Source organism: Elephas maximus, chromosome 16, assembly GCF_024166365.1.
Source record: "Elephas maximus indicus isolate mEleMax1 chromosome 16, mEleMax1 primary haplotype, whole genome shotgun sequence".
Taxonomy (NCBI): domain Eukaryota; kingdom Metazoa; phylum Chordata; class Mammalia; order Proboscidea; family Elephantidae; genus Elephas; species Elephas maximus.
Window position 1 is genome coordinate 42,386,384 of NC_064834.1, and position 288,358 is coordinate 42,674,741.

General features: G+C 39.8%; 1 protein-coding gene and 1 pseudogene across 7 annotated transcripts; one reads left to right on the forward strand and one right to left on the reverse strand.

Moving 5' to 3' along the window:
* Positions 1 to 23,708: 23,708 nt before the first annotated feature.
* On the reverse strand, positions 23,709 to 31,339 carry LOC126059778 (ADP-ribose pyrophosphatase, mitochondrial-like; annotated as a pseudogene).
* Positions 31,340 to 52,359: 21,020 nt separating this feature from the next.
* PCGF5 (polycomb group ring finger 5) lies at positions 52,360 to 215,352 on the forward strand. Of its 7 annotated transcripts, none has more exons than XM_049855734.1 (10): positions 52,360 to 52,448; positions 147,902 to 148,196; positions 175,026 to 175,122; positions 181,591 to 181,646; positions 181,756 to 181,815; positions 184,477 to 184,625; positions 190,181 to 190,279; positions 194,311 to 194,400; positions 202,557 to 202,616; positions 209,244 to 215,352. In XM_049855734.1, exons 2-10 carry the CDS (start codon positions 148,085 to 148,087, stop codon positions 209,289 to 209,291), a joined length of 771 nt encoding a protein of 256 aa, XP_049711691.1. In that variant the 5' UTR covers positions 52,360 to 52,448; positions 147,902 to 148,084; the 3' UTR covers positions 209,292 to 215,352. The 7 variants fall into 7 exon arrangements, with proteins under 7 accessions (XP_049711691.1, XP_049711690.1, XP_049711694.1 ...); XM_049855733.1 differs by lacking the exon at positions 52,360 to 52,448 and adding an exon at positions 145,262 to 145,473; XM_049855735.1 differs by lacking the exon at positions 52,360 to 52,448 and adding an exon at positions 145,490 to 145,906.
* Positions 215,353 to 288,358: the final 73,006 nt, after the last annotated feature.

Here is a 288,358-nt window from a genome sequence, read left to right on the forward strand (position 1 = left end):
CAGTTGTGCTTGGGGTCACATGAGTTGGGTGCTGACTCAGTGGTAGCTAACAACTACTATATCTATAGGTCCCCTTCTGCACTGATATATTTAACCTCTTTCAGGCATGATTATTTCTCCTTACAGAACAATTTCGCCCAAATAATTTATGCTTGATTCAATTTCCTTGATCCTGCAGTTCATTCCATCTCGAGTGACTTAGCCCATAGAGTACTAATCACTCAGAGATGGTTCATATTAAAATTACATTCCCTCCTCTAAGTGATCCTTGAATTTTTGCCTAATTTCTGGTATCTGACAGATACCAGACAGGACTTAATCTGACAGACGTTAATATGCTTTCCTGTTTCTGTCGTTTGTGAAATCTTTCCTTTCTCCCATGAAGCCTTTTTACTTCCAGTGATTTCTTTTATTGCTCTAGTGAACAATACATGATTTTTCCTCCAACATCTAATTTATAAAACTGGACACATTCCCTTCTCATGAAGGTATTTTTAAAGTCTTCAGATTCCCTTTGTGTGTGTGTGTATGTGTGTGTGTATTTAACGTAACTACAGGTATTTATTTCAATCTAGCAGTTTAGTCTTATTTCCTTTTTTAAAATTAAGCATCTTAATTGATTTTTTTCTTACTTTTCCTCTCCGAGATTCTGAATTTGATCATGTTGTCATTGTTATGTAATAGCTTATGCACTCCTATTATTTGTAGCTACTCCCAATCACCACTAAGGACAAAATGAAATATATTCCTTTCCTTGCGGATTTCAAGAGTAACTCTTGAAAGAAAAAGTTCGTATTAGGGTCACTATGAGTCAGAACTGACTCGATGGCAAAGGGTTTGGTCTGGGTTTGGTTTATCCCAAACTCCTTATTTCTATATCTATAGGGTTGCTACGAGTCTGGAATTGACTCGACGGCAAAGGGCTTTTGGTTTTGGGTGGTTCTGACTCAAGAAAAATTGCTATAATTTGTATGAATCCTTCTTTTGGGCTAAGTCCCTGGTTATGTCACTTGGTAAAATTCAATAGCTTCACTGCTTTATGTAATATGTGAGTTCCAGCTCGTCATTCAATTTAATAAATATGTACCAAGCACAAATTAGACTAAATGGTGTAAAGGACATTAATATGGAAGATCATAGAAAAAACTAAACACAGCATAGTCTCTGGCCTCCAGGGGTCCAATCAAACGGGTAAGCCAGAGGCCACATGAGCACCTCTGATGAGGCAGACAGGTAAGCACAGATGCACAAACACACTGCTTTGGGTAGGCAGGGAGGGCAGCATGAACTCCAGTTGCAGTAGGGACATTATTAAAGGCAATTGTTTGTGTCTTCGGTTCTCCAGCACTTTCTCTGTGCAGCTCTTGTTTCCCCAAGCTTCACCAGTCTTGGCATCTATGAGCCTCAGGTAGTAAGTGCAAGTGCTTTTACATCCTTCCACCTCAAAAGATTATATTTGACTCTTCACGCTTCCCACTCCACTCTCTTCTGGTGGGTCCTTATATTGTTGTTGTCATTCTGCACCACCTCTTCTAATGTGTGCCTGGAACCCCACTGCACACCAATGCTGTGGCCATGCCTACTGTGCCTTTGGTGGTAGGGTCTGCTGCCCTTGTTGGCACCACTGAAGAAGACCTAAAAGAGGGGTCAATATTTTTCTCCAGTCTTTAATGCCCAAGAAAGCAATGAATTACAGTTATTTTTAGCTCTTAAGATGGCTGCTGTCTCTTTCTTAGCCCCATCAGGAGAGGAACTTGAAGTAAGCTCTAAAGAGGGGATGAGGGTGGAAGAGCCAATTTAGGAGCCACCACCACCCATGTGTTGAGCATTCATAGTTTTTTCTGTCCTCACAGTAAATTCCCTGCCTTCCTAGAGGCATACTGATCCCAGAATTTGGAAAGTCTTTATCTCCTCTCTGTTGTGTTACATGAGCCAGGTATCCCAGAATCTGACCATCAGCTTCAAAGTCCCTTCACCATTTATGCCAGGAATAGGGACCCCATGCAAATTAGAGTCTTGATAGACTATTGGACTATTCCAGCATTTTTGAAGTGAGCATGCAGATTTGGCCCCTACCCCAATCCTCTCTACATTTTTCTAGCAAGATGTTTTAATTATGAAAGTAATACATGGTCTTTTTTCAAAAATTCAAGTTGCATACAGGTTATATATGAAGAAGAAAAAAAAAAAAAACAGGTCCCCATTACCCTCTCTGCCTGATCTCACTCTTCAAAGATCATTACATTCCTAATTTGGTGTTTGTTCCATTTCCATATTCACACACTCACTATATATATTGCACTAACATATAAATTTTTAACAAAATAATATTATTCTATACATATTCAAAGCATTACTTTTTTCTGATGACAACATATTACTGTCTTTCCATGCTGACTAACAGAATTCTACGTTTTTCTTTTTATCAGATTCATTGTATTCCACAGTATGGACATACCATAATTTACATAATCATACTTCTAACTTATATATATTTATATTCTTCCCAATTTTTTTGTCTCTTCAAACAATACTACAATTAACATCTTATATGAGCAATTATGTATATGCACATGTTTATTTTTTATAGATAATTCCAAATTTAAAAGATTTATTCAACAAAATTCGTCAGTGATTTAAAAAAAAAAAATGTTACCAGACCAGGAACAGAAGGAAATGTTTTTTAACCTTAAAATGGTTATCAACCAAAAATCTCACACCAAATATCATACTTTATAATGAACTTTAGGCCAGCATGGTGCTACAGACAGAAGCACCATGACATCCCTCTGCAGCAAAAACCCAAAAAACTAAATAAAACAGGTACAAACATCAATCCTGGAACCCTAAGTGCCAAGTGAAGGAGTAAAGAACTCAATCAAGCACCAACTGGAATAGGAAACTGACAGAAAACAGAGAATGTGGAGAGCTACAGAGTGGAGGTCCCATACTAGCTAACATGGCCAGATTCACCATCTTGGACTACACTACAGCCACCAAAGAACTCAAACAGGAAGTACAGGAAGGCGACTTCAAGGAGCGCCAACAGGAGACAGAGTACCAGGTAACCAGCATACTTGCTTTCCCACTCCACACACTTCTTCCCTGTACAAGGCCTCCACCGCTTGCCAACGGGCCACAGTTGTTTGGCTGGAGAAATACCAGCTCACTGCCACCCGAATTCACCATCTTGGACCTGAGCCACCAAGGACTATGGACAAGGAGTATGGGAAGGAAACTCCACGGAGCTCCCAGTAGGAGACAGAGCACCCGGTAACCAGGGATACACACATTCCCACCCCCATCCTTCTTGTTTTATTGCAGCCTTTGCTGCTTGCCAATGGGCCACATTTGCTCAGTTGGAGAGAAGTTAGCTTACTGCCACCAGGGTCCACTCTGCCCCCACCAGCTGGCCCCTTCAGCATAATTTGTTTGCTTGTTTGGTTTGTATTTTTGTTTATTTATTTATTTTTTGGTTGCTCCATTCTCTCCCTTCCTTCCTTTCCTTTCTCCCACCCAGCTAGCCCTGTGTGCCATCACCTCCCCTTCTTGATGAGCTCTGATTTTTTTTGGTTTGTTTCCTGTGTTCTTTTTTGGAGGGAAGGGTTGTTTTTTGTTTGTTTCTTTGCTTTTTGATATTGTCTTTTGAGGCTTTTTTTTTTTTTGCTTCTCTCTCTCTCCTTTTCTTCCACCCAGCTAGCCCCATGTGCCATCCCCTCCCCTTCTTGATGGGCTCTGATTTTTTTGGTTTGTTTCCTTTGTTCTTTTTTCTCCTTCTTCCTTTCTGTTTCTTCTCTCTCTCTCCTTTCCTTCCCCCCCTCCCCCGCCAGTGCTGTGTACCACCCTCGCCCATTCTGGAGGGGCCATGCTGCACAATTCAGTTGGGGAGTCACTGTATGAGTCCTCCCCAGGTCTGTGCCACCATCACTGGCTAGCTCCCTCAGCACTGTTTCATTTATTGTTTGCTTGTTTTGTTGCTGTTTCTTCTCTCTCCCTTCTTTCTTTTCCTTTCCTTTCTCCCATCCACCCAGCCCCGTGTGCCACCCCCAACTTCTGGACAGGCTGTGCTGTACTTCTTGGCTGGAGAACTTCTCAAACATGGCCTCCCTGGGTCTTCACTGCACCCACAGGCCGGCTCCCTCAGTGCTAAATTTTTTATTTTTCTTTATCTTTCTCCTTTTCCTTCCACCCCCTCCAGGCCCTTTGCTACCTCTGCCCTTTCCTGATGGGCCATGCCATGCCACCCAATGAGAGAGACATCGGCTCACCACCACCCCAATTCTGCCCCACCCCCAATAGCCAGCACCCCACCACCATATTTTTTGTTGTTGTTCTTTATCATTTGTTCGATTGTTGGTTTCTTCCCTCTCTTTCCTTTCTCCCACCCACCTAGCCCCGTGCAGCACCCACACCACTTCTCGACAGGCCAAACCACACTGTTTGGCTACTCAGCCACAAGCACGCAGCCTGACTGGGTCTGCCCTGCCCCCACCTGCTGAATCCCACTGCACCGCCAATTTATTTACCTTTTTACTCTTCTTTTTTTACCTCATTTTTTGCCTTTTAAGAATTTTTTTTGCCTTTGTTTCTCACTCTTCTTTCTTTTGCCTTTCCACTTAGCTCTGCACATCACATCCTGTCCTTTCCCTCCTGTCTATCTTCACTGTGCTCCAAGTACCATCCCCAAGCAGTACTCTGGGCCCTGCCCTGCATTGCCCCCAGCCCCATCCTGTTGCCCTCAGTTTGTACCACAAACTACCCATCCCCACCCCTCCACCCCTGCTGGACCCACCCTGCTGAACCATAGCTGAGCGACTGGCCCTGCCTACCTGGACAAGACAGTGAGAAGTATTGTGCCTACAAGTGAGCAAGCAACAAAACACACACAGCCTACCTGCCCAGATATAACCAAATAAAACAAAAAGGCAGGACAAAACAATCAAATCTACAATTAATAAATGAAGAAAATAATTCTTGAATGTCCCAGAGACAGCAGACAATATCAAAACATATTAAAAAACAGGAGAGGATGGCTCCAGAAAGTGATCAAAATAAAGCACCAGATGACTTTCTGTTAGAAGAAAAGGCACTGGAACTACTTCATAGGGAATTGAAAACTCTAATATTCAGGGTTCTCCAAAAGATGAAGGAAAATGCAGACAAAAATAAGGAAAAAAATAGACAAAATCATGGAAAATACAGACAAAACCACTGAGAAGACAGATAAAATAATGGAAGAATTCAGGAAAATAATGCAGGAAAACATGTCAAAATAAATAACTGGAAATAATACAAAAACAATTGGAAATCCAAAAGATAAACAAAAAGATTTCAGAAATGGACAGTGCAATAGAAGGTTTTAGGAGCAGATTTAAAACAATGGAAGAGAGGGTCAGCGAACTGAAGACACCACTTTGAGGAAAAATCAGAGAAAAGAAAAATGAAGAACCCTGAGAATGATGAGGGATACAATCAAAAGCAAAAACTTGTGTGCGATTGAAGTTCCAGAATGAGGGAGAAAATGAAAACCACAGAGAGATTCACTAAAGATTTGCTGATAAAAAACTTCCCTAATATCATGAAAGACAAAAAGCTGACTATCCGAAAAGCTGAACAAACCAATACAGGATAGACCCCAAAAGAAAATCCCCAAGATATATCAAATCACATGCGCTGAAACCAAAGACAAAGAAAGAAGCCTGAAAGCCGCTCGAGAAAAATGAAAAGTCACATACAAAATGGTAACAATAACACTAAACTTTGATTAGTTGGCAGAAACCATGCAAGCAAGAAGGCAGTGGGACAACATATATAAAACCTTGAAAGAAAAGAAACTGCCAACCAAGAATAATATATCCTGCAAAGCTCTCACTCAAATATGATGGCAAAATTAGGACATTTCCAGATAAATAGAAATTAAGGGAATACGTTAAAAGCCAAACCAAACTTACAAGGATTATTAAAAGGAGTTCTTAAGCTAGAGAACCAACAACATCAGACAACAGCCTGAATCTAGCACATGAGACAGCATCAGCCAGATACCAACCTAGACAATAAACTCTCAAGGATAAAACAAAACTAAAAAACTTACAGCAGGGGACCAGAGATGCCAATCTGTAAATGGCAACAATCTCAGAACAATAAAGGAGGGGATAAATGATGTAGATATAGAACTTCAAATGGAGAGGACATCAAGGTGTTATTAAGCACTAAAAGACTGGTTTAAACTTAGGAAGATAGGGGTATTTCAAGGTAACCACAAAGAAAGTTAACAAACCTACTCATCAAAATAAAGAAGAAAAAAAAACCATAAACTCTAAGTAAATACAAAATCTACAAAAATGAAAGAAGCATCAAAAAGAAATACACAAACAAAAGGAATTCAGCACAGAAGAGTAAGAGGAACAAGAAAATGTCACTACCACAAAAATATAGCACAACAAAATGATATCAATAAACTCACACCTATCAATAATCACACTGACCACAAATGTCTTAAATGTAGCCATAAAAAGCCAGAATGGATTTAAAAAAAAGGACCCATTAATATGTTGTCTATAAAGGACACACCTTAGAAACAAAGATATAAATTTATTAAAGATTGAGGAGGTGGAGCCAAGATGGTGGAATAGACAGATGCTACGGGCGAGCCATCTTTACAACAAAGACCCAAAAAAACAAGTGAACCGAGTATATTTATGACAAGCTAGGAGCCCTGAGCATCAAAGACAAGCTTAGAAAAATAACAGAGGGGCAGGGGAGGAAGAGACGGTTCAGAAGCGGAGAGGAGTTACCGGACCTCAATCGCAGAGAGCCCTCAGGCAACAGTCCTGAAGCTGTGGTGACAGCAGCGGGCTGGTACTAGCATTTGGCCACAGTTTCCTCAGGGAGAAGCAGCCAGCCACACAGCCTACTCACACCTCCAGATCCAGAGAAGAACGGCGCTCTAGGCAAAAGCTAACTACTTGCGTATATTTTACTGCTCCCCCCCACCCCGAAGCCGGCTTCAGAGGCTGAATTCCCTGGGCCTGAGACAGGCACTACTGAGCACCTTGAGCCATCCTCCCAGCCTTGGAGAATGAAAAATTTTGCAATTGGGGGAAAACTTAATTTGCCGGCTCCACTAACCAGGGGAGCTCAGGACAGAAGCGGCTCCTGTCCAGGCATAAACAGTGGACTTTGAGCACCTTTCCCCTCTGCATGGACCTGTGTGGGCCTATTTCAGAAGAATAGGCCCTTGTTGGCAGACTCCAACCATTTCAGCTATGCGGTGGAGAGGTGGGTGTTTGATGTTTGACATTGCTTTGCCTATTAAACAGGGTCCTCACCTACCCAGATCAGGGGCCTAAGGACTGGTAGCTCCACTCAGGTCACCCAACCACCCGTGACAGGGGTCCAAGGATAACTGGTACATCCCAGTCCTTACATCCAAAAACATTGGGTGTCCATGGTCCATCTGCAGAACCCACTCACCTGCGTGCTCTAGGGAACAGGGATGTGCTTTCCTCAGAGACACTCGGGGGTCAGTTCTCAGCCCCCTGCCTTGTTCAGAGTGTGACCCCCTGTTGCAGTCAGATACTGGTACATACACCAATCACCCCTTCCCCTCTAAGACTATAGGGCAGAGCCTGTACCGCACACTTCATGATCAGCTACCTGGACACCTGAGCTGAATTCGTACAAGAAAAGAGAATGGACTCCTAGACTGATATACTTGATAACAGCTCTAGCCATCTGGGACAGGACATCACAGCTCCAAAGGGAAAAATAACCAAGCTAGCTCACTCAAACAACCCATTTGGGCATATCAAAACAAAACAAAGCAAGGAGCTACAACACAGTAAGCAAGCCTAAACTAATATAATAACTTATAGATGGCTCAGAGACAACAGTCAATATCAAGTCACATAAAGAAACAGACCATGATCACCTCAACAAGCCCTCAAAACAAAGAATCCAGGGATCTTCTAGAGGAAAGTGCATTCCTGGAATTACCAGAGCCAGAATACAAAAGATTAATATACAGAACCCTTCAAGATATCAGGAAGGATATGAGGCAATACGCAGAACATGCCAAGGAACACAGAAAAAAAGCATTTAAAAATATTAAAAAGATTATTCAGAAACATAATGAAAAATTTAATAAGCTGGAAAAATCCATAGACAGAAAGCAATCAGAAATTCAGAAGATTAACAATAAAATTACAGAAGTAGACAAATCAATAGAAAGTTAGGGTAGCAGAATTGAGCAAGTAGAAGCCAGAATTTCTGAACTTGAAGATAAATCACTTGGCACTAATATATTTGAAGAAAAATCAGATCAAAGAATTAAAAAAAAAAAACGAAGATACCTCAAGAGTCATGTGGGACTCTAACAAGAGAAATAACCTATGAGTGATTGGAGTGCCAGAACAGGGAGGGATAACAGAAAATACAGAGAGTCGTTGAAGATTTGCTGGCAGAAAACTTCCCTGATATCATGAAAGCTGAGAAGATATCTATCCAAGATGCTCATCAAACTCCACATAAGGTAGATGTTAAAAGAAAGTCACCAAGACATATTATAATCACACCTGCCAAAACGAAAGGTAAAGAGAGAATTTTAAGAGCAGCTCGGGATAAATGAAAAGTCACCTACAATGGAGAGCCAATAAGAACAGGCTCGGACCACTCGGCAGAAAAAATGCAGGCAAGAAGGCAATGGGATGACTTATTTAACAGATTGAAGGAAAAAAATTTCCCGCCAAGAATCATATATCCAGCAAAACTGTCTCTTAAATTTGAAGGTGAAATTTGGACATTTCCAGAAAACAGAAGTTTAGGGAATTTGTAAAAACCAAACCAAAACTACAAGAAATACTAAAGAGAGTTCTTTAGTTAGAAAATCAATAACATCAGGTATCAACCCAAGACTAGAACACTGGGCAGAGCAATCAGAAGTCAACTCAGACAGGGGAAAAAAAAAAAAAAAAGCAAGATTAAAAAAAAAAAGCTCAAAACACCATAACAGTGATGTTATTATACAAAAGAAGACAATATTAAAACAATAAAGAAGGAGTAAGAAATGTAACCATAGATCTTCCATATGGAGAAGATATGGTAATACAAAGAAATAAAAGTTAGATTTAAATTTAGAAAAATAGGGATCAATAATAAGGTAACCACAAAGGAGACAAACTATCCTACTCATCAAAATAATATACAAGAAAAAAATAGAGACTCAGCAGAAACACAATCAACAATAATGAATATGAGGAAAAACAATATATAAAGATAATCTACTCGGCACATAAAATTAAGTGCAAAAAAGAAACTGTCAACAACACACAAAGACATCAAAATGATAACACTAAATTTATGCCTATCCATAATTACCGTGAATGTAAATGGACTAAATGCACCAATAAAGAGACAAAGAGTGGCAGGATGGATTAAAAAACAAGATCCATCTATATGCTGCCTACAAGAGACACACCTTAGACTTAGAGACACAAACTAAAACTCAAAGGATGGAAGTATACATGTCAAACAAACAATCAAAAAAGAGCAGGAGTGGCAACATTAATTTCTGACAAAATAGTCTTTAAAGTTAAATCCATCATAAAGGATAAGGAAGGACACTATATAATAATTAAAAGGACAGTATACCAAGAAGATATAACCGTATTAAATATTTATGCACCCAATGTCAGCGCTGCAAGATACATAAAACAAACTCTATCAGCATTGAAAAGTGAGATAGACAGCTCCACAATCATAGGAGACTTCAACACACCACTTTCGGTGAAGGACAGGACATACAGAAAGAAGCTCAATAAAGACACCGAAGAACTAAATGCCACAATCAACCAACTTGACCTCGTAGACATATACAGAACACTCCACCCAACAGCAACCAACCATACTTTCTTTTCTAGTGCACATGGAACATTCTCTAGAATAGACCACATATTAGGTCATAAAGCAAGCCTTAGCAGAATCCAAAATATTGAAATATCACAAAGCATCTTCTCTGACCACAAGGCCATAAAAGTGGAAATCAATAACAGAAAAAGCTGGGAAAAGAAATCGAAAATTTGGAAACTGAAGAATACCCTGCTCAAAAAAGACTGGATTATAGAAGACATTAAGGATGGAATAAAGAAATTCATAGAATCCAATGAGAATGAAAACACTTCCTATCAGAACCTTTGGGACACAGAGAAAGCACTGTTCAGAGGTCAATTTATATCAATAAATGCACACATACAAAAAGAAGAAAGGGCCAAAAATCAAAGAATTATCCCTACAACTTGAACAAATAGAAAGAGAGCAACAAAGGAAACCCTCAGGCACCAGAAGAAAACAAATAATAAAAATTAGAGCAGAACTAAATGATATAGAAAACCGAAAAACAATTGAAAGAATTAACAAGACCAAAAGCTGCTTCTTTGAAAACATCAACAAAATTGATAAACCATTGGCCAAACTGACAAACAGAAAAACTCACAAAAGAAAAACAGGAGAGGAAGCAAATAACCTGAAAAAAAAATGAGATGGGTGATATTACAACAGACCCAACTGAAATTAAAGGAATCATATCAGATTAGTATGAAAAATTGTACTCTAACAAATTTGAAAACCTAGAACAAATGGATGAATTCCTAGAAACACACTACCTACCTAAACTAACACAAACAGAGATAGAACAACTAAATAGACCCATAACAAAAGAAGAGACTGAAAAGGTAATCAAAAAACTCCCATCAAAAACAAGACCTGGCCTGGACGGCTTCACTGCAGAGTTCTACCAAGTTTTCAGAGAAGAGTTAACACCACTACTACTAAAGGTATTTCAGAGCATAGAAAAGGATGGAATACTACCAAACTCATTACATGAAGCCACAATATCCCTGACACCAAAACCAGGTAAAGACACCACAAAAAAGAAAATTACAGACCTATATCCCTCATGAACTTAGATGCAAAAATCCTCAACAAGATTCTAGCCAATAGAATTCAACAACATATCAAAAAAATAATTCACCTTGACCAAGTGGGATTCATACCAGGTGCTTCTGCAGGGATGGTTCCACATTAGAAAAACAATTAATGTAATCCATCACAGAAATAAAACAAAAGGCAGGAATCACATGATTTTATCAATCGACGCAGAAAAGGCATTTGACAAAGTTCAACAACCATTCATGATAAAAACCCTCAGCAAAATAGGAATAGAAAGAGAATTCCTCAACATAATAAACGGCGTTTATACAAAGCCAACAGCCAACATCATCCTAAATGGAGAGAGCCCGAAAGCATTCCCTTTGAGATCGGGAACCAGACAAGGATACCCTTTACCACTGCTCTTATTCAACATTGTGCTGGAGGTCCTAGCCAGAGCAATTAGGTTAGAAAAAGAGAAAAAGGGCATCCAGATTGGCAAGGAAGAAGCAAAATTATCTCTATTTGCAGACGACATGATCTTATACACAGAAAGCCCTAAGGAATCCTCAAGAAAACTACTGAAACTAATAGAAGAGTTCAGCAGAATATCTGGATACAAGATAAACATACAAAACTCGGTTGGATTCCTCTACACCAACAAAAAAAACATCGAAGAGGAAATCACCAAATCAGTACCATTCACAGTAGTCCCCAAGAAGATAAAAAATAAAATAAAATAAAATAAATCCTCAAGGAAACTACTGAAACTAATAGAAGAGTTCAGCAGAGTATCAGGATACAAGATAAACATACAAAACTCAATTGGATTCCTCTACACCAACAAAAAGAACATCGAAGAGGAAATCACCAAATCAATACCATTCACAGAAGTCCCCAAGAAGATAAAATACTTAGGAATAAATCTTACCAGAGATGTAAAAGACTTATACGAAGAAAACTACAATACACTTCTGCGAGAAACCAAAAGAGACCTACATAAGTGGAAAAACATACCTTGCTCATGGATAGGAAGACTTAACATTATAAAAATGTCTATTCTACCAAAAGCGATCTATACCTTTAATGCAATTCTGATCCAAATCCCAACGACATTCTTTAATGACATGGAAAAACAAATCACCAACTTCATATGGAAGGGAAAGAGGCCCCGGATAAGTAAAGCATTACTGAAAAAGAAGAACAAAGTGGGAGGCCTTACTTTACCTGATTTGAGAACCTATTATACCGCCACAGTAATTAAAATAGCCTGGTACTGATTCAACAACAGATACACAGACCAATGAACAGAATTGAGAATCCAGATATAAATCCATCCACATATGAGCAGCTGATATTTGACAAAGGCCCCAAAACAGTTAAATGGGGAAAAGACAGTCTTTTTAACAAATGGTGCTGGCATAACTGGATATCCGTCTGCAAAAAAATGAAACAAGACCCATACCTCACTCCATGCGCAAAAACGAGCTCAAAATGGATCAAAGACCTAAATATAAAATCTAAAACAATAAAGATCATGGAAGAAAAAATAGGGACAACGTTAGGAGCCCTAATACATGGCATAAATGGTATACAAAACATTATTAAGAATGCAGAAGAAAAACCAGATAACTGGGGGCTCCTAAAAATCAAATGCCTATGCTCATCCAAAGACTTCGCCAAAAGAGTAAAAAGACTACCTACAGACTGGGAAAAAGTTTTTAGCTATGACATTTCCGATCTGCACCTGATCTCTAAAATCTACATGACACTGCAAAAACTCAACTACAAAAAGACAAATAAAATGGGGCAAAGGATATGAACAGACACTTCACTAAAGAAGATATTCAGGTAGCTAACAGATACATGAGGAAATGCTCACGATCATTAGCCATTAGAGAAATACAGATCAAAACTACAATGAGATTCCATCTTACTCCAACAAGGCTGGCATTAATCCAAAAAACACAAAACAAATGCTGGAGAGGCTGTGGAGAGATTGGAACACTTAGATACTGCAGGTGGGAATGTCAAATGGTACAACCACTTTGGAAATCAATTTGGTGCTTCCTTAAAAAGCTAGCAATAGAACTACTATAGGATCCAGCAATCCTACTCCTTGGAATATATCCTAGAGAAACGGGAGCCTTTACACGAACAGATATATGCACACCCATGTTTATTACAGTTTACAATAGCAAAAAGATGGAAGCAACCAAGGTGCCCATCGGTGGATGAATGGATAAATAAATTATGGTATATTCACACAATGGAATACTATGCATGGATAAAAGAACAGTGCTGAATCTGTGAAACATTTCATAACATGAATCTGGAAGGTATTATGCTGAGTGAAATTTTTCAGTTGCAAAAGAACAAATATTGTATAAGACCACTATTATAAGTACTCATGAAATAGTTTAAACAGAAGATAATATTCTTTGATGGTTATGAGGCGGCGAGGGAAGGAGGGTAGAAAGGGGTATTCACTAATTAGATAGCAGATAAGAACTCCTTTAGGTGATGAGAAAGACAACACACAATAAAGGGGAGATAAGCACAACAGGACTAAGCCAAAAGCAAAGAAGTTTCCTGAATAAACTGAATGCTTTGAAGGTCAGCAGAGCAGGGGCAGGGGTTTGGCGACCATGGTTTCAGGGGACATCTAAGTCAACTGGCATAATAAAATCTATTAAAAAAAATTCTGCATCCCACCTTGGAGACAGGCGCCTGGGGTCTTAAATGCTAGCAAGCTGCCATCTAAGATTCATCAATTGATCTCAACCCACCTGGATCAAAGAAGAATGAAGAACACCAAGGACACAAGGTAATTACGAGCCCAAGAGACAGAAAGGGCCACATAAACCAGAGACTACATCAGCGTGAGACCAGAAGAACTAGATGGTGCCCAGCTACAACTGATATCTGCCCTGACAGGGAACACAACAGAGAACCCCTGAGAGAGCAGGAGAACAGTGGGATTCAGACCCCAAATTCTCATAAAAAGACCAGACCTAATGGTCTGACTGAGACTAGAAGGACCCCGGTGGTCATGGCCGCCAGACCTTCTGTTGGCCCAAGACAGGAGCCATTCCCAAAGCCAACTCTTCAGACAGGGATTAGACTGGACAATGGGTTGGAGAGGGATGCTGGTGAGGAGTGAGCTTCTTGGGTCAGGTGGACACCTGAGACTATGTTGGCATCTCCTGCCTGGAGGGGAGATGAGAGGGTAGAGGGTGTTAGAAGCTGACGAACAGGACACGAAAAGAGAGTGTGGAGGGAGGGAGCGGGCTGTCTCATTAGGGGGAGAGCAATTGGGTGTATGTAGCAAGGTGTATATAATAAGTTTTTGTGTGAGAGACTGACTTGATTTGTAAACTTTCACTTAAAGCACAATAAAAATTAAAAAAAAAATTTATTAAAGGTCAAAGCATGGAAAAAAAAATTATCAAACAGCTACCAAAACAGAGCAGGAGTGGCAATGCTAATCTCATATTAAAATAGAATTTAAAACAAAATCCACCATAAAAGACAAAGAAAGACAATATATAATGATCAAGGGATAATCCAGCATGAAGACATAACCATAATAAATATCTACAAATGCAATGACAGGGCTCCAAAATACAAAGAACAAATTCTAACAGCACTGAAAAGAGAAACTGATAGTTCCACGATAATAATAGGAGGCTTCAACTCACCACTCTTAGTAAAGGACTGGACATCTAGAAAGAAACTCGAGAAAGGTACAGAAGATCTAAAGGCCACAGTCAACCAACTTGACTTCACAGACATATATAGAGCACTCCATCCAACAGCAGCAAAGTACACATTCTTTTCCAATATGTGTGGAATTTTCCCTAATACACGGCATTAACAGGATACAAACCATAACGAACAGTATACAAACACCAGAAGACAAGCTAGATAACTGGAGTTTTCTAAAAATTAAACACTTGTGCTCACCAAAGGTTCACCAAAAGAGTAAAAAGAGAACCTACAGATTGGGATAAAATTTTTGGCTATGACAAATCTGACAAAGGTCTAATCTCTAAAATCTACAAGAAATCCAACACCTCTACAATGAAAAGACAAACAATCCAATTTAAAAATGGGCAAAGGATATGAACAGACACTTCACCAAAGAAGATAGTCAAACGGCTAACAGACACATGAGGAAATACTCACAATCACTAGCCATCAGAGAAATGCAAATCAAAACCACAATGAGATACCATCTCACCCCAACATTACTGGCACTAATAAAAATATATATATATTGGAAAGGCTGCAGGGAGATTGGAACTCTTATGCACTGTTGGTGGGAATGTAAAATGATACAACCATTTTGGAAAATGATATGGCACTTTCTTAGAAAGCTAGAAATAGAAATGCCATATGATCCAGCAATCCCACTCCTAAGAATATATTCTAGAGAAATAAGAGCCGTCACACAAATAGACATATACACACCCAGGTTCATTGCAGCATTGTTCACAATAGCAAAAAGATAGAAAACAACCTAGGTGCTCATCAACAGATGAATGGATAAACAAACTATGGGACACACACAATGGAATACTATGCAACAATAAAAAAAAACAATGACGAATGTGCAAAGCATCTCACAACCATGGATGAAACTGGAGGGCATTATGCCGAGTGAAATATGTCAATCACAAAAGAACAAATATTGTACGAGAACATTACTATAAAAACGCATGTAAAGGTTTACACACACACACAAAAGAAACAATCTTTGATGGTTATGAGGGAGGGGAGAAGTGGGAGAGAAAAACACTAAATAGACAAGATATAAGTGGAAATGTTGGCTAAGGGTAAGACAGTACACAATACTGGGGAAGCCAGCACAGCTTGATGAAGGCAAGGTTATGGAAGCTCCAGAGACACATCCAAACTCTTGGAGGGACCAAATTACTGGGCTGAGGGCTCTGGGGACCATGGTCTTGGGGAACATTTAGCTCGACTGGCATAACATAGTTTATAAAAAAAAGATCTACATTCTACTTTGGTGACTAGTGTCTGAGGTCTTAAAAGCTTACGAGCAGCTATCTCAGATACTCCACTGGTCTCACCCCTTTGGGAGCAAATGAGAATGAAGAAAACCAAAGACACAAGGGAAAGATTAGTCCAAATGACTAATGGATCACAAGTACTACAGCCTCCACCAGACTGTCGACCAGCTACAACCACCGACTGCTCTGTCAGGGATCACAATAGAGGGTCGCGGACAGAGCTGGAGAAAAACGTAGAACAAAATTCCAATTCAAAAAAAAAAAAAAAAACCAGACTTACTGGTCTAACAGAGACTGGAGAAACCCTGAGAGTATGGCCTGCGGACACCCTTATAGCTCAGTAATGAAGTCACTACTGAAGCTTCCTTTTCAGCCAAAGATTAGACAGGCCCATAAAACAAAATGAGGCTAAATGGGCACACCAGCCTAGGGGCAAGGATGAGAAGACAGGAAGGGACAAAAGCTGGTGATAGGGAACCCAAGGTCGAAAAGGGGAGAGTGTTGACGTGGCATGGGGTTGGCAACCAATGTCACAAAACAGTATGTGTATTAAGTGTTTAGTGAGAAACTAGGTTGCTCTGTAAACCTTCACCTAAAGTACACTAAAAAATAAATAAAATATATGTAAAAAAAAATGAAATTTAGAACTTCCCTTTTAATGTGAGGAACAGTATTAGAATGTCCACTATGACTGCTTCTATTCAATAATATTCTAATGGCCCTAATCAGTGCAATAACACAAGAAATATAAGATATAAAAGAATTAAAGGAAAAAAAACAAACTGTCATTAACAGACAATATGATTGTGTAACACAGAAAAAAATCCAAGAGCATCTAAATTCTACTACAAGTTTGAGATTTAAACAAGTTGGCAAGATACAAAAGCAATATATGTGGAAATCAATACGAGTTTCTGCATTTCAGCAATAACCAATTAGAAAATGAAATTTTAAAAGTAATAACCACCACAGTCAAAGAGTCTATCCGTGTCCGCATTCTAGAATGTACTGTTTTGGCTGTATTTCTATGTGGCATGGATGGGCTAGCTGTACCCTTCTAAGTTCCATAAAGACAGGGATGATGTCTGTTTTGCACACTGCTGGAACTCTTATGCCTGGCACATCGTGGGTATTCAATCAATATTTTTGACTGACAAGCCTGGGTGACCTGATTTGAATTCCTGGTTTGCCCAGGACTGAGTGGTTTAACTGGGACATAAAACTTCCCGTGTAAAGACCAGGACAGTCCTGAGCAAACCGGGACAGTTGGTCACCCTAAAAAATCAGTTGCTGTTGTGTCAACTCGGACTCACGAAGACTCCATGTATGTGAGAGTAAAACTGTGCTCCATGGGGTTTTCAATGGGTGATTTTTCAGAAGTAGCTCTTCAGGCCTTTCTTCCAAAGTGCTTCTGGCTGGACTCCAATCTTCAACCTTTCTGTTAGCAGTCGAGTCCATTAACCATTTGTACCACTCAGGGACTCCTACCTGTCAATAAAATCCAAAATGGAGGGGAGAATTTGAGCGTCCATGGCTAACTAAGGAACAAGCTGATGTTTTCAGGGTTAAAAGATAAAGTGAATGAGTTTTTGCTGGGTTGTTTTGGTGGGATCTTAATCAAGTCAGGCTGAAGTTAAGGGGTGAGGTTTGAAAAAGTACCTCTCCACAATGAAAACTGTACAGTGAAATTTTGGAATCTATGGCAATATTAAACCACCGAAATTTTGTAAGACTAAAAATATAAGATTCTCCTTACATCATGCCAATACGATCTAACAGCATCCCGAAATGAAAAGCCATAAAGGGGGTTTCCTCATTAATTTACAAGCAACTGTAATGTCTTTTCTCCCAAAAGTAGCCTGGAAAAGGCCCTGTTGCCCTGGAAATAATGTTATAGGGAAAGAATACTTGTCTGATGAGATAGCTACTCCTGTATGAGAAGTGTAAGTAAGTAATTCATTTGTATTACATTTAATACTTGAAAATTAATTTCTCTAAAATACCCTGAACAACAGCACAAATTTTCTATTCCAAATTGATATTCATTACATCCAAAATGCACGGGGAGGAAACAGTGGCATAGATTATTCAAAACATAGATAATATTTCCCAAAACGTATCCCGTCATTTTCCATGATTTACCTGTTCTTGTTGTTAGGTCCCATTGAGTGGATTCTGACTCTTATCAACCCTACAGGACAGAGCAAAACTGCCCCAGAGTGTTTCCTAGGCTGTAATCTTTACAGGGGCAAATCTTCAGGTCTTTCTCCTTTGGAGCTGCTGGTGGGTTTGAACCTTCAACCTTTCAGTTAGAAGCCAGCCAAGCACTTAACAATTATGCCACCAGGGCTCCTTCATGATTTAAGAAAAAAAAAAAAAATGATTTGCCTACCCACAATTAAATGCAAATTCCATCACCATTTCTATGTAACATCATTTCCAGGTGAAATCTTAATCTTATGTGTGACTTATCTCTTTCTCTGTGTTAGACAAGTTTCGATAATTCTGCCTTTATGATACATTTCTAAGTCTTTTCTTCTGCCCAAGTTGATCCTAAGTCTAATACAATGGGAGTAGAAATAGAAAGCAGGTAAGGTTAAGGTACTCGTGGATGGACTCAACCAAGAAGTGATGAAAAAGGAGAAAAAATGTATTTATTAGGTAACTGTAATGTGCCTTTAAGTCAGTTAAACCAAAAAATCAAACCCATTGCTATCAGGTTGATTCTGACTCGTGGCAAACCCATGTGTTACAGAGTAGAACCGCTCCATGCGGTTTTTTTTTTTTTTTGGCTACAAACTTTATGGAAACTGATTGCCAGGCCTTTCTTCTGCAATGCCACTGGGTAGGTTTGAACCACTAACTTTTAGGTTCCTAGTCAAGTGCTCACTTAGCCCTTGAAATAACTCTGAGAACAAGTTATTATTCCTGTTTACTTATGAGTAAACTGAGGCTTGAAAAGCTTGACTATAAAGAACAAGGTCATTCAGCTAATGAGCTGTAGAGCTCAAATTTAATTCCCGTCAGCCTGTCTCCAGAGGCTATGCTCTCCCATTGTGTCTTATCTGGGTGAACACACCCAGGTGGTTTGGAGAGTCTATGATAAATGAATAATTTGAACCCAAATAATTGGAAAGTGGAAACCCTGGTGGCATAGCGGTTAAGAGCTATGGCTGCTAACCAAAAGGTCAGAAGTTTGAATCTACCAGGTACTTCTTGGAAACTCTATGGGGGCAGTTCTACTCTGTCCTATAGGTTGCTATGAGTCGGAATCGACTCAAAGGCAATGGGTTTGGCTTTTTTTTTTTTTTAATTGGAAAGTGAATGTTTCTGGCTTTAACAAAAATAAGAAAATTAATGTGTGTAAATGTATAATCCTAATTAAATTAATGTGTGTAAATGTATAATCCTAATTTTAGATTTTATCAGGGAGATGATTTTATAACTTCAAATTTTGTTTGTCACTTCGTAGATAAACCTGTTCTCTTAGCTTCCATGCATATTAGTAGTTTACGTTGGGATTTTTTATTCTTTCAAAACTTCAACTAACTTATCTCATTTGGGATCAAATTATCCGATATATGATGCAATGGCTCTGCCACGATTGCTAAATAATGCTTCTTACATTAGAAAGGAGACTTTCCCTCAAATGCTTGGCTTTTTTAAGTTTTCTTTTGCCCTGTTCCAGTGATAACGACATGGCTGCGTTCTTTGTTATTTTATTTAATAATGCTGATTTTATATACTTAAAGACTTTTAGAGATATGAAAGAAATTTGTGTCATTATACAAGTCAAACAACGCAGTGGTATATAAAGAAAAATTGAAAAAATGAGGTTAAAAAATAGGCAGGAGTCAGTTCATGTAGCATCCCATAGGTCGGATAAGGGAGTTTGGACTTATCGTATAAGTTCAATGGGAAGCCAATGGAAGATTTTTAAGCAGGGGAATAATATGATCTGATTTATGTTTTAAGAAGGACACTCTAGACGCTGTATGAAGAGTGGATTGTCAAGTGGGGGCAAGAGTGGAATCTGGGAGGCCAGTTGAGAGGTGCGAGCAAACAATGTCTAAGGGAATAACTGTGGTGACTGTTGCTGGTGGGGAAGCAGTGGAAACAGAGAGAAGAGTTATGTTTGGGATCTTACTGGCAGGTTGGATTGGAGGGGTGGGCTGGGTTAAAAAAGTAAAGTATCAAAGATGGTTCCTGGTCGAGCTATGAATGATATCATAAAAAAAAAAAAAATAGATAAGGGAAACATAGGATGCTTCCCTTGTTGCAGCAGAGTGTGTGTATGTGTGTGTGTGTGTGTTTTGGGGATGGAGTGGCTCAAAAAATTTTATCCTGCTCAACTACTTAGATGTACTTTGCAGCTTTCCAATCCCCAACGCCTGGTATTCATGCCTTGTGTGGTCCCCTCCCCTTGAATGTGGGTGGCACCTATGACTGATTCTAACCAATGGAATACAGCAAAGGTGACAGGGTGTACATAAAATTGTAACCCGTCTTCTAGGAGACTCTGTCTCTTGTTGGCTTTGAAGAAGCAAGCTGCTGTACCGTGAGATGGCCTGTGGAGAGGTGTCCACAGCAAACAAGAATCTGAGGCCCTCAGGCCAACAACCTGCAAGAAGTAAATGCTGCCAACAACCACCCGAGCTTGGGAGCAGATCCTTCTTCAATCAAGCCTCAAATGAGACCTCAGCCCCAGATGACACCTTCATTGCAGCATTTTGAGGCCCTAAAGCAGCTAAGCTGTACCCAGATTCTTGATCCACTGTGAAATAATAAACGTGTGTTCTTTTAAACTGCTAAGTTGTGGTAATATTGCTAAACAGCAATAAATAATACACTGATTTTCTTAAAAGAAATTACAGTCATGATAGCACTGAGGTTTCTTGCATACATAAATCATTATTCCTGTTTTGAAAAGTGCTTTTTTATATATGTGTAATATGTATAAATGTGTAAGTTTATATGTTCTCTCCAATATATACATATATAAAAGTATTACATGTTTCTATCAATTGAACACTTATAAAATTAGAGGCACAAAGAAATTTGGATAGGTGAAGTCATTTGCCCAAGTTCCTACAGCTGGTTAGTGACAAAACTAGGAGTAGAACTGTGAGTTTTGCATTGAAGTGTGAATTTAGCATTCATATAACATGTAACCAAAGCCATAAGGGGAGTCTTAAAAGTCTTCCATTTTTTTAAGTATATACTCTTGAAACCTTTCAAGAACTCCTAGAAGGCAAAAGTGTTTTCTCACTTAGAAAGTATACTGTCATATATAAACTAGCATTATAAAACTCATCAGAACTGAGTAAAATGACTTCTATTTATATTTGACTCCTTATTTTAAATTATTTGATGATAAAGGGGAAAGTATTTTTTACATGTTTATATTTAAGTCAAGTGCCTATTAAATACATGTACAGCCACGCTAAAAAAAAAAAAAAAAAAATCCACTGCCGTCGAGTCGATTCCGACTCATAGCAACCCTATAGGACAGAGTAGAACTGCCCCCCATAGAGTTTCCAAGGAGCGCCTGGTGGATTCGAACTGCCGACCTTTTGGTTAGCAGCCGTAGCACTTAACCACTATGCCAGCCACGCTAGATACTGAAAAAAAAGACAGACAGCACAGCCTCGGGTTTCAAGAAGCTGCAAGTTTGAAGTGGCATAGACACACCTTTCTTGGCTTAACAAGAGCCTGTCTTAAAATGTTTCATTTGGTCCTGATAAGAACTAATGAGATAATACACTCACAGTGCCAGGCAAGGAGTAAATATGCCTATTATTGTTGTTGCTAGACAGAAAGGAAAAGTGGGGGGTACGTGGGGACGGTGTGTATAAAACTTAAGCAAGCGATGAGGTCAACCACACCACCACCCTATTACTTTGTAATTCCCCATAATTTTACCTTCATCATTTTGTCATCCTGTTTGATAAAGACCCCGATAACAAGAAAAGAGAATGTTCAGCGGTGTGCTGAAAGTAATCATGACTGATTCATCAAAGGGAAAAATTGCCCAACCATTGCCAGGTGTAGAGGGAGGCAGAAAGTTGCACTTTGGGACTTATGTTACAAGCCTGAAAAATATTGAACAGGCAAAGCCTAATATCACTTCAATTCTTTTTGGCAGACATTTATTGAGCACCTACTGTGAATCAGACACTGTGCTAGGAACTGTAATGTAAAAATGAATAAGGTACAATCTTTGCCTTCAATAAAAATAAATTGTAATGGGATTCTACAATAGAAAAATATATAAGGGTACACTACAGTATAGAGAATTAACTCTACCATGGGAGTCATAGAGTTTCTCAGAGAAGAGGATGTCTGAGATGGGATTTGGGAATGAATAGGAAGATAACCAAGAAAACATAAGGGACAACCAAGTACAACATCACAACAGATTCTTCCCAATTTAAAAACTTACTACAGCAAGCAAAATAGTATGGTTCCTGGCATCAGGATAGACACACAAATCAATGGAGCAACAGTGAGAGCTCAGAAGTAAACTCTCACATTTACAGGCAATTGATTTTTTTGACAAGGGAGCCAAGACAATTTATTGGGGGAAAGAGCAGTCTTTTCAACAAATGATGCTGGGACAACTGGATATCTACATGCAAAAGAAAGAAGTTGAACTCTTATCTCACACCATGTACAACTATTAGATTAGATCGAAGACTTAATTATAAGAGTTAAAACTATAAAACCCTTAGAAGACAAAAAAATAAGCATAAATCCTTGTGACCTTGGGGTAGACAGGGTCTTCTTAGATATGACACCAAAAGCACAAGTTAACAAGAGAAATAATAAATTCTACTTCACCAAACTTAAAAACTTTTGTGCTTCACAGGAGATACCATCATCAAGAAAGTGAAAAGACAGCTCACAGAATGGGAGAAAATATTAGCAAATCATCTGTCTAATAAGAGGTTTGTATCTCGAATATATAAAGAACTCTTACAACTCAATAATTAAAATGCAAATAACCCAATTTTAAAAAGTGGGCAAAGGATCTAAATAGACAATTATCCAACGAATATACGCAAATGCCCATTGTACACATGAAATGATGCTCAACATCATTAGCCATCGGGAAAATGCAAATGTAAACCACAATGAGATACCACTCCGTGTCTACTAGGATGGCTATTTAAAAACAAAACATAATAACAAGTGTTGGCTAGGATGTGGGGTTACTGAAATCCCCATACATTGCTAGTGGGATTGTAAAATGATGCAGCTGCTGTGGAAAACAGCTTGACAATTCCTCAAAAAGTTAAATATAGAATTACTATACCCACCCAGTGCTGTCGCGTCGATTCCTATTCATAGCGACCCTATAGGACAGAGTAGAACTGCCCCATAGAGTTTCCAAGGAGCGCCTGGTGGATTCAAACTGCTGACCCGTTGGTTAGCAGCCGTAGCACTTAACCACTACACCACCAGGGTTTCCTAGAATTACTACAGGGTTTTCTAGAATTACTATAGGATTTCCTAGAATTACTACAGGGTTTCCTAGAATTACTATAGGGTTTCCTAGAATTACTAATTCCTAGAATAGGACCCAGCAATTCCACTCCTAGGCATATACCCAAGAGAAATGAAAATGTGTTCACATAAAAACATGTAGACATGTACATGAATGTTCACAGCAGCATTGTTTATAATAGTCAAAAAGTGAAAACAATCCAAATGTACATTAGCTAATAAATTAATAAATAAAATGTGGTATATTAATACAATGAAATACTATTGGGCAATAAAAGGAATGACGTACTTATACATGCTATAACACGGATGAACCTTGAAAACATTATGCTAAGTGAAAGAAAACCAAAAACCAAACCCAGTGCCGTCAGGTCGATTCCAACTCATAGCAACCCTATAAGACAGAGTAGAACTGACCCATACAGTTTCCAAGGAGGACCTGGCGGATTCGAACTGCTGACCTTTTGGTTAGCAGCCATAGCACTTAACCACTATGCCGCCGGGGTTTCCAAGTGAAAGAAGCCAGTCACAAAAGACCATATATTGTATGATCACATTTATATGTCCAGAATAGGCAAATCCATCCAGACAGAAAGTAGATCGGTGGTATCCTAGGGCTGGAAAGTTTGGGGGAAATGGAAAGTGACTATTAATAAATACAGAATTTCTTTTGGGGGTAAATAAAGTGTTTTAAAGGTGATTGTAGTGATGGTTGCACAGCTCTGTGAATATACTAAAAAAATCACTCACTTGTACGCTTTAAATGGGTGAATTTTATGGTGTATGAATTAGATCTCAATGAAGCTGTTTTTTTTTTTTTTAAAAAAAAGCACAACAGATGCGGGATACAGAGTGCATTAATGGCCCCAGTTCCTCACGTCTCTGTACACAAACCTTTTGCCAAGTGACTTTCCACTAAAGAGGTATACTCATTTTTGCACCCTTTGAATCTAGATTCGCCTTGTGACTTGTGTTGCCCAATAGAGTGAAGAGAAATGACATGGCTCCAGTTCTGAACCTGGGACTCAAGTACCCTTACAGGTTTCCACTTGTACCTTTAGTCTTCTGCTACTGCCATGATAACATGCCTGAATTAGCCTGAGATATCTATTTATCTATCTGTCTGTCTATCATCTATCTATCTACCTATCTCTCTCTCTCTCTACCTAATCTATCATCTACCTATCTACCTATTTATCTACCCATCCATCCATTTGTCTACCTATAAAAGCTTATATTTAGAAAAAAAAAATAAGGTAGGTTTAGGAACATTAAAATATGTCAGGCTGACCAGGTGCTTCAATTTTTCAAACAAAGACAGGGTGCATATCTCACCTGGAAAAGTTATCGAGATAAGACTAATATATAGGACAAATGGCTTCTTCCCCAAACAAACAGTTATTAGACTTCACAAAGAAAAGTGACATATTATATTTGTTCCTGAGTAAGAACAATGATGGGCATCCGTGGGTGAACTTTTTCACCATTGTCATCACACAGAGATACAGCATTTTTTCAAGGAAGAGAAAAACAAATGAATTAATTCAACTGTCCTTCAAGTTTAGAAAAAGGAACTCTGACCAAATATGCATGTAGAAAAAGATATAATGGTAATTTCTTCTTTTAAAAAGAAGAACCTTATGAGGTTATCAACTTCTGCATTTGTCTTTTTTTCTCAGTTATGACTTATTATAGTGGTTTGAGTTAATTTTCCATATGTTGTATCACATACAAATAAAGCTACTGGGTCGCTATGAGTCGAAATTGACTTGATGGCAACGGGTTTAGTTTTTTTAGTTTGCTTCAGAGATGAGAGGAAACAAATGTCCTGACCTTAGTCCATTCTGTCCAGATAGAAACAGTTCTGATAACTACAAGGCTGGATATTAGAGCTCATTTTGCTCTGCATTTTTTTTTTCCTGGTTCATAAGTCCTTGATCTTTATGGACTAAAATAAAGACTGAACTGTTTCCATGAAACCGAAGGCCCTAAAAACAAGAATAACTAGGGAGCTTCCATACTTGAAAGCAACATCAACAACACCACATAAAAATAAACTTGAAAAGCAAATGTTGCCCAAGAAAATAAGATCATACATTAGGCCACATTCTAATACATCAGGAAAACAGCAGAAAGAAAGAACTGACAAATGCAGACCGGCTGAAATGTACAGACTACTGTTGGTAGGGATGTTAGTTTTGTTTTACCTACAATTTTTGAAAGAGCATTAGTTGTATAATTTGGCTTAAGGCATACTTAAGTACAACATATACAACATATGACTATATTCTTCCAGTTGGAAAGCCAAAGAGTTTGGGATCCCATAAATTTGTCAAATATTATTCCCTGATACAAAGCCTTCATACGGTGAATAGTTTTGGAAATCATCACCAGACGTGATTCTCTCTGATATGTTTAACAAGAGTTCTGTGCTGTTTGCTTGGCATTCACAGTTGTTCATTTGAAGGCTTCTGTCTTACATGAGATTCCCACCAATTATCCATAGCAGTCAGGGTCTTCAGTCCAGTGGGCACCTCGTTTCTCAGCCACAAGTTTAATAAGTTGGGAGTGGCTGGCGTAAAGCTTGAGTTTATCACTGATGTCCACCCATTTCACTTTCTTGGCATCATCGCCAGCTTCCAGAGGAAGATGGTCCATTATTTCACCTGTTTCATCATGGTAGTTCACAGTCTCTGTTCCCCGTTCCGAGGATCATCCACGTAGCCTTTATAGACCACAAAATTTTCCTGGCTGAATAGTTTGTCCAGCTGTTCCTCCAGCTCCTGTGTTTCCGCCTGGGATTTCTGTAAGGAGTTCATGGCCTCCTCACCAAATTCTCTCTTCAGTGCAGTACTAATCTTCTCTCCTGGATCCACCATCCCCTCTGGGATTGCCCATTCTCCACAGTCCTTCCTTTTGATGGCTACAAATTGTAGAATGTTTTTCCCAGAAACAGGATGGGGCACTTTATTTCCCCTGTTATCCCTTTTACACCTGGTTATGATGGGATCTGCAGCATGATTGGGCCTCCAGTGCCCCAAAAGCCCTCGGCCAACCAGCCCTGTCCGACCTACAGGATTTCTAGGTCTCCCATTTTCAACCTTATACCAACCATTCTGGCTCCTTCTCTCAACATCCCCATCTTCTTCATTAAATTTAGGAGAGAAGTTCTTTTCACCCACCTGGGGGTCGGCCCACCTGGGCCCAGCCAAGACAGAGCTGGCAGTGTACTCAACAGGGTTGTACTCTCCCCACTCAACCTTCCAGCTCACTTTCTCATTGGGGACGTGGCTTCTCTTCACTTTGGAACCAGGATACGGAGATGTCCGGGACTTCCTGTGGAGGTTCTCAGCAGCGCCATTTGAACCTGACATGATTACGTTTAGAGGAAATCCACATGAGGAAGATGGTCTCCAGCTGGCAGGGATGCTGGGGCAGCTGCTGGGCCTGATCGCCGCAGAGACCAAAGTCACGTAGAGAGATGCCATCGTTAAAGCCTTTGTCAGGTGCCATCCAGCCATTCACGACCCAGCACCGCCCCTGCGGAGAGGTGGCCACATTTATCTATAAACGCCCTTAGACAGCAGGGCCTTCCTGAAGGATCGTCTGGCTCTGTACAACTCTGACGGCGGGTCACAGGGACTGCGCGTGGCACTAACGGGCGCAGCGGGACAGCCCCCGACGCACAGCTAACCCAGCCCAGCGCTCCCTCGCGGCCACAGTGGAGTTTTTATTTTTAAATTAAAAGATTTGCCGGTCTCAAGCGCTTCTAAATGGGAAGTGCTGGGGTTCACAACACTGCAAATAAAATTAGCAAACAGCAACAGCAAAAGTGTTTTCTTGCTTACAAGGGTATTAGCCACTAAGTGTAAATTTGGTTTGCTGAGTCTGGGACCAACGTCTGTTTGTGGAGGCCAAGAAAACGTGGAAGGAGAAAATTCCCTGCTTGGGATGCTGAAAAGCCGAGGGCGGGTGAACTCAGAAGAGCTCACTTGGTGCACTGAGCGTGGTCCTGACAAGAAATCCGTGAGATTTTATGTGCGGTGTGGGAGATGGTTTCAAATCTGGAGTCCATCATTTAGGAGTGGCATTGCTTGGGCAAACTGCTTAATCTCTCTTTTCAGAGGAGCATTGGGTTATGGCATGCCAGGTGCAGTGCCACATGGCACTGAAAGCTGGACCCCGTGGCCTCTGCTTGCAAAGGATTCTGGTTGGGGAAGCAGTGCATACTTTTAAAAAAAGTAAAAAGATAAATAAAAGAAAAAGTAAAAACACAGTGGAAGAGCAGTGCCAGGTAAGAGTTAAGAGCTGAACAAAATCACGTTCAAATCTCAGCTTTTCCTCCTTCTACCTTGAAGCTTTAATCTCTCTTCGGCTTCCTCGTATGTTAAATGGAATACAGATAATACCTGTGACGATTAAGCCAGATATTACATGCAAAGCTGTTAGCACAATGTCTGGCCCACAGTAAGCACTAAATACATGTTAGTTGTCATTATCATTGTTAACATTATTTTTTTTGACCTTGCACCTTGAAAACTGTGCAGATTAGAACAAGACAACTGGTATGATTATGGGAATTGAGCAGCTCACAGATGAGATTATAGTTTCTTTAAAAAAAAAAAAAAAAAAGCCTACAGATTTCTCTGTCTGGAGAAATTCAGGCTGAGGAGGAACAGCATTTAGGTCCTAAAATGATAAATAACGAGAAGTGACACAGGCTTAGTTTTGGAGCAAATGGGGTAGTGTATACTCTAATTGAAACCCAGAGGGTGTTTAACATTTCCAAAAATGTATTTCATCCTATACCAATCCCATGAGAAAGATGTTCAATGAATAAATGATTTTTAAAAATTGTACTTTAGATGAAGGTTTATAGAACAAACTAGTTTCTCATCAGTTAGTACACATATTGTTTTAGGACACTGGTTAACAACCCCACCACATGTTAACACTCTCCTGTCTCAACCCTGGGCTTCCTATTACCTGTTCCCTCCTGCCTTCCAGTCCCTGACCCAGGGCTGGTGCGCCCCTTTAGTCTTGTTTTGTTCCATAGGCCTGTTCAATCTTTGGCTGAAGGGTGAACCTCAGGAGTCACCTCATTACTGAGCTGAGGGGTGTCTGGGGGCCATATGAATAAATGATTTGATGGTCAAATAAGTTTGGGAAATTTTATATATTTCACCCCTTCTTCCAGAATATTCCCTTTTAGGGACTCAAGGGAGCCCTGGTGGCACAGTGGTTAAAAGCTCGGGCTGCTAAGTAAAAGGTCAGCAGTTGGAATCCACCAGCCACTTGTTGGAAACCCTATGGGGCAGTTCTACTCTGTGCTATAGAGTCGCTGTGAGTTGGAATTGACTTGATGGCAACGGGTTTGGTTTTTGGATTTAGGGATTCAAGATCCATATTTATGTTTTAAAGGTCCTGAGAAATCCTGTAAAAACAAAACAAATTAATCTTAAACTGCTTGATTTGGTTTCATCCAACATTTTCCATCTAGGTTCTCTGACTGAGAATACTTATTTTAAGGAATAACTGGTAATATTTTAGGAACACACTTCTTTGTGACATATATAGTGCTTCAAGTGAAAGTTTACAGTTCAAGTTAATTTCTCAAACAGAAATTTATATACACATTGTTATGTGACCCTAGTTGCTCCATGTGTAATGTGACAGCAAACTTCTCCTTTCCACCCTGGATTTCCTATGTCCATTCAACCAGCTCCTGTCCCTCTCTGCCTTCTCATGGTACCTCTGGACGGAAGCTGCCCATTTAGTCTCGTGTATCTACTTGAACTAAGAAGCACACTCTTCATGAGTGTCGTTTTATGTCTTATAATCCCCCTACATGTCTGTCAGTGTGGGGGCTTGCATGTTGCTGTGATGCCAGAAGCTATGCCACCAGTATTCAAATACCGGCAGGGTCACCCGTGGCTCACAGGTTTCATCTGAGTTCCAGACTAAGACAGACTAAGAAGAAGGACCTGGCAGGTAGTCCATTTTTGAAAAGAATTACCTGGTGAAAACCTTATGAATAGCAGCAGAACATTGTCTGATATACTGCAGGAAGATGAACCCTCCAGATTGGGAGGTACTCAAGAGACAACTGGGGAAGAGCTGCCTCCTCAAAGTAGAGTCGAACTTAATGCCGTGGATGGAGTTAAGCATCCGGGACATTCATTTGTGATGTGACACGACTAAAAATGAGAAGAAACAGCTGCAAACACCCATTAATAATTGAGACATGGAATGTATGAAGTATGAATTTAGGAAAAGTGGAAATCGTCAAAAATGAGATGGAAGGCTGAGGCAGGGACAAGATGGCAGAATAGACAGATGCTTCCAGCGAGCCCTTTTTTACAACAAAGACCCGAAAAAATAAGTGAAACGAGTATATTTGTGACAAGCTGGGAGCCCTGAGCTTCAAAGGCAAGCTTAGAAAACGAACTGAGGGGCAGGGGGAGGAAGAGATGGTTCAGAAGTGGAGAGAAGTTACCAGACCTGAAACGCAGGGAGCTCTCGGGCACCATTTCCGGAGTGGAGGCGGTGGGCTGGTACTAGCGCACGGCCGCAGTTTCCTCAGGGAGAAGCAGCCAGCACACAGCCTACTCACACCTCCGGAACCTGAGAAGAATGGCGCTCTCGGCAAAAGCTAAGTACTTGCATATATTTAACATGCCCCCCCCACCCCCAAGCCGGCTTCAGTGGCTGAATTCCCTGGGCCTGAGATAAGCCCTGTTGAGCACCTAGAGCCATCCTCCAGGGCTTGGAGAAGGAAAAAATTTGCAATTGGGGGAAAACTTAATTTGCCAGCTCCACTAACCAGGGGAGCTCAGGACAGAAGCAGCTCCTGTCCAGGCATAAATGGTCCGTGGACTTTGAGCAGCTCTCCCCTCTGTGTGGACCTGTGTGGGCCTATTTCGGAAGAATAGGCCCTTGTTGGCAGACTCCAACCATTTCAGCTGTGTGGTGGAGAGGTGGGTGCTTGATGTTTGACATTGCTTTGCCTATTAAACAAGGTCCTCACCTACCCAGAGCAGGGGCCTAAGGACTAGTAGCTCCACTCAGGTCACCCAGCCGCCTGCAACAGGGGTCCAAGGATAACTGGTACATCCCAGTCCTTACAACCAAAAATGTTGGGTGCCCATGGTCCGTCTGCAGAATCCACTCACCTGCACACTCTAGGGAACAGGGACGTGCTTTCCTCAGAGACACTCGGGGGTCAGTTCTCAGCTCCCTGCCTTGTTCAGAGTGTGACCCCCTGCTGCAATCAGATACCTGTACATACACCAATCACCCCTGCCCCTCTAAGACTATAGGACAGAGCCAGTACCACACACTTGATAATCAGCTACCTGGACATCTGAGCTGAATTCATACAAGAAAAGTGAATGGACTCCTAGACTGATATACTGATAACAGGTCTAGCCATCTGGAGACATGATGTCAGAGCTCCAAAGGTGAAAATAATCAAGCTAGCACACTCAAGGAACTCATATGGGTATATCAAAACAAAACAAAGCAAGAAGCTACAACACAGTAAGCAAGCAAAAACTAATACAATAACTTATAGATGGCTCAGAGACAACAGTAAATATCAAGTCACATAAAGAAACAATGATCACCTCAACAAGCCCTCAAAACAAAGAATCCAGGGATCTTCTAGATGAAAGTGCACTCCTGGAATTACCAGAGCCAGAATACAAAAGATTAATATACAGAACCCTTCAAGACATCAGGAAGGAAATGAGGCAATATGTAGAACAAGCCAAGGAACACACAGATAAAGCAACTGAAGAAATTAGAGAGCTTATTCAGAAACATAATGAAAAATTTAATAAGCTGGAAAAACCCATAGACAGACAGCAATCAGAAATTCAGAAGATTAACAATAAAATTACAGAAGTAGACAACTCAGTAGAAAGTTAGAGGAGCATAACTGAGCAAGTAGAAGGGAGAATTTCTGCACTTGAAGATAAATCACTTGGCATTAATATATTTGAAGAAAAATCAGGTAAAAGAATTTAAACAAATGAAGAAAACTTAAGAATCATGTGGGACTCTATCAAGAGAAATAACCTATGAGTGATTGGAGTACCAGAACAGGGTGGGATGACAGAAAATACAGAAAGACTTGTTGAAAATTTGTTAGCAGAAAACTTCCCTGATATGGTGAAGGATGAGAAGATATCTATTTAAGATGCTCATCGACCTCCACATAAGGTAGATGTTAAAAGAAATTCACCAAGACATATTATAATCAAACTTGCCAAAACCAAAGATAAAGAGACAATTTTAAGAGCAGCTCGGGATAAATGAAAAGTCATCTACAAAGGAGAGCTAATAAGTAAAAGCTCGGACTACTCAGCAGGAACAGTGCAGGCAAGACGGCAATGGGATGACATATTTAAAAAATTGAAGGAAAAAAAATTGCCAGCCAAGAATCATATATCCAGCAAAACTGTCTCTAAAATTTGAAGGTGAAATTTGGACATTTCCAGACAGAAAAAAGTTTAGGGAATTTGTAAAAACCAAACCAAAACTATAAGAAATACTAAAGGGAGTTCTTTGGTTAGAAAATCCATAATACCAGGTATCAACCCAAGATTAGAACACTGGGCAGAGCAATCAGAAATCAACTCAGACAGGGGAATTAAAAAACAAAGCAAGATTATAAAAAAAAAAAGCTCAAAACAGGGTAACAGCAATGTTATATAAAAAGAAGACAACATTAAAACAATAAAGAGGGATTAAGAAATGTAATCATAGCTCTTCCATACGGACAGGAAGATACGGTGATACAAAGAAATAAAAGTTAGAGAAAAGAAATCAAACACTTCGAAACTGAACAATACCCTGCTCAAAAAAGGCTGGATTTTATAGAAGACATTAAGGATGGAATAAAGAAATTCATAGAATCCAATGAGCATGAAAACATTTCCTATCAGAACCTTTGGGACAAAGTGAAAGCAGTGCTCAGAGGTCGATTTATACCAATAAATGCATACATACAAAAAGAAGAAAGGGCCAAAATCAAAGAATCATCCCTACAACTTGAACAAATAGAAAGAGAGCAACAAAAGAAACCCACAGGCACCAGAAGAAAACAAATAATAAAAATTAGAGCAGAACTAAATGAAATAGAAAACCAAAAAACAATCGAAAGAATTAACAAGACCAAAAGCTGGTTCTTTGAAAACATCAACAAAACTGATAAACCATTGGCCAAACTTACAAAAGAAAAACAGGAGAGGAAGCAAATAGCCCAAATAAGAAATCAGATGGGTGATATTAAAACAGACCCAAATGAAATTAAAAGAATCATATCAGAATACTATGAAGAAGTGTACTCTAACAAATTTGAAAACCGAGAAGAGATGGATGATTTCCTAGAGACAGACTGCCTGCTTAAACTAACATAAACAGAGGTAGAACAACGAAACAGAGCCACAGCAAGAGATTGAAAAGGTAATATCAAAAAACTCTCAACAACAAAAAAAGCCCTGGCCCAGATGACTTCACTGCAGAGTTCTACCAAACTTTCAGAGAAGAGTTAACAGCACTACTACTAAAGGTATTTCAGAGCATAGAAAAAGACGGAATACTCCCAAACTCGTTCTATGAAGCCAGCATATCCCTGATACCAAAACCAGGTAAAGACACCAAAAAAAAAAAGAAAGTTACAGACCTATAGCCCTCATGAATGTAGATGCAAAAATCCTCAACAAAATTCTACCCAATAGAATTCAACAACATATCAAAAAGATAATTCACCATGACCAAGTGGGATTCATACCAGGTATGCAGGGATGGTTCAACATTAGAAAAACAATTAATGTAATCCATCACAGAAATAAAACAAAAGACAAGAACCACATAATCTTATCAATAGACACAGAAAAGGCATTTGACAAAGTCCAACACCCATTCATGATAAAAACTCTCAGCAAAATAGGAATTGAAGGAAAATTCCTCAGCATCATAAAGGGCATTTATACAAAGCCAACAGCCAACATCACCCTAAATGGAGAGAGCCTGAAAGCACTTCCCTTGAGAACAGGAACCAGACAAGGATGCCCTTTATCACCGCTGTTATTCAACATAGTGTTGGAAGTCCTAGCAAGAGCAATTAGTCTAGACCAAGAAATAAAGGGCATCCAGACTGGCAAGGAAGAAGTAAAATTATCTCTATTTGCAGACGACATGATGTTTTACACAGAAAACCCTAAGGAATCCTCAAGAAAACTACTGAAACTAATATAAGAGTTCAGCAGAGTATCAGGATACAAGGTAAAGATACAAAAATCAGTTGGATTCCTCTACATCAACAAAAAGAATATCAAAAAGGAAATCACCAGATCAGTACCATTTACAGTAGCCCCCAAGAATAAAATACTTAGGAATAAATCTTACCAGAGATGTAAAAGACTTATACAAAGAAAACTACAATACACTTCTGCAAGAAACCAAAAGAGACCTACATAAGTGGAAAAACATACCTTGCTCATGGATAGGAAGACTTAATGTTATAAAAATGTCTATTCTACCAAAAGCAATCTATACATTTAAGGCAATTTTGATCCAAATTCCAACGACATTCTTTAATGACATGGAAAAACAAATCACCAACTTCATATGGAAGGGAAAGAGGCCCTGGATAAGTAAAGCATTACTGAAAAAAAAAGAACAAAGTGGGAGGTCTTACTTTACCTGATTTTAGAACGTATTATACTACCACAGTAGTCAAAACAGCCTGGTACTGGTACAACAACAGATACATAGACCAATGGAACAGAATTGAGAATCCAGACATAAATCTATCCACATATGAGCAGTTGATATTTGACAAAGGTTCCAAAACAGTTAAATGGGGGAAAAGACAGTCTTTTTAACAAATGGTGCTGGCATAACTGGATATCCATCTGCAAAAAAAAGAAAAAAGACCCATACCTCACACCACACACAAAAATAAACTAAAAATGGATCAAAGACCTAAATATAAAATCTAAAATGATAAAGATCATGGAAGAAAAAATACAGACAATGCTAGGAGCCATAATACATGGCATAAGCAGTACAGAAATCATTACTAATAATGCAGAAGAGAAACCAGGTAACTGGGAGCTTCTAAAAATCAAACACCTATGCTCATCCGAAGACTTCATCAAAAGAGTAAAAAGATTACCTACAGACTGGGAAATAGTTTCTAGCTATGGCATTTCCGATCAGTGCCTGATCTCTAAAATCAACATGATACTGCAAAAACTCAACTACAAAAAGACAAATAACCCAATTGAAAAATGGGCAAAAGATATGAACAGACACTTCACTAAAGACATTCAGGTAGCTACAGATACATGAGGAAATGCTCATGATCATTAGCCATTAGAGAAATGCAAATCGTCTTACTCCCACGAGGCTGGCATTAATCCAAAAAACACAGAATAATAAATGTTGGAGAGGCTGTGGAGAGATTGGAACACTTATACACTGCTGGTGGGAATGTAAAATGGTGCAACCACTTTGGAAATCGAGTTGGCACTTTCTTAAAAAGCTAGACATAGAACTACCATACGATCCAGCAATCCCACTCCTTGGAATATATCCTAGAGAAATAAGAGCCTTTACATGAACAGATATATGCACACCCATGCTCACTGCAGCACTGTTTACAATAGCAAATAGATGGAAGCAACCAAGGTGCCCATCAGTGGATGAATGGATAAATAAATTATGGTATATTCACACAATGGAATACTACGCATCAGTAAAGAATAGTGAGGAATCTGTGAAACATTTAATAACATGGAGGAAACTGGAAGGGATTATGCTGAGTGAAATTAGTCAGTTGCAAAGGGCAAATATTGTATAAGGCTACCATTATAAGAACTTGAGAAATAGTTTAAACTGAGAAGAAAACATTCTTTTGTGGTTACGAGATGGGGGAGGGAGAGAGAATGGGAGAGGGGTATTCACTAATTAGATAGTAGATAAGAACTACATTAGGTGGAGGGAAAGACAACACAGAATACAGGGGAGGTCAGCACAATGGGACTAAACCAAAAGCAAAGAAGTTTCCTGAATAAACTGAATGCTTTGAAGGCCAGCATAGCAGGGGCAGGGGTTTGGGAACCATGGTTTCAGGGGACATCTAAGTAAATTGGCATAATAAAATCTATTAAAAAAAGTTCTGCATCCCACTTTGAAGAGTGGCTTCTGGGGTATTTAACAGTAGCAAGCAGCCCTCTAAGATGCATCGATGAGTCTCAAGCCACCTGGATCAAAGGGGAATGAAGAACACGAAAGACACAAGGTAATTACCAGCCCAAGAGACAGAAAGGGCCCCATAAACAAGAGACTACATCAGCCTGAGACCAGAAGAACTAGATGGTGCCTGGCTACAGCTGATGACTGCCCTGACAGGGAGCGCAACAGAGAACCCCTGAGGGAGCAGGAGAGCAGTGGGATGCAGACCCCAGATTCTCATAAAAAGACCAGACTTCATGGTCTGACTGAGACTAGAAGGACCCCGGTGGTCATGGCCCAGGACAGGAACCATTCCCGAAGCCAACTCTTCAGACATGGATTGAACTGTACAATGGGTTGGAGAAGGATGCTGGTGAGGAGTGAGCTTCTTGGATCAGGTGGACACTTGAGACTATGTTGGCATCTGCCTGGAGGGGAGATGAGAGGGTAGAGGGGGTTAGAAGCTGACAAAATGGACACAAAGAGTAGAGGGAGGGAGCAGACTGTCTCATTAGGGGGAGAGTAATTGAGAGTATGTAGTAAGGTGTATATAAGTTTTTATGTGAGACACTGACTTGATTTGTAAACTTTCACTTAAAGCAGAATAAAAATTACAAAAAAAATGAAATGGAAGGCATAAACATCAAAATCCTAGGCATTAGTGAGCTGAAATGGACTGGTATTGGCCATTTGGAATCAGACAATCGTATGCTCTACGATGCCAGGAATGACAGCTTGAAGAGGAATGGTGTTGCATTCATTGTCAAAAAGAACATTTCAAGATCTATCCTGAAGTACAATGCTGTCAGTGACAGGATAACATCCATACACCTACAAGAAAGAGCAGTTAATATGACTATTATTCAAATTTATGCAGCAACCACTAAGGCCAAAGATTAAGAAATTGAAGATTTTTACCAGTTTCTTCAGTCTGAAATTGATTGAACATGCAATCAGGATGCATAAATAATTACTGGTGATTGGAATGTGAAAGTTGGAAACAAAAACGAAGGATCAGTAGTTGGAAAATATGGCCTTGGTGATAGAAAGGATGCCAGAGATCGCATGATAGAATTTTGGAAGACCAACTTCTTCATTGCGAATACCTTGTTTCACCAACATTAATGATGACACATGGCCCTTGCCAGATGGAATACAGAAGAATCAAATTGGCTATATCTGCGGAGAGAGACAATGGAAAAGCTCAATATCATCAGTCAGAACAAGGCCAGGAGCCAACTGTGGAACAGACCATCAGTTGCTCATATGGAAGTTCAAGATGAAACTGAAGAAAATTAGAACAAGTCCACGAGAGCCAAAGTACAACCTTGAGTATATCCCACCTGAATTTAGAGACCATCTCAAGAATAGATTTGATTCAAACACTGATAATCTAAGACCAGACGAGTTGTGAAATGACATGAAGGACATCATAAATCAAGAAAGTAAGAGGTCATTAAAAAGACAGGAAAGAAAGAAAAGACCAAAGTGGACGTTAGAAGACACTCTGAAACATGCTCTTGAGCATCGAGTAGCTAAAGCAAAAGGAAGAAATGGTGAAGTAAAAGAACGGAACAGAAGATTTCAAAGGGCGGCTCTAAAAGACAGAGTAAGGTATTATAATGACACGTGCAAAGAGCTAGAGATAGAAAACCAAAAGGGAGAACACACTCGACTTTTCTCAAGCTGAAAGAACTGAAGAAAAAATTCGAGCCTTGAGTTGCAATACTGAAGGATTCTATGGGGAAAATATTAAACAATGCAGGAAGCATCAAAAGAAGATGGAAGGAATACACAGAGTCTTTATATCAAAAAGAATTGGTCAACGTTCAAACATTTGAAGAGGTAGCATATGATTATAACCCATGGTACTAAAGGAAGAAGTCCAAGCTGCATTGAAGGCACTGACGAAAAACAAGCCTCCAGGAATTGACAGAATATCAACTGAGGTGTTTCAACAAACGAACGCAGTGCTGGAAGCACTCACTTGTCTATGCCAGGAGATTTGGAAGACAGCTATCTGGCCAACTGACCAGAAGAGATCCATATTTATGCCTATTCCCAAGAAAGGTGATCCAACCGAATGTGGAAATTAATGAACAGAATCATTAATATCACACACAAGCAAAATTTTGCCGAAGATCATCAAAAGCGGCTGCAGCAGTGTATCGGCAGGGAACAGAAATTCAGGATGGTTTCAGAAGAGGATGTGGAACCAGGGATATCATTGCTGATGTCAGATGGATCCTGGCTGAAAACAAAGAATACCAGAAAGATGTTTACCTGTGTTTTATTGACTATGCAAAGGCACTCGACTGTGTGGATCATAACAAATTATGGGTAATGTTGCAAAGAATGAGAATTCCGGAACACTTAATTGTGCTCATGAGGAACCTTTACAGAGGTCAAGAGGCAATTGTTCGGACAGAACAAGGGGATACTGATTGGTTTAAAGTCAGGAAAGGTGTGCGCCAGGGTTGTATTCTTTCACCATACCTATTCAATCTGTATGCTGAGCAAATAATCCGAGAAGCTGGACTATATGAGGAAGAGCGGGGCATCAGGATTGGAGGAAGACTCATTAACAACCTGCATTATGCAGATAATACAACCTTGCTTGCAGAAAGTGAAGAGGACTTGAAGCACTTACTAATGAAGATCAAAGACCACAGCCTTCAGTATGGATTACACCTCAACATAAAGAAAACAAAAATCCTCACAACTGGACCAATGAACAACATCATGATAAATGGAGAAAAGATTGAAGTTGTCAAGGATTTCATTTTACTTGGATCCAAAATCAACAGCCATGGAAATAGCAGTCAAGACATCAAAAGATGCATTGCATTGGGCAAATCTGCTCCAAAGGACCTCTTTAAAGTGTTGAAAAGCAAAGATGTCACCCTGAAGACTAAGGTGTGCCTGACCCAAGCCATGGTATTTTCAATCGCATCATATGCATGTGAAAGCTGGACAATGAATAAGGAAGACCAAAGAAGAATTAACGCCTTCGAATTGTGGTGTTGACGAAGAGTATTGAATATACCACGGATTGTCAAAAGAGTAAACAAATCTGTGTTGGAAGAAGTACAACCAGAATGCTCTTTAGAAGCAAGGATGGTGAGACTGCATCTTTACATACTTTGGACATGTCAGGAGGGATCAGTCCCTGGAGAAAAACATCATGCTTGGTAAAGTACAAGGTCAGTGGAAAAGAAGAAGACCCTCAAGGAGATGGCTTGACACAGTGGCTACAACAATGGGCTCAAGCATAATAATTGTGAGCACGGCGCAGGACTGGGCAGGGTTTCATTCTGTGATACGTAGGATTTCTATGAGTTGGAACCAACTTGATGGCACCTAATGACAATGATCTTTGTCTGAAGAGTTTGCTTCAGGAATGGTTTTAGTTTTGGGCTAACGGAGAGTTCTGGGGCCATGTCTTCCAGAGTCCCTCCAATCTCAGTCAGACCATTAAGTCTGGCCTTTTTACTAGGTTTTGAGTTCTGCACTCCACTTTTCTCCTGTTCCATCAGAGACTCTCTGTTGTGTTCCCTGTCAGGGCCATCACTGGTGGTAGCTGGGCACCATCTACTTCTTCCGAACTCAGGCTGATTGTGTCTCTGGTTCATGTGGCCCTTTCTGTCTCTTGGGCTCATATTTTCCTTGTCTTTGGTGTTCTTCATTCTTCTTTGCTCCAGGTGGGTTGGAACAAATTGTTGCATCTTAGATGGCCACTTGCTAGCTTTTGAGACCCCAGAAGCCACTAATCAAAGTGGGATACAGAACATTTTCTTAATAAACTATGTTATGCCAATTGATCTAGATGTCACCTGAAACCATGGTCACAAGACCCCCACCCCTGCTAGTCTGTCCCTCGACGTGTTCTGTTGGATTCAGGAAACTTCTTAGTTTTTGGTTTAGTCCAGTTGTGCTGACTTCATCTGTATTGTGTGTTCTCCTTCCCTTCACCTAAGATAATTCTTGTCTACTATCTTTTTTTTTTTATCTAGTTAGCGAATTCCACTCTCCCTCCCTCCCCACCCTGTAACCATCAAAGAATGTTTTCTTCTGTGTTTAAACCTTTTCTTGAGTTCTTATAATAGTAGTCTCGTACAATATTTGTTCTTTTGTGACTAATTTCACACAGCATAATGCCTTCCAGATTCATCCATGTTATGAGATGTTTCACCGATTCACCGTTGTTCTTTATCATTGCGTAGTATTCCATTGTGTGACTATACCATAATTTATTTATCCATTCATCTGTTGATGGGCACCTAGGTTATTTCCATCTTTTTGCTATTGTGAACAGTGCTGTGATAAACATGGATGTGCATATATCTATTTGTGTGATGGCTCTTATTTCTCTAGGGTATATTCGAAGGAGTGGGATTGCTGGATCTTATGGTACTTCTAAATCTGGCTTTTTAAGGTAGAGCCAAATTATTTTCTAAAGTGGTTGTGTCATTTTACATTCACACAGCAGTGTATAAGTGTTCCAGTCTTTCCACAGCCTCTCCAACATGTATTATTTTGTGTTTTTTGGGTTAATGCTAGCCTCGTTGGGGTGAGATGGTATCTCATTGTAGTTTTGCTTTGCATTTCTCTAATGGCTAACGATTGTGAGCATTTCATCTTGTATCGGTTTGCTGCCTGAATGACTTCTTTGGTGAAGTGTCTGTTCATATCCTTTGCCCATTTTTTAATTGGGTTATTTGTCTTTTTGTGGTTGATGTTTTGCAGTATTTTGTAGATTTTAGAGATTAAACCCTGATCGGGTATGTCGTAGCCAAAAATTCTTCCCAGTCTGTAAGTTGTCTTTTTGTTCTTTTGGTGAAGTCTTTGGATGAGCATAAGTGTTTGATTTTTACGAGCTCCCAGATATCTAGTTTCTCTTATGGTGTTTGCGCATCATTAGTAATGCTTTGTATACTGTTTATGCCAAATATTAGGGCTCCTAGCATTGTCCGTATTTTTTCTTTCATGATCTTAATCATTTTAGATTTTATATTTAGGTCTCTGATCTATTTCGGGTTAGTTTTTGTGCATGGTGTGAGGTGTGGTTCTTGTTTCATTTTTTTTTTTTGCAAATGGATATCCAGATGTGCCACAACCATTTGTTAAAGAGACTGTTTTCTCCCCCAATTAATGGACTTCAGGCCTTTATCAAATAGCAGCTGCTCATAGGTGGATGAATTTACATCTGGATTCTCAATTCTGTTCCGTTGGTCTATGTATCCATCGTTGTACCAGTACCAGGCTGTTTTGACTACAGTGGCAGTATAATAGGTTCTAAAATAAGGTAGTGTGAAGCCTCCCACTTTGTTCTTCTTCTTCAGTAATGCTTTACTTATCTAGGGCCTTTGCCATTTCCATATGAAGTTGGTGATTTGTTTCTCCATCTCATTAAAAAATGCCATTGGAATTTGGATTGGGATTGCATTGTATCTATAGATCGCTTTGGGTAGAATTGACATTTTCACAAGGTTGAGTCTTCCTATCCATGGGCAAGGCACCTTCTTCCGCATATGTAGGTCTCTTTTGGTTTCCTGCAGAAGTGTATTGTAGTTTTCTTTGTATAGGTCTTTCACATCTCTGGTTAGATTTATTCCTAAGTATTTCATCTTCTTGGGGGGTATTGTAAATGGTATTGATTTGGTGATTTCTTCTTCAATGTTATTTTTGTTGGTGTAGAGGAATCCAACTGATTTTTGTATGTTTATTTTGTATCCGGATATTTTGCTGATATCTTCCATTAGTTCCAGTAGTTTTCTTGTGGAGTGTTTGGGGTTTTCTGTGTATAAGAGCATATCATCTGCAAATAGAGATACTTTTGCTTCTTCCTTACCAATTTGGATGCCCCTTATTTCTTTTCCTAGCCTAATTGCGCTGGCTAGGGCCTCCAGCACAGTGTGGAGTAGGAGTGGTAATAAAGAGCATCCTTGTCTGGTTCCGGTGCTCAAGGAGAATGCTTTCAGACTCTCTCCATTTAGGGTGATGTTGGCTGTTGGCTTTGTATAACCCAGTGCCATCGAGTCAATTCCAACTCATAGCAACCCTACAGGACAGAGTAGAACTGCCCCTTAGAGTTTCCAAGGAGTGCCTGGCAGATATGAACTGCCAACCCTTTGGTGAGCAGCCATAGCACTTAACCACTACACCACCAGGGTTTCCATTGGCTTTGTTTAAGTGCCCTTTATTATGTTGAGGAATTTCCCTTCTATTCCTATTTTGCTGAGATTTTTAACATGAATTGGTGTTGGACTTTGTCAAATGCCTTTTCTGTGTCTATTGATAAGATTATGTGGTTCTTGTCTTTTGTTTTACTTCTGTGATGGATTACATTAATTGTTTTTCTAATGTTGAACCATCCCTGCATACCTGGTATGAATCCCACTTGGTCATGGTGAATTATCTTTTTGATATGTTGTTGAATTCTATTGGTTAGAATTTTGTTGAGGATTTTTGCATCTACGTTCATGAGGGATAGAGGTCTGCAATTTTCTTTTTTTGTGGTGTCCTTTACCTGGCTTTACAGAATGAGTTTGGGAGTATTCCATCCTTTTCTATGCACTGAAATACCTTTAGTAGTAGTAGTGTTAACTCTTCTCTGAAAGTTTGGTAGAATTCTCCAGTGAAGCCATCAGGGCCAGGGCTTTTTTTTGGGGGGGGGGTTTAATTACCTTTTCGATCTCTTCTTTTGTTATAGGTTTCTTTACTTGTTCTATGTCTGTTTGTGTTAGTTTAGTTAGGTAGTGTGTTTCTAGAAGTTTGTCCATTTCCTCTAGGTTTTCAAATTTGTTGGAGTACAATTTTTCATAGTATGCTGTTATGATTCTTCTAATTTCAGTTGGATCTGTTGTGATATCACCCATTTCATTTCTTATTCAGGTTATTTGCTTCTCCTGTTGTTCTTTTTCACCTTCTGAAACTTTCAGACTTACAAAAGCCTTGAAATCCAGAAATACCTGGCACTGTGGAGAACAAAATAGTAGAAAATGACTTAGAACAAAGAAATACAAAACCTTATCATCATTAACAATCATCATCATCATATTGTTGAAGCCTCACTGTTTGCAAGGCACTGTGTAAAGTACCACTGGATAAACCAATGGTGTATCAATTTGGTTGATTTTTTCAAAGAATCAGCTTTTAGTCTTGTTAACTCTTTCGATTGTTTTTCTATTCTGTATTTCATTTAATCCTGCTCTAATTTTTATTATTTGCTTTCTTCTGGTGCCCGAGGGCTTCTTTTGCTGCTTTCTTTTTATTTGGTCAAGTTGACCTCTGAGTATTGCTTTTGCTGTGTCCCGAAGGTTCTGGTAGGATGTGTTTTCATTATCATTTGATTTTATGAATTTCTTTACTCTGTCCTTAATTTCTTCTCTAACTCAGTAGTTTTTGAGCAAGGTATTGTTCAGTTTCCATGTGTTAGATTTTTTTTTCCTTGCTTTTTTCTGTTACTCATTTCTACTTTTATGGCTTTATGGTCAGAAAAGATGCTTTGTAATATTTCAACGTTTTGGATTCTGTTAGGCCTTGCTTTATGGCCTAATATGTGGTCTATTCTGGAGAATGTTCCGTGTACATTGGAAAAGAAAGTCTACTTGGCTGCTGTTGGGTAGAGTGTTCTGTATATGTGTATGAGGTCAACTTGTTTGTGGCATTTAGATCTTCTGTGTCTTTATTGAGCTTCTTTCTGGATGTTCTCTCCTTCACTGAAAGTGGTGTTTTGAAGTCTCCTACTATTATTGTGAAGCTGTCTATCTCTCTTTTCAATGCTGTTAGAGTTTGTTTTATATATTCTGGAGCCATGTCATTGCATGCATAAATATTTATTACGGTTATGTCCTCCTGGTGTATTGACCCTTTAATCATTATATAGTGTCCTTCCTTATCCTTTGTGGTAGATTTTAACGTCTGTTTTGTCAGAAATTAATATTGCCGCTCCAGCTCTTCTTTGATTGTTGTATTTTGATATATTTTTTCTATCCTTTGAGTTTTAGTTTGTGTCTTTAAGTCTGAGGTGTGTCTTTTGTAGGCAGCATATAGACGGATTGTGTTTTTTAATCCATTCTGCCACTCTCTGTCTCTTTATCAGTGCATGTAGTCCATTTACATTCAGTGTAATTATTGATAGATACATGTGCAGTGCTTTCATTTTGATGTCTTTTTTTGTGTGTATGTTGTTGACAGTTTCTTTGTTCCACTTAATTTTCTGTGCTGAGTCATTTTTCTTTATATGTTTTCCCCTTTTTCTTTCTTGTTGATTTTGTATTTGCTGAGTCTTTATGTTTTGTTATTCTTTATTTTCATGTATAGGATTGTTAGTTTTCTTTGTATTTACCTCCATTTTTTACCTCTGTTTTTCTAAGTTTAAATCAATATTTTATTTCTTTATATCACCTTGACTTCCTCTCCATATGAAAGATCCATGACTACATTCCCTCTTTTATGTTTTAATGTTGTCATCTTCTACATATTGACGTTTCTGTTTCCCTATTTTCAGTGTTTTCACTTTATTTGTGACCTCCCAATCTGGGCTGACATCTGGTTGTTCTGTACTGTGTCATTATGCTCTTGAATAACTGCCTTAAGTTCGACACAATAGTGTGTCCATGGGGGTAGATCTCAAACCATATGAAGTTATCACCATCATTTTGGAAGGTAGCTACTAAATACTCAACCGGTTATCACCCTCATAAAGAATTCTAAACTAGCTGACCTACTGGGAGCCAAACCTTCTGAAACTTTCAGATTTACAGAAGCCTTGAAATCCAGAAATAGCTGGCACTGTGGAGAACAAAATAGTAGAAAAGGACTGAGAACAAAGAAATATAAAACCTGATCATCATTAACCATCATTATCATATGTTGAAGATTCACTGTGTGCAAGGCACTGTATAAAGTACCACTGGAAAAGGAAGATGATCACTAAGGGACACAGTTCCCATCTCTTTAATTCTTGTCTTCTCATGCCTGAATATTTTTAAGCATAGAATTCCTATTCGTCTGGGCCTCCTGGGGATATACAAAGAAAATTACTGATAGCAAAACAAACATTTTGGGAGAAGACGCTTGTGAATTCCTAATGTTATTATTTCCAGGTATCATTATGCAACTTGAAAGAAACTAATGAAGCAGAAGTTTTGGGCCTGGCTCTAGCTTCCCCCCTTCATAGGTTGCATGGCTTTGCATCTGAAACTCAGCTTCTCTAGGTATTTGTTCCTCAATATAAAAAGAATTGATTGGCTTCTGTTATCTACAATATCCCTCCTGGCTTTAACATTTTAGGATTATAGGATCTATGAATATCTCATTATTGGAAGGTCATGGTCAATTTGTTCTATAAGCAAAAAGGCCAGATGTTCAAAAATAAACAACCAGATGCTCAGGGGCAAAACACATACTTGAAGCAAGGGCGTAGGGAAGGCATGGTTTATCACATTCAATGCAGAAATCTAGTGGGCCAAAGACGAATTCATAGAACACCTGGAAAGGGACTGGAAAACAGGTAATAAAGTGTTTTGTTTTGATTTTAGTATCATCAAAAGGAAGAAGACAGTTAAATCAGACCATTTAATGATCATGGTGCAATAAGTGCCCTAAGGGAAGGAAATGAAATTCTATAGTAGAGACCAAAAAAATTATTTGGTGTGGTATTTGATGGAAAGCCACTGGGGAGATTCCCTTTCCTAAATTGTTTTCTGAGGCAGAAATATTTTAGATAGAAGATCAAACAGAGTTAGACACAGAGAATTTTCTGGTCCCATCCATGAGAAAGCCTTAGAGGAACCACAGGAACAATCAGGGAACAAATTTGTGGTCTGTCATTATGAACTACTCTGGGTCAGAAATTGCCAGTATGATCCCCATTTTATCAAGAACATATGGAAGGCAGAGTGGGGATAGGGAAGACCAGGCTGATTACAGGGCCTGAGGAGTACAATAGCCCCTAAGAAAACAATCCTTCCAGCTTCTCTTGGGGAAGGAAAAACAAGTGGTACATAGCACACTAACTATCACAAAGTATCCATCTATTCCTGAAGTGATGCTATAGCTCAACTTTGGAAAGGAGTTGAGAAGGAAAGTGGAAAAAAGGTTTTCTCTGTCCTTTAAGGTGATGACAATGATTACAAATAACAACAATAAAATAACTTGTGCAATGCCACTAGTATATGCTTCAGAATTGGGAAGGCTTGGCAATAATAAACCTGTATCTTATTGGCAGTCCAAATGCAAGTTGAATTTGATTTTGTATGGCAAATGACACCATTTCATTATAACTATAAAAATTTTTTTTTTATATCACGGTGGTTCTGCTAGGTTCATTTTGTGTAAGAGGAAGATATCGGAGAGAGTGAAACCATTAGCAACCTATTACAGTGACACTGTTGTGAAGAGAAAATGTCCTGAACCAGAGGACAGTTCAAATTAGAAAGACAAGTCAGAAAGATATCCTGAAGCGGAGAAAAAGGAGGCTAAAGAGAGGGAGGAGTCAAAGATCACCCACTTTAACCCTAAAAAATCTAAAGGACCATGACCACTGACAGAAATAGGGAAGAAGGAGAGTTGACAATGGGAAGTCTGCTTTTAGGTGTATTTTAAAGACACGTGGTAGGGGACGGAGCATGGGATAAGCCTTTGGGGCACTCAAGATTTTGCCACTATCATCTCTATACCTCAGTTTTCTTTTTCATAAAATGAGGAGTTGATCTAGAATCCTTTATATTTCTTCCAGCTTCATAAAGGAAGCATTAGAGGAAGTAGAAGGAAGATTTCAGGGATTAAGGAGGCATTTAGTGACCAAAGGTGTTAGGTCATTAGTCTGGCTTTGAAGTAAATGAGAAAAATGAGACTTTTATTGACTTTTTTTTAAAGATTATTACTTTTAAGACATTTTAAGGAATGACTTAGAATAATGAATATAGCCAAATATAGAATAAAGGCAGTTTACAAGATAACTTAAGAAATCTAAAGTAAAATGTGTAACAATGAAAGTCAAATAGATTTTATTTATAGGAGATAGAAGCTTCAGTTTGTGTGCTGTGATGAGAAGGTGTTGGGAAACTCCAGCTGCCCAAAAAATGTCTTCCTGACCCTCTTAAAATTCTGCCTGGATTTACACCATTAAAATAAACCCTGTTGAATGTATTTTGTATTGTAAAATGCATATTTATTTCACATTCAGCTGCTGTCATGCTTTCCAGCAGGCTGACAACTAGCTAGGAACAGTCAATTGAGGAGACAAAGATTTGAAGGGGGAGGAGGAAGGCATCCTTTTGGTATGTATGGCATAGCTTGAGTCATTCAATTCAACAACACATAGGTGCTTGTTATACTGCAGACACTGAGTGGGTTCTAGAGGGAAAATAATAAGTCGTGGTTCATTGCCTCAAGACTCCTACAGTCCAGAGAGAGTGGACTACATGAGGTCATGGGACTTGGGGAGTTTTAAAAAGTGGGACCGGGGACTTAGACAGGAAAAGTGGATGGACAGAAAAGACTTTTTTCTTCCATTATAGTTGTCTTAGTCATCTAGTGCTGCTATAACAGAAATACCGTAAGTGGATGGCTTTAACAAAGAGAAATTTATTTTCTCATAGTCAAGTAGGCTAGAAGTTCAAATTCAGGATGTCAGCTCCTGGGGAAGGCTTTCTCTGTCAGTCGGCTCTGGAGGAAGGTCCTTCTCATCAATCTTCCCCTGGACTAGGAGCTTCTCTGTGCAAGAACCCCAGGTCCAAAGGATGTGCTCTGGTCCCGGCACCACTTTCTTGGTGGTATGAGGCCCCCAACTCTCTGCTTGCTTCCCTTTCCTTTTATCCTTTGTAAGATAAAAGGTGGTGCAGGCCACACCCTGGGAAACACTCTTTACATTGGATCAGGGATGTGACCTTAGTAAAGGGTGTTACAATCCCACCCGAATCCTCTTTAACATAATCTAATCTTGCCTCAATAACTACAGGCAGAGATTAGGATTTACAACACATAGGAAACTTACAAACACAAAATGGAGGACAACCACACAATACTGGGAATCACTGCCTAACCAAGTTGACACATATTTTGGGGTGGCACAATTCAATCCATGAAAACAGTTATGTTGAAGGTTTGGACACTCTGAATTAAAGGCAAGCTTTTTCTTGGTCCCAGTGAATTACCTAAAGATCTACTAAAATTTAAGCTGGTAGGTTTGACATTGTCTAGGCTGAAGAAAGACAGGTAATTCAAACCCGTTGAATTCAACAATGGTCCTTTGCCATTTAAATTAGTGAAATTTTACTATGTCAGAATTTGGAAATGGTATCGCTGACTATGAAACACATGAGCATTACTAATTTTTCATGGATTTTCCTCTAGCCCCCAGATCTTCAAAGTGTGTCAGCATTACTGAGGCTACTGGTGGAAACCAGGAGTGGCAGGAGTAGGTAGCAGGAAAGGTAGAGGAATTTGAGCTAGAAAGATAACTGAAAACATCTTTAAACAGCAAACCAGAGGAGCATTCAACAAGGACCGTAACTTCAAGTAATGGAGAGGACACTGAATAGGGAACCAGCTCTGGCTCTGGTATTTACTAGCTGGATAGCCATGGGCAATCATAATATCCCCCTATATTTATTAAGTAATGACTATATGTCAGGGTAGCCCTGGTGGCACAGTGGTTAAGAACTTGGCTGCTAACCGAAAGGTAGGCAGTTCTAATTTACCAGCCGCTTCTTGGAAACTCTGTGGGGTAGTTCTGCTCTGTCCTATAGGGTTGCTATGAATCAGAATTGACTCTACGGCAACAGGTTTTATTTTGTTTTATATACCAAGTATTGTGCTACATGCTTTACTTGTAACACATTTAATTCTCACAATCTACTGAGGTAGAGTCTACTGTTTTCCTATTTTATAGATGAGGAAACTTAATCACAGAGAAGTTCAAAGTCATATAATCTAATATTTGTTAAAGCTGAAAGCTGAATACAGGCAGTTAATGCTTAACCACCATGATATTCAAGTCACTGAGTCTTTTGGGCCTCAGTTCCATTACTTAGAATGGATATATTGGGCCAGACAATGCCTAAACTCCTCCCTGGCTCTAAAAAGTTAGGATTTTAATTTTATGAATTGTACTTATATTTATTACACCTTTTTATGGTCGATCTGTGTGTCTGAGCAGTCTATCTTGGAAAACTGAGATCTAGAGTCAAATTTCTGAAATATGGACTCATTTTCTAAACTTTCCACGTTTCAGTCAAGTTGGACCACAGTATTTACTGTCTACCAAGAATGCCTTTCCTCAACCTCCATCTACTGAAGTTCTACCCAGTCTTCAAAAGCCGCTGCCATGCTACCTCCTCCAAGTAGCCATTCTGAATCTTTGGAGATTTAGAGTGGGGGTGTGTTAGACTGTTGGGGGTTGGACCTGGAGGAAATATCTAGGCTAAGGAAAAGAATAGATGTAGGATAGAAGAAAGGGTACAGGGAGACATATACAGATAAAGAAACTTAAGAAAACACTTTCATCACAGTTTTTTTTTTTTTTTTTTGAAAGTTTGGACACACTGAATTACAGGAGGGCTTGGTGTTCTTTGGTGATATGCACTAACAAAGCTTTCCCTGCAACAGGCAATTGTAAACCCACCAAAAGTATATCCAATGGTGCCTAGCTAGTAGGTGTGAGGTAAGGGTTAAATGCAGTAACATATGTAAAATGTCTGGCACTGTGCCTAGAGGTAGCTCCCAGTCTCCTTACCTACGATAGGAACCTGGTCATCTCCTTCAGGCTGAAGAAGGCTGCCGTCCTTCTTGCCTGGTGTTATAGACTGAATTGTGCCCCCGCAAAATGAGTATCAACTTGGCTAGGCCATGATTCCCAGTATTGCGTGATTGTCCACCATTTTGTCATCTGATGTGATTTTCCTATGTGCTGTAAATCCTATCTCTGATGTTAATGAGGTGGGATTAGCGGCAGTTATGTTAACGAGGCAGGACTCAAACTACAAGATTAGGTTGCGTCTTAAGTAAATCCCTTTTGAGATATAAAAGAGAGAACTGAGCAGAGACATGGGGACTTCATACCACCAAGAAAGCAGCGCGGGGAGCAGAGCGCATCCTTTGGACCCAGGGTTCCTGTGCAGAGACACTCCTAGATCGGGGAAGATTGATGATAAGGGCCTTGCCCCAGAACCGGCAGAGAGAGAAGGCCTTCCCCTGGAGCTGAGACCCTGAATTTGGACTTCCAGCCTCCTAAGCTGTGAGAGAATAAACTTCTGCTTGTTAAAGTCATCCACTTATGGTATTCCTGTTAGAGCAGCACTAGATGACTAAGACACCTAGGGAGGAGGAAGACAAGTAAAATGAGAAGAGATCCAGTGGGGAAAAAAGGAGGAGATATATGGGAACACGAGGAGAAAAATGAGAGCCACAGATAGAGAATATTGGGGAGAAAAGGAAATGTAAGGGAGTGGCGGTAGAAGAGAGAAGGATAGAAGGGGAAAACGAAGCTAAAGGACAAAGAGGGAGAAGAAAGAACATGGGATTTCTGGGGCTCAAGAAGAAGACTCTGAGCTGTCCCTGCAGAATTCCACCTAAAGGTAGAGTCCCAGAAGCAACTTGTGTAGGTAGCACCCAAGGGTATAGTACCAGTCACTTGCCACTGTGCTCAGATCCAGTCTTTCTTCCTGTTCTGGTCTGTATTATAGGGGTTCTGACTCCTGTCCCCTGTCCTCTGGTCTACTGGACTCTCCTGTTTTCTACCAGTGGGTGGCCCTGGAGAGACACTGGAGGGTGGCAAGGGAGAAGCCAGGGTATTTCTCCCCCTCTCTCTGCTTGAGGAAGCGTCTCCAGCAGTAGCTGTGCATCCTTCATGGTTCCAGCTCCCACTGGACATGTCCTTCATGGTCTGGTAGCTTCCTCCCTTTGTCCCTCCAGCCCAAGGGGAGGACGTGCTTCCAGCAACTGCTAATCTCAGGATTGCCTCACCTTCCCTTGGCTTCACTTCCAGTTCTTCTAACACCTTTGTAACTAATTCACTGCATTACATTACCACTATTGAATTATCTGAGAAGGAAAACTTTCCTTTCACTTGGATTCACCCCCAGAGTTCAATCACATCTTTCCCAATAGAACTGGAAACAGTGCCTCCAAAGAGAAAGAAATCCAGCCATCCCAGGAGTCAGGGTTCACTTCTCCCATGTTTTATCTGAGTGAGAAATCCACACTAGCTGTCCAGTGTAAGGGAGACTTGAAACCTAGGAATTATCCGTAAAATGACTGGATTCATATCTATTCGTTCATGATTTACTCTATTCACTTTGATCCCTTGGGCCTTGGCTTAGGGAACATTCAATTCTATCCACCCAAGGGTTATCAGGTGCTCATGATGAGTATGAAGGACACATACCTAGGTGTGGTGGGGAGAAGACACAGAGACACAGGAAAAATGGAAGACATTTTCAGTTTTTGGAAGTGTTGCTTTTTGCAAGATGAGGTCTGTGGGCTGGTCTATCAGGAGACCAGGAGCTGCAGACACTCAAAGACAATCTTATTTTTACAGCTTTCATCTTTCCCGTATTCACAGCTGGGTAAAATCAGGCTTCTATTCTGAAGGAATCCACAATTTACTGGGGAGCCAGAGCAGGCACACGACTGACCCCCCAAGTCAGAATGATGCCAGCCACAAGCAGGGATTCTGCTTGGGGTCCAGGGAGGCTGCACGGAGTTGGTACACAAACTGAGTTACAAGGAGCAGGGATTTGACAGGTGGGGGAAGTAACTACTGGATTTTCTGGCAGAAGAGGAGCGTGGAGTCAAAATCAAGTGTGGAAGGACAGAGGCATTTGAGGTGCTGTCTACAGACAGGTGCTTTAGGGAAGAGTGGGGGATGGAGAGGAGGATGAAACGTGGAGCAGCATGGGGATGGGGGGTTCTGAGGCTAAGGAACTGGGGCTTGAGGCCATGGAGAGTCATCGAAGGATCTCGAGCATCAGTGTGGCAAGGTCACATCTGGGATGGCAACTTTTAAGCGCTGAGCGGAGGACAGATAGGAAACAACCTGGAGGAAGGGGACCGAACAGTGCGTTCCTGAGGCAGCTTGTACAGGAAACCTCGGCTTGACCGCCGCCAAAGGGGTATATTTGAGCTGCATTTCTACCCATTCAAGGGCAAGCTTTCTCCGTCCATGGAAAAGAAAAAAAAAAAGTGTCCCTTCTGCGGCTGCATGAGACAACGTCTACAGTCTCAGAAGTTTTGGATTTCCCCTTGCCAAGGTCGGGCCACTACAGGTGGGCGATTCTGAGCCCTGGGCAAACGCGTAGCTCGACGGCCGCCTTGGGCAGCCGCCGCGGGCCGTGCCAGGCAGGGCGCTCCGGGAGCTGCGCGGCGGCGGCTGGAGGAGGCCCGGCAGGCGGCGGCGAGAGGCTGTGCCCCAGTTTGTGTCCAATCAGGGAGTGCGGGCTGTGCCCCGAGCCGGGCAGCAATGCGTAAACAAACCCACGGCAACTCCTCCGCCCCCTCCGCGCACTCGCCCCGCGCCCGCCGCGGTCGCTGCCGCGGGTTCCGCTCTCCTCGCGCCGGCCGGGCCGGCCCAGCCTCCCGCCCCGCGCCGCTCGCCCCCCCACGCCGCCCCGCCGCCCCGCCGCCCCGCCCCGCCCCGCCGGCGCGGGCTCCCTCACCTACCGCCCCACGCGCGCGCGCGCACCACGCGCCACGCGCGGCCCGCCCGGATCGTGGCCTCTGGAGAGCAAGGTAAGGGCGATGCGCGGAGATCGAGGCTGATTCCCCGCCCAGCGGGGCCCGGGGAAGTTTCTGGCGTCGCCGTTTTCCGCTGGGCCAGGAGGGAGAGCGGGGGAGGCCCCCGGCGCGGGGCGGGGCGGGAGGGGGCCGCTCGGCCCCCTGGGGACACAAGTTGCCCAACGTGACATTGGTGCGGGCTCGTGGGCTGCGCTGCTGAGGGAGCGTCGCCAGGAGCGCGGCGGCCGCGGGAAAGGGGCTGAAGGCGCGGCGGGGCCGGGCGCTGTGCGGGGAAGGGGAGGGCCCCGAGGAACTTTCTCCTCCCTAGAGTGGCCCCTTCCAGCCCCGGCCGCGGCCCCGCCACGGGAGCAGCCGGCTCCCTGGCTGGAGGGAGACCATGAAATGTGTTTGAAGAAGCTGACGCAGTTTGTGACGCTCGCGGCTTCCTGACGGGGACCGGCAACAGCAGCGCATTCACCAAGAAGGGACGAGCCGAGGCGGCGCTCGGGCCCTTCGCCCGCCCGGGAGTGTGGGAGCCGCGCGCCCCGGCGCCGAGTTCGGGGGCCGCGGGTTCGGGGCGTGAGCATCTGCTCTGGGCCAGGAGACGGGCCCCGGCAGCGCGCGTCGCTTCCGTTTTGATTAGCTGGGGTTATTATATAAGATGTCACGGCGAGGGAAGAAGGGGCGAGCGGGAGGCGCGTTGGCGAGGGCGAGTTGGCCTTCCGCGAGGGGCGGGAGGAAGCGCGGGGCCCGGCGGGGACCCACCTGTGCGCCCTCGGTGCCCCCTGCGGGCGCCGCCCGTGCTCGTGCCGGGCCGTGGAGGGCGAACGTGCCCGCCTGTCCCCTTCCTGCCCCGGGAACACTCGGGCCGAGGCCGAAACGTGCTGTTTCCCCTCCGCCGGCTTGCCTGGATCTACACGTTCTGGCTGCAGGCGTTTGTACTTTGAAACATTTGTTTAATATTAAGGAAGCTGCGTGTGCGGCCGTCATAGTACGCCCCGAACCTGTGGCCGGGAGCTCCAAGGCGCTGAATGAATCATCTCCCCGCGGACCGAGCGCGGATGATTCATGCGGGGTACACACACGTGCGCGTACTCGCCGTGTGCCTCTGACCCGGGAAAGAGCGGCCCTTCTGCAGTGATGACGCCTAGAGAGGCGGGGGAGAGTTAGTGCAAAAGGGCGGCGTTTTTGTTTTTTGCTTTTTCATTCCTTCCACAGTAACTTTGAGGGTCAGGCTCCCAAGATTTTCCAAGGCTTGTTTCGCGTTCTTGGAAAGATTACAAGCTTCAACCTGGCTGCATTAATGAGTCGGCGGAGAAGCCCTGATTCGCTGCAGGGCTGGGTCTTGTCTCATTCAGAATTTGAATGGTGTCAAGTAAGCTGTCGGAGCTCCGAAGGAATTCTTTCAGTAATTGCCTTTCTTTAAGCACCCCTAAAGTGATCAGCAAAAAATGAAAAAGTAAGTAAACCTTTAAAGGAGAATAAGTAGCTTCTTCAGTAGAGGAGTCCTATTCAACGATTTTTAGCCAAATTCTAAAAGCGAACTAGTTTGCCATTCATGACTGTAGACGTTTTCCCACTGTGATGGTCCTTAATGACTAACTGGCTTCGTTCCCATTCCACCCCACCCTTGCAGGATTAAGAGGTACGTTTTCTCATCGTTTGGGACTCAGCTCAGATGCCATCTATTCCAAGAGGCCCTCTTGATCACCTTAAGTAGCTCTCCATCCCTCCCCCCAGTTACCACCCTATAGTCCTATTTTATTTTCTTCATAGCATTTAATCGCTCCCTGAAATTATTTTGTTTGTGCGTTGTTTGGGTCCTGAGTCTTCCGACTACAGTGTAAACTCCACTGTTGTTCGTTGCTAGTGGAGTTGATTCCAACTCATGGAGACCCCATGTGTGCAGAGTAGAACTGCTCCATGGTGTTTTCAGTGCTGTGACATTTCAGAAGCAGCTCACCAGGCCTTATTTCTGAGCTGCCTCTGGGTGGGTTTGAACCACCAACCTTTGGTCACTAGTCCAGCGCTTTAAGCCTTTGCACCACCGAGGGACTCCTGTAAGCTTCGCTAGGGCAGGGGTTTTTGTCTGTTTTGTTCACTGTGTTGAGCTTAGCACCTGGAACAGTGCCTGGCATGGATTAAACTAAAACCAAACCGAACCCTTTGCCATCGAGATGATTCCTACTCATAGTGACCCTATAGGACAGAGTAGAACTGCCCCATAGGGTTTCCAAGGAGCGACTGGTGGGTTCCAACTGCCGACCTTTTGGTTAGCAGCCAAATGCTCTACCACTGTGCCACCAGGGCCCAGTCAGTCAGTATTTGTTGACTAGTGAACGAATGTTGTTAATTGCCATTCAGAAGATTCTGCCCTTTTCCCTGATTTCTTGTAAGACTGTCTGACAGTTCAAATTCACAGTTACTTTTGATTGATTCACTTTCTGCCCTGCGCTGGAGGGTTTGATTGAGCATCATGTTTTAAGTAGTGTGAAGGAAAATAAGGCATCTGGAGCCTTGTCAAGAGGAAGTGGGTTACTGTATAAACCAATGGATGATTAAAAACATTATCTGTGCTAGTGGAAAAATAAAAATGTAGGATACTGAAATGGAATCAACAAAGTCAAATTTCCATGGTACTGTATGTCTCCACTCATATTGGAAATATTGACATTTCTCTATCCCTCCCTCACCACTCCCAGTGCACCATCTTCACATTTAGCTGCAGTTTGGAAAGGTTCATGGTAGGTAGCACTTAAAAGAAGTATTAATTTAACTAAATGAATGTAAGAGTTCCATCTCTTAGGAAGCCTTAATTGATTATTTGTTATTGTTGTTAACGTCAATAACTTACTTCTGCAGACAGGTGGATAAAAGGTGGTGTTTAAAATTGTATCTTAAGCATCTTAAATGACTTAGTTGTAAAGAATGAAAGTTATAAGTCAGCGATATAATGGAAAAAGTATTCAAATATTGTGTTTAATGGTACCCCCTTATGGGGTTAACTTTAATGAATGTTATATCGTTATAAATAAGAAACTTGGGAAGCATATTAACCAGCTTCAGTCTTGGAGCAGTATGTTCAGAACTTAGTACCTCCAAGTCACTGCTGAAGAAAAGTGAGCGTCTAGCAGTTTCCTTTTCGTAAGAGTAGCTGTGATCATTTTCAGAAGTCTAACGGCAAGAGTGAGTTCAGAGATGATAGAATTTTAGAGATAAAAGGAACCTTAAAATTGCTTGGCACAATTCATTCCTTTTTATTAATCCCTTTGCGGAGGAAACCAAGGCACAGTAAGGGCCAGGATTAAAACCAGGCATTCTGATTCCTGGAGTCCCTAGGTGGTGTAGACGGTGAACACACTCGGCTGCTAACTCAGAGAAAAACTGGAGGCTTACAGAGGCTTAGCAAGGGTAATGGTCATGAGCACCCAGGGGAAACCTCTAAGATGTGCCCCACCCCCCCATTTCAGAATGAATCGATGTTGACAGTGATGAGACATCGACAAAAACGCCTTACTCCTGCTTGTCTGGCTGCCTCAGTCAGGCACATTTCATATTTGTGATGCCTCGGAATGTCATCCCGTGCCTCATCTAGCACCTCCTTGAACTTCCGCCCAGAGACAAATGCCCCCTTCACCCCTCACCCTCCAGTATGCCTCAGAAGAAAGAGGCACCTCAGAAGAAAGACCTGGTAGGCCTGGTGGTCTACTTGTGAAAAATTAACCATTGAAAACAGCACAGTTCTACTCTGACACATGTGGGGTCGCCCTGAGTCAGAACTGACTTGGTGGCAACTGGTTTTGGTTTTTAGGTCCTGACTCCCACTTAGGGCTCAAGTTGTTGAAAGTCCTTGAATTAGCAAGAGTTCTCCTAGGTATGGAAGGAATAGTTCTACCATTAGTTATTGGTCTGCCTCTTACTTGTGAACTCTCAGGTAGTAAAATTACGTCTTATTCAACTTTGTACCATTGTACCTTTGATGTCTACATATTCCCCCAAAATTTGTTGAATGTGGCCGGGCAAATGTATTTTAAGTTGAAAAAATATTTAGGAGTCAAAAAAGTAGGAAAAAATATTTAGGAGTCAAAAAAGTAGGAAAAAATATTTAGGAGTCAAAAAAGTAGGAAAAAATATTTCTTTTCCCAGATTGAAGAAATATTTGATGAATGAATGTGGATATTGGCAGTAATTAACCTTGAAATTAACTTTACAACTTTTATAGTAATTAATCTACAATGGTGTTTAATTTTCATGCCTCCAAAATTTGAAATAAAATGGCTTAAAACTTGTCAGTGTGCATGCCTGCTCATTTGGCATAACTATTTGTTGGAGAAACAATTAAGAGTCAGGAGTCAGGACATTTGGTAGATCTTGCTTTTAGAAAAAGCCTGGACTTTGCACCAGACAGAACTGGAGTTGAAACTCATCTCCATTTCCAATGTAAAGAGCTCTGTGGCAAGTTACTTAATATTTTTGAGCATTCATTTCTTCATCTCTAAAATGGGGGTAATAGCACCCACCTTGAAAGATTGTTGCGAACTGGGTCGTAGTATGTTCAGTTCCTGTGATATGCTTTGGTTTAGTTACCTGCCTTCTCCAATTGACTCCAACTCAGGATGACCACAGGTACAATAGAACAAAACATTGCCTGGCTGCATCATTCTCATGATCACTGGTATGTTCAAGTCTGTCGTTGTGGTCACTCTGCCAATTCATCTCACTGAAGGTCTCCTTTGCCCTTGTTGGCCTTGTACTTGGCTAAACACGATGGCCTCTGGCAATTGATCCCTCCTGATGGCATGACCAAGGCAAATGAGTCAGGCAGTATTCTGTTGTGATCCATAAGATTTTCATTGGGCTAATTTTTGGAAGTAGATCATCAGGCCTTTCTCCCTAGTCTGTCTTAGTCTGGAAGCTCTTCTGAAACCTGTCCCCCGTGGATGACCCTGCTGGTATTTGAAATACTGGTGGCATATCTTCCAGCATCATAGCAACATGCAAGCCACCACAGTATGACAAACTGACAGTGATGGTCTTGTAGACTAGGCCATTAATAAATGGTAGCTGCTATAACTATTGCTACTGAAATGCAACCATGGAGGAAGCTCAGTCTCTAAAAGCTTCAGTTGTCTCAGCTGGACAGTTGGTGATGGGGATGTGCTAAGGAAAGTTAGATGGTCTCTAAGATCTTGTCCCACTCTAGTTTTAGGAACCAATGAAGGATGTATAATTTTCCTGCTATTTTAATTTAAATAAAATGATTAATATATCTTCGATCTAACAAGAACTGCAAAATTGTTAGTTTCTAGGCTTTCCAGATAACTTGAGTCAGTGAACTTTGATAATATTAAGTACCTTTGCATTATTTTGTATGCTATATGACAGATACAAAGTTAACTTAAATGTTTCAACCTATCATTCAACTTCTATACATAAGGGAGTATAAGAAGCGTAATGGAGTCCTAGTGGCACAATGGTTAAGTGCTTGGCTGCTAACCAAAAAGGTCAATGGTTTGAATCCACCAGCCCTTTCGTGGAAGAAAAGACCTGGCGATCTGCTCCCGTAAAGATTACAGCCTAGGAAACACCATGGAACAGCTCTACTCTGTCACACGGGGTCACTATGAGTCAGAATCAATTCAGTGGCACACAACAACAACATGAAGAGTATAAGAATTAAGCAAAGACTTTCTTTGAGAGGCTTAAAAATCAAGATGGGAGCATAAGGCGGATAACCAAAGGCTATATTATGTGGAAGAACTGTTAGAGGCATAAAGAAAAATACTTTGTGAATTCAGAGAAGGAAAACACTATCTAGCCAGAAAAATTGGGGGAAGACCTTAATTAGGGAGTTTTGAGCAAGGCATTAAAGAATTGGTAGGACTTCAGCTGACGGAGATGTGGCGACCAGCCTATACTAACTCCTGAAGGAGGGAGTATATCTAGGAATGGAGGGCATTGTGGTTAGGCTAGAGGATGAAGTGCCTGGAGGCAGTATAATGGGAGAGAAGGCTGCACGAGAAGGTTAGGGCCAAATTGTGAAGCATCTTGAACACTGAGGTAAGGAGCCTGGGATTTATTTAGTAGGAAACCGTCCAATATGTTTTAAGTAGAGAAATGATATTTAGTAGGAAACCGTCCAATATGTTTTAAGTAGAGAAATGACGTGATCAAAACTATGCTTTAAGAAGATTAATCTGCATCAGAGGAGCCAGGGGTGGTCTCAGTTAGGAAGCTATAAAAGTAGTCTCTTGAAGAGAAACAGCGAGAGCCTAAGTTAGGGTGGGAGCAGGAGGCTGGGCGAAACAGTGCAGAAGTAGGTGCAGCAGGACTCAATGGCTAATTGGATGTGGGAGTTGAGGGAGAAGTCAAAGATGGCAGCTGAGTGTCTTAGATGATGGCAGGAATTGAAATAGGAGTCAGGAAGGGCTGCTGATAAAGCACCTGTAAGTAGTATGCAATCAAATCAGCAACAAATAAAATGTAGTAAAAAAAACTCCACAATAAGAAACAACCCAATTAAAAAATGAGCCAAAGATCTGAAAAGACACCTTACTGTAGAAGAAATACAGATTACAAATAAGGCTGTGCAAAGATTTTCAAAATCGTATATTGTTATGCATTGAATTGTGTCCCCTAGAAATACATGTTCAAGTCCTAATCCCTGTACCTGTGATTGTGACCTTCTGTGAGAATAGTACATTTCTATGAAGATGCTATTGGTTAAGTTATGGAGGTCATACCAGAGTAAGGTGACTCCTGATCCCTTCGGAGTCATGTCTTACATAGAAAAGGGAAACAGATACGGAGAGACACACAGGGGCAAGGCACCATGTAAAGATACATTTAAAAGCCAAAAAATGACAACAAACATCTGGGGCTACTAGAAGCTGTAAGAGATAAAGAAGCATCTTCCCCCAGAGCAGACAGATAGACCATGGCCCTACTGACAAGCTGAATTCAGACTCCTACACATATGTGAGACAATAAATTTCTGTTCTTTAAAGTAAAATAAATAAATGAATAAATATTTTTCCCATTAATGGAGGTAATTACAAGTTTCATTCATAGATCAAGAGGCAGTTGTTCAAACAGTGCAAGGGGATGCTGCGTGGTTTAAAATCAAGACAGGTGTGCATCAGGGTTGTAGCCTTTAATTATACTTACTCAATCTGTATGCTGAGCAATAGTCCGAGAAGCTGGACTTTAGGAAGAAGATGGACTATATGAAGCATCAGGATTGATGGAAGACCCGCTGACAACCTGCGATTTGCAGATGATACAACCTTGCTTGCTGAAAGCAAAGAGGGCTTGAAGCACTTAGTGATGAAGATCAAAGACTTCAGTATGGATTACACCTCAACATAAAGAAAACAAAAATCCTCACAACTGGACCAGTACATAACATGATAAATGGAGAAAAGATTGACGTCAGAGATTTCATTTCATTGGATCCACAATCAACACCCATGGAAGCAGCAGTCAGGAAATCAAACAATGTATTGCATTGGGCAAATCTGCCGCAAAAGACCGTTTTAAAGTATTAAAAAGCAAAGACGTCACATTGAGGACTAAGACCTGACCCAAGCCATGATATTTTCAGTTGCACCGGACCCAAGCCATGATATTTTCAGTTGCCTCATATGCATGAGAAAGCTGGACAGTGAATAATAAGGAAGACCAAAGAATTCATGCCTTTGAATTATGGTGTTGGCGAAGAATGTTGAATATACCGTGGACTGCCAGAAGAATGAACATGTCTGTCTTGGAAGAAATACAGCCAGAGTGTTCCTTGGAAGTGAGGATGGCAGAACTTCGTCTCACATGCTTTGGACATGTTATCAGGAGGGACCAGTCTCTGGAGAAGGACATTGTGCTTGGTAAAGTAGAGGGTCAGCGAAAAAGAAGAAGACCCTCGATGACATGCTTGACACAGTGGCTGCAACAGTGGGCTCAAACATAACAAGATTGTGAGGATGATGCAGGATTGGGCAGTGTTTCCTTCTCTTGGGACCAACTCAATGGCACCTAACAACAACCACAGTTACAAGCATGACCTTGGACATTGTATCAACCAGGTTTCTCCAGAGAATTGGCTGATGCGTTTGTAGAAGTTAATGAGTCTGAAATCCATAGGACAAGCTGGCAGTTTGGAAACTCAGGGAAGAGTTGATGTTGCAATTTTGAGGCGGAACTCCTTTTTCTCTGGGAAGCCTCCGTTTTTGCTTTTAAATCCTTCATTTGATTGGATGAGGCTCAACCACATCAAAGGTAGTCTCATTTACTCAACGTCAACTGATTGTAAGTGTTAATCACGCCTACAAAATACCTTCACAGCAACATCTAGACTAGTGTTTGACCAAATAACTCAGCACTGTAGTGTAGCCAAGTTGACATACAAAATTAACCATCATAGATGTGTTAACTTTTTTGTGTGTCTGTGGACCATCCAGATGGATTGGGGCTATTAAAAATAGAGAAAAATTTGGAGGTATCCTTATGGAGGGTAGTGGGGAAGCTGTTGGAATGGTTCAGGTATAGATGAGAAAAATAAAAGGCCTGGGGTAGAGCCTTGAGGAAACCAATATGTGTAGTCTTGGAGGCGGACATAAGAAGGAAGATGGGATGCCAAGAAGAAAGACACAGGAGAACAACGGAAAGATAGCATGAAGATAGGTGAAGAAGGAGAATTTGGATGAGGCTGATACGGGTGTGTTGCTATTAGTTGCCATTGAGTTATCTCCAACTCATGGTGACCTTATGTATGACACAATGAAACTTTGCACTGTCCTGCCCCATCTTCAGGATCATTGGTATGTTTCAGTCCATTGTTGCAGCTGTTCTGTTAATCCATCTTATTGAAGGTTTCGCTGCTTTTCATTGGCCCTCTCCTTTGCCAGACATGATGTCCTTTTCTAATTATTCGTCTTTCCTGATGACACGTCCAAAGTAAGCTAGTCAAAGTCTCAACATCCGTGCTTGTAAGAAACATTCTGGTTATATATCTTCTAAGACAGATTTGTTAGTTCTTTTGGAAGTCCGCGGTATATACAGTATAATTCACAAACACCACAGTTTGAATACGTCAGTTCTTCTATCTTCCTTTTTTACTACCCAACTTTCATATACATATGAGACATTTGAAAAGTCCGCAGCTTGGGTCACGTGTACCTTGGTCATCAAAGTGAGATCTTTTCTTTTACAACTTCAGAGAGGTCTTTTGCAGCAGATTTTCACAGTGCAGTACCTCATTTGATTTCTTGGTTGCTGCTTTCATGGACATTGATTGTTGATCTAAGTAGAATGAAATCATTCACAACCTAAATATTTAGAAAAGTTCATTATATTTGGCAATAAACCTATTATTCATAGTCTTTGAGGATTAGGGTCATTTGGGCAGTGGGGATAGAAGTCAGCCTGCAAGGAATTGAGGTGAGCCTGAGTGGGAAGGAAATGGAGAGAGCAAATGTAAACTCTGAGTCTGAACTGGGAAAAGCAGAAATGGAAATAGTTTGAGGTGATGAGCATGCCAGTGAAACTTTCTTAAAAACAAAACCTATGTGGAAGGCCCAAAAATGTTTGTGGGCAGAGTGGCTGTCAGTGGAGAGGAAGGGACCAATGATCAAGGGAGGGGAGAGGTAGGAAGGTAATTAATGCAACTAGGCTTCTCCCCAAGTAGGAGGGATGAGGGAAAGATAGGGTGGCCATGCATAACGGTTGCCCACAACAGTCCGTATTGACACTTGTCATTCCAGCTTAATTACAAATAATGTGCCTTTTGGATAATAAATCATTTGATTACCCTGATGATAACACAGATAAAAAAATTATCCATGGATGTGACATAGAGGGAAAAAGAGATGTTAAATAAAGGCAAGGATAAATTCTGAGATGTAGAGGGGAAAGTTGGAAGCTGTGAGAGAGTCCAGCTACACTTGAAATGGATTGGTTATCTTCAGTTGAAAAAACAGCAAATCAGTTGATTTGCTGAACACAAGTTGAGAGTGGGGAGCAAAGTTGAGAGGTAGAGGAGAGTGGAAAAGTTTGGAACAGTTGTGAATCTGAGTGGAACAGTGAGCCAGAGGTAATGAGGGGCTGACAAGTTGCTAAAAGAGCTTAGCATTAACCTTGTGATAGAATAGATGCATTTATGGCTTTCTCCTGCAATGCTCAGAAAACTGGAAGTGGAGATGGTGTATCACTGAGACTGCCAACTCCATATGGACCCTGGGTTGAGTAGGAAGGCAAGTGAAACTAGAGTGTTGATGGGCTGGGAGAATGAGCAGGCGATGTGAGATTGGAATGTGTAATGGCTGGGTCAACAAGAATGAAAGAAATGGAGATATCTAAGTGTAAAGAGGGAATCCTGGGGCTAGCAGTGAAGGGGATAAGGAATTTTCAGATTATCGTATCATCATGGCAGAATAGGTTCTGAGTGATGATGAGAATTCAAAGTGTGGCTGAGCTTCAGGGTGGTGAAGTGGCACAAACACGACGTAGGTCATTGGTCTCAAGGAACTCTGAGACCTGCGTGTCAAAATGATTGTGTATTGTCAATGTCTGTTTCAGAAATTACGGAAATCCCTTACTAAATCCTTTCTGAACTTGTAGTTCATAGAGTTGGAAAGTACCTTAAAGATAAGAAAGTTATTCCTTAATTTAAAAGATGAGGAAGCTAAAGTATTTTAAAAACTTTCTAGAAAAATTGAGACTTGCCTAAGATCACAGATGATAACGGTAGCAGAGCTGGTTTTGGAAAGAACCCAGGATCCCAGAATCTCAGTTCAGTATTTTGTCCTCTAGGGCAGGGCAGGAGAAGTAATAAAAGTATAAACTGAACCAAATCTTAGAAAGCTTCCTCACCATTCAGTTTGCCCACTGTTCTTAGAACACCAGTGTTTGTGGGCACAGAAATCCCCCGAGGGGAGCTAGGGAATACAGTCCATGTGTTCTGTGTTATAACTCTGAAAAGCAAGTGATACTGTCTTTGAGGAGACCCATAAACCCATAAAAAGCACCACTTCTCCCCCACTAATTATAAAACAGATAAAAATCGGCAGATGAATAAGATACTAACTTTTTATTGATGACAGCTAGATTTGAAGACAGAGCTTGATATGAATCCCCAAAATGGGCTTGTAAACCAGTCTAGACTTTGGAACAACCCACTAGAGAGAAGATTTGAGGCTGCAGAACAGAAATACCCAGATTTCACCTTTCACTGTCCAGGTAGAAAGAGGCCAGTCTCTCATGCTCAGTATCTTTGGTAGAAAAACTCCATCCATTTGAGGACTAAGAAACAGACCCACAGATGTCACTCACCAGCCAGCTGGTGGAGAGGTACGTGTGTAGGGCAAGAGGCCAGGGGTAGATAGGGAACCCTGAGGAGTGGAAAAGAGGCGTTCCCCTTGAACGTCAGGTTGTCAGTTACTCATAATTTACTTGTCTGCATTTGATTTAAACTAACCTGAGGCAGCCGGTACATTGCTGTGTCAACTAGAAGTGAATGAAATGATTAAGACCTGTTTGACCATAGGTTCTTGGTTACTCAGTTTCACATCTATACCTGGTGAATCTCTCCATCCCGCTGGGAATTTCAGGAAATGCACAGATGTCAAGGTTGCCAGGACCACCAGCTTTGAGATCCTGTTTTTGACTTTGGACCTTTGGAAAAGTGAGAAGTTTTTCTGTTCATAAAATGAGCTCTTAATTAAACTTAGGGTACTTGGAATTAGTCTTGATTCTGCCACTACTTGTGTGACCTTACTAATTAACTGAGTGCCTCAGTTTTCTCATCTGTAGCATGGGAAAAAATGATACCTGCTCTGTCTCCTAGGTATTTCATGTGAAAGCTCTTTGCAAATAAGTATTCTTATGCAAATGTGAGGCATGAATATAACTACATAGGCTGCAAGGTAAATGTAAAGTTTAATAATTTTTTTAAAGTGTTTGCATAAAACAACAAGGATGACTATTGACATTTGGGGTAACACTGATATAGACTCTTAAAGGCAAATTGTGACTTTTCTCTTCATCCATGACAGTATGTATAATAACTCTGGTCAACTGAGATTTAGCCAGTGTGATTCATGACGAATGTAGTAATTTCTACCTTTTAATCTATTTCTCTTTCTTTTAACATAAAAAAAATTATAAAATGTAACACATAGAAAACTTTTGAAACATGCATATACAGATTAATGAATGATTATGAAGTGAAGATCCATGTAGCTAGGACCCAGCTCAAGAAACAGAGTAATTTTTTCCCATGGGAATCTTTTTTCTTCTGTTAGAGCCTTGGTGTTCTTTGCAAGGAAGCCGTGAGCAGTAGTAAGAGCAATTAAAAGTATTAGCAGGTCCCAAATATGTGTCCCTTTGGAGTGGGATTAGATTACAGGTGCAATGTTAGTGTTTTTTCTTGTGATTTATTTCTGTAACTATGAATTTAGTGTTTGGGAAAGTCCTGAGTTTTCCGCCTTCAAGATTAAAATCTTCAGGCTAAGCATCTTCAGATTTGTGACCTTTGGATGGGAGTGAAAAGGTTACGATCATCTGGATGTGAAAAAAAGCACATACGCTTGATTTTTTAAATGTCCTGATCATACCTCTTTTGCCTATCTTTAGAAGCAAAACAGCTAAGACTCCGGTATTAACGATGGCTTTAATACAGTATTCATAGGCCTGCTTGGGAAATGCCTGGCAGTTATTAAGACAAATACATTTCAGCTCATGCCGCCATAGGTTAGATTTGAAGTGGCAAGAAGGGTTTACTGATACCAGCTTTGTTGCATGAAAAAAATCTGTATCTTCTTTGTTTGATTATAATCTAGTATTCTAATCATACTATCTTTTAAGGCCAAAGATAAATTACAAGTCTTTTGTGGTATCTAGTAAAAAGATGTCTTGAATCAGTTTTTTTTAATTAAAAAGGAAAATGATAATAAACATTAAGATAATTGGAAAGTATCTTAGCTAACCACATATGTCTGTAAGAACAAAAAAGCTCTAAATACTAAAATGTGATAGAAAGGCTCATTTGTTGGGGCAGTTTCCTGATCTGTAAGATTAGCTAATGAGACTTCAGGTTAGAACTTGGTGGATTGAACACGTGTGTTTACTGTCAATACCTCCTAAAACCCCACTGTAGTGATGGTAAACATGGAAAGAGGCAACTCAACTGTAGATGGGTGATACCAACACATTTCTGGAGGACAGAAAGCAAACAGACCGGTTACAGCCGACTTGTATGGTGGAGGAAGCTGAAAACTAAGTGCCCTTAAAGGAGTTGGAGGTGGATACTGGGAAGAAACAGGCAATTCATCCCCCAGAATCTCAAAAAGGCTCTGAAATTAGAGGCTTTGGAGTAGGGCATAGAGCTGAAAATCGGGGATTGGCCAAAAGTCTGTAAAAGTAACTAGACCCTCAGTTCCCTTCCCCTACGCCACACAACAAGAGTAAACATTTGAAGGAGACTGGAAGTTTATTTTCTAGACAAATTGAAGTAAATTACAGGTTCTGGACTTAGGGATACCAAAACAAAGGACCAAACAGAGGACAAGGGTGTAATGCTCAACCTAAAACAGAGGAATTTAATGAAGTTTTACATACATACTAAGCAGTAAGACTCTGTAGCCCTTGTCCCCTACCCTGATTGTGGAACATCCAGGTAATTATCGACCCAGGCAGGATACTGGAGAACTTTTCTCTTGGTAACATGAGTAGTCCTAGAGAAAAGACTTACAGATACTGACAGGTCCCACATGAAAAAACCGACTTACTACCCATTCTTCCTGCAATAAGCCCACTAGTTAACACCCCTGTCCCACAATGAAAATAGAACTTGCAGTCAACTTTTTAATGCATTGCTCTAAATAGACAGTCAATGAGTACAAGACATTTGGAGAAATCCTTCAACAAAAAAGGCAGAAACTAGAACCAAAAGAAGTGGTCATTGCAAAGAAAAGAAGAACACAAAACAGACAAAGCAAACCCAGCTGGGCAACACTGTCAGGCCTAGTTTATATCAATGTATTATCTAATAAAAGCACAAACAGCAAAAGACAAAATAAATAAATGGAATCTCATAAAAATTAAAAATGCTTATTCATCAAAAGTCTTTAGCAAAGGAGTGAAAAGGCAAGCTACCGAAGGGAGACTATCTTCAGAAACCAGATATTTGACAAGAATCTAATAACCAAAATATATATATAAAACTCTGACAACTTAACAACAAAAAGACAAGTAACCCAATCATAAGATGGGCCAAAGAACGTGAATAGACATTTCACCAAAGAAGACATTCAAATGGCTGCCAAACACATGAAAAGACGCTCAGCGTCATTAGCCATCAGAGAGATGCAAATGAAAACCACGATGAGATACCATTTCACTCCCACTGGAATGGCTAAGATAAAAAAAAAAAAATCAAAGATAACAAATATTGGCAAGGATGTAGGGTAATTGGAATCCTTTCCTATTGCTTGTGGAAATGCAAAATGGTGGAAAACAGAGTGATAGTTCCTCAGAAAACTAAAAATAGAACTACCGTATGATCTAGCAATTCCACTCCTAGGTGTATACCCAAAAGACTTGAAAACAGAGATGCAGACAGAGACTTGTACAAAAATGATCTGCAGTACTATTCACGATAGCCAAAAGGTGGAAACAGCCTAAATGTCCACGAGCAGATGCACGGACAAACAAAATGTGGTACATACATATAGTAGAATACTACTCAGCCAGTAGGAGAAATGAAGTCTTGATGCATGCGACTATATGGATGGAGCTGGAAGACATTATGATGAGTGAAATGAGTCAATCACAAAAGGACAAATATTGTATGACCTCACATATATAAAAAGACAAGAAAAGGCAAATGTGTATAGAACAGAATTTATTAGTGGTTATCAGGGGTGGGAGGGAGAGGGAAATGGGGGTAACAGTGATGGAAATATTGTAGTGTTTAAGGGTAGTGCTGCATAGCAGATTATTGTAATTACTGTCAATAAGTTCTACACCTCTAAAAAAGTTGAACTGGCAAAAGTTATAGATGTATTTACAACAATGACAAAAAGTTAATTGCTGAGGCTGCTTATGTACAAGCAAATACCTCATAGAATTTGGTTTCTTGGTTTGAAGGTTTAGGGCACGGTTACATGGGACATCCCAATTAATTGATCTAATAACATGTTTAGTGCTTCTGTTCTACCTACTGTTTCATTGAGTAGTGCCTGGGGTTTTAAAAGCTTGCTAGTGGGGATCTAAGGCACATCAGTTGGTGTCTATTCACTTGGAGCAACAGAGGAAGAAGGAGCACCAGAGGAAGAGGGAGCATTAGGAACAGAAGGAAGATATGAAATGTGTGCCTAATTGCCCCCGTGAACGTCTGCCTCCTTTGCCATGAGACTGGAAGAACTGGATGGCCCAGCTACCATTATGGAACATTTTGATCAAAGATTCTGTAGACGAATTCTTATCTAAAGGGGAAAAATGCAGAAGAGAATTTCAAATTCTCATGGACTTCAGACTTCCTGGAGCCACGAAGGTTGAAAGAACCCTTGAAACTGTTGCCCTTAGATAGTCTTTAAAACTTAAACCAAAAATATCTCCTGAAGTCTTTTTGAAACCAAATAATAGTTTAGTTTAACTAGCAAAAAGTGTGTGCAACTTGAAAGATTAAATAGGAAACGTAGGGGGAGTGAATTTATGTTAAGGGGGGAGGAACAGCTCAGAAAAAGAGGGTGAGAGTGGTTGCACAACTCAAGGAATATAATCAGTGTCACTAAATAGTAAATGTGGGAACTGTTGAGCTGGTATATGTTTTGCTGCGTATATTCTCAACAACAAGAAGATAGAATAAAAAGACCAACCCACCTATAATTAATATATAAAGAAATGAGAAGATATTGTATCCATAAAATGAGAAAAACCCATTACCACTGAGTAATTACGACTCATAGTGACCCTATAGGACAGAGTAGAACTGCCCTATAGGGTTCCCAAAGAGTGGCTGGTGGAACTGCTGACCTTTTGGGTAGCAGCCAAGTTCTTAACCACTGGATCACTAGGGCTTCTAAAATAAGAATAGGGGCTATAAAAAAGTAATACAGAGTAAGAAATAGATCTTGGAAATTAAAAAATAAGATTGCAAAACAAAACAAATTTTATTAGAAGGACCAGAAGATACAGACAGAATATCTCCCAAGAGCAGAAATAAAAAGCAAAAGGATGGAAAATAGCAGAGGGGAAATAACATTAGATGATTGGTTCAGCAGGTAAAATATACAACTAAGAGTTCCAGAAGGAGACTATAGAGAAAAGTGAAGAGGAGATTACCAAAGAAGTAATATAAGAAAATTTCCCAGAACTCTTGTTGTTAGCTGCTGTTGAGTGGATCCTCATGCTAAGCCCCTGTGTGCAGAGTATAATGGCTCCATAGGGTTTTCAAGGCTGTGACCTTTCAGAAGCAGATCACCAGGACTGTCTACTGAGGTACCTCTGGGTGGGTTCGAACAGCCAACCTTTCAGCTAGTAATCAACTGTTGTTGTTGTTAGTTGCTCTCGAGTCGGTTTCTGCTCATGAGCAACCCTGTGTACAACAGAACAAAACACTGCCTGGTCCTGTGCCATCCTCACAATTGTTGCTATGCTTAAGCCCATTGTTGTAGCCACTGTGTCAGTCCATCTCGTTCAGGATCTTCTTCTTTTTAAATGACCCCCTACCTTACCAAGTATGATATCCTTCCTCAGGAACTGATCCCTCATGATAACATGTCCAAAGTACGTGAGACAAAGACTTGCCATCCTCTCTTCCAAGGAGCACTCTGGCTGTACTTCTTCCAAGACAAGATTGTTCGTTCTTCTGGAAATCTAGACAAATTTCTAGATCAAAGGGATCCACTGAGTAGTGAGGACGATGGTTGAAAAAAGACCCGCATAATAATGTAAGACATATTACTGTCAGATTGGACAACACTGAGGAAGATGAATATCCTAAATCCTTTCAGACAATAAATAAACAAAAAATAAAGGTCACATGTAAAAAGATTGGGAATTGAAATGGCACCAGATTTCTTAACAGCAACACTGGTGTCCAAAGAACAATGGATTAATTCCTTCAGAATTCGGAGGAAATTATTTTCAATCTAGAAGTTCAAGCATCAACTATCAAGTGAATGATAAAATGAAGACATTTTGGGTGTATGAAAGGTCTCAAAAACGTATTCTGTATGTATCATTTTACAGGAAGCTACTAGGTGATATGTTTTATCAAAAATATGGCCATAAACTAAGAAAGAATAATATATGGAATTCTGGAAATAGGGAGTCAGACACAGGAGAGAGGCAAAATAAGTTCTGGGATGAGAGTAAAGAGAAATTTCAAGATGACAGTAGTGCAGCGGGTCTAAAAAGAAGCCAGTCCAGATCCGAATAGGAGGAAGGGTGACTCCAGGAAGGAGTTTCAAAGTGGAAAACAAAACTAATAGATGATCTGATATATTTGACCAAATGTGAAATATTCTTCAGAGGGGCTTTCCCATTCCCGTTGGAGCATTTGGGATAAATTGTTGATTCAGAAAACCTAGCAAGTGAAAAAAAAAGGCAATTATAAATTCCAGAAAGATAAAAAGTTGTACAAGAAACTAAAATTGGCTGCAAAGATAATAGTATTTACACAGTTCATAATAAAGTAAATCATTAGTGTACTCGTTAGAATATCACCACTGTAATAGAGACCCCACAGTACTGTGACATAAAGAACAAAATAAAACTTATTTTTATCACATATGACAGTTCAAGGTGAACATTTTAAGTAAGTTGATGTCTCTCCTCCATGCAGCACTTCAGGGTTCCAGATTCCTTCCGTCTCATTGTCTGCCATCCTCTAAGGCATTGCCCTAATCTGCATAGTCAAAACCTGGTGTCTTAGTCATCTAGTGCTGCTATCACAGAAATACCGCAAGTGGACGGCTTTAACAAAGAGAAATTTATTCTCTCACAGTCGAGTAGGCTAGAGTCCAAATTCAGGGCATCAGCTCCAGGGGAAGGCTTTCTGCTCTCTGTGGACCCTGGAGGAAGGTCCTTGTCATCAATCTTTCGGTGATCTAGAAGCTTCTCTGAGCAGGAACCTCGGATCCAAAGGACACACTCTGCTCCCGATGTTGCCTTCTTGGTGGTATGAGGCCCCCATGTCTCTCTGCTCGCTTCTCTCTTTTATATCTCAAAAGAGATTGGCTTAAGGCACTATCTAATCTTGTAGCTTACATCCCTAGAGCTGCCACTAATCCATCTCTTTACATCATAGTGATAGGATTTTCAACACATAAGGGAAATCACATCAGAAGACAAAATGGTAGACAATCATACAATACTGGGAATCATGACCTAGCCAAATTGACACATATATTTTGGGGGGACATAATTCAGCCCATGATACCTGGTCACAATGTGTGTCAGGTCAGCTGGCAAGAAGGGAAAAAAGCCTGGAGGAGCAAAGTTCTAAGGCCTACATCACATTCACTCATATTGCAAGAACTTAATCATATGGCCACACCTAAAGATGATGTTTAAACTATTAAACAACTGGTAGCTCAGCCACTGACTAAACAGAACACAGGCCTGCTAAAGAGCGAGAGCAAACCCTGGAAGCTCCCTGCCATGCCAAGTGCTAACCCTTTGTTTGCTAGGTTATAGTGATGCTCCCAGGAGAAGGACTGAGAGGAGCAGCTAGTTACCTGCTATAGAAGTATTTTAATAACAACTGGTACAGCTTTACTAGAATATGCTGACTAAATATTAGCCCTGACCATATCCAACTGCAAATGAGACTAAGAAAAAATGTTGACATGACTATATTAGGAGAATGGAACAGGATAATGAGATATCAGTAATTATAATAATTACTAAAATAATAAACCTAAAAAGAAAAAATCAAGAAATATCAATATATATATGTTACTTAGGAATATAGAGTGAAATATCAGAAGAAATAGCTAAGAGTTGAATGCAGTTGTTGCCTCTGGGAAGTGGGTTTGTGGAGGAGTGGAGAGGTAAGGTATGGTACTGCTGTTCTTCATTTTAAGCCTGGTAGTACTACTGGATTTTTTAAACAATTCTCATGGGTTACTTTGTTAAAAATAAAATTAGTAAGAAAAAAAAGAAAATAATACAGTGGTAGTAAGTGGATTGGAGAATGCTGTACATGTATCCAGAGTTAATATATATGTGTTAAAAGTTAAGAAAGAAACATAGTTGGTTTGAAATTACAATCCTCTCCTGCAACTCTGATTCCAACTATCACTCTGTCTCAGAATCCTTTGGGGGAGTTCTTAAAAAAATTCAAATGCCCACCCCTCATTATGTTTTAGTTGACTGTGTGTGGACCCCAGAGAATCAGAACTTTTAAAAGCTCTCCAGGCGCTTCTGATGTGCAAATATTAGCCAAATAGTTAAAACAGGTTTGCCTCTGCTTCAGATCAGCTCCCCTCTCTCTGTCTCAGATCTGAACTAATATGGTATGTTTTGGGCCAGAAGAGTAGGAGGAAAAGAAGGGCAGAGACACAGAAGAGGTCATTTGGATGACCCATGAATAATGAGAATGGCTATCCGGAGAGCCAATATTTGTTTCCTTTTGTTTTTCAGAAACTACTTAAATTGATTACCTTATCTTGAATTTCCCATGGAGTAATTTTAGAGCTCAAGTAAATTTGAACTTAATAACATTACCTTCAGTGTTTCCTCTTGGGACCAAATCAGCTGCACCATCAGGTTACCCTCAAGTTCTTCTGTCTCCCCTGGGTTTTGCCCCGACCTTCCCAGCTGTGATCTACCAGACATTCACCAATAGTAGCATTTCCAGTTTGCATCTGGTATTACCAACAGTTTTCACAACTCACTAGTGTTCCATGAGGGAATTTTTAGAAAGGCGATCAGCAATAAGAAATAAGGGAATATACCATAATTTTTATGCAAATAACGCACACCTTCTACGTTTGTTTGCCGATTGTGCCTCCCCCACAAGGTATTTTCATAAGCACACGATGCCATTTTTTTTTTTACATGTTGCTATAAAAAGAAGTTAGCATAGCATGCTGAAGAAGATACTTCCTGGAGAAAGGTGCAGTTGGCAAAAAAATCATAGAAGGCGCACAATATTTGTGTAAGAGTATGGTATATGTATGTGTTGAATTGCGTCCCCCCAAAATGTGTGTCAACTTGGTTAGGCCATGGTTGCCAGTATTGTGTGATTGCCCACCATTTTGTCATAAGATGTGATTTTGCTGTGTGTTGTAAATCCTACCTCTTTGATGTTAATGAGGCAGGATTATAGGCAGCTATGTTAATAAAGCAGGATTCAATGTACAAGATTAGGTTGTATCTTGAGTCAGTCTCTTTTGAAATGTAAAAGAAGCGAGCAAAGAGACAGGGGACCTCCTGCCTCCAGGAATGAAGAGCCAGGAGGGGAATGTATCCTTTGGACCTGGGGTCCCTGTGCTGAGAAGCTCCTAGACTAGGGGAAGATTGATGACAAGGACTTTCCCCCAGAGCTAACAGAGAGAGAAAGCCTTCCCCTGGAGCTGGCACCGTGAATTTGGACTTCTAACCTTCTAAACTGTGAGAGAATAAACTTCTGTTTGTTAAAGCCGTTTACTTGTGGTATTTCTGTTATAGCAGCACTAGATAACTAAGACAGTATGTATGTATGAATATATATGTTACATGCCATTAAGTTGATTCTAACTCATAGAGACCCTGTGTACAGTAGAATGAGACACTGCCCAGTGCTGCACCGTCCTCACAACCATTGCTATGTTTGAGCCCATTGTTGCAGCCACAGCATCAATTCATATCATCGAGGGTCTTCCTCTTTTTCGCTGACTCTCTACTTTACCAAGCATGATATCCTTCTCTAGGGCCTGGTCCCTTCTGATAAGATGTCCAAAGTACTTGAGACAAAGTCTTGCCATCCTAGATTTTACGGAGCATTCTGGCTGTACTTTTTCCAAGACAGATTTGTTTATTCTTCTGGCAGTCCATGGTATATTCAATATTCTTCGCCAACACCGCAATTCAAATGTGTCAGTTCTATATATAAATGGTTGCCATGGAGTCGATAGTAGAGCTGTGTTCCATAGGGTTTTCAAGGCTGTGACCTTTAGGAAGCAGATCACCAGACCCTTCTTCTGAGGTACCTCTAGGAAGGTTTGAACAACCTTTTGGTTAGTAGTGGAATGCTTAACCTTTTTTGTCACCTAGGAACTCTAAGGGAGTATAAGAACTATACAGTATCCCAAGGTTTGAGGCCTCGTTGCACTGGACTTTGTTTAAAGAGATTTCGTAAACCTAAAACAAGAAATGTTTGTTGTGTGGATGAAATAAATATTTTAGACTTCAGGGAAAAACTTTTTTTTTTCTTTTTAGTCTTATTAACTTCAGTTCTTTAAAAATATTAATAATTACAGACAGCATTAAAATTTCCTTTATTCCTTTCTCCACTCCATTTCCCTCATCCCTTGATTCAGTCACTCTCATGAATTGAGTGTGTAAGTGATCTACATGTAACTGCTTCACATCAAGCCAGTACCCTGCTCCATGTAATGATAGGAATTATCTTTAGCATTTTGTCCTGTATTTAGTGAGCTGTCCACCATAAAATTTTTTTTCCACCACGCGTCTGTCAGTTTGTCGTACTATGGTGGTTTGCCTGCTGCTGTGATGCTGAAAGCTATGCCACCAGTATTTCACATACCAGCAGGGTCACTCATGGTGGACAGGCAGCAGTGGAGTTTCCAGACTAAGACTAGAAAGAAGAATCTGGCGGTCTACTTCTGAAAAATTGGCCAGTGAAAACCATATGAATAACAGTGGAACATTGACTGATATAGTGCCGGAAGATGAGCCTCTCAGGTTGGAAGGCAGTCAAAATTCAACTGCAAGAGCGCTGCCTCCTCAAAGTAGCAAACCCATAAAACCAAACCCATTGGCTGTTATGCTGGTTCCAACTCTTAGCTACCCTATAGGACACAGTAGAACTGCACCATAGAGTTTCCAAGGAATGCCTGGTGGATTTGACCGCCAATCCTTTGGTTAGCAGCTGTAGCTCTAAACCACTACACCACCAGGGTTTCCCCTCAAAGTAGAGTGGATCTTAATGACGTGGATGGAGTAAAGCTTTTGGGACCTTCATTTGCTGTTGTGACATGACTCAAAATGAGAAGAAACAGCTACAAACATCCATTAATAATTGAAATATGCAATGTAGGAAGTATGAATGGAAGAAAACTGGAAGTTATCAAAAATGAAATGCAGTGTGTGAAGATCAATGTCCTATTCATTACTAACCTGAAATGGACTAGTGTTGGCCATTTTGAATCAGACAATCGTATGGTTTACTATGCTGGGAATGACAAATTGAAGAGGAATAGCATCACATTCTTTATCAAAAAGAACATTTCAGGATCTGTCCTGAAGTACAACAAAGTCAGTGATAGGATAATATCCATAGGCCTACAAGGAAGACCAGTTAATGCAACCATTATTTGAATTTACCCACCAACCACTAATGCCAAAGATAAGGAAATTGAAGATTTTTTACAAATTTCCACAGTCTGAAATTGATCAAACATGCAATGAAGATGCATTGATAATTATTGGTGATTGGAATGCAAAAGCTGGAAACAAAAAAGGAGGAATGGTAGTTGGAAAATATGGCCTTGGTGATAGAAATGACCCCAGAGATGGCATGATAGAATTTTTCGAGAGCAATGACTTATTCATTGCAAATACCTTTTTTCAAAAACATAAATGCAACTATACAGGTGGACCTCACAGGATGGAAAACACAGGAATCAAATAGACTACGTCTGTGGAAAGAGATGTTGGAAAAGCTCAATATCATCAGTCAGAACAGGCTAATAAATTTCTGGTCTGTTCCATAGACCATAAATTGCTCATATGCAAGTTCAAGTTGAATAGACCATAAATTGCTCATATGCAAGTTCAAGATGAAGCTGAAGAAAATTGAAACAAGCCCATGAGAGCCAATGTATGACCTGAAGTATATCCCACCTGAATTTAGAGACCATCTCAAGAATAGATTTGATGCATTGAACACTAATGACTGAAGACCAGACGAGTTGTGGGATGACATCAAGTACACCATACTCAAAGGAAGCAAAAGGTCATTATAAAGACAAGGAAGAAAGAAAAGACCAAATTGAATATTTGAAGAGACTTGGAAACTTGCTCTTGAAGCAACAGAAGAAATGATGAAGTAAAAGAGCTGGACAGGAGATTTCAAAGGGCAGCTTGAGGATACAAAGAAAAGTATTATGATGAAATGTGCAAAGACCTGGAGTTAGCCAAAAGGGAAGAACACACTTGGCATTTCTCAAGTTGAAAGAACTGAAGAAAAAATTCCAACCTCAAGTTGCAATTCTGATGGTTTCTATGAGGAAAATATTGAACAACATAGGAAGCATCAAAAGAAAATGGAAGAAATGTACAATCACTGTACCAAAAAGAATTCGACAATGTTCAGCCATTTCAAGAGGTAGCATATGATCAAGAACCCATGGTACTGAAGGAAGAAGTCCAAACTGCACTGAAGGCAATGGCAAAAAACAAGGCTCCAGGAATTGGCTGAATACCAGTTAAGATATTTCAAGAAATGAATGCAGTACTGGAGGTGCTCACTTGTCTATGCCAAGAAATTTGGAAGGCAGCTTCCTGGCTACTGACTGAAAGAGATCCATATTTTTATCCATTTCAAAGAAAGGTGATCCAGCAGAATGAGGAAATTAACTAACTATATCATTAACATCACACGCAAGTAAAATTTTGCTGAAGACAATACAAAAATGGTTGCAGCAGTACAGTGACAAGGAACTGGCAGAAATTCAAGCCAGATTCGGAAAAGGACATGGAACAAGGGATATCATTGCTGGTGTCAGATGAATTATGGCTGAGAGTAGAGAATACCAGATAGATGTATTTTATTGACTATGCAAGGGCATTCAACTGTGTGGGTCATAACAAATTATGGGTAACATCGCAAAGAATGGGAATTACAGAACACTTAATTATGTTCATGTGGAACCTGTACATAGATCAAGAGGCAGTCATTTAAGCAGAACCAGGGGATACTGCGTGGTTTAAAATCAGGAAAGGTGTGTGTCAGGGCTGTACCCTTTCACCATACTTGTTTAATGAGTATGCTGAACAAATAATCCAAGAAGCTGTACCGTGTGAAGAAGAATGCAGCATCAGGTTTGGAGGAAGACTCATTAACAACTTGTGATTTGCAGATGTCACAGTGTTGCTTGCTGAAAGTGAAGAAAGCTTGAAGCACTCACTGATGAAGATCAAAGACCACAGCCTTTAGTGTGGGTTATACCTTAACATAAAGAAAACAAAAATCCTCATGACTGGACCAATAAGCAACAGCATGGTAAATGGAGAAAAGATTGAAGTTGCCTAGGATTTCATTTTACTTGGATCCACAATCAACACCCATGGAAGCAGCAGTCAAGAAATCAAATGATGCATTGCATTGGGCGAATCTGCTGCTAAAGACCGTTAAAGTGTTAAAAAGCAAAGATGTTACTTTGAGGACTAAGGTGCGCCTGACTCAAGCCATGATATTTTCAGTCACTCCAAATGCACGTGAAAGCTGGACAATGAATAAGGACAACCGGAGAAGACTTGATTCCTTTGAATTATGGTGTTGGTGAAGAATATTGACTATACCATGGACTGTAAGAAGAACAAACCAGCTGGTCTTAGAAGAAGTACAGCCAGAGTGCTCCTTGGAAGTGAGGATGGTGAGACTTCGTCTCACGTACTTTGACGTGTCAGGAGGAGGGACCAGTCTCTGAAGAAGGACATCATGCTTGGTAAAGTAGAGGGTCTTTGAAAAAGAGGAAGACCCTTGACGATATGAATTGACACAGTGGCTGCAACAATGGACTCAAACGTAGCAACGATTGTGAGAATGACACAGGACTTGGCAGTGTTTCGTTCTGTTGTACATAGGGTAGCCATCAGTCAGAACCAACTGGACAGCACCTAACAAGAACAACCTGACTGGTTTCTAGAGGATTACATTTGTACACCTGGTCCAAAGTATGATCTTCGAGGTGAGGGAGTGATTCTTGTCTCATCAACTAGTCATATTTAAAAGCCTGTCCATTTGGTTCAATACTCTTCTCTTCCAGTACTTCTCATGGGTTAATATGCACACAGATCACTGGGGATAGATTAAAATGCAGATTCTGAAACAGTCAGTCTCTTTTGGAACCTGAGATTCTGAATTTCTAAGAAGCTCCCAGGGGATGCTGCTGGTCTTCAGACCACACTTACAGAAGCAAGGTTCTCAATAATGGCTCTCAACCTTGTGCATTAGAATCATCTGTGGCTTTAAAAAAAAAAAAATACTGATATCTAGGTCCTATCCTCAGTGATTCTGACTTAATTAGAATAGGGACTAGACATGATATATAGATATATTCATGCAAATAGAGTTGAGAACCAGTGTTGTAAGCTCACACTTTTTTGTGACTTAGGCAAAGATCTTCATGTGTGAATTTTATAGCAAGGCGGGAAGCACCTTATATAGCCTTTATGATGTGAATACACCTCCTTTATGGGTATAGTCCTCGGAGAAGGGGTTCCTTGTGGATTGCTAGGTTCCTGGAGATGAGGCGAAGGTGGCTTTCATGGGAACAGACTGAAAAAGAAAAAAATTGTCTTTTTGTAAAGAACCCAGATATCGCCTGATACAGGAAAGAGATTTGAAGTGATAAATAAATGCAAAATTGGCATCTCTTCACTCATGGGATCCTTGTATTTTTCCTTTGTTAATTATTTAGCAAATTTTAGAACATTTTCTACACATTTGCGAATTAACTTGCCCTAAATTGCGTGACTTAGCACCCTGCTGAAGGGACCATTGTTCTCAGGAACTTTCAGTGCTAATGGCAGATTGATAACTTGATTTGCTCAAAAATCATAGTCTTTAGCTCAGTTCAAATGTTAATTGTTTTATTATTATTACAAAGATGATCTTTGAGGCAGAGGCAATATGTGTATTAAAAGAATGTTAATTATGATTCATTGGAAAATTAAGCTTCAAAACTGTTGGATTAAAATTAAATATAATTGTGCTGATAAAAAAATTGGAACCCTCTTCTTTACCTCTCTATCAGTCAGTCATAAAATAGACCCTGGCTTTTGTTTCCTTGACATCATCCTGTCTACCTCATGGCCATTGGCTTCAGTCAGATTCTCATTCTTTCTCATTCATAGTAATTTTCTAACTGGACCTTGCTGCCTTCAGCCTTGCTCATTACATTACTTCTACCAGAGTCATCTTTTGTGGAGATAAATCTATGGTTCCCTTTGTCTGAGGGTAATGTCCAAATCTTGAGAGTGGCATGTGGTGCTCTGAACTGGCGCTACCTTTTCTCCACCCTCACCACCTGCCACTTCCCTAGATAGTAGTTGATTCATTCCATAGCTGCGAATGAGGGTTTGGGAGGAAATATTAGAGGCCTGCAGAGAAAGGCAAAGGCAAGAAACTGGTTTACGAGAGTGGGAGAAAGGATTGCACTGGGGAGATGGAGTATGATTGTTGGGTAGTATTAAAGGGCTTCTGAGGTGGGAGGTAATGTATTTAGAGTGATACCAGGTACGATGATGGCCCAAGATGGCAGCATTGTCAGGCACCACATAATGCCCCCCTCACAACAAAGATTCAAGAAGACAAGTGAAACAGATATAGATGACAGCTTTGGAACCCTGAGCCTCTAACAGAGGGCTAAATGATTGGACTGAGGGCCGAGTAGAAGGAAAGATTCTACAAAAACAGTGGACATGGAGAATAACAGATCGTCAGTGCCTGCTGGCCGGACCTGCCCAGCACGGCCATATTGAGACAAAGCAAGCAGCGTTCCCAGATGAGGAGCACAGGAAGGCAACTCTGTGGAACTCACACAGGAGGCAGAGATAACGTGTAAACAAATCTGGAATGAAACAAAGTGAGCAGGACACGAACTGGATCCACAAAAGGAAAGTACAGGAAGGCAAGTGAGAGCCTTAGTGATCCTGGCCACCACAGAGAGGGGAGGAAGCGAGGAACAAGGAACAGGACTACTCACCAGCATTAGTGCATGATCATTTGGACAGGAAACACCCACTGAATAGTAAATCCATAGAATAACACATAGAGATCACCATCCCCTGCACAGCCCCGCCCCCCCCAACCACTCAAAGCCCCCATAACCTGGTATTGCCAAGCAGAAGCACCCCGGCAGCCATGTCCACAGTCAGGCAGGAGCATTCCTGACCAGTGAAAGTTAAGAGCACTCCCCCCTTCCACCCCTCCACGCCCGTCCCATGTGTGCCTGTGAACTGGCAGCACACCCCACCGCCCTGCCCCCATGCTGGAGGACTTCAGATCGGCAGCAAGACCACTGCACCATGCACTAGTAGACTGGAGGTGAGCCCTGCACCGTGCCACATGCCCGTGGATCGGCAGCCATGCCTCTCCCATGCTGCGCGCCTGGGAAATGGGGCTTGCTGTCTGAACTGTACAGCCGAGGACCGGCAGCACCCCTTCCCCTGTGCAGTGCACTTGCAGACTAGAGGTGTGACCTCCCAGCCGCATACCAGTGGATGGCACTCCTAAGCGATTGACAGGACTGCTCATGGCACCCACTGCACCCATTGCACCCACTGTACCCACTTTTAAGTGACCTGCAGGACCACTCTCTACACCCCCACCTGGTAATAGGCAGATAGGCAGATGTGCCACTGTCCAGGGACAGGCAGGTGAATCAATACCCGCCCCCCACACCCCCTACCTCCGTCCTCCGCACCAGATACTAGCAGGCACAATTCCTCATATCCCCATATCCACACTTAGACCCCTTGATCTCCCCTCACCTACTGAAATGCTAGTTTGAGCCTGCCCAGAGGGCCTTCCCCATCCATTTGGTAGCAGCACCTTGCTGTGCCTACAAAGACCACCTCCCCTTGTCTCCAGCAGATGCACTAACTGATAACAGCAATGCAGAAGGACCCTGCTGTCCTACAAGAGCTGTGTGGAGGGACCCTGACCAACCGACAATTCCTGCCTCACATCAGGGAAGGGACCTGCTCTGATACCTTGCATCAGTTCTGTAAGGGAAGACATACACACACCTATAAATATATAAAATAACACCTCAATGCCTCAGAGACAGTAGGCAATAACAAACCATATAAGGAAACAGGGTAAGATGGGTCAAAAAAGTAAGCAAAGTGATGGAAAACCTTCCAGAAGAGGAACTGATAATAGAACTACCTGGGAAAGAATTTGTGTGTGTGTGTGTGTGTGTGTGTGTGTGTGTGTGTCTGCGTGCGTGCGCGCGCATGCATTTTAGGTGAAAGTTCACAGATCAGGTCAGTTTCTCATACAAAAATTTATACACACATTGTTACGTGATCCTAGTTGCTATACATATAATGTTACAGCACACTCCCCCGTTCCACCCAGGATTTACTGTGTCCCTTAAACCAGCTTTTTTTTTTTTTTTTAATTTTTATTGTGCTTTAAGTCAAAGTTTACAAGTCAAGTCAGTCTCTCACACAAAAACTTACATACACCTTGCTACATACTCCCAATTGCTTTCCCCCTAATGAGACAGCCCGCTCCCTCCCTCCACTCTCTCTTTTCCTGTCCATTTCCCCAGCTTCTAACCCCCTCTACCCTATCCAATCCCCTCTGGACAGGAGATGCCGACGGAGTCTCAAGTGTCCACCTGATCCAAGAAGCTCACTCCTCACCAGCATCCCTCTCCATCCCATTGTCCAGTCCAATCCCTGTCTGAAGAGTTGGCTTTGGGAATGGTTCCTGTCCTGGGCCAACAGAAGGTCTGGGGGCCATGACCACTGGGGTCCTTCTAGTCTCAGTCAGACCATGAAGTCTGATGTTTTTACGAGAATTTGGGGTCTGCATCCCACTGCTCTCCTGCTCCCTCAGGGGTTCTCTATTGTGTTCCCTGTCAGGGCAGTCATCGGTTGTAAGCGAGCACCATCTAGTTCTTCTGGTCTCAAGCTGATGTAGTCTCTGGTTTATGTGGCCCTTTCTGTCTCTTGGGCTTGTTATTACCTTGTGTCCTTGATTCTCCTTTGCTCCACGTGGGTTGACATCAATTGATGCGTCTTAGATGGCCACTTGCTAGCGTTTAAGACCCCAGACGCCACTCTCCAAAGTGGGATACAGAATGTTTTCTTAATAGATTTTGTTATGCCAGTTGACTTAGATGTCCCCTGAAACCATGGTCCCCAAACCCCTGACCCTGCTACGCTGGCCTTTGAAGCATTCAGTTTATTCAGGAAACTTCTTTGCTTTTGGTTTAGTCCAGTTGTGCTGACCTTGCCTATATTGTGTGTTGTCTTTCCCTTCACCTAAAGTAGTTCTTATCTACCATCTAATTAGTGAATACTCCTCTCCCACTCCCCTCCCTCCCCCCTCTTGTAACCATTAAGGAATGTTTTCTTCTCTGTTTAAACTATTTCTCACGCTCTTATAACAGTGGTCTTATGCAATATTTGTCCTTTTGCAACTGACTAATTTCACTCAGCATAATGCCTTCCAGATTCTTCCATGTTACGAAATGTTTCATAGATTCATCCTGTTCTTTATCGATGCATAGTATTCCATTGTGTGAATATACCATAATTTATTTATCCATTCATCCATTGATGGGCACATTGCTTGCTTCCATCTTTTTGCTATTGTAAACAGTGCTGCAGTGAACATGGGTGTGCATATATCTGTTGGTGTAAAGGCTCTTATTTCTCTAGGATATATTCCAAGGAGTAGGATTGCTGGATCGTATGGTAGTTCTATTTTTAGCTTTTTAAGGAAGCACCAAATTGATCTCCAAAGTGGCTGTACCATTTTACATTCCCACCAGCAACGTATAAGTGTTCCAGTCTCTCCACAACCTCTCCAACATTTATTATTTTGTGTTTTTTGGATTAATGCCAGCCTTGTTGGAGTAAGATGGAATCTCATTGTAGTTTTGATCTGTATTTCTCTAATGGCTAATGATCGTGAGCATTTCCTCATGTATCTGTTAGCTACCTGAATGTCTTCTTTAGTGAAGTGTCTATTCATATCTTTTGCCCATTTTTTAATTGGGTTATTTGTCTTTTTGCAGTTGAGTTTTTGTAGTATCATGTAGATTTTAGAGATGAGGCACTGCTCGGAAATATCATAGCTAAAAACTTTTTCCCAGTCCGTAGGTAACCTTTTTACTCTTTTGCTGAAGTCTTTGGATGAGCATAGATGTTTGATTTTTAGGAGCTCCCAGTTACCTAGTTTCTCTTCTGCATTGTTAGTGATGTTTTCTGTACTGCTTATGCCATGTATTATGGCTCCTAACATTGTCCGTATTTTTTCTTCCATGATCCTTGTCGTTTTAGATTTTATATTTAGGTCTTTGATCCATTTTGAGTTCATTTTTGTGCATGGTGTGAGGTATGGGTCTTTTTTCATTTTTTTTGCAGATGGATATCCAGTTATGCCAGAAGCATTTGTTAAAAAAAGACTATCTTTTCCCCATTTAACTGCTTTGGGACTTTTGTCAAATATCAACTGCTCATATGTGGATACATTTATGTCTGGATTCTCAATTGTGTTCCATTAGTCTATGTGTCTGTTCTTGTACCACTACCAGGATATTTTGACTATGGTGGCTGTGTAATGGGTTCTAATGTCAGGTAGTGTGAGGCCTCCCACTTTGTTCTTCTTTTTCGGTAATGCTTTACTTACCTGGGGCCTCTCTTCTTTCCACATGAAGTTTGTGATTTGTTTCTCCATCTCATTAAAAAATGTCATCAGAATTTGGATCAGGATTGCATTGTATCTGTAGATCGCTCTGGGTAGAACTGACATTTTCACAATGTTGAGTTTTCCTATCCGTGAGCAAAGTATGCTTTTCCGCTTACTTTTGATTTCTTGTAGTAGTGGCTTGTAGTTTTCTTTGTATAGGTCTTCTATGTCTCTGGTTGGATTTATTCCTAAGTATTTTATCTTCTTGGGGGCTATTGTAAGTGCTATTGATTTGATTATTACCTCTTAGAGGTTCTCTTTGCTGGTAAAGTTGAATCCAACTGATTTTTGTATGTTTCTCTTGTATCATGATACTTTGCTGAAATCTTCTATGAATTCTGGTAGTTTTCCTGTGAATTCTTTGGGGTTTTCTGTGCATAAAATCGTATCTGCAAATAGGGATACTTTTACTGCTTCCTTACCAGTTTTGATGCCATTTATTTCTTTTTCTGCCTAATTGCTCTGGCTAGGACTTCCAGCACAATGTTGAATAAGAGTGGTGATAAAGGGCATCCTTATCTGGTTCCTGTTCTCAAGGGGAATGTTTGCAGATTCTCTCCAATTAGGATGATGTTGGCCATTGGCTTTGTGTAAATGCCCTTTATTATGTTGAGGAATTTCCCTTCTATCCTGTTTTGCTGAGGGTTTTTATCATAAATGGGTGTTGGACTTTGTCAAATGCCTTTTCTGCATCAATTGTTAAGATCATGTGGTTCTTGTCTTTTGTTTTATTTATGTGATGGATTACATTGATTGTTTTTCTAATGTTGAACCATCCCCACATACGTGGTATGAATCCCACCTGGTCATGGTGAGTTAATTTTTTGATACGTTGTTGAATTCTATTGGCTAGAATTGTGTTGAGGATTTTTGCGTCTATGTTCATTAGGGGTATTGGTCTGTAATTTTCTTTTTTGTGGTGTCTTTACCTGGTTTGATATCAGGGTTACCTGGTTTGATATCAGGGTTATGCTAGGTTCGTAGAATGAGTTTGGGAGTGTTCCATACTTTGCTATGTTCTGAAATACCTTTAGTAGTAGTGGTATTAACTCTTCTCTGAAAGTGAAGCTGTCAGGGCCAGGGCTTTTTGTTGTTGTTGTTGTTGTTGGGAGTATTTTAATTACCTCTTCGATCTCTTCTTTTTTTATAGGTTTATTTAGTTGTTCTACCTCTGTTTGTGTTAGTTTAGGTGGGTAGTTTATTTCTAGAAATTTGTCCATTTCCTCTAGGTTTTCAAATTCGTTGGCGTACAGTTTTTCGTAGTATTCTGTTGTGATTGTTTTAATTTAGTTGGGTCTGTTGTGATATTGCCCATCTCATTTCTTATTTGGGCTGTTTGCATCCTTGCCTGTTTTTCTTTTGTCAATTTGGCCATTGTTTAATCGATTTTGTTGATCTCTTCAAAGAACCAGGTTTTGGTCTTGTCAACTCTTCCAGTTGTTCTTCTGTTTTCTATTTCATTTAATTCTGCTCTAATTTTTATTTTTCCTTGCTTCTGATGCCCAAGAACTTCTTTTGCCACTCTCTTTCTCGTTGTTCAAGCTGTAGTTTTAATGTTTTGTGTTTGACCCTTTCTTCTTTTTGGATGTGTGCATTTATTGTAATAAACTGGCCTCTTAGCACTGCTTTTCCTGTGTCCCACAGGTTCTGGTAGGATATGTTTTCATTCTTACTTGATTCTGTGAATTTCTTTATTCCATCCTTAATTTCTTTTATAACCCAGTAGTTTCTGTTGTCCAGTTTTCATGTGTTTGATTTTTTTTTTCCTTGCTTTTTCTGTTATTGATTTCTACTTTTATGGCTTTATGGTCAGAAAAGATGCTTTGTAATATTTCAATGTTTTAGATTCTTTTAAGGCTCACTTTATGGCCTAATGTGTGGTCTATCCTGGAGAATGTTCCATGTGCATTGGAAAAGAAAGTATACTGACTGCTGTTGGGTAGAGTGTTCTGTATATGTCTGTGAGATCAAGTTGGTTGACTGTGGCATTTAGATCTTCCATGTCTTTATTGAGCTTCTTTCTAGATGTTCTGTCATTTACCCAAAGTGGTGTGTTGAAGTCTCCTACTGGAGCTGTCTATTTCTCTTTTCAATGCTTTTGGAGTTTGTTTTATGTATTTTGTGGCCCTGTCGTTGGGTGCATAAATATTTATTATGATTATGTCCTCCTGGTGTATTGACCCTTTAATCATTATATAGTGTCCTTCCTTATCCTTTGTGGTAGATTTTTCTTTACAGTCTGTTTCTACCTGACAAGGAATTTAAAGGACTAATATTTAGGCTCCTCCTGAAGATCAAAAAAAAAAAAAAAAAAAAAAACACACACACACAGAAAAAAACCTAGAAGAATTCAGGTAAAAAATACAAGAGCAAAATGACAAACTCAATAGACAAATGGAAAGCATACAAAAGCCACAAGTAGAAATTCAGAAGCATAACAATAAGGTATCCGAAGTAGGTAACGTAATGGAAGGACACAGAAATAGAAGTGAATCAGTGGAAGAAAGAATCTGTGAAACTAGGGACAAATCTCTTTGTATTAATGTTTGAAGAACAATCAGAAAAAAGACCAAAGAAAAATGAAGAAAGCCTAAGAGTTATGTGGGACACCATCAAGAGGAATAATTTACACACAATAGGAATCCAGAAGAGGAGAAAAAAAGAAGGCAGAAAGTACAAAGAGAATTTTTGAAGATATTTTGGCATAAAACTTCCCAAATATCATAAAAGATGAGAAGATTTCCATCTAATAAGCTCAACAAATCCCATACAGGATAGACCCCAAAAGAAATTCACCATGACATGTCGAAATTAAACTTCCAAAACCAAAGACAAAGAAAGAATTTTGAGAGCAGCTTGTCAAAAGTGAAATACCACCTACAAAGAGGCATCAGTAAGACTAAGTACCTATTTCTGGTTGAAAACCATGTAGGCAGGAAGGCAATGGGATGACATATACAAAGCCCTGAAAGAAAAGAATTGCCAACCAAGAATCATATATCCAGCAAAATTGTCTTTGAAAAACGAAGGTGAAATTAAGACGTTCCCAGACAAGCAGAAATTAAGGAAATTTGTGACCATGAGTCCAGCCGTACAAGAAATATTAAAGAGAGTCCTTTGGACAGAGATCCAGTGATATCAAACAACAACCTGAGAAAGACATATGACAGCATCACCTAGATACCAACCCAGGTAAAGACTTCACAAAAGTAAAATAAAGCTGTGAAGTTGATTACAGGTAACCAGAGATAAAATGGCAACAACTTCGGAACAAAAGGGGGAATGAATGGCATAGTTATAGAATGTCCATATGGAGAGGAAGTCAATGAGATTTCAAGATATTTAACAGACTATTTTAAATATAAGAGGATAAAGGTAAACTTCAGGGTAACCCCAAAGTAAATGAGTAACTGTACTCTCCAAGATAAAGGAGAAGAAAATAAAAAATACCCAGTAAACACAGAAACAACAACAGATAATAGGAAAAGAAGATTCATATACAAAAAGAACTCAGCACAGAAAAATAAGAACAAAGAATCTGTCAGCAACACACCCACACAAAATAACAAAGTGGCAGCAATGAACTCACACCTATCGATAGTAACACTGAATGTAAAGGGATTCAATGCATCAGTTAAGAGGCAGTATGACTAGAAAGAAAATCCGCAAAGACACAGAAGATCTAAACAACACTATTACTCAACTCAGCCTCACAGACATATGTAGAACACGTCATCCCACAGCAGCACCATACATATTCTCCAGTGCATGTGGAACATTCACCAGAATAGACCTTATTTTTGGCCACGAAGCAAGCCTCAATAAATTTAAAAAGATCAAAATTATGCAATGCATCTTCTCTGACCATAAGAGATTAAAACTATAGATCAGCAACAGGAAGATCATGGAAAATAAATACATAAAACTAAGTAACACATTACTAAAAAACTACTGGGTCATAGAAGAAATCAAAACTGAATTAAAAAAACACTTAGAATCAAATAAGAATGAAAACACAAAATACCAAAATCTTTAGGACATAGCAAAAGCAGTGCTCAGAGAAAAATTTATAGCAATAAATGCACACATTAAAAAAGAAAAAAGCTCCAAAATCAACAGACTAACCCGACAGCTTGAACAAATAGAGATGGAAGAGCAAAAAAGGACCAAAGCTACCAAAAGAAAAGAAATAAGAAAGATCAGAGCAGAAACAAATGAAATAGAAAACAAAAAAATAGTAGAAATAATCAACAAGACTAGAAGTTGGCTTTTTGAGAGATCAATAAAATTGACCAACCACTGGCCAATTTGACAAAGGAAAAAAAGTGAGATGTAAATAGCCAAAATAACAAATGAAACTGGAGACATTACAACAGGTCCAACTGAGATAAAGAGGATTATAACAGAATGCTATGAAAAATTGTACTCCAAGTTTGAAAACTTAGAAAAAATGGACAAATCTCTAGAAATACACCACCTATCTAAACTAAATCAAATGGAAGTAGAAAGTCTAAACAGATCCATAACAAAAGAAGAGATTGAAGATGTCATCAAAAAGCTCCACCCCCCCACCCCATCCCCAGAAAAAACAAAACAAAAGCCCTGGCCCAGATGGCTTTACTGGGGGAACTTTTCTAGACATTCAGATAAGAGTTGACACCAATTCTACACAGACTCCTCCAAAACACAGAAAAGGAACTCAAACTCATTCTATCAAGCCAGCATCACTTTTTTACCAAAGTCAGGTAAAGACATGACAAAAAGGAAAATTACAGACCAATACCCCTCATGAATATAGACATAAAAATTCTTAACAAATTTCTAGCCAACAGGAGCCAACGGCATATCAAAACAATAATATATCATGATCAGGTGGGACTCATACTAGGTGTACAAGGGTGGTTCAACATTAGAAAATCAATCAATGTAATTCACCATAAATAACATAAAGGAAAAGAATCACACAATCATCTCAGTTGATGAAAAAAAGCATTTGATAAAATCCAGCACACTTTCCTGATAAAAACTCTCAGGAATACAGGAATAGAAGGAAAAATTCTTATCATAATTAAGGCCATATATGCCAAACCAACAGCCAACATTATTCTCAATGGGGAAAGGCTGAGAGCCTTCCCCTTGAGAACGGAAACAAAACAAGCATGCTCACTATACCACTATTATTCAACACTGTACTATAAGTCCTAGCCAGAGCAATAGGGCAAGAAAGGGAAGTAAAGGGTATCCTGATTGCAAAGGAAGAGGTAAAATTATCCCTATTCACAGATGACATGATCCTGTACATGGAAAATCTCAGAGATTCTGTAAAAAAAAAAAAAAAACTACTGGATCTAATAGAAGAATTCAGTGGGAGGGTATAAGATCAACACACAAAAATCAGTTCAGTTCCTCTACACTGATGAGGAGAACTCCGAAAAGGAAATCAAGAAAACAATACCCTTTACAGTAGCCTACAAAAGGATAGAATACCTAGGAATAAACCTAATCAGGGATGTAAAAGACTTGTACAAGGAAAACTATAAAACGCTACTGCAAGAAACTAAAAGAGATCTACAGAAATAGAAGAACATTCCATGCTTATGGACCAGGAGACTCAACATTGTGAAAGTGTCAGTATTACCTAAAACAGTCCATAGATGTAATACAATCCTGATCCAAATTCCAACAGTGTTCTTTAGTGAAATGAAAAACTAATCGCCAACTTTATATAGGAAGGAAAGAGACTCCGAAGAGCCAAAGCAATAATGAAGAACAAAGTAGGAGGCCTTACACTTCCTGTGGTGGTTGAGATTGTGTGTCAACTTGGCTGGGCCATGATTCTCAGTGTTTTGGCAGTTGTGTAATGTTGTGATCACTTCCCTGTTGAAATTTGTTATGTGATCACCCCTTTGATGGAATCTGCTGAGTGGTACTGGTGGGGGTGGGGCCTTTGGCGGCTCACTGCCCCCTCAGCCTTCATTTCTACACTTTCTGCTGCCTACTTCCTTCCTGCTCACCTTGCGAAGGTTGTTGGCATGTTCTGGATCCAGCAGCTGTCTCTTGTCTGACCACTGGTCATTGGGACTTGAACTAGCAGCTTACCTGTCCATCTTGGGATTTACCGGTCTTCACGGCCTGTGAGCAAGAGTCCTGCTCCCTGACCTCCCTATCTTGAGTTTGCCAGCCCCTACAGCTACATGACTCAGGAGAAACCTTGTGGTCTTGCCTGCCGACCTTGGGGATTCTTCAATCGTCGTGGCCTGTGAGCGGGAGCCTGCTCTCTGACCTGCTCATCTTGGGTTCACCAGCTTCTGTGGCACCATGAATTGGGAAAGGACTCTATCCTGATCCAAGGACTTGGGATGTTCCAACCCATACTATCGCTTGAGCTGTTTCCTTGATACAAATCTCTCTATATATATTTATACGCTTTACTGGTTTTGCTTCTCTAGAGAACCCAGCCTAAGACACTTCCCGATCTCAAAACTTACTATATAGCCACAGTAATCAAAACAACCTGATACTGGTTCAATGACAGGTACGTTGACCAATGGAATAGAATTGAGAACCCAGTATTAAATCCATCCATCTATGGGCAGCTCATCTTCAACAAAGTGTCAGAGCTCATTCAATGGGGGAAAGAAACAATCTCTTTAACAAATGGTGCTGCAAAGCTGTATATCCATTTACAGAAAAATGAAATAGGACCCATACCTCACACCATAGACAAAAACTAACTCAAAATGGAGCAAAGACCTAAATGTTAAAGCTAAAACTATAAAATTCCTGGAAGAAAACTAAAACTAGGGGACCTAATTTTTGGCATAAATAGCCTATCAAACACAACTACAAATGCACGGACAACAGAAGACAAATTAGATAACTGGGACCTCGTACAAATTAAATACTTAGCTCATCAAAAGACTTTACCAAAAAAGTAAAAAGAGAACCTACAAACTGAGAGAAAAATCTTTGGCAATGACATATCTGATAAGGGTGTAATCTAAAATATATAGAAAACTTCAACAACTCAACAACAAAAAGAAAAAATCCAATCAAAAAATGGGCAAAGGACATGAATAGATATGGCTAACAAACACATAAAAAAAATGCTTGCAATCATTAGCCATCAAAGATATGCAAATCAAAACTACAATGAGATGCCATTTCATCCCTGAAAAAAATGACACTGATCAAAAAAGAAAGAAAGTAAAACAGAAAACAGCAAATTTTGACAAGATTGTGGAGAGACTGGACTTCTTATAAACTGGTGGCAGGACTGTAAAATGGTACAACCACTGTAGAAAATGGCATGGTGCTTCCTCAAAAAGCTAGAAATACAAATACCTTATGATCCAGCAATTCAAATCCTAGGTTTATATCCAAGAGATATAAAAGCTGTGACACAAATAGACATAAACATACCTATGTTCATTGCAACATTATTCACAATAGCAAAAAGATGGAAACAACCTAAGTGGCAACTGGTGAATTAATGGATAAACAAATTGTGGTACATACATACAATGGAATACTACACAACTATAAAGAATAAATGATGAATCAGCAAAACATCTTATAACATGGATGAATCTGGAGGACATTATACAGAGCGAAATAAGTCAATCGCAAAAGGACTAATATTGTATGGTCTCACGTTTATAAAAAGTCAAAAATAGGTATATACACAGAAAACAGCATTCTTTGGTAGTTACCAGGGATGGTAGGGGGAGTGAGGAGGAATGACTTTCTAGATCATAGACACTTGTTACTTCTGGTGATGGGAAAGGCAATATCCAATATGGGTGAAGTCTGTGCAACTTGTCCAAGATAAAAGACACTAAGAAGTATGCAAGAATAAGGGACAATTTCAGTAAATGTTGTAACATTCAATTTTCCAACAGTAATTAAAACAAAAAAACCAAACCCATTGCCAACAAGTGGATTGCAACTCATAGCAACCTTATAGGTCAGAGTAGAACTGCCCCATAGGGTTTCCAAGGCCATAATCTTTACGGGAGCAGGCTGCCACATATTTCTCCCAGAGTGGTGGGTTCGAACCACTGACTTTTTGGCTAGCAGCTGAGCACTTAACCACCGCGCCACTAGGGATTCCTCAACAGCAGTCATAGCAACCAAAAAAAATGTGTGTGGTTACATAGGAAGGCAGTTGTGAATATATAGGTGTGCATGTATAGATGTATCTGTAGGCATAGGTATATACACGTTTATGTACATTTCATAATCCATATATATATAATAAAGCACATAAGGTGCACAGTTATGAATACTTCCTAGACACAACTAAACACCTCGCTGGACTGGTTTACTGGGTTTGAAGGCTTGAAACCACAGTCTCACTGGACAGCTCGGTCAATTGATATAACATAGTTCATATTCTACCCCCACGTGTCTATCAGTTTGTCATACTGTGGGGGCTTGTGTGTTGCTGTTATGCTGGAAGCTATGCCACCGGTATTCAGATACCAGCAGGGTCACCCATGGAGGACAGGTTTCAGCTGAGCTACGAGACTAAGACGGACTAGGAAGAAGGACCCGGCAGTCTACTCCTGAAAAGTATTAGCCAGTGAAAACCTTATGAATAGAAGCGGAACATTATCTGATATAGTGCTGGAAGATGAGCCCCCCAGGTTGGAAGGCACTCAAAAGATGACTCTTCAAAGTAGAGTCGACCTTAATGACGTGGATGGAGTCAAGCTTTCGGAACCTTCATTTGCTGATGTGACACAACTGAAAATGAGACGAAACAGCTGCAAACATCCATTAATAATCGGAACCTGGAATGTATGAAGTATGAATCTAGGAAAACTAGAAATCGTCAAAAATGAAATGGAACACATAAACCTAGGCATTAGTGAACTGAAATAAACTGGTATTGGCCATTTTGAATCAGACAATCATATAGTCTACTATGCTGGGAATGACAACTAGAAGAGGAATGGTGTTGCATTCATTGTCAAAAAGAACATTTCAAGATCTATCCTGAAGTACAGTGCTGTCAGTGATAGGATATTATCCATACACCTACAAGGAAGACCAGTTAATACGACTGTTATTCAAATATACGCACCAACCACTAGGGCCAAAGATGAAGAAATAGAAGATTTCTATCACCTGCTGCAGTCTGAAATTGATCAAACATGCAATCAAGATGCATTGATAATTACTGGTGATTTTAACGTGAAAGTTGGAAACGAAGAAGGATCAGTAGTTGGAAAATATGGCCTTGGTGATAGAAGCAATGCCGGAGATCGAATGATAGAATTTTGCAAGACCAATGACTTCTTCATTGCAGATACCTTCTTTCACCAACATAAACAGTGACTATACACGTGGACCTTGCCAGATGGAACACACAGAAATCAAATTGACTACATCTGTGGAAAGAGACGATGAAAAAGCTCAATATCATCAGTCAGAACAAGGCCAGGGGCTGACTGTGGAACAGACCATCAATTGCTTATGTGCAAGTTCAAGCTGAAACTGAAGACAATCAGAGCAAGTCCACCACAGCCAAAATATGACCTTGATTATATCCCACCTGAATTTTAGAGACCATCTGAAGAATAGATTTGACACATTGAACACTGGTAACTGAAGACCGGATGAGTTGTGGAATGACATCAAGGACATCATACATGAAGAAAGAAAGAGGTCGTTGAAAAGACAGGAAAGAAAGAAAAGACGAAGATGGATGTCGGAGGAGACCCTGAAACTGCTCTCGAATGTCGAGCAGCTAAAGCAAAAGGAAGAATTGATGAAGTAAAAGAACTGAACGGAAGATTTCAAAGGGTGGCTCGAGAAGACATAGTAAAGTATTATAATGACATGTGCAAAGAGCTGGAAATGGAAAACCAGAAGGGGAGAACACTCTCAGTGTTTCTCAAGCTGAAAGAACTGAAGAAAAAATTTAAGCCTCAACTTGTAATAGTGAAGGATTCTATGGGGAAAATATTAAATGATGCAGGAAGCATCAAAAGAAGATGGAAGGAATACACAGAGTCATTATACCAAAAAGAATTAGTCGATGTTCAACCATTTCAAGAGGTAGCATATGATCAGGAACCAATGGTACTGAAGGAAGAAGCCCAAGCTGCTGTGAAGGCATTGGTGAAAAACAAGGCTCCAGGAATTGATGGAATATCAATTGAGATGTTTCAACAAACAGATGCAGCACTGGAGGTGCTCACTCGTCTATGCCAAGAAATATGGAAGACAACTTCCTGGCCAACTGACTGGAAGAGATCCATATTTATGCCTATTCCCAAGAAAGGTGATCCAACTGAATGTGGAAGTTATAGAACAATATCATTAATTTCACACACAAGCAAAATTTTGCTGAAGACCAATCAAAAATGGCTGTAGCAGTATATCGACAGAACTACCAGAAATTCAGGCCAGTTTCCGAAGAGGATGTGGAACCAGAGATAGCATTGCTGATGTCAGATGGATCCTGGCTGAAAGCAGAGAATACCAAAAGGATGTTTACTTGTGTTTTATTGACTATGCAAAGGCATTCAACTGCATGGATCATAACAAACTATTGATAACACTGCGAAGAATGGGAATTCCAGAACACTTAATTGTGCTCATGAGGAACCTTTACATAGATCAAGAGGCAGTTGTTCGGACAGAACAAGGGGATACTGATTGGTTTAAAGTCAGGAAAGGTATGTGCCAAGGTTGTATTCTTTCACCATACCTATTCAATCTGTATGCTGAGCAAATAATCTGAGAAGCTGGACTATATGAGGAAGAGCGGGGCATCAGGATTGGAGGAAGACTCATTAACAACCTGCATTATGCAAATGACACAACCCTGTTTGCTGAAAGTGAAGAGGACTTGAAGCACTTACTAATGAAGATCAAAGACCACAGCCTTCAGCATGGATTGCACCTCAACATAAAGAAAGCAAAAGTCCTAACAACTGGACCAGTGAGCAACATCATGATAAATGGAGAAAAGATTAAAGTTGTCAAGGATTTCATTTTACTTGGATCCACAATCAACAGCCATGGAAGCAGCAGTCAAGAAATCAAAAGATGCATTGCATTGGGTAAATCTCTACAAAGGACCTCTTTAACGTGTTGAAGAGCGACGATGTCACCTTGAAGACTAAGGTATGCCTGACCCAAGCCATGGTATTTTCAATCGCATGATATGCATGTGAAAGCTGGACAATGAATAAGGAAGACCGAAGGAGAACTGATGCCTTTGAATTGTGGTGTTGGCGAAGAATATTGAATATACCATGGACTGGTAGAAGAACAAACAAATCTATCTTGGAAGAAGTACAACCAGAATGCTCCTTAGAAGCAAGGATGGCGAGACTGCGTCTTACATACTTTGGACATATTGTCAGGAGAGTTCAGTCTCTGGAGACGGACATCATGCTTGGCAAAGTAAATGGTCAGAGGAAAAGAGGAAGACCCTCAATGAGGTGGATTGACACAGTGGCTGCAAAAGTGGGCTCAAGCATAACAACGATTGTAAGGATGGCGCAGGACCAGACAGTGTTTCGTTCTGTTGTGCATACGGTCGCTATGAGTCGGAACCAGCTCGACGGCACCTAACAACAACCACAACAGTTCATAAAGGTAATGTTCTACATCCTAGTTTCGTGAGTAGCATCTGGGACTTAAAAGCTTGTAAGTGGCCACCTAAGATACAACTATTGGTCTCTACTTGTCTGGAACAAAAGAGAATGATGGAAATCAGAGACTCAAAGAAGAAACTAGTCCACAGGACTAATAGTCCACATGAACAATGGGCTCATCTAGCCTGAGACCAGAAGAACTAGATAGTGCATGGTTATCACTGTTAACTGTTTTGACCAGAGACACAATATAAGCTCCTGGATAGAAAGGGAGAAAAATGTAGAACAAGGCTCAAATTTCTGAAAAAGACCAGACTGACTAGACCAGTAGAGACTAGAGGAGCCCTCAAGACTATCGTCCTAAGACACTCTTTGAGCTTGGAACTGAAGCCAATCCCAGTGGTCACCTTTCATCCAAAGAGTAGATTGGCTTATGAAATAAACAGTACCAACCGTGAGTACTGTGCTCCCTTAAATAACTAGCTATGTGATATAAAATGGTCAACATTTACCCTAAAACAAAGATGAGAAGGTAAGGGGAGGGGCAGGGAAGCTAAATTAATGGAAACAGAACTAACAGAATAGAAATAATGAGAATGTTGACACATTGTAAAAAATATAACCAGTGTCATGGAACAATTTGTATAAAAATTGTTAAATAGGAACCAAAGTTGCTGTGTAAACTTTTACCTAAAGCACAATCAAATATTTAGGAAAAATAAAGTGAGACCAGGTAGTGTGTTACTTCATGAGCGTGGGTGTGGAGGAATTGAAGGGGTTTTTTTATCCTACTAGTAGCCTGAATAAGCCACTTCTCGTCTCTGTTTAGCCCATTATGGACCCATCCACCTGGAACACTTTCCCTATCTCCTTTCCTTGGCAAAATTCTTCTTTTCCTTGAAGGCCCCAATTGATAATCTTTTCTTCTCTGAAACTTTCCGGGCATTCCTCCCTGTATCCCTGGTATTTTATCATCTTCCTCCATTGTATTCCCATTGTTCCATTAACCAGCCTTTATAATTGCACTTACCATGCCATGACGAGTATCTGTTCATACCTGTCTCTGCTGGACTGTGAAGTCACTGAGGGCAGGGGTACAGTCTTTTTAAATCCCATTTCAGAGCATGGTGTCTGGCACATAGTAGACACATATAATAAATGTTGGATAATGAATGAAAGATTTCTGTATTAAGTGATGAGAACTGGTACTTGCTGAGATAGGAGTCATTTTAAAAATGAATCCCACTTAGTAACATATGTCATGAAAAACAGTACTGCTTTAATTTTTAGTCTTATCTACCCCTACCAAAAAGGAAGACCAAAGAATTGACACATTTGAATTATGGCGTTGGCAAAGAATATTGAATACACGTACCATGGACAGCCAGAAGAACAAACAAATCTGTCTTGGAGGAAGTAAAACCAGAATGCTTCTTAGAAGTGAGCGTGGGAAGACTTGGTCTTACTAACTTTGGACATGTTAACAGGAGGGTTAAATCCCTAGAGAAGGACATCATGCTTGGTATAGTAGAGGGTCAGCAAAAACGAAGACCCTCAATTAGATGGATTGGCACAGTCCCTGCAACAGTGGGCTTAAACATACCTATTATTGTAAGGATGGCACAGGACCAAGCAACTTTTCATTCTACTGTGCCTAGGATTACTGTGAACCAGAGACAATTAAACAGCACCCAAAAACAACACCCCTACCAAATACCTAAATTAATAATATCTTAGCAAATATGTTTATGTAGGTATGTATATATACATACATACATATATACTGTCTTAGTATCCTAGTGCTGCTATAACAGAAATACCACAATAAAGTTGGGTGGCTTTTAAGGACAGGAATTTTTTTTCTCACAGTTCCCAGAACCTAGAAATCCAAATTCAGGGCACCAACTCTAGGAAAGGCTCTCTCACCCTCGCTCTCGCCCTCGGATCTGGGGGAAGATCCTGGTTTTCCAACATTCCTTGGATCCTTAGCAATCTTCATGTGGTATCAGTCTTCCTGTGTTTGTGCTTGTTTCTGTGTCTAAGTTGCTGTTTTTATAACTCAAAAATGATTAGATTTAGGACACAGTTTACACTGATGTGGCTTCATTAACATAACAAAGGAAAAACCCCTGTTCCCAAATAATATTACATTCAATGAAAGGTTGTGTTAAGAAATACCAAACAAATGAAGCTCTTGCCTCTTATTTTAAATATGACCCATTGCTGTCAGTTTGATTCTGACTCATAGTGACACTACAGGACAGAGGAGAACTGGCCCATAGAGTTTGTAAGGAGTGGCTGGTGGATTCGAACTGCAGACCTTTTGATTAACAGTTGAATGCTTAACCACTGCATCACCAGGACTCCAGTTTTAGATATAGATCTGAATTATTGTGCTGTTTTGCATTCCTGTTATATAGAGGTTCAGATGCAACACATACGTTTTGGGGACACAGTTCAGCCCATAACACATATATGCGTGCGTACATATGTACATACATGAAAGCCTGCAGAGCACACATGGTTTATCTATTCTCTGTCAGAGAGGCCTCCTTGGTTAGCAGGAAACAAGTTAAAACCCTAAGAAACACGTGAGCCAGTATTGAACACATCTATACTGTCAAATTGTATTGAAGCTATAAATATAAAAATATAGTTTTGTAAAGGTTTTTCCTAATTGTGTGAAAACACATAGAGATTTTAACTGCTAAAGTATACAGATGTAGAAATGAATAAGACACAGAAAATAAGAGGTACCTTTTTTTCTGAGATAATGCCTTCATGTTTTTCCTTCAAAATGAGGAGACTTGAGTTCTGGTTGTGATGTGCCACCAAAATGCTGTGGTGTCAGTCTGCCTCACCTCTCTAAGCTTTCGTTTCCCCATGTATAAAACATGAGATTTGGTCAGAATTATTACCAAGGTCACTTTGAATCATCTGTGATCCTGGAAAGTTATGAAACACGGCTTGTAACCATGGTGAGGAAAGTTGATTGGTGACTCCAAAAATAGACTTATTTTCTCCTTCTGCATAACACTGATGCTCTCCCATTGAGTAAGTCCCTCTGTGTTTATTGCCTTAATAAAGCCAATTTCTCAGTCTTTTCCTTAATGCTGAGTGCTCAAAAGTGAATGAAAGATTGTCTTAAGAAATACTAAACAAAGGAGCTCTTGCCTCTTCTTTTAAATATAGATCTGAATTATTGTGCTGTTTGCATTCCTGTTGTAGGTATTCAAACAGCAGAAGGTGGTGATTTGGTAAAATTAGAAACGATTTCACATCAGTTGCTGCTGTATTTTGTGTTTGTGTGAGAATCCATTCAAAATATGTCTTACTTATTCTTCGCTTAAAATATGCTTTCCTTCATTTTTGCCATTCTGCTGGCAACACGCCCATATCTTGTTAAAGTGCAAATGCTTATAGATTTTGTCTTGATTATTACACTGACAGTTTTTTTTTCCCCATTAACATATATGTAATCCAGTCAGATGTCATTGTTTTATACCTTTATCTTCTTTAGCCTTAAACTGGCTGATGGCAGTCAGTAGTCTTAAACTTCAGTTTGTCACAGTCAGTTCTTCTGGCACTTTAACAAGCCAGGATGGTTGGGTTTTTTTCACCCCACAGGCATCTGTAGAGATTTTTTTTAAAGCATTTGTGACAATTTTGTCCGTGTATTTTTCTGTTCATTTTGAGACCAGATTAACTTAGCAGTTCAATTTGTTTTGCTTGTATAACTGGGTAATAGCCTAAAAATAATGTGTTCTTATTTTTGTAGAAATAAAAATTAAACCAAATTTTCAGCAAGGCATTTCTATGAGTCTGTATTAATAAGAACTAAGCTGATTTAATGGAGCCCCATGGTGCAATGGGTAAGCACTTGGCTAGCTGCTGACTGAAAAGTTGGTGGTTCGAACCGCTCCATGGGAAAAAAGACCTAGCAATCTGCTCCTGTAAAGATTTCAGCCAAGGAACCCTGGGGGCAGTTCTACTCTGTCATATAGGGCTGCTGTGAGTCAGAATTGACTCGATGGTACATGATAACAATGGGCTGGTTTAGATACTACTGACCTCAGTTACGGGGTAATATTAAAGAGAACAGATCTCTATGATTTACCCATCTTCCTCATCATCAGTCAAGAATCTTTGTTCTAAGTAATATTTTCAAACTGTTGAAGCTAAAAACAATCTGTGGAAATGGGGTTAGAGAATGTTCCAGGATAAACTCATTCATTCATTCAAGAAATAAGTATTGAGTGCCTATCAGGTAGCCTTTGGGATATCAGTGAACAAAACAAAGATCTGCCCTAATGGAGTTTATTCTAACAGGGGAACACAGACAGTAAGCATAATAAATATTTGTTACATGGCTTGTTATAGGATGTTAAAAGCTATAGAAAAATAAAAAGTAAAGCCGGGAAATGGGAATCCAAGGTGGCTGGGGATTGGAGAGCTGAGCAAGTTGTGGTCTAAATAAGATGGTCAGGAAAGGAGGTGTGGAAGGCAGAAGGACCCCCAAAAATATCTATGCCTTAATCCCTGACAATAGATGAGGGTGCAGCTGAATGGAGTTACTGTCAGGATACACCTGCACCCAGTTGCTTGCCACAAAAAGAGCTGGACTGAAAAGGCACACCAAGAATTATGAGGTGGAACAAAGATGTCCAGTGCAGAAATATATTAATTACAAGAATCACTACTATAATTTTTTCTAACAAACATAACCAGACCTAAATTTTCATTTCCAAAGTTCAAAATGTTTATGTACTAGATGTGTGCATGCACACTGAAACGGTCAAACACCCACAGCAGCATTTTAACTTAAAGCAGGAAGAGAGCTTCATGCCTCTTCCTACCCCTGGGCCTTTGCATTTATTGTGCCTTCTCATTCCTTTGCTCTTCCCATAGATTCACAGCCATGCATGTTTCAGATGAAATGTTAACATCCTCAGAGAGCTTTCCATTACCACCCTAACAAAAGATTCCACCCCCACCCCGCCACACACACACACATGCTCAGCTGCCTTCTCTTGCTTGTTTTGTTTTCCTCATAATTTTGGAGAATGACAAATTCCGTCTACCTATGTATTTATGTATTTATTGTCCATCTGTCCCCTCTACACAGAGACACACACGTGCGCGTGCACACACACGGTTGAGGGAGGCATGATGACAGTATCCCCAGCACCACATGGTCAGAGCTGAGTCAATATTTGTTGAATAAACGCTTTTCATAATCCATCCTTTTTCTTCACTTTTCTCCATGCTCCAGTTTCGTCCCACCCAGTGAAGCCACTAGATGAGGAACTGCAGAGGCACTAGGAATTCACTGATGGACGAGACACAGTTCCTGCCCTCACATCTTATAACCTCTTGAGGAGCTTCCAGGCTCTTATCTTATGCATACTGTGGAGCCACTCAAGTCTTCTGTAAACCAAAAAATAACATCATATGGTTTCTGTATTAGAGTTGGACAAGGAAGTTAATTAATAGCAGCGTTCTGGTGATCTAATGATTAATGATTTAAAACAACAACAAAAAAGTGGAAAACCACAGTAATCATTTATTATCTCGGTTTCTGTGGGTCAGGAATTTGGAAGTGTCCCAGCTATGTGGCTCATCTCCATTCCACTCGTTATTAGCGGGAGAGATGCAGAGGCTGGGGGCTGGAATTACCTGAAGGCTCACTCGCTCACATGCCTGGTGCCTGGTCCGGGACACCTGGGCTCCTCAGGCATGTCTGTCTCTCTGTGTGACCTCTCCATGTGCTCTCTCCAGCAAGGAGGCTTCAAGAGAGACAGGCTTGTTACTTTGCAGCTCCTAAGGAGCATGTTCTGAGAGGGAAAGACCCAGGCAAAAGCTGTCTTGCCTTTTATGACCTAGCCTTGGAAGTCATATAGAGTCATTTCAACCATGGCCTACCCATGATTCAGGGAGGGTCTGTAGACTCTACCTGTTGATGGAGGAATGTCAGCGTCACACTGTGAGACGAGCATATGTGATGGGAGATATATGTTGGTGTGACCATCTTGGAAGAAGAAAATCTTCCATGAGCATGTTATCACGATGATTGCCGATACATAGTGAGAGCTCACTGTGTTCCAGGTATTGTGCCAAGAGCTATACGTATACAGTAAAACCTGTGAAAGCCACAGCCTGTGTAAGGCAGAAACCTTTCAGAGAAGAAAAACTCAAATATTTCCCATGAAAACAACTAATAGTAAAGTGGTAAGATTATACCCTGTCAAAGGCAGAAAACTTGTGAGACCTGGACAAACAGGGCAGTCCCTTCGAGTCCTGGCTCTCACAGGTTTCACTGTATTATATTATTTAACTTTTGGCAGGTGCTATTTGCAACCTAAAAGCAACACCCCTACCAAATGCCCTGTTTTTACAGATGAGACAACTGAGACTTAGTGAGGTTACTGACTAGTGTAAACTCACAAAGGATTTCTGAATTTAGTGGTGAAAGGGCGAAAGATGGGGAGGGGTGGGTTGGCACCTTGCTTCCCAGTGTTCCTTTACTGCCTCCTCCTTCAGCAAGTACCCCGCCCCCGCCCCCCACCAATTCCTTCCTTCCTCTTCCCTCCAAAATCAGTATATATATATTTTTTTTTCAATTGAATTGCAGTGTGTTTTTTCCTAGGGGCCTAAACTGATTAAAAACAAAACAACTTTCTGTGTCATGTTGGAAAATTTTATATATAAAAATACATTTCTTTGTACCAGTGAGTCTCAAACTTTTTTGAACTCCAAGGGCACCCTGATATTAACCTAGGTCAGTGGTTTTCAAAGGGGAGTCGCCATCCTGACAGGAAGGGAACAAGCGTGGTTTGAGACTGCCCACTGCTCTTTCCCACTTCTTCCCTCGTGCCCTGAGAATGATCAGCCTACGCCACCCAGAAAGGAAATAGCTCTAAAATGCTATTCATTTTAAACCTTTGTATTGAGCATCTAGTAGACACTGTTGCTCACTATGTGTTTAATGTATAAATTCTATGAAAGTAAAACCTGCAAACCAGTGATGCTTCTGTAGTTTTCCCTGAAGCAAGGCTTCAGTTTTTAGAAAATTGGAAACATCTTTGGGTTCCTCTTTTAGGTTCCCAGAATAGATAATAAATAACTGTTGTTTTGGCCTCACCACACTGATTTAAACACACACCTTTCAAGGAAGTAGAAACACTATTTGTCTGGATTCATGTTGCCATTTAGAAAAGAGTTCTTCAGTTTTTTTCTCCAGATTATTCGTTTATTCAATAAATGTTTATTGAGAATCTTCTATGTGCCAGATCTGGGAAACTCTACAGCAGTGAACAAAACAGACGAAATATACCCACCTTCACAGAGTTTACATTCTAATGGGGTGAGGCAGACAATAAATACATAACATACAGAATTTGTCAGATGGTGAAAAATACTGTAGAGAAAAATAAATCCAAAGAAGGGTAATGAAGTGTCAAATCACACTACTCCTCTACACAAAATGTTCCCATGGCTTCCCATCTCTCCCAGGTAAAAGTCAGAGTCCTTGAAATGTCCAGATGGCCCTACGTGATCTGGCCCTTACTTCTCTGACCCCATCTTGCTCTGCACGTTATCAGCCACACTGGCTTGCTTGTTGTTCCTTGGACATCAAGATCATTCCTGCTCATGGCACTTTCTTTTCTCTCTAGCCACTCTTTCTTCAGATAACCATAAGCCTAATTTCCTCACCTCTTTTTGGTCTTTGTCCAGCTGTCACTTTCTTAGTGATGCCATTCCTGATTGCCGTATTTTAAATTTCAGTCACCCTCACTACCCATCCCTAGCACTTCTTCCACTCAAGGAGGTCAGAGTCTAGCAGAGTGCCAACAGTTGGGCAGAACCATTGGCAGAGCAGCATCACTGTCTATGTCTTCTGGAGCCAGGACTGCCTGCGGGTTGGAAAGCCTGTCTCTGTCCTTCGTATTATTGGGAAAGGTTCTCAGTAAAGTTGCTGCCTCCTGGCAGCACCGTGGGCACGTGGCTCATCTCCAGTCCAGTCGTTATTAGCGGGAGAGATGCACTGAGCCGTCCTTGAGCTCAATTATTGGAAGTTTCCAGGATGGCATCTGCCCTTGTCAGACCAAGGATTGGATGTAGTTTCCTGACATAGAGGGCCCTCTTGCAGATGAGTTATTTCTACCCCATGGTTTTTGACTGGGTGTGTTTGGTGTGTTTAGTCTGCTTCCCCTCCTTGGCGAGGCCGTCCTTGTTTTCCTTCTCCTCTGAGATATTTCTCCCTTTCATCACCCTCTGTGTCTGCCTCATCTGTGTTCTCAGCTTTCAGTTTCACTGACTGTGCCGACCTTTTATGTATGTCTTGGTTTTGTTCAGAAACTGAAACTGTTTCTCATACATAGCCAGTATGTATCTGCCTCGTTCTCATTTTATGAAAAATTTTGCTTTTATTTTTCCTTGTCTCTACTACTTCCTGGTTTCACAGCATTGCTGCATACACAGGCCAAGTTCCATAGTCTATGATTTTTTGTGACATAATAAGAAAAAATTTTAATTGTTGGGTTCCTTGGGAAGCAGACCCTGAGGCAGAGTTGAGGGTATAGGATGTTTATTAGGGAATGGCCTTTCAAGGGTGGGAAGGAAGCAGGCGGGGGAAGAAGAAGGTGAATTGTGATGCAGGCCCAGTAACAACCTTGGCCCATCCCACAAGGAGCTCTGAGGCTAGAATAGCCCTTCAGATTTATCTTGACTTGGGCCAAGATGGCTAGGCCTTTATATTCCAGTACCCTTTAGTCATTGGATGTTGGCCACCCTGGCAAAGAATGTGACCTTGAGAAAGAGAATATTGCCAAGACCAACGTTGAAGAGGCCACCATGACACCAAGCAACTGTGGCAACAACAAAACCTTCACTGAAGGGGCAGCTAGGTGGTGCCCCCCAGCTTCTTCCGCATTAATGTAGGGAGAACTCAACTATGGCTCTAAGCTATGTAGTTTTTTTTTTTTTTTCACTTAATAAAAATCGTTGTTGGTTTTAGTTTTATTTTGAAACTTGGTTTATTTCACTGAAAGCATAGGATGGTAGGGCTGGAAGAGGCCATGGAGATCCTCTTGTTCAGACCTCTTGCTTGACAGATGGAGAAATGGAGTGACAAAGAAGGGAGAAGACATCTCAGTTTGGTTTCCCCAGAAACATACCTCAGACAAGAATTTGAGAGTAAGCCGTTTGAGAGGTTATCACCAGAAACATCAGCAGGGAAATGAGAGGAAAGAAAAAGGGGTGCATTTTCAAGGGAATTACTTCTTTGGGAAGCTGGAGTTCAATCCAATTAGGGAACTTGGGAAACCGTCTGCACCTTCAAAGATATCCTACTCAAAGGGCAAGGAAACTGGGGTAGTTGTCAATCAACTACCCATCATCCATCAATGATGGAGGGCTGTTTCCTGGAGGCATGAAGTTCCCTGAATTTCCAGGTCACCCTGCTCCTAAAACCAGAATGAGAGCCACAGGTATTAACAGAGCTGCCTTCAGTATTCAGAGGTGAGCATCGAGGAAGGGAGAATCAGTGAAAGGGTCTGCTACAGCGTCTTCCCAAAGCTGAACTAGAACTAAGGTGGCCTGACAATGCCCCAGTACTCTTTACGCTGATTATCAAATGTCTCTCTAGTCTGTGTCCAAAACCGTTTTAAGTAATGTAGTGAGGAGAGCAAGGGTGTAGAAGGAGCGGGGATGTAGTCCCTCTTTTTGAGAAACAACCTGTTGGGAGGATCACACACACATGCATGCCCGAAAGACCAAGGGAAGATGTCAACATTCACATCAGTGGACTTGGATGATACTTACTGAAAGCTGTGTATGCATTTGTCTATGCTGAGGTGCTTCTGCAAAGAGCTGTCCCAGAAGGAAAGGGTTTGTTGTTGTTTGTCCTTTTTTTTTTTTTTCTTTAAGGCTGAGTTTTGCACAGCCTCGGTAGAAATTTTGAACATGGATTGACCTGGGCTGAGAGACAGAATAGCATATTGACCAAGAGTTGGGGGCCCTTTGGATTGGCCACCTGATTTCTCATCCTACCTCCATCACTTGAGGGTCATTGAATACTGGACAAATTAAGCATTGGTTTCATCCTCTGTAAATTAGGGCCAATAATAGAACCTAGTTCTTAAGGGTGTCCAGAGCACTCAATGAGGTAGTTCACGTAAAAACATTTAACCTAGAGCTTACTGTGTAGATGGAGCTTGATAAATGTTAACTGTGGTTATGATGGAAACCCTGGTGGCATAGTGGTTAAATGCTACAGTTGCTAACCAGAAGGTAGGCAGTTCAGATCCACCATGCGCTCCGTGGAAACTCTGTGGGACAGTTCTACTCTGTCCTATAGGGTCGCTATGAGTTGGAATCGACTCAACGGCAGTGGGTTTTTTTTTTTTTTTTTTTGGTGGTTATGATTATTGTTGACAGAGGAAAGTGGAAAGAGAGGTTGGGGGAGAATGGGCAGGACTTGAATAAGTATGAGATTTGAGAAGCAAAAGGAGAAATGTGGTGAAGTATGACCCTGGGTTGCTGCGGCAGCAATAGGGAAAGCTTGATGAAGTTGAGAAGGGCTCCCCCACTTAGATCTATTTCTCATGGGAGCCTAAGTCCCATCAAAACGAAAGCTAATGGGGAAACCCAATATGTAAAATATATAAACAGAGCTACTCTTTTGAAAGTGGAGTGGGGAACCAAGGTCCTATCTTCTCCCCCCTTCCTCAACCATCACAGCCCCTGAGGGAATTCTGAGAAACCCCAAGGCTGCAAGAACAAAAGCAATTTCTGTAAAGGATTTTAAAAAGCTATTGTAACACTTCATTTGTTTTGTACTGACTTCGTTTTCCAGAAAAAAAAAAAAAAAAAAAAACTTAAAAAAAAAAAACTCACCTTGGACGAAATTTTGCTTAAGTACGTTACATTTTTTGCATTCTTAACAAGGTTGAATGAAAACCTTTTAATCTGTTCTTGATGATTTTTGATTATAGTAATGAGTATTTAGTTACAGTTGTGGGCTTTAATGTGATTTCCAACCTCAGAGGTTCGGAAGAGCTCGAGCTGTGTACCTGTACTGTGCTTTTTAAATTGTTACAAGAAGAGTATGGCATCAGGGCCAGATCCTGGACTTGGGAGCCAGACTCTTTGGGTTTGTATCCCAACCTTGCATCTTATTTGCAGTGTGAACTGGGCGCAAGTACCTAATTGCCTCTTGTTGCCTTAATTTTTCTTCTGTAAATTGGGAATAATAATTATATTTAGCCCATAGCGTTATTATGAGAAATAAATAAGGTTTTGTACGTTCATTGCTTAGAAGAGTGCCTGCATGTAAGAAGTGCTGTATAAATGTTATTGTTATTATTATCATTGATGTATCTGTTTTTGTAGTTCTTTTGTCTTCTCCTTTCATGCAGTGGTTAAGCCTATGAACTTGGAAGCTAACCCATACTGTCTAGTCAGTTCCAACTCATAGTGACCCCGTAGGGTTTCCAAGGATGTAAATCTTTACAGAAGCAGATTGTCACATCTTTCTCCTGTGAAACAGCTAGTGGGTTCAAACTGCCAACCTTTTGGTTATCTGCCAAGTGCTTTAACCGTTGTGCCACCAGGGCTCTGGATTGAATTCACCACTATTGTGATCTTGGGAAAACTAACTTAATTTTCTGTGGTACAGTTTATTCATCTGAAAAATGGGGCTAATAATACAAACTAGTTTACAGAATTGTTGTGAAAATTAAATGGGATAAAACCTTGAAAGCCCTTAGCACAGTATCTGGCACTTAGTGAGTGGTCAGTGTATAAAACCCCGTTGCCGTCTAGTTGATATTGACTCATAGTGACCCTATAGGACAGAGTAGAACTGCCCCATAGGGTTTCCAAGGAGCGCCTGGTGGATTCAAACTGCTGACCTTTTGGTTAGCAGCCGTAGCTCTTAACCACTATGGCACCAGGGTTTCCGTCATTGTATACAGTAGCCATCGTTGTTGTTCATTTTTAAGGCTCTAAATGAGAGGTGCTGTAATGTAGTAGAGAACCACAGGTTTTTACTATATTTGATTCCTTAGAAGCCTTCAAAAATTTCCTTCTTGTTATTTAATTGGTTTTCAATTTATAGAGATCGTTAAGTTATTAATTTTAAATAAATGTGTTGAACGTACTTCTCAATGCTGGGTCAAGGGGTAAACTGGTGGAGGGATTAAACATTTACGTAACACAATGCTTATTACCAAACTATGACTCAGAACTTTTAGGTGTATTCATGTTGGAGGACTTAGATATTCTTTGGTTAAAGTTCAATGTGATTAATTTTCATATAAGGGAATTATTTTCAAAGGAAGAAAAGTAGTAAAAAAAAAAAAAAAATATATATATATATATATAGGTGGAAATGACTGGAGGCAACACAGCATAGGCAGCAAATTTTATGATGTAGAATAGAGGCCAAACGTAAGATAAAAAACAAGCCAGCAAACAAAGAAAAAACAGTGATTCGGCAGCCTTGGTGGGAGGGTGAGTCCAGTCACCAGTGTCCCCCATGGTATTGAGTGCTTTGTGGGCTAATTTAGGTCTCTGGAGTGTGCCACTGTCAAGATTTAATCCATTCACGAGGGTTTTATATAGCCAAGGTTTTATTATGTTTTAAAGTGTTAAAAAAATTATCCAACATTTGGAATAAGGCACAAGAATGATCATATGTCCTCAGTGTCATACTGGACCATGATTTTCAGACAGATTCAGCCAAGGATCCCTTAATTCTCTAGGGAAATGTACCTTTGTTTGACTATTTGCTATTGATGAGGACGCAGATTATGTGAAGTTAGTTGTTAACTTGTCGATTGACAATTTGCCAATGATTTCTGCCTGATAGAGAAGATAACCCCAGAAGGTTACAGCTTTATTACTCTGTAGGACATTAACCAATTTCGTATCTAAATTAACATTCTTGCTTCAGCATTCTGTCTTTCATTGACTATATATACTTCAGTCTTTCTTGTTCTCCATTGAGCCAGGCTTCTCACCCTGGTGGTTTACTCATTAAAGAGTTAAATGTTTGACAGGTGTTCAATTTGTGTTTGTATGAGTCATATTTTTAATGTCTTGAAAACTGTATTCTGATAAATCAACTACCTGTTAATAGAAATTTCCTTTCTTACTGTTTTCTACTTTCTCTAGCATTTTTGTTTTCTTTTCATTATAATTTTGAAATTGAAGCAATTTTATAGGTCTTTTATTTTTCTTTAAAATTTTTATTTATTTTGTCGTTGTTGAGAATGTACACGGCAAAACATACACCAATTCAACAGTTTCTACATGTTCACTTCAGTGACATTGATTATGTTCTTTGAGTTGTGCAACCATCCTCACCCTTCTTTTCTGAGTTGTTCCTTCCCCACTAACATAAACTCACTGCCCCCTAAGTTTTGTATCTAATCTTTCGAGTTGCTGTAATAAATTTGATCCCATATAGATTGGTCTTGAAAGAGCACAATGCTCAAGACAGACATTCTTTACTAGTTAAGCTAAACTACGTGTCCCCTAGCCCCACTGCTACTGTCTAGTCAGTTCTCTGCTACTCCCATGGGTCTCATGAGACAGATGAGGAGTTTGATGCCTGCTGGGTGACATACTTCAACAAGCCAAAAATTGATACCTGGGAATCATGTCAAGGAATGAACACGCTTGTTGGCTATGATCTGGTTCCAGAACCCAAAATCATTGATGCTGCTTTGTGAGCATACTGACAGTTAAAACAATTTTGCTAGTGCAGTTCACATCCTAGAGGTTGTTAAGGACAAAGTTCTTTAATTCTTTTAGTGTGGGCATTTTGTGAATAACAGAAGCCAGTGCAGGTAGTTAAAAGTCTCAATCCTGATTTTTTTAGGATAAGCTTGATTTCTGTGAACGTAATGATTTCTGCAAGACCCACATTTCTGAAATGAGTGTTATGTCAGTGTGAGCTAACATAACACTTTCATGCAGTTTTCATAGTGTGATTGTATGACTTGTTGCTGTTTACTGTAGTTGATGAGGAGTTTGTGGAGAATGACATAATAAAACTTTTAAAAAATGTTCCATTTCATGAAACTACAACCACAAGTGAGAGAGTGATAAATTTAGAGAACATGTTTTTGAATAATTTTCTTTTATAAAAATGAATTTTGTTTTTAGAGTTGCAAATATGTTTTAAATTGTATACATTTTTGTCCATTTTTTACTCCTCATGAAAAAAATTCCAAGAAACCTTGAAATGGCAAAGGAGCTATCTGTCAGGGATGTCTTAGGCAGGATTCCAACACTGGGTGATAAATTGAGCTTATGACCTTTAAGTTCTCTTGGATCATTAAAGTTCTGTGATCCTTCAGTTTTCATTAGAAACTTTTTCTATTAGTGCTTCCTCATTTTATTAGAGCTTTGTTCCCAAGTAACTATTTTAGATACCCTTGTTGTTGTTGTTAGGTGCTGTCAAGTTGATTCTGGCTCATAGCGACCCTATAATAGCACAACAGAATGAAACACTACCCAGTCCTGTGCCGTCCTCACAATCGTTGCTATGCTTGAGCCCATTGGTGTGGCCACTGTGTCAATCCATCTCATCAAGGATCTTCCTCTTTTTCCCTGTCCCTCTACTTTACAAGCATGATGTCCCTCTCCAATGGCTAAACCTCCTGATAACATGTCCAAAGTATGTGAAACAGTCTCGCCATCCTCATTTTGAAGGAGCATTCTGGCTGTATTTCTTCCAAGACAGATTTGTTTGTTCTTCTGGCAGTCCATAGTATATTCAGTATTCTTCACCAGCACCATAATTCAAAGGTGTCAGTTCTTCTTCCGTCTTCCTTATTCATAGCCCAACTTTTGCATGCATATGAGGCAATTGAAAATACCATGGCTTGGGTCAGGTGCACCCTAGTCTTTAAGGTGATATCTTTGCTTTTTAACACTTCTAAAACCTCTTGAAGCAGATTTGCCAAATGCAGTGTGTCGTTTGATTTCTTGACTGCCGCTTCCGTGGGTATTGATTGTGGATCCAAGTAAAATGAAGTCCTCGACAGCTTCAGTGTTTTCTGCATTTATCATGATGTTGCTGATTGGTCCAGTTGTGAGGATTTTTATTTTCTTTGTGTTGAGGCGGAATCCATAGTGGAGGCTTCATCAAGTCCTCTTCATTTTCAGCAAGCAAGGTTGTGTCATCTGCATATCCCAGGTTGTTAGTGAGTCCAGTCCTCATGTTCCATTCTTCTTCATATAGTCCAGCTTCCCAAATTATTTGCTTAGCACACAGGTTAAACAAGTACAGCGAAAGGATACAACCCTGACACACACCTTTCCTGACTTTAAACCACACAGTATCCCCTTGTTTTGGTCGAACCACTGCCTCTTCATATATGTACAGGTTCCACATGAGCACAATTAAGTGTTCCGAAATTCCCATTCTTTGTAATATTATCCGTAATTTGTTATGATCCAAAGAGTCAAATGCCTTTGCATAGTCAATAAAATGCAGGTAAACATCTTTCCTGGTATTCTCTGCTTTCAGCCAGGATCCTTCTGACATCAGCAGTGATATCCCTCATTCCATGTCCTCTTCTGAATCTGGCTTGAATTTCTGGCAGTTCCCTGTTAATGTACTGCTGCAACTGCTTTTTAATGATCTTCAGCAAAATTTTACTTGCGTGTGATATTAATGATATTATTTGATAATTTCCACATTCAGTTGGATCACCTTTCTTTGGAATAGGCATAAATATGGATCTCTTCCCAGTCAGTTGGCCAGGTGCTTAGGGCGCCAGACTTCTTGGCATAGATGAGTGAGCGCTTCTAGCACTGCATCTGTTTGCTAAAACATCTCTATTGATATTCCGTCAATTCCCAGTGTCTTGTTTTTCTCCAGTGCCTTCAGTGCAGCTGGAACTCCTTCCTTCGGTACATCGGTTCTTGATCTTGTGCTACCTCCCAGAATGGTTGAACATTAACCAATTGTTTTTGGTACACTGACTCTGTGTATTCCTTCCGTCTTCTCTTGATGCTTCCTGTGTCATTCAGTATTTTGCCCATATAATCCTTCAGTGTTGGAACTTGAGGCTTGAATTTTTTCTTCAGTTCTTTCAGCTTGAGAAATGCTGAGCATGTTCTTCCTTTTTGTTTTTCTAACTCCAGCTCTTTGCACATGTCATTATAATACTTTGTCATCTTAAGCTACCCTTTGAAATCTTCTGTTCAGCTCTTTTACTTCATCATTTCTTCCTTTTGCTTTAGCTACTCATCATTCAAGAGCAAGTTTCAGAGTCTCTTTGGACACCCATTTTGTGTTTTTCTTTCTTTCCTGTCTGTTTAATGACCTCTTGCTTTTTTCATGTATGATGTCCTTGATATCATTCCGCAGCTCATCTGGTCGTCAGTTATCGGTTTTCAGTGCATCAAATCTATTTTTGAGATGGTCTCTAAATTTATTTAAGATATATTTATTTAATTTAATTAATATTTAATCCTTCTGGATTGTAAGTTCCATGAGGACAGAGCCATGTCTGTCTTATTCACCACTGTGCACCAAGCATCTGGCATAATATCTGGTACATAGAAGGCTCTCAACACAATGTCTGTGGGATGATTGAACGAATGCATGATCAATTTGACTCCATCACAAAACAAGGAATGCATTTAGAATTTGATCATAGACAGTGGTTTCAAATGCTGCACATGATTGGATGTTTAATCTAGGGCTTTGCCAAGCTTTGAGCATCATAGAGACGTAGTCCATTTAAGTTCTATATTGGTCATTTGTATCAAACTCTTCCATTTTCTACAGGGTATTTTTTTTTAATTGGTCTAAAATTACTAAAACAAGGAGTAAATTGATATGAACCATTTCTAACCAGACAAATATTTGGTTCTCAAAGTTTTAGAGGATGATAAATATAACAACCCAGAAAATGCTAGAAGGGATAGCTCAGAGAATAAAACCAATTAGTTGTAATAGCCAAAGTTCCCCCACTCCCAATTTATTAAGTTTTCTCTCTTTTTTCTTCAAACTCCTTTCCCCTTTTAACTGCCTCTATATCTTCTCTGAAAATGAGTACTTTTAGTATTAGTTAAATACTGTACAGGTCACCAAGTTCAAGAAATGTAATAAATTGCCTTTATTTGGACGTAATGTTGAAAGTTTCTCTGATAAAATGCCAAAAATGAAGATTTTCTCAAAATTCAATGCGTAGCCATATTTAAATTGAAAAAAAAATTATCTAGTGAATTTGTAATTTTTATCTACATAAACAACAAAAATTTTATGGGTAAGCCAAATGTAGTATGTAATACAGGTTTAGGATCCTAGTCCTTAAAGTCCAGTGAGATTAGACCTATAAATGTAATTATATTTAAGGCATTGAATATATTTATGTTTATCACTACAGTCATTAAGTTGGGCAAAATCTTCTTTTCTTTGATTCTCCATGTCACCCAAACATGTGCACAGCTGCTCCTAAATATTTTGAAAGGATATTATTGAATGAATGTCTTTCTTCATTTCCAGATTACTAGAAATTTTTAATCTATATGCACTCAGTTCAGCTAATATGAAGCAGATATCTGTCCCCTACTCCCAAAATCTAAATCCTTCGCAAACAATCTGAGTAAAACCTACCTACAGTCTCAGATATGAGTATTGCAAGTTAAAACACGATTGTATTCCAAAATCCATTTATAAACAGATTGTTATGAGCTGAGCTCAAAGTAAATTTCCTCCTAGAAATAATATCATAAATATTATAAATAATGGGTTTTACAGGCTAGTCTGCCAAAGTCCTATCTGATCTGCAGTCATCTGTCTAGCCATCTATCCATCCATCAAATATCTAGTGAGTTTCTACTATGTGCCAAGCGCTTTGCCCTGCATCAGACTGCATCTGAATCCTTAGAATATATTTACAGTTAATGGAGCTGAAAGACACAGTATGTCAACATTTTAGCATTCCCCACCAGCTTAACAAGAAAGCTTGTCACTAGGAATACAAGAGGAAACAGGATGGTTCCTTCCTTCAAGGAACTTAATGGCAGAACCTGAAAAAAAAAAAAAAAGAACAGGTTTGATTAAAGGAGATTAGAGGTAGACGTAGCCTTTTTTTGAAGCACCTTCTGGTATTTGCAAAGATGTTTTTATGCTAATGGCATAATGGTTTGTTGTGTATCATTTCCTTTCAAAACAATGTTTGGGAAGGGATGGTGACTTCTGTAAAAACAGGCACTGGATGTTAGAAATTTGAATCCAGCTTGTTAGATATGATTGGGATTTTTTTTATTATTATTAACCTTTGAAATCAAAAGGAAAATTTTTGAGATCTTTGAGTGAGGATCGAGAGTGGAAGGGAGAAAGGAGTTAGAATGTGTATTGGAGTATGAGGAAGAAATAACTCAAGGAGGAACCATCAGAAAGGGGAAGCCTGCACGGGGCCTCACACAATGAAGGGAACAAACTTGGCTATATTTCCCCCCAGTGATCCTTTCATTATGCTACCGCTTAATTGGCTGTCTGTAGCAAGGGGGACGCTGGATAGATGGAAGAGGTGGGAGGCAGCAATCAGCTTCTTGAATCAACAAAGAAGTCTTAAAGCCTGATGAGAGCCTGCATGATCTCTGATCTCATCTCATACACTCTCCCCTGTACTTTCTCCGTCTGACCTGACCTGAGCACCATCTGCCTCTTTGCCTTTGCCTCTTACACTCTTCCTCCAGTTACCGGCACCATATAACCCCTCACCTCTTTCAGGTCTCTGCTCAATATCACCTTATAAGAGAGTTCTTCCTCAACTGCCCTGTTTTAAATAGCATCCCCTCACAGTCCTTCTCTGATTTATTTTTCTTCTTAGCATTTATTACCACCTGACATTATTATCACTTTCCTTGTACTAGAATGTAAACTCCATGAGAGCAGGAACTTTGTCTGTTTTATTCTATATTTCTAGTGCCTGTTACAGAAGAAACTTGGAAATGTACTTTCAGAGCAGGGGCTTTTAACTTAGAAAGTGCTTTTCCCTAAAAATCTTTTAAAGAGGGATTTTCTTAGCCTGTCATTTACTTGCATTCCATTTCCAGACTTTTTTTTCTGTATTCTTCTGCTAGAAGTTGTATGTTGGGGCCATTTGTTATTGCATTACTTTCTAATCTTCTGCTTTTTTGTCCTATTTCCAACTTTTTATTTTGACATATTCAAAATCTACAGAAAAGTTGCCAAAGTAGTTCAGTGAACACCCATATACCTTTGACTTAGATTCATCATTTAACATTTTGCCACATTTGCTTTCTTTCTGTCTCTCTATCATCTATAGATAAATATCTCTATTATCCATATAGATATCTATCTATAGATGATAAAGATATTTATCTATCTATAATAATATAATAGATTATTTATTATTTTTATGGATAGGTATTTATAAATAATATCTATCTACAGGTGATAGGTAGTAGAAATATCTATATGATAGATGGATAGATAGATAATAGATATCATCACATACATATCATTATAATTTTTACCAAACCATTTAAGAATAAGTTACAAATATTGTTAGTTGCTGTCCAGTCAGTTCCGACTCATGGAGATCCCATATGTGCAGAGTGGAACTGTTGCATAGGGTTTTCAAGGCTGCGACCTCTTAAATCACCAGGACTGTCTTCAGGGCAACTCTGGTGCGTTCAAACCACCAGCCATTCAGCTAGTAGTTGAGCACTTAACTATTTATGCATCCCAGGGACTCCACAAGTTGCAAATATGACCCCTAAATACTTCAATTTGTATCACCTAAGAAGAAGTAGATACAGTTACCATATTCAGGAAATTCTACATTGATACAATAATATTATCTAATGTGTAGACCTGTCCCATAATGCTCTTTCTAACAATAAAAACAACAAAGAATTTCCAATCCCAGAAACAGTCCAGAATCACATACTCTATTTAGTTATCAAGCCTCTTTACTCACCAGTTTCTCAATCTTTCTTTTTCATAACATTGATACTTTTGAAAAGTACTGGCCATTTGTTTTGTATGATGTCTCTCAATGTGGGCTTATCTTATGTTTTCTCATGATTATAGTCAGGTTATGCATTTTGGACAGACATGTCACATAGGTGATGTAGCCTCCTGAGTACATCACATCAGGCGGTACATGAAACCAGGTTGTCCTGCTACTAGTGATGTAAAATTTGTTCACTTGGTTTAGGAATTGTCCAACAGATTTCTTCACTGTAAAGGTACCTTTTTCACTTTGTAAATCATAAATAATCTGTGGGGAAATACCATAAAACTATGTAAATATCTTTCTCCCCAACGCACTTTCCCCTAATAGTTTTAAGATCACTGGAGGGTCTTGCCTGAATCCATTATAATGATAAAAACCCAAAACCCATTGCCACTGAGTCATTTCTGATTCATATCAACTCTATAGGACAGATAAGAACTGCCCCATATGGTTTCCAAGGAGCAGCTGGTGGATTCGAACTGTGGTTAGCAGCTGAGTTCTTAACCACTGTGCCACCAGGGCTCCATTATAATGATGGTAATTACAAATGGTGATTTTCTCTTTCATTTTGTATATACATTTGTAAGTTGGCATTCTACTCTAAAGAAGAGTATACCCCCCCATTTATTTAACCCAGAAAACCCAGTGCCGTCGAGTCGATTTATTTAATTGCTTGCTTATTTGTTATCAGTATGGTCTTATGGATTCTTTTCCTTAAATTCAGTGTGTTATATAGTCCATTAGTGTCATCGTGATTCTCAGGTTGTCCTAGAGTTGGTCTGACCATCTAACTGTACTGATCCCTAGCATCTAGGAAGAGAAATACTTAATCCCAGGAGTGAGAAACATTTTTAGTACATTTGCAGTGCTTCTCAAATTTTAAGAGCACACCCATCACCTGTGACCCCAAATTCTATATTCCTAACAAGCTCCCTGCTGATGCTGATGGTCTGTGGACTGCACTGGGAATAATAAGAGTATAGGAGTCTGTAGGTTGATATTGAAAAACAAAACATTGCCATCAAGTGGATTCTGACTCATAGCAACCCTATAGACAGAGTAGAACTGCCCCCACAGCGTTGCCAAGGCTGTAAATCTTTCCGGAAACAGGCTGCCACATCTTTCTCTAGTGGGTTCGAACTGCCAGTTTTTTTGTTAGCAGCCGAGCACTTAACCGCTGTGCCACCAGAGCTCCAATTAGGTTGAGGCAGAAGAGTTAAAACATATCTTGTTCCTCCTGTATTACTATGAAAAAAATCAGCTTATTAACATGGAAGAGACTGGCCTTTTGAAGAATATATGAGCTGTGTTAGACATGGGGGAAAGAAGAGCCCCACCCCAGTTACTTGAATCCCAGAAACAGTGATCATAAGGAATGCTCTGTTTCCCCAAACATGCTTGCTTTTGCATTTCCCTTAAGATCCGGACCTTTCAGGGAGCTGGCTTCTGGTTCCTGGGATCAGGAGAAACAGTGACAGCCTCAGTGGTAGATGCGCTTCTGCCAGCATTCACTTAGTCAGACCTAACGTTGTTGCTACCTAGGGAAGTTAGGCGGTTTGATCTTTCATGAAAAAGAAAGCTAGTATTTCTTACTTTGTTGGTAGTATGAGCTTCTTGCCATTGGCAGGTTTCATAGGGCCTTTGGTCAGATAATTTCCTTTCCCCTTTAAAAGCCGTTTCTAGACAGGCACCCTGGCCATTTGCAGTGTGTTGTGACCGCTACATTCATAAAAATTCCAAATGTATGTGGTATTCTGTATTGTTTAGTAATCTTATTTAATATATTTACGTTTTTATCAGTAACCCTGTTCCCCCCCTCCCCGGACAAATTCCATTTACTTATCTGGCTTTTATATTTCCTCTTCCTTTGTTCCATTAGGAATTCATGGGATCTTCCTTATATAAGATGAGAACTTTAAAAGTGAAGGATTACCTCTGTGGAACTCTTATAGGATACACTGGGAATCAGAGGACACCTGCTTATAGGAAAGGATAGTCATCCCAGTTTAGCAGCTATTAATGGGCATTGAGGAGCCCTGGAGGTTCAGTGGTTAAGCACTTGGCTGCTAACCAAAAGCTCGGCAGTTCAAACCCACCAGCTGCTCTGTAGGAGAAAGATGTGGCAGTCTGCTTCTGTAAAGTTTACAGCCTTGGAATCCCTAAGGGACCATTCTACTCTGTGTAATAGGGTTGCTCTGAGTCAGAATCAACTCCATGGCAGTGGGTCTGGTTTTGAATGGACATAGAGGAATGAGTGACTGTGAAACCATGGGCACCTGCCAACTCATTTAACAGCACCTGGGAGATGTCCACAGTGAGCGTTTATTGTTTGTTTGGTCACTACAATGTGCATCTTTTTGTATTTGTGCCATTTAGATACTTAGCTGATAACAGGCTTACAGTTCGGTAAAGCCTGGGCAATTTCTGACTTATAAATGATTCACAGCTTCATATGGCCCACTACTGTCTCTTTGAGTTCCCCCTTTTTCCCAGAGCACTGGCCTCCATCTTCCCACCAAGGGATGTTAGACCCGTATTCCCCATTGCAAAGAACCTACCTGCTTCTAGAGCCCCCTCCTCTGCCAGAAAGGGCTATAGCTCTTGTGATCTCTCTCCTAGTCTCAACACATACTAGTATGCTCACTGAACTATGTGGAGTTAGAAGGGATTTTCTTCTTCCTCTCTCGGTAATGTATGTATTACAGAAGGGCATTTAATATAGCCTCAGTATGAAAACATTCCCTCCAAAAGCTCACCTGGAAATATCTTAGTAAGATACATAAACAAGAAGATTCCTGTCACGTCTTCGTTAGAGGATGTCATCTGAAGATTTCTAATAACCAAAAAAAAAAAAAAATCACCATCCAACTCGTAGAAGATTTCTAATATCCACCTGTAATTGTCTTAAGCTGGTACGAGATTGTTCCACAGAGGTTCAGTGGTTGCTATAGAAGCACAGGGCACGCAGAACCTGAGGCCTGTGTACGCCGCTGTCACAGCACTCAGAGGCTTGGCTGTGGCTGGGTGCCAAAGATCTGTGGCAAGCAGAAAGGCAGGCTGTACCAGTGCCTTTAGTGCTAGACACCTGCTACCAATTAGACTACACCTGCTTTCTGCCATTTAGTCTCCCCTTTTCTCTTTCCTGTAAGCTACACTTAAAAAAAATCACGGACAACTAGAAATGTTTCAGATTCTGGCCCAGATTTTTATCTTCCATAAACTCTCAAAACTGAGTATTAATTCTGGTGATAGTAGTAAACAGGAAAGCAAGTTTCATCTATTCTTCCATTCAAATGTAGAAGAATATCTTGTATTTTCATTCTGACATTGGAAACTTCTCAGGCAGGTGAGCTGCTTCACACACACAAAAAAAAACAAACCCAGGAGGACTATGGCAGCATCCCCCACAGTGTCCAAAACAGTATTCTACATACATTAGGCACTAGGAAGTATTTGTTGAATAAATGATCCAAAGAAAAAAGGAATGTAATGCATTTTAATTTCCCATCTCATCAGTGTTTTGCCGAGCATTATTTTGATTCCAGCAAATTTGGATTCCTCATTATATTTCCAGTGCTCTATTTGAACATTGCTCCCATGTCTGTCCCTGATGGTTTATGCACAAACATATGGGTAGACTGACTTGCTATATCCAAATGCAGAAGTGCACACTAAGTGGATGTGATTAGCTGGGGAATTGATCATTAGGTTGAAGAATACAGAACCTTTAATTTTGTCCAAAATGTCTTGAAATATTTTTCTGGAGTGTTACTCCATGACATGTGCGTTGTATTTAAATTTACTTACTGTATTGTTATTGAGGTTATTGTAAATTCAGCTAGCATAGGTCCACAGACCTGTGCTGGACTCTACCTGTCCCTGCCCTCAGGTTATTTACCCTCTGATCTGCTAGACCACATCAACATGAAACATAAATACCAATACAAAACTAGTGAATTACCAGGTGCATAGTCTGAACAAGCAGTTCTCAGAAAAGAAAGACTCCTGTGAGGTGGAATGGCTGGAAGAAAGAGCAATTTGTGGCAGATGTACAGTTAGAAGGAGCCCTGGTGGTGCAGTGGTTAAGTGCTTGGCTGCTAACCAATAGGTCAGTGGTTCAAACCAGGCACTCCACAGGGGAAAGATGGGGCAGTCTGCTTCCGTAAAAATTTATAGCCTTGGAAACCCTACAGGGCAGTTCTACTCTGTCCCGTAGGGTCGCTGTGAGTAGGAATCAACTCGACGCAATGGATTTGGTTTGGTTTGGTAGGATTGGGACTGGCCTTAATGGATGGTGAAGAGGAGGAGCAGGGAGAGCATTCTAGTTAGTGAGGAGCAGTGTGGGCAAAGGCTGGAGGTAGGGGTTCAGCAGAGTGCTTGAGGGACAGTGGAGAAGCCTAATCAAATTGTTGAGTAGAGGTTTTATGCTGGTAAGAGCAGAGAGAAGGTTGTAAAGTTGGCCTGGTGCCAGGCTGGGAGGTGTTATGCTGCCAACAGAGCACAGTGGTCATGGGAGGTGGTCTAGCAACAGGAGGAGGGTTCTGGAACCACACCACCTGGCTTGTGCCTCTGCTTCTGTTCTTATGAGCTGCGTGATCCTGGTTGTCAGGCAAATTTTCTGTGCCACCAGTTCCTTGTTCATAAGATGAGGAAAATGGTTTTATCTATCTCACAGGGTTGCTGCAAGGAATAAAAACATAGCAGTCACGTGAAGTGCTTAGCACAGTATTGGGTGCTTGGTTGTTGTTGTCTGCTGCCATCGAGTTGACTGCATCTCATGAAGACCTATGTACCACAGAACAAAACATTGTCTGGTCCTGCATCATCATCATGGTTGCCAGCATGTTTGAGTCCATCATTGCAGCTGTTATGCTAATCCATTTCACTGAGGGTCTCCACATCCTTCAGGGCCTTCCATTTCACCAGTCATGGTGTTTGCATGCAGTGATTGATCCTTCCTGATGACGTGTCCAAAGCAAGTGAGTCAGACAATGTTCTGTTATGACCGATAGGGTTTCCACTGGCTAAGTTTTGGAAGTAAATGGCCAGGGCTTTCTACCTAGTCTGTCTTAGTCTGGAGGCTCTGCTGAAACCTGTCACCGTGAGTAACCCTGACGGTGTTTGAAATCCAGCGGAATAGCTTCCAGCATTATAGCAACATGCAAGCCACCACAATATGACAAACTGATAGATGGATTGTGGGGGCACTTGGTAGAGCTTAGTATATTATTCATTATCAGACGAGGGAGAGGAGTAGTAGAAGCTGTGCTTTAGGAAACTGACTTTAATATGCAGAATAGGTTGATTGAAGCTTGAGGAGGCTTTGTGGAGTTTCTCTTGCCTGGATGGAGTTGAAGCTTGCCACCTTTGTGATAGGATTTTAGAGGTGGCACTGTGCTTTCCAGCCTCTGTGTAAGGAAGGCACAGGAAAGACTACAGAATGACATGCTGAGCAACGCCATTCAGATTCCACTACATCCTCATTGCACAGATTTGAGGAATGCATGAAAGTCATTCAGAAATTATTTGGTGTGAATAATTGGTAGTGTCCCTCAAGAGCCACAGAGAACTCTTAGGCTGCTCAGTTAGAAGAAGTGAATTATTTGGACAGAAGTTACTGGAAGTTTGTTATCCTGTTTTCTTTCTTAGTTAATATTTTATATTGTGTAGCCAGAAGCTGCTGTGCTGGCAGGGATGAGATAGAGAATTGAATCTGAATAAACGTAAATGGAAAATAACTATGGATGTCCCTAGAAGAATTACAGTGCCTAACTTTGATATCTCATGCATGCTAATTCTGTTTTTTGTACTCACACTTTGGGTGGATAAGAAAATAGAAGGCAGGTCTCTATATAAAAACAGGAAATCTGGTTTTAATACCCTTCCTTGAAGCTTTTTTTTTTTTCTTTTAGCTATAAGAATGTTTTTAGTGAAAGCAAGCTCCATTCACCTTGTAGGAAGTTTGAATTTTTACTAAGCCCGATTTCTTCTGTCTTTGTAAAGATGTGAAGAAGTTGTACTTTAGTCCTATATTTATGGGGGAAATTGTAAGGAGAAGTTTACAGCATGAACGTTGTACTACATTAAAAAAAAAATCATTTTCAAAGGGTCATCATACAAACCACTCACATTTGCTGTTAATCACAATGAGTTTTACTTCCTAAGTGATGCTTGCCTATGTTTTGATTCTGAATATTATAGATGTTTCCATATAAGGTGTAGAGGATGTTCTTATGTGCAGTTAGTCAAAGCTTAAGACTTATAAATACTATTGGTGTCTGGTATAGAGCTCCAACTCTAATGTCATGCATTTACTGACATCAGTAATTGCTGATTAGTCTTGATGATACTGTGTCTTATACAATGTAAGAGAGATGAGTCAGTTATAAGTATGACTGTAATGCTTGAAGAAATACATCCGTCTTTCTGTATAGTCTTTAAAATATACTATATAACACAGAGTACTTCTTTGTGAGATATAAGTATTAACCTAATCTCAGATGCCTTTGAATGGATCCAGAAGAAGATCTAGATTTAAGTGCAGTATAAACTAATTTTTTTAAATAATCATATTCTGGTTTATATGCTTAGGAATTATGTTAATATGAATGAAGATTCACTACTCAGAGCTTAAAATTAGAACCTTATTGGAAATTGGCATTGTTGATTCATAGAAACTTGGTGTTTTTAATAAGATTAAAAAACAGAAAATTATCATAAAGTACTTTGAATGAATAGATGTTTTCAAGAAGAGGTTCTTCAAAACTGTTTCTTCAAAGTCCATCCTAACTTCTAAAATAGTTGAATGATACGGTAATGATTTCAGAGCTGCATTGCTCTAAGTAAGCTGTTCTTTGGGAAATCATTTCTGTTTCTATCAGTAGTTTCAGCTGACACTAACTTTGTCATCCCCAAGAGTAATAGTGAAATGGTGGTATGAGAGACAAGGTTAGACCAGAACCAAGAGTCCCAGCAAGCTCCGACTGCTCATCAATTCAGCATTTTCTGTGTATCGTTTGTGTATAAGGCTATCTTGTGTGTTCCCAGTTCTAATGGAAGAGACTGGCATGAATATAAATAATTGTAACACATTATCATTATCATAAATTCTGTAATAGAGGTATGTGGTGGCAGTTGGCAGCAGAGGGTGGTGGGTGTGTAGTGGCCAGTTTGGCTTAGGATTGCGAGGTCAAAGGATTTGTCAGGGAAATGCTTTATAGATAAGAAGACACTTTAACCAAGCCCTAAAGGAGTAGAGCTTTCTCAGGAGCACAGACAGAGGAAGGGTATTTCCATAAAAAGGAGCTGCACGTGCAAAGGCAAGAAGGTAGGAACAAGCACGTTAAGTTCAGAGACCTATAAGTAGATTCTTCGAGATGGAGCAGTTGGATACATGAATGGACATGTAGGCAAGGGCTAGACCACAACATGCCTTGTAAACCATGTTAAAGAGCTTGGACTTCATCTCATAGGCAGTGGGAAGCTATGAAAGTTAAAGCTGAATAGTACAGGATGATTTATATTCTGGAAAAATGACTGGCTTCAGATTGGAGAGGATCGAAAACGAATAAAGAATCATGCTTTCCATGTGAGAGAAGGTGTGGCCCTGAAGGGTGGGGGTGGGAACGTAGAGGAAAAAGGAGGACCAGCGAGGAGTTTTGATAGATGTGGTTATAGGTGCATTGTAAGGTGCAAGAGTAGAAATTTGAAGACATTCATTCCTGATGGCCTCAGTTTTCTCTCTTTTAAAAAAATGGGAGACAAGAGGGACTTGTCGTTGTTGCAGGCCTATCATGATAGTTTCAGCCATGTGCTGGCCATTTGCTCTCCTCATTCTCACGGCAACCCTGTAAAATGCTATTACCATTGTACAGAAGAGGGAGGAAGCTGAGACCCATCTGTGGATGTTAAGAAGCTGGCGAAAGGTCAAATAGCTGGTTTGTGATAGAGCTGAGGTTTACTCTGTGTTGTTGGTCAACACTTCTTTGTTGCAAGGAATGTAAACTCTGCTTAATCCAACTTAATTTTTTTTAATTGGAAAAATTCAGAAGTTGAGCGTTCTTTTAGGGACCAGATACTCAAATGATGCCGTCAGGACTGTCTCTCCGTTCTTCAGCTCTGTCTCCTTCTGTGTGTTGACCTTATTCTCTTCTACTGGAGGTGGGTTTTATCCATGACTGTAGGCTATGGGAGGGTGAGGGCTGGAGTAAATGGCTACAGATAGGTATAGGATTATATCATCCCAGCATAGTGGGCTCAAAGGAAAATGACTTTATTTTTCTTTGCATGTAAAATCCAAGAGGAAGACCCTGGCTATGCCTGGGTCATGTTGCCCATGCCTGAAGGTTGGGGAGGGGCTGGCAGCAGCAGCACTAGAACTGTACATTATAAAATCAAACCCAACCCATTGCCATCAAGTCAATTTTAACTCATATTAACCCTTTGGGACTGAATAGAACTGCCCCTTAGGGTTTCCAATGCTGTAATCTTTACAAAGCAGACTGCCACATCTTTCTACCACGGAGCAGCTGGTGGGTTTGAACCACTGACCTTTTTGTAAGCAGCTGAGAGCTTAACCATTGTGCCAGGGATCTTTTTGCACATTGTAGGGGAGGGGAAATTACCTCCAGGGATGTTTTCACCAGAAGGAGAGATTACACCCAACTACCTTTGGGTTGAGGTAAGAAGATTGGCAGGAAAAATGGCAGGACACATGGTTCCTTGTATCCAAGGAACTTATAACACATTTAGTTGAAGTGGAAATAGGTAAAACAATTAGGGGAAAGAGAAAAAAAAAAAAAGAAGAAGATGTACTGGTTAAGATTTTGGGCTCTGGAAACAGATTCTCTGAATTCACCTCTGAACTCTTACAATTACGTAACCTTTTTGTACCTCAGATTCTTTACCTGTAAAATGGGAAGTTGTGAAGAAAAATGAGTTCATATGTATAAAAAAAGTGCCTGACATACAGCGTTAAATAAACGTTAGCCATAACTACATTAATAGTCACTAAACGGAGATTTTTGAGGGCAGGTGTTACATGTTTTGTTCACTACTGCATCCATAGTGCCTTGCATGTAGCAGGTGCTCAAAAAAGTATAAAGTATTAGCTTATGTGGCCCTGATATACTGGAAGGCACTAATACAGGTCTCTTTCCCATCCATCTCAGCATCAGGTGTTAATTTTCTGGGTTCTGTTTCATTATTGTATTCAGATAGACCTTAAGGGGATATTTTCCCCTTTCCCATCCTTACATCTGTGAATTAGATTGTTAGCTTGAGCTTCTTCCCAACTCTGTCTTAGCAAATCAGCAAAGAGAAGACACTGGCAGATGTCTACAGATAGTGCGAACTCTTGCTGGGGTTTGAAGATTTTTGCAAATCAGGCAGAATAAATTATTCATGTTGACTAACATTAACAGCCAGAAAGCTGTAGTCCTCTTCAGTTTAGTTCCTTACTTTATGGACACCCCAGCCTTCTGTCCGGTGATACTATTAGAAGCCTGCCCAGTACTCCTAATTTACCATCCACAGCTGAGGGTGTTAGCAGACCAGGGCTTAATTAGCCATTTTGTCTTTCTGCTGTATCACTCCACTGTCTAGCTGGACCTTTGACTCAAACCGGATGTCTTCCCTCTACCTACCAGCCCTTGGTAGCTCAGTGCTTGCTGTAGTGTGCCCCATGATAGATTTTGTTCTCCTTTCCCTGTTTTGAAACTTGAAAGACCCATTGCTCCTGCTGCCCTATGTACATTTTATTGTCAATCTCAAACAACTAAGGAAAGGCAAAAGCCACTAATGCCACCTAGCTTGACTTTTTTGCCAGGATAATAATTTGTTTCACTTGATACCTCCCTGAAGCCTGCCTACTTTTTTCTGTAGCTAGACACCAAAAAACTTCTGCAAAGTAGTTTAAACATTCTACATTAGTACCATACAGTCCAATTCACCTCACCTCTCTTCAAGGATATTTTCTCACCAAAGATAAAAATTATCTCAAATGAGAGAAGAGGAAGAGGGGTCGTCTTTTATCAGAATGGTATAGGCAGTTCATGCTATAAAGACATCAGTAGGCAGATATTTTTGTGCTGTAGTAACCATCTAAAGAAGACTAGCAGAGTTTTGATTGGAGGAGAGAGAAGAGGGATATTCTAGATAGAGAGTGCGCTATGTGTTAAATCGTGGAAGTTGGAATGGGGGTGGCACGTGTTGGGAGGGCAAGGAAGAAATGGGTATTGTTGAGGAAAGAATGTTGGGGAGTGGACTTTGGGAAAGAAAAAACAATTGAAGTCTGGCTGAAGAATGTGTATTTGGTAAGAACTATAAAATTATTGTATGTTCTACCTAGAGGAATTTTTTTTTTTTTTTTTAATCTAGAGGAATTACATGATTAATAGAAAGTTCTAAGAAGATTACTGTGGAAGTAGTATGAAGGGTGGTTAAGAGGAGGAAGAAATTAGGATCATGACGAAGTATTAAGAAATGATTCCAGGAGTCTAGGCATGAGGTGATAAGGAACTGGACAATGGCAGAGTCAGGGGCAGTAGAAAAGCAATTCAGCCATTACAAGAGACCAAAGGAGACTCGGTGAGACTTTGTGATTCAGGGACTGTGGAGTCGTGGGGGTGGGCAAACGAAAGGGTATAAAGTGACTCTAAGGATTTCTTTTTAAAGTAACTAAATAAGGTAAAGGGGAATTTAGAATAAATCTGTGTAGTATTTAACATAAAGAAGTAATGTGGCCTGTTAAAAATAATGACATTAATAAATAAAGGACAGAATTTGAAACCTGCATATTCATGTCGTTAATGAGTACGGATATTATAAATGCCAACTTTTAAAAGCTAAATTCTACTTATTCAATTTTGTTAATGGTTAGTTTGTTGTTGGATACTTCTGAATTGAATTATCATAACTTATTTTACATACAGACTTTGTATAAGCGCTCATGCCTACGCTTGTAAGTTTAGTTTCTAATTACAGAAAGTCTGTCCTTTTCCATTCAAAATTAGTGCTCCAATTAAGACTTCAGACTTTACTGGTAAAAAGGATGAAATAATAGATGGTTCAGGAAATACCGTAAGGGAAGTGATCTACTAATTTATAACCATCAGGTTCCAAGGGTCTTCCTTGCCAGTACTTGTGATAAGCATCGTCCTCCTAAAATCTTTTTTAGGAGTTGAATTATCGTGGTGAGTTGCTCAAGTCAGGAATAATGATTCTTCACAAAACTTTATTTTATTTATTTTTGATTGTGCTTTAACTGAAAGTTTACAGCTGAAGTTAATTTCTCATACAAAAATTTATACACATACTGTTATGTGCCTAGGTGCAATCCGTATTCTGTGACAGCACACTCCCCCTTTCCATTCCAGGTTTCCTGTGTCCATTCAGCCAGCGCCTAACCCTTTCTGCCTTCTCATCCCACCTCCACAAAGGAGCTGCCCATTTAGCCTCCTGTTTTTTTTTTTTTATACTTGAACTAAGAAGCACACTCTTCGCGAGTATTATTTTATGTTTTATAGTCAATTCTAATCTTTGTCTGAAGAGTTGGCTTCAGGAATGGTTTTCATTCTGGGTTAACACAGCATCTGGGGGCCATGGCTTCAAGGGTTTCTCCAGTCTCAGTCTGACCATTCAGTCTGATCTTTTTACGTGAATTTGAGTTCTGCAACACACTTTTCTCCTGCTCCGTCAAAGACTCTGTATTGTGTTCCCTGTCAGGGCTGTCATTGGTAGTAGCTGGGTACCATCCAGTACTTCTGGTTTTAGGCTGAGGAGTTGCTGGTTTATGTGACCCTTTCTGTCTTTTGGGCTCATATTTTCCTTGTGTCTTTGGTGTTCTTCATTCTCCTTTGCTCCAGTTGGGTTGGGACCAATTGATGCATCCTAGATGGCTGCTCACAAGCTTTTAAGACCCAGATGCCACTCGCCAAAGTGGGATGCAGAACATTTTCTTAATAAACTTTGTTATGCTAGTTGACCTAGATATATCCTGAAACCATGGTCCCCAGACCACAGCCCCTGCTGCTCTGTCCCTTGAAGTGTTTGGTTGTGTTCAGGAAACTTCTTAGCTTTTGGTTTAGTCCAGTTGTGCTGATCTCCCCTATGTTGTGTGTCGTCCTTCCCTTCACCTAAGATGATTCTTGTCTACTATCTAATTAGTAAATTCCCTTATTACTCCCTCCCCACTCTTGTAACCATCAAAGAATGTTTTCTTCTGTGTTTAAACCTTTTCTTGAGTTCTTGTAATAGTGGTCTCATAAGTATGTCCTTTTGCTGCTAATTTCACTCAGCATAATGCCTTCCAGATTCATCCATGTTGTGAAATGTTTCATGGATTCATCATTGTTCTTTATCATTGCATAGTATTCCATCGTATGTATGTACTGTAATTTGTTTATCCGTTCATCTGTTGATGAACACCTAGGTTGTTTCCATCTTTTTGCTTTTGTGAATGGTCCTGCAATGAACATGGGTATACACATATCTGTTTGTATGACGGCTCTTATTTCACTAGGATATATTTCAAGGAGTCGGATTGCTGAATTGTATGGTACTTCGATTTCTAGCTTTTTAAGGAAGCACCAAGTCAGTTTCCAAAGTGGTTGTATCATTTTATATTCCCACCAGCAGCCTATAAGTGTTCCAGTCTCTCCACAACCTCTCCAGCATTTATTATTTTATGTTTTTTGGATTAATGCTAGCCTTGTTGGGGTGAGATGTATCTCATTGTAGTTTTGATCTGTATTTCTCTAATGGCTAATAATCATGAGCATTTCCTCATATATCTGTTAGCCACCTGAATGTCTTTTTTGGTGAAGTGCCTGTTCATATCCTTTGCCCGTTTTTTAATTGGGTTATTTGTCTTTTTGTGGTTGAGGTTTTGCAATATCTTGTGAATTTTAGAGATTAAACCCTGATTGGATATGTCATAGCAAAAATTTTTTTCCAGCCTGTAGGTTGTCTTTTTACTCTTTTGTCAAAGTCTTTTGATGACCGTGTTTGATTTTTAGGAGCTCACAGTTATCTAGTTTCTCTTCTGGTGTTTGTACATTGTGAATTATGGTTTGTATTCTATTTATGCCATTTATTAGGGCTCCTAGCATTGTCCCTATTTTTTCTTCCATCATCTTTATCGTTTTAGATTTTTCATTTAGGTCTTTGATCCATTTTGAGTTAGTTTTTGTACATGGTGTAAGGTATGGATCTTTTTTCATTTTTTTTACAGATAGCTATCCAATTACACCAGCACCATTTGTTAAAGACACTGCCTTTTCCCCATTTAATGGACTTTTGGGCCTTTGTCAAATATAAGCTGCATGTAGAAGGATGAATTTATGTCTGGATTCCAATTCTGTTCCATTGGTCTATGTATCTGTTATACCAATACCAGGCTGGTCTGACTACTGTTGTGGTATAATAGGTTCTAAACTCAGGTTGTGTTATGCCTCCCACTTTGTTCTTCTTCTTCAGTAATACTTTACTTATCCAGGGCCTCTTTCCTTTCCATATGAAGTTGGTGATTAGTTTCTCCATCTCATTAAAAAATGTCATTGAAATTTGGATCAGGATTGCATTGTATCTGTAAATTGCTTTGTGTAGAATTGACATTTTCACAATGTTGAGTCGTCTTATCCATGAGCAAGGTATGTTTTTCCACTTATGTAGGTCTCTTTTGGTTTCTTGCAATAGTGTCTTGTAGTTTTCTTTGTATAGGTCTTTTACATCTCTGGTTAGATTTATTCCTAAGTATTTTATCTTCTTGAGGACTATAGTAAATGGTATTAATTTGGTGATTTCCTCTTCGATGTTCTTTTTGTTGGTGTAGAGGAATCCAACTGATTTTTGTATGTTTGTCTTGTATCCTGATACTTTGCTGAAATCTTCTATTAGTTCCAATAGTTTTCTTGTGGATTCTTTAGGGTTTTATGTGTATAAGATCATATCATCTGTAAATAGAGTACTTTTACTTCTTCTTTACCAATTTGGATGCCCTTTATTTCTTTATCTAGTCTAATTGCTCTGGCTAGGACTTCCAGCATAATGTTGAATAAGAGTGGTGATAAAGGGCATCCTTGTCTGGTTCCAGTTCTCAAGGGGAATGCTTTCAGACTCTCTCCATTTAGGATTATGTTCGCTTTATATAAATGCTCTTTATTATGTTGAGGAATTTCCCGTCTATTCCTATTTTGCTGGGATTTTTATCATTGATGGGTGTTGGACTTTGTCAAATACCTTTTCTGCATCAACGGATAAGATCATGTAGTTCTTGTCCTTTGTTTTATTTATGTGATGGATTACATTGATTGTTTTTCTAACGTTTTTCTAATGCTGAACTGCATACCTGGTATGAATTCCACATGGTTATGGTGAATTATTTTTTTTTGATATGTTGTTGAATTCTATTGGCTAGAATTTTGTTGAGGATTTTTGCATCTATGTTCATGAGGGATATTGGTACATAATTTTCTCTTTTTGTGGTGTCTTTACCTGGTTTTGGTATCAGGGTTATGCTGGCTTCATAGAATGAGTTTAGGAGCATTCCATCCGTTTGTATGCTCTGAAATACTTTAGTAGTAGTGGTGTTAACTCTTCTCTGAAAGTTTTGTAGAATTCTCCAGTGAAGCCATTAGGACCAGGGCTTTTTTTTTTGGGGGAGTTTTTTAATTACCTCTTCAGTCTCTTCTTTTGTTATAGGTTTATTCAGTTGTATGCGTAAATATTCATCACGGTTATGTCCTTCTGGTGTATTGACCCTTTAATCATTACATAGAGTCCTTCCTTATCCGTTGTCGTGGATTTTGCTTTAGAGTCTATTTTGTCAGAGATTAGTATTGCCACTCCTGCTCTTTATTGATTGTTGTTTGCTTAATATTTTTTTTCCTATCCTTTGAGTTTCAGTTTGTTTGTGTCTTTATGTCTAAGGTGTGTCTCTTGTAGGCAGCATATAGACAGATCATGTTTTTTTTATCCATTCTCCCACTCTCTCTTTACTGGTGCATTTAGTCCATTTACATTCATCGTAATTATGGATAGGTATGAGTTTAGTGCTGTCATTTTGATGTATTTGTCATTTCGATGTATTTGTGTTTATGTGTTGTTGACAATTTCTTTTCTCCCTTTAATTTTGTGTGCTGAGTCATTTTTATTTATGCATTTTCTTTTCATCTTTTTTATTGTTGATTTTGTATTTGCTGAGTCTTTATATTTTTCTTGTTTTTTATTTTGATGTAAAGGATAGTTAGTTTCCTTTATGGTTACCTTAATATTTACCTCTGTTTTTCTAAGTTTAAACCAATCTTTTATTCTTGATACTGCCTTGACTTCCTGTCCATATGAAAGTTCTGACTGCATTATTTAGTCCCCTTTTTTTGTTTTAATGTTACCATCTTTTACATGTTGATGTCTGTGTTTCCCTGTTTTCGGTGTTCTAGCTTTGATTTATTTTTGTGGCTTCCCTATCTGGGTTGATATCTGGTTGCTCTGTCCTGTGTTTTAGCCTTGAGTTGTTATCTGATGTTACTGATTTTCTAACCGAGGACTCTCTTTCATATTTCTTGTAATTTTGGTTTAGTTTTTACTGATTCCCTAAAATTCTGTTTATCTGGAGATGGCCTAATTTTGTCATCGTATTTGAGAGACAGTTTTGCTGGCTATATAATTCTTGGCTGGCAATTTTTTTCCTCCAAGGCTTTATATGTGTCATTCCATTGCCTTCTTGCCTGCATGGTTTCTGCTGAGTAGTCTGAGTTTAGTCTTACTGACTCTCCTTTGTCGATGACTTTTCGTTTACCCCTAACCCCCAGCGCTGCTCTTAAAATTCTCTATCTTTGCTTTTGGCAAGTTTGATTATAATATGCCTTGGTGACTTTTTTGGGGGATCTACCCTGTGTGGGGCTTGATGAGCTTCTTGAATAGGTATCTTCTCATCTTTCACGGTATCAGGGAAGTGTTCTGCCAACAAATTTTCAGCAATTTTCTCTGTATTTTGTTATCCCCCACTGTTCTGGTATTCTGAGCACTCATAGGTTATTCCTCTTGATAAAACTAAAAAAAAAAATTTTTTTTTTTTAATCCCACGTAATTCTTAGGTTTCTTCATTTTTTTTATTCTTTTTTCTGATTTTTCCTCAAGTAAATTGGTGTCAAGTGCTTTTGTTGTCAATCTCACTAATTCTGAGTTCTATTACCTCATTTCTGCCCCTATGACTTTCTATTCAGTTGTCTAATTCTGAAATTTTATTGTTAATCTTTTGGGTTTCTGTTTGCTGCCTCTCTATGGATTCTTGCAACCTGTTAAATTTGTCACTGTGCTCTTGTATAACCTTCTTAAGTTCCTCTGTTTCTTTGTCTGTGTGTTTCTTGGCTTTTTCTGCATTTTGCCTGATATCCTTCCTGATCTCTTGAAGAACTCTGTATATCAATCTTCTGAATTCTACCTCGGATAATTCCAAGACCTTATCTTCCTCTGGGAGGTTTCTTGCTTACTTGTTTTGGTCACTTGCTGAAGCCATCATGGTCTGCCACTTTATGTGTTTTGATATTGATTGTTGTCTATGAGCCATCAATGAGTTATTACATATATTTATTTTATGTTTGCTTACTGTGTCCTAGCATCTTGTTTTGTTTTGTTTTGATATGCCCAAATAGGCTGTTCGTGTGAACTACTTTGATTATTGACATCTTTGAAGCTGTCATGTCCTGTCACCAGGTGGTTTGAGCTGTTACTAGTTATGTGAGCCCAGGAGTCCATTTACTTTTCTTATGTGGATTCAGCTCAGGTGTCTAGGTCATCAGTCACCAAGTGTGTGATGCAGGCTCTCACCTACAGTCCTAGATGAGCAGGGCTATGTAGGGGTGATTGGAGTAGGCCAAGTTATCTGACTGCAGTAGGGGGTTATGTGCTAAGCAAGGTAGGGGACCGATGGCTGCCCCTGAGTGCCTAGGTGGAAGGTGTGTCTCTGTTCCCTAGAACACGTAGGTGAGTGAGCTTTGCAGCTGGACTTTGGGCACCCTGTTCTGTTGGCTGTAAGGACTGGGAGGCACCACTTGTTCTTGGACCCCTGTCACGGCTGGCTAGGTGGAATGGATGGAGCTACCAGTCCTCAGGCCCCTGATGTGGATAGGTGAGGACCCTGCTTAATGGGCATGTCAAGTGTCATGAATATGCCACTCCCCCTGAGCTGTTGCTGTTGCACTTGAAAATAGGCTTCAGGTATATACCTTGCTGTACTATGCTAATGAGTGCCTATGCTGTTGAAATGGACCCACACAGGTCTCTGCAAGGTTGAAAGGCATTCAGAGTCTGTGTACCCCTTATGCCTGTGCCTTGGCAAAGGGGCTGTGCTTGCCCTGAGTTCCCAGCATAGGGTAGCTGGCAGATTATTTTTTCCTGTTTGTTTATTCATTCCCCGCTCCAAAGCTGGGAAAATGACTCGGGTAGCACAGTGGGTCTGACTTCCTGCCCAGGGGGCATGGCAATCACTGCAGCCAGACCAGGACAGGAACAGAGCAGGGAGGGGGCCGGTGAATGGGAGAAAGGTACTTCCCAGAGGGAGAAGGGTTTTTTTGATCCCATGCAGTAGGTTAGATGCTTGCACTTAACTTTTGCAGGTTCAGCACTACTTCTCCCTAGTTCCAGAGGTTTGTGCAGACTCTCCGCCCCTCTGTTTCTCCTGGTGTGGAAAATGTGTCCCGAGGACTACTGCTTGCCCCAGCCCACACACGCCAGCCAGTTCAGCCTGCAGAGTGCCGGCCAGGTCAGGTCTGGCAAATGCTCGCTGCTTCTGAACTGTCTCACCCTCCCCCTGCTGCTCAGTCTGATTCCTCAAGTTTGTTTTTGATGTTCAGGGCTCTTAGATTGTCATATATGATTGATTCACTTGTTTTTTCAGGTCTTTTTTGTAAGAGGGACCACAGGAAGCATCTGACTACTCTGCCATCCTGCCCCAAAAAACTTGATTTTAAAAGCTTAAGTAAATACATGCAGTTACTTCTCTTCCTTGAAATTTTTCTGCAGTTTTCCTTTTTGGTTATTGTCTGTGACAGAGTGAAAACAATAATCTGCTAATAAATTAAAATGCCAGTATTCAAATGATCTGATATTAAAGCCTCCCCTTTTGTAATTCAAAAATACAGGTAGTGCCTTAGTTATCTAAAAAAAAAAAAAAAAATACTAGTGCTGCTATAATGGAAATACCACAAGTGGATGGCTTTAACAAACAGAAATTTATTCTCTCAAAGTTTAGAAAGCCAGAAGTACAAATTCAATGTGCCAACTCCAGGGGAAGGCTTTCTGTCTGTTGCCTCTGGGGGAAGGTCCTCGTCATCAATCTTCCACTGGTCTAGGAGCTTTTCAGTACAGTGACCCTGGGTCCAAAGGATGCGCTGTTCTCCTGGCTCTTGTTTCTTGGTGGTATGAAGTCCCCCTGTCTCTCTGCTCACTTTTCTTTTTTATGTGTCAAAAGAGATTGACTTAAAATACAACCTAATCTTGTAGATTGAGTCCTGCCTTATTAACATAACTGCTGCTAATGCCACCTCATTAACATCATAGAGGTAGGATTTACAACATGTGGGAAAATCACATTAGACAACAATATGGTGGACAGTCACACAGTACTGGGAATCATGGCCTAGCCAAGTTGATACATATTTTTGGAAGACACGATTCAGTCCATGATGGGTTGTAAGTGGACCTCAGTCGTGGTGACTTGTGTGAAAAGTACTTTGAAACTCCTTTACCCTGTTCACAGAGTCTCCTTGACTTTGTATATAACAATCATTGCTACATCAGAAGCTGGGATTGTCATGAATACTTGTCAGCAACTTAAATTCCTTTGTTCAGCATTGTAGAAGTCCCTTCTGTCCTTCAGTTATCAGGCCAGATCTACTTTCAACATCTGCAGTACCCTCTCTTGTTGCAGCTGCTATCCTTCAAAGGAGATGGGATGGTGGTAAACTCTCACTTCCCTGTCCTTCAGAGCCCCTTCTCTGAACAGCATCCAGGCTGTTGAAGCTAGCCACGGTGAGGCTGGAGTTGACATATACACACAGTCCAGTATGACTTCTCGAGGTCAGGCCAGCTTGCAGCACCACCTGTAAGTATGTAAGCACATAGCTTACTGTTTGGAGCCTGTGTTTTCTCTTAGGTCAGCACCACTAGAATCCCAGGAAATGTGGGAAAATACCTTTTCTTTAAACGTCACTAAAGGAGCCCATAAGGTTGGCAGTTTGAACCTACCCAGCTGCTCTGTGAGAAAAAGACCTGGCAATCTGATTTTGCAAAGATTACAGCCTAAAAAACCATACGGGGCAATTCTGCTCTGTCATGAGGGGCTCCTATGAGTCAGAATTGACTTGATGGTATTCAACAACAACATATATCACTAGGACCAATTTGGAGTCCCTGCATGGTACAAATGGTTAACATGCTTGGGGGCTAACTGAAAAGTTGGAAGTTCGAATCCACCCAGTGGAATCTTGGAAGAAAGTTTTGACAGTCTACTTGTAAAAACTCAGCCATTGAAAACCCTATGGAGCATAGTTCTACTCTGACACACATAAGGTCGCCATGAGCCAGAGTCAACTTGACGGCAGCAGGTTTTTAGGGCCTGTTTAGTGTCTTGAAGTCAGAGGTGGTGGTTAAGCCTACTCTTTGGTGAGTAGAAATGATTTTTATTCCTTGTCTCTTTGTTGATAGACTTTCTCCATTGTGATTTAGGGCAAAGATCAGATTATGACACATCATTTAACCAGTAACCAGTCTATTCCAAACTCATGGTGATGCCATGTGTGCAGAGTAGAACTGCTTCATAGGATTTTCATGGCTATGACCTTTCAGAAGCAGATCACCAGGCCTTTTTTCCAAGGCACCTCTAGGTGGCAGTTTGAACTGCCAACCTTGTGGTTAGTAGTCAAGCGCTGCGTCATTTGCACCACCCAGGGACTCCAACTGGCATACCTTTACAACAAAAAGAATTAGAGTTTATAATTCTCTGAGATGATAAGGGAGATATCACCACATTTTGGCAGTTAAGTCACTATATTCTACTCATTGCCTAGAAATTATAATTGTAAAGTTAAATTAAGGCTTTGGACTAAAAGTGCTCTGGTTTGAAATATGATTATCAAGAGCTTAAGGGCATTATGGAATTTATCAGTCCTGCAACACAGGAAACTTTTAAATACATGTTCAATGAAAGGAGCCCTGGTGGTGCAGTGGTTAAGTGCTCAGCTGCTAACTGAAAGGTCAGCAGTTTGAACCCACCAGCCACTCTATGGAAGAAAAGACTTGACAGTCTGCTTCCATTAAGATTAAAAACTAAAAACAAATAAACTTGTTGCCATTGAATCAATTCTGATTCCTAGTGACCCTATAGGACAGAGTAGAACTGCCACATAGGGTTTCCAAGGAGCAGCTGATGGATTCAAACTACCAGCTTTTATAGCTCTTAACTACTGCGCCACCACGGCTCCCTGTTAAGATTAGAGCCTTGGAAACCCTGTGCAGGCAGTTCTGCTCTATCCTGTAGGGTCTCTATGAGTCAGAATCTATTCAACGGCAATGATTTTTTTTTTGGTACATGCTCAAAGACATTTTCTCTAGGTCAGGGATTTACGAACTACAGCCTAAGTGCCAAATCTGGTTTACCACATGTTTTTTAAGTAAAATTTTATTGGAATATAGCCACATCAGTTTAAGCATTTTTTTAAATTTTTTTTAGCAACAGAGACTGTATGACCCACAAAGCCTAAAGTATTTACTGTCTCGCTCTTTACAGATAGTGTTTGTTGACCTCTACTCTAGATAAGGCATTCAAATTACGCAATCATATAATTGAATGTCTGGGAAGACTCTTTAGAGACTATGTATCCCTTGGTCTAAAGCAGTTTCATAGATGAGAAAAAGGCTCATAAAGTGACTTGCCCAGGGTCTTACTGTTGACTTTCATAAATTTACGATAAGATACAGTCAAAAAATATTATTTTTGCAACTCAGAGTATTTGCTTCTGAGTGTTTAGGTACAAAAAAACAAACAAACAGAAAAAGCCAAATTAATAATCAGAAAGTAAGTCTGTGGGCATTGGGATATGAGCAGGAGACAGAGGATGCTAACAGGTCTAATGAAGCAGTCCTGCAAAGGCTCAGAATCTGCTGCTCTGGTGACTTGTTCAGGGTTTCCCATTGCAGGGTCTCCTGTCCAGATAGTGCTGCCCTTTGCACATCACTTTTTTGTGCTCCTTGCTGATCATTATTTTCGTAATTACAGAAACTTTTTCCCAGAGAGGATAGGATGTAATTGACTCCATTTTAGTTTACTAAATTAAGTCATTTCAGCTCTGCCTCCCTAAGACCATACCTAGGTTATCCATTTGGAGTTTTGAATGTTCAGAAAACTCTTTAAACTTCTGAGTGCATCCTATTTCTTGATTTCCTCTTGAGATGGCTGACTTAAGCCATTCTTTTCATATTTTACTAGTTTACCTGTTAGAGAGTAACCGTGCTTCAAAATCTTATACAGAGAGGGAGGCTGCCTGGCAGGAAGTTAGGTGGCTGACTTTTTCTCCATGTATGTCCTATAGACAAATAAATTGTACTAAGGCATTTTTTCTAAGCATTTATTTGTCATCAGAGCTTAATTTACATCCTAATGTTTCTTTGTTGTATTTTCCAAATAAGGGCATAAATATGAAATTTTTAAAATTAATTCAGCAAACAAATGTTGAATGTTTACTGTGTTAGTTGTATTATCTCATATAATCCTCCTGAAAATTCCTATGAGAGACATACTTTTATTATATCCGTTTAAGTGATGAGAAAACCGAGGCAGAGAATGGTTATTTGCCCTGGGACACACGCCATTAAGATATTACACCAGAGTTTGGTCATGGGCAGTCTTGACTGCAAAGTCAGACTTCGTTTATTTGCTTGTTCGTTTGTGTGTTATCCATTCCTTTATTCTCTCAACAAATATTTAATGAGAACCTGTAGTGCTTCAGATTTGATTGCAGGGATACAGCAGTGATGGCAAAGACCTTGCCCTCATGGAGTTTAGTTTATTAACCAGTTTTGCATGCAGCCATCTTGTATTCTCATGTGGCCTCTAATCTAAGGTGCTTTGCTATTGGTGCTTTTTGCAGGCCTCTAATCTAAGGTGCTTTGCTGCTGGTGCTTTTTGCAGCTTCTCATCCAAAAAGTATCAAAGGCAGATTTGATAACTGGAAGGAACTTTTCCAGTCAGCCAAGATAACCCCTTTCAGCAGGCAAAAATGAGGCAGCCATTCAAGTTACATACTGTTTCTTTCTTCTTGAACTATCAAGGCCAAGTTTTCACAGTTTCTGAGAATATTATTGGGTTTATCACCCTGAAGGTCAAGAATAGGTCAAGGTAAAAAATTCCTATCTTATAGCTAACATTGCCCTGCTTTCGTTTAGGCCAAGTTTCTCTTAGGTTTTCTGCAAAACTGTATAAAAATTAATCGGGATCCTAGTCATTGAAGTCTTTAGTTAAAGATGGTAAGAAAGACATTAATTTGCCTTTTATGTTCGAGTTTTTTTTTTTTTTTTTGGTCCAAGATAGAATTGTGAAGTAAGAGAGAGAGAAGGCCCAGCAATTGGTACTTTGCCATCTCCTTCTTTCAGCCATGCTTTCCTTCCTCCTGCTAGGTTCCTAGCCTCCCAGCCAGTAAAGTGTTACTGTTAATGCCCTGCTAAAATGTTAACTCATAACTAAAGCCTTTTGTCCTCCCTTCCTGGGGACTAAATCTGCTAATCCCTTCCTATGGACTAAGTCTGCTAATCCTGGCCCATCTGGGAAAGGATAGCTCAAGTGATGGCTCATAAGGACATAATTATGACCCAGAATTTTCACTTTAATAAAACAAATGTCTGCCACCCCTCATATGAGTGGAGTAAATAAATGAAGACTTTGCACAGCCCTTCTGCAATGTTGACCTAACCCAAATCATTGAACTTTTTATAGGCACTCGTTTCCTTTGCACAACTTTGTATTGCCTATTGAAATATTAGGTTTCCCAGCTTGTATTTAAAAATTGGGTGTAATAGATATGGAGTTCAAAGAAGGAGTGCTTTCTGGCCATTGCATGTCTTTTTATGATGTCCTAGAGTCCATTGCCCTGCCCAGAGTGTCTTACTCATTCTATAAACATTGTTTGAATGTATCTTAGTATCAGGTCCTCTGCTGGGTGGTGTAGCACTGCTAGGTATTGTTCAACTGGTGGTCATGGTCCACAAAATTACTACTTATACTTTACATTTTTACAGTGCTTTATAGTTACAATTTTAAAAGCATTTCTCACTTGTCATCTCATTTAATTTTATATATGCTCATCATAACAACACACAGGTATGTAAAGAAAATCTTCCTTGTAGACCAGTGATTAAGATGATACTGTCATAGTGTTTTTTTTGTCATAGTGTCTGGGGTATCAAAAGCTTGCAAGCAGCCATCTAAGATACAACTATTGATCTCTACTTGTTTGGAACAAAAGAGAAAGAAGGAAAACAACAACTCAGGAGAAAGTAGTCTATAGGACTAATAGTCTACATGAACCCCGACCTCATCTACCCTGAGACCAGAAGAAGTAGATGATGCCCAGTACCATTACTGACCATTCGGATCAGGGCCACAATAGATGGATCCTTACAGAACAGAAGAAAACTGTGGAACAGAACTCAAATTCTTAAAAAGTCCAGATTTACTAAACCAGTTGAGACCAAAGGACTCTCCTAGACTATTGCCCTGAAATATGCTTTAATTAAACCTTAAACTGAAATTATCCCTTGATGTCACCTTTAGCTAAATAACAGATTGGCTCATAAAGAATATCACTCATGAGTAATGAGCTCCTTTAAAAAATCATCTGTAGGAGACAAAATGGTCAAAAATTAAAGCAAAAATGGAAGGTAAGGGAGCAGGGAAACTAGAGTACTGGAAATGGTACAACCAGAACAGAATGAATGATGACAAATGGAACCAGTATCACTGAATAAATGTGAACTTAATTTGTTACGTAAACTTTCACCTTAAACACAATAAAATATTATGAAAAAAAAAAGACGATACCATCAATACCAATTTTCATAGGAAGAAAAGGAAACGCAGGGAAGTCAAGTGACTTGCCCTGACTAAAAGCCAGGTTCTCTTGACTCTAGGTCCAATGTCTTATCCTAAACCACACCTACCTGTAAAATCTTTCTTCACTTCATGTTCCTAGTCACCTCTGATATTTGAATGTTTATGTTACTGAGTTTCTGCACTGCATTTGCTCCAATTGAATTTCATGACTTTTTCTCCGTGGGACTCCACCCCCCGACCCCCAACCTTCTAATTCATGTTCAGTTTCTCCTCGGAATTATCTACATTTGTATTTGATGGGATAGTCTTAGCTTCTGTGCTTCGATCATTTGTCCATTTATGATCCTCAGGGATTTAATCTGACTTCCCAAAATAGCAGTTGTCGTTCTGTAAAGATGTTTTAAAATATCACAGCCCGAATGATTGGAGTAAATCTGGTTTTTCCTTATAGCCTGTACCTATTTTAGTTTCATTCTGCTCTTCCAGTCTAACTGGAACTTGATCCAGCCAACTTGTGATATGGCAATAAAGAAAATACAGTTAATTTTTTCTACCTTCCAAAGGAGAAAAAAAAACTTTTTGGTGCCTGTCTTTGTTGTTCTTGTTAGGTGCTGTCGAGTCAGTTCTGACTCGTAGCGACCCCAGGTACGACAGAATGAGACGCCACCTGGTCCAGCACCATCCTCACAGTTGGTACTATGTTTGAGCCCATTGTTGTAGCCACTGTGTCAGTCCATCTCATTGAGGGTCTTCCTCTTTTTCACTGACACTCTACCAAGCATGATGTCATTCTCCAGGGACTGGTCCCTCCTGATAACATGTTCAAAGTAAGTGAGATGAAGTCTCTTCAGCATAATGTATTTAAAGAACTTAAAAATATTTATTTAGCTAGTTGCATAGTCTTTCTCAGACTAATCTTGTCCCTATACCTAATGCTGTTTCTCTGTTTGTACTTCTGGTGTATTGACTTAATTTAGCCCCCTTTTTTTTCTGGCTTTCCCATTTTTCTTTTGTATCTATAGCTTTTGAGGTTTTGCCTTCTTGTCCCTGTTACTGGAAGAGTGTATTCTTAAGCAAGTAAGACTAATTCTTTAACCATCCATAGTGCTCTTTCTTTCAACGGGAGTGTTGTGACTTCATCATGTTGCAGTTAACACTTCATTAATAAATTTGGTGTATTGCTCGGTATTTGTTTTGTGTGGGTGTGACTTTACTTCTTGGTGTGATTTTAATTAATAATCCTAAGGCATGGATTTTGCCTTAACACAACCTTTGTAAAGATCCTCCCAAGAAAAAAAAAATCCAAGAAGGAATATACAGGATCTTAGTGTCTGCAGTCATTCAGTTTTCCCATAATATTTATTTGAAAGCTTACTGTTTGCCCTGCACTCTGCTGGAGATGCACAGTCAAGCAATGGATCCTCTGGGCTTACACTTCGGTGGGAGGTCCAGACAAGTAAACCAGACAATCCAAGATAGCGTGATATGTGATTTGAGAGAATAAGTATGAGCTGTTACGTATGTAGCTGGTGTATGTATATAGAGGAAGCTCCTCAGCAGCTTCGAGGTGGCTGGGAAGATGGCCTCTGAGATCTAGCTGAGACTTGAAGGATAAATAAAGGTTTAAGTAAGATTTAGAAGGGGTGGGAGGGTTGGAAAGTGTTGGGAAAGGATGTTCATGTGCAAGAAGACCCATCTGTCTAGCTAGAGAGTAAAGAGGTTCATTATGGTTGGAAAATAAGAGTTCAAGTGAGGGGCTGTAGAAGTGACAAGGGATCTGGGATGGCCTTATGAATTGTTTGGGCTTTATACTAAGAACAAGTTTTTTTTTGTTTGTTTAAGCCAGGGAGTAGCATGATCAGATTTGTAGTTTAGAAAGAGTCCTCTGACTGCTGTGGAGAATGGTTTGGCCTGATAGCTGTAGGGAGACTACTTAAGAGATCATTGAAGTAATGGAGAGTAAACATGACAGTGATTTGAACCAGGGTGGATTAAGTGGGGGGAATTCAAGAGACATTTAGCAGACAGAGTCCTTGAGAATTACTGGATTGGTAGGAGGGGTACAGTAATAGAAAAGGGACATGGTCAAGTTGATTCTGACTCATAGCAACCCTGTGGGACAGAAATCCTTCAGTTCTTTGTTCCTTTCCCGTTCCTCCATCTGTTGAGTTTAGGCATAGATTTTGAGGTGTAATATCCACAGCCATAAAAATCAGTACATTTGACTGAGTAGGACTTCAGAGGAAGAGAATTACAACCGTTGTAAGGAAACCCATGCTTTGTAGCCCTAAAAGCAGCATGGCTTGTGGTCAACGTCCTGTGTTTCAGAAAATGTTAAATTTTAACATTTTCGAAAATCTCTATAGTAAGACTTTTAGATTATAGAGGATAATTTATGTTAAAGATATTCTGTATGTTAAAAGCAGCAGCAAACTTAGGTATATAAAATAATTTACAATAATGAAAAAGTCATCTTTAATATTTTGGTGAAATATAAAGACAGTAATGCTGTTTTAATAATACATATTCCATTCAAAAAATCAGTTAATTGATGATATTCTTTTTAGGCAAGGAAGGACTGTGGACTTTTAAGTATAGAACTACCCAGCCTTAACTCAGATAAAAATCTAGCCATAAACTATAAAGTAATGAAAACATTTGTTAGGTATACAGTTAGCTCCAAGTAGCTGCAAGGATCATCAACAGCTGTGGGTGGTTCCCTGAGAGAGTCTGGGTCAGTAATCAAATGAAATAGGTTATCTCTTTGGAGTTCCACTTTTTTGATAGGGAATCATCAGTGGCCAGTTCACTCCTAAAGGCCACCTGTGTAGTGACTTTCTCCTTCCCTTCATCTCCCCCGACCGAAACCTGTTTTTTTTTTTTTTTTTTTAAGTTGATCTGTTTCTTACCAGCCTTGCTTAAATTCTGGGACTTGAGAAATCCTCTTGAGAGGTGTTAATAATGTGGAAGGGGCACCTTTGTTTTGATCATGGCTGTACTAAAACCAGTTCAGTGGTTATGAGTTTACAACTTCTCTGGATCTTGGTTTCTAGTCTGTAAAATGAGAAATCTGAAATACGTTATTGATAAGGGAACTCCCAGCCGTGATTTCTTCTGTCCTTTTCTTTTTCCTAGCCCTGGTGGTACAGTGGGGAAAGTGCTCGGCTGCTAACCAAAAAGGCAGTGGTTTAAACCCACCAGCAGCTCTGGGGGAGAAAAGACGTGGTGATCTGCTCCAGTAAAGATTATAGCCCAGGGAACCCTGTAAGGCAGTTCTGCTCTGTCATATAGGGTCACTATGAGTCAGAATCTAGTCAAGGGCACAACAACAAGCAGTATGTCCAATTGCTTCCAGGCTTTTTTTTTTTTTTTTTTCACTTGAGATTCTCCACTGGTACTTGAGATTTGTCATCAGAGCCATCCCTACCCCCCATATTGAAGCTTGTGTGGTTTGTCCCTAGCCTGCACTAGCAGAACCAAGGGACTAAAAGATAAATTACTGGAAAGCAGCGCCAGGAAAGGAGGAGAGGCAACACAGCAGCTGAAAGGCCTGTGTTGAAAAACATAGAACCTGCACATAGCTTAGGGGAACTTCCCCCTTGGTAACATTCCCTCTTGCCATTTCTTTATGTTTTTTTTTTTAACCCGGCAAATGTTTGAGTATTTTATCTTTTTTTTTTTCTTTTGTGTGTGTGTTTGTGTAGATTTTTTTTCCCTTGGCGTGAGAGGGGTGGGAGTGGTTGCTGAAGAAGGGAAAGGGGAAAACACAGGACGTTGACCACAAGCCATGCTGCTACTAGGGCTACAAAGCATGGGCTTCCTTACAAAGGTTGTAATTCTCTTCCCCTGAAGTCCACCATTGCAGTTTCTGTGCTGTTATGGCAGGCCAACCTGGACATGGACCTTCAGGTATTGCTCAGTAGCATATTCACAACCCAGCTATAGCCAGTGTATGTTCTTCTAGAATCCACCCTCAATCTCATTTCTTCTAGGAATGCTGATTAAGCTACCTACTATTGATCCCCAGTTACACTTAAGTTCCCCGGACTTCAGTGTGATTCTTTTAAAAATACATTTTAAATTTGTTCAGATGCAAGATGGAAAAATACCAAGTCATTTTGTATATGTTGCAGTACATACAGGAATATTTTCTGTTACATATTTTAAATATACTAGAAATAAGGTGACTTTTCACATACTGGTCTGTTTATTCTTAGAGATGAAAGATTTCAGCTATAAAGTCATTTGACTTAACTTGGTTTCTGCGCTTGTCTTAGTCATCTAGTGCTGGTGTAACGGAAGTACCACAAGTGGATGGCTTTAACAAAGAGAAGTTTTTTTGCTCACAGCCCAGTAGGCTAGAAGTCCAAATTCAGGGTGTCAGCTCCAGGGGAAGGCTTTCGCTTTCAATTGGCTCTGGAGGAGGGTCCTGGTGATGCATCAGTCATTCCTTGGTCTAGGAGCATCTCAGTGCAGGAACCTCAGTTCCAAAGGACACGCTCTGCTCCTGGTGCTGCTTTCTCGGTGGTATGAGGCTCCCATGTCTCTCTGCTCGCTTCTCTTCTCTTTCATCTCTTGAGAGATAAAAGGTGGTGCAGGCCACACCCCAGGGAAACTTCCTGTACATTGGATCAGGGATGTGACCTGGTAAGGGTGTTACAATCTCATCCTAATCCCTTTTAACATAAAATTACCATTCTACCCTAATCCTCTCTAACATAAAGTTACAGTCACAAAATAGAGGCCAACCAGACAATACAGGGGATCATGGCCCAGCGAAATTGATAATACATTTTTGGGGGGACATAATTCAGTCCATGACAGTGCTCTTTGTGGTTGCTGTGACTTTTTGAAGTTGATCCCAGCTTGGAAACTGGCGTATTTTTGTAAACTGGCTTTTACCAGCACTAGGAAAGTGTGGCCATTGAAAGCCATTTCAGAAAACGTATTGGTCCCGCTGTGATACTGACAAAGGCAAATTTTCTCTTTTATGTTATGTCCACTTAACATGAGTTTTACTTTAGAATAGACATTTTTAAAAGCTGATTTTACTTCTTGGCATATTTGAGGGTTGAAATGGATCTTTGAAGACATGTACTGCTGCTGGACCAATGGCTGTTGGTTTCACTGGTTTGTCACTAGAGCCAGCTCCACTATTTATCCCTCTGGTAAACCAGGTGACTGCTGTCAATTGGAGATAAAGCAAGTACGGTACTTCGCAGTAGCCCCCGAACCCCGTTACTGTCAACTCTTTAGCCATGACTGCTCTCAATTGTACAAAAGCAAAGATGATGCAACTGGAACACCTTTTCATCTTTCTGATAATTCTTATAAGATTGAAAGTTGTCCTTTGCTGATTCCCTTTTCTCTTTCTGCTACCTTGATATTCGTTTTAACTTTTGTTTCACCAGTGGAGACCACATCGATTTGCCTGCTACCCTAGGATTGCTGAATTGTAATCTCCTACGAAGCCTTTTTTACGAAGCAAAGAACCAAATCTAATTTAACAAAATGGCGGCCGTCGTAGATATTTCTGAGTTTTCGAATGCAGAATAGAATTGAACGACTTTGAACGAATGCTTTTGCAATGAATGGTCTCTCGTTGATCTCAAAATTTCCTAGAAAAGAATACTGGGTTATTATTTATTTGATTTTCGAGCTTTGCAAGTAGTAGTAAATGCTCTCCCTTTTTTACCTTTCCACTAACTACGCCCCTCCTCGGGGCCCCCGCTTGCTTGCAGTTGCATTTGTAGTTGTCAGCTTTCATGATCTCTGGACCCAACAGAGGCAAGTTCGTTAGTGATTTTTAAATAAGCTGCAAATCAAGGGATGTCTTTGTCCCCACCGTGGCCCAGGTGGGCTGGCTTGGGGAAGACACAACTGAGTAGACTATTTCGCAAGGTAACTCAGTCCAACAGTGACCGTTGCCTTTTAAACATGCCAGGAGAAAAAAATATCAGTCACTGTTATGAGGAAAACAACCAGGAGGGGCGTGGTGCTAAGGGTAAGAAGAACCAAAATAAAATTTGATCAAGGCTACGTGGCGCACAGCAGGCTGGCGGTAGCAGGGTGGGCAGGGCAGCCGACACCTGCGAGGGGCGCCGGCGGCGGGCGGGCGTGGCGACGGCGGGCGGGGCCGGGGGCGGGGCGGGGCGGGGCCGGCGGGCGGTGGCGGCGCTGGCGGTTGGAAGGGGGTGGAGTTGCCCTTGGAGGCGGCACCGGCCCTGGGCCCGGAGGCCCGCGGCGCCCTATCGGCCCGAGCCGAGTGGCCCCGCGGAGCCGGCGCGCTCCCGCCTGCAGGGGGAGGGCGGACAGGGCGCGGGGACCGGCCAGCCAGGCCGCTGCGGGCGCTGTTTCTCTTTCACTTTCCTTCCCTGTGGGGCTGGCGCGCTGGCGGCCGAGGAGCGGCGGTGGCAGCCACGGGGTAGGTACCAGGCGGGCCTGGGAGTGGCGCCGAGGGGTTGAGAGCCCGGTCCCCCCCCACGCTCCCCCCTCAAGTTTGCGCCCTGAGCGGAAGCGGCACCTCGAAGCACCTGCTGCGGCCGGACCCAGTCGGATCTGCGGGGACTGGCCGGCCGGGGGCTTCGGAGCCGCGCCCTCCCCTCGGGGGCGGAGAGGGCGGCCGGTGCCTGCGCCCAGCCGGGGAGAGGTGGCGCGTCCTGCCGGCGCAGCCCCGCCGGCCGAGCAGCGCGTCCGCGGAGCCCGGGCCCGCGCACCTGCCTGTCGGGCGGGCGGGGAGGACGGGCTGGGATCGCGCACGGCGGTGCCGCCGGCTCCCACCGGAGAACGCGGGGAGAACGCGGAAAAGTTCCTCTAGCCTGTGCCCGTCGCTGCAAGTACTTGATTCCTTTAAACAGGTTGGTGACAGGTCTGTCTTAGGATCGTAATACCACCCCAAGTCAGGACCGTGTATTTCCTCTTTCAGAGGACTTTTTGGTACTTTGAAGCATCGTGGCTAACCTGTGGGAAAGGCAGGGCAGGTAGCCCTAACGTACAGAGGAGGAAACCAAGACCCAGGCATGGATGTTAAATGCCTTGCTGAAGGTCATATAGGGCCAAGGGCCGGAAGCCAGACCCCTTAATTATTTCTTGAGCGGATGATAACACTCCGAACTTAGCCCGTGCACAATCGCAGTGGTAACGCGTCGACTGGAGTGTAGCCTTTTACCCTTGCAAGTTGCCTTATACTTCCTATGAGTGTAACAGCTAAAGTAGGAGGAAAGTTCCTGTTTAGAGAATGAACTTAGAAAAATCAGCACCTTTCATGTTGCGTGTTTTGAGAGGGCACTTTTGTTGTAACAAGCTGTTAAAGTTTTTTGGTTTTCCCCCCAGTCACCTTATGTACAAACCAACTATGTTAAATGACTCATTTTAAAAAAGCTGATGACATTTATTCAGTTTTGTGTGTGTGTGTGTGTGTGTTAGCTTTATGTATAGAAGTCCCAAATGCTTCATTAAGCCCTAGACTACTTAGGCAGTTGGAACCTACCTGGAGGCCCCTCCGAAGACAGGCCTGGTGATTGCTGCTCCTGAAAGGTCACACCATTGAAAACCCTATGAGCAGTTCTTCTCTGCACATATGGGGTCGCCATGAGTCGGAATCGACTAGGCAGCAACAGCAGCTTTTTGTGTATTGCCTCATTTAATCCTCACCACTCCAGGAGGTTGGCACTGTTGTTATCCCTTTCTACAGTTTAAGGACTTAGGATAGGTACTTTGCCCAGGTTTTACATCTACTAGATGTGACTGATTTCTGTGAAGGGTTTTGTGGTCTGATAGGGTAGATACATGAGTGTAACAATAAATCGAATTAAAAGGGTTATGTGCTGGGAAAGAAAGGTTAAAGTCTAGGGAGAGATTACAAGTGAGGATAATACTGGAGATGGGCCTTGAAGGATGGGCAGGATCTGGAGAGAGAAGAGGAGAGGTTTGTTGGCTAGAGGGCAGAGGGTCTGGGAGAGTAGTGATCAGCTCCGTTTGCCTGAAGAAAGGTGTTGAAGGGTATGTTAAGGTTAATCTGTGGAGCATCTTAATGTGGCAAACTGAGCAAATGAAACCCTTTTCTGTTCATAAGGAGTCCCTGGATGGCACAAAGGGTTAAACACCCAGTTACTAACCGAAAGGTTGGTGGATGGCATCCACCCAGAGGCACCTCAGAAGAAAGGTCTGGTGATCTACTTCTGAAGGATCGCAGCCATGAAAACCCCGTAGAGCACAGTTCTGTTCTGAAACAGGCAGGGTCTCTGTGAGTCAGAGTCCGCTCAACACCTGTTTGTTTTTCTGTTTATAAAGAGAAGACACTGACGTTCTTTGTGCAGAGGACCCAAAAGTGATTGAATAAAATAAACCCGGTAGCAGAATGTCAGGTGGATTGCAGGTGTGGGGTAATACACAAGGAGGGTGGCCTTGGATGGAACGGAAAAGGGCACCAACTTGATGTGACCACTGACTGGATGTAGGCCACACGATGGAAATGGGGAACGCTTTGATAGGGAAGATGATGGCTTCAGTTTTGAATCTTTTAACTTGTATCGACAGGAACTCCTGATAGAGCAGTCAAGCAGATAGTTAAAATGCATTCCTAGAGAGGTAAAGATAACAAAGTGGAGTTAATAGCTCTGAGTGTCATTTGCAGAGGTGATAGTTAAAGCTCCAGGATTGGGTGAATTTGTCATTATTGTGAATTAAATTACAGCAGCTTTACAAATGAATGTTACAGTGAAGGAAATGTTTATTCACCTGTTCACGTCATTTGGAACGTGTAACACTTGCTGTTATTATAATGATATTGATACAGTGTAAGGAATTTCACACCTTTTTCTTTTATCTTTTTAAAATTATTGTGGAAACAGATATGGGAAAGCAAAACCACCAAGAGGAGTGATGATCAGCGATCTCGTGATAAATCTGGATTTTAAATCATATGCCTCAGGACATCCAGTTGGAGAGGACACACCAACTCCTGAGATCAGACTTTCATCCACTTAATACCCTTGTTTACCTGAACTACTAAAGCCAGTCTCAGCTAACCACGAATGGCTACCCAAAGGAAGCACTTGGTGAAAGATTTCAATCCCTACATCACCTGCTATATCTGTAAAGGGTATCTGATCAAGCCAACTACGGTGACAGAATGCCTTCATACCTGTGAGTATTCTTCTATGGCATCAACTCATTTCCAACACTTGCTCTTTAAAAACTGTCATATTTTGTTTGTGTATAAATTTTAATTTTTAAAACAATCAGTATTCTAAGGCTTATCCTTTTCCAAATTAATTTGCGGATTTGTCATTGGAGTACCAGTGGCATGAAATTTTGTTGTTACTTCAACCTTAGCAGTTGACTTTCATCTCATTTATAAAATGTTCTGAAAACCGGAAACGTATTACTGGGTATGAGTTTTTTAAAGTGAACTCTTTGAGGTTTTTCATTTAAAACGTTAAATTGAAGGAATTAGTCTGCTCAGAGGTTTTGTTAGGATAAAACCAAAAAACCAAACCCACTGCCATCGAGTCAATTCCGACTCATAGCGACCCTATAGGACAGAGTAGAACTGCCCCATAGAGTTTCCAAGGAGCGGCTGGCGGATTCGAACTGCTGACCCCCTGGTTAGCAGCTGTAGCACTTAACCACTACACCACCAGGTTGTTAGGATATGCATACTTGAATTCAGTGTGGTTCTTAAAGTGTGGCCCCTACATCAGAAGCCTTGGCATCACCTGAGAACTTGTTCCGAATCCAAATCAGGCCCTGGACTTACGGAGTCCCTGGATGATGCCAGTGGATAAACACGCAACTACTAGCTGAAAGGTTGGTGATTTGTACCCACCCAGCGGCACCTCGGAAGACAGGCCTGGCGATCTGCATCTGAAAGGCAATAGCCTTGAAAATACTATGGAGCAGTTCTACTCTGCACACATGGGGTTGCCATGAATTGAAATTAACTCAAAGGCAACTGACAACAATACCCCAGACTTACTGAACCAGGAATTCTGAGAGTGGGCATAGAAACCTGTGTTTCAATAATCCCTCTGGGTGATTCAGATGCACATTCAAGTTTGAGAAACACTGCTCTGTAAGATTATCATATCTGTGAAACTTCTAACAAATTTCATCCCCACCTGACAGATCGGAAGAGGAAGAGACATTTTCATAACCACTTATGCCAGGATTATGCATACTTTTTGTGTTTCTGCCATTATTATTTTTTTTTCTTATTTCAGTGAAAGTAATTCCAGTAAGTTCTAGTTTAATGCACCAAAGTAGATGCTTTATATACTTGTTCTTGTTTTAGTTTTACAGTACTCTCAGAGTAGTTTGGAGTGGATGTGGGGAAGGAGAGAAGGTATAGTGATTATCTTCATTTTATGGTTATAGAAGCTAAGAGGTTAAATAAATTCCCCAGTCTCACAGCTAATGAATGGTAGAATGGTATTCAGCTCCAAAGTCTGTGCTTTTCTAATATAGCATGATGGCTTTTTTTTTAATTATTCTACTTTGGATGAAGCTTTATAGAGCAAACTAGTTTCTCATTAAACAATTAATACATGTGTTGTTTTGTGACATTGGTTGCCAACCCCATGATGTGTCAACACTCTCTGCTTCTCAGCCTTGGGTTCTCCATTACCAGCTTTCCTGTACTCTCCTGCCTTCTTGTCCTTGCCCCTGGGCTAGTGTGCTCGTTTAGTCTTGTTTTGTTTCCTGGCCCTGTCTAGTCTTTGGCTGAAGGGCGAACCTCAGGAGTGACTTCAGTACTGAGTTCTAAGGGTGCCGGGGGCCATACATACTCTCAAGGTTTCTCCAGCCTCTGTCAGACCAGTAAGTGTGGGTTTTTTGTTGTTGTTGTTTGTTTGGTGAGTCAGAATTTTGTTCTCCATTTTCTCCAGCTCTGTCCAGGACCCTGCATTGGGATCTCTGTCAGAATAGTTGGCAGTGCTATCCGGGCTTCATCTAGTTGTGCTGGACTCAGTCTTGTGGAAGCTGTGGTAGTTGTGGTCCATTAGTCCTTTGGACTAATGTTACACTTGTGTCTTTGGTTTTCTTCATTCTCCATTGCTCCAGAAAGGGTGAGACCAGTGGCATATCTTCGATGACGACTCACAAGCTTTTAAGACCCCAGATGCTACTCCTCAAAGTAGACTGTAGAACATTTTCTTTATAAACTATGTTATGCCACTTCAGCTAGGTGTTCCCCAAGACCATGATCCCCATAGCCCTGAGCCCACTAATTTGGTCCCTCAGGAAGTTTGGATGTGCGGCGTAGTGGTTAAGAGCTATGCTGATAACCAAAAGGTCAGCAGTTCGAATTCGCCAGGTGCTCTTTGGAAACTGTGGGGTCAGTTCTACTCTTGTCTTATAGGGTCATTATGAGGAATTGGCTTGACAGCGATGGGCTTGGTGTGGAGCTTCCATGACCTTGCCTCGGACAAGTTGTGCTGGCTTCCCCAGTATTGTGTACTGTCTTAAATGGTGCCCTTTTTAAATAAACGTTTTTTTTTTCAACTTTTCTCCCTCTGCTGAACTGGTAGGCTGTTATACCAGTAGTTTTAAATAGGGGGGCAAAACAGAATCACCTGGAAAGCTGTGTAAACATATACATGATCAGGACCACACCTGGGGAGATTTGGTGAGTCTCGTAAGGTATTTTGAAAAAGCTCCCCAAGTGATACTGATGCATAAGTAAGGGTATAGCAGCAGTAGCACTTATACTACTGACCAGTGCTATTCAATTAGCAATTCATTATGAACTGTCCTGTATTATTAATTTGTTGTTGCCCTATAGTATTATTTAACTTGAACAGTTAAATATCACTGAGCAGATATTTATTGGGTATCTGCTGTGTGCCAGGGAGTATTCTGGTCACAGAGGCTACAGCAATGAGCGAAATACCCAAAATTTTCTATTCTTAGGAGTTTACATTTTAGTAGGGAGAGACTAACAATAAGTGAATACATGCCATGTTAGATAATGATAATACTAAGAAGAGGAACAAAGAATGATTGTAGATAGGAGAGGGGGTTATTTTACATAGAATGATCAGGGCCAGCCTTTTCGATATGATGGTATTTGAACCGAAATCTGAGGGGAATGAGCCCTGTGGATATATGGGGAAGAGCATTCTAGGCAGAGGAAACGGTAAGCAGACAAAGGCACTGAGATCAGAATATGCTTGGCAAGTTCAAGGAACAGCAGCCAATTAGAAGGCTATCACTGCAGACTAGTTGATGTGATAGAGGTGGTAGAGAGTAGTTCGGCTGTGGATGTGCTTTGGAGGAAGAGCCAACAGGATGTGGCTACTCTAGAGTGGAGACCTTATCTTGTACTTCATGTTTCCCACTGCACCAGGCGTGGTCCACAGACTGTTTTGTTTTATTTCTTCTAACATTTGTGCATCGTTTTTGTATTTGGCTCTCTAGCAGAAATTGTCACCTCTGTTTGGAAGATGAGAAGAAAGCACAAATTCTCTAATTTCTTCCTATATACTACACATTTTATATATGTTCTTCTGAAAGAAAGGTTTCTTTGGGGAATGATAAAACCCAATTTAAACGTTATTTGTTGAGAGAAAAAAATGAAAAATTCTAGAAGTATAAACAATGAATTTATAAGCAAGAGTTATTTTTATGTGCATGACCGCAGTTTAAAGTCTCAAGGGTCAAATGACAGTTTAAGTGAATAAGTCATCCTGGCCTGAGAAACCCCTTGGCAGCCATCAGATACCTTTGCTAAGAGAGAATGAACTTGGCAGAAATGTGATTAAAAGACAGTGGTAAATCACAAATGTGGCCTTTAACATTAACAGCAAACAGAACAGTAAAGTAAATGGTGGAGTCAAGTACCCAACCCAGCATCTGAGGAGACCTCAGGTTTCTGTATCACAGTTGGAATCAACTCGATGGCACCTGGTTTAAACTTGATACACTCTCAGGTCCCTGGATTTCTGTATCTGTTTTTTGATTGAATTTATGTTGAGCTTTAGACAAGACTTATCCCAATTGCAAATGTATCCTGTTACTTGTATTAATAAAACAAATAGTACCTGAGAGTGGTCTTCTTCAGCCATTGGTTAGGTCTTTGATGTGTGATGATAACCCAGATTTTGTCTCTTCTACCAGGTGTTCTCATGTATAGAGTGGTATTGCAATTTGGAGTGAGGGTAAAATTAAGTAAAATGGCCAAATGGGGAAGGAGGAAAGTGAGAAATATTGTTAAGTGGCATTGCGGTATCCCAAAATATTTTTTTCCTTCATCTAAACTATAAAACCACCACGTTTCTGTCGGTTTGTTGTACTGTGGTGCCTTGTGTGTTGCTGTGATACTGGAAGCTTTGCCACTGGTATTTAAATACCAGCAGGTTCACCCTTGGTGAACAGGTTTCAGCAGAGATTCCAGACTAAGACAGACTAGGAAAAAGGACCTGGCAGTCTACTTCTGAAAAAATTGGCCAGTGAAAACCTTATGAATAGTCGTGGAACATTGTCTGATACAGTGCCAGAAGATGAGCTTCTCTGGTTGGAGGGTACTCAAAATATGGCAGGGGAAGAGCTGCCTCCTCAAAGTGGAGTCGACTTTAATGATGAGGATGGAGTCAAGCTTTCAGGACATTTGCTAATGTGGCACAACTCAAAATGAGAAGAAACAGCTGCAAACATCCATTAATCATCAGAACATGGAATGTACAAAGTATGAATCTAGTAAAATTAGAAGTTGTCAAAAATGAAATGGAACACATAAAGATCAATATCTTAGGCATTAGTGAGTTAAAATGGACTGCTGTTGGCTGTTTTGAATCAGACAGTCATATGGTCTACTATTTTGGGAATGACAAATTGAAGAGAAATGGCGTCGCATTCATCGTCAAAAAGAGCATTTTGAGATGCATCTTGAAGTACGGCGCTGTCAATGATAGGATAACACTCATATGCCTACAAGGAAGACCAGTTAAGATGACTATTATTCAAATTTATACACCAACCGCTTAGGCCAAAGATGAAGATATTGAAGATTTTTACCAACTTCTGCAGTCTGAAATTGGTCAAACATTCAATCAAAATACATTCATAGAGGCAGAGATCGGTGGACAGGGAGTGCGGGAAAGCAGCTTCACAGAGCTCCCAGCAGGAGACAAAGCACCCACTGGACCTGTCCTGCTGCACCATAGCTGAGCAACTGGTCCTGCCCATTGGACAACGACGTGAAAAGTATCATGTCCACAAATGAGCAGACAGCAAAAAATGCACAGCCTGTCTGCTCAGACATAGCCAAATTAAACCAAAAAAAGCAGGATGAAACAGAAAAATCTACAATCAGTAAACGAGGAAAACAACTACTGAAATCCCAAAGACAGCAGACAATATCAAAACATATTAAGAAGAAAAAAAAAAAAAAAAGGATGGTTCCAGTAGGCATCCAAAATAAAACACCAGATGACTTTCCAGTGGAAGAAAAGGCGCTAGAACTACCTGATCGGGAATTTAAATCTTTAATATTCAGAGCTATCCAAGGTTTGAAGCAAAAAGCAGATAGTAATGAGGAATAAATAGACAAGTTCATGGAAAAGGTAGACAAATTCATGGAAAATACAGACCAAAAAAATGGAAGAATTCAGGAAGTTAATACAGGAACAAAATGGCAAAATAAATTCACCACTAGAAATCATACAAAAACAATTAGAAATCCAAAAGATAAACAACAAGATTTCAGAAATGGACAGAATCATAGAAGGGCTGAGGAGTAGGTTTGAAATGATGCAAGACAGGATCAGCAAAATTGAAGACAAACACTTGAGTACAAATTTGTTTGACAAAAAATCAGAAAAAAGAATGAAAAAAAATGAAGAAACCCTGAGGATTATGTGGGATACAATCAAAAGCAAAAAATTGCAAGTGATCAGAGTTCCAGAACAAGGGGAGAAAACGGAAAACAGAGAGGATCATGGAAAAATTGCTGACAGAAAACTTCGCTAATATCGTGAAAGATGTAAAGCTGACCATCCAAGAAGCTCAACAGACCCCATGTAGGATAGACTCCAAAAGAAAAACACCAAGGCATGTTATAATCACACTTGCTAAAACCAAAGACAAAGGCTCTTGAGAGCAGCTCAAGAAAAATGAAAAGTCACATACAAAGGAGAAGCAATAAGATTAAGCTCTGATTATATAAATGATGTAGGTAGGTATAGAAATTTCTAATGGAGATGAAGGTAAGGCAATACCAAGTAATAATAGATTGGTACAAACCTAGGAAGATAAGGGTAAATTTCAACGTAACCACAAAGAAAGTTAACAAGCCTACTATCAAAATAAAGAAGAAAAACAAAGTCTCAGTAAAAACAAAATCTACAGAAACAAAAGAAATGAAAAAAAAAAATCCACCAACAAAAGGAATTCAGCACAAGAGAGTAAGAGGAACAAAGAAAACATCAGCATCACAAAAAAAAAAAAGCACTATAAAATGACAGCAGTGAACTCACACCTATCAGTAATTACATTGGATGTAAATGGCCTAAATGCACCCATAAAGAGAGAGTGACAGAATGGATTAAAAAACAGGATCCATCAATATGCTGTCTATAAGAGACAAACCTTAGAAACAAAGACATAAGTTTATTAAAAATCAAAGGATGGACAAAAATATATCAAGCAAACAGCTACCAAAAAAGATCAGGATACTGATCTCAGATAAAATAGACTTTAAAACAAAACCCACCATAACAAATGGTAATACAATGATTAAAAGGACACCCCATCATGAAAACGTAACCATAATAAGCATCTACACACCCAATAACAGGGCTCCAAAATACATGAACTCTAACAACACTGAAAAGAGAAATTGAGAGTTCCACAATAATAGTAGGAGATATCAGCACACTACTCTCAGTAAAGGACAGAACATATAGAAAGAAACTCAACAGACATACAGAAGAGCTAAAAGGGCACAATCAGCCAGCTTGACCTCATAGACATATATAGAACACTCCACCCAACAGTGCATAGTACATTTTCTTTTCCAGTGCACATGGAATGTTGTCCAGAATAGACCACATCTTAGGCCACAGAGCAACCCTCAGCAAAATCCAAAGCATTGAGATAATACAAAGTATCTTCTCTGACCACAGTGCCATCAAGGTAGAAATTAACAGGAAGAGCAAGAAAAAAAAAATCAGTTACATGGAAACTGAATAACACCCTGTTTAAAAACTACTGGGTAATAGAAAAAATCAAAGATGGAATAAAAAAATTCCTAGAATCACATGATAATGAAAACACTTCATACCAAAACCTTTGGGACACAGCAAAGGCAGTCCTTAGAATTCAATTTATAGCAATAGATGTACACATCAAAAAAGAAGAAAGGGACAAAATCAAAAGATTAGCTGTACAGCTCAAACAAATAGAAAGAGAACAGCAAAATAAGCCCTCAGCCACTAGAAGAAAGGAAATAATAAAGATCAGAGTAGAAATAAATGAAATAATAGAAAAACAGTAGAAAGAACTAACAAAACCAAAAGTTGGTTCTTTAAATAGATCAGCAAAATCAACAAACCACTGGCCATATTGACAAAAGAAAAACAGGAGAGGATGCAAATAACCCAAGTAAGAAATGAAATGGGGGGGCATTACAACAGACCCAACTGAAAAAAAAAGGATCATAACAGGAGTATTGTGAAAAACTATACTCTGACAAATTTGAAAACCTAGAGGAAATGGACAAATTTCTAGAAACATACTACCTACCCATACTGACACAAAATGATGTTGAAAATCTGAACAGACCTGTAACAACAGAAGAGATTAAAAACATAATTTTTAAAAACTGCCAACAAAAAAAAGTCCTGGCCCAAATGGCTTCACTGAAGAATTCTACCAAACATTCAGAGAAGAGCTTATACCAGTACTACTCAAACTATCTCACAACATAGAAAAGGAAGCAATACTTCCGAATTCATTTTATGAAGCCAGCATAACCCTGATACCAAAACCAGGCAAAGACAGCAGAAAATAAGAAAATTACAGACCAAAATCTCTCATGAATATAGATGCAAAATTCTCAACGTAATTCTAGCCAATAAAATTCAGCATATCAAAAACATTATACATCACGACTAAGTAGGATTCATACCAGGTATGCGAGAATGATTCAACATTAGAAAATCAATCGGCGTAATCCACCACATAAATAAAAGGAAAGAAAAGAATCACATGATCATGTCAGTCGATGTAGAAAGGACATTCAACAAAGTCAACCCCATTCCTAATAAAAACTCTAAAATAGGTATAGAAGGGGAATTTCTCAACCTAATGAAGGGCGTTTATACAAAACTAACAGCCAGCATTGGTCTTACTGGAGAGATGCTGAAAGTACTCCCCTTGAGAACAGGAACAAGACAAGGTTGCCCTTTATCACCACTTGTATTTAACACTGTGCTGAAACTGTCCCTATTTGGAGATGATATGATACTATACATAGAAAACCCAAAAGACTCTATGAGAAAACTACTGGAACTAATAGAAAGATTCAGCAGAGTATAAAGATACAAGATAAACATACAAAAATCAGTTGGATTCCTATCCACCAATAAAGAGAATGATGAAAAGGAAATCAGGAAAACAACACCATTTTTAATAGCCCCTAAAAAAAATAAAATACTTAGGAATAAATCTAACCAGGGATGTAAAAGACCTATATAAAGAAAACTACAAAACACTATGGCAAGAAACCAAGAGATCTACACAAATGGAAAAACATACCATGCTCATGGATAGGTAGACTCAACATTGTAAAAATGACAATTTTACTCAAAGCAAATTACAAATACAATGCAATTCCGATCCAGATACCAATGGCATTCTTTAAAGAGATGGAAAAACTAATCATTAATTTTATGTGGAAAGGGAAGAAGCCCTCAATAAGTAAAGCAGTACTGAAGAAGAAGAATAAAATAGGAGGACTCACACTACCTGACCTCAGAACCTACCTAACAGCTACGGTAGTCAAAACAGCCTGGTACTGGTGCAACGACAGATACATTAACCAGTGGAACAGAATTGAGAACCCAGATGTAAATCTATCCACCTATGGTCACCTGACATTCGATAAGGGCCCAAAGTCCATCAAATGGAAAAAAGACAGTCTTTTTAATGAATGGTGCTGGCAAAACTGGATGTCCATCTGCAAAAAAATGAAACAGGACCCATACTTCATACCACACACAAAAACTAATTCAAAATGGATCAAAGATGTAAATATAAAGCCAAAAACTATAAAGTTCACAGAAGAAAAAATAGGATCAATACTAGAGGCCCAAATACATGGCATTAACAGGATAATAACCATAACCAACAACACACAAACTCCAAAAGACAAGCTAGATATCTGGGATGATCTAAAATTAAACACTTAAAAACGTTTGTCAAAAGACTTCACCAAAAGAGTAAAGAGAGCCTACAAACTGGGGGAAAAAATTTGACTATCACAAATCAGACAAAGATTTAATCTCTAAAGTCTGCAGGAAAATCCAACAGTTCTCCAACAAAAAGACAAATAATTAAAAAATGGGCAAAGGAAATGAGCAGACGCTTCACCAAAGATGGCATTCAAGCCACCTACAGACACTCAAGGAAATGCTCGTGATCGCTAACCTTTAGAGAAATGCAGATCAAAACCACAATGAGATACCATCTCACCCTGGCATTACTGGCAGGAATCAAACAGGAAATAACATATATTGGAGAGGCTTCAGGGAGATCGGAATTCATATGCACTACTGGTGGGAATGCAAAATGGTACAGTTGTTTTGGAAAACAATATGGTGCTTCCTTAGAAAGCTAGGAATAGAAATATTGCATGATCCAGCAATTCCACTCCTAGGAATATATCCTAGAGAAATAAGAGTCATCACACAAATAGACATATGTACACCCACGTTCATTGCAGCATTGTTCAAAATAGCAAAAAGATGGAAACAACCTAGATGCCCATCAAGAGATGAACAGATAAAGTATGGTACATATACACAATGGAGTATTATGCAACAATAAAGAACAATGACAAATCTGTGAAGCATCTCATGGATGAATCTGGAGGGTGTTATGCTGAGTGAAATAAGTCACAAAAGGACAACTATTGTACACGACCACTACTGTAAAAACTCTTGAAGAGGTTTACACACAAAAAGAAACGATTTTTGGTGGTTATGAGGGAGGAAAGGGATAGAGGTGGAAAAACACTAAATAGACAATGGATACGTGCTAACTTTGGTGATGGGTAAGACAGCACACAATACTAGGGAAGCCAGCACAACTTGTACAGGGCAAGGTCATGGACTCTCCATAGACACATCCACACTCACTGAGGGACTGAATTGCTGGGCCGAGGGCTGTGGGGACCATGGTCTCGGGGAACATCTAGCTCAATTGACAAAACATAGTTTCTAAAGAAAATGTTCTATAGCCTACTTTGATGAGTAGTGTCTGGAGTCTTAAAAGCCTGTGAGCAGCCATCTAAGATACTCCACTGGTCTCACCCCTTTGGGAGCAAGGCAGAATGAAGAAAACTAAACATAAAAGGGAAGATTAGTCCAAAGGACTAACGGACCTCATCTACCATGGCCTCCAGCAGACTGAGTCCACTCTAGCTAGATGGCGCCCAGCTGCCACCACTGACTGCTTTTGCCGGGGATCACGATAGAGGATCCCAGACAGAGCTGGAGAAAAATGTAGAACAAAATTCTAAGTTGAAAAAAAAGACCAGACTTACTGGCCTGACAGAGACTGGAGAAACCCCAAGAGCATGGCCCCTGGACACCCTTTTAGCTCAGTAATGAAGTCACTCCCAAGGTTCACCCTTCAGGCAAAGATCAGACAAGCCCATAAAACAGAATGAGAGTAAAGGGGCACAACAGCCCAGTGGCAAGGATTAGAAGGCAGGAGGAGAGAGGAAAGCTGGCAATAGAGAACCCAAGGTTGAGAAGGGAGAGTGTTAACATGCCATGGGGTTGTTAACCAATGTCATAAAACAATATGTGTACTAACTGTTTAATGAGAAACTAGTTCTGTAAATCTTTATCTAAAGTACAAAAAAGAGATAAATTGATAATTATTGGGGATTAGAACACAAAAATTGAAAAGAAAGAAGGATCAGTAGTTAGAAAATATAGCCTTGGTGATAGAAATGACACTGGAGATTACATGACAGAATTTTGCAAGACCAACAACTTCTTCATTGAAAATACCTTTTTTCAACAGCATAAATAGCGGACCTTGCCAGATGGAATACACAGGAATAAAATCAACTACGTCTGTGGAAAGAGACAATGGAAAAGCTCAATATCATCAGCCAGAACAAGGCCAGGGGCTGACTGTGGAACAGACCATCAGTTGCTCATATGCAAGTTCAAGTTGAAATTGAGGAAAATTAGAACAAGTCCACAAGAGCCAAAGTACGCCCTTGAGTATATCCCCTCTGAAGTTAGAGAACATCTCAAGAATAGATTTGACATATTGAATACTGATGACTAAAGACCATATGAGTTGGGAATTTTCAAGGCTATCATACATGAAGAAAGCAAGAGGTTATTAAAAAGCCAGGAAAGAAAGAAAAGACGAAAATGGATGTCAGAAGAGACTCTGAAAACTTGCACTTGAATGTAGAGGAGCTAAAGCAAAAGGATGAAGTAAAAGAGCTGAACAAAAGATTTCAAAAGGCTGCTCAAGAAGACAAAGTATTAAAATGAAATGCTCAAAGACTTGGAGATAGAAAACCAAAAGAGAGGAACACGCTCATCATTTCTCAAGCTAAAGAACTGATGAAAAAATTCAATACTGAGCTGCAATATTGAAGAATTCTACAAGGAAAATATTAAATGATGCAGGAAACATCAAAAGACAGAAGGAATACACAGAGTCACTGTACCATAAAGAATTGGTTGGCGCTCAGCCATTTCAAGAGGTAGCATATGATAAAGAACCAGTGGTATTGAAGGAAGAAGTCTAAGCTGCACTGAAGGCATTGGTGAAAAACAAGGCTCCAGGAATTGACTGAATAGCAATTGAGATGTTTCAGCAAATGGGTGCAGCTCTGGAAGTGCTCGCTCATCTATGCCAAGAAATTTGGAAGACAGCTGCCTGGCAAATTGACTGGAATAGACCCATGTTTGTACCCATTCCAGTGAAAGGTAATCCAACAATGTGGAATTTGTCAAACAATATCATTAATATCACACACAAGTAAAATTTTGCTGAATATAATTTGAAAGCAGTTGCAGCAGTACATCCACAGGGAACTGCCAGAAAGGTCAAGCCGAATTCAGAAAAGGACGTGGAATGGGGGATATCATTGCTAATGTTTGATATATTCTGGATGAAAGCAGAGAATACTAGAAAGATGTTTACCACTGTTTTATTGACTGTGCAAAGGCATTCAACTGTGTAAATCGTAACAAATTTTGGATAACGTTGGACAGAATGGGAATTCCAGGACACTTAATTGTGTTCATGAGTGACCTGTACTCAGACCAATAGGCAGTTGTTTGAACAGAACACAGAACAAGAAGTACTGCATGGTTTAAAGTTAAGAAAGTTGTGTGTCAGGTTGTATCCTTTCACCATACTTATTCAATCTGTATGCTGAGCAAATAATCAGAGAAGCTGGAATATATGAAGAAGAATGGGGCATCAGGATTGGAGGAAGATTCATTAATCTGCGTTATGCAGATGACACAGCCTTGCTTGAAGAAAGTGAAGAGGATCTGAAGCACTTAATGATGAAGATCAAAGACTACAGCCTTCAGTATGAATTACACCTCAACATAAAGAAAATAATCCTCGCAACTGAACCAATAAGCAACATCATGATAAACGGGGAAAAGATTGAAGTTGTCAAGGATTTCTTTTTACTTGGATCTACACTCAGTGCCCATGGAAGCAGCAGTCAGGAAATCAGTGTATTTCATTGGGCAAATCTGTCTCAAAAGACTTCTTTACAGTGTTAAAAAGCAAAGATGCTGCTTTAAGGACTAAGGTGGACCTGACCCAAGCCATGGTGTTTTCAGTTGCTTCATATGCATGTGAAAGCTGGACAATGAATAAGGAAGGCCAAAGAAGAATTGATGCTTTTGAATTATGGTGTTGGTGAAGAATATTGACTATACCATGGACTGCCAGAAGAATGAACAAATACGTCTTGGAAGAAGTACAGCCAGAATGCTCTTTAGAAGCAAGGATGGTGAGATTTTGTCTCACATACTTTGGACATGTTATCAGAAGGGACCAGTCCCTGAAGAAGGACATCATGATTGGTATAGTAGAGGGTCAGTGGAAAGACGATGATCTTCAATGAGATGGATTGACACAGTGGCTGCAACAGTAGGCTCGAGCATAATAAGGATTGTGAGGATGGCGCAGGACCTGGCAGTGTTTTGTTCTGTTGTACATAGGGTCATTATAAGTCAGAAGCAACTTGATGGCACCTAACAACAGCAAACTATAATAAGTATCTTATTAAAATAACTGTGCAAAAGTATAAATTTTTTATAAGAATGGGTAAATAATAGTTCCTATTATGAAAACTCAAAAGAAAATGTAAAGATTTTGGCCTTATTGTTCAAGTTTGAAATCTGTAAATGAAGCTTTATTATAGGTGAGCAAAACCAGACATGGAAACTACCCCTCTGTAGTATATGGTAAAGTGGAGCAAGAGTAAACAAGTAATTTCTAAAATAAATTCAGATGATGATAAGTGCTGTGATAATAATGAAATAGAGTGTAATAGTAGATGTGTCTCAGGATACTGGAGCAGAATGGAATAAAAGAGAAGCACCTAGAGAATGGAATAAAAGAGAAGGACCTAGAGTGTTTTCTGAAGTTCCTGGAGTCACAGGCTCTAGGCTTTCTCAGACAGGGACAGTAGCCCTTTCGTCTGGCTCCAGTAGAGGTGCAGAGGGGTACATGGGGTGGGAGGCAGGGATCTTTAGTAGCTCTCTCCTCTTTGGTATGGGTAATTGACAGTTCTTTAATCTACTTTTAAATTCCTGTGCAAATGCATTTCAACTCCTTCTCCCTATTCCTCAAACCAGATAGGTTGTTTCTTTCCCCGGCTTCTTCCACAGAGAAGTTCTGGAGTTAACATTGCCTGGCTGCCCAGCAGATATAAAAGGAAGGAAGAAAGGGTGAGCAGCCCATTATGTTTGTCTGCACTCAGCTGTGTGGAAGGAGAAGGGGCAAGCCAGTCAGAAGGAAGGGGAGGCAGAGGGGGTAGACCATGTGTCCCAGGGTCCTGGTAAGGAGATATAAAAAAGGGTCATAAAAGTCATGCCTTGAAATAGGTTTAGACTGCATCCACCAATACCACTTCGCTTCGGCAGGTCAAGGACATTTGATAAATAGATTAAAATCAGCAGATGAGTTAAAAATTTAAAACACAAATGCGTTTTAGCATTAGATGGTCACTTCATGTGAGATCAACTAAATCTACATTAACCGTGGTTATAATCTGTGAAAGGTCTGTAACCAAACCTGTTGCTTTTGAGTTCATTCCAACTTACATCGACCCTGTAGGGCAGAGTAGAACTGCCACAGAGGGGTTTCAAGGCTGTAAATCTTTATGGGAGCAGACTGACACATCTTTCTCCCACAGAGCAACTGGTGATTTCGAACCACCAGCCTTTCAGTTAGTAGCCGAACACTTCAACCAAAGTACCACCAAGGCTCCTTTGAAAGGTCCCTAGGTGGTGGAAATGGTTTGTGCTCAACTACTAACCTAAAGGTTGGTGGTGTTTGAACCCATCCAGTCTAGTGGCACTATAGAAGACCCGGCAGTTGGCTTCTGTTAATATTACAGCTAAGAAAACCCTATGGATCAGTTCTACTCTGTAACACAGGGGATTACCATGACTTGGCGTTGACTGGACAGCAACTAACAACAACAATCCTGAGGTAATTTTAATAACCTAATAAAACTAAGATAAATGTGTTCACAAAATGTACATTGAATTATTTAAAATAAATAATTAGATGTCTCTCAGGCATTTTGCTAGGCACTTAAGAGTAAAGTAGTAAATAAGATAAATTTGGAGCTTACACTCTATCACGTGAAACTTCTCATAAGCCAAGAAGAAATTGCTCCAGCCATATGGATCTGTTTCTTCTCTATGTGAACTAATCTACTCTGACACTTCAGTTACCTTTCCTGATGGCTCCCAAATCTTTGTTTTTGGCTTGGACCTTCTTTCTGAGATTCAGAGCGTCAATCCTACTAAGATTAGTAAAATGTCCCACTTGTATGACCTAAAGTCACACCTAAAAAAAATTCCATTGCTCTCGAGTTGATCCTGATAGCGACCCTGTAGGACAGAGTAAAACTGCCCCATAGGGTTTCCAAGGCTGTGAATCTTCATGGGAACAGGCTGTCACATCTTTCTCCTGTTGGGTGGCTGGTGGATTTGAACTGCCAACCTTTCTGTTAGTCGCAAAAACCCACCCACCAGTAGCCGAGAACAAACGAATGAATGGAATGCCAACACTCAATTGTACAAGCCAGAAATATGACCCACGCTTGACTTGTTTACATTTACTAACAGAAGTGTCTAGTCTTTCTCCAGCCTGTCCCTTCACTTAGTCATCATGCTCTTGTTCAGCCTTCATTACTTCTTCCCAGTGACTCCTAATCTGTGCCAGAGTGGTGGGGGTTCAACACAGCTTACTGTCTTTATGACTGTCACTCTTTGTTGTCATTGTTAGTTGCCTTTGAGGTTATTCTTTAGCCTACCCTAAAATTTGCTGGAGGTACTACTACGTTGCGCTCAGAATAAATGAAAGCACTTTAGCTGTGACCGGGTTCTGCCTGCCCCTTCCTCCCCTACCACCTAACACATACTTGGTTCAGCTGCTGGCTCTGCTTGAAATGCACCTCTTACCCTCAGCCCAGATAACTGTTTCCCATCCATTAAAACTCATCGCCTCCGAAGTGCGTCACCCGCGTGCTGCCACAGACAGATTTGGGTTAAGCATACCCCTGTTACTTGATCCTTGACGTTCAATAAAAGCTTCAGTGAATAAGTGAATGACTAGTAAGTTGCTTATTTTATTGTGTATTTTTCCTTTCAAAGGTTCAAATGCAGTAATAGGTAACTTGAGAGGCATATAGGCAATGTAGGTTAGAAATTATTAATTTTGGAAAACTGTCTTCTAGAATCTAGGCAGAAGGCTTGTGGGTCTTAGGCGGGGGGCGGGGGGTCCTAGATTAAGGGGTGCTCCATCTCTTGCACCAGTGTCCTGAGAAACTTTGCGAAGCTGCTTTGAGTGTATTTGCCAGTGGTTGTGTAGGTTGCTGACTAAAAATGAAAGACTTTCACTTAAACTAAGAACAGAAGAGCTTTGTTCCAGCAACTAAAGTGTAAAGAACACAGTGTATTGGTTCTTAACCCTTTTGTGGTCAGGGACCCCTTTAAGTATCTGATGATTCTTTCCTTAGAAAAAGGGAGGTTATAGATAGAGAATTCTGTGGTATTGGTAAGGAAAGCTTTCTTATTTCTGCCTTTTCAAAGGCTATGGCAGTAAGCCCTTAGCTAAGAATGAATTCTTAGGAAAAACACATTGTTGAACTTAGTTTCTAACTTATACAAAGAAGTAGGATTAAAGGATAATTAAATATAGTTGATGTGACAATTAAGGGACTTGCTGATTTTATGTGATAATATGCAAGAATGAAGGAATAACTGAATAATCCTAAGATGTAAAATTTAAGTACTACCAGCCATTTATAACAACTATTATAAATGCGTAAGTACTTAATTAAGATACAAAGAACTCTTGATACTTTGATATTCAGTGCTTAATTGTACACTACATACATTTGCTACTCAAAGTGCAGTCTGCGGACTAGCAGCATGGACCAGCAGCGACATCACGTAGGCAATCGTTAGCAATGCAAATTCCTGGGCCTTACCCTAGACTAAGACAGAGCCCTCGTGGCGCAGTAGTTAAGAGCTCGGGCTGCTATAACCAAAAGGTCAGCAGTTCAGATCTACCAGCCAGTCCTTGGAAACCCTATGGGGCAGATCTCCCATCCTGTGGGGTCACTATGAGTCAGAATCAAGTCAACAGCAGCAGATTTTTTTGGATTTGACCGTAGACCTGCTGAATCCGAATCTCCGAGCTAAGACCAGACATCCATGTAATAATAAACCCACCAGGCAACTCTTTGGTGCACTCAAGTTTGAGAAGCATTGATTTGGACCAGATACTTCTAATTCTAGCTTCTGTTAACCTAGGCAGTTTGTACTTTTAATCATATCATAATTACTATAAAACAGTAGCCATTATTTATTGAGTGGGGTCATGAGATTTATCTACGTTGACTTCTGTAATCTTCCCAAGAACTCTCCTAGTTTGGTGGAATTATTTAATCATTCAACGCATGTTCATTAGCACTTGCGTTGTGCCCGTCATTATTCTAGCCAGTGGGAACACAGCAGTAAACAAAGCAGACATAGCCTGTGCCCTCCTAGAACTTATGTTCTAGTCGTAATAGGAGAGCCAGACAGTAAGCAAGCACATAATGTAACTTCAGGTGCTATGTATAAAAAAGGAGCCCTGGTGTTACAGTGGTTAGAGCACACATATGCTAACCAAAAGGTCAGTGGTTCAAACCACCAGTCACTCCTCAGGAGAAAGATGTGGCAGTCTGCTTCTGTCAAGATTATTGCCTTGGAAGCCCCGTGTATGGAGCAGTTCTACTTTGTCCTATATGGTCACTATGAGTCGAAGTCAACGGCCACAGGTTTGGTTTTTTCGGTATGTGTAACAAATGCTATGGGGAGGAAAAAACAGGTACAAAACTTGCAAGGAAGGTCTTTCTCGGGAATTGCCTGTTAAGCAGAGACCAAAATAATAGGAAGGAGCAAGCTAAGAGAAGGTTTGGGGGAAAAGTAGATTCTTATTCCAATGTTTTTCACAAAGACAAGCCTGAGAAAGACTAAGTAACACAGCTAATAAATAAGTGGTACAGTTGGGTTCTGAATCCTGGGTATCTGACTCAAATACACCTTCATAATAAGCTGTGTTAGTTCCCTAATTTTTCTTCATTCTAATTGGCTATGTATTCTAACATTTCTTTATGGAACATGTTAATTCAAAATAAAAGTGTATTTAAAATAAGTATTTAATAAATATATTTTCATGATGTGTAACTGCTGTTATATACCCAATTAGATCTGAATTTATTATTAATTCTGAATGGATAACCATTATAAGGAAGTAAAGATGTAAAAGTTCCCAATGATGTAGTCCTTATAAACTTGATTTTTAGATTTATATTTTAAAACCTATTTTGAGAATAAAAATCAAATACCTAAAGAGAAATTTTATATATATATATTTTTTTTCATAGGTGCAAATATAATGCTTTAGGTTGTACTAGAGATGAGGCCATTGGTATAATGATGGTTACATGTTTCAAATAGTATTTTGACAGAAACTAGTCATTCATTCATGAAAGTGATTATAGTGTTCATTTTGATGACATTTCTTAAATAAGAAAGAATAATCATAGGTCTTAATCTAGGTGTCATCTATTAATAGTAATAATTTTAAAGAATTTTGAAACTGCTTTAGGTAGGAAAGAATGTTTCAACAGTTGAACAGAGCATCATAGTGAACACTAAAAGATAAAACTTGAGGAGAGAAGTAAGAAATAGGATTAAGAAAATGAGATTATTTTATATATTGACTTCTGAGAATACATTTTCTCTAGTTCAGAATGTGTCAGAACTGATACAATGATGGGTTGAGAAAAAGTACGTAACCTAAAATACAAAAATGTACAAGGCTGGGCTCATGGTCAGTATATGGGTTTAGAGTCTAGCACAAAGGTTGAATGTAAACATTATCGACAGTCCAGCTGTGTAGAAAAGACTAAAGATTATTTTTATTTAGATACCATGAAGACTTTTCACAACTACTGATGTTTTACACATACTGATTTTTACCAGACTATTATATCAAAAATTTCAAAACCAGGGAACAAAGCTGTATTCTCTCAGAATACTCAACGACTGACATTTCTTCACTGATCAGTGTTACATTTTAATTTATATTGAATTAGCTCATTGTAATTGTAAAAAAAAAAAAAACTAGTAAAAGAATCTTCTCCTTTCTTCTAGTTGAAAATGTAGGGCTTTTTCTGACTTGATCACACTAGGGCACATGTACATAGGCCCAAGGCAATTTACACAAATGGAAAGTCTCCCTTTAGTATTTCTAACCCTTGTATCCTCATTTATTTAACATATGCTTACTGAGTACCTCCTCTGCCAGGTACTGTTCTAGGCACTTGGGACACATTAAGGAACATAGTTGATAGTAAGTAGATGACATTGAATATTGTTATTTGTTAGGTGCTGTTGAGTCAGTTCCAACTCATAGCGGTCTTATGTACAACAGAATGAAATACTGCCCTCCTGCGCCATCTTGACAGTCGTTGTCCTGTTTGAGCCCATCATTGCAGTCACTGTGTCAATCCATCTCATTGAGGGTCTTCCTCTTTTTTGCTGACTCTCTAGTTTACCAAGCATGATGTCCTTCCCCAGGGACTGATCCCTTCTGATAACGTGTCCAAAGTATGTGAGATGCAGTCTTGCCATCCTTGCTTCTAAGGAGCATTCTGGTTGTACTTCTTCTAAGACAGATTTGTTTGTTCTTTAGGTAGTCAATGGTGCACTCAGTATTCTTCACCAGCACCACAATTCAGAGGCATCAGTTCTTCTTCGGTCTTCCTTACTCATCATCCAGCTTTCACATGCATATGAGGCGATTGAAAACATCAATTGAATGTTACCAAAAAAACCAAACCCATTGCTGTCAAGTCAATTCCAACTAATAGCAACTGAACAGGACAGAGTAGAACTGCCCCATAGAGTTTCCAAGGAGCGCCTGGTGGATTCAAACTGCCAGCCGTTTGGTTAGCAGTGGTAGCTCTTAACCACTATGCCACCAGGGTTTCCAGTTGATAATTAGAAGGTGATAAATGCTATAGAAAAAGGAAAAGTCAGGCTGTATAAGGGGAACTGGCAGGCAGTGAGAAGGTGTTAACAATTTAAAATAAGCCTGTGTTCAGGGCAGACCTCATTTAGAAGCTGACATTTGAACAGACTTGAGGTAACCTAATCATGTATCTGAAGGTGGAGTGTTTTAAGTAGAGAGAATAGCTCTAAGGCAGGAGTGTGCCTGACTTGTTGAGAAATAGCCAGGAGGCCAGTGTGACTGGACAGCAGTGAATGAAGGAAAGTTGAGAGAGGCCAGAAGGGTGAGTGCAGACCACAGACAGTGCACCATTCTTGAGGGACCATTTGAAAGAGTTTGGCTTTCATTCTAAGAGTATTAAAGACCCATCTGAGGCAGGATTATAAACAGAAGAATGACATGATCTTACTTAGCGTTTAAAAAGAGTCATTTGGACCATTGTGGTAAAAATAGACCATAGAGGGACAGGAGCAGAAGAAAGGAAGCCTGTTACAATAATCAAGGCAAGGGGTGGCAGTGTCTTGGACTGTGGTGGTGGTGGTGAGAAGTGGTTAGATTCTGAATATATTTTGAAGGTAGAATCAACAAAATTTGCTAATGGATTGGATGTGGGTTATAAAAGAAAAAAAGTCATGGATACCTTTAGGATTTTGGTCCTAAGAAACTGGAAGGATAAAGATGTCATCAAATGATATAGGAAAGGCTGAGGGTGGAGCTAGTATCAGGGGATAATAGGAGATTATGTTTTGGAAATTGAATGGAGATACCCAGTTAAAAATTGGACATACGAGTGTGGAGATTATCAGCATATGGAACATATTTAAACAATGAGATCACCCAGGGAGTAAGTGAAGATAGAGAGGAGGACCAAGAAGTGAGTCCTGGGGTACTGCAGTATTAACCAGTCAGGGCAAAGAGGAGTCATCAATGAGGTAGGAGGACCATGGAAAGAGTGGGGTCCTGAAAGGCCAAGTAAACAAATAGTGTAAAGGAGGAAGGGAGATCGTCTGTATCCGATGCATCGAGTAAGGTGGGACCAAGAATAGACCACTGGATTTAGCAATGTGACAGCCATGGTGATATTTAGAGCAGTTTCATTGGAGTGGTGGGAGCAAAAGTCTGCACAAGTTCGAAAGAAGATGGGAAAATTTTAATTTCCTGGTTTTGATAACTGTGCTATGACTATGTAAGATGTTAACATTAGGTGGGTGAAGGATACACAAGAACTCTCTGCTCTGTGTTTGCAGCTTTTCTCTAAGTCTAAAATTATTTCAGAATAAAAAGCTGAAAAAATAATACAGATGTCATCAGGGTGAGAGGAGCACAGAGATCTTCTAAAGTGATTTCATGGTGTTTGCTTTATAATTCTTTAAACTGCATATATGTTTTATGTGCTCACTTATAAATATCTCACTTGTTAAAAGGTAGAGAAAGAATGAAGAAGGGAACAGAGGAACTGGAGAAGGTATAGGTAGTTCTTTCAAGGAATGTCATTGCAGAGAGGAGCAAAGAAATAGAGTGATAGCTGACAAGAGAAGTGGGATCAAGAGAAGTTTTTTGTTTTTGCTTTTTAAGGTGGAGAAATAATATGTTTGGATATTGATGGGAGTCTTCAGTACATAGCAAAAGACCAGTGTAGGTAAAAGAGAGAAAAACTGAAGTAAATTCTCAGGTAGGTGATCTCATACACAAGGTGTAGAGATTGGCTTTAGACAGGCACATGAAAGTTCTGGAAATTGGCAAGAGCGTAGAGTTGATGTTAGTAGGGGAGTAGGTGTGTAAAAAAAATTTTTTTTTTCCGGTAAAGTAGGAAGCAAGGTCATCAGTGGAGTGTGAGGATGGGGAAGATATGCTGGGGGTTTGAGGACAGAGGAGAATGTACACAGTATTGGCGAGGAGTTTAACGGACTTGGGGCACAGAGTGTGACTACGTGGCAGATGAAGGAACCACTTGAGGCTCATGGTTGTGAATTTAAGGTGAGAGACCAATCAGTGTGGTTGCATGTTTTTCTCCCACAATGTTCAGCTGTACTCTTGGAGAAGCAGAGTAGGTAGAGAGTTGGGTTTAGCCAGAGTTAAAGTTTAGCTGAGTCCTTGGAGAATACAAACAGTTGACACTCTTGGCTTCTAAACCTAATGGTTGGAAACTTGAGTTCACCCAGAGGGGCCTCAGAAGAAAGCCCTAGTGATCTATTTCTGAAAAACCAGCCACTGAAAACCCTGTGGGGCACAGCTCTACTGTGGCACACAGGGGGTCTCTGTGAGTTGGAGTCGACTTGGCAGCAGCTGATTTTTTTTTTCATTTTGAATAGTTTAGCTGAGCAGATATGACCAAAGACAAGAGGGTCAGTGGGGTCGAAGTAGAGAAGAGCAGACAGACCTCTCAAGCATATGTACAAGGAAGTGTTTATTCTGGGTGATTATGGAATTATATTGGTAAAACAGGGAATGAGGGCATCGCTGCACTCTCTGAGCTACCAGACTACCCTGACCTTGGAGTCCCTCTTCACTCCGTAAGTCTGCCTATGGAAACAGGCTAACCTTTCCAGCCTTGCTGGACCTTTTGGTCTCCTGACATGCTTGGTTTAAGACCCTCCAGACCATTCTTGAACCCTCAGACTCTGTCCTGTCTCTGTTCAACAAACTCTGCTTTGCTGCCTTTCCCTTTTTCCTGGCAAAAACAAGAATAATGCATTCTACTTAGTAGAGAGAGTGCTATCCTCACTATCTTCTATGAAATTGCAACTCATGTAGGCTTTTGAAAGAAATGTGCTGTGTATAACAGCATAAGAGAAAGACACTCGTTAGTTCTTTATATAAGTAAAACAAGGGGATATTGACTCATGGAAGCTGATTACTTATTCTGGAGTATTTCAAAATAGTTTCACATGCAAGGGTATGTATCAAAAGCAGCAAACCAAGGCCTCTTCTCTTTGTAGGTGACCACAGTTGACTTTTAACTTGTTACTGGGTAATCGATAAATTTTCAAAGGCAAGAAGTATATAGAACATTATCAGGAAGGGCATATCAGAGCCAAAAAACCAATTTCTGTAGAGTTGATTCCAACTGATAGTGACCCTATCGGACAGAATAGAACTCCCCATAGCGTTTGCAAGGCTGTGATCTTTATAGAAGCAGACTGCCACGTCTTTCTGCTATGGAGTGACTGGTGGGTTCAGACCACTGACCTTTCGGTTAGCAGGCAAGCACTTAACCACTGTGCCACCAGGGCTTCTAATGGTACATAAAGATAATGAATTGATTAAGGTAAGAAGAGGGAAAACATGCATTTAAGTTGACGGATAAAACCAGGCATTCAGATGATTTTAATGAAGGAAGTCAGCATTTGATCACTTTTAATAAACAGAGCATTGCTAATGATTGACAGTGCCAGAGACATGAGAGAAAGACTATTTTATCATCAGTGATACCAGAATTAGTGCTTAGGAAGAGATACTTGTGTAGATTAGTTTGTGTCATCAAAGCTGGAATGCTAGCCCTCCATAATACAGAGAGATGTGGATAGCCCACACACCCAAGATAGTAACAAGTGGTCCTTGTACCCGTTGTGATGAGGCCCCCAAGAACTTGAGTAAGATAGCCCTTTAATAAACTGTGAAATCAGCATATAATAGAGCGGCATATCAAAGTGATGGAGAAGAGACAGTATAAGATAGCATGTAGACCAGTGGGGCCATACTGGAATTGGAGTAAACATAAAGATCTATCATGGCAACATCTTGGTCAATCATGCCCCCTTTCCCCCTCCCAGAAAAAGAAGTGTCATACATGCACCATTGACGTGAAACTGTGTGTCCTAAACATCATACTTGAGAATCTGAGGACGCGGTTGCAAGGCTTTCCATAGGGTGGAGATGGCTACAGGGAATCAAAGCCAACAAAGGTAGACATTTCAAGTTCTGTTAGCAAGATCACCTCTTGTTCTAAACGAATGCATCAAACTAATCATGGTCCTGGTGCTATTAAATATTCACTTACCCTGATTTTTCTTGTTATAATTTTATACTCATTCACCAATCTAATTTATAGTAATAGTTCACATTTGTTGAGTATTTACAAGGTACCAGACACTAGTTTACAAACTTCACATGTATCATCTCACTTGATCCTTTCAGGGACCCTGTGAGATAGGTACCCCTGTTATCTCTCTTGTACACAGAGACACAGAAGAAGTAATTTGCCTAATGGCAGAACCGGGATTCAGATCCAAGCAGATTACCTTATATCTAGAACTATTGTGCTATCCTACCTTGGCTTCTCATGTAGAGCTGCATTGTGGGGAGAGAGTACATTAATCACATACTCTTTTGATTATGGTTTATCCTATGATGGTGTTATCTTAATACTAATTAATAAAATGATTTTTGATTATGATTTGACAGAGGAACAAATCCTGGAGCGGAGCAACCTGACAGAGGTACTACCCTGTAGGGTTTTCGTGGTCAACTCCTGGTCTCCCTTTAGCCTATGTTTCCCAGTTACCAGAACAACCTGAGAGACCTCTGTAAAGTTGGGAGTCCTCGTCCTGGTCTCCCAGAGATTCTGACTGAACTGGTCTGCAGTGGGACCTGGCAGTCTGTGCTTTAAGGAATCTTGGTGATTGTGATGTCTATCTAAACTTGAGAACCACTGCTTTCGATGGCACAATGACCATTTCTCTATTAGTTTGTACAAAAACCTAGTTCGAATCTAAGAAATGGTCGAAGTAAGGAATTCATGTGACTTTGGGCACAAGTTTAATATTTATGATGAGCTAAATATAAAGATGAGCTAAAGATGTGAAATCTTGATTCCAAGTAACAATTGTGAATGTCTTTAAGATGTGTTATATAGTGTTTTGGACTTTAGGCCCTGGAGTAGCGTGGCGTGGGGCCAGATGTCATCTCTGCCACCAGCTGGGCAGCTGCTCAGGCTGTCAGTAGTTATTTGCCAAAGGAGGAAGATAACAGTCTGTATAATAATCCATACACAGCCCTGAGCCCAGAGCCTGGTATTTGGATGTGGTGTTGTTGTGTGCTGTCAAATCGATTCCAACTCATAGCAACCCTTTAGGACAGAGTAGAATTGCCCCCATAGGGTTTCCTAAGCTGTGATCTTTATGGAAGTAGATCGCCAGGTCTTTTCTCCCGCAGAGTCACTGGTGGCTTCAAACCACCAACCTTTCAGTTAGCAGCCAAGTACTTAGCCATTGTACCACCAGGGCTCCTTTTGGTATTTGGCTAGTGCTCAGTATATGTTAACTCTCATTGTTGTTTGTTTTTCCAACTGGGGATATCTCTGGTGAGCCTGCCACCCTTTCTGACTGTGGTGTTTCTCATGGCTGCAGCAGCATCTGTGAAGTGGCTGGTGGGAATGAAGACTCTAATTGGTCTCCATACATAGGCTTAACTGTAGACTGGGATCTTTTTAACATCATTCTTGGACCAGTTGATATAACCAGTACAAAAACTGAGCAATTAGAGAGCTTTTTGAAAATGTGCTTTACAGGCAGTATAGACTTCGAATTATAAACTAGAATCACAGGTCAGTTTTGTAGAATGAGAAGTTTTTTAAGCATCTAAAGAAAGCAAATCTTCATTTTACTTTTTCCAGTTTCACTGAACTTCTGGTCTGGGTTTCCTCAGGTACTGATGTATGTGATTATAAGGTTGGGCTTTATCTAATAGCTTTTAAAAGTCATGTAGAAGATGTATTTTCTAGATATTTTTAAAGAAACAGACTACCTAAGAGGCCTATTTTGTGTGAAATATTCAGTCTGGGTAAAAAGGGATCACGTTGTACACATAGACATATTTAAGGCTCCCCCAATTAAGGGATAAGGTGTTCTTTTTCTGTGTATTATGGAATGGTAGAAATAAAATGCGAGTAGAACTCATCACGTAAGCAGTATGGCCCAATGGTTAAGAGCATGCACTCTGGTTTTAGGCAAATTGCTTGAGTTCTTTCCTCAATTTCCTTATTTGTAAGAGGCCTAATAATTGTACCTAATTAATAGCACTGTAGTGAAGATTAAAGTATTAAATTATGTTGAATTAAATATATGTTGAAGCATTTAGGACGATGCCTAGTACTTAAACCCTTAGTGATGATGGTGATGATGACATCCTCCACCAGATATCTGAAGAAAAAAGAAAAACTACAGCAGAAATATTTTATTGTTCAACATCTTAATTTTTCTTATTCTAAAACTTTCTGAAAAAAAAAATTTAATTAAAAACTATTTTGGTCTTAGCCTCTAGGAGGGGGCTAAGTCCACAAATCATATTTCCATTAAGTCTTTGCTTAGAATCTTCACTTAAAATCTTAATTATCCATGTCAGTTTCTCTTCCGTTCTCACAGTTTCTCTCTCATGGCCTTATACCAACTTGATACCACTACCCACACCTTGTGCTTCATGGAATCATGGTACCTGTGACCACAAACTCCTCATACTCTGCAGAGGCCAGAAGTGCCATTGTAACTCCCAGTTTCCCAGGAGCACCCTGCCAGTAAAAAGTAATCCAAACGTCAAAAACTAAAGTTCTATTAAGAGCTACTTATGTTGCATTCAAATAAATTTTTAGCAAAAGAAGTAAATGGAGACATCAGTTTTTACTTTTCTCTATCCTACTTCTTTAAATAGGAAAAACCTAATGTTTTATGTAAAGGTGCCAGCTTTTATGTAAGTAGTGTGAATAAATTATTTGATTGGTGAATATACTTAAGAAAAATAATAAGCAATGTAATATATACTTTTTATATTGTAGTAGGCTTTCCTTTCAGCTGGGTTTTATTACCTGATTGCAGTTTGAAGGTTTTATAAAGTTTGATTAAAGTATAGGATCCTACTTTTAGTAGGTAGTTTTTAAGAACTATTTCTAGTTACATTTAGTTTAAATTGAAATAATAGTTCAAATCATGCATTTTAACCTGGCCTCTTCTTTTTTCTTAGTTTGTAAGACTTGTATTGTCCAGCACTTTGAAGATAGCAATGATTGTCCGAGGTGTGGCAACCAAGTTCATGAGACAAATCCATTAGAAATGTTGAGGTAAGTAAACACATTTTATGCTTCATAGAATTTAAAGAAATTACATAGGCTCTTAATTTAATTTATTTTATTTTTTTAGTGTTATGTATTTATTTAAAAATAATTTTAGGCTTTAATTTTCATTATACATCATATTTGCTGGTATCTTGACTCTCCTTAATATAAACCCGTACCTGTTGCCATTGAGTTGATTCTGACTCATAGTGACTCTAAAGGACAGAGTAGAACTGCCCCATAGGGTTTCCAAGGAGTGCCTGGATTTGAACTGCTGACCTTTTGGTTAGCAGCCATAGCTCTTAACCACTACACCACCAGGGTTTCCCTCTTTAATATAGGTCTTATGAATTACAAATTTCATTTTAAAATGTTTTATTAAATATATTTTAATATATAAACAAATAAGATATTATTAAAATTAGTTTTTACATAAAACATGTAAAAACGCTTCTGTTAATGTGGCTACTAGAAAATATAAAACTATATTTGACTTACATTATATTTCTATTGGACGTCATTGATATAGATGTTAGAAGGAGGATGGAGAAATCTATGAGGGAATCATTCGTTCAACAAATACTTACTGAATGCCTGCTGCTTCCAGGCACTATCCTAGGTGCTTAAGAGCCACTGGTGGAAAAAGCAGATAGAGATCTTTGCTCTTGTAGAGCTAATATTTTCGAAAGGAGAGACAGATATTAAACCACAGAATAAGTAAATATATAGGACATTAGGAAGTGAAAAGTGCAAAGGGAAAATATTGCAGAGTGAGGGGGGATCAGGAGTGTGAAGGTAGGGACAGACAGTGATTTTAAATAAGATGATGAGATAGGCCTCTTTGAGAAGGTGAGGTTTAAGCAAAAATGTGATGGATGTGAGGGAGTTAACCCGTTGCCCCTGAGTCGATTCCGACTCAAAGCAACCCTGTAGGACAGCGTAGAACTGCCCCATAGGGTTTCCAAGGAGCGGCTGGTGGATTAGAACTGCCAGCTTTTTGGTTAGCACCCATAGTTCTTAACCACTGTGCCACCAGGGCTCCTATGAGGGTGTTAGCCATGTGTAAATCTGGAGAACGCATGCATTTTCCAGGTAAAGTGAGCAGCCAGTTCCCAGGAGTGCACCTCAGACTGTTTGAGGCACGCTGAGGAGACCAGTGCTGGGGAATAGTGAGATAGAGAGCAAGTAGTGGGCCATGATGACAGAGAGGTAATGGGGGTGCAGATTATGGAGGGCCTGGTAGGCCACTATAAGAACTTTTTCTTTTACTACAAGTCAAATTAGGAGCCATTGCAGGGTTTGGTTGAAGAATTGACGTGATCTGACTTAGCCCTGGTGGGACAGTGGTTAAGAGCTTGGCCACTAGCCAAAAAGGTTGGCAGTTCAAATCTACCAGCCACTCCTTGGAAACCGTATGGGGCAATTCTACTCGGTCTTAAAGGGTCACTATGAGTCGGAATCACCTCAATGGCAGTGAGTTTGGTTTTTGGTTTATTAGTCATTTTAGAGAAGTGAGAAAGTTATTAACAGGTGGATACACAAGTCTGGGCTTCACGGAGAGAGGTATGGGCTGTAATTAAAAATCTAGTAGTTTACAGCATATGTTGTTGTTATTGTTAGTTGTCATTGAGTCAGCTCTAACTCATGGCAACCCAATATACTACAAAATGAAATGTTGCCCAGTCCTGCTTGATCTTCACAATCATTGGTATGCCCATTGTTGCTGTCATTGTGTATTTGGAGTGCCTTCCAACCTAGAGGGTTCATGTTCCAGCACTAGACTGGACAGTGTTCTGTTATGATCCATAGTGTTTTCATTGGCTAATTTTTGGAAGTAGTTTGCCAGGCCTTTCCTCCTAGTCTGTCTTAGTCTGGATGCGCCACTGAAATCTTTCCACCATGTATGACCCTGCTCGTATTTGAACAGTGGCATATCTTGCAGCATCACAGAAACACACCAGCTACCACAGTACAACAAACTGACAGACTGGTGATGGCTTTAACATTAGAAGGTATTTAAAGCTGTGAATCAGGATGAGGTCACTAAGGAAGTGAGCACAGAGAGAGAAGAGTAGAGGACCAAGGATTGAACCTGGAGCTCTCCGACATTAAGAGGTCAGGGAGAAGTGGAAATAGCAAAGGAAACTGAGAAGATGCAACTAGCGAAGTAGGAGGAAAGGCCAGTATTAAAGAAGGGAGTGTTCAACTGTGTCATATGTTGTTTATGGGTCAGGTAAAGTGAAGGTGGTTGGAATTAGCAACTTGGAGTTGATGGAGTATGACAAGAGGGAGCACTTTGAGTAGAGCTGTGAGGCAAAACCTAATTGGACTGCTCCAAGACAGAAAGGGTGGAAAAAGAATTAGCAACAGTGAGCATAAACAACTCTTCCTAGGAGTTTTACTACAAACAGAAGCAAAGAAATGGGATGGCAGCTGTCAGAGGAACGGTAGTCAAGAAGTTTCTTTGTTTTAATTTGAAAGGGAAGAAATAATATGTTTGAAAGGAATGATCCTACAGAGAGCAAAAAGTTAATGTAGGAGAGTACCAGAGAGGGGATTGCTGGAGCAGTGTTCTTGAGAGGGTGAGAGGCACTGGAATCTCATAGTGCTTCACAGGAGAGATTGGCTTTATACAGGAGCATCTGTAGCAACAGGCAGGAGAGCAGAGTATATGTGGATACAGAAATGGGGAGATGGGGCTGAGTGAAGGGAAGAGGCAGGAGAGACATTGAGAAGAAGCAGTCAGGGGGCCTTGGTGAGTGAATGTGTGAATTAAGGGAGAGAGAAGTCAAGATAACATTTTGAGCCTATTTGGGAGAGCTCTGGTATGCCGAGCAAATAATTCGAGAAGCTAGATTATGTGAAGAGTACGTCATCAGCTGGAAAGACCCCAGTGGTCATGGCCCCCAGACCTTCTGTTGGCCCAGGACAGGAACCATTCCTGAAGCCAACTCTTCAGACATGGATTGGACTGCACAATGAGTTGGAGAGGGATGCTGGTGAGGAGTGAGCTTCTTGGATCAGGTGGACACTTGAGACTACGTTGGGATCTCCTGCCTGGAGGGGAGATGAGAGGGTAGAGGGGGTTAGAAGCTGGTGAAATGGACACGAAAAGAGAGTGTGGAGGGAGAGAGCGGGCTGTCTCATTAGGGGGAGAGTAATTGGGAGTGTGTAGCAAGGTGTATATAAGTTTATGTGAGAGACTGACTTGATTTGTAAACTTTCGCTTAAAGCACAATAAAAATTATATATAAAAAAAAGAATACATCATCAGGATTGGAGGAGGACTCATTAACAACCTGCAATATGCAGATGGCACAACCTTGCTTGCTGAAAGTGAAGAGGACTTGAAGCACTTACTGGTGAAGATCGAAGCCTGCAGCCTTCAGTATGGATTGCACCTCAACATAAAACAGAAATCCTCACAAATGGACAATTAAGCAACATCATAATAAATGAAGAAAAGATTGAAGTTATCAAGGATTTCATTTTGCTAGGATCCATAGTCAACACTCATGGAAGCAGCAGTCAAGAAATCAAACAACACATTGCATTGGGTAAATCTGCGCAAAAGACCTCTTTAAAGCTTGCTAAAAAGCGGAGATGTCACTTTGAGGACTAAAGTGCAGTCAACCCAAGCCATGGTATTTTCAGTTGCCTCACACGTGTGAAGGCTGGACATTAAATAAGGAAGACTGAAGAATTGATGCCTTTGAATTATGGTGTTGGCAAAGAATATTGAATATACCATGGACTGCCAGAAGAACAAACAAATCTGTCTTGGAAGAAGTACAGTCAGAATGCTCCTTAGAAACAAGAATGGCGAGACTTCATCTCACATACTTTGGATATATTATCAAGAGGGACCAGTCCCTAGAGAAGGACATCATGCTTGATAAAGTAGGGGATCAGCAATAAAGAGGAAGACCCTCGATGAGATGGATTGACACACTGTCTGCAATAGTGGGTTCAAACATAGCAGTGATTGTGAGGATGGCACAGGACCAGGTAGTGTTTTGTTCTGTTGTACTCAGGGTCGCTGGGAATCAGAACCAACTTAATGGCACGGAACCAACTCACTGACACCTAACAACAACAACAGTGGCATCGTTTAAAGTTTTAATTAAGAAAAAAAAGTGAGACATGAGAGGGACACTCAGTATTTGTTGAAAGAGAATAGACGAGACAGTCTTGACATAGATGAACAAAAGGAGGTGCTTGAAATGTTCAGCAAGTATTGGAAAAATGAAACATGAGCTCAGCAGAGAAATGTAATATAGATCTAGGCACAGGTTATGTGCTTATATGTTAGTTTTAAAGCCGCAAACATGAATGAGATCCTCAAGGAACAAAGTGTGTAGAAAAGGTCAAGGAGTGGGGAGCACATAACAGTGGAGAATACTCATATTTAGAGGTGGTTAAGAAAAGAAAAATACTTGGGGACGAAGAAAAAGCAGAATAAGAAATCTGGAAAGCAAAGTTTCAAGGAGGTGGTGTTGAGCAACACTCTCAAACTGCTGCAAAGCCGATACCAAAAAAAAAAAAAAAACCAAACCCACTGCCATCAAGTCGATTCCAGCTCATAGCGACCCTATAGGACAGAGTAGAGCTGCCCCATAGAGTTTCCAAGGAGCACCTGGCGGATTCGAAGCAATGTAGAAGAAAAATGATTTTTAAAAGTATTTTTTTATTTTAAATTCTTTTAAGTCCTAAAAAAAAATTTTTTTAAAACTTACTGTAGAAGTTATAGATGATTTTGAGAGTTCAGTAGAGTAAAAGAAAGAGTGTATGACAGAAACAATGTTGATGATGCTTTTAGAGTTTTTCCAATTGAAAGAAAAGATTGAGAAATAGCTTGAGGTGGCAATGGGTTTAGTAAAGGGTTTGGAGTTTTTTATAGGTGTTAGGAAGCCATATGTGTTTGTTGACAGACAGGAGTACTGCTGTTGAGCAGAATGAAAGGGTGAAGGAGATGAAGACAGAAAAGGTGCTGTGGAAGCCAGAGAATGTTAATTGAAAGCATAAAAGCTTAGCAGTGAAAAGGAGAAGTTACACTCTAATATAGCAAGAAAGGAAAACCAGAAAAATGTCGGGATAAGTATTTACGTTTTTTCCTAGGAAATAGAATGACTTCATATTAGTCTAAATTTCTCAGAGAGGAATGGAGGTCATTTTCTTTATAGGAAGGAGCCAGAAGTGTGATAGAGACATTGAGAGAGGATGTATCAGTTAGCTATTGGTGCGTAACAAACCACAGGTAGTCCCTGGCTTACGGCAGTGTTCCATTCCAGTGACTGCCTCATAATTTGGCTCTCACGTAACTGTGTTTTTGTTGTTGTTGTTGTTACTCGCTTTTTTAATATAAATCCAATCTTCATTTGTCTTTGGGGGTTGGAAACATCACATATAAACATCTGAGAATGATAACATCAGCAAATTATGGTCTGCAAAATTAAAAGTAGTACATACTACTAACAAAAAAAAAAAAACATTTACTGAAGATAAGATGTATAAAAAAAGAAACAGGTGATCCTGAGTGCGGTTCATCATAACTCAAATATGTTATAAGTTGGAGACTACCTGTACTCCTAAACAAAATGCTTAAAACAGTAAGGATTGGTAATAGGGAACCCAGCGTTGAGAAGGGAAAGTGTTGACATGTTGTGGGGTTGTTAACCAATGTCATAAAACAACATGTGTACTAACTGTTTAATGAGAAGCTAGTTTGTTATGTACACCTTCATCTAAAGTCCAATTTAAAAAAAAACACAAGCATTTATTATTAATTATAAGTCTGTGGGTCACCCAGGTGGTGCTTCTGTCTTGGCTAGGCTCATTTAACGAGACTGCAGTTAGCCGCTGGCTGGGTAGGCTGCTCAGCTGATCTTGGCTGAGCTCTGTCACATGTTGGGGGTAGGCTGTTTGTGGACTGGGCTAAGGTGGCTTCAGCAGGGCAGCTAGGCGCTAGTCTGTAAGGTATCTTATCTGGCTTATTGGCCTCTCATAGTAGCAGGGTTTTGAGAGAGAGCGAGAGGGCGAGCACACATAATGTGATGTGATGCCTCTTAATTAGGTTCAGAGCTAAGCACTAAGTATACTACTGTCACTTCTGCCATATTCTATTGGCCTAAGCTAATTTCAAGGCCAGTTCTTGAAGCTTGACCTCTTAATGGGAAGGATTTTAAAACCACATTGCAAAGGGCGTACCTGTAGGAGAGGCAGGGACTGGGACCGTCAATCAAGGGTTTGGATGTAGGGAGAGGTAGGGGTTGGGTAATCAATCTCCCACCATGGGGAAGGCTAGAAGGAGGTGTGTTCTGTGTGCAGAGGAGCTTGGTCAGATAGATACGCCAAAATTCTGTATGTCCTGTATTTTGTAATACATAAGAGATACAGATTTCTCAAATGATTTACATATTGAATCTTGATGTCTCCATTGTTAGTGTATCCTTTTTTTTTTTTTTCCTTTGAAAGGTTGGATAATACATTAGAAGAAATTATATTTAAGCTGGTTCCTGGACTACGAGAACGTAAGTTGCTTTTTAGCTTCTTATACATTCTTGTATTTTATGAAATCAACATTTCTCTTAATGATTTCATGATTGCTTCGCTAATTTTTCTTTTTTTCTTTTAAATTAGAAGAACTTGAGCGTGAATCTGAATTTTGGAAGAAAAATAAGCCTCAAGAAAATGGACAAGGTGAATTTTTCTTATGTCTGTATCTGACGGCAAAAATAATAATCTAGACACATCTCTCAAATTGGTCAGCTTTCTGTAGCTTTGATGAACTAACATTTCTCATCAGTCTCAGATTTCTCCTGCACGAAATTCACGTACCCCCTTATTTACATTATAATCTGTTTCTTCTTGAGATTTTTGTATGTATGTGTACACATCTGGAAGGAGCCCTGGTGGCACAACCGTTAAGCGCTCAGATGCTAATCAAAAGGTTGGCAGTTTGTACCCATCTAGCAGTTCTGTGGAAGAAAGACCTGACGATCTGCTTCCATAAAGATGACAGCCTAGAAAACTCTATGAGGCAATTCTGTGTCACATGGATCACTATGAGTTGAAATCAACTTGGCAGCACCTAACAACAACAACATGTAGACCTGGATTCACTCCAGTTGAGGGTAGTTGGAAATAGAGGAAATTGGACTTTGGGAAGGGAAAAAGGAACTAAAACAAAAAACCAATTAGGTGATTACAGCAATGTTTCCTAGAGAGCTCAAGGAAGCTGAGGTAAAAAAACACCCATAGCTTGCAACTAAATACAGGGGTTTTTGCTTTGTTCAATTTATTTTATTTTGTATGTTTATTTTAATAGGAGAGGAAACTGAGAAGTGATTGACATCCAAATCGGGGTTTTACCATACTTTGATGCTATGGAATGACATGTTCATAGGTGATAGACAATACGAATTTATGTGTTCTGGAGATTTGAAAAATATCTCTGAGTGCTTTGGAGAATGTTCTCCATCACCTGTGTTAAGTATCCAGATTCCTCTTCTGAATCCCAGGAGATTCAAGAATTTTTAATAATTTCAGCAAACTGGCAAACGTTACTGAGCATAGAAAAGACTTAGTATGTTTATTATCCACACAAAGGATAAAAATATGCAATATATCTAAAGTTATTAGGAAGTAGTATCCTTTCCCATTGTTATTTTAATATGATATTTCACTCAAAGTGGTGTTAAATACCATTGAAATTTTTAAGACTGTATGTGTGTTTTTATAGACTCACTTGTGGGCTTCATCTCCCAGCCCTGGTTTTCCCGTAAGATCATAGGATAGCCAGTTATACATCGTTAAGGTTAATGAGAAATGCTATCTTTCCTTTTTTCATCGGTAAAACAGGGATCATGGTTTTATTAATTCAGGGCTGCGTTACTATAGCAGGGGAGGTTTGAGAATCGTTTTGAATGACTGCAGTAAGGTACTGTCTTTGGTCGACAACAACAAGATGGGCCAAGAAGCTAAGCCTGACCGAAAGATGACTTAACTAAAGGATTGTTTCACCCAAGTGCATGTTGCTGTTTAAACAGTAGTGCTCTAGTACTATTACAAATAGTATAAGACTAACCAAATGTTCAGTTTTTAACTACCTGTTCAAGAGGACAGGCCCAGGGGATCATCATCAGAAGCCCTCTGTAGCTTTAGTCTATGAGCCCATGTGTTTTGTAGATTGTCTTGTATAAAGGCTACAGCCTACTTTGTGAATTTTATCCAACCTCTTTTGGCAGTGCAGTATTTTATAATATTTAGTCTTTAGTTTGGAGAATTTGGATCTTTTCCTGGAGCTTCTGTCTATGTAGGTCCCATATGAATACGTAGAAGAAAGAGAACCTGCCTCCCCGTTATGGTACAAGTGTAATGCTTTTACTATAGTCATTAAAGAGCAGCTGACCATTTTTTTCTTGGCCTTTCTATTCTATAATACATGGCTAGCTAATTCCTACAGGTTTCAGCTTAGGGATACTTCATCTTAGAAATCTTCCCCTGAATCTCTACTTCACCCCAGCGTAAAGGTCTGTCGCCTCTCTTATATGTGCCCACGTAGTCCATTTTACCTTGGCCACCAAAGGCCTTATCACACTGCTGAGTTTGTTTTGTTTGCTTGCCTGTATCTCCCCCTGAACCTTGACCACTGTGAGGGGGATAATAGCACTCTAGTTACAACATTATACCCTTAGGACCTAGCACAATGCATGCCTAACATGTAGTTAAAGGCACTCAATGTAAATGAATATAGTTGCTTTATATGTAGGCTTCAGGTATTTAGGAGGTTAAATGCATTTGTATAAAATAGAAAGTTGGTCATTCAGATTTCTTTAATGGAGTTTCTTAACATGTTACATAGATATTAATAAAGCTAATTCATTGTACTCATTTTACTGGCTGATTTTATGAATGTCTAATAATTTGACATTTTGAAAACTTAAAATATTTTGAAGTTTGAAAGATCAGTGCTAGGTTTGAATTTGAAGGTATATAGAATTTGAATATATTTTTATATCCTGTCTACTTTCTAAAGAGGTCTATAGCAGTTTCATTTTTGTGACCAAATATAGCTAGCCTTGACTCTTTCGTTTGGATGCCTCGGTGAGCCTAGAAATTATAGGCTATGTTAATAAGTCACTGATGTTTTTTTTAAAAAAATAGTTCCAATGTTTATTGAGTTGGTTGAAACACTTAAAAAGTATTAAAAGTTAATACTTTCAGAATAACTAAATTCTTCAAAAGCTGTTAAGAAATGACTTTTAAAATTGAGTTTTGTCTTTACAATTGATGTTTTGTACCTTAACTTTCAAATCAACTTTGAGTTATATCTAACTTGGTTTTGCTTAAATTATACAGATGATACATCAAAAGTTGACAAGCCTAAAGTAGATGAAGAAGGTGATGAAAATCAAGATGATAAAGACTATCACAGAAGTGACCCACAAATTGCTATATGTCTAGATTGTTTACGTAATAATGGACAATCAGGGGACAATGTAGTAAAGGTGAGTGAACAAGTACAGTTGTGCTTTTTATGGTCATTTTATGTTGTTAGATGCCATTGAGTCGGTTCCAACTCATAGCAATCCTGTGTACAAAAGAACAAAACACTACGTGGTCCTGCGCCATCCTCACAATCATTATGCTTGAGCCCACTGTTGCAGCCACTGTGTCAGTCCATCTCATTGAGGGTCTTCCTCTTTTTCGCTGACCCTCTACATGGTCATTTTATAAAAAAAACCCTAAATAATTTGTTGTTGAAATTTCCTAATGGTGGTGACTGTTCAAAAATGTTTTTTCCAAAGTTTTTATTAATGTAATTAAATAGAATGAGTTATGGTGCTATTCTCTGACACCTCAAAGCTATAAACATTAAACTTACAAAAGTCTCATACCTACAAATAGCCAAAATTTTGCTTACTGCACACCTGCTTTTCTACTGCCACAACTGAACCATCCTGGGCCAGTGCCACCACCTAGTGGCTAATGCTGAGAATCACACCACTATTTCTCCTCTTTCCACCTCCTTTTATAACCGTGTCAGGAGTGGTATACATTGTTTCTCCCTTTGTAAATATGGCAACAAGCTCAGACTTAGATAATTTCACATCAAGTTATGTTTCTAACCCTTTTATCCACTCTACTCTTCTAATTTTCTCCTTTATTCCATTATTTCCTTTTTTTTTTTGGGGCAACTCAAAAAATCTGTACATGCCACAGCCAGTATATTCTAAGAATAATGTAATCAGTTGGTTTTGAAGTGAAATTGGATGTCAGAAGTGCCTGTGAAGTTTTAAAATCCTTGAATTCTTTCAGATATATCCTATAGAATCTCCATTTCTAATTCTGTTTCCCCCTCTGTATCTGCTAATTGAACCTTTTCTTAAAGGATCTTCATACTAGAGAGTTTAAAACACCATACTCACTTTTGATTTTGTTTAGTCTTTAAGTGGCAGTGTTTAAATAATGTTCTCTGCTTTTTTGTTGTAAGCAGATTTTTCTAATTATAAATGTTCACTACTTTAGCTCTTAAACAGACTTTTGTCAGTTTGTTTTACCAGATGACAAGCATTGAGAATATTGTTTATCTCTTTGCAGTCCATGTTTTATTCAAATACTTGTATTCAATATCTCTTACCTTCTTTTACTTCCTCTGTGTAACCTGTATACTAGTGGGTTGAATTTTTTACTAGTACGTTTAAAAACATTTTTCAGTTGGGAAATGAAAGATACATAATTTTTTAAGTTCAGATGAAGTTTTACAAAAGCAGACTGCCACATCTTTCTCCCACAGAGCGGCTCGTGGGCTCAAACTGCTGAAAATAGCTGTAGACGTTAGTAAACCGATAGGCATGGTTGTGTTCCAATAAACTTTATTCATAAAAAATAGGAAGTTAGCCAGATTTGGCCCCAAGGGCCATGGCCATAGTTTGCTGACCTCTGGCCTATAGGATCAAGTCTTAACTCCTTACTTTAGTATTCAAAGCCCTTCATGAACTAACCCCTACCTTGACGAGTTTATCTCCCATTAAACTTGTCAGTGATGCATGATTGTTGCTGTATATGTGATATGTGTATGTGTGTGTATCTGGCAAAGGATTTGTGTGCAGAATATGTAAAGAACTGTTAGAACTCAAACAAAAAGACAACCCAAAATAGACAAAGAACTTGAATAGAAATTGCTCCAAAAAAAGATATGCAAATGGCCAGTAAACACATGAAAAGATACTCAGTACCATTAGTCATGAGGAAATACAAATCAAAACCACAATGACTTACTGCTTCACATCCACTAGGATTGCTATAATGAAAAAACTGGAAAGTAACATATCTTGATGAGAATGTAGAAAAATTGGAACCTACATGCATTGCTGGTAGGAATATAAAATGGCCACTATGAAAAACAGTTCAGCAGTTCCTCAAAAAGTTAAATATAGAGTTACCATATGATCAGCAAATTCCACTTCTAGGTACATACTCAAGAGTAATTGAAAACATGTTTACACAAAAACTTGCACACTGATGTACATAGCAGCATTACTGATAATTGCCAAAAACTGAAAACAACCAAACTTCCCATCAACAAATGAATTAAAAAAAAAAAACCCTTGCCATCGAGTCAAGCCTAAGCGACCCTATAGAACAGAGCAAAACTGCCCCAAAGGGTTTCCAAGGAGCAGCTGATGGATTTGAACTGCTGATCTTTTGGTTAGCAGCTGTAGCTCTTAACCACTGTGCCATCAGGATTCCAACAAATGAATGGATAAATACGATATGTCCATACAATGGATTATTATTCAGACATAAAAAGGAATGAAGTACTGATACATGATACGACACAGATGAGCCTTGAAAGCATTACGTTAAATGAAAGAAATCAGACACAAGAGACCCTATATTGTGTGATTCCATTTATATGAAATGTCTAGAATGGGCAAATCCGTAGAGACAGTAGATTGGCAGTTGCCAGGGGTTGGAAGGAAAGAGGAATGGGAAGTTACTGCTAATGGGTAGGCAGTTTCTTTGGGGGGTGATGAAAATGTTCTGGAATTAGATAGTGGTGATGATTGCACAACCTTGTTAAAATATTCAAAACTACTGAATTGTACACTTTAAATGGTGAATTTCATGGTATGTGAACTATATCTCAAAAAAAAAAAAAAGAGTCAAGCTTGACAAATTCTTTTTGGCTGGTGGAGATACCTGCCATACCATTCTGAAGACAAGAGAAAAGCATTATAAGGACTTAGGTTTAAAAAACAATAACAACCAAAGTTTCAGAAATCCTTATCAGAAGGGCTGGAATTTGTTGAATTACACCCTAGAACAGGAGGCCCATCTGACTAGTGATATGGGTTACTATCTGATTTCAGTTCTAGCTTTTTAACTCTTTTAAAACAAAGGCATAGAGGATAACTAAGCCTCTGGAGTAATCACCTTGGAAGCAGAAAGGAGCCTTTTTGAATCCTTTTATGGTCTGAATTGGAAGGTGGAACAAGGCAGAAAGCAAGCAAATTAAGCCTTAGAAAGGAAAGGTCACATTTTTGATACCAAACAAATCTTCTACATATGGTATTTCTTCATGTATTTTAAGATACCGACCATGTTCCCTCAAAGGCAGAGCCTTTGTGCAGTGGCAGGAATGAAATACCTTTGTGCCTGAAATGCCGATTCTCGGAACAGCCGGGCGAGGCCTGGGCTATCACCTGCTGCCCTGGGTAGCAGCCTCCCTTTGCCCCCAGTGTGCAGAACAAATATTTCTGTTTGTGCATGTATGTCCTGAAACAAAAATGGTAGTGAAGAGGCACCGCTCTTAAGGGCCATCTCTAAGGTTCTTTCCACCATCCTCATCTTCTCTTGGGCATTCTTAATTGTAATTTCCCCCTTTAAAATGTGTCCGTTAAGCTTGCAGTGGTCTGTACAGGAATTCCTGGGTGTATCTTAGCTAGGAGACAGAACTGGGTTAATTTGGTATAATGATAAAGTTTTATAGAGAGAGAAGGCATAGTCATATTTTTGTTTTCTACGTACTCACAAATCAGTGACTGACTAATCCAGCCTGGAATTCTGTTACAGATTATGGTCAAGCTTTATTGAATTATAAATTCCTCTAGTTTTCAAACATCTCCTCTTAACTTTCCTGATGTTTCTGTAATTATTCATAACTTCTGGAAGATTGAGTAATGATGCCAAGGTAATTTCTGCAGGTTCTTTCAACAACCTGAGATTCCTTTATGGGTGAAAATGCTCTTAAAGGGTCTTCCAGTACCCTCTCATTATCCTCTACCTTAACTGGAACTTGTGAAATGTGCTGACGATTCTTTGTAAGCTATGCTTGAGGCAGTAAACAGACAGGAAACCTCAAGGAAGGTGAGATGATGTTAACAGATAACAGAGGGAAGATAGACTTTGTCTTAGTCATCTAGTGCTGCTATAACAGAAATACCACAATTGGATGGCTTTAACAAACAGAAATTTATCTGCTCACTGTAAAGTAGGCTAAAAGTCCAAATTCAGGGCATCAGCTCCAAGGGAAGGCTTTCTCTCTCTGTCAGCTCTGGAGGAAGGTCCTTGTCTTCAGTCTTCCCCTGGTCAAGGAGCTTCTCAGGTGCAGGGACCCCAGGTGCAAAGGTCCCATTTTGCTCCTGGTGCTGCTTGGAGGTATGAGGTCCCCAACTCTCTGCTTGCTTCCCTTTCCTTTTATCTCTTGAGAGATAAAAGGTGGTACAGGTTACACCCTAGGGAAACTCCCTTTACATTGGATCAGGGATGAGACCTAGGTAAGGGTGGTGTTACAATCCCACCCTAATCCTCTTTAACATAAAATTACAATCACAAAATGGAGGGCAACTACACAATACTGGGAATCATGGTCTAACCAGGTTGATACCCTGATTTGGCGGGAGAGGAGGGGGACATAATTCAATCCATGACAGACTTGTACTTATATCAATTTGTTTTTATACTCTCGGTCTAGGATGTCAGCCTTCCCATTTGAAATAGTACAGTATGTTTTGCTTTAGATGTAATTTTAACTTCCATTTTCTTTTAATAGAAACTTTACCATCTTAGGTGTGACCAAGTGTCATTTGTAGACTTGTTTCTGTTGGCTTTGCTAGGAAATGTATTACTGATAGTGACTAGATAGTTCTATTTTGACCTAGCGAACTTAAGAACGTTTCCAGATTGTTGGCCCAATTTTCTGTACATATAAAAAAGGGGTAATACTTTGTATCTTTAAAGGATTAAATAAATTGCTAGGTCTCTCTTTTTTGTTTGAGTATTCAGATCACATTTGTGGTTGTGGAATGTAATTTTATATCACAAATTGGTTCATGTTTATCATGTCTGCAACCTTGTTTTGATTCATTTTCAGTTTGGATGTGCATTCTGGATCAGTTCTTATATTTTTGTGATGTTCGAGCTTAGAAAATAAATTAGTACTGCCACCCATGTTTTAGAAACAAGAAGAAGCAAGGCGTATAGGATTTTACATTTTTACAGTAAATAACTGTTATAGTCCATCAAACCCTGACTAGACCTGATACTCCCCAACCAATGGTCCATATGATGCACCTTTTAGTTGCTGGGGCGTAGTGTGGCCCACCTGGCCTCTCTATTCAATGTAGGAGTCCTCCGAGTCCCATGTGAAATCACTGTTCTTCTTAACATTATTTGGAAGTTACGAGATCATGTTTTATAAAATAACCCTGATGCTTTCAGAAGTGCCATTATATGATAAAATATTTTATATGCTTTTCATGACCTTTTGTTATTTTTGGTTAAACTCACGATGTGTTCTTTATCAGAAAGTCTAGAGGAATGCACATTTGTTGTCTGTTTGCCAGAATTTTCCTAATACACGTGATGGTACATTCTTAAAGAATGTCATGCAGGTATCCAACAATTAAGAACATTTTTACCCACAAGTACTAAAGAGCTACAAATCGAAATATTTCCAGAGTGTTTTTTGAAATTAGTCAAACTGATGATGGAAATTTTATTTATGATTTTGTAAAAAGAAAGAGAATATTCTAATTATTGTCCTTTTTTACTTTAGGGTTTAATGAAGAAATTCATCCGATGTTCTACTCGTGTAACTGTGGGAACTATTAAAAAATTTCTAAGTTTAAAACTAAAACTTCCAAGTTCTTATGAGGTAAGTTAAATAACAACTGACCTTGAATATCTTGATAAATCTGATCTTAAGTAAAATCCTAATAACAGAAGGGAAAATTAATTGAGAATATATTTAAATTAATTTTTGTGGAAACTTATTTTCATATTAAAAATTTATTTTTTTGGAATGTAATGTTCCATTGGTGTAATACGTGTTTTCTAATTTAGCATATCCTGAGTAAAACCTGATACTGATGCGTTTGATGTTTCATAATTATAGGAGATATTTAAAGAACATTAAGTATTCCCAAAATAAATAATACTAGCAAAATGGATTGGGTGTTTTTATGCCAACATGCTTTAGGATATAGTCATTTTTATCTGAGATCCTTGAGTTCCATTATTACCAAGTCTTTATAGATTTTTTATTTACAGTATAAAACATTGCCTTTTATCAAAAGAGATTTCATAAATCCTCTAGTTCCATGATATGCAAAAGTGATATTATTTAGCACTAGCTGAAATTGATATTTGGCATCTGCATAAATGCAATTTACCGGTTTCTTTACGGCAGGGATAAATTTCCCTGCTGTTGATGACAGCACAGCTTGTAACATGTTCAATGTTTAGATAATGTTTATGATCATAAGGGCATGGCTATAACGTAGTGCAGAAATATGGCTACCATTTTTCAGCTGCCCAAATAGCAGTCGTACAACTTCTATTAATCTCTCGTTCCTCCTCTTTGGATTTTGATAGTAGCATCTAGAAAACAAAAGACCAGTTTAAACAAAAGACCAGTTTATGTAGTTTTCTATGTTGTCTAAGACATCAAAGACAGTGTTATTTTTCTGGCTTATCTGCAGTTAATATTAATCTCATGAGGAGAAATAAAATGTGATAGGGTTTGACCACAGATGTTGACAGGTAGTAAGTCTGTATTTTCAGGAAGCATCTGATTCTGAACTTATTTTAAAATTGCTCTCAGATGAACCAGTTAATATGTGCATTAATTTTTATTATGGTTTGGGCCTACAAATACAAAAAAATTGCCAGAGATATGGATTTTAAAACCTTTGTTTTATTATTGTGTTAAGAATATATATAACAAAACATTTGTCAGTACAACCATTTCTATATTGATTACATTCATCATATTGTGCAACCATTACCATTGTTCTTTTCCAGATTTTTCCACCACCATTAATAGAAACTCAGTGCCCCCTAAGCAGTGACTCCCCCCTCTCCCTCTCTCCCACCCCTGGTAGATACTAATAAGCTTTGGCCCCTATACATTTGCCTGTCATATAAATGGTACCGTATAGTATTTGTCTTTTTGTATAATTTTTTCAAGGTTCATATTGTAGCATATATCAGGACTGTATTTCTCTTTATGGCTGAGTAACATTCCGTTGTATGTATGTACCACATTTTGTTTATCCATTCATCTGTTGATGAACATTGAGGTTGTTTTCATCTTTTGGTTTTTGTGAATAGTGCTGCAATGAACTTTGGTATACAAGTGGAATTTTATATTGGGGAAAAAATATGAAAGTATCAAAGCCCTATGTACTTAGTAAAAGTGAAAGATGATAACAATCTGTAAATACAACTACAGTGAAAAATAGAAAATGAAATTGCTTTTTGGATTGGTTTACTTTATTCTTTTTTGGCAAAATACCATGTACAGTTTTATTTCCTTATTATTAAGTCTGACTCACTGAGTTACCGTTTTCTATCTTTCAGGAAGTTGGTAGAGCTAGGAGAACTATTACTCTTGTACAGTCTTACTGTTATGTATTATATTTCTTTGTAGAAAAAGACAAGAAGGGAAGAGATTCAGTCTACTGACAGCTCCTTGTCTATCCCAATGCACAGGGCTTTTCCTATAATCTTCAGAAATATATATTGCGCCCCCCCCCCTTATTTTATTTCCAACATGTAGGGGGATGGTTTAATAAAATACCTGACAACTGAAACTTCTGTAACAGCAGTGCTGTTTGGGGCAGGATAAACGCAGCAATATAGCTAATTAATAATGCCAGCCTAAGTAAGTTCCTTTACTACTTTGTTATTTTGTAGGCCAAGGTAAAAAAAAAAGTGAAATGAAATTATCTACTTTCTTCTTTTAAGAGTTAATAAAATGATGTCTGAAGAACATTTCAAGATCCGTATAAGTCACCATAAAGCATCAAAAAATCAATATAATTTACTTAGTACACCTAATATAATCAGAACTAAGTTCAAAAGTCTAGTCTCTATCTAGCCGGACATAGAATTATTTAAAAGCCATTCTTCTTCCCCCCTCTACACTTTAAATTCTATCAGTTGCTTTTAATAGCTAAAGTACTAAAATGGTACTTTATTTGTGGGAGTCTATGATAAACATCTTTAAATTATGCTTTGTTAAATTAGTGAATCACAACCACAGTTCTTGTGGCCTTCTATAAGGACTGTTGAAGTTGTTTAGTTCCTGCATCTTTGGAGCAAAAGCAAGCATCAGCACAAATCTTTTTTAAACTTTGATAAAGATGTGGAGAGAATCCTGTAAGTATTGCACAAGTTACCAATCAAGCAAACCAAAGAGGCCAGGTAACGCTAGGAGAGACAGGCCTGTAGCATAGTCCTAACTGTTATGTGAACTTAGCTGTAGGTAACTACAGGGAATTCTCATATACCTCTGTTGTTGTGGTGTAGTGGTTAAGAGCTACAGCCACTACCCAGAAGGTCAGCAGTTCGAATCCACCACGCACTCCTTGGAAACCCTATGGGGTTGTTCTGCTCTGACCTATAGCGTTGCTGTGAGTTGGAATCAACTGACAGCAAAGGGTTTTCTGTGGTTGTTAGATGCAGTCGAGTCAGTTCCGACTTATGTATAACAGAACGAAACACTGCTCAGTCCTGCGCCATCCTCACAGTCGTTGTTATGCATCAGCCCATTGTTGCAGCCACTGTGTCAGTCCATCTCATTGAGGGTCTTCCTGTTTGTCTCTGACCCTCTACTTCACCAAGTATGATGTCTTTCTGCAAGGACTGGTCCGTCCTGATAACACATCCAAAGTACATGAGATAAAGTCTCGCCATCCTTGCCTCTAAGGAGCATTCTGGCTGTGCTTCTTCCAAGACAGATTTGTTCATTCTTCTGGCAGTCCATGGTGTATTCAGTATTCTTTGGTATATTCAATATTCATTGTCCAGCTTTCACATGCATATGAGGCAATTGAAAACATCATGGCTTGGGTCAGACACACCTTAGTCCTCAAAGTGACATCTTTGATTTTTAACACTTTAAAGAGGTTTATCATGGTGCTGTTTATTGGTCCAGTTGTGAGAATTTGTGTTTTCTTTATGTTGAAGTGTAATCCATAATGAAGGCTGTAGTCTTTGATCTTCATCAGTAAGTGCTTCAAATTCTCTTTACTTTCAGCAAGCAAGGTTATGTCATCTGCTTATTGTAGGTTGTTAATGAGTCATCCTCCAATCCAGATACCACACTCTTCATTGTACAACTTCTCAGATTATTTGCTCAGCATACAGATTGAAAAAGTATGGTGAAAGGATACAACCCTGACACACACCTTTCCTGACTGTGTCCACATTTATTCATTTACCCTATTCAAATCCAAAGTAGTGAGAACAAAGCAACCCCTTCAAATATTGGGAAAATGAAAGGATTCTGAGAGACAAATTCATAAGCCAAAGGAGCTTCTGTGATTTTTCTACAGCTTTTTCTTATTTAGTAAGGGACAGTCAAAGGCAAATGTCTGAAATCTCTTAGGTTGCACAGAAGCAAGAACTAGGAAGGTTTACATGGAGTTTCAAAATTATGTGTGTGAACTTGGGATTCAGGTACGTGGGATGAGATAAAGAGTGCTTCCTGATGCTTAACCTGAATTGTTAAAGCTTCCTTGGATGAAAATGTCCAAGCAGTATTCTTTTTAAATGATGGATGGTGCTTCTATTTTGTTATAACTATTTGAATCTTTTTTGAAATTTGAAAAAAAAATATGTAAAAGACATATGAATTCAAAATTACTTATGTTAATGGATTTGTAACTATTCTTTTTCAAGTTGGATGTGCTGTGCAATGGTGAAATTATGGGAAAAGATCATACTATGGAATTCATCTACATGACAAGATGGCGACTAAGAGGCGAAAACGTAAATTGTTTTTATATTTACTTAATGTGTGTATATGTGTATATTTAGCTGTATACCATTGTGTTACTCAAATTTAACAATATGACTTAGAAGCTGAAAAACAAGCTAGCTTGGGAAAGAGAAGAAACTAGTTCCTCTTCTCACTGTTTCTCCCAGCTACTCTATGAAAATTAGTCCCAAATACAAGACCCAAGGCCTGTGTTAAATGTGGTTTTGTTATGTTTAAGGTGAGTTTAAAGCCTCAGCTTAAATACGTTCAAGACTACTAACCTCAAATCAGGGAAGATGGAACTTACATATTTTTTAAAAAACTCAATAAAATAAGGAAACTCTTAAGTAATGAAGTGGGGGACAGGGGACTGAGTTCTACTCTGACTACTACGTTTAATGGCTGATAAGAGTATTATTTTTTAGATGTGGTAGAGAGGACAGATAGGGTAGAATCTAGGTAATCTTTTTTTCAGGTACCTCGTTTACATAAAATTGGACCTAAGGGTAAGTGAGCCTCCCTCCAGTGGTTTCTGATGCCAGCAGAATTAGAGTATTATGCCTTAGGCCCTAGGCAATATGGGAGAAAATATTAAAAGGAAAAAACCCAAAGGAGAATAGAACTATATCTTTGATTAGGGTTAAATAGAGGGTCTAAGAATATCTTATCTGATTTGTAAATAACACGGATATTAGGGGAATTTGAGGGGCTAGGGAATTGTGAGGCTGGTATATAGGAATAAGGAATATAGTAGTAATGCTACCAGAATTTTTTTTCATAATCTGAGTGTATGAGTAAACATTAATCAAGATTGGCTGCGAGGCTGTACTAGATGACTCCAGTGTCCTTTCATATGTTAGGGTTCTGTGGTGTGTATGGGATAATATATCATAATTTTAAATTCATCTTCTGTAAGCTAGGTTTTATTACATTTGCTCATGAAAACATTATAAAAAATTAAAAGAAGACTAAGAAATTTAACCTCATACAAGGATAGGTAATGCAGATTCTAAGTGTCATAAGGGTTACCATGTTAAAATAGTTCAAAATCATGTTTACAGTCAATGTGATCATCTGTGGAACTGTTGTGAAATAAATCTCAAGAAATCAGTTTTTATGCTACTAAATGGGCAGAACATTTGACTGTTTTTCAGAGGAAATGTCTTGATGTGATATAATAATAAAATGAAATACCTAACCTCTTAAGTTAGAATTTTCTTTTTTCTATTTGAGTGCTGCTTGGTAAAGCCTTCCTTGTGAGGCTGAATGCTCTAGCCACTTCTGGAAAGAGCTCAATTCCAGGAAGAAAAAAAATCACATTCTAGTACAAGTCACTAACTAGTTATGTGCCTTTCAGCAGGCTATTAAACCTCTCTGGGCTCTTTTTTTTTTTTTTAAATCTAATTTTCTTTGTATTTGGTAAATTAATACTTGCCTTTCTGTGATGTTGTAGAGTTTTTAGAATGGCTGCAAATACATCATAATCCTCATAACTAAAATGTTTTCTATACCATGTACAGATTGCAGAAAAAATACTAGCACTCTTGAGGAGTGGATATTGTGATATCACACATAATATTTTGTTGAACATTAATTTTTTTTTTTTTGATAGTTCAATATGCTTCAGTGCTCGAAATCATTATGGATAGATTTGCTTTCAGGTTGAAGGGATAAAAATGATCATCCCCTGTAAAACCCCTGCTAATGCTTGCTTGTCCTTTTGGAGACCCATCCCCAAATGTGACTCACACTGCCAGTGATTTTAATGTCAAATCATGGAAGAGCTAACTCAGAAATTTTTACTAATAGACTGCCAGTTAAGTCAGTTTTTGCTGCAATTATGTTTCTGATTGCATGTTTCTGAGTAGTCTGAACTCTTTGGTTGTTTACATCATATTTTTTTAAAAGTTGTTACAAAAAGCAGTTTAATATCTTATAATTTATCATTCAGGTAGAAATTAGAGCAGTAAACAACAACAAAATCGCCACCTTACACAATTCAGTGTGACTAGGAAGTGGTAAAACTCATTTCATTTTTTTAGGCATGACAAACTTTTTTTTTTCTGGTTGTTTTCCTCCTCCAAGCCTGTTTCTCCTGCAACCTTCACAATTTCAACAGTTCCAAGATTGGTAGTTCCATTTTCCAGTGGCTCAGGCCAGAATCCCTGAGTCAAGGATTTCTTTGTTTCTCTTTCATCCACCCTTAGCAAATTTTGTAACCTCGTCCACCAAAATACTATATTCAGTATGCAGCCATGTGTCACCACCTCCACTTGTACCACCTCTGGTCCAGGCCACCATCGCCTCTCTCCAGGCTTGTTGTCACCAGCTCCTAACTGCCCTCCATCCATCTACCCTTGTCCCCCTGCTGTCTGTCCAGCCCAGTTAGTCAGAGCAGTCATCTTAAAACAGATTAGAACATGCAACTCTTCTCTGAACCCTCCAGTAACTTCTGTAATTTAGATAAAAGCCAAAAAGTTCTTCCAGGAACCCAAAGGCAGAGCCCTCACACAGTTTCCCCCAGGTACCTCTCTGATCTTTTCGTTTATTCTCTCCCTCTGGCTTACTCTGCTCCAGCCACACTGGCCTCTTTGTGTTTCATCAGATAAACCACGCATGCTGTTGCCTCCCCAGATAAGCTCTTGCCTGCCTAACTTGTTCCCTTTACCCTGTTACTCAAATAATTTTGCTTATATGTCACCTTCTCAGTGCAGCCTTTTGACCTCCCTGAAAATTACAGCCCCATCTCCCAGTATGGCACTCTTAATCCCTTTTGATGCCTTATTGCTTTCCACAGTGTTTCATACCATCTGACGTGTGATGCTTCTAACTTGTTTGTATGTTTATTGTTGGTCCCTCCACTCTAATGTGATCTGAGGGCAGGGAGTTTGGTTTGTGGGTTCACTGCCGAACCTCTGGCATATAGAGCGGCGCCTGACACAGATAATAAATAAATATTTGTTTGAAGAGTAAAGTGAATGTAAGTTTTGTCTTTTATAAGCTAATAAATAGTTAGGCAAAATATATCCTAAATATCATTTCATTTATGTGAATCTGTTTTCCATTAAATAAATTTTTATTTTATTTTTTGGTTCCAATTAACTATGAGTTGTTAGAGTATTAATAGATAGATTCTTTTAGTTGGAGTAGCATGGCAAATGAAGCAGTAGCAGTAAAACAATCATTTCGTGATTAGGCCCCTGCTAGTGTATTTGCTGGGGTCCCTCCCTGTCCATGTCTGCTCTGCACTGCCAGCGGGATGCCAGGATGTCTGAAGAGCTCTCGTTACTGCATCTCCTGGCATTGCCAGCCACCGCTGCTTTGGGCCGGGGTCAGTTTATTTCCTAAACTAATGACCACCGTGTGGTTCCTTCACTTGCTTCTACTACTTTTTTGTATTAAACATTTTAATCCAGCTGGAATTTATTTACACACACACACACACACACCCCCAATGAAGTTAAGACTCTAACTTACTCTAAATTCTTTTTTTAATCCATAAATTCAACTTATTGAATAAATCCATACTTTGCCTCTTTTGAGTTGTTCCCTTTATCTATATATGTATGTACATGTAACCCAGTGCCATCGAGTCGATTCCAACTCATAGCGACCCTATAGGACAGGGTAGAACTGCCCCATAGAGTTTCCAAGGAGCACCTGGTGGATTCGAACTGCCGACCCTTTGGTTAGCAGCCATAGCACTTAACCGCTAGCCACCAGGGTTTCCAAGGGGCATTTGCCTCCCTGTTGGAGAACTGAACCCCAGTCTGCTGTGTGGGGATGCTCACCACTATACTAACGAGGACATGTGTACATATGTACATATATTTATATGCACACAGACATATACATCTGTATGTGTGTGTGTTTCTGGACATTCTGTTCTGCTCTTTTGAGTAGTCTTATTCCTGTATCAACATTATACATTATAAAGCTTTCATAAAAATCTTATGTAATACCCCTGTCTAAAACCCTTTATGATCCCTTTTCTTTGAGATAAGTTTGGATAAAGTCCAAACGAACATATCTTATAAGACAAATAGTTGGGCCTTCTAAGTTGTTTTAGGGTAAGATTTTGCAGGAATCTAAACAACATCTGGTTAGCCTTTAGCTAATAACTCTTGGCAGTTTTTCAGTTCATAACTGTCTTGCTACCTCAAGATTCTTACACTCAATATTGGCATTCATCTTTTACTTATTAGTGGGGAAATGTGTTTTAAAAAATGTTTTTCAAACTTTTCATGTGAATACAGATCAGCTTGGATAGGTCGTTTGCTAAGATTTAATGGCTAGCTCAGGTCAAATTAAGCTTCATACCCTGCTGTCTGGAATTTCTAGGAACCTTTTACTGTACTCATGAAGGCAAGGTCAAGTACTCTGATCTGTGCCTAACAGTGAATAGAGAATTAAGAGGTGATTAATTCTTCTGGGTAACCATTTAGCGCTTTCCTGTGTGCAAAGGGAAGGAGTCCTGGTGGTGCAGTGATTAAGGGCTCAGCTGCTAACTGAAAGGTTGCAGGTTCAAATCCACCAGCCACTCTGTGGAAGGAAGATGTGGCAGTCGACTTCCATAAAGATTTACAGCCTTGGAAACCCTACGGGGCAATTCTCCTCTGTCCTATAGGGTCACTATGGGTCGGAATTGACTCGGCTGCGATGGGTTGAGTTGGTTGGTGTGTAAACAGATTCTCCAATGGATGAAATAGTTATATAGTTTTTTTTTTTTTAAGTCAGTACAGTTACATAACAGTGTTTCATTGAATACAAGGCACGATATTCCATGAAAAAGGGTTTGTGGTAAAAGTCAGTCTGAAAAATGCTGAATAATATAATACCCTCAGAGAGAGCCATAGAAGCCATAGAGCATTCTAAATATGCTAAGAAGTTCCACAGAATACATAAACATTTTTGAGTCTGGCTTTTCCCAGACTCATTGTGGAATTCTCACTTTTAAAAAAAGTAGCATCCCACAAAATTCACTTTGGGAAATGCAGCTATGTTGGGGCCTGGAAGATGGCAGGGATTACAGCACGTGATTGTATCTACTCTCCTGCTTTTATATTTTATAAATATGGGAGACTAAGGGAATTTAGGATTGTTTGGCTAGTTAACTCTTAGTTAATCATAATGCATAGCCTGCTGTTTTGTGTGTACGTATGTCTGATTTAGAGTTTGGCCTTCCCTCTTTATTAGATATTCAACTCTATTTCAAGAAACACTGAAATAAAGGCCTACCATGCTCGTCCCCAAGTGTGTGTCTTCTTGTTCAAACCCTGAAGAGTGGGCTACATTGAAAGGCCCTTCCCCAAAGATAAATACTCTGTATGCTGCCTTCTTAACGTCAAAAGTTTATAGTGTAAAGTATAAGTGTACATAGTACATTGTGCATAGTATGAAGCTACTGGTGATAAGAGGTAGGAAGATAAGTAGATAGAAAAAAGAAGAGGGAAGAGAGAAAAAACTGAGTGAATAGTGATGGAGATAAAGAATGTATAGTATGTATTCAGTATTTCAGTTTCTGCCTAATAAATTTCATCATTTACAAAGTTTTGAAAGTTCTATTTCTTTTTTTCACAAAATGACATAATTATCTACAAATGAGACCTTGTAATTATCTATGAATTACTACTGAGTAGGTTCCATACAGCTGGACCGGCCACATGAGGTATGAAAGAGAAGAGACTTCCCAATTCTAGTACTGAGTAATCACCTTCCACCCCACCCGTAACATGGAAACTGTCAAGATTTTTAAAACTACTTTAAAAGTTGGTTTTTCAGCAACCAAGTTTTTCGAATTGCTTTTTAAGTCCTTTCGTAGTTGCTGTACAAAGCTAAATTCAGAGTGTGTGAACTGTTGCATACATCTTGAAATATGCAACCCTAGGAGTATAATTTAAGGAGGCCTGGTGACGCAGTGGTTAAGTGCTCATCTGCTAACCAAAAAAGTCAGTGGTTGGAACCAACCAAGCATTCCATGGGAGAAAGGACCTGGTGATCTACTCTCGTAAATATTACAGCCTAGGAAACCCTGTAGGACAGTTCTACGCTATCATACAGCGTTGTTGTGAGTTGGAATCAACTCAACGGCACACAGCAATAATAGTAGTATAATTTATTCACATAGTTCTTCGTATATACCTTTCCCTTGGGAATAAATATTTTAGTTTTGGTTTATCTGCTAGTTATATGTATGTTGTTGGTAGTTGCCATCGAGTTACTTCTGACTCATGGTGACCCCATGTGTGCAGAGTTCAAGTGCTCCACAGGGTTTTTAAGGCTGCGATCTTTCAGAAGCAGATTGCCAGGCCTGTCTTCCGAGGTGCCCCTGGGCAGGTTCAACCCATCAACCTTTTGAATAGCAGTGGAGCACTTAACCATTTGTACCACCCAGGGACCATTCAGTTATACATCTAGAGGTAGGAACTGAGGATTGGGAGGAGGAGGTTGTATCGTGGGGCCCTCATCCCTGTAGAGCTACTTCCTGTGATAGATACCTACAACCAAAGCGGTCACTGTCCCACTTGCTCTCTAGAACCTCACTGTGATTCCTTCTGCCCACTCTTGACACAGCAAGGTTTTGGAGCAAGAGAATATAGTTCCTCCTCACAAATAACGCTTAGTATTTATGTCTGGGGCACAGTTTATCTTAACCGTGAATCATTCTACCACCACCACCCACATCCACGCACACTTAGCAGGACGACCCAGTTGTGTTACAACTTGGAGCAATTCAGGATTTGGAAAGATTGGCTTTCTTTGATCCTCCAGACCCGAGGTCAGTGGTAGGCTGTAACAGAATTTGAAGCAGTACCTAAAGTTACCATAGTGTGTCTTGCTTTGGTTGGCTCGCGTTATCAGGCAGTTTTAGGAAAGCAAGCATATCTATCTTGATTGACACCAAAGAGATGAATAGAAATCCTCAGTGAAATTGTCTCCTTCCACGTACCCTCCTTATTCTTATTGTATGCTGTTGGGGTTGGCATAATTAGACGAAGTCTGGTAGGCCAAAGCTTTGGGAATCTTCAGAAGAAAAGGTTGCCAAAAGATAGCAATGCTAAACATGTCTTACAGTATGTCACTGAGCCCTGACAGTGACAGAAAATCAAAGATTAATTTCTAGGAAGAAACTGCCAAGATCTTTTGGGTAAATAGACAATTCCTAAAATTTTATTTAAAAACAAATGTATTTGTTTAATTTTTGCTTACTTAAATTGCTTTAAAATGTATCTTTTAAAAAGCTACTCTGGAGTGTTAGATTTATCTTAGGTAATCTGCACCTCATGTATTTTTTATGTATTTCATTTTTTTCCATTTTGAAGAGGTGTGTAATGTTGAATTCACATATGCATAACTTCAAAGTAAATATTTTATGCTTTGTCATTCCATTACAATTAAAATAATGTTTATATTTAATCAATATTTAGCATACTGTTGAAAATCAAGGTCTGGGAATGATTTTACATGAATGGTTAAACCATTAAAAAAGTGGTGGGTTTAGAAATCAGTCTGCCCAATAGTTTTAAAATATGTTGAATCATTGCTTTATTCATAAAACATTTATTGAGTGGCTTCTGTGTGCCAGGTCTGGGCCGTAGCGTATTAAGACTGCAAAGATGAATAAGGCGTAGACTCAAGGAACTCACCATCTAAGGCTGTTAAAATAGATACAGAGACTAAGAATCTAATCTGAGCAATATAAAGAACTTAATTTAAAGCGGAAAGTGGAATCCCTTATAATGTGAGTGAAGTTCCGTGCATTCTCAGAGCTCTGAGCTCCTTGAACAGTTTTATTTTCAGAGGTAGTTGGAGAAATTGATCCAGGAAGGGACTGAAGAAAGAGGGTGTCTCCTGTGTACTCACGAGGTGAGATTTTCCCCAGGAATTACTATTTGGAGAGGCGATGGAAAGCGTAGGCCACCATTTGGCTAAATGTTTGCAAAACTCATATGACATGCTAAAATTACTTCAGGCTCAGTTTTACCAATCACTGTTATTAAAATCTATTTTATTTTTTTCAACAGTGACTACCATATTCCTGGAAGGTGTTTACTTAAAATTATCATGTTGACTCTTACGTTTGACGTTACCATATTTTAAATAATCAGTTTTAAATATGTGTCCAGTTGTGGATGCCTCTTATCTGATGAGTTCATCTCCTCCGCAGTTTCGGTGTCTGAACTGCTCAGCTTCGCAAGTCTGCCCTCAGGATGGCCCTTTGTATCAGGTAAGAGGCACTCACGGCTGTACATATGACAATAGTAATGCCACCTCGTGACTGCTTTCATCCCAAACGCGTGTCTAAGACGTAACTTTGTAAAATTAATATTTATTTGAGCTACAATACTTGATCTTTTCAACTTATATCCCCCAAAGTTTCCTGTTACTTCAGTTCCCCTGAATTACCCATTTCATTTTTCTGAAGTAAAAAATGAAATGATAAATCTCAAGGCCATTATTTATGAGTCAGGAACTTTTAATAATTACTAGTTTCATCCCTTAGGAAATCTCTGATTCTCATGGATTGGAATGTTATCTTCTTTGTCTAAGTGTTACTTCTATTTTAATGAATCATTCACCCACAAGTGAAAGATAAAATGCCAGGTTAGGTGAATCTATATAACAGCAACAGCTACAGCTAATTGTGAGCTTGCTTTCCCAGCTCTCCCCTGAGTACTTCTCTTACCTCTTTTAATAATGAAATGATAGTGGACTAATTTAATAATGTACCAAGAAAACTTAAACTTAGATCCTGAAGAAAGTTTATCTAATAAAAATATATTTTAAAAAATTTGGAAAATAGACCGAGTGTAGTATAGTCGCGATTACTATTGGGTACAGAGATGATCCGTGATCCTCCTTAATCCCTTGGGTTAATCACAGCCTTTCTTTAAAATCTCCATTGCTCCTTTATGCCCAAGATTAAGGTAGTCCTCATCCGTATTTCTTTGGCACCAAGAAAGAAGAACTGCAATTATACAACAAACTGAACTAGCAAATTTGCCTCCAGTGTTTTTTTGTTGCAGTTTTGGGGTTCTTTATTTTGAGGCAGGGCCAAGTGAATGTATATTCAATTAAAAAAAAAAAATGCAACCACCAGCCAAAAATGTTTGATTAGTCCTTTATCTAGAAGTTCCCTCAATCTCATTGTCAGTACCTTCATTAAAATTCATTGTTTAACACACTTGTTTTAAGTCCTGGTTTTTCAACGATGGAGTAAGCAACTTTAACATCTCTAGAAGCCAAGAGAAAACTATTTAGGGGGAAGTAATACATCTTTCTCCTTATATAATTAAGAGTAAGGGGTGAGTAAATTTAACTCAGCTGGTGAAATTTGTATCTATATCTGCATTGTATAGATGTTTCAGCTGTATTTAGCTTCATAGCTGATTTTGGGCTGACGAATTGTAGTGATACCCTGCCATGTAGCTGTAACTAATACATGGCTTTTTCCTTGTTCTCTTGGTGTTGATGTCTATTTCCTGAGAAACAGATATTCTTCAATCCTGATCAGAAGTATTAGAGAATTGAAATAAGACCATAATTTCAAGAATCCATATTTTTTTCCTATCTTCAACATCTCCTTATGCATTACAGCCCTGTAGGAAAATTGAACCTGTAATTAGATACACCTGTAGCCCCAAATCAGAAAATTTCAAGGAAAAATATGTATACAGCTTTATACTATTAAATTTTATAAATTTGTGAACATTTCCTGCAAAATTTTGTGAGCAATTCTCTAGGAAAATACCGCTGGAACGAAATTTGCACTACAGGAAGGAAAACTTAAATCATTAACGCATGAAAAACATTTTAAAAATTATTGAAGAGTTATTTCTTCAAAGGATGCCTAAGTGGTTTTTTGGTCACATTCTCAAATTTTTAAGGAATAGATCTTCCCCTGCAATAAAAATTGTTTTAAATCATTGAAAACGTTTTAATTCTTTCCAATTCATTTTACAAAGTTAATTTACAAATCCAATCATGATATCAAAAACTGACAGAGAACCAACAATTCAAATCTCATTTTGAATATAAATACAAAGATGATAAAGTATTAGAAAATTGATTCTACAAATATATTAAAAGAATAACAAACCAAGGCCAAACAAGATTTTTATCAGAAGTACAAAAATGGCATAATATTGGAGGGATGAAATATGCATACTATTAAATATATGTTTTATACATACGCTAAGTCAAATAAAAATCATCAAAAGATGCTAAAAGGCACTTGAAAAAATTCAATGCTAAGACGTGATTTTTGTTACCAGCTTTTAATTTTCCAAACAAAAAAACTAAATAATAATACAAAGGAATATCCTTTACCTAGGTCCACCAATTGCTATTGTGTGACATTTTCTGCCCTCACATTGGAAACCCTAGTGGCACAGTGGTTAAGAGCTATGGCTGCTAACTGAAAGGTTGGCAGTTTGAATCTACCAGACATTCCTTGGAAACCCTATGGGGCAGTTCTACTCTGTCCTATAGGGTCACTATGAGTTGGAATTGACTTGATGGTAATGGGATTGGTTTATTGCCCTCTCTTCCTCTTCCCCACTCCCACTACTTATTAATCTCTCTCTGTATTGGGTTTTTTTTTTTTTTTTTTTTTTTGGTGTGTGTGTGTGTGTAGAACCATTTGAAAGTAAATTGCAGGTATAGGACAGCTGGCCATATATTGCCTAAGGACAAAGACCTTCTCATATATAACCAAAATACCATTTCACACAGAAGAAATTTAAATAGTATTTTAAATATTTATAAAGATATCAGTTTTCCCCAAAGTTAAATTATGATGTCTTATGTAATTCCAAACACTTTTACCAGATTCTTGTTTAAGTTGGCAAAGCCAGTCAGTCATTCTAAAGCTCATCAGGAAATAGAGGAACAGGGGCTTCTGGTCAGTCACATTTTTAAAATGAATAACAGAGGGTACTTTCATTGTCACATACAAAAATGTATTCTAAAGCTGAAGTAATTAAAATAGAATACAAACTTAAACATATGATATATGAATAAAAGAAATAACTCGAGAACAGACTCTAGTATGTATGAGTCTATATAGATAGATTTCAAAATAGTGGAGAAAGAAAAATTCATTTAACATATATCTGTTAAACATTTAACTATGTGCTGGGCACTCTTCTGTTGTTAGGGGCTGTTGAGTCAGCTCCAACTCCTAGCAAACCTGTGTACAACAGAAGGAAACTGCCGAGTCCTGTGCCATCCTCATAATCATTTCCTCAGAACCCTCAGAATCATTTAATGCTGTATTCCACGGGCACTCTTCTAAGCCCTAGGAATACAGAATTAAAAATGAATAAAAATCCCTTCCCTCATGGAGCTTACATTCTAGCAGATGAAAAATAAATGAGTAAGATCTATAGTATGTTAGAAGAAAAAATAAAATGGGTAACTAGAATATTTTCTGTAAGTTAGCCAAGGGAAGATGCTTTGAAATGGTGATTTTGATCAAAAGGTTGTGAGAGAAAGCCATGGGAATATCTGGGGTAGAGCACTCTGGGGCAGAGGAACACAGTGCAGGGTGAGGAGTGATTACCTGATGTCTTTGAGGACTTCACGGGGCCCATTGGGGCTGGAGCAGAGAGAATACAGGGTGGTTGTGAGAAGGTGAACTCAGAGGTATAAATGGAGTTGGGGTTGTGGGGTGGGCATTCAATCCGTAACTCACATTATACACCAGTATAAATTTCTGATGAATTGAAGTGGTAAGTATTTCTTTGAAATGCCACAAAAGATTTAGAAGAAAATATAGTTGAATATCTGACCTCAGTGGGGCTGGCCTTTCTCATACTTGTAAACGAAGAAAAAAAGGGCAAATTCAGTTGACTGATTTTGAAAAGTACATGTCAGCAATACCATAACTAAGGAAATATTTGCAAGGTACGACACAGAAATGTTTAATGTCCTTAATACATTAAGAATTCAAAAAAATATGTAAGAAAAAGCCCAACTTTGCATAGAAAAATGAGCAAAGGACATGATCAGGCAAGTCACAAAAGAAGGAGACACAATTGGCTAATACGCATATAAAAATGGTTAACTTCTAGAAGCCAGTGAGAAAGAAAATGCTGTTTTACACTTAGTAAATTGCCATATTAAGAGGAGGAAAAAGATAGTGCTCATTATTGATGGAGCTGTGGAGGAATGGGCACTCATTTCTTTTGGAAATGTAAAAATGGAACAACTTTCTTTAAAGCTAGTGTTGACAGTGTATATCAAAAAGTGTATAACAGTGTGTGCTGTTTAAACCAGCAGTTACACTTCTAGGAACATGTCCTGAGAAATAAAAAAGAGGTCACTGGGCCAAGATTAACTTACAAAAGAAAAAAAAATTGGAATAAACTGAGATGTATGGCAAAAGGAGAAATTTTCAAGTGGACAAAATTATAAAATATGTGTAGCATGATTCCAACTTTGAAAAAAACGTGTATGTACATAGATAAGAATTGAAGGATGTTCACTGCAGTGACTATGGTGATTATTTTTGGATGGTGAGATTTAAATAATTTTTCTTTTTTTCTTGGTGCATTTTATATTTTCCAAACCTACTACAGTAAAAACAGGTTACTTAGATGATTTTTAAAAATTTACTTTTTAAGAAAAGAAAAAAGTACATCAATCAGAGTTCTGTCATTGTATAAAATTGTCATATTTGAAATGTATACTTTGGTTATGATTACATGAGGAGACTGAGGACTAGCAACTCGGAAATGTAGGTCCATTCAATGTAATCATTTAATGCTTAGTGGTAGCCATGTGCCATATTTCTTTATCGTAAGCGTGATGCCATTTTACTTCAGAAAGCACACTGAAACAATAAATAGAATTTAAAAATATATCTTAATAATTCCCAGTATTGTAAAAAATTTCAATAAAATTATTCAACTTCATATATTGTCATAGAACAAACACAAATGGTTACTTGGTGGGGAGAACAAAACATTTTTCAGCCAAGAACTGAGAAAATTCCAAATTACATGGTAATGTTAGCCAAGCTGTTTTACTTCCCTCTCTTCCTTCATCCCTGGAAAAATTGTTGATGGATGCTTCTGTATACACTATGAAGGTATTCTAGTATGAGGGACTTGATTATTTGCAGAAAGCTTGCAGACTGAACAATCAGCAATGAGAAGTAAAGCTAGAAAGATATAATGAAGGACAAACTCGGGGTTGAAGCAGGGCAGATTAGACTTTAGTAAAGTTAGAATAGGATGTCTAGGTTAGTAGTCTCCAACTCCGGCTGAGTTTCAGAGATGCTCAGGGAGCTTTGTAAAATGCAGATTTGTGTGCCCCTCTCTGATAATCTGATTCAGAGGGAACAGAATAAAGTTTAAAATAAAAGCAAACAAAATTGAAAGAAAAAGTTTTGGACCCTGGAAGCCTTAAGAGACTGAGACTTTTACTCCAGCCCTTAGAAAGTGAGTGGTAGCATCTGCCTTGCTCCTTCAGCTGGGATACTGAGACCCAGGGTGTCACCATTGCTCCCCACCGGTTCTGTCCTGAGCTGAGTGGTAAAAGAGACTCCAGTATTGAGTCTCCTCAGCCTGTAACATAGCTGTGGTAAGTACATTTTGGGCACGGTAGAATCTCACTCTTCTGTTTAGATGAAAAAATGTACTTTTCTCTGTACCTACACTAAGATGAAGGGGAAACCTTAGTCAGTGACCATCTTGGACCCTTACTCAGTTTGATAAAAGTAGCTCCTCGAAACTTTATTTTGAAAAGGGGAATCTGCAGCTTTAAGGAAAGGAAAACTATGGTTTCTCCAGACCCCTGTTGACTTTGTGACATTTTGGTTCTGCCTGAATATGGTAAAAAAAAGAAAGTAGAGGGTAAAAACAGATGTGGAGGTAGCCTGGGGCATATCCTTCTATCTGGCAGGAAGTGGTTTTCTCTTGAGTACTGTAGGATAGCCAGATGTGTGATATCTTTCTTACATTGTCAGAGCAGTAGGAAGAATAATATGAACCAGTTATATAATAGTCAAATCCAAATATTTAACAGCATCAGCTGCTTATCGAAAGCAGCCAGTGACCTAAATGTCTCATGTAACAATTACCTACTTGTTTTTCCAATATTTTTTTTATAATTTTTATTGTGCTTTAAGTGAAAATTTTTCAACATTTTTAAAGAACTGTTAAAACAAATTTTAAATGCTAAAAAGAAAAAAGTATCAAACTTGTTTAAAAAAAAAAACTGTGATATGTGAAAACCACCCCAGTTTCATATATTCATAGCAGGAAGTCTCTTTGTTAGTTTGTAACTGAGAGGATGCTCACAGGCAGCAGCTCTGGAGGAATCCAGCCTGTGGGCATGTCTTATTGAACCCTGGTCGTGTAGTGGTTAAGTGCTACAGCTGCTAAACAAGAGGTCGGCAGTTCAGATCAGCCAGGCGGTCCTTGGAAACTCTATGGGGCAGTCTGCTCTGTCCTACAGGCTCACTATGAGTCGGAATTGACTCGAGGGCAGTGGGTTTGGTTTTCGTTTGGTTTCCTCACTGTTAATAGTTGAATGCCTTTAAGCAGGGCATGCAGTTTTCAGTCGTCCGCAGGCCCTGCCCCTCCCTGTTGCACTGTTTCAATTCATACATGGGACCTGTATAATGGCCACAGGCCTTTGAGTTTGACCTCTGCTGCATATTATGGAAAATTTGACTAAATAAAAAAAATAGAGTTTTAATGGTAATTACAATCTTAACTATCCTAATCACTAGTACCAGGAAGTAATGTAGATGATAACCCTAAATTTTTTAAAAATCTTTTTTATATAAACTATATTGTGTTTTATATCCACATGGTCTTATTCATCATCTGTTTTTATTTTATAGTCTTACCCCATGGTATTGCAGTATCGACCAAGAATTGATTTCGGTTAGACCAAGGGGCCTAGCTCCCTCTGAGATGAATCCTTCACTCAGTTTACTCATCGACAGATTGCACAATGAACAGTGTGTGGACTAGAGGGACACAACCAGATTTTCAGCATGCAAATAAGGCCATTGTCTGTCTAAATTGTCAGTTGCATCTATGTTGTTTCTATTAAGAGCAAACCAAGTGCCATTCTGCTACTGAACTGTCTGCATAAGGTATCTGTGCCGTCTCACAGCGTGCATCCCCATCGTTGAAATTGGTTAGGTGTGCAGCCATGATCCAGCCTTCGGAACATTTTGCTTGCCTGTACCAAGATTGTTCTAATGTTTGATTACACTAATAAAATGGCTCAATCTTTGTGGTGTTGCAGTTTTCACATACTTACTATTTTATTACCTTGTTTCAGTAGAGTACTATACAGGAAACTAATATCTTGAAATTATTTTGTATGGGAAAGATATTTAGAAAAGTGGTTTTTGAGCCACTGTCTTGTCCTTGGTAAGCTTTTTGTGTACAAAATAGTTCACTCTTGAGTGTGCAAATCCTTTTGCGAAAAGTTCCAATTATTCTTTAACATCAGAGCACATCGTGTGTAGACATTTTAAGTTATCTGTGTAGTCCACCAATTGCACAAGGAAGGCACACTAGCCCTCCGGATTGAGAACGTGTGTGACTTTTTGGAAAACTGACGTGAGATTCACAATCATATGAAATGTTGGCAGCTGATCACATTTACTTCTAATAAAATTAATGTGTGAGCAAGGTTAATCTTCTTTCATAATGCCTTATGACGAGTGGGTGCTGCTTCACGGAACTTCACTGTAGAGCCCATTTCTTGTATGCATCATCACATTGTTGCTCTATTCAATGAGGACATTGTCTCACTTTTTAAATTGGCCTTAGGTGTGTGTCATTGTGGCATGCAGAAGGTTGTGATGATTTTAAATATTAGGATTTTTAGAGTAGATCACATAAGCTATTTTATGGATTTCAGAAGTCTCAAAGCAGTGGTAGATTAAAACTGTTAGCTACCTATCATATTTCCAAACCACACATAAAATAGAATAAATGCAGTGTAGTAGATAAATATGCTAACCAAAATCACTGGTTTGAGGATATTTCATTTTAGATCCTGTAGTAATCCGAGGGAAAGGAGATTATTGTTTTATATATACATTCACGAAGGTCAGATCTGTGATAGTGTCCTTGATTTTGCAGTTTTGTTCAGTCTTCCATTCATTTTGGGATTCGTCTGCAAGTCAAAGTAAACCTTTTAAAATGTACAATTGTTTTCCAAAACCTTCTTTGGAAGTTAAGTTTTCAATGCTTTGAAACAAACAAGTTAACCTCTGAAATTTAGGAAAAAATCTTGAAAGTTAGGAAGAATAATTGTTTTAGAAACCTGACAGCACAATCTGTGTGTTACACACGTGGTTTTATACTGTATACATGTGGTGTGCTACATTTTCGAGTAAAATGTATCACAAATTAATGCCTTCCACATATCAAAATGTTTCTTAGGAATAAAGCATTCTACAGCTCTAAGAAACGTACACCAATACAGCTGAAACCTTGATGCATCTCGTAATGTAAAAGGCCAAAACCTCGTAATTGTCTTCGTTAGATTTTTTTTTTTCCCAAGTCAAAAATTCTATATTAAAGTTGCTGAATTTTGTCAAAAGGGTTATGGCAATACTTTTCGTAACTTTGTCAGGTTGTGTTTGTTCTTGGAGGGACTCACAAGAAGATTTTAAAAGGCAGATTTTTAACAGACCTTTACACTCAACCGAAAACTGAATATACTCTCTGGCTACAGAAATTATTTTGTTATGCTGTGAAACTCCATTCCCTGACATCCCTAAGATATTTCGTATTTTATTATAAATTTGCCACATGTAGGTCTGTGGATAAAGTCTTTCACATATTAATTTTAATTAAACTCAAAATGAATTAGGAGTACATTTTTAAAACCACAAGTAAGAATTGGATGTTTTTAGGTCCCCAGCCAAAACATGTAACCTTAAATGAGTTTTATATACATTAGCTCTTCAAATTTGGTCTCTTGCCTCATTATACATAGTTTCAATATTTTTCCAAGGAAATATATAGGAAGCAGTTATAGAATTGGGAATAGTTTTATATAAAATTCCTTTATTTAATGTTAATATGTCAGCATTTTTATTGAAATAAATGGAATATGTGCCAAAACATGTGAAAACCATACATATAGAAGAATATTGTCATTTGGGGAAAGGTACACATTTATAATGGTCCTGAGCAATACAGTGTTACTGTTAGAACTACTGAGCTTCTTCAGCCAACTTCTTTTGGTATCTTCAGCTATGCCTTTCTACTACTATTGACTACTTCTCTGTCTAGGAATCCCCTAAATCCCCATTAATTAGCCCCTAAATCAGATTGTAGAATTGGCAAGAAATTAGGTATAAAAAAAAAAGTGTACAGGCACCTTTTGTGTTTAACTTTATAAATTTAGGGTGCTTAGTAAGACAGATTCTTTATATAAATAACCCGTAGTAATAATCATCTGAGTCTGTAAAATTGGAGAATAAATAAAACTAATTTCTTTCTTTAATCTGTTGTTTTTTAAGCAATAAACTGAAAGAACTTCAGTAAAAGATTTTGTAATCTGTTTTTATCTGCCTTAGAAATCATAGATGTAAAAGGGTCAAGGAACATTGGATGTAAAAATTGCCTGTGGTCTATAGACATCACTTTGATTGGCGTAAGTCATATCAGTTAATAGGAAAATTAGAATATGGCCTTTTCTCTAGATGATGAAACTTTTAGGAAGTATGAAAATAAAAGGCTTACTGATGTAATATTCATTCAATCTGGGGTGGAAGTAACTTGAAGAGTGTCTTTTGACTACTTTTAGAAAGTATATTATTTCTTTATTCATTGAAAATCTATCCCATACTAATATGCCACATTTTATAAATGTAATGAGAATGCTCATTCATACTACACATTCAAATGTAATCTAAATTTAAGCTCATTCTTTAAGAAGGAACTAGTTGTTTTATATAGTATTATGAACTGTTTAGCTTTATTGAAAATATTTAAGAGAAAGTGCCTCATTGCTAAAGTGCATTTCTGTTTTAGATTTACTGCATAAATTTTTGGTTACCTGTACCTGTCTCTTATGAATGGCTTCGTATCTAAATAAGCACTCATAAATTAATCTCTTTTTGAAAGATTTACATAAGACAATAGATATCACCAAAGACATTTTACTGTTAATTAGTAACCACGTCAGAGAAACAGTTTTAACAGCTTAGAGGTTGGAAAACTTAATTTTATATAGCTAGGCAATAAGCTTGATTGATGGCTAAAATATTCACCAAAGAAAGACTTTAAACTGAATTTTCTTGGTGAGATCAGTCAAATGCAGGACTTTCTGGCAGTAATCAGAGCACACTTTCTTTGAAATATGTTCAGTGTATTTCAGCACCATCTGACAGATCTTGGGAAATCCTCAACATTGAGAATGAGAGAAATACAACAAATAGCCTCCCTCAAGATGACAATAAATAGCCTCCCTCTAGATGATAACAGGGAGCCCTGGTGGTACAGTGGTTAAGAGCTACGGCTGCTCACCAAAAGATTGGCAGTTCGAATCCACTAGCTGCTCTTTGGAAACCTTATGGGGCAGTTCTACTGTGTCCTGTAGGGTTGCTATGAGTTGGAATTGACTCCACGGCAATGAATTTTTTTTTTTTATGATAACAAATAGCCTCCTTCTAGATGATAAGTGAGAGAACTATATCCTTCAAAAAGAAAATCGACATTGAGATTTTAAATTTTAATTCAAGAAACTTTTTATTCCATGGAAGCAGTAAAAACTTAAAGTACATATATTTTGTTCTCGGGCTCTTAGCTATATGAAAAATTTTATTAAAGAAAGGCCTGATAAAAATGTTGATCTGCTTACTTGTATGGAAAATAGTACATTTTAGTGGACTTAAGATTCAAGTGCTTTTTTTCTCTGTTCAAAAGAAGAATTTTCATAAGGGCCTGCTGTTTTGTTTTTTCCTTCAAAAGCAACTCTTTACCTTGTTTCTCAGTAATGACGTTATTAGAATTTAGCCATGACACCAAATTTGGCAAACTGGGTCACAGTATAAGAGTGTATCTATCACGAGGGAGTTCCGTGTTCTCTGCATCCCATGCTTCTTGGGAGACCTTGGTATGGACCACCTTCAAGGTCAAACTCATGAAGGCTTTCTGATAAGTCACTAGGTAAACCTTCTCACATAGGATAAGAATGGGTGCATACTCTGTTGTATGCTCTGGTCTGTCGTTAAGGAATGTTCCAGTGGGCTGAGCTTTATACCAATAAGATGTTGGTTGGGATTTAAAAAATGAATGAGTTTGCCATAACTTTAATTTTCTGGATTGGAAACACAAAAATTTGCTATATCATTTTAAGATAGGTATCCCTACAGTTTGGGGAGCAATAGGAGCATAATGTCTGCTGGGCCTGGTTTATGAAAAATGGAAAAACATTAAATATACTATAGACAAGCTCTTTTGAAGCACAAAATAAGTCTCTCTGAATTTACTTGATACATCTAGGTCAGTAGTAGTTTGATGGAAAACATCAGCTTGAAACGTCATCAAACTGTACTTAAATACACATTACAGGGTTTTTATAGTTTTGTTTTTCTTAAAGCAATGGCATTTTCCAATAATTTAAAAGAGATTCTCTTCCTAGTATAATATAGTTTTCACAAATAGTGTGTTTACTTGCTGTCCTTACTGGATTTTCAAATAGAATTTTAAAAAAGTGAACATTTCCTTTTCAGAAAGTTATGAAATTAAACATAAAAATAATTGTTTTAAATGCTCATTGAAATGTGTCTGTGTACTTGTTGTGCCCCCTTTTCTAAGATTCAAAACAGAGACTGAGTTTTCAGAAATGCTTTTTAATTTCAATTCTCTTTAAATTTTGAATCGACTGAACACATATATGTCGAATACTGAGTCTAGTCTTCTTCCATTTTATAGCATTTGATGGAATAAGAAACTAACCTAGAATAAATGAAGATTAAATATTTCTGGATAGTGTAGAGATAGTAAACAGATTATTTATTCATATGCTTCACATCAGTCCACCGAAGCAGGAGTTCTCTGTATTAAAAATGTGATGGGATCAGCCTAAAATTGTGTAGTTTTCTTTTGCTAAGGAGCCCTGGAGGTGCAATGGTTTAGCACCCGGCTGCTAACCAAAAGGTCAGCAGTTTGAACCCACCAACTGCTCTGCAGGAGAAAGATATGGCAGTCTGCTTCCATAAAGATTCCAGTCTTGGAAACCCTATGGGGAAATTCTACTCTGTCCTCTTGGGTCACTATGAGTCAAACTTAACTCGATGGCAGTGAGTTTTGTTTTTACTTTTGCTGTACTTTTTAGAAGGGGGGTGGGGGTGGGGGCCTAAGTGTCCTTATGAAGCTGTGGTTCAAGACAAGAGCTTGTCGGGGGTGTACCAGCGTACTGCTGCTTTCCTGCATCTGGTCAACACAACAGTGAGCATCAGTTTTTAGTATAGTAGTCCTCATGGTAAGGGAAAATATCATAGACTATATTGTAAAGTTATGTTGCTAATTTACTTCTAAAATATAAAATATTTTAAGCTTTTTGTCAAAAGTGGTAACATCTTAATACAAATAAAAACCTTTTTGTGGTTGTAAGATTTAGCTTATCAATCATTCAAATTGAAGTGAAAGAATTACCAGGTCATTGTTAATGACTTAGTCTATTAAGAATATATGTATTTTTGTAAAGGAGAAGCACTTGTAGATATTTAATCAGCACAAGATATATGTCTGTTCTGCAGAAATAAAATGCTGCTTAGAGAGTCTCTTTAAATATTTTTTATTTTTGTGCCCAAACGTATTTTCTGTTGATCTGTGGAATGTTCTGTACAAAGCTGTATGGTTGTACTCTTGGGCCAGATGCATTTTTTTTTTTTTTAAATCTGGACTTAGCCAAGTATATTTGACCATGTTAAAAATAGTATCTTTGTTATTAAAAATCTGATTGCTTAATTTATTGTCGTTTGTCTTTAATATTAGTAGCTCTAGACTGCAGCCTGCATTAAAAATGTCTCCTTTAAGTACCACTCCTACAGCAAATTTTATTGAAATTTGTCAAGTATTTTAGATCATAAACATTTTCTGAAGATTTCTCCGCTGTTTAGTTTTAACATGGAAGACAATCCCACAGGTAATACTTAAGGTGCACACCACACACTTTAGAAGAATTTCTTACTCCATTAGCTTAATCAAATCCAAAGAGACCTTTAATTCATTTATTTACTTATTTTTAGTCATAAAATATAGATAACACAACATATGTCAATTCAACATCTTCCAAAAGTCTTCTGAAAGTAATTGAGGATCAAAGAAGGCTCTAAGGGAATTAAAAGAAAGACTGCTCTCTTCAGTCAATTAGATAACTTACCCTTGTTTTATTAATACTTTCTGTGTACCAAATGGAGCACTGGTGGCCCAGTGGTTAAGAGATTGGCTGCTAACCAAAAGGTCGGCAGTTTGAATCCATGAGCCGCACCTTGGAAACCCTATGGAGTAGTTCTACGAGTTCTGAGTCGAAACCAACTCGACAGTAATGGGTTTTGTTTTGTTTTATGTACACTTCGGAGGTCCCTGGTAACATAAAGGGTTTGTACTTGACCATTAACCTAAAGGTTGGAGGTTCAAGCCCACCCAGCAATGAACCACCAAAGAGAGGCTTGACTGTCTGCTTCCACAGAGACCACAGGCAAGAAAACCTTATGGAGCAGTTCTACTCTATAACACGTGGAGTCACCATGAGTCAGAATGGACTTGAGGGCAACAGGTTTTTTTTGTTGGGGGCGGGGCAGGAGTGGGAATTGTGTACACTTAGGAGGCCCTTAACAAGAGCCCTGGTGGTGCAATGATTAAGTGCTCGGCTGCTAACCGAAAGGTTGGAGGTTCAAACCCAGCCAGCAGCTTTGTGGAAGAAAGACCTGGCAGTCTCCTCCCGTAAAGATTGCAGCCTAGAATATTCTATGATGCAGTTCTACTCTGTCTCAGGGGGCACTGTGAATCAAAATCAGCTCAATGGCACCTAACAACAAGGAGCCCCTTGGTGGCACAAATGGTTAACACGTTCAGCTGCTGGAGGCACCTCTGAAGAAAGGCCTGCCAACCTACTTCCAAAAAACCAGCCATTGAAAACCCTATGAAGCACAGTTCTAAAAACCTGTGGGATCACCATGAGTTGGAGTCAACTCCACAGCAACTGGCCATTGTTATTAAATGATTAATGACTAATAGCCCTGGTGGCACAGTGGTTAAGAATTCGGCTGCTAACCAGTTGAAACCCACCTGCCACTCCTTGGAAACCCTATGGGATAGTTAGTTCTACTCTGTTATACAGGGTCGCTGTGAGTCGGAATCAACTCAAAGGCAACAGGTTTGATTTTTTTGGTTCAATATGAGCTCTAGATGGGGATGGGGAAAACTCTGATCAAGAGAAGCAGCTATACCCACCACTCCCACCAACTCCCGCCACTTCTTTAGGAAACCTGGGGTGTGGGTAGGGGAGGATGAAAAGGAGGGTGTGAGGGGCTGCAGGAGGAAGTTGTGTTGTTTGGAGTGGGTGAGAGAAACCATCCTGAAAAGCCTCTACTGGCCCCATTGAGGGCCTCATAACCAGGGCTACCCACAGACCCAGCTGCCCTGCCCAAGCACCTCTCCTTGCCATGCTCAGCTCCAGCTCAGTCTTTGAGGCACAGCCTCCAGCCTCTCTTCTGGGATGCCTTCTTCAGTAGCCACGTGGTGGATCTTCCCTGCTTTTTAGCCCTTTGTACAACCTCGTCCTGTATCAGAGGTGTTGGAGTGATGCAGCCCTGGATTCCAGTTTCGGTTCCACCACTGATTAGCTCAAGGATGGGTGAATTACATAATCTCACCTCAACACTAAATGAGGAACAAATGCAGCTGTAACATTAAAGTAGCAGAACTCACGGGATATAGCTAAAACACCTAGTTGTGCCTCTCACAGTCCCCTGCCACTGGGTGAAAATGTCCCAGTCCTTATGACTTTTCCAGCTCACTGTAAGTCACACAGTCTCAATTCAGAAATTAGGATGTCCAGTTCAGCATATTAATCAATATTTATTTCAAGGTAACACTTCTTCCCTGTTCCTAGCTGGGTCCTGCTATTGGGTCACCTTCCTTCCAAAAATGATGGTAGGCTTCCTTCTCTCTCCTCCCCTCCCTGGCTTGGTGCATAGTGGAGGAGGGAGGGAAACAGGACACAGCAGGGCAGGTTGTAAGCCTGCTTCAAGCTCTCTGGGCCTGACTGATGTGTAAAACTCTCTGTATCTCAGCAACCATACTGAGTTCTTTGGAGGGTCCTCTTCTGGGCCCTCCAACCACCCACTCGCCTTGTCAGGGGCTGTGCCTCTTCTAGTGCAGTGGTTGCTTCCTAGCCTTTCATGACTGGGGATTCTCTTCCTACAGGCTGCCAACTCATGCAAGATACCTTTTAAGTGATTCCAAGCTGATATTCCTACTGTAGGTCACTTGTCTGCTCCCAGAGGGTCACGCGGCATTCCCCCACTGTCAAAGATGAGTCTGTGATTTTTATCAGCACCGTAGCAATTATCTCTGATGCCTTGTGCTGAGAGCCACAGCTTTGGACCTTTAGATTCCTCTGGGTGTATTGATTCCCAGCAATGTGTCCCCATAACTGCAGGAAACACGCTTCAAGCCTTCCTAGGGGCTCTATTGAAGATCCATCTCAGTAGGTGGGGTGACCTGCACCCTCTACCCCTTCATTTTAAGGAATGAGGTTCAGAGCACAGCCCACACCACAGAGACCCTCTTCATAAATCCTTCCTCTTTAATTCTTAGACTGTCTCTTCGAGCATTTGAAGCAGACACCCAGCTAACTAGCCCACCAGAGCCCATGGGCAGTTTATCTTTACCAGGTGTAAGCAGATTCCTCCCTCTGCCTTTCCACTATCTTCGTGTCCAATGGAACAGAGGTTGTCCAGGCTCCCAAGAAAGCATGGCTCTTTCTATGGCCACCTTGTCCAGAGGCAAAATGACTCAGGCCTTCCACCATAATAGAGTCCCTGATGGCCAAACCAGATAAAAAGAGACCCTGCCTGGGCCCTGCCTTGCAGTGTCCTATTCAGATCAAGGCCCTGGCACCTGTGCAGGTCAAACTTGCAACACAGCGGCCTCCTGAGAGCCAAGGACTGGACTGAGGGCAGGGGAAGTGAAGTCCTGCCTCTTCCCTGTGTATGGAGTCAGTGCCAGCTCTGCTGGGCTGGTCAGTACAACCACCATCAAACTGCCTTTCCTTCTCAAACTCCTAAATGAGCTGTTACTGGTAATCCCTCTACTTCTATGCCAATGGCTCACCTTGCAGCCTCAGACTGTAAGGGTTTCTCTTCCAGCAGGCTGCCATCTTGTGCAGGATCCCTTTTAAGTGGCTCCAAGCAGTTGAGTTGGCAGCTGCTAGAGGGGGAGGGTGTTCTGGGAAGTTTCCCATTTGGGCTGACCAAGAAGTAAGGTGGAAACAGCCCAACGACAACATCTCTGTTTCTTAAAGATGTGCTCACTGAAGAGTGTTTCTGCCAGAGAAACTAAAGATCGAGGTGCTGCTCATTTAAGTCGCAGGCCCCAAATCACCCCAAGGGCATGTCCAGGCGGATAACTGTACCCTCTCTCTTGCCTCTGCTTGAGTGGTGTAGTTTTGAGAGACCTCGGCTCCCTGGGGAGCTTAACAAGTCAATCTCTATCCCCAGTTTGGATGGATTTGAGTGGGTTCAGGTATCTAGGAGCCCAGGCCAATGCCCAGCTTCTGCCTGTCCCAGCAGACTCATGACACCACTCAAGCTGACAGGCAGCAGGGCTGCCCAGGGGAGAATCCACTCTTTTATCCTTTGGGAGGGCACACTGAAGGGCCCTGGATAAGAAGAGAGGATGACTGTGGGTGTGGCTTTATATTTAACTTTAAAATATATGTATTCCATTTGTACTCTTGCCCACAGACCCGTTACCATCAAGTTGATTCCAGCTCATAGTGACCCTGTAGGACAGAGTACAACGGTCCCATAGGATTTCCAAGGCTATAATCTTTACATAGAGACCATATAGGACAGAAGAGCACTGCCTCATAGGGGTTGCAAGGCTATACTCTTTACAGAAGCAGATTGCCACATCTTTCTCCCACTGAATAGCTAGTGGATTTGAACCCCCAGCCTTCGGTTAGCAGCTGAGCTCTTAACCACTGTGCCAGTGGGGTTCCTACTCTTGACCCAAGCCCTACAAATTTAGGAGTGGGTGCTGCCCATAGCTCAGTGCTCAGGCTTCATTAGTCTGGGGCATCATTCTTTTATGGCTTCGATAAACTTTCTTTAAGTTCCTACTATGTGCCAGATACTGTGCTGGTGCTAGGTCCTTCAGGGATCTCATTGTCCAATGAAGTTGACAGAGAGATGAACAAATAAATTATAAGGCTGTGTGTATGGTATAATGATAGAGAGATGTACAGACTACTTGGGAAACAGAGAAAAAAAGAATGTCTAATGCAGCCTTCAGAGAGGAGCTGGGTTGTTTTAGACTTAAATGCCGTCCTCATCTATAGACTTAGGGCAAATTAGGCTGCCAGTCTGGAACCCGAGTGCTTCCTGGAAAAAACTAGAAGAATCCAACAAAATGTAATAAAAATAACAACAGCAGCAGCAGAAACTGCTGCTATAATTCTTGAGTGGTTAATATTTTCCAGGTACTTTGTTACCCTGACATTTATTAGCTCATTTAATCCTCATAATAACCTTATGAGATTTTGATCATCCTCATTTTGCAGACAAGGAAACTGCAGCTCGGAGAGGTTAATTAATTTGTCTAAAGTCACACAGCTAGTGATTGTCAGAGTTGGGGTTTGATCCCAGGTCTGTCAGACTCTGGAGCCTATACACTTAACCAGCATGGCTTCTAATAAGCAGCAATTGTGTACCTACTATGTGCCAGACACTGTTCGGGGTCATGCATGCAAGAAGATCTTCCTAGCATTCATTATTCCAAAAAGGAGGGCCCTACACATACCATAACAGCCTTCTTGGCTACCAAGACCTATCAAGCAAATTCAATAGTGGAAAGAGGCTATTTGGGACAGATTAAATGAAAAGGCTCTTTCAGAAAAGGAAACATAAAATGACCAAGATGTGAGGCTGGAGTGGAGGCTGCTGTCAGAGGAGGGATGCAATTAGGACTTCTCAGTCTGTAATAGTGAAGAAGGAGAAGGGTATGACATGGGTGGAATCTACAGAATAATGAAAGGCCTACCTGGGGTGATCGTCACCATACTCATCCTCCATCCCCCAAAGGACACAATGCCCAGGCACAGAGAGAAATCCAGACACTTTTCAGTGCTCAGCTTACCTATCCCCTTAGTACAATTCATCAATGGTGACATTGTTTCTTTTTGGAAAAAAAATAAATTCTCTTTTCTTATCCTCATCCTTCTTTTAAAGCAAGCAGGGCAGGCACTAGGTTGAGGAAATTGAGGTACCCAGGGTGTAAAATTTAAGGAGCTCCACACTTTTGGCTGTGCAAGAGCACATGAGGGCCTCCTGAAATTTTGCACCCTAGGTGCCTCACTTGCCTCGATTGCTCTCATCTCCTCCTAGTCCTGGCCTTGCCGGCTATGTCTTCTCTGTTCCCTCTGCAGACTCAGCTCCTGTACTGGGTCTTTAGTGGTGGACAGTTCTCCAGACTTGGCCCTGGATTCTATTCTATTCTCATCCAGTGCTGTCTTCCATGGGTGATCTCACCCATGCGTAGAGCTTCAATGACCACATTTATGCAGAGCACCTGTTAATTTATCTCTCCAAACCACATGACTCCTCTGAGCCCCTGAAGCAAATATCCAACATCCCACTTGGCAGCTTCTCTTGGCTCTTTCAAAGACATCTCAGACTAAACATTCTCAAAGCAGAACTTAAAGTCTTCTCTCCCCAGATGGTCTGTTTCTAGTCTCAGGGAATGGTTCCACCATCCCTCTAGTCCCCATAACTGAAACCTTGGGGCCATCCTTTACAGAATCCTCATCCTAACCCTCCATCAAATCCATCAAAGCACTGTTTACCTCCTTAATCTCCTTGATTTGGCCTACATCTAGTCTATCACAGCTCTCATCTAATCTACCATGTTCTCTTAAATATGTTGCTGAAATGCATTTATCTGGTCTTACCCACATGGGCTCTCATCTCCCTCTCTTACATCCATTCTCCACCTTGTTTTCCAGAATAATAATCTTTTCAAATTGCAAATCTGATTATGTCACCCAGTACCCTACCACCTTCCTTAGAGCCCTTTAATGGCTTTCCACTGCCTATGGCCTATGAAGACTTCATTTTGGGGCCCTGCCCACCTCTCCAGCCTCATCTTGCCTTGTGCTTGGTCATGACCTGCAAGTTTCATCCAAACCTACCTAGCCTTCTTTCACCTCTTATCCTTTCTCATCCTTGCCATGTTTTCTCTGTTACTAAGTCTATCTCCCAAGTCTCCCCACTCTTTATCTAAGTAGCACCAAACAACCCTTGAGATCTCAGTTTAGGCATCATTACTTAATGAACTAGCTCTTCCCAACTCAACTCAGCAGGTTTTTCTTCAAGGAAAACTTTTTTAAGACTGGATCAGCTTACCCATTAGAGGCTCTGGTAGGTGTCAGGTACCTCTCCCTTTTACCACGCATGAAGAGAGAAATTGGCCAGGTCAGAGGACCCCAGAACTGAAAGCTCTCCACCTTTTGGGCAAGCAGGAAGGGAAGGATGTAGGAAACATGTCAGTCATATCACCTGGACCTAATGGCCCTGGGTTTGGGAATCCTCATTTCTTGCACGTTAAAGTTCATAAGCTAATTACTTCTGTGTTTTTGTATTTTCCCTTTCTACGTCAATAGGCTGCTGGAGGAGTTAGTACATATTCCAGCCATAGCCAACCAGAAAGATACTCAATGAATGCTTAATAGAAGAATGCAGTCACATTAGATCTCTGGCCAGAGCCATGGAAATGTGCAATATAATTCACTAATTTAGCTGCTAGACCAAAAAAAAAAAAAAAAAAAACCTGTTGCCGTTAAGTTGATTCTGACTCCTAGTGACCCTATAGGACAGAGTAGAACTGCCCCACAGGGTTTCCAAGGAGTGGCTGGTGGGTTCAAACGAGCAACCTTTTTTGGTTAGCAGCCAAGCTCTTAACCGTAACAGCTGGAGGCTAATGGAAATAAAGTACAAAGAGCCTAAAGAATTTCCAACTCAATCACTGATTCTTTTATACCTATGATCTTTATTTATAAAACAGAAATCTGTTGTCTTTCCCATAAGCTGTGGTGGCAGTTTAATGTGATCTCATCCAATGTGGGTGAAAGTTAAATATTCTTTTAAAAATAAACTCGTAGGAGTAAGTTTTCTAAGTAGAAAATGTTGTGTCTGAATTTCATTTGGAGAGGGAATATTTACAAATAAATAAAATGAGCCATGTAATTTGAGGTGGGGAGAAAGTGAGAAACTTTCACTTTTAGCTTTATTGTGTTCTATATTGTTAGGATTTGTTTCAAAGGTCATTCTATACATAACAAAGGGATAAAAAGTGAATTCAAAAAGGATATCTCCCAGAAAAATCAACTCAAGGTATGACTGCAGCTCAAGTCTGATCTGTCCTGGTGAACTGAGAAACTTACAGGGGCATTCATTTGCACCTCATCAGAGAGCAAAATTCTAAGCCACAAGAAAGAAACTAGAGGGGGATGAATTACAGACTGTGGAAAAATTATTGGGATGGGACTGGGAGGAGATACTTGGAAAATTTTTAAGCAACATGTTAATATTTTGACAAGGCAAGAGACTACAATATAAAATATGTATGGGTAACAGCCCAAGCTTTGTGGACAGAGAGACCTAGGTGCAAATGTTTCTCTGCCAATTACTTTGGCAAGTTATCTGCCTCAGTTTCCTTATCTATCAATTGGGTATAATAAAAATATAGTGTTGTTCTGAGGAGTACATGTTAAGTGTTCAATAAACAATAACAAAAAAACAAAAACATTGCCATTGAGTAGATTCTCATGGCAACCCCGTGTGTTACGAAATGGCTCTGTAAGCTTTTCTTGGCTGTAATCTTTACAGAAGCAGATCTCCAGGCCTTTCTTCTATGGCACCAGTAGGTGGGTTCAAACAGCCAACCTTTAGATTGGTAGTCCAGTGCAAACTGTTTGTGCCACTCAGGGACCTTAAACCTTCAAAACACCCAAACGCATTTCCATACAGTCAATTCCATCTCTCAGCAACCCTACAGGACAGAGCAGAACTGCCCCATACAGTTTCAAAGGCTGTAAGTCTTTACGGAAGCACACATCTTTCCCCCTCAGAGCCACTGGTGGGTTCAAACCACTGACTGGTTAAAAAATAAATAAATAAAAAAATTTTTTTTTTTTTAACCCAGTGCTTAACCACTGCGCCACCAGGGCTCCTTCCCCAGGGACCTTAGCCATTACTTTTTAGCTTTTATGAGATGCATAAGCTATTGAAGTTGTCAAGGATTTCATTTTACTTGGACCGATAATCAATGCCCATGAAAGCAGCAGTCAAGAAATAAAACACTGTATTGCATTGGGCAAATCTGCTGCAAAAGATCTCTTTAAAATCTTAAAAAGCAAGGGTGTCACTCTTATTACTAAGGTGTGCCTGACCCAAGCCGGGGTATTTCCAATTGCCTCATATGCATTCGAAAACTGGACAATGAAAAAGCAAGAGCAAAGAAGAATTGACTCCTTTAAATTATGGTGTTGGCAAAGAATATTGACTACACCATGGACTGCCAAAAAAATGCAATAAATCTGTCTTGAAAGAAGTACAGCCAGAATGCTCTTTAGAAGCAAAGATGGTGAAACTTCATTTCACTTCCTTCGGACACATTATCGGGAGGGACCTATCCCTGGAGGAGGACATCATGCTTGGTAAAGTAGAGGGTCAGCGAAAAAGAAGACCCTCAATGAGAAGCACTGACACAGTGGCTGCAACAACAGGCTGAAACATACCTACTATTGTAAGGATGTAACAGGAACAGGTGACACTTAGTTCTGTTATACATGGGGTCTCTAAGAATCAGGGCTGACTGCATGGCACCTAACAAAAACAAGAAATTATACAAAACATAACTAAATGGAAATTATTAATATTTCCTTGGTAAAAATTCTGGGTTGCTTTCATGTTATATAAGGAATGCTGTTAAGATAGGTAATGATTCAAAAATGGAATCAATGCTGGTCTAGCATTAAATCTAAGTCAGTACTCTGTAAATACCTTTCTAAATGTGTAAGTGTGAGTATGCCCCATTGCCCATAACTTGTGAGACCTCTACTTGATCAGACCTCCCTTCTCTTGAAGGAGAAGAGGGAGACCACAGGAGGGCTAAAGCCTCTAGACCTCCACTGAATCCTGGGACTAGGGTGACCAGCCATCCAGGTTTTCCCAGTTTTAGTATTTACAACCACACGGTTTAGGAAATCCCCTAGACCTAGGCAAACCAAGATGGTTGTTTACTTTATCTGGGAGCCTGACTCCCAGATCAGCCCTGGGGGATTATCTCTGTTGTCTGCAGTTAATTTTACTTCAAAGCCTGGAATTTTCTTTCCTTTGGTAGAGTTATTTCACTAACATGCCTGTGAGTCTTGTCATATGTGATTAAAGTAAAATTTGGGCAACACAAATGGAATGAAAAGAGGGAAAGGGAATTTTTTTTTCCCTGAGGTAGCTGGCTAGGGCTTGAGAAGATTTAAGGAGCTAAAGGGGATGCATGCCTCTGAGTGCTTTGTTTTCTATGAACCGCATGAATGAAAGAAATAGTGAATGTAAAATATAGTAATGAAGAGACAGAACAGGCAGGGAATCTGATGGGGCAGTAGCCACCAGAGGGGAGCTGAAGGCAATGGTGATTGCAGTCCAGTCACACAGTTCCTCATATTGGCCTCCAGGGGGTGCTATTAGCCCGCAATAGTTCTGTTGCCCTTTGGGGTGCAAGAAATGAGGAGGCAGATGGATCTTGACGGCCAGGGAGGAGAGGATACAACTGACCACTTTTAGAGATGTGGCATGCAAAAATGAGGTGTTTACAGCTCAGAGAAATGCCTGAATTACCTTCTCGTTAACCCCAACTGGGATAAGCACCTACGCCTCAGAAGATTCAAGCTCTTCCATTCTTGCCTTAACTTTGTTATAGTCTCCTTTACTTTGGAAAGAATGAGAAACTTCACCCCAGCAATCAATACCCTCAGGAGAAAGAATTCTGAAAGGCTGTTTACAGCAGTTGATGGTGAGGCCAGCTCTCCATGAAAGGCACGCAGTGTCCCTGTCACCTGGCTGCTTTCACGGGGCACCTGGGTCTCTGGGTCCCCAGGTTGAATGAATAGGGAGCTGATTGCTGGTTGCCATGCTACACTGATTGATGTCCATTTTTCCTTTTGAAATGTTCTGAAAAAAACTGTTTCTAAAAAGGAGAGCTTTGTATGAGCACAGTGAACACTGGTTGAGATTCTAAAACCACCAGAGGATCAGCCTTCTTTCTATGCAAAAATGTATCGTGGAATGCAGAAGAGGGATTTCCAGCATCCCCTGGTAATCGAGGAACACCTGTGGGAAAGGGTCACCATATTCAGCTTGTCTTCACCCCATCAGTGGGAACCAAAAATATAGAACCGGGCATTCAAGCCCAGTGCCAGTCCTGGCTCTACCCCTTGTGTTATCCCTTGGCAAGTCACATCAGCTCTGAACCTCATTTTCCTGATTCGTAAAATGATGGAGCTGGGCTGAATGATGTCTAAGGTGCCTTCTGGGTCTGGCACTTTTATGGGGGTCATAACATTCACTACAGAGGTACCATAGGGTAGTGCAGTAGTTCTCAGACTTTTTGGTTTCAGGACTGTTTCACACTGTTAAAAGTATTGATAACTCCAAAGAGCTTTTGTTTAAGTGAGTTATATCTACCAATATTCATCATATTTAGAAAAATTTTAAACACAAGAATATACAAGCACAACACTGCATTAGTTATCAGAGCAATGATCTCATCACACATCAAGTCATCTCTGGAAAATTCTACTGCACACTCAGAGAATGAGAGTGAATATATAATAAAACCAAAAAAACCAAACCCGTTGCTGTCGAGTCAATTCTGACTCATAGCGACCCTATAGGACAGAGTAGAACTGCCCCACAGAGTTCCCAAGGAACGCCTGGTGGATTTGAACTGCTGACCTTTTGGTTAACAGCCATAGCACTTAACCACTACACCACCAGGATTTCCAAATATATAATAGTATCTTAGTATTATTATGAAATAGTTTTGATCTCAAGGACCCCCTAACAGGGTTTCAAGGGCCCCTGAGGTTCCTGGACTACATCACTGTGAGAGGAAAAAGAGTACCACCTACGAAGATGGAAGCCTGTATTTGAATCTTGGCTTTGCTGTTTACTAAATACGTGACCTTGGGCATGTTACTCATCCACTTTGTGCTTTGATTTCCTGTGAAACTGGGATGACAATAGTGCCTAGGTAATAGGCTTTTAGGAGAGCTAAATAAAATAATGCATGAAAAGTACCTCAATAAATGTTAAGTGCTGGAGAAATGTAAGCTATTATGAAGCAACTAGAGATAAATTTTCATCAAAGAAATATATTTGAAAACATTACAGGAACAACAAAAAAAAAACCTAACTAGCCTAGAAAACCAGGCTTTTGCCGGGAATTTCATGGGACTTCCAGCCCACATTTTGAGTCTCTGTGCTCCAACTGGGACCCCTGGTGGCACGGTGGCTAAGTGCTCACCTGCTAACTGAAAGGTCAGTGAGAAAGATGCGGCAGTCTGCCTCTGTAAAGATTTGCAGGCTTGAAAACCCTATGGGGCAGTTCTACCCTGTTCTACAGGGTAGCTATGAGTTGGAATCGACTCCATGGCAAATGGGAACAGGTGCTTCTGCTGTCTGCTTTAGCGGAGTCCAGAATGAGATGCATCCAGATGCGCTGGGCCTGGCCACAGCTGTCTTCCCAGACGCTCCAGCAGTAACTCCAGCCTATACAGGATCCTCCCAAAGAAGCTAGAGTGTCTTCACTGGCCCCTCCCCCACAGCTGCACATGCACAGCACAGACTTGGAATCTAATCGAACAATTTCCTTGCTTTCAACACCTGAAGCCCACGTGGCTCTGGAGGGGCTTCCTTTGGTATTTGGCAGTCAGGATTGGTCAAGATGGACTAACTAACAGAAGGGAATTTCAACTTATACTCCATAGGTTTAAGGTTCTCTCAAAGCCCCTTAATTTTTAAATGTTTCTTGGTTGAATTGTGGCAGTGATTATGAACCCTAAATGCACACTGGAATCATCTGGGAGCTTAAACATAGTCTGGGACCCACTTCCCAGTGATCCCAATTTAGCTAGTCTGGGGTAGGATTCCCAGGTAATTCTAATGAGTAGCCAGGTTTAAGAGCTGCTGCTGTAATAGCCTGTACCAGCCGCATCAACATCTCCTGGGAACTTGTTAGAAAAGCAAATTCTCAGACCTGCAGGGGTAGAGCCAGAGATCTCTGGTTTAATAAGCCCTCCCGGTGATTCTAATGCACGACAAAGTTTGAGACTCGCACTTTCCATGGCTACATCCCCACAGCTTCTACTTACACCATCACCATCACCTCTATTCAACTAGGTAAGCCTGTGAAGAGATGTTTCCAAGCTACAGATACTTGTGTGGCCTATGGTGGCAGGGCTTGGGGTGAATCTGGCACCATTTGCATGCAAAGTTCTTCTGCAGAGCTGCTGGGTCATTGAGTAAGAGAATGGGCCAAGGTCATTAAATGTCATGCATACACACAGATGTAGATACAGGTGTAGGTGTGCATGTGAATGTAGACATAGATATGTTGTTGTGTTGGGTGCTGTCCAGTCAATTCCAATTCCAATTCATAGTGACTCCATGCGACAGAATAGAACTGCCTCATAGGGTTTTCTTGGCTGTAATCTTTACAGAAACAGATCTCCAGGTCTTTCTCCCATGGAGGTGCTGGGTGGGTTTGAACCACCAAACTTTCGGCTAACACCCAGTCAAGCGCTTAACCATTTGCACCAGCAGGGCTCCTTAACTATACAGGCATCCCTCGTTTTATTGGACTTCACTTTATTGCACTTCACGGATACTGCTTTTTTTACAAGAAGGTTTGTGGCAACCCTGTTTCGAGCAAGTCTATCAGCATCATTTTTCCAACAAAATGTGCTCACTTAGTGTCTCTGTGTCACATTTTGGTAATTCAGTATTTCAAACCTTTTCGTTATTATTATACCTGTTATGGTGTTCTGTGATCAGTGATCTATCGTGTTACTATTGTAATAGTGTTGGGGTGCCACGAACTATGCCCATATAAGAGGGCAAACTTAATTGATAAGTGTTGTGACTGCTCCGCTGGCCTCCCCTTCCCCTGTCTCTCTCCTTCTCCTTGGGCCTCCCTTTTCCCTGAGGCAAGGCAATACTGAAATTAGACCAGTTAATAATCCTACAATGGCCTCTAAGTATTTAAGTGAAAGGAAGAGTCACATATCTCTCACTTTAAATCCAAAGCTAGAAATGATAAAGCTTAGTGAGAAACGAAAGTCAAAAGCCGAGATAGGCCAAAAGCTAGTCCTCTTGTGCCAAACAGCCAAGTTGCAAAGCAGAGGAAAAGTTCTTGAAGGAAATTAAAAGTGCTACGCTGGTGAACACACGAATGATGTCTTTTTTTTTTTTTTTTTTTTTGGTGAGAAAAAGATTTTTGTTTTGTTTTGTGCTTTAGATGAAAGTTTACAGCTCAAGTTAATTTCTCACACAAAAATTTATACATATATTGTTATGTGACCCTAGTTGCAATCCCTATGTGACAGCACACTCCCCCTTTCCACCCCGCATTTTCTGTGTCCATTCGATCAGCTCCTATCCCTTTCTGCCTTCTCATCCCGCCTCTGGACAGGAGCTGCCCATTCAGTCTCATGTATCCACTTGAACTAAGAAGCACACTATTCCCAAGTATTATTTTGTTTTATAACCCATAAACCCAGTGCCATTTTGTTTTATAGTCCAGTCTAATCTTTGTCTGAAGAGTTGGCTTTGAGAACGGTTTTAGTTCTGGGTTAACGGAGAGTCCAGGGGCCATGTCTTCTGGGGTTTCTCTAGTCTTAGTCAGACTATTAGGTCTTTTTATGTGAACTTGAGTTCTGCACCCCCACTTTTCTCCTGGTCCATCAGGGACTCTCTGGTGTGTTCCCTGTCAGGGCTGTTATTGGTAGTAGCCGGGCACCATCCAGTTCTTCTGGACTCAGACTGATAGAGTCTTTGGTTTATGTGGCTCCTTCTATCTCTTGGGCTAATATTTTCCTTGTGACTTTAGTGTTCTTCATTCTCCCTTGCTCCAGGTATGTTGGGACCAATCTATGCATCTTAAATGGTTGCTTGCAAGCTTTTAAAACCCCAGATGCCACTCACCAAAGTGGGATGCAGAACATTTTCTTAATAAACTTTTTATGCCAATTGACCTAGATGTCCTCTGAAACCATGTTCCCCAGACCCCAGCCCCTGCTATTCTGTCCCTCGAAGTGTTTGGTTGTGTTCAGGAAACTTCTTAGCTTTGGGTTTAGTCTAGTTGTGCTGACTTCATGTGTATTGTGTGCTGTCCTTCCTGTCACCTAAGATAATTCTTGTCTACTACCTAGTTAGGTAATTCCCCTCTCCCTCCCTCCCCACCCTTGTAACCATCAAAGAATGTTTTCTTCCATATTTAAATCTTTTCTTGAGTTCTTATAATAGTGGTCTCGTATGATATTCGTTGTTTTGGGACTGATTTCACTCAGCATAATGCCTTCCAGGCTCATCCATGTTGTGAGGTGTTTCACGAATTCGTTGTTGTTCTTTATCATTGCGTAGTATTCCATTGTGTGAATATGCTATAATTTGTTTATCCATTCATCTGTTGATGGGCAGCTAGGTTGTTTCCATCTTTTTGCTATTGTGACAGTGCTGCAATGAACATGGGTGTGCATATACCTATTCGTGTGAGGGCTCTTATTTCTCTAGGATATATTCCAAGGAGTGGGATTGCTGGATTGTATTGTACTTCTATTTCTAGCTTTTTAAGGAAGCACTAAATCAGTTTCCAAAGTGGTTGTAACATTTTACATTCCCACCAGCAGTGTATAAATGTTCCAGTCTCTCCACAACCTCTCCAACATTTATTATTTTGTGTTTGTGGATTAATGCTAGCCTTGTTGGGGTGAGCTGGTATCTCATTGTAGTTTTGATTTGCCTTTCTCTGATGGCTAATGATCGTGAGCATTTCCTCATGTATCTGTTAGCTGCCTGAATGTCTTCCTTGGTGAAGTGCATGTCTGCATCCTTTGCCCATTTTTTAATTGGGTTATTTGTCTTTTTGTCATTGAGGTTTTGCAGTGTATTGTAGATTTTAGAGATTAAACCCTGATTGGATATGTCGTAGCCAAAAATTTTTTCCCAGCCTGTTGGTTGTCTTTTTACTCTTTTGGTGAAGTCTTTCGTTGAGCATTAAGTGTTTGATTTTTAGGAGCCCCCACTTATCCAGTTTCTCTTCTGGTGTTTGTGCATTGTTAGTTATGACTCGTATTCTGCATGCCACGTGTTAGGGTTCCTAGCTTTGTCCCTATTTTTTCTTCCACAATGTTTATCATTTTAGATCTTATATTTAGGTCTTTGATCTATTTCGCAAAACAGTCTTATTGTCAACCTGGAGAAAGTTTTCTTGGTCTGGATTGAAGATCAAACCAGTCACAACATTCCCTTAAGCGAAAACCTAATCCAGAGCAATGCCCTAAATCTCTTCAATTTTATGAAGGCTGAGGAAGCTGCAGAAGAAAGGTTTGAAGCTAGTGGAGGTTGGTTCATGAGGTTTAAGGAAAGAAGCAATCTCTGTAAAATAAGAGAGCAAGGTGAAGCAGTAAGTGCAGATGAATTATCCAGAAGATCTAGTTAAGATAACTGATGAAGGTGGCTGCACTGAACAACAGACTTTCCATGTGGATGAAACAGCCTCTTATTAGAAGAAGGTGCCATCTAAGACTTTCACAGCTAGAGAGGAGAAGTCAATGCCTGGCTTCAAAGCTTCCAACTACAGCCCGACTGTCTTGTTAGGGGCTAATGCAGCCGGTGAGTTTAAGCTGAAGCCAATGCTTATTTACCATTCCAAAAATCCTAGGGCCCTTAAAATTTATGCTAAATCTACTCTGCCTGTGCTGTACAATGGAACAACAAAGCTTGGATGATAGCCTATCAGTTTATAACATGTTTTAGTGAATATTTTAAGCCCACTGTTGAGACCTGGAAACCCTGGTGACATAGTGGTTAAGAGCTACGGCTGCTAACCAAAAGGTCAACAGTTCAAATTCATCAGGTGCTCCTTGGAAACTCTGTGGGGCAGTTCTACCCTGTCTTATAGGGTCACTATGAGTCAGAATCGACACGATGGCAACAGGTGTGGGTGTGTATTGATACCTACTGCTCAGAAAAAAAGTTTCCTTCCAAACTATTAACTGCTCATTGATAATGAGCACCTCGTCCCCAAGAGCTCTGATGGACACGTACAAGGAGATTAAAGTTGTTTTCATGACTTCCATCACAACATCCATTCTGCAGCCCATGGATGAAGGAGTAATTTTGACTTTCAAGTCTCATGAAGAAATACATTTCATAAGGGTATACCTGTCATAGATAGTTATTCCTCTGATGAATCTGGGAAAAGTAAATTGAAAGTTTTCTGGAAAGGGTTCACCAGTCTAGATTCAATTAAGAACATTCATGATTAATGGGAAGAGGTCAAAATATCAACATTAACAGGAGTTTGGATGACTTTGAGGGGCTCAAGGCTTGAGTGGAAGAAGTAACCACAGATATGGTGGAAAAAGCTAGAGAACTAGAAGTGGAGCCTGACCATGTGACCGAATTGCTGCAATCTCATGATAAAACTTTAAGGGATGAGGAGTCACTTCTTATGAATGAGCAAAGAAAGCGGTTTCTTGAGATGGAATCTATTCCTGCTGAGGAAACTGTGAACATTGTTGAAATTACAATAAAGGATTTAGAACATTACATGAAATTAGTTGATAAAGCAGCAGCAGGATTTGAGAGGACTAACACCAATTTTGAGGTAACTGAAAATACCATGACTTGGATCAAGTTCACCTTAGTCCTCAAAGTGACATCTTTGCTTTTTAACACTTTAAAGAGGCCTTTTGCAGCAGATTTGTCCAAAGTAATACATCATTTGATTTCTTGACTGCTGCTTCCATGGGTGTTGATTGTGGATCCAAGTAAAATAAAATCCTTGACAAATTCAATCTTTTCTTCGTTTATCACGAAGTTGCTTATTTAGCCAGTTGTGAGGATTTTTGTTTTCTTTATGTTGGGGTGTAATCCATACTGAAGGCTGTGGTCTTTGATCTTCATCAGTAAGTGCTTCAAGTCCGCTTTACTTTCAGCAAGGAAGGTTATGTCATCTGCATATTGCAGGTTGTTAATTAGTCTTCCTCCAATCCTGATGCCATGTTCTTCTTTATATAGTCCAGCTTCTCAGATTATTTGCTCAGCATACAGATTGAATAAGTATGGTGAAAGGATACAACCCTGTTGCACACATTTCCTGATTTTAAACCACACAGTATCCTCTTTTTCTGTTTAAGTGAGTGCCTTTTGGTCTCTGTACAGGTTCCTCATGAGCACAATTAAGTGTTCTGGAATTTCATTCTTCACAATGTTATCCATAATTTGTTATGATCACACAGTCAAATGCCTTTGCATAGTCAATAAAACACATGTGATGGTTAAGGTTCTGTGTCAACCTACCCAGCCTAAGACAACACAGGTAAGCATCTTTCTCTGCTTTCAGCCAAGATCCATCTGACATCAGCAATCAAATCCTTCATTTCATGTCCTTTTCCGAATCTGGCTTGACTTTCTGTAGTTCTAGATATAGATATGTAGACATAGATGTAGGAATCCAAATATATATATATATATATATATATATATATATATATTCTGTCAGTTTGTCGTACTGTGAGGGCTTGTGTGTTGCTGTGATGCTAGAAGCTATGCCACCAGTATTCAGATACCAGCAGGGTCACCCATGGAGGACAGGTTTCAGCTGAGCTTCCAGACTAAGACAGACTAGGAAGAAGGACCCGGCAGTCTACTTCTGAAAAGCATTAGCCAGTGAAAACCTTATGAATAGCAGCAGAACACTGTCTGACATAGTGCTGGAAGATGAGCCCCCCAGTTGGAAGGCACTTAAAAGATGACTGGGGAAGAGCTACCTCCTCAAAGTAGTGTCAACCTTAATGATGGGGATGGAGTAAAGGTTCTGGGACCTTCATTTGCTGATGTGGCACGACTCAAAATGAGAAGAAACAGCTGCAAACATCCATTAATAATCGGAGCCTGGAATGTACGAAGTATGAATCTAGGAAAATTGGAAATTGTCAAAAATGAAATGGAACACATAAACATTGATATCCTAGGCATTAGTGAGCTGAAATGGACTGGTATTGGCCATTTTGAATTGGACAATCATATAGTCTACTATAGAGACTGACAACTTGAAGAGGAATGGTGTTGCATTCATCGTCAAAAAGAATGTTTCAAAATCTATCCTGAAGTACAACACTGTCAGTGATAGGATAATATCCATATGCGTACAAGGAAGACCAGTTAATATGACTATTATTCAAATTTACACACCAACCACTAAGGCCAAAGATGAAGAAATAGAAGATTTTTATCAGCTGCTGCAGTCCGACATTGATCGAACATGCAATCAAGATGTATTGATAATTACTGGCAATTGGAATGCAAAAGTTGGAAATAAAGAAGAAGGATCACTAGTTGGAAAACATGGCTTGGCGATAGAAACAACGCCAGAAATCAAATGATAGAATTTTCGAAGACCAACTTCTTCATTGCAGATACCTTCTTTCACCAACATAAACAGTGACTATACACATGGACCTCGCCAGATGGAACACACAGAAATCAAATTGACTACATCTGTGGAAAGAGACGATGGAAAAGCTCAATATCATCAGTCAGAACAAGGCCAGGGGCCAATTGTGGAACAGACCAACAATTGCTCATATGCAAGTTCAAGCTGAAACTGAAGAAAATCAGAGCAAGTCCACGAGAGCTAAAATATGAACTTGAGTATATCCCACCTGAATTTAGAGACCATCTCAAGAACAGATTTGACACATTGAACACTAGTGACCGAAGACCAGACGAGTTGTGGAATGACATCAAGGACATCATCCATGAAGAAAGCAAGAGGTCACTGAAAAGACAGGAAAGAAAGAAAAGACCAAGAGGGATGTCAGAGGAGACTCTGAAACTTGCTCTTGAGCGTCAAGCAGCTAAAGCAAAAGGAAGAATTGATGAAGTAAAAGAACTGAACAGAAGATTTCAAAGGTCCTCTTGAGAAGACAAAGTAAAGTATTATAATGACGTGTAAAGAGCTGGAGATGGAAAACCAAAAGGGAAGAACACACTCAGCGTTTCTCAAGCTGAAAGAACTGAAGGAAAAATTCAAGCCTCGAGTTGCAAAAGTGAAGGATTCCATGGGGAAAATATTAAGTGATGCAGGAAGCACCAAAAGAAGATGGAAGGAATACACAGAGACATTATACCAAAAAGAATTAGTGGATATTCAACCATTTCAAGAGGTGGCATATGATCAGGAACCGATGGTACTGAAGGAAGAAGTCCAAGCTGCTCTGAAGGCATTGGCGAAAAACAAGGCTCCAGGAATTGATGGAATATCAATTGAGATGTTTCAACAAACGGATGCAGTGCTGGAAGCGCTCACTCGCCTATGCCAAGAAAGATGGAAGACAGCTTCCTGGCCAACTGACTGGAAGAGATCCATATTTATGCCTATTCCCAAGAAAGGTGATCCAAATGAATGTGGAAATTATAGAACAATATCGTACGCAAGCAAAATTTTGCTGAAGATCATTCAAAAACAGCTGCAGCAGTATATTGACAGGAAACTCCCATAAATTCAGGCTGGTTTCAGAAGAGGATGTGAAACCAGGGATATCATTGCTGATGTCAGATGGATCCTGGCTGAAAGCAGAGAATACCAGAAGGATGTTTACCTGTGTTTTATTGACTATGCAAAGGAATTCGACTGTGTGGATCATAACAAACTATGAATAACACTGAAGAATGGGAATTCCAGAACACTTAATTGTGCTCATGAGGAACCTATACATAGACCAAGAGGCAGTCATTCGGACAGAACAAGTGGATACTGATTGGTTTAAAGTCAGGAAAGGTGTGTGTCAGGGTTGTATTCTTTCACCATACCTATTTAATCTGTATGCTGAACAAATAATCCGAGAAGCTGGACTATATGAAGAAGAACAGGGCATCAGGATTGGAGGAAGACTCATTAACAACCTGCGTTATGCAGATGACACAACCTTGTTTGCTGAAAGTGAAGAGGACTTGAAGGACTTACTAATGAAGATCAAAGACCACAGCCTTCGGTATGGATTACACCTCAACATAAAGAAAACAAAAATCCTCACTACTGGACCAATGAACAACATCATGATAAATGGAGAAAAAATTGAAGTTGTCAGAGATTTCATTTTACTTGGATCCACAATCAACACCCATGGAAGCAGCAGTCGAGAAATCAAAAGACACATTGCATTGGGCAAATCTGCTGCAAAGGACCTCTTCAAAGTGTTGAAGAGCAAAGATGTCACCCTGAAGACTAAGGTGTGCCTGACCCAAGCCATGGTATTTTCAATCGCATCATATGCATGTGAAAGCTGGACAATGAATAAGGAAGACCAAAGAGTTGACGCCTTTGAATTGTGGTGTTGGCGAAGAATATTGACTATACCATGGGCTGCCAAAAGAATGAACAAATCTGTCTTGGAAGAAGTGCAGCCAGAATGCTCCTTAGAGGCAAGGATGGTGAGACTGCGTCTTACATACTTCATCAGGAGGGATGAGTCCCTGGAGAAGGACATCATGCTTGGGAGAGTACAGGGTCAGTGAAAAAGAGGAAGACCCTCAACGAGGTGGATTGACACAGTGGCTGCAACAATGAGCTCAAGCATAACAACGATTGTAAGGATGATGCAGGACTGGGCAGTGTTTCGTTCTGTTGTGCATAGGGTCGCTATGAGTCGGAACCGACTCGACAGCACCTGAGAACAACATATATATTCAATTCAGCAAACTTTCACTGAGACACCAGACTCTTTCTGAGGGCATTATAAAGATAGGTAAGTTTCAGCCCCTGCCCTAAAGAAATATAGACTAATAGAGGATGAAGCACATATATAAATAAGAAAGTATAATACCAGTGCATCAAGAGAGGCATAGAGCTCCGTCAACACAAAGGTCATATCGATAACTAACATTGATTGAGCACTTTCTGTGTGCCAGCCAGAGTGCTGAGTGCTTTAAGTGTGTTATTCAATTAATCTTCTAGAATTATCCCCATTTTACAGATGAGGAAACAGGTTTAGAAAGAGTGAATACATGTGGTTTGTAAGTGGAGGAGCTGAGATTTAAACAGGTCTCTCTGACCCCCACGTCCATGCTCTTAATCGCTTCCCTATGTGTACTACTTTTTAAGTTGCAAAGGAATCAAGACTTCATAAATGTCTACCAAACAACCTGTTTGTATATCTTCCAGCTTCTGACACTAGAGGGGACTCTGTTGGTCTCAAACCCAAGCAAAGGAGTCAATAGCCCAGACTGAATGCCAGCTCCCAAACAAGCTAACTCTGGGTAGGCTGATGGGTCATGTGAAAAAACATATGGTGACTCCCATGAGAAACACGGATGGCGAGCGTGGTGTTTTCTAGAAAAACAAGTATGGTGAACGTTGGGCAGACAATCTTATAGATCTCAACTGTGAACATTAGCCTATTGTTTTCCTAAACAGAATTTCTATAAAGAATGGCCAAGACTATAGAATCAGTTATTAAACATTCTAATAATATTTCACATTTCCAAATATTTTCCATTTTTTAACCAACTTTATTGGGGAGGGTCACCAACCAGTGACCATTCCTACTCATGGTGACCCCATGTGTGTCAGGGTAGAACTGTGTTCCATAAAGTTTTCCATGGCTGACTTTGGAAGTAGATCACTAGGCCTTTCTTCAAAGGCACCTCTGAATGGATTCAAATCTCCAACCTTTCAGTTAACAGCCATGTTTGTTAATCATTTGTACCACTCAGGAACTACTTAAAATGAATACAAAAGAAAAAAAATCAAGCAATGGCTCTAGCTTCCTACTTTCTGCCACTGTCATGTCTTTCTTGAACATAGAATTTCAGTAAATACCCACTAAGCTTCAGTTTTGTAATTATTTTTGGCCAACTTTTTATTGAATTATAACATACACATAAAAAAAACCCTGTATAATCACAAATACATAACTAAATAACATTTCACAAAATATACATACCCTTGTAACCAATATCCAGGTCAAGAATCAGAACATTTACAGCAACTCAGAAGGCTCCCACATATCTCCTTCCCAGCCATGTACCCCACCACCACCACCACCACCTCGCGGTAGCCTTTCTCCTGACTTCTGATGTCATTGATTAATTTTGCCTGCTTTTGTACTTTATGGAATTGTGCAAGATATGTTTTGTGTCTGGGTTCTCTTTCACTTGTGAGATGTGCCCATGTTGTTGCCTGTGGTTGAGTGTCGTTCTTATTGCTGTGTAGTCCCCAGTTTTGTATTTAAAACGTTATTTTTACTTATACAAAGTAGGTTGGAAATCAGTTCTGGTGACCTGGTAGAAGTAGCTTTCTCTCATGATATATTGAGCGTGATGGTGAAAGATGCGGTTCAGGCAAGCTGTCTGGAACTTTGCAACAGAGAGAAATTGTTCTTACAAAGTTGATAGTTTTATTGAGATTGTTATGCTGCCCAGCTCAAGTGAAGACACAGGCAGCTCCCTCCTTATGATGAAAGAAAAATAAATGACCAGCCTCCTAGCCCTGTTCAGAACAGAGCTTCCAATCAGACCACAGAAAAACCTAATCAGACCACATATTGTTTATTTCAGCAAATAGCATCCAGGGGCTCTAAAGACAAATAACAATTTGTATCATAATTCCTGGAAGACAACACCATTTTCTAATTTTTCCCAAGGAAGCTAACAATAATTTAACCACAGGGCTGTTGTCAAATCTTTATTTACCAGCCCTGAGATACAGATTCTGGAAATAATTTCCATCAACACCTGCAATTTCCCTTCTTTTTGCTCCATGGGAGTTATTATGCAAGTAACAGCAAGCCCGAAATCAGCTGGCTTAAACAATCAGGACAATTAATTCCTTTCCATCACAAGAAATATGGAGCTGAGTTAGCTTCATGGTGCAGTGACATTGACAAGGACCTGGGTTCTTTCCATATCAGACTGTCCTCAGGAGAATACCCCATATATCCAAGGAGACTAAGGCAGTTCCAAGAGTCACATCCAGAAATAACTTCAAGCAGTAGAAGATGTTGTGTCTTCCCTTTGTCTCTTTCCGTGGGGAAACCTTCTTCAGCAACCCACCACTTCTCATCAAGATCCATTGGTGAAAACCAATCAATGGCAGAGAAAATGGAATTACAATAACTGACACATGACAACAGCATTTATCCTAATAATAAGGAATAGGGTCCTCTAGCCTGAGTCACACTCAAACAAAGCAAAGGCTCTGCTGACAAGGAAGAAAGATTGTTGGGCTGATAACCAGTCAACCATCATCTTCCACAGTTCGCTTCTGTGGCTTCCCAACATCCGTACATACTCCATGTTCCACACATTGTTCAAAAAATGCCTATGTTTCCATGAAATAGACATTGTCCCTCCATGAGTGAAAGTAACCTAAAATCTCACGGAGAAGAAAAAAATAAATCCAATAAAAACTCCTATTCAGAAAAGTAACAGTAGCCACTAGTCCATACCCAAACTAGTTGCCATTGAGTCAACTCTGAGTCATGGTGACCCAATCTGTGTCAAAGTAGGACTCTGCTCAGTAGTGTTTTTAATGGCTGATTTTTCAGAAGTAGATCACCAGGCCTTTCTTCTGAGATGCCTCTGAGTGGACTTGAACCTCCAACCTTTTGGTTAGCAGCTGAGTATATTAACTATTTGCACCACCCAGGGACTCCCACTGGTCCATAACACATATTATTTCCTGCAGAAGAGGAATAGCAAGTACTATTCCTATGACCCAGGAGTGGAATGGGTTTCTCAGTTGGCCAGTAGGGCCACTCCTGGTTCTGCTCTCCTGGAGGATCTCCCTTGCCCATCATCTTTCATGTCTACCTCTGAGATGAGCACTGGGGAAGATTATCCCTTGGAGGCCACCAGATTTAGCAGCCCACTTCCTGCAGGTACAGATTCTATGATGTTAGGACCACCTTAGGGCTTGAATGGTCCCAAACTTTGGTCAGTCAAGTTTGAAATTTGCTTATGATCCATTCTGGCAACCAATAAAGGCTAACAATCTGGTCTGAAGAGGTCTGTGAGTTCCACAATCTGTGTCTTCTCATCATGAGTCTCTATGCTCTGCCACCCCAAATACAAAGTTTAATGGCTTCTACATTAAGCAATTGATAGCATTAGCCATGTGATGGAAAAGGGAGCAGAGCAGAAGAGGGAAAGCACCTTCTATAATCCCAGGCTTTCCAGGTGCCTCTAAACTGGATTGTGCCTCTTGTTTTGTGAAGAATGTTTGAGAGGAGATATTAGAGAGAGGCACTGAAGATCAGACTTGCTTTTGTCCCAATCGTATTAGCCTTGTCTCCTGTGAAATTTCTTTCTTCCTGTCCTTTTTTTCACTGATTTTGTATAAAATTGGAATTTCCAACTTTGAAAATCTCCAAATTATGGGACTTTCAGTCACTTTAGATTACAGCTTACAGGCAGAAAGAGGAAAGCTCTATTTTCTTTCCTTTATGTATTTAAGCATGCCACTTTTAGTTTAAACTTCAACCTTAGATTCCATTCTTGAGAGCTGCAAGAAATAGTCAACACATGTCAATATTCCCAATTTTCCTACCGTTACCTGTAATACTACAGTCTTTTCAGGCACAAGCTCCAACAGGTGACAGTTATGGAGAAAAGACCACAGACTCAGAAATTTTTAAATATGGCTTTTCTGCTACAAAATATATAATATCTGCATATGAAAAGAAATGAAGGAACTGACCACCAGTCAGAAACTAGGAAGTATCACATCTCAGTTCTTAAAACATCAATTTTACATTTTCTCACTTATACATGTGTAAACTCCAATTTTCCCCTGTTCATTCCATCTTCCCAGAAACTACTTTAGGATCTACAGGGAAGGGAGGCCTTATTTTTTCACTATAAATACACTTTTGGAAAGGAATTTGAGTACACATTTTGAAAACAAAGTCAATCACAGCAAACAACCTAAAATATATAACTGAAATGAGATCAAGATTTTTTTTAAGGGGGGAGAAACATATTATTTTGATCAGAAGAACAAAGAGGAATATACCATTGAGGATTTCTTTTGTTTACTGAGATTTTTAACTTTTGGAAAATACGACGTGAAGTTGTGTTCATTCTAGGAAGCCCCAGTTAAATTTTATTTTAAGGAAGATGCTTGAGTTCATTCATGTTCAGTTAATGGCCAGGTGGTTTTCCTTTACTTAGAGACCCTGGGGAAAAGATTAGTAGAGGTGTATTAATGATGGGCAAGGGAGATACTTCCCAGAAATTTGAAAAACAGCTACCTCGCCAACCGACTGGAAGAGGTGCGTATATGTACCCATTCCAAAAAATGTGATCTAATGCAATATGAAAATTATCGAACAATATTATTAATATACATGCAAGTAAAATTTAGCTAAAGATAATTCAGAAATAGTTGCAGCAGTATATCAACAGGGAACTACCAAAAATTCAAGCCGGATTCAGAAGAGGACATTGAATGAAGGATATCATTGTTAATGTCAGATGGATCTTGGCTGAAAACACAGAATACCAGGAATATGTTTACCTGTGTTTTATTGATTATGCAAAGGCATTCGATTATGTGAATCATAACAAATTATGGACAACACTGCAAAGAATGGGAACTCCAGAACACTTAATTGTGTTCATGAGGAACCTGTACAGGGACCAAGAGACAGTCATTCAGACAGAACAGGGGGATACTGCGTGGTTTAAAATCAGGAAAGATGTGCATCAAGGTTCTATCATTTCACCATACTTATTCAATCTGTAAACTGAGCAAATAACCTGAGAAGTTGGCCTATATAAAGAAGAATGTGGCATCAGGATTAGAGGAAGACTCATTAACAACTTGTGATACGCAAATAACACAGCCTTGCTTGCTGAAAGCAAAGAGGACTTGAAGCACTCAATGATGAAGATCAAGGACTCCAGCCTTCAGTATAGATTACACCTCAATGTAAAAGAAAACAAAAATCCTCACAACTAGACCAATAAGCCACATCATGATAAGCAGAGAAAAGGATTTCATTTTACTTGGATCTGCAATCAACACCCATGGAAACAGCAGTCAAGAAATTAAACAACCTATTGCATTGGGCAAATTTGCTGCAAAAGATCTCTTAAAAGTGTTATAAATCAAATATGTCACTTTGAGGACTAAGGTGCACCTGACCCAAGCCAGAGTATTTTGAATTATCTCATATGCACATGAAGGCTAGACAATGAATAAGGAAGACTGAAGAAAAATTGATGCCTTTGAATTATGGTGTTGGTGAAGAATATTGAATACACCATGGGCTTCCAGAAGAACAAACAAATCTGCCTTGGAGAAGTACAGCCAGAATGCTCCTTAGAAGTGAGGATGGCGAGACTTGTCTCACATACTTTGGACATGTTATCAAGAGGGACCAGTCCCTGGAGAAGGACATCATGCTTGGTAGAATAAAGAGTCAGCAAAAAACAGGAAGACCCTCAATGAGATGGATTGATACAGTGGCTGCAACAATGGGCTCAAACATAGCAACCATTCTGAGGATGGCACAGGACCGGCCAGTGTTTCATTCTGTTGTACATAGGGTCACTCTGAGTCGGAATCAACTTAATGGCACCTAACAACCAACACTAATAAGGTCTTTGCACTCTTGTTCAAAGTTCAAGTTCTAACCTGGAAACATGCTTCATAGATGTGGAGTTGCCCCTGAATTCCATGGGTCTGAGAAAGCTAGGTAGCCAAGCACCAATGCCAGCATCCCAGGACTCATCCTGTGTGTAAGTCTCACCATCAATGAATTTGACATTTTTTTACATTATTTAAGCCAAATCAACTTCCCTTCCAGAAGTGAATAAACCTATTTGGTTTTTAGTTGGATATTAATCAATTCCCTTTACCCAAGTTCAGCACATTTGAACAAACAGAACCATGTCCCCAAAAGAAAGGTCTACAGTATATCACACTCACCAATTCATCCCTTATGTTTAGTATGTTCCTGGCACATGGTAGGTGCTCAGTAAATACTGCATAGATGAATAAGTAAAAAGAGACATGCCCACTCGGTAGCTCAGACATCTGTGTCTTTGAACATGTCACTGGCCATACTGAGCTTACTAAGAATGCATAGAGGAGCCAGACATGGAGAAGCCAGACTTTTGGATATTTGAAATAGTTTACAGTTTCATTAGACTTTGAGACTTGCTTTTATTGCCGAATAGTGTCTGTTGGTATCCATTCTCTCCCAGATAGAGCTCTTGGCTGATGACAGAAAGTTAAAAATTTCAGAATCGATCTCTTTCTACGTTGTTTTCTTCTACCTGTGCCAGGTGGCTGAAACTGCTGTGGTGATTGGCTCCAGTGATGCTCCTTAAACTCTGGCTCTCATTCTCCTTTCCAATATCAGAAATAACTACTCCTTTCCTTTCCTTAAACATTGTTCTTATACTGGTATTGTCATTATTATTGCAAGTTGCACACTCATGAATGTACAGTTACTAAAAACACATGGCTGTCTTTATTGATTTGCCATATCATGAGTTCCTTGAGGATGGACAAAAAGAGGAACAACAAAAAAAAGAGGAAAACCGAATAAGGAAACTTTCCAGATACATTAGTACAAAACGAAGATGGAAAAACACAGGGAAAATGAAATACTTTATCAGCTGAAATCACTGGAAAATCAGTGAGGTGGGAAAAGTAGTCTAGCTCTTTTGGGATCAGTCACTCTGAAGAATGTGTGTAGTGAGGGAAAATTCCTTGGTACTCTTCCTACCAAGAGATGGGAGTCTATGTTCCCTTCCCCTAAATCTGAGCCTATCTAGTGACTCAACTGTAACCAATAGAATGCAGTGGATATGCAATCTCTTCTGAGACTGTCAGAAAAGGCCATGTTGCTTCCAGCTGGTTCTCTTAAATCACTCACTCTAGGGGAGCCTGCCACCATGTAAGAAGTCTAACTACCTTGAGACTGCCATGCTGAAGATGCCACGTGGAGACCTCTGGTCAGCAGCCCCAGCTGAGTTTTCAGTCAACAGCCAGCACCAACGGCCAGCCATGTGCGTGAGCCATCTTGGACATTCGGCTCAGCTGACCCTTCAGATGAATGGAGCCCCAGCCAATATCTGACAACAACCACATGAGAGCCCCTCAAGTGTGAATTTCTAAACTGTTCCTAAATCTGATCCACAAAATTAGTAGGAAGATAAAATCAGTTGTTTTAAGCCACTAAATTTGGGGGCCATTTGTTATACAACAATAATAACTGCATCTGGGGGCAGCCTCTGTAGAAAACGTATGAATTTTTTCTTCTAAATTCCTGAGTGGGGCTGTTGAGCCCTCTATTGATTTCCAGCACAAGCAAGGACATAACAACACAATATTCGTCAGTGAGTGTCTTAGATAAAAATAACAACCTAAGCTTGCACATGTAGAACTCATTAAAATGTAAATTAAAATTATAAAGGACTTCTGGAATGGAAGCAGTCCCTGCTTAATTAAGGCAAGAAATGCAAAACCTATCTGAGATGAGTCACAAGAATAAATTATTAGAGGCTTCCACAAGTGATGTTTCTTATTACTGGACAAAGGCCTGGCTACTAGAAAGGCTCAGAAATTATTCTCCCCGGAAAGGAAATGAGAGGAAAAACATTCACAGAAACATCTTGTGATTGAAGCCAACTCTGCCCCCATGTAGAGGCATGATGTGGACTTCATTCCCTACAATATCCTCATGACTAAGCTCTGACAATTAGTCCAAATATTCTCTCCAGCCAAGGCAACAGTAGGAAACTTTTCCATATGGCGAAATTTTGTTGGGCTTGCCGGATTCGTAAATTAGACCTTTCACTTACACAAAAGGAAAGAATTGCACACGTAACCAGTTGTTCTTTGTTTTGTTCCCCTTCCCTTCAGAAATGCGCCCCATCCACGTGTGGCTGTGCTCCAGGGAAGCCTTCCAGAACCCGCGCTCTTCCTTGAAGACCATGCCCTTTTCCATTCAACCCTTCAGCACTTCCCATATTTGGGAAGAATTGGCCCAGCCTGCCCTGAGGGACAGTTAGGAGAGCCAAGCTGTCATCCCATATGATCTTTTCTCACTTCCTGGCAGGCCAGAACCAGGACAGCCCAAGGCAAAGAGCACACAAGGCAGGGGTTTGGTCCTCAAGATGACTCCTTCTCAGGGAACAGCTCCCTGTTGGCTTTCCCTGGACTGAGAACTGAGAATTGTAACCCCCTTCTTGGTAGTCCTTGACTTGAAAAACCTCACTGCAAAGCTTCTATAGTAACTAAGAGAGGCAGTGGCTTGCAAAAGTCACTTCGAAAAGTCACACTGGGAACACCTAGGGGTTGCCATAAAGAATGGAGGGTAGGGGGTTAGATAAGTGGAGCGCTAAGCCCCCATCCACATGGCAACCTGAGCATCCTCCTTTTTCTGTTTCACATATTCAACTTGAACAGAAACACAGTAAAACCTGCAAAAGCTAGAACCTGTGTAAAGCAGAAACCTGTCAGGAAGGAAAACTCAAATATTTTCCACTAAAACGAGTGATGGAAAAGCTGTAAGACTGCACCCTTCAAAGGCGGAAAACTTCCTGGAAAAACAAGGCAGCCTCATCAAGTTCTGGCTCTAGAGGATTTATTCGTAGAAAAGAGTGCTACCCGTAAAAATTGTTTGGTAACCACTGTGGAGTGGAAACAGGGTAAGCATTTGAATCAGGCAGACTTAGGCTTAAATGCCACCTCTGCCCTTTAGTGACAGTGACCTCAATTCTTCTGTAAAGTGGGAATAACAATGCCAACTTTCGGACATGGTAATGATAGAATGAGGTGATGTGCTTGCAGAGTCTGGCACATAGTTGATGCTCAATAAATAATGAAGATTGGGCCTTTAAATAGTCCCTACCCAGTCCCTGTTCCCTGCCCAAATTCAGAATTGATAAAGGCCAAAAAAAAACCAAGGTATTTGGTGAATGAGGTTTAGCTCTGTGGCAACAAAGGGCCTCCTAGACAGACCTCCAGTAGGTGGAGTGGGGGGAAAACGCTCATAAAATTTACGACATGGAGGAGCTCTGTGCAGCAAGGCAAATCCCAAAATAAGTAGGAGGAAGAGACTGAGTTACACATACTCAGTTCTTTCTCCCAGACTTGCTAACAGATAAATCACTCATGTGACTTATAAATGACTTATGACCCTTGTATACAATTGCACATTGTGCACTGTACAATGCTAAGAGATGTTGTTGTTCTTATGTGCTGTTGAGTCAGTTCCAGCTCATAGCAACCCTATGTACCACAGAATGAAACACTGCCCGGTCCTGCGCCATCCTCGCAATTGTTGTTATGCTTGAGCCCATTCTTGCAGCCAATGTGTCAACCCATCTCATTGAGGGTCTTCCTCTTTTCCACTGACCTGTACTTTACAAGCAAGATGTCCTTCTCCAGGGACTGATCCCTCCTGACCACATGTCCAAAGTATGTAAGACGCAGTCTCACCATCCTTGCTTCTAAGGGGCATTCTGGTTGTACTTCTTCCAAGACAGATTTGTTTATTCTTTTGGCTGTCCACAGTATACTCAATATTCTTTGCCAACACCACAATTCAAAGGTGTCAGTTCTTCTTCAGTCTTCCTCATTCATTGTCCAGCTTTCGCATGCATATGATGCGAATGGGAATACCATGGTTTGAGTCAGGTGCACCTTAGTCTTCAAGGTGACAGCTTTGATTTTCAACAATTTGAAGAGATCCTTTGCAGCAGATTTGCCCAAAGCAAAGCCGCCTTTTGATTTCTTGACTGCTGCTTCCATGGCTGTTGACTGTGGACCCAAGTAAAATGAAATCCTTGACAACTTCAATCTTTTCTCTGTTTATCATGGTGTGGCTTATTGGTCCAGTTGTGAGCATTTTTGTTTTCTTTATGTTGAGGTGTAATCCATACTGAAGGCTATAGTCTTCCATCTTTATCAGTAAGTGCTTCAAGTCCTCTTTACTTTCAGCAAGCAAGGTTGTGTCATCTGCATAATGCAGGTTGTTAATGAATCTTCCTCCCAGAGATACCATTCATTATATATTTTGATTTACCTGCTAGGAATAGATCTAGAAGTTCTCATATGTCAGAGTCAACAACCCCACTGGTTTCTCAAAGTCTCGTAGGAGAGTGAGTAAACAGCAAAACACCTACTGGAAAATTATCTAAAGAAAAAAGTCACCAGATTTAATTTTAGCCATCTCTGGATAAGCAAGTTTCAAGGAGATAGCACCTGTGACACAGGCAGATGGATTAATCTCACTACAGTCATGCTTAATATCCGTGACGTATTTTGTGAAATAGGACATTATGTGATTTAGATGTTGTGCAAACATTTGATTCTGGGCTACGGGGCGACTGGGCACACAGAGGAGAGAGTTGGAGGGCTGTTGGCCGGTGCTCAGCAAGGGCAGCTCCCTCTGCTGAGCCTCAGGTAAGCACTCAGCCTGGTCCCGCCCAGGATCGAGCCTCTAGCCCCAGAACAGGGAAGTCAGGTAACAGGCACCGGGCAAGGGCATGGGCAGCAGGGGAGCTGTCTCAGCCATCCTGCGCCACCACCCTGGCTGGGCCCTGGGATGCCTGCTGATCTCAGGAGCTCTGGAGCAGGATTAGGCGCCCACTCCTCCCACCAGCGGGGGCGCCTGTTTTTTTACCGTCAGGGACAGCGGAGCGGCATTGCTGCCAAGTTGAGCTGCAGGCATCCCCCGGAGGGTGCTAGCTGGGCCCGACATTGTGCAGAGGGAAGTCATGCAGCGCATGAGTGTATAGTCAAAAGGTACAGCACTGCCATTGCCTAAAAAACAGAAATATATAAGAGCTGCAGGTTACCGTTTGTTTCTTCTAGGGTGATTTCTCCAAGGCTTGGCAGACTTCACACGTTTGCTAGGCCATGTGACATAGTCCTGTTACACATTTGTTGTCAGGGTAACCTTCGGTGTAATTTTCCAGAGGTGCTTATTAGTAATTGTTAATGATATTAGTTGGTACATTTAGCATCTATGGTCATACAAAGCCTTTCTCTCTGACACCTGACTCAGATTATTTCTATGCACTGGGTTTTTTTTTTTTTTTTTTTTTTTTTTGTGCTCAGGGTGTATCTTGCCTGGAACTTATGCAGATAAAGAACGGCTTTTACAATAACTCCCCGGCCTCTTTTAACATAAAGGCTAATCTTGGGAGAGTACTAATAGTTCACCCTAGCATCACAGAGCATAATGCATATATACCCTACTGAGATGAAAACTTCAACTCAGTGTGAAGACAGGCATTTCTCCATATCTTTCTGAATGCATTAAGTTTAACTAGTATCAACACTATGCTACCGTTGCCAGAAATACTTAGAACAGGGACAAAGTGTGTTTAGTTTATTTTGGTCTGGTTCCTTCTCCACTCCCTCTTCCTGGCTTTCTGTTAGAGGATTTTTGCCATATTAGGTTACAAGAAATGGAGAAGTGGATGGTCTTATTCGTGGGACGCTAGTGCCGGGAAACAATTACAAATTATTTGGTAAAACAGCAAGGACTTAACAGAAACCCAAGTATTTCTCAGGACAGAGGTTTGACAGATTTTGTGGTACTTCTCTATATGTAGCTATCAATCCCCTGTGAGGTTTTTTTTTTTTTTTTTGCCTCCAAAAACTCCATGGATTTGAACAAAGAGCCAAATGCAGTGAAAATAGCAGTAGCATTTGTTGAGCTTTTACTAAGTTGAATGTCATGTAAGTGTTTTACTTTCATTATTTCATTTAATCCTCACCACACCACTATGAAATAGGTAGTATTATAATCCCCATTTTATTGAGGATGAAACAAAAAAGATTAAGTAACTCACTACAAGGACATATAGCTGGTAAGTACCAGAGGTGAGCTTGGATCCCAGGTAGCCTGACTCCTGAGACTGTGAGAATATGTACAGAGTATTGTTGCTCTTGTAAAATTCTATCATGTGATCCTTAGCATGAGTTCTATCACCAAGGCCATATTTTCCAAATATCAATCCTTCTTCTTTGTTTCCAACTTTTGCATTCCAATCACCAGTAATTATCAATGTGTTTTGATTGCATGTTTGATTAATTTCAGGCTACAGAAGTTGGTAAAAATCTTAAATTTCTTCATCCTTGGCATTAGTAGTTGGTACGTAAACTTGAATAATACTCATATTAACTGTTCTTCCTTGTAGGTGTATGGATATCATCCTATCACTTACAGTGTTGTGCTTCAGGATAGATAGCGAAATGTTCTTTTTGATGATGATTGCAATGCCATTCTTCAATTTGTCATTTCCAGCACAGTAGAACATATAACTGTTTGATTCAAAATGGCCAATACCAGTCCATTTCAGTTCACTAATGCCTAGAATATCCATCTTTATGTGTTCCATTTCATTTTTGGTGACTTCCAATTTTCCTACACTTTGTACATTCCATGTTCCAATTATTAATGAATATTTGCAGCTATTTCTGCTCATTTTGAGCTATGTCACATTAGCAAATGAAGATCTCAAAAGCTTGATTCCACCCATGACATTAAGGTTCACTCCTATTTTTAGGAGATAGCTCTTCCCCAGTCGTATTTTGAGTGCTTTCCAACCTGAGAGGCTCATCTTCCAGCACTATATCAAACAATGTTCTGCTGCTATTCATAAGGTTTTCACCGATTTTTTTTTAACAAGTAGATCTCCAGGTTCTTCTGCCTGGTCCATAGGACTATACATGTGGACCTCATCAGATGGAATAAATAGAATCAAATCGACTACATCTGTGGAAAGAAATGATGGAGAAGCTCAATATCACCAGTCAGAACAAGGCCAGGGGCTGACTGTGGAACAGACTATCAATTTCTCCTGTGTAAGTTCAAGATGAAGCTGAAGAAAATTAAAACAAGTCCACAAAAGCCAAACTACAACCTTCAGTAAGTTCCACATGAATTTAGAGACCATCTCAAGAATAAATTTGACACATTGAATATTGATGACAGAAGACCAGACAAGTTGTGGGATGGCAGAAGGACATCATACGTGAAGAAAGAAAAAGGTCATTAAAAAGACAGGAATGTTTCAGGGGACATCTAAGTCAATTGGCATAATAAAATCTATTACGAAAACATTCTGCATCCCACTTTGAAGCGTGGCATCTGGGGTCTTAAACGCTAGCAAGCACCCATCTAAGATGCATCAATTGGTCTCAACCCACCTGGATCAAAGGAGAATGAAGAACACCAAGGACACAAGGTGATTATGAGCCCAAGAGACAGAAAGGGCCACATGAACCAGAGACTACATCATCCTGAGATCAGAAGAACTAGATGGTGCCCAGCTACAACCGATGTCTGCCCTGACAGGGAACACAACAGAGAACCCCTGAGGGAGCAGGAGAGCAGTGGGATGCAGACCCCAAATTCTCATAAGACCAGACTTAATGGTCTGACTGAGACTGGGAGGACCCCTGTGGTCATGGCCCCCAGACCTTCTGTTGCCCCAGGACAGGAACCATTCTCAAAGCCAACTCTTCAGACATGGATTGGACTAGACAATGGGTTGGAGAGGGATGCTGGTGAGGAGTGATCTTCTTGGATCAGGTGGACAGTTGAGACTATGTTGGCATCTCCTGCCTGGAGGAGAGATGAGAGGGTGGAGGGGATTAGAAGCTGGCAAAATGGACACAAAAAGAGAGAGTGGATGAGAGAGCAGGCTGTCTCATTAGGGGAAGAGTAATTGGAAGTGTGTAGCAAGGTGTATATGGGTTTTGGTGTGAGAGACTGACTTGATTTGTAAACTTTCACTTAAAGCACAATAAAAATTATTAAAAAAAAAAAAAGAAAGAAAGAAAAGACCAAAATGGATGTCAGAAGAGACTCTGAAACTTGTTCTAGAACATAGAGTAGCTAAAGTGAATGAAATAAATGATGAAGTAAAAGAGCTGAAGATTTCAAAGGGCAGCTCAAGAAGACAAAGTAAAGTATTATAATGAAATGTGCAAAGACCTGGGGTTAGAAAACCAAAAGTGAAGAACACACTCAGCATTTCTCAAACTGAAAGAACTGAAGAAAAAATTCAAGCCTCAAGCTGCAATACTGAAGGATTCTGTAGGCAAAATATTGAATGATGAAGGAAGCATCAAAAGAAGATGGAAGGAATACACAGAGTCACTGTACCAAAAAAGAATTGGTCGATGTTCAACCATTTAAGGAGGCAGCATATAATAAAGAACCAATGATACTGAAGGAAGAAATATAAGCTGCACTGAAAAAAAAAAAAATTTTTTTTTTTTTAAGGCAGTGGTGAAAAACAAGTCTCCAAGAATTGACAGGATACCAGTTGAGATGTTTAACAACAGGTGCAATGCTGGAAACTCTCAGTTGTCTATACCAAGAAATTTGGAAGACAGCTACCTGGCCAAATGATTGGAAGAGATGCCCATTCCAAAGAAAAATGATCCAACAGGATGCAGAAATTATTGAACAATATCATTGATATCACAGGCAAGTAAAATTTTGCTGAAGAAAATTCAGAAGTAGTTGCAGCAGTACATTGACAGCGAACTGCCAGAAATTCAAGCTGGATACAGAAGAGGATGTGGAATGCAGGATATCATTGTTGAAGTCAGATGGATCTTGGCAAAAGCAGAGAATACCAGAAAGACTTACCTGTATTTTGTTGATTATGAAAAGGCATTCAGCTGTGTGCAACATAACAAATTATGGTTAACATTGTGAGGAATGGGAATTCCAAAAAACACTTAATTTAGCTCGTGAGGAACCATACATAGACCAAGAGGCAATCGTTCAGACAGAACAAAGGGATACTGCATTGTTTAAAATCAGGAAACATGTGTGTCATAGTTGTATCCCTTCACCATGCTTATTCAATTTGTATGCTGAGCAAATAATCCAAGAAGCTGGATTATATGAAGAGGAATGCAGCATCAGAATTGGAAGGAAGGCTCATTAACAACCTTCGATATGCAGATGACACAACCTTTCTTGCTGAAAGTGAAGAGGATTTGAAGCACTTACTGATGAAGATCAAAGACGATAGCCTTCAGTATGAATTATGCCTCAACATAAAGAAAACAAAAATTCTCACAAGTGGACCAATAAGTCACACCATGATAAAGGGAGAAAATATTGAAGTTGTCAAGAGTTTCATTTTATTGGATCCACAATCAACACTCAGGAGGCAGCAGTCAGGAAATCAAGCAACATATTGCATTGGGCAAATCTGCTGCAAAAGACCTCTTTAAAGCGTTAAAAAAAAAAAAAAAAAAACGATGTCACTTAAAGGACTAAGGTGTGGCTGACCCAAGCCAGAGTATTTTCAATGGCCTCAAATGCATGCAAAACCTGGACAATGAATAAGGAAGACCAAAGAAGAATTGATGCCCTTGAATTGTGGTGTTGGTGAAGAATATCAGATATGCTATGGACTGCCAGAAGAATGAACCAATCTGTCTAGGAAGAAGTACAACCAGCATGCTCCTTAGAGGTGAGGATGGCGAGACTTTGTCTTATGTACTTTGCGCGTGTTATCAGGAGGGAACCGTTCCTAGAGAAGGTCATCGTGTCTGGTAAAACAGAGGTCAGTGAAAAAGAATAAGACAGCCTACGGAATGGATTGACACCGTGGCTGCAGCGATAGGGTCAAACATAACAGTGGTTGTGAGAATGGTGCAGAACCAGGCAGTGTTTCATTCTGTTGTACGTAGGGTTGCCATGAGTTGCAGCTGACACGATGGCACCTAACAACAACAATTGTTGCTCTTGGAGAGATTCAAATGCATAAAACTTGTTTTGGTATTTTCTATACAAAATCCATTCTCATTTTAACTGAGGTCCAAGGGCTTAACCATCAACAGAAAGCTGTGGAAAATTCTCTTTTTTATTACTGAAAGCAAAGGCCTCCCAAATATCTAGAACAAAACTGAGTAGAAAGGTATATCCAGGCATGGAGCTCTATGAAAGAAAATTGCTGCCATCTAGGTAGTATATAATGGATTATGAAAAATGCAAAATAGCATCTGCCCTCTTGCTGGAAATGGCCTATCCCTGGACTATTTCCTAATACTAAGCAGAGAGGAAATTTTATGCAGTCAGCATTGGGAAAACCCCTGATCTCAATTTTTTAAAAAAATTCAATAACCCTAAGGGGTATAGAGATAACACAATTCCTAATAGTCTTTATACCTTAATAAGAATGAGAGATCTGAGAACAGAAGAATAGAATGAACTTCATATAAATTTGAATAAAAATAAGCCAAAAAGAAAGAATCTGCCTGAAAGGCTCAAGACAAAAACATTTATAGTGCATTTTTTTAGGACTCCTTAACTACCGAAGGAATTGGGATCATGTGGCAAGAGAATCTATTGGAATTATTTTACATTGCACTGCGTTGACTATCTGGTTGAGTTTTAAAGGCAATAATACATTTAAGAAAACTAAATAACAAGACTTGGAACCATAATTACCCAAGGGTTCGACTGGACAGCAGCTTTTAGTTCCCTAGATACAAGGCTTTCTAAATAAGTCTCCAGTGTTTGGAAACTGCCTATTACTTCATCTGAAACAACCCTCCCATGTGAGGTTGGGAGAAGTTGGAAGCATTTTGTGGGCAGCTCAAATCTGTGGTTCTGCCTCATGTCCAATTAGAATAGAAAACAATATTGGTACTAAAAGGGACTGGAAGAATTCTCTCAATTTTACTCAACTAGAGTCACGATTGAATGATCCAAGGGCTACCTACAGAGCAAATTCTATGTATTATGCATTATCACTCAAAGTTCATTGAACTGTTGAGCTCCACAATTGTGCACAACACCTGCTAGGCAGTGGGGTGTAAAGATAAACACGGCTTGGTTCCTATAGCAAGGAACTCACAGTAAAATTGAGGACACAGGGCATATCCATATCAAGACAGATCATGATTCAATTCAGATTTGCTATATAATGGTGCAGAAAAAGAATACTTCAGTGATTTAGATGAGAGATATATCAGAGCCTGCGGAGGCAGCTGGGTCTTTGAGGGGACGAGAGGATTCTGGGAATACTGGAAGAAAAAAAGGCATTCAAAATCAAGATGCTCCATCTTGAATCTGGCTAAGGTTATGTTAACTTAAGAATTAATTTGTATATACTAATCTATATCCTAATGATTTGTACACTTTTCTGTATATGTTATACTTCAATAAAAATTTTAATTAAAAAATTTTTAAAGGAATACATTCTTGTTATTCCCTTGACCTAACTCAGAGCTCACTCAGTTTAAACAGCCTTTTTCCCCAGGGTGTTTCTTGAAAATAATCAGAGGCAATTGTTTAACATTGCAGTTGCCTCAGGTGACAACACCAGTTGGAGATTTAAAAAAAAAAAAAAATCTTAAAAGGAAAAGATGTGGGGATGAGATATCCACAGGGGCCTTTGAAAAACCCCAACATATTCCTGAGAATCTAGAACACCATGCATAAAAAAAAAAAAGGTTGTACAAATACCCAGGGCTCTGTGCGTGTTCTTAACAAAATACAAACCAAATCCAACAACATACGAAAAGGGTTATACACCATGACCAAAGATAGTTCAACATATGAAAATCAACCAATGAAACATGCCATACTAATAGAACAAAAGGAATAAAAACAAATGATTACCTCAATAGATGCAGAAAAGGCATTTGACAAAATCCAACATTCTTTCATAAAAAACACACAACAAGCTAGAAATAGAAGGTAATTTTTCCAACATGCTAAAGGGTATCTACAAAAAATCCACAGTTACTATCATACTTAATTGTGAAAGACCAAAAGCTTTCCTTCTAAGATAAGCCACAAGACAAAGATGTCCACTCTCACCACTTTAATCAACATTATATTGGAAGTTCTAGTCAGGGCAATTGGTCAAGAAAAAATAAAATGTATACAGATTGGGAAAAAAGTAAAACTATATTTGTAGATGGCATGATCTTGTATATGAAAAATCCTAAATAATCCACAGAAAAACTGTGGGTACATGCTAATAAATGAGTTCAGCAAGGTTTCAAGATATAAGATCAATATAAACAAAAAAACTAAACCCAGTGTCGTCAAGTCGATTCTGACTCATAGCGACCTTATAGGGGACAGAGTAGAACTGCCCCAGTTTCCAAGGAGCGCCTGGCAGATTTGAACTGCCGACCCTTTGGTTAGCAGCCGTAGCACTTAATCACTACACCACCAGGGTTCCCAAGACCAATATATGCAACTTAATTGTATTTCTAAAGACCTTTTTAAAGTGTTAAAAAACAAAGATGTTAACTTTGAAGACTAAAGTACACCTGACCCAGGGCATAGTATTTTCAATTGCCTCACATGCATGGGAAAGCTGGACAAAGAATAAGGGAGACTGAAGAAGTGATGCCTTTGAATTCTGGTGTTGGTGAAGAATATTAAATATAACACGGACTGCCAGAAGAACAAACAAATCTGTCTTGGAAAATGTACAGCCAGAATGATCCTTAGATGCAAGGATGGTGAGACTTCATCTCACATATTTTAGACATACTATCAGGAGAGAACAGACTCTGGCGAAGGACATTATGCTTGGTGAAGTAGAGGGTCAGTGAAAAAGAGGAAGACCCTCAACAAGATAAATTAAAACAGTGGCTGCAACAATGGGCTCAAACATAGCAACGATGGTGAGCATGGTGCGGGATCGGGCAGTGTTTCATTCTGTTGTACATAGGGTCACAATGAGTCAGAACCAACTCGACAGCACCAAACGACACAACTTATGAACTATCCAAAAAATTAAATTAAGAAAACAGATCCATTTATAATAGCACCAAAAATAATAAAATACATAGGAGTAAATTTAACAAAAGATATGTGAGACTTGTACACTGAAACTAGAAAACATTATTGAAAGAATATGAAGAAGACCTAAATAAATGGAAAGACATTTGTGGATTGGAAGACTAAATATTGTTAAGAATGCAATACTCAACAAATTGATCTCAAGATTCAATGTTATCTCTATCAAGTTCCCAACTGCTTTTTTTGCAGACATTGACAAACCATCCTAAGATTCATGTGGAAATGCAGGGGACTCAGAATAACCAAAACCATATTGAAAAGGAAAACAAAGTTGGAGAACTCAATTCCGGTTTTTGGAACTTCCTACAAAGTTATGGTAATCAAGACAATGTGGTACTAGCATAAAAATAAAAATGTAGATCAATGGAATAAAATCAGACCACAGAAATAAACTCTTACATGTACAGTTTTTTTAGTTAATTTTTTAAAATAATTTTTATGGTGCTTTAAGTGAAAGTTTACAAATCAAGTCAGCCTCTCACACAAAAACATATACACCTTGCTACATACTCCCAATTACTCTCCCCCTAATGAGACAGCCCACTCTCTCCCTCCACTCTCTCTTTTTGTGTCCATTTCACCAGCTTCTAACCCCCTCCACCCTCTCATCTCCCCTCCAGGCAGGAAATGCCAACATACTCTCAAGTGTCCACCTGATCCAAGAAGCTCACTCCTCACCAGCATCCCTCTCCAACCCATTGTCTAGTCCAATCCATGTCTGAAGAGTTGGCTTTGAGAATGGTTCCTGTCCTGGGCCAACAAAAGTCCTGGGGGCCATGACCACCGGGGTCCTTCTAGTCTCAGTCAGACCATTAAGCCTGGTCTTTTTATGAGAATTTGGGGTCTGTATCCCACTGCTCTCCTGCCTCCTCAGGGGTTCTCTGTTGCGTTCCCTGTCATCGCTTGTAGCTGGGCACCATCTAGTTCTTCTGGTCTCAGGATGATGTAGTCTCTGGTTCATGTGGCCCTTTCTGTCTCTTGGGCTCATAATCACCTTGTGTCCTTGGTGTTCTTCATTCTCCTTTGATCCAGGTGGGTTGAGACCAATTGATGCATCTTAGAGGGGTGCTTGCTAGCGTTTAAGACCCCAGACGCCATGCTTCAAAGTGGGATGCAGAATTTTTCGTAATAGATTTTATTATGCCAATTGACTTAGATGTCCCCTGAAACCATGGCCCCCAAAACCCTGCCCCTGCTACACTGGCCTTCAAAGCATTCAGTTTATTCAGGAATCTTCTCTGCTTATGGTTTGGTCCAGTTGTGCTGACCTCCCCTGTATTGTGTGTTGTCTTTCCCTTCACCTAAAGTAGCTCTTATCTACTATCTAATTAGTGAATACCCCCTCCCACCCTCCCTCCCTCCCCCCTCTCGTAACCACAAAAGTGTTTTCTTCTCAGTTTAAACTATTTCTCAAATTCTTATAATAGTGGTCTTACACAATATTTGTCCTTTTGCAACTGACTAATTTCACTCAGCATAATGCCTTCCAGGTTCCTCCATGTTATGAAATGTTTCACAGATTCGTCACTGTTCTTTATTGATGCTTAGTATTCCATTGTGTGAATATACCATTCACGGATTATCCATTCATCCGTTGATGGGCACCTTGGTTACGCTGCAATAAACATGGGTGTGCATGTATCTGTTCATGTAAAGAGTCTTTTTTCTCTAGGATATATTCCGAGAACTGGGATTGCGGGGTCGTATGGTAGTTCAAGCACTAAATCAATTTCCAAAGTGGCTGTAACATTTTACATTCCCACCAGCAGTGTAGAAGTGTTCCAATCTCTCTACACCCTCTCCAACATTTATTATTTTGTGTTTTTTGGATTAATGCCAGCCTTGTTGGAGTGAGATGAAATCTCATTGTAGTTTTGATTTGCATTTCTCTAATGGCTTATGATCGTGAGCATTTCCACATGCATCTGTCAGCTACCTGAATGACTTCTTTAGTGAAGTGTCTAGTCATATCTTTTGCCCACTTTTTAATTGGGTTATTTGTCTTTTTGTAGTTGAGTTTTTGGACCATCATGTAGATTTTAGAGATCAAGCGCTGATCGGAAATGTCATAGCTAAAAACTTTTTCCCAGTCTGTGGGTAGTCTTTTTACTCTTTTGGTGAAGTCTTTGGATGAGCATAGGTGTTTGATTTTTAGGAGCTCCCAGTTATCTAGTTTTCCTTCTGCATTCCTAATAATGTTTTGTATACTGTTTATGCCATGTATTAGGGCTCCTAATGTCCCTATTTTTCCTTCCATGATCTTTATTGTTTTATATTTTATATTTATAGTTAGGTCTTTGATCCATTTTGAGCTCATTTTTTGCATGGAGTGAGGCATGGGTCTTGTTTCATTTTTTTGCAGATGGATATCCAGTTATACCAGCACCATTTGTTAAAAAGACTGTCTTTTCCCCATTTTTAACTGTTTTGGGGCCTTTGTCAAATATCAGCCGCTCATATGTGGATGGATTTATATCTGGATTCTCAATTCTGTTCCATTGGTCTATGCATCTGTTGTTGTACCAGTACCAGGCTGTTTTGACTACTGTGGCGGTATAATAGGTTCTAAAATCAGGTAAAGTAAGGCCTCCCACTTTGTTCTTCTTTTTCAGTAATGCCTTATTTATCTGGGACCTCTTTCCCTTCCATATGAAGTTGGCGATTTGTTTCTCCATCTCATTAAAGAATGTTGCTGGGATTTGGATCAGAATTGCATTAAATGTATAGATTGCTTTTGGTAGAATAGACATTTTTATGATGTTAAGTCTTCCTATCAATGAGCAAGGTATGTTTTTCCACTTAATAAGTCTCTTTTGGTTTCTTGCAGAAGTGTACTGTAGTTTTCTTTGTATAAGTCTTTTACATCTCTGGTAAGATTTATTCCTAAGTATTATATCTTCTTGCGGGCTACTGTAAATGGCATTGATTTGGTGATTTCCTGTTCTATGTTCTTTTTGTTGGTGTAGAGGAATCCAACTGATTTTTGTATTTTTATCTTGTATCCCGATACTCTGCTGAACTCTTCTATCAGTTTCAGTAGTTTTCTTGAGGATTCCTTAGGGTTTTCTGTGTATAAGATCATGTCATCTGCAAATAGAGATACTTTTACTTCTTACTTGCCAATCTGGATGCCCTTTATTTCTTTATTTAGCCTAATTGCTCTGGCTAGGACCTCCAACACAATGTTGAATAAGAGCAGTGATGAAGGGCAACGTTGTCTGGTCCCCAATCGCAATGGAAATGCTTTCAGACTCTCTCCATTTAGGGTGATGTTGGCAGTTGGCTTTGTATAAATGCCCTTTATTATGTTGAGGAATTTTCCTTCTATTCCTATTTTGCTGAGAGTTTTTATCATAAATGAGTGTTGAACTTTGTCAAATGCCTTTTTTGCATCAATTGATAAAATCATGTGATTCTTGCCTTTATTTATGTGGTGGATTACATTAATTGTTTTGAACCATCCCTGCATACCTGGTATGAATCCCACTTGGTCATGGTGAATTATTTTTTTGATATGTTGTTGAATTCTATTGGCCAGAATTTGGTTGAGGATTTTTGCATCTACGTTCATGAGGGATAGAGGTCTATAATTTTCTTTTCTTGTGGTATCTTTAACCTGGTTTTGGTATCAGGGATATGCTGGCTTCATAGAATGAGTTTGGTAGTATTCTGTCCTTTTCTATGCTCTGAAATAACTTTAGTAATAGTGGTGTTAACTCTTCTCTGAAAGTTTGGTAGAACTCTGCAGTGAAGCCGTCCAGACCAGGGCTTTTTTTTGTTGGGAGTTTTTTGATTACCTTTTCAATCTCTTCTTTTGTTATGGGTCTATTTAGTTGTTCTACCTCTGTTTGTGTTAGTTTAGGTAGGTAGTCTGTTTCTAGGAATTCATCCATTTCTTCTAGGTTTTCAAATTTATTACAATACAATTTCTCATAGTAATCTGTTAGGATTTTTTAAATTTCAGTTGGGTCTGTTGTAATATTGCCCATCACATTTCTCATTTGGGTTATTTGGTTCCTCTCCTGTTTTTCTTTTCTCAGTTTGGCCAGTGGTTTTTCAATTTTGTTGATTTTTTTAAAAACACAACTTTTGGTCTTCTTAATTCTTGTAATTGTTTTTCTGTTTTCTATTTCATTTAGTTCAGCTCTAATTTTTATTATTTGTTTTCTTCTGGTGCCTGTGGGTTTCTTTTGTTGCTCTCTTTCTATTTGTCCAAGTTGCAGGGATAATTCTTTGATTTTGGCTCTTTCTTCTTTTTTGGATGTGTGCATTTATTGATAGAAATTGGCCTCTGAGCACTGCTTTTGCCTTGTCCCAAAGTTCTGATAGGAAGTGTTTTCATTCTCATTGGATTCTCTGAATTTCTTTACTCCATCCTTAATGTCTTCTATAATCAAGTCTTTTTTGAGCAAGGTGTTCTTAGTTTCCAAGTGTTTGATTTCTTTTCCCGTTATTGATTTCCACTTTTATGGCCTTTTGGTCAGAGAAGATGCTTTGTAATATTTCAATGTTTTGGATTCTGCTAAGGCTTGCTTTATGACCCAATATATGGTCTATTCTAGAGAATGTTTCATGTGCACCAGAAACGAAAGTACACTTGGTTGCTGTTGGGTGGAGTGCTCTGAATATGTCTATGAGGTAAAGTTGGTTGATTGTGGCCTTTAGATCTTCCGTGTCTTTATCGAGCTTCTTTCTGGATGTCCTGTCTTTCACTGAAAGTGGTGTGTTGAAGTCTCCTACTATTATTGTAGAGCTGTCTATCTCACTTTTCAATGCTGATAGAGTTTGTTTTATGTATCTTGCAGCCCTGTCATTGGGTGCATAAATATTTAATATGGTTATATCTTCTTGGTGTGTTGTCCCTTTAATCATTATAGAGTGTCCTTCCTTATCCTTTCTGATGGATTTAACTTTAAAGTCTATTTTGTCAGAAATTAATATTGCCACTCCTGCTCTTTTTTGATTGTTGTTTGCTTGATATATTTTTTTCCATCCTTTGAGTGTTAGTTTGTTTGTGTCTCTAAGCCTAAGGTGTGTCTCTTGTAGGCAGCATATAGATGGATCTTGTTTTTTAATACATTCTGCCACTCTCTATCTCTTTATTGGTGCATTTTGTCCATTTACATTCAGGGTAATTATGGGTAGGTATGAATTTAGTGCTATCATTTTGATGTCTTTTTGTGTGTGTTGTTGACAGTTTCTTTTTCCCACTTAATTTTATATACTGAGTAGATTATCTTTATATATTGTCCTTTCCTCATATTTGTTGTTGTTGATTTTGTTTCTGCTGAGTCTCTATTTTTTTCTTATACTTTATTTTGATGAGTAGGATAATTTGTCTCCTAGGTGGTTACCTTATTATTTACCCCATTTTTCTAAATTTAAATCTAACTTTTATGTCTTTGTATCTCCGTATCTTCCTCTCCATATGGAAGGTGTATGATTAAATTTCTTAGTCCCTTTTTATTATTTTAATATTGTCTTCTTTTATATAATAACATTGCTGTTACCCTGTTTTGACCTTCTTTTTTTTTATAATCTTGCTTTGTTTTTATGGATTTCCCCGTCTGGGTTGACTTTTGGTTGCTCTGCCCAGTGTTGCAGTCTTGGGTTGATACCTGATATTGTTGATTTTCTAACCAAAGAACTCCCTTTAGCATTTCTTGTAGTTTGGGTTTGGTTTTTACAAATTCCCTAAACTTCTGATTTCTGGAAATGTCCAAATTTCACCTTCATATTTAAGAGACAGTTTTGCTGGATATATGATTCTTGGCAGGCAATTCTTTTCCTTCAATCTGTTAAATAAGTCATCCCATTGCCTTCTTGCCTGCATTTTTTCTGCCGAGTGGTCCGAGCCTGTTCTCGCTGGCTCTCCATTGTAGGTGACTTTTCATTTATCCCGAGCTGCTCTTAAAATTCTCTCTTTATCTTTGGTTTTGGCAAGTGTGATTATAATATGTCTTGGTGACTTTCTTTTAACATCTACCTTATGTGGAGTTCGATGAGCATCTTGGATAGATATCTTCTCATCTTTCGTGATACCAGGGAAGTTTTCTGCCAACAAATTTTCAACAATTTACTCTGTATTTTCTGTTATCCCTCCCTGTTCTGGTACTCCAATCACTTGTAGGTTATTTCTCTTGTTAGAGTCCCACATGATTCTTAAGGTTTCTTCATTTTTTTTTTTTAATTCTTTGATCTGATTTTTCTTCAAATATATTAGTGCCAAGTGATTTATCTTCAAGTTCAGAAATTCTGGCTTCTACTTGCTCAATTCTGCTCCTCTAACTTTCTATTGATTTGTCTACTTCTGTAATTTTATTGTTAATCTTCCGAATTTCTGATTGCCGCCTGTCTATGGATTTTTCCAGCTTTTTAAACTTTTCATTATGTTCCTGAATAATCTTTCTAATTTCTTCAATTGCTTTATCTGTATGTTCCTTTGCTTGTTCTGCGTATTGCCTCATTTCCTTCCTCATGTATTGAAGGGTTCTGTACATTAAACTTTTATATTCTTGCTCTGGTAATTCTAGAATGCACTTTCATCTAGAAGATCCCTGGATTCTTTGTTTTGAGAGCCTGTTGAGGTGATCATGGCCTGTTTCTTTATGTGACTTGATATTTGATATTGACTGTTGTCTCTGAGCCATCTATAAGTTATTGTATTAGTTTATGCTTGCTTACTGTGTCATACCTTCTTGCTTTGTTTTGTTTTGGAATACCCCTATGGGTTGCTTGAGTGAGCTAGCTCGATTATTTTCACCTTTGGAACTCTGACGTCCTGTCCCCAGCTGGCTAGAGCTGTTTTCAGGTATATCCATGTAGGAGTTCATTCACTTGTATGAATTCAGCTCGGGTTTCCAGGTACCTGATCATCAAGTGTGTGGCACAGGCTCTGTCCTACAGTCTTAGGGGGGCAAGGGTGATTGGCATATATACCGGTATCTGGTTGCAACAGGGAGTCACGCTTTGAACAAGGCAGGGGGCTGAGAACCAGCCCCCGAGTGTCTCTGAGGAAAGTGTGTCCCTGTTCCCTACAGCGTGCAGGTGGGTGGGTTCTGCAGATGGACCATGGGCACCCAAAGTTTTTCGTTGTAAGGACTGGGAGGTACCAGTTATCTTTGGACCTCTGTTGTGGGTGGCTGGGTGACCTGAGTGGAGCTATCAGTCCTTAGGTCCCTGAAGTGGGTAGGTCGGACCTTGTTTAATAGGCAAAGCCATGTCAAACATCAAACACCTACCCCTCCACCGCACCACTGAAACGGTTGGATTCTGCCAACAAGGGCCTATTCTCCCAAAATAGGCCCACACAGGTCCATGCAGAAGGGAAAAGTGCTCTCAAAGTCCACGGACAATTTATGCCTGGACAGGAACTGCTTCTGTCCTGTCCTCCCCCGGTTATGGAGCTAGCAAATTATCTTTTCCCCCAATTGCAAATTTTTTCCTTCCCCAAGGTCAGGAGGATGGCTCTAGGTGCTCAACAGTGCCTATCTCAGACCCAGGGAATTTAGCCACTGAAGCCGGCTTGGGGTTGAGGGGTGGTAAAATATACACAAGTACTTAGCTTTTGCCGAGAGCACCATTCTTTTCAGGTTCTGGAGGTGTGAGTAGGCTGTGCAGCTGGCTGCTTCTCCCTGAGGAAGCTGCAGCCGAATGCTAGTACCAGCCCACCACCACTGCCACTCTGGGGATAGTGCCTGAGGGCTCCCTGCGATTCAGGTCCAGTAACTCCTCTCCGCTTCTGAACGATCTCTTCCTCTCCCTGCCCCTCAGTTTGTTTTCTAAGCTTGCCTTTGAAGCTCAGGGCTCCCAGCTTGTCACAAATATACTCGTTTCACTTATTTTTTGGGGTCTTTGTTTTAAAGAGGGCTTGCTGGAAGCGTCTGTCTATTCTGCCATCTTGGCTCCTCCTCACATGTATAGTTTTGACAAAGGTGCCAACACAAGTTAATTGGGAAAGAATAGTCTTTTCAACTAATGGTGCCAGGACAACTGTATATCCACATGCAAGAGAATGAATTTGGATCCCTACCTCACACCATATGGAAAAATTAATTCAAAATGTATCAAAGACCTAATGTAAGAGCACTCTGCTCTGCTTCTGTGATTTACCTCTTTGAATACTCAGTACTGGATACTACATCAATTCCTTTCATTCCCCAATTCCATTTAGACCAATTTATATGAAGTAACTTTTGCTAAAGTTTTGGGTAATGTAAGGAGGTGATAGCACAGTGCAGTTGAGGTAGCAGCTTATTATTGTAATCATCAGCATCGTTGTTATAGCAGCCACTGCTTATTCTCTGTCACAGGAAATTTCTCATTCACTTACCTTGCCCACATCTTGGATCTCTCCCCTTTTCTCCTTATACTTCTTCCTTTTCATGGGTCTGAGCCACTTGCCTTTCCTCTTCTAGACTGCCCCTAACAAACTCTATAATTTCCCTAATTTACCTTCCAGAGGAATTCAGTCTTCTGTCTCTCTTTTTCCCCCTCATTTCAGACCAAGCCACTCCCAAAAATGCCTTCAATATATTTCCCTAAACAACACATTTCCCTTGATACAAATTACGCCACTACCAGGTAAATGGAAATTGCTGCTGTTGTTTTTGTAATAAAGAGCAATTCTTTTTTCTCCCAGCAATGATTATTTTCCCCTTAATTATGAAATTCTATATGTAATAGACACCGTTGACTTTTTTTTAAATTTTTATTGAGCTTCAAGTGAACGTTTACAAATCAAGTCAGTCTGTCATATATAAGTTTATATACACCTTACTCCATACTCCCACTTGCTCTCCCCCTAATGAGTCAGCCCTTCCAGTCTCTCTTTTCGTGACAATTTTGCCAGCCTCCAACCCTCTCCACCCTCCCATCCCCCCTCCAGACAGGAGATGCCAACACAGTCTCAAGTGTCCACCTGATACAAGTAGCTCACTCTTCATCAGCATCTCTCTTCTACCCCCGTCCAGTCCCTTCCATGTCTGATGAGTTATAGACACCATTGACTTTTGAAAAATATTTTGTTATGTTTTCAGTGAAGATTTACACAGCAGTTTAGGTTCCGAGTCAACAATTTCTGAATAAATTGTTCAGTGACATTGGTTACATTCTTCACAATGCATGAACAGTCTGGTTATTTCCATTCTGGTTGTTCCATTTCCGTTAATCTAGTCTCCCTGCCCCCTTATATTCTCATCTTTGTTTTAAAGTAATTGTTGAACTTTGATCTCATATAGGTGATTTTTTTCAAGAAGCATAGTGCTTATAGGTGATATTCATTATTTTGTGAGCCAATCTGTTATTTAGCTGCAAGGTAACCTCAGGAGTTAGTTTCAGTTCATGATTTAAAGAGTCTCTTGGGGCAGTAGTTTTGGGAGTCCCCCAATCTCCACCGTTCCAATAAGCCTGATTTTTGTTTTTAGGAATTTGAGGATCTCTTCCACATTTTTCTCCCATTCTATCAGGGTCCATTTGTTGTGGCCCTGATTAGAACGATCAGTAGTGGTAGCTGGGCACTATCTAGTTCTTCTGGTGTTGGGGTAGATGAAGACATCAGTGACTTTTAATCCATCTATGACCCCTAACTTTCCATGCCAGGCCAGGAGTTGAGTGGTTCACAGGAATGGGATGAGAATTTTCATATGTACATTGCTTAAAAAATTAAAACAAAGAAATGAACAACAACAAATCTGAAGATTAAATCATTTGTTATTTTTAGGCCACATGAAAATGGCCAAGCCAAAACAGCTACATCAAACCTACTTCATCGAAATGTCATGTACACACGTCATGGCAAGATTTCTATCTTACAGGTGAGAAAACTGAAGCTCCAAGAATCCAAGCTCACTACCCAGTAAATAAATGGTGGCGTTGAACCTTCAGCCTGTATCTTCTGTTTCAAAATACCATTCTCTTTTAGTGACACCAGGCAGCCTGTAGAGTTTCCTTCTCAGTTTATTATAAATAATGCTTTGTTTTAGCCCAAGGAACAAAATGAAGGGTGTTGCAACTACGTATACTTTGTATTTATTCCTAAGTGTCATGACTGAGTACAATGGGAGGTCAATTCCTCTTTACAATGGAAGTTCATAGAGGCTAAACAGGGAAAGAACATAGGCAATTCTTCAAGCAGAGCTTTTTTTTTTTTTCCTTATAACACAGCATGCAAAAGCCAGAGCAATGTTGCAACTTTAATACTTATGGAAATAAGATTGGCCTCCTCTGCTGCAAATAAAGTGGATATCTTGATGACCTGTATTATTTCATGCGTATAGTGTTCCAGCTTTGTTGTCAGCCAACAGCACCACTGCATTAGGGCTAACAAGTATCCCTTCTAAGAGTATTTTCCTAAGAGTTGCTGCTGCTGCTGGACCCACCAACCTCCAAATTATTAGTCTTCTAAGGTACCCTGAGGACCCAGGGGAAAAGAACAAAGAGCATTGTCTTTTAGACTTCAGTTCAGCTAGGGATCAGAAGTTTTATGGAGCCATTGAATAAAGTCATTCATTCATATATTCATCCAACAAGTATTTGTAGAGCACCTATTATGTGCTAACATTGTGACAGGCACTGGACTAACAAGAGACACAATCCCTACCCTTACGGAGCTCATAGATTAGGCAGGGAACAGACACTGGACGAATCATGTAATTACACAAGTAATTCAGATGTCACTGTCCCTACAAGCAACCTCTCTTTTCATCTCCTGTTAAACTTAATGCAGGACTGGGCATCTCTCTTCTTCCAATAAATAAATAAGCAACCTGCTTCGCACCAAGCATCAAAGAGCAACAAACGTGTTGATAATGATTTTGTACAGGAGATGGAGGAAGGGGTTTTTCTGTCACACAGCTGAATGAAATGCTCCTAATTCTTAAAGGAAAGGTCTGATCTCCAATTTGGATTCTTCTCTGCCCTTTGCTGAAGCAGTTCTGGACCTTACTACCTTGTGTTTCCTTCTCCCTGTGTTTCTTCCCTGGAACTTTTTATCTCCTACCCCCACCTCCATCATGATGAGCAACTCAGCTCTGCTCAGAGTCTACCTCCAGCCTTGCTTGCTGGCAGCGTCTGAGGGTTCCACAAAGCAAAGAGCCTCCAACAGCTGGAACACACTTGCCGAGTAGAGAGCGTGTACATGTGTGCGTGTGTGTGTTTGTGTGGCGGAGGTGGGATATATAATATCAAAAATTGCTTGTGTTACACTTAAATAGCTAGTAATTATAATTGTGATAATTTGTACAGGTGCTACGAGACTGAGTAACAGGCCAGCCTTGTGAGCCAGCCAAGAACAGCCGGCTGGGTGCAGCTCACCCACCACGTCAGAGCCCGGGCCGAGTCCACCTGCATCTAGTTAGGAGTGGCCGCAATCACTGTCTGAATAATTCTCTGGGATAGAGTTTCTTCCTGAATGACTCGCTTCACACGGGATGAGAAAGTGTTTCTCTCCGCTAGGAAGTGGAATAAAACAACTGACTCACATTTCACGCTTCCATTTTTGCCAAGCACAGATGATAATGTCTCGGTTACTCAGATGTAGGCCAGAGCTGAACCTGCTTTTTATAACTAATTTGGCTAGGAAGTTAAAATCCAGGTACCACGCAGCTGAGGGAGCCATATTAAGTTCCTGGGTCCTAGATTCAACGTTAAGTCCTGGTGGTCTGGTTCCACCCCAAACAAGGCCTGAGGAGATCCTGTTGATGCAGAGGGCCCCTCCCACAAAGCTTCATTCTCCTCCTATCTCTCCTGGCTGAGGTATGAATCCCAGATACTTTTTGAATATCCCTGATATCCTAGACCTGGAGAATGAGACTTTAGGGGCCATTGATGATGCCATTTGTAGACATTGGGGAAATCAGAGTTCAAGAACGTACAGCAGAGGCTAAGAACATGAACTAAGCTGGGAGCAAACCTGTCCACCACAAACAAAAGCAAAAATAGGCTCCAGATCTGGAGAATTGTACAGATACCATATCCGCAGGCTCAGTGCCCTCCTGCTGCAATGTGTTGGGACAAAGGTGGTGGGGAGGGGAGGCTCTGACCTGCTTTTGTGTGACTTCTAATCACTGATGCTGTTTAAGGGAGCCAGCCAGTAGGATCCTGCTTTTTTCCTTTAACACTATAGTATAAACATTTCACCATGTCATTGATATTGAAAACATGGTAGTTCTATCAATTGTTACAAAAAAAGGACCTATGGTTTATATGCACATAATCACACCATCTAAGCATTGCTCACTCTGCTCTAGGATATATCCAGAAAGCATACAATAGGATATAAATAAATAAATCAGAAAGAAGGGAAACTTCTTCCTTATAACAGAATGTAGAATGATAAAAAAAAAAAAAAAAAAAATTTTTAATAGAGTTAGAAAATTGCCAACTTGCAACCATTACAGTAATACTTGAGTCTTCCAAGCATCATCAATGGATGCTAAATCTAGTAAGTTGAGTGAGAAAGAGGATATTTACGTAATCTCAAAGTATTCTGTCTAAAAGTTGCTTATTAGTTAAAAAGGGGTGAAATAGCAACTTTACAGTGTATTAACATCATCAATACTGAGACAAACTGACTTTTTGGGTACCTCTTGATAAGATGCAGAGTAAGACACAAGATCATATCTGTGGTATTCCTGCCCAAAATGCATTACCTGAATCTAATAATGGGGAAACATCAGACAAAGTCAAACTGAAAAATATCCTATGAAATACCTAGCCTGTACTTGTGTTAGTTTCCTGTGGCTGCCGTAATGAATTGCCACAAACTAGGTGGCTTAAAACAACAGAAATTTATTCTCTGAGAGTTGCAGGGGCCAGGAATTCAAAATCAAGATGTCAGCAGGGATGTTCTTTCTCTTGGGACTCTAGGGGAGAATCCTTCCTTGTCTCCTCCAGCTTCTAAGTGGTGATCAGCATTCTTTGTGATGGCATCAGTCCAATCTCTGTCTCCATCTTTACATGGCCTTCTCCTCTTTGCTTTGTGTCTTCTCCTGTCTTTATGAGGACAATTGTCATTGGATTTAGGGTCCACCCAGTTCATCCAGGATGATCTTGCCTCAAGATACTTAATTTAATTACATCTGCAAAGACCCTATTTCCAAATAAATATTCACAGGTGTAGGGAGTTAGGACCTGGATGTATTTTTTTGGGAAAGGACACCATTCAACTCACTACGGTACTCTTCAAAATTGCCAAAAATATGAAAGATAAGGAAAAGTGAAGGAACTATACCAGATTAAAAGAAACTAAGGTAACAGGACAACTAAAGCAATATATGTTCCTGGACTGGATCCTGAACCAGGAAATAAATATTAAACAATATTCAAAGAATTTTGGTTAAATGGGGCACCCTCAGGCCTAGGAAGAAAGGTACTGTAATATCCGAGACCTGAAGTTGAATAATGGGTAGAAGAGAGTAGGTTTTATTCTTCTGTAAACATGTTAGTCTCTTCATATGTGATCATGATATAGTTCATAATTACTTTTTAAAATATATGAAATTATATGTAATAATAGGATCTTCTATGCTAATAAGGCTTACCTTTCTTAAGGCCTAGAATATTTTGAAAACTATTCTACTTAAATGTCTTTGAAAAAAAATTAAAAATAGTTAATTTTCTTATTAGGGTTAATTACATGAAAACATGATCTTAGTTAACATACCTACCAACTAATATCTAATCATTGCTTTGGCAGTCAAACTGAACAAACAGAAAATTATCAAAAAAAATCATGGTACAACAGATGAGTTTTCACCAGGGCTTATGGGTGGGAGGAAGGGAGTGACTATAAAGGAATAGCAGGAAGGAGTTTTGGGGAGAGATGGACTGTTTGGTATTATTACTGTGGTGGTAGTAAGACTCCATAACATGTTAAAATTCACAGAGCTGTATACCAAAATCAAAAATTCAATTTTACTTTATGATAATATAAAACATAAAAGCTTAGATAATATAAATAGTAAAAATGTTTTAACTGTGCTGATTTATTTTGACCCAGCAGTTTTAAATTTAGAAATTTAACCCAGGTAATGTACACCTTTTTTTTTTTTTTTTTTTTTAATGTACACCTACATCCACACTCACATGTTCACAAAAGTAAGAGTATAAAGAAATCCAATGAAGTAATAACAAGATCCTGGAGCCTACCCAAATTTTTATCAGCAAAGGACTAGTTAAACAAATTATAATGCTTTCATATTATGCAAGCTATTAAAATATGCATTAAGTAAACTAACTTGTAGTAGGATGTTGAACAGCACTTTTCCTATTGTTCCAGAACAGGCTGGAGACAAAGAAATGGTAAGTAGCCCACATTCTAAAGGGACCTTAAAGCAACTGAGGGCCAGGCATCGCTCAGGAAAGATAAGAAACAGCTGGACTCACTGAGCTCTAAAGCTGCCAGCACACAATTCCCTCCAATCTATACATGTGCAACCACTTCAGGAAACCAAGTTCAAGAAGAATTTTTAGAGTCTTAAGATGTCAGCCTAGTGGAAAGTGCTATTGCTTCCCTTTCCTCAGGAGGGAATATCCTTCAAAAGAATTAAGTTTAAGGGGAAACATTTATAGAGATGGGGACTGTGGCCAAGAAGAGAGTCCTTGTATTTTATTCACTGCATAGATATCTGCTTATGAAGTGAAACTGCTCACCTCTTGTCTGTATCTAGTTGAGCAGAGAAAAAAAGAGACAAATAGCTGGCCAAAGAGGTCATAGCCATGTCTTTCATCTGTAATCTTGGGCAGTAGACAAGTGGAAGTTAAATGGGTATCATCAATGAATGACTGATTGAAGACTTCATGAATATTTGGTACCTCATATGCCTACTTGCTTCCAGCATCACAGGGTGCTGGAAGCTATGCCACTGGTATTTTGAATACCAGCAGAGTCACACATGGTGGACAGGCTTCAGCAGAGCTTCCAGACTAAGACAGACAAGAAAAAAAGATCTGGCAATCTACTTCCTAAAAAATTGGCCAGTGAAAACCTTATGAATAGCAGCAGAACACTGTGTGATATAGTGCCAGAAGTCGAGCCCCTCAGATTGAGAGCACTCAAAATATGACTGGGGAAAAGCTGCCTCCTCAAGGTAGAGTCAACCTTAATGATGTGTATGGAGTCAAGCTTTCAGGGTTTTCATTTGCTTATGTGGCCCAACTCAAAATGAGGAGAAATAGCTGCAAACATTGATTAATAATTGGAACATGAAATGTGCAAAGTATGAATCTAGGAAAATTGCGAGTCATCAAAAATGAAATGGAACACATAAAGATCAATATCTTAGGCATTAGTGAGCTAAAATGGGCTGGTGTTGGCCATGTTGGATGAGACAAACATACGGTCTCCTATACGGGGAAAGACAAACTGAAGAGGAATGAAGTTGGATTCACCATCAAAAGAACATTTCAAGATCTGCCCTGAAGTACAATGCTGTAAGTGATACAATAATATCCATACGCCTACAAAGAAGACCAGTTAATACAACCATTATTCAAATTTATCCACCAACCACTAACACCAAAGATGAAGAAATTGAAGATTTTTACCAACTTCTGCAGTCTGAAATTGATCAAATACGCGATCGAGATGCAGTGATAATTACTGACCATTGGAATGCAAAAGTTGGAAACAAAAAAGGATCAATAGTTGGAAAATATGTCCTTGATGATAGAAACTATACCAGAGATCATGTAATAGAATTTTTCAAGACCAACGACTTATTCATTGCCAATACCTTTTTCAAGAACATAAACAGTGTCTATATATATGGACATTACCAGGTGGAAAACACAGGAATCAAATCGACTACTACTACGGAAAGAGATGATGGAGAAGCTCAATATCGTCAGTCAGAACAAGGCTAGGGTTGACTGTGGAACAGACCATCAATTGCTCATACGCAAGTTCAGGTTAAAGCTGGATAAAATTAAAACAAGTCCTCCAGAGCCAAAGTACAACCTTAAGTATATCCCAACTGCACGTAGACATATCGCACAAGATACTTGTTTCTATCTCCCTTATCTGTTAGAAACAGATGATCCACTCAAAAGGAGTAAAGACTATTTAATGAAGGACTGTTGTGTGAGCTCAAGAGATGGAGAACACTCTGAATCTAGCAACAGTAGAAGCTGTTGGCACCCTTAGGCAGGAAGGAGCAGAGGGAAGGTGTGATTAATTAGAATCTAGAGAGAGATTCACCTGTCAGAGAGGGACCACTGACCAGAACTATAGCCAGGGTGCAGAGGGGTGACCACTGCTATATAGCAGTCCAGCAGGGAAGGAACAGGGAATAAATGTCCTGGCCATTTTCTTCTCCCTACCTCTCATTTCCTATGGGTGACTACCATTGGCTGAACCTAAGTGGAAGCCAGAGGACAAGGGAGGCTGCTTGATGTATTTACTGGAGTCAGCCTCCTGGAGACCAGAATAGTATGGAGAGAGACAGAGAGTAGGCCTGGAGGGACAATGGCGAATGTCCAGCTCACCTGGGATTCATGTAATTTATGATCAACGGTGAAGACAAATGAAAGGGAAGAAATCTAGAAGAGGCACCTGGCACAAGAGACTCCTGACAAAGATTACTATTACTCCTGAGCAGTCATTGCAACCAGGGGTAATTTTGCCAACCAGGGGACATTTAGCAATGTCTGGAGATATATTTAATTCTCATCACTGGGGGGAGGGGAGTGTTAATGGCATCTAGTGGTAGAGGCCAGGAACACTGCACAGGGAAGCCCCACACAACAAAGAATTATGTGGCCAAAGTGTCAAAAAGCACAGAGGTTGAGAAATCTGACTTTGACTGCTGAATGTTTTCAAAACATTTAACATACATTATCTCAATCCTCCTACACAACCTATAAGGTAAAAGTGATCACTTCTCCATTTTATTGCTGAGGAAACTGGCACTTAGAGAAGTTCAGTTATCTACTCCAGACCACATAGCAAACAAATAGGGAGACTGGATCTGAACACTGGTAGGTTTGACACCATAGTCAGGCTTTTAACTGCTGTAAACCAGGAGCAGAAGGAGGTAAAAAGAAAGAACAGGGTCTGGCAGAAAGGAGGGGAGAAGTGTCCTTTCTGTCAGGAAATGTTCCAGACACCACTCTTGTCATGTCATTTGAAATTTGCAATGACACAAGAATATGAACTGAGCAGACTCTGTTATCTGGGAAAGAATAGCTTGACAAGCTCCTGGTTTGCATCAGAGTTGAGTTGGAGCTGTGGAACTCTGTGTTGCTGGGAACCCGCAGTGCCCACATGGACTGCACACTCTCCCTCCTGCTTGGGTCCCCATTTGTGCCACCAGATGAATCACTTGTGTCTACTCAGAGGAACCATGCAATTCTGCTTTCAATATAGTAGCTTCAGTATGGTACCCAGGGACACACCACTGATAAAGATCACATTGTGAAACCAGCTGATAAATACTTTTCACATTCCTTATAATTTTTATCATTTTTTTTTATCTTAGTCATCTAGTGCTGCTATAACGGAAATACCATAAGTGGATGGCTTTAACAAACAGAAATTTATTGTCGCACAGTCTAGTAGGTTCTAAGTCCAAATTCAGGGTGTCAGCTCCAGGGGAAGGCTTTCTATGTCTGCTCTGGAGGAAGGTCCTTGTCTTCAATCCTCCCCTGGACTAGGAGTTTCTCCACACAGGAACCCAAGGTCCAAAAGACGCGCTCTGCTCCCAGCACTGCTTTCTTAATGGTATGAGGTCCGCCTGTCTCTCTGCTTGCTTCTTCCTTTCATATTTCAAAAGAGATTGGCTCGGGGGGCGGAGCCAAGATGGCGGACTAGGCAGACGCTACCTGGGATCCCTCTTACAACAAAGACACGGAAAAACAAGTGAATCGATCACATACATAACAATCTACGAACCCTGAACAACAAACACAGATTTAGAGATGGAGAACGAACTAATACGGGGAAGCAGCGATTGTTTTCAGAGCCTGGAGCCAGCGTACCAGTCAGGTACAGCACAAGCACAGAGAGCTGCTCCACCCCCCTGAACTAACCCCGGGAGGGGGCCCAGTTGGGTCCCGCGGGCGGCGTGGGATGCAGCCGGTAGGAGAAGTCCCCAGGAGGCAGCGACTGGTATTGCAGTGGGGAGAACAGCGTCCCAGCCAGGACACTCGGTCACGGCACAAGCACGGGGAGCTGCTCCACCCAACTGAACTAACCCCGGGAGGCAGCCCAACTGGTTCGTAGAGGCGGCACGGCAACGCGGCTGGAGGGACGAGAAGTCCCCGGGAGGCAGCGACTGATTTTGGAGTCGAGAGTGCACCGTCCCAGTAGAGGAGCCTTGACGCTGGGCGTGGGGCTGGAAGTGGAGGATCTGACCTTGACTCCAGCGGGCCAGACCCCCCGGGGGCAATCTCCACACAGCCAGCACACATAGGCGACGCGCCCTGCGGGAATCTCAGATATAATAGTCATTCCAAGCAAGACAAGCAACTCTGGCTATATTCTGAGGTGCTACTCTCCTATCTCTCTGTTCCCTCCCCCACCCTCCCCAGGCGGCTTCGTTAACATCTGAATAGCCTGAGCCAGAGGGAGAACTCTGATAGGGATCTGACTGCATTTTTTTTTAGCGGATTTTCTGGAAAAACTAGTTTCCCAGTGATGGCTCGGAGACAACAATCCATATCAAACCACTTAAAGAAGCAGACCATGACAGCTTCTCCAACCCCCCAAACAAAAGAATCAAAATCTTTCCCAAATGAAGATACAATCCTGGAATTATCAGATACAGAATATAAAAAACTAATTTACAGAATGCTTCAAGACACCACAAATGAAATAAGGCAAACTGCAGAAAAAGCCAAGGAGCACACTGATAAAACTGTTGAAGGACTCAAAAAGATTATTCAAGAACATAGTGGAAAAATTAATAAGTTGCAAGAATCCATAGAGAGACAGCATGTAGAAATCCAAAAGATTAACAATAAAATTACAGAATTAGACAATGCGAAGTCAGAGGAGCAGACTCGAGCAATTAGAATGCAGACTGGGACATCTGGAGGACCAGGGAATCAACACCAACATAGCTGGAAAAAAAATCAGATAAAAGAATTTAAAAAAATGAAGAAACCCTAAGAATCATGTGGGACTCTATCAAGAAGGATAACCTGTGGGTGACTGGAGTCCCAGAACAGGGAGGGGGGACAGAAAACACAGAGAAAATAGTTGAAGAACTCCTGACAGAAAACTTCCCTGACATCATGAAAGACGAAAGGATATCTATCCAAGATGCTCATCGAACCCCATTTAAGATTGATCCAAAAAGAAAAACACCAAGACATAATATCATCAAACTCGCCAAAACCAAAGATAAACAGAAAATTTTAAAAGCAGCCAGGGAGAAAAGAAAGGTTTCCTTCAAGGGAGAATCAATAAGAATAAGTTCAGACTACTCAGCAGAAACCATGCAGGCAAGAAGGGAATGGGATGACATATACAGAACACTGAAGGAGAAAAACTGCCAGCCAAGGATCATATATCCAGCAAAACTCTCTCTGAAATAAGAAGGCGAAATTAAGATATTTACAGATAAACACAAGTTTAGAGAATTTGCAAAAACCAAACCAAAGCTACAAGAAATACTAAAGGATATTGTTTGGTCAGAGAACCAATAATATCAGATATTAGCACAGCACAAGGTCACAAAACAGATCGTCCTGATATCAACTCAAATAGGGAAATCACAAAAACAAACAAATTAAGATTAATTACAAAAAAAATACACATAACAGGGAATCATGGAAGTCAATAGGTAAAAGATCAAAATAATCAAAAAGAGGGACTAAATACAGGAGGCATTGAACTGCCATATGGAGAGTGATACAAGGCGATATAGAACAATACAAGTTAGGTTTTTACTTAGAAAAATAGGGGTAAATAATAAGGTAACCACAAAAAGGTATAACAACTCTATAACTCAAGATAAAAGCCAAGAAAAACATAACGACTCAACTAACATAAAGTCAAACACTATGAAAATGAGGATCTCACAATTTACTAAGAAAAACGCCTCAGCACAAAAAAGTATGTGGAAAAATGAAATTGTCAACAACACACATAAAAAGGCATCAAAATGACAGCACTAAAAACTTATTTATCTATAATTACGCTGAATGTAAATGGACTAAATGCACCAATTAAGAGACAGAGAGTCACAGACAAGATAAAGAAACACGATCCATCTATATGCTGCCTACAAGAGACACAACTTAGACTTAGAGACACGAACAAACTAAAACTCAAAGGATGGAAAAAAATATATCAAGCAAACAATAAGCAAAAAAGAAGAGGAGTAGCAATATTAATTTCTGACAAAATAGACTTTAGACTTAAATCCACCACAAAGGATAAAGAAGGACACTGTATAATGATAAAAGGGACAATTGATCAGGAAGACATAACCATATTAAATATTTATGCACCCAATGACAGGGCTGCAAGATACATAAATCAAATTTTAACAGAATTGAAAAGTGAGATAGATACCTCAACAATTATAGTAGGAGACTTCAACACACCACTTTCGGAGAAGGACAGGACATCCAGTAAGAAGCTCAATAGAGACACGGAAGATCTAATTACAACAATCAACCAACTTGACCTCATTGACTTATACAGAACTCTCCACCCAACTGCTGCAAAATATACTTTTTTTTTCTAGCGCACATGGAACATTCTCTAGAATAGACCACATATTAGGTCATAAAACAAACCTTTGCAGAGTCCAAAACATTGAAATATTACAAAGCATCTTCTCAGACTACAAGGCAATAAAACTAGAGATCAATAACAGAAAAACTAGGGAAAAGAAATCAAATACTTGGAAAATGAACAATACCCTCGTGAAAAAAGACTGGGTTATAGAAGACATCAAGGAGGGAATAAGGAAATTCTTAGAAAGCAACGAGAATGAAAATACTTCCTATCAAAACCTCTGGGACACAGCAAAAGCAGTGCTCAGAGGCCAATTTATATCAATAAATGCACACATACAAAAAGAAGAAAGAGCCAAAATCAGAGAACTGTCCCTACAACTTGAACGAATAGAAAGTGAGCAACAAAAGAATCCATCAGGCACCAGAAGAAAACAAATAATAAAAATTAGAGCTGAACTAAATGAATTAGAGAACAGAAAAACAATTGAAAGAATTAACAAAGCCAAAAGCTGGTTCTTTGAAAAAAATTAACAAAATTGATAAACCATTGGCTAGACTGACTAAAGAAATACAGGAAAGGAAACAAATAACCCGAATAAGAAACGAGAAGGACCACATCACAACAGAACCAAATGAAATTAAAAGAATCATTTCAGATTATTATGAAAAATTGTACTCTAACAAATTTGAAAACCTAGAAGAAATAGATGAATTCCTGGAAAAACACTACCTACCTAAACTAACACATTCAGAAGTAGAACAACTAAATAGACCCATAACAAAAAAAGAGATTGAAACGGTAATCAAAAAACTCCCAACAAAAAAAAGCCCTGGCCCGGACGGCTTCACTGCAGAGTTCTACCAAACTTTCAGAGAAAAGTTAACACTTTTCTGAAGGTATTCCAAAGCATAGAAAATGACGGAATACTACCCAACTCATTCTATGAAGCCACCATCTCCCTGATACCAAAACCAGGTAAAGACATTACAAAAAAAGAAAATTATAGACCTATATCCCTCATGAACATTGATGCAAAAATCCTCAACAAAATTCTAGCCAATAGAATCCAACAACACATCAAAAAAATAATTCACCCTGATCAAGTGGGATTTATACCAGGTATGCAAGGCTGGTTTAATATCAGAAAAACCATTAATGTAATCCATCACATAAATAAAACAAAAGACAAAAACCACATGATCTTATCAATTGATGCAGAAAAGGCATTTGACAAAGTCCAACACCGATTTATGATAAAAACTCTTACCAAAATAGGAATTGAAGGAAAATTCCTCAACATAATAAAGGGCATCTATGCAAAGCCAACAGCCAATATCACTCTAAATGGAGAGAACCTGAAAGCATTTCCCTTGAGAACGGGAACCAGACAAGGATGCCCTTTATCATCACTCTTATTCAACATCGTGCTGGAAGTCCTAGCCAGGGCGATTAGGCTAGACAAAGAAATAAAAGGTATCCGGATTGGCAAGGAAGAAGTAAAGTTATCACTATTTGCAGATGACATGATTATATACACAGAAAACCCTAAGGAATCCTCCAGAAAACTACTGAAACTAATAGAGTTTGGCAGAGTCTCAGGTTATAAAATAAACATACAAAAATCACTTGGATTCCTCTACATCAACAAAAAGAACACCAAAGAGGAAATAACCAAATCAATACCATTCACAGTAGCCCCCAAGAAGATAAGATACTTAGGAATAAATCTTACCAAGGATGTAAAAGACCTATACAAAGAAAACTACAAAGCTCTACTACAAGAAATTCAAAAGGACATACTTAAGTGGAAAAACATACCTTGCTCATGGATAGGAAGACTTAACATAGTAAAAATGTCTATTCTACCAAAAGCCATCTATACATTTAACGCACTTCCGATCCAAATTCCAATGTCATATTTTAAGGGGATAGAGAAACAAATCACCAATTTCATATGGAAGGGAAAGAAGCCCCGGATAAGCAAAGCACTACTGAAAAAGAAGAAGAAAGTGGGAGGCCTCACTTTACCTGATTTCAGAACCTATTATACAGCCACAGTAGTCAAAACAGCCTGGTACTGGTACAACAACAGGCACATAGACCAATGGAACAGAATTGAGAACCCGGACATAGATCCATCCACGTATGAGCAGCTGATATTTGACAAAGGACCAGTGTCAATTAATTGGGGAAAAGAAAGCCTTTTTAACAAATGGTGCTGGCATAACTGGATATTCATTTGCAAAAAAATGAAACAGGACCCATACCTTACACCATGCACAAAAACTAACTCCAAGTGGATCAAAGACCTAAACATAAAGACTAAAACGATAAAGATTATGGAAGAAAAAATTGGGACAACCCTAGGAGCCCTAATACAAGGCATAAACAGAATACAAAACATTACCAAAAATGACAAAGAGAAACCCGATAACTGGGAGCTCCTAAAAATCAAACATCTATGCTCATCTAAAGACTTCACCAAAAGAGTAAAAAGACCACCTACAGACTGGGAAAGAATTTTCAGCTATGACATCTCAGACCAGCGCCTGATCTCTAAAATCTACATAATTCTGTCAAAACTCAACCACAAAAAGACAAACAACCCAATCAAAAAGTGGGCAAAGGATATGAACACACATTTCACTAAAGAAGATATTCAGGCAGCCAACAGATACATGAGAAAATGCTCACGATCATTAGCCATTAGAGAAATGCAAATTAAAACTACGATGAGATTCCATCTCACACCAGCAAGGCTGGCATTAATCCAAAAAACACAAAATAATAAATGTTGGAGAGGCTGCGGAGAGATTGGAACTCTTATACACTGCTGGTGGGAATGTAAAATGGTACAACCACTTTGGAAATCTATCTGGCGTTATCTTAAACAGTTAGAAATAGAACTACCATACAACCCAGAAATCCCACTCCTGGGAATATACCCTAGAGATACAAGAGCCTTCATACAAACAGATATATGCACACCCATGTTTATTGCAGCTCTGTTTACAATAGCAAAAAGTTGGAAGCAACCAAGGTGTCCATCAACGGATGAATGGGTAAATAAATTGTGGTATATTCACACAATGGAATACTACGCATCGATAAAGAACAGTGAGGAATCTCTGAAACATTTCATAACATGGAGGAACCTGGAAGGCATTATGCTGAGCGAAATTAGTCAGAGGCAAAAGGACAAATATTGTATAAGACCACTATTATAAGATCTTGAGTAATAATAAACCTGAGAAGAACACATACTTTTGTGGTTACGAGGGGGGGAGGGAGGGAGGGTGGGAGAGGGTTTTTTATTGATTAATCAGTAGATAAGAAATGCTTTAGGTGAAGGGAAAGACAACACTCAATACATGGAAGGTCAGCTCAATTGGACTGGACCAAAAGCAAAGAAATTTCCGGGGTAAAATGAATGCTTCAAAGGTCAGCGGAGCAAGGGCGGGGGTCTGGGGAACATGGTTTGCGGGGACTTCTAAGTCAATTGGCAAAATAATTCTATTATGAAATCATTCTGCATCCCACTTTGAGATGTGGCGTCTGGGGCCTTAAATGCTAACAAGCGGCCATCTAAGATGCATCAATTGGTCTCAACTCACCTGGAGCAAAGGAAAATGAAGAACACCAAGGCCACACGACAACTAAGAGCCCACGAGACAGAAAGGGCCACATGAACCAGAGACCTACATCATCCTGAGACCAGAAGAACTAGTTGGTGCCCGGCCACAATTGATGACTGCCCTGACAGAGAGCACAGCAGAGGACCCCTGGGGGAGCAGGAGATCAGTGGGATACAGACCCCAAATTCTCATAAAAAGACCAAACTTAATGGTCTGACTGAGACTAGAGGAATCCCGGCAGCCATGGTCCCCAGACCTTCTGTTGGCACAGGACAGGAACCATCCCCAAAGACAACTCATCAGAAATGAAAGGGACTGGTCAGCGGGTGGGAGAGAGACGCTGATGAAGAGTGAGCTAATTATATCAGGTGGATACTTGAGATTGTGTTGGCAACTCTTGTCTGGAGGGGGGATGGGAGGATAGAGAGAGAGAGAAACCGGCAAAATTGTCACCAAAGGAGAAACTGAAAGGGCTGACTCAAGAAGGGGAGAGAGCAAGCGGCAGTAGGGAGTGAGATGTATGTAAACTTATATGTGACAAACTGATTGGATTTGTAAACGTTCACTTGAAGCTTAATAAAAGTTAATAAAAAAAAAAAAAAAAAGAGATTGGCTCAAGACACAATCCAATCTTGTAGATTTGAGTCCTACCTCATTGACATAACTGCTGCCTAACCCACTTCATTAACATCATAGAGATAGGATTTACAACACATGGGAAAATCACATCAGATGAAAAAATGGTGGACAATCACACAATACTAGGAATTACGGCCTAGCCAAATTGATACACTTATTTTTGGGGGACACAATTCAATCCATGCATGACACCACCCACACCTCCCCTTTTTAAGACTTTAGAACATGTTTTCTCCTGACCTATCAGTCAGAATTTGAACATTTCATTTTCCAAATGATTATATCACCCTGAGATACATTCTCCATTTTAATTGGCCACCCCCCCCACCCCCGCCAAATGCCTTTCCATTTCAGGGTTCATCTCTTTATTAGTTGTGCTCTTTGTTTCAATAGGACTTGCTTTTTCTGGGATTTGTTGTTCATAGTTGCCGCTGAGTCCATTCACGGTAACCTCGTGTGCAGAGAACTCTCCACAGAGTTTTCAAGGCTGTGATCTTTCCAGTTGCCTCTGGGAGGGTTTTAACCACCAACTTTTCAGCTAGTATTTAATTCCTTAATCGTTTTTGCCACCCAGGAAGCCTCTTCTGGGATAGAAACACACAAATCCATTGAGAGCCACTACTAGAGATGTGTGAAGACTGAGTGAATATTGAATGATATTAAGAAATTATTGTTAACAAAATTTCATAACATATGGGTTTTATATATGTCTGTGTGTGTGTATTCATTACGGATAAAATGATGTGTCTGGCATTTGCCTCTATATAATGGGGGCTAAAATAGGTATACAACTTTGACCTAATATCAGACTCTTCAAGGAAAAAGCACATGGAATTAATTATTATGGGTGAGGAGAATCTGAAAGTGTACTTTAGTGTGACTTCCGGATAACAGCTTTAGAGCTACCAAAGTTTCCAGAGTGTTTGGAGCATGTTCCTAACCATGCTTTGTGAGTGTGTGTGTGTGCTGGGTTACAATGTAAAATCAATTTCCTACTGTGGTTGATTGCCAAAAAAGTTGGAAAATGGCTGGGTGATGAATTTGAGTATTCAGTAATCAAATAACTAAAGGATTCGGCGGGGGGGGGGGGGGGCGGAGGGGGCGGGAAGCAAGATAACTCTGAATGAAAATTTCCTTCCAGCCAAAATCCTAATAACTGGTCACCTAAATCAGAGAACTAAAGCTAAATCATGCCAACCAGTCAGAAATCAGAAATGACCTGGAAGAAGGAATAGGTTTCTAGGCATACCTGAGTTGCTTTTGTGTGGTTTTTGCTTGCTGTGTTTTTCTGTTGATTTTCAAAGGCACTTTGCAACTGCCGTTTTTCTTTGTTTATAACTGCCATTTCACACTGGAATTTGTCTAAGATGCAGCCAGTATGATACCAGCTGACCATGGGAGGACTGAGTAAGATTGTACAACTTTATAATTGGTTCAAGGATCCCTGGTGGTGCAATGGTTAAAGTGCTCAGCTGCTAACCAGAAAGTCAGTGATTCAAACCCACCAACCGTTCTGCGACAAATGTGGCAGTATGCTTCCGTAAAGACAGCCTTGGAAACCCTATGGGGTTGATAGGAATCGGAATTAACTTGAGAGCAGTGGGTGTTTTAGTTTGTGTATCTGGTTTGAGGACCCAACTGGAAAGCCCTCCCTCCCCCACATTTAGGTCAAGAACAAGGTAAAATGACATTAGTCACTCAGCCACAGATTGAAGCTGCAACAACCAAGGCTCCTACAAGGTTGCTACGTGCCCAGGCCATATCTGGCCAGAGAATGCATGCCCTTTGAAATCCCAACACGCACACACCTACAAATTCTCAGCTAATGAAAGGTTTGTTTATTCCTGCAACAGAGAGTGGAGAAAATATCCCCCTTACCAAATTTTTCTTTCACATAAAACTTTATGTAAGAACTAAGAGCTTTCATAATGCCTACAAACCTAAAAGTTTTTAATATAAATTCTTTAAAAACTTGTGACACTGAGCCTGTCACTGGTGTTTGAGAGCCACCAATTGAGAGGAAAATGCTAGACACATCATTTTATCCGTAATGAATACACACACACACAGAGACATATATAAAACCCATATGTTATGAAATTTTGTTAAAAATAATTTCTTAATATCATTCAATATTCACTCAGTCTTCACACATCTCTAGTAGTCCCATAGTATTTTATATTTTGTTTGTTCTCAACAGGGTCCAAATAATTAGGGCTATATTGGTTGATTTGCCCTGTAAGATTCATAATTTGGAAGTTTACAAGACAAAATTTGAGGAAATACAATTTATTCATTTCAACTTGCTTTTAGTTGAAGAAAAAAAAAAATAGCTGCAGAGATCCTGTGCATGTAAGAAAAGAAATACTTGCTTCTGGTGACATGGTACCAAGAGTGAGAAAAACTGGGCCTACCTTATTGGTAGGTATGCCATGGTTCTTGAAATCTCTTCCATTAGATTCATTCCTTTATACTTTTAAAAGACCTCTTTGAAAATGCTACTGGATCAAATTCCCTTATATCTCACTTTCTATAAACAGGAAATCTGTTAATCCCTAATATTAATCTCTTCAGCTCTTCGCCAGCACAATGTTTGTAAATGATGACCCAGGGGATGACACGAGTCATCAAAGAGTCAACTGTATTCAGCAGAGTTTTAGTGTTCAGCACATTCAGTTGTCTTCTAATTCTTAGCAAGTTTATATACAGTATATGGATAAACAGATATAGATAGATACATGTCATAACTTATCAAATTGTACACTTTAAATTTGTGCAGTTTATTACGTATCAATTATACTTCAACAAAACTGTTTAAAATAGACATTGCCAAAAAAAAAAAAAAAGAGCTAAGAGCTAAAAGAAGCTTCTAGAGAATATAAACAGGTCATATGTGGAGGATCAAAGATCCGAATGGTTTGGGCCTTCTCACCAGCAACACTGGACAATAGAAACCATAGAGAGATACTTTCAAAGGTCTAAATGAAAATTATTTCCAACTAAAATTCCATATTCAGCTAAGTAATAAAACAAGAAAGTAGAATAAAGTTTTTAAACATGTACAGTTTCAACAACAAACTTATTTATAAGTCCTTCTTTCTCAGGGAGCTGCCATAGTTTCTACACCACCAAAATGACAAAATAAATCAAGCAAGAGGATTATATGACATTTGAAATTTCCTGGGACCCAACACAGGAGAGAAACAAACCAAACCAATTGCCGCAGAGTCGGTTCCGACTCATAGTGACCCTATAGGACGGAGTAGAACTGCCCCATGGAGTTCCAAGGCGCGGCTGGTGGATCCCAACTGCCAACATTTTGGTTGCCAGCTGTAGCTCTTAAGAGGAATTCTCTGGATGATGGTAAAGGGAAAGCCCAGAATGACAGCAGAACGGCCAGTCTAAAGAGCAAGAGTTGCAAATAAATGGAAGTTCCAGGAAAGAAGTTTCTAAAAAAAAAGAAGGAAACATGAAATTCTCTGATATGTTTCATGATATAGACAATTTTATTGAGGGGCTGTTGAAGCAAGTGGGAAGTATTAACGATAGATACAGAGAAAAGCAACCAGATGATAAGAGTGGGCCAATGATTAATGCAAGAATGAACACAAAGTTGTAAAAGAAAGGAAACATAATCATAGTACTCTACGATTATAGTTCACTAGTAAACTATACTTATTGAGTCAGAGTACTATAAAAGCTGAATATTGATTTTCCATTTATTGTGATACATTTCTACCAGAAGGATGATCGGTAGTAAGGGGCAGAGTGGGTTATGCATATGCTAAATTCTTTTGTATTGGAATAGAAAATACATAGATAATATGTAAAATTGATGTATTAAGACAGAGTAAAAACACTCGATTTTAAATTATGCAAGTAAATATTAGAAAAGCAAGTATGGTGTTTGCACCTGGGAGCATGACTACGGGTGGGGAGGGGTGGGGAAATGGTACATTCTTTATATATTGTTTACTACTCTTTGGCTTTTAAGACTATTAGAATGTTGGGTTTTTGTGGTTAAAAATAAAAACGAGTTAAAATAAACTTAAAATATTATTTCTAAACCAAATATCTGGAAACTGTATGAAAATAAACTGACTTTTCCAGGACTCATCTGGCTATCATACATTTTATTGAATGAATGTCTTCTGTTATTACCTATCGACCTGAGTGGGTATTAGAAGCACATAATATTGCTGAAGTCTTCTGGGAAACTTTAACCAAATGTACTGTGTGAATATAAAAATTGATAGATTCATTTGTGCCTTGGCTAAGATGTGATTTTTCCCAAAGAACCAACTTTCAGCTTTGATAATTTTCTCTATCCTTTGTATTCTATTTCACTGATTTCTATTTTCATCTTTATTATTTCCTTCCTTCTGCTTACCTTGGGTTTACTTTGTTCTTTGTCCAGCTTCTTAATTTTGAAACTTAGGTAATTGTTTTTAAACTTTTTTTCCTTCCTAAATAGGCATTTAAAACACTGTTTCTTTCTTTTCTTAGACTGTCAAAATTTTGATAAATTGTGTTTATCATTCAGTGCAAATATTTTCTAATTTACCTTGTGATTGTTTTCACTGAGGTGTGAATTATTGAGGAGTATGTTATTCAATATCCACATATTTGGGGGATTTTCTAGATATTGTTATTGATTTCTAATTTAATTTCATTGTTGTCACAGAATATACTCGGTATGATTTCAATCCTTTTAAGTTTATTGAGATTTATTTTACAGCCCAGCATATAGGTATCTTAGTGAATGATCCACTTGTACTTGAGAAGAATGCGTATTACACAGTTGTTGGATATAGTGCTCTGTATATGCAATTAATTTGGTTGATAATGTTAAAATTTTCTTTACGCTTACTGATTTTTTGTCCATATACTCTATCAAGGAAACCCTGGAGGCGTAGTGGTTAAGTGCTATGGCTGCTAACCAAGAGGTCGGCACTTCGAATCCGCCAGGCGCTCCTTGGAAACTACTGGGCAGTTCTACTCCGTCCAATAGGGTCGCTATGAGTCGCAATCGACTCGACAGCGGTGGGTTATACTCTATCAATTACTGAAAGAAGAATGTTAAAACCACTAATTATGATCGTGGATTTGTCTATTTCTCTCTTTGGTTTATTAGTTCTTCCCTCATGAACTTTGAAGTTCTCTCACTAATTAAATACACATTTAGAATTATTAAGTCCTTTTGCTGAATTATTCCTCTTTATCTCTTCTAATATTCTTTGTGTTGAAGTCTGAATTGTCTTACATTAATAAGTAATGCCAGTTTTCTTATGCTTTCTGTTTGCATGGTATATTTTAGTTCCATTTTTATCTTCATATTTAAAATGAGTCTCTTGTAGACATCATATATTAGGTCTATGCTTTCTTAGCTAGTCAGAAAAATTTCTCTGTTTTCATTGGAGCTTAGTTTAGCCCATTTACATTTAATGAAATTATTCATCAAACCTTCGTATTGTTTTCAATTTATTCCTCTGTTTTTTTGTCCCTCCATGCTCATTTCCTGCCTTCCTCCAGGTTAATCGAATATTTTTTAGTATTCCATTTATTGTTCATTTATTTCTTCACTGGTTTCTCAGCTATACTTCCTTTATTTCGATTTTTTTTGTGGTCGCTCTAGGGATAACAATATGCATCTTTAACTTATTAAAGTCTACTTAGAGTACACATGGTATCCCTTTGAGCTTCATGTTTAATACTGACCTTTGCATTGCCTGCTTCACCCTCCCCACGTCTCACTTCGCACCTGATACTTTTCACTTCCCACCTATCACTGCATAAATGTAGTAAACTCACAGCAATATAATCCCCCTTACCCACCGGTCCCTGTCCTTTGTATTACTGTTATCATATCTTTTGCTTCTAGGCTTGCTCTGAACACCCTCCCAGCTTACAACGTTTCTAATTTTGCTGTAAATAGTTGTCTTTTAAAGTAATTATAAAAAGAAAAAATATATCGTTTTTTAAATGTACTCTCTTACTTACCGTTTCTGGGCACTTCTTCACTCCTGTAGATCTGATTCCATTCGTCTCATTTCCCTTTAGCCCAAAGATATCCTTAAGCGTTTCTCGTGGTGCAGATCTGTTGGTGATACATGTTCTAATCTTTTATTTTTCTGAAAATGCCTTTATTTCACCTTTTAAAAAAAAATCCTGTAAATATAGAATTCTGAGTTGACAATTTTCTGTTTGTTTCTGTTTGTTTAATTTCAACACTGTAACGACGCCATCATTATGTTCTGTTGTGTTCAGTATGCCTTTTTTCTCTGGTTACTTTCAAGATTTTTACCTTAGATTTTCAGCAGTTTGACTATGATGTATCTAGATGTGATTTTCTGTATGTTTATGCTGATTGACATTTGCTGCCTTCCTAGATCTTTAAGTCAGTATGTGTTCTCAATTTTTGGAAAATTTCAGACATTATTTCTTCAAATATATTTTTCTGCTCCTTTCTTACTGTCTTCTCCTTCTGGAGTTTCTATTATATGTGTATTAGACCATTTCATATTGCTCCACAGGTTCTTGAAGTTCTTTTCATTTTTCTTCCTATTTTTCAGTTTAGAGAAGTTGCTGTACTTTTCAGTTCTAGAATTTCCATGTGGCACATGCTCTCTCTCTATATATACCCCCTATCTGCATATATGTATTTACATATCTGATATGTAAGGAGCCCTGGTGGTGCAATGGTTAAAGTACTTGGCTACTAGCCAAAAGTTCAACAGTTCAAAACCACCAGCATCTCCACCAAAGAAAGATGTGGCAGACTGCTTCCTTAAAAATTCGTAGCCTTGGAAACTCTACGGGGAAGTTCTACTCTGTCCTGCAGAGTCACTATGAGCCAAAATCAATATGATGGCTGTGCATTTGGTTTGGTATCTGATATATATATATATATATATATATATATATATATATATATATATATATATATACACACGCTGAAATCCATTATCAATATACTTACTGAGACATAATTTCCTTTACTGGACCATGTTTTTCTTTATTTTTAAAAAATATTTATAATAGTTGCTCTGGAGTTTTTTTTTTTAATCACTAAACATTTATTGACCCATTTTTATAGTTACTTTTATAAAACCGAACAAAACCCATTGCCACTGAGCTAATTCTAAGTCAAAGCAACCCTACAGGACAAAGTAGAACTGCCCTATAGGATTTCCAAGGCTGTAATCGTCACGGTTCTTGATCACATGTTACCTCCTGAAAGGGTCGAACATGGAGAAATTCTTTTTGGTACGGTGACTCTGTGTATTCCTCCCATCTTCTTCTTCTTCTTTTTTTTAATTCTGTTGTGTTTTAGGTGAAAGTTTGCAGAGCAAATTAGTTTCTCATTGAAAAATTTATACACAAATTGTTTTGTGACATTGGTTGCAATCTCTGCAGTGTGTCAGCATTCTCCCCTTTTTCTTTTACACCCTAGGTTCCCTGTGTCCATTTTTCCAGGTTTCCATTCCCTTTCTGTCTTCTTTACTTTGGGGTAGCTGTTGCCCATTTGTTCTCATATACTTGACTGCACTAAGAAGCACGGTCCTCACATGTGTTATTGTTTGTTTTATAGGCCTGTCTAATCTTTGGCTGAAA

Coding starts and splice junctions, on each gene's coding strand:
- PCGF5 (XM_049855734.1), top strand. CDS start 148,085: ATGGCTACCCAAAGGAAGCACTTGGTGAAAGATTTCAATCCCTACATC. Junction 181,647..181,755: donor GGTTCCTGGACTACGAGAAC/GTAAGTTGCTTT, acceptor CTTTTAAATTAG/AAGAACTTGAGCGTGAATCT. Junction 194,401..202,556: donor GGCGACTAAGAGGCGAAAAC/GTAAATTGTTTT, acceptor TCTCCTCCGCAG/TTTCGGTGTCTGAACTGCTC.